The sequence below is a fragment of the Amblyomma mixtum genome, chromosome 1 (assembly GCF_055824585.1).
Source record: "Amblyomma mixtum isolate Tamu chromosome 1, ASM5582458v1, whole genome shotgun sequence".
NCBI classification, from domain to species: domain Eukaryota; kingdom Metazoa; phylum Arthropoda; class Arachnida; order Ixodida; family Ixodidae; genus Amblyomma; species Amblyomma mixtum.
In genome coordinates, this window is record NC_143012.1 from 132,137,327 (window position 1) to 132,389,120 (window position 251,794).

General features: G+C 49.2%; 1 protein-coding gene and 1 long non-coding RNA gene across 2 annotated transcripts; one reads left to right on the top strand and one right to left on the bottom strand.

The window, feature by feature from the left end:
* Window positions 1-11,547: 11,547 nt before the first annotated feature.
* LOC149367619 (uncharacterized) lies at window positions 11,548-127,952 on the bottom strand. Its single transcript, XM_089575389.1, has 8 exons — window positions 127,922-127,952; window positions 118,698-118,799; window positions 110,093-110,220; window positions 102,005-102,190; window positions 99,852-99,930; window positions 99,699-99,793; window positions 45,009-45,116; window positions 11,548-12,958 (listed from the first exon to the last, which is right to left on the bottom strand). The coding sequence occupies exons 1-8, from the start codon at window positions 127,950-127,952 to the stop codon at window positions 12,821-12,823; spliced, it is 867 nt and encodes a 288-aa protein (XP_089431515.1). The 3' UTR covers window positions 11,548-12,820.
* On the top strand, window positions 46,709-51,186 carry LOC149367620 (uncharacterized). The gene is made up of 2 exons (XR_016287563.1): window positions 46,709-46,977; window positions 50,906-51,186. It is a non-coding gene; the product is annotated as an uncharacterized LOC149367620 (long non-coding RNA).
* Window positions 127,953-251,794: the final 123,842 nt, after the last annotated feature.

The window sequence follows — 251,794 nt, forward strand, 5'->3', positions numbered from 1 at the left end:
AGAGTGCGCGGCGAGGCATGTTATTTGCAACGATCGTCCCCTGCCTGCTGTCCCTGGATACGATGTTGGACTGCCTGGGCCTCCGTTAAGCAGAATCCGCTTCAATAGACACCGCTACTAGCGGGAACCCGTTCTTATTGTAGGAAATAGTTTTTGGCCAGCACTCTGCACACATGCCTCGTCACTTCGGCAGCGGAGATGGCAAAGAGCAAATCGTGACCACCAGCCTCCTTTTATCTGACGCACTTTAAGAAGCTATTGGCAAAAAGAGTGCACGGCGAGGCATGTTATTTGCAACGATCGTCCCCTGCCTGCTGTCCCTGGATACGATGTTGGAATGCCTCGGCCTCCGTTAAGCAGAATCCGCTTCAATAGACACCGCTACTAGCGGGAACCCGTTCTTATTGTAGGAAATAGTTTTTGGCCAGCACTCTGCACACATGCCTCGTCACTTCGGCAGCGGCGATGGCAAAGAGCAAATCGTGACCACCAGCGTCCTTTTATCTGACGCACTGTAAGAAGCTATTGGCAAATAGAGTGCACGGCGAGGCATGTTATTTGCAACGATCGTCCCTTGGCTGCTGTCCCTGGACACGATGTTGGACTGCCTGGGCCTCCGTTCAGCAGAATCTGCTTCAATAGACACCGCTACTAGCGTGAACCCGCTCTTACTGTAGGAAAACGTTTTTGGCCAGCACTATGCACACATGCCTCGTCACTTCGGCAGCGGCGATGGCCAAGAGCAAATCCTGACCACCAGCGTCCTTTTATCTGACGCACTTTAAGAAGCTACTGGCAAAAAGAGTGCGCGGCGAGGCATGTTATTTGCAACGATCGTCCCCTGGCTGCTGTCCCTGGACACGATGTTGGACTGCCTATGCCTCCGTTAAGCAGAATCCGCTTCAATAGACAACGCTACTAGCGTGATCCCGCTCTTACTGTAGGAAACAGTTTTTGGCCAGCACTATGCACACATGCCTCGTCACTTCGGCAGCGGCGATGGCCAAGAGCAAATCCTTACCACCAGCGTCCTTTTATCTGACGCACTTTAAGAAGCTATTGGCAAAAAGAGTGCGCGGCGAGGCATGTTATTTGCAACGATCGTCCCCTGCCTGCTGTCCCTGGATACGATGTTGGACTGCCTGGGCCTCCGTTAAGCAGAATCCGCTTCAATAGACACCGCTACTAGCGGGAACCCGTTCTTATTGTAGGAAATAGTTTTTGGCCAGCACTCTGCACACATGCCTCGTCACTTCGGCAGCGGCGATGGCAAAGAGCAAATCCTTACCACCAGCGTCCTTTTATCTGACGCACTTTAAGAAGCTATTGGCAAAAAGAGTGCGCGGCGAGGCATGTTATTTGCAACGATCGTCCCCTGCCTGCTGTCCCTGGATACGATGTTGGACTGCCTGGGCCTCCGTTAAGCAGAATCCGCTTCAATAGACACCGCTACTAGCGGGAACCCGTTCTTATTGTAGGAAATAGTTTTTGGCCAGCACTCTGCACACATGCCTCGTCACTTCGGCAGCGGCGATGGCAAAGAGCAAATCGTGACCACCAGCCTGCTTTTATCTGACGCACTTTAAGAAGCTATTGGCAAAAGCAGTGCACGGCGAGGCATGTTATTTGCAACGATCGTCCCCTGGCGGCTGTAACTGGACACGATGTTGGACTGCCTAAGCCTCCGTTAAGCAGAATCCGCTTCAATAGACAACGCTACTAGCGTGATCCCGCTCTTACTGTAGGAAACAGTTTTTGGCCAGCACTCTGCACACATGCCTCGTCACTTCGGCAGCGGCGATGGCAAAGAGCAAATCGTGACCACCAGCCTGCTTTTATCTGACGCACTTTAAGAAGCTATTGGCAAAAGCAGTGCACGGCGAGGCATGTTATTTGCAACGATCGTCCCCTGGCGGCTGTAACTGGACACGATGTTGGACTGCCTAAGCCTCCGTTAAGCAGAATCCGCTTCAATAGACAACGCTACTAGCGTGAACCCGCTCTTACTGTAGGAAACAGTTTTTGGCCAGCACTCTGCACAGATGCCTCGTCACTTCGGCAGCGGCGATGGCAAAGAGCAAATCGTGACTGCCAGCGTCCTTTTATCTGACGCACTTTAAGAAGCTATTGGCAAAAAGAGTGCACGGCGAGGCATGTTATTTGCAACGATCGTCCCCTGGCTGCTCTCCCTGCACACGATGTTGGACTGCCTGGGCCTCCGTTAAGCAGAATCCGCTTCAATGGACACCGCTACCAGCGTGAACCCGCTCTTACTGTAGGAAACAGTTTTTGGCCAGCGCTCTGCACAGATGCCTCGTCACTTCGGCAGCGGGGATGGCCAAGAGCAAATCGTGACTGCCAGCGTCCTTTTATCTGACGCACTTTAAAAAGCTATTGGCATAAAGAGTGCACGGCGAGGCATGTTATTTGCAACGATCGTCCCCTGGCTGCTCTCCCTGCACACGATGTTGGACTGCCTGGGCCTCCGTTAAGCAGAATCCGCTTCAATGGACACCGCTACCAGCGTGAACCCGCTCTTACTGTAGGAAACAGTTTTTGGCCAGCACTCTGCACAGATGCCTCGTCACTTCGGCAGCGGGGATGGCCAAGAGCAAATCGTGACTGCCAGCGTCCTTTTATCTGACGCACTTTAAGAAGCTATTGGCAAAAAGAGTGCACGGCGAGGCATGTTATTTGCAACGATCGTCCCCTGGCTGCTCTCCCTGCACACGATGTTGGACTGCCTGGGCCTCCGTTAAGCAGAATCCGCTTCAATAGACACCGCTACTAGCGGGAACCCGTTCTTATTGTAGGAAATAGTTTTTGGCCAGCACTCTGCACACATGCCTCGTCACTTCGGCAGCGGGGATGGCCAAGAGCAAATCGTGACTGCCAGCGTCCTTTTATCTGACGCACTTTAAAAAGCTATTGGCAAAAAGAGTGCACGGCGAGGCATGTTATTTGCAACGATCGTCCCCTGGCTGCTCTCCCTGCACACGATGTTGGACTGCCTGGGCCTCCGTTAAGCAGAATCCGCTTCAATGGACACCGCTACCAGCGTGAACCCGCTCTTACTGTAGGAAACAGTTTTTGGCCAGCACTCTGCACAGATGCCTCGTCACTTCGGCAGCGGGGATGGCCAAGAGCAAATCGTGACTGCCAGCGTCCTTTTATCTGACGCACTTTAAGAAGCTATTGGCAAAAAGAGTGCACGGCGAGGCATGTTATTTGCAACGATCGTCCCCTGGCTGCTCTCCCTGCACACGATGTTGGACTGCCTGGGCCTCCGTTAAGCAGAATCCGCTTCAATGGACACCGCTACCAGCGTGAACCCGCTCTTACTGTAGGAAACAGTTTTTGGCCAGCACTCTGCACAGATGCCTCGTCACTTCGGCAGCGGGGATGGCCAAGAGCAAATCGTGACTGCCAGCGTCCTTTTATCTGACGCACTTTAAGAAGCTATTGGCAAAAAGAGTGCACGGCGAGGCATGTTATTTGCAACGATCGTCCCCTGGCTGCTCTCCCTGCACACGATGTTGGACTGCCTGGGCCTCCGTTAAGCAGAATCCGCTTCAATAGACACCGCTACTAGCGGGAACCCGTTCTTATTGTAGGAAATAGTTTTTGGCCAGCACTCTGCACACATGCCTCGTCACTTCGGCAGCGGCGATGGCAAAGAGCAAATCGTGACCACCAGCCTGCTTTTATCTGACGCACTTTAAGAAGCTATTGGCAAAAGCAGTGCACGGCGAGGCATGTTATTTGCAACGATCGTCCCCTGGCTGCTCTCCCTGCACACGATGTTGGACTGCCTGGGCCTCCGTTAAGCAGAATCCGCTTCAATGGACACCGCTACCAGCGTGAACCCGCTCTTACTGTAGGAAACAGTTTTTGGCCAGCGCTCTGCACAGATGCCTCGTCACTTCGGCAGCGGGGATGGCCAAGAGCAAATCGTGACTGCCAGCGTCCTTTTATCTGACGCACTTTAAGAAGCTATTGGCAAAAAGAGTGCACGGCGAGGCATGTTATTTGCAACGATCGTCCCCTGGCTGCTCTCCCTGCACACGATGTTGGACTGCCTGGGCCTCCGTTAAGCAGAATCCGCTTCAATAGACACCGCTACTAGCGGGAACCCGTTCTTATTGTAGGAAATAGTTTTTGGCCAGCACTCTGCACACATGCCTCGTCACTTCGGCAGCGGCGATGGCAAAGAGCAAATCGTGACCACCAGCCTGCTTTTATCTGACGCACTTTAAGAAGCTATTGGCAAAAGCAGTGCACGGCGAGGCATGTTATTTGCAACGATCGTCCCCTGGCGGCTGTAACTGGACACGATGTTGGACTGCCTAAGCCTCCGTTAAGCAGAATCCGCTTCAATAGACAACGCTACTAGCGTGATCCCGCTCTTACTGTAGGAAACAGTTTTTGGCCAGCACTCTGCACACATGCCTCGTCACTTCGGCAGCGGCGATGGCAAAGAGCAAATCGTGACCACCAGCCTGCTTTTATCTGACGCACTTTAAGAAGCTATTGGCAAAAGCAGTGCACGGCGAGGCATGTTATTTGCAACGATCGTCCCCTGGCGGCTGTAACTGGACACGATGTTGGACTGCCTAAGCCTCCGTTAAGCAGAATCCGCTTCAATAGACAACGCTACTAGCGTGATCCCGCTCTTACTGTAGGAAGCAGTTTTTGGCCAGCACTCTGCACAGATGCCTCGTCACTTCGGCAGCGGCGATGGCAAAGAGCAAATCGTGACCACCAGCGTCCTTTTATCTGACGCACTGTAAGAAGCTATTGGCAAATAGAGTGCACGGCGAGGCATGTTATTTGCAACGATCGTCCCTTGGCTGCTGTCCCTGGACACGATGTTGGACTGCCTGGGCCTCCGTTCAGCAGAATCTGCTTCAATAGACACCGCTACTAGCGTGAACCCGCTCTTACTGTAGGAAAACGTTTTTGGCCAGCACTATGCACACATGCCTCGTCACTTCGGCAGCGGCGATGGCCAAGAGCAAATCCTGACCACCAGCGTCCTTTTATCTGACGCACTTTAAGAAGCTACTGGCAAAAAGAGTGCGCGGCGAGGCATGTTATTTGCAACGATCGTCCCCTGGCTGCTGTCCCTGGACACGATGTTGGACTGCCTATGCCTCCGTTAAGCAGAATCCGCTTCAATAGACAACGCTACTAGCGTGATCCCGCTCTTACTGTAGGAAACAGTTTTTGGCCAGCACTATGCACACATGCCTCGTCACTTCGGCAGCGGCGATGGCCAAGAGCAAATCCTTACCACCAGCGTCCTTTTATCTGACGCACTTTAAGAAGCTATTGGCAAAAAGAGTGCGCGGCGAGGCATGTTATTTGCAACGATCGTCCCCTGCCTGCTGTCCCTGGATACGATGTTGGACTGCCTGGGCCTCCGTTAAGCAGAATCCGCTTCAATAGACACCGCTACTAGCGGGAACCCGTTCTTATTGTAGGAAATAGTTTTTGGCCAGCACTCTGCACACATGCCTCGTCACTTCGGCAGCGGAGATGGCAAAGAGCAAATCGTGACCACCAGCCTCCTTTTATCTGACGCACTTTAAGAAGCTATTGGCAAAAAGAGTGCACGGCGAGGCATGTTATTTGCAACGATCGTCCCCTGCCTGCTGTCCCTGGATACGATGTTGGAATGCCTCGGCCTCCGTTAAGCAGAATCCGCTTCAATAGACACCGCTACTAGCGGGAACCCGTTCTTATTGTAGGAAATAGTTTTTGGCCAGCACTCTGCACACATGCCTCGTCACTTCGGCAGCGGCGATGGCAAAGAGCAAATCGTGACCACCAGCGTCCTTTTATCTGACGCACTGTAAGAAGCTATTGGCAAATAGAGTGCACGGCGAGGCATGTTATTTGCAACGATCGTCCCTTGGCTGCTGTCCCTGGACACGATGTTGGACTGCCTGGGCCTCCGTTCAGCAGAATCTGCTTCAATAGACACCGCTACTAGCGTGAACCCGCTCTTACTGTAGGAAAACGTTTTTGGCCAGCACTATGCACACATGCCTCGTCACTTCGGCAGCGGCGATGGCCAAGAGCAAATCCTGACCACCAGCGTCCTTTTATCTGACGCACTTTAAGAAGCTACTGGCAAAAAGAGTGCGCGGCGAGGCATGTTATTTGCAACGATCGTCCCCTGGCTGCTGTCCCTGGACACGATGTTGGACTGCCTATGCCTCCGTTAAGCAGAATCCGCTTCAATAGACAACGCTACTAGCGTGATCCCGCTCTTACTGTAGGAAACAGTTTTTGGCCAGCACTATGCACACATGCCTCGTCACTTCGGCAGCGGCGATGGCCAAGAGCAAATCCTTACCACCAGCGTCCTTTTATCTGACGCACTTTAAGAAGCTATTGGCAAAAAGAGTGCGCGGCGAGGCATGTTATTTGCAACGATCGTCCCCTGCCTGCTGTCCCTGGATACGATGTTGGACTGCCTGGGCCTCCGTTAAGCAGAATCCGCTTCAATAGACACCGCTACTAGCGGGAACCCGTTCTTATTGTAGGAAATAGTTTTTGGCCAGCACTCTGCACACATGCCTCGTCACTTCGGCAGCGGCGATGGCAAAGAGCAAATCCTTACCACCAGCGTCCTTTTATCTGACGCACTTTAAGAAGCTATTGGCAAAAAGAGTGCACGGCGAGGCATGTTATTTGCAACGATCGTCCCCTGGCTGCTCTCCCTGCACACGATGTTGGACTGCCTGGGCCTCCGTTAAGCAGAATCCGCTTCAATGGACACCGCTACCAGCGTGAACCCGCTCTTACTGTAGGAAACAGTTTTTGGCCAGCGCTCTGCACAGATGCCTCGTCACTTCGGCAGCGGGGATGGCCAAGAGCAAATCGTGACTGCCAGCGTCCTTTTATCTGACGCACTTTAAGAAGCTATTGGCAAAAAGAGTGCACGGCGAGGCATGTTATTTGCAACGATCGTCCCCTGGCTGCTCTCCCTGCACACGATCTTGGACTGCCTGGGCCTCCGTTAAGCAGAATCCGCTTCAATGGACACCGCTACCAGCGTGAACCCGCTCTTACTGTAGGAAACAGTTTTTGGCCAGCGCTCTGCACAGATGCCTCGTCACTTCGGCAGCGGGGATGGCCAAGAGCAAATCGTGACTGCCAGCGTCCTTTTATCTGACGCACTTTAAGAAGCTATTGGCAAAAAGAGTGCACGGCGAGGCATGTTATTTGCAACGATCGTCCCCTGGCTGCTCTCCCTGCACACGATGTTGGACTGCCTGGGCCTCCGTTAAGCAGAATCCGCTTCAATGGACACCGCTACCAGCGTGAACCCGCTCTTACTGTAGGAAACAGTTTTTGGCCAGCGCTCTGCACAGATGCCTCGTCACTTCGGCAGCGGGGATGGCCAAGAGCAAATCGTGACTGCCAGCGTCCTTTTATCTGACGCACTTTAAGAAGCTATTGGCAAAAAGAGTGCACGGCGAGGCATGTTATTTGCAACGATCGTCCCCTGGCTGCTCTCCCTGCACACGATGTTGGACTGCCTGGGCCTCCGTTAAGCAGAATCCGCTTCAATAGACACCGCTACCAGCGTGAACCCGCTCTTACTGTAGGAAACAGTTTTTGGCCAGCGCTCTGCACAGATGCCTCGTCACTTCGGCAGCGGGGATGGCCAAGAGCAAATCTTGACCACCAGCGTCCTTTTCTGCTATATATTTGGCTGCTATATATTTGGCCCATTCTTTCTAATATTTGTCACCACAGCTCAATATTCTTCGTTCCTTGGTTTGTGTTTCGCTCTGCCAACCCCGACGTTTAAGTCATCCGTAACGAAAACGATTGAAGCGTTTAATTCCACGCCCAGCCTACCTCGTTCCCGCGTGTGTCTGTTAAAGCCTTGATTCCACGGGAGTAGAGCAGCCTCTTTTCTTTGGGCCTCAGCGCGCTCCAGCTACTTTTTCATTCTCTCTCTGCATTTCTCTTTTTATTCCTCGATCACCCCCTCAACACCTGTTGAATAGTAGAGATTTGTTCGCGGTATTTCTTTTTCCGTTCTCCATCCTTTTATTTCTACACGCCTCTACTGCCCTGCAGATAACCGGGTGGTTTGCTGGTGATTGCGCCGGTTCCAGCAGGCTGCGTAGTGGTGTTCTGCTGGCTGCACTTGTTCCAGCAGAGAGCTTTTTGCTGTGAAAGGAGCTCTCTATTAAGGTGCAGTACTGCTAGGATGGTAAAGAATGTCGCTTCACGAATATCCTCCAGGAAGAATTTTTCAATAAAAAGGAAAGGAAGATCACGTTAAAAGATAATAAGTTCAGCCGCTTCGCGCTTTTCTGTTTCCTCTCTTCCTTTTTTGCGCACGCCTCGTCCCACTGCTGACACGCGTGGGAATTCCGAGGGCGGAGTTTATCGTAGTTGAGCATTCCTCATCCAGGTTCCATCTAACACGAGCTAGTTGGCAAGAACAAATCGTCGTAGAAGGTTGTCCCAAACACTCTATTTTTCAAAATAGCCGTGATGAACAGCGAATTTGCGTAAGGTTGGGTTTTTGTTTTAAAAACATCACCGCCAAAGCGCAAGAAATGCTTTAAAAGGTCTTTGGGGAAGAAGCACTGAGCCATGCGTAAGTTTTCTAATAGTTGATTAGTTAAAGAGGGAAGAAATTCCCCTTAAAAGAAGAGTGATTTTTAACGTCCTTCAAGAAGTCGTACCGAGGAGAACGTCGGAAAGGTCGACAAAACGTCAACCAGTATTATGGTATACAACTGGAAACATTTCAGGAGCCACAGTTGGAGCGTGAATTTTGACCGTGCATGTGAACATGAGCTCCTTTAGATTGAAGTTTGTTTCCCCTACCTTGCCACAGAGGAGGAAAATCTTCAGCATCAGTTCTGTCTGCATTTTTGTTCATCCTCATCTTTCGGGCTGCACCCCCAATCATGGAAGCACACCAGCAAGCCGAAATACAGCTCTAGACCATCAAAAATTTGTCGTTCAGTTCAAACATCCCATTACAAGTAACCGAAACCTTCCTGCTGCAACAACAAACAAGCTTCCAGCCAATCAAGTTCACCAGGCCGAAAAGCTTAAGTACGGCCAATTAAGAGAAGAGTAACGATCATTGTTTTCAGAGAGGTAGCTCGACTTAGTGTAAAAGTCGCTCACCATTCCGTGTCTGTATGGCCTTGATTGAACTTGAGGATAACAGCATAGCACAGATTGATTTTGACAGATAGACCTTGGCCGATTTGGACCAAAACCGATACCAGGTCATAGTTGACCGCGCCCGACACGGTGGCGACATCCCGGGTTAATTGCAAAAATATGACCCGTCCCACTCCCGAAATTTGACCTTGGCCGATTTGAGCAAAAATGGATGATCAACCAGAACTGAGCATGCCCGACAAGATGACCAACTCCAGATTTGCCTTGGGCATGGCATGCAATGCGAAGGGAAAGTTACCGGTGGTCCTTGTGGTTGATGGCGTGGATTCCAAGAAAAGACAAGCATAACAGGGGCAGCAGAAAGTTAGGCGGGCGGATGAGATGAAGAAGTTTGCGGAGATACATTGGCCGCAGCTGCCAAAGGACAGGTTTAATTTCAGAGATATGGGAGACGCTTTTGCCCTGCAGTAGGCGTAGTAAGGGGGGTGGTGATGATGACCCTAAACTTGACCTTGGCCGATTCGGGCTAAAGTCGACGTCAAAGCATTATTGACCGCGCCCGACATAATGGTGACTTCCAAACTTAAATTCCTTTTGCGGATAATTGGGGCCATTCAAAATTGGTAGAATGGGGCATTGCAAAAAGTTTCCTGCGGGGTGCTCTCGAGAGACCTTGCCAGCATAAGATTGAGGACAGTTTGCAAACGCAACTGCGTTGGTTGCAGAACGCGGCTTTCCCTGAGTACGCAGTGACGGCTGGGGCGGAATGATTCTTAAAATAAGTCAGAGCAGGTGGCCGCCCTGGCGTGGCAGCCGGAGAAAGCTGCAAGAGCCTCAGGCGTACGGCCATACCGTACGTGCACCAGTTGTCGCACCGTCTGAGGAAAGTTGGAGGGAAGTGTGGCGTGGAAGTCGTGTTCACTGCCCCCGTAAAGCTGGTAGCCATGTGCAAAAATGAGGACAGGAACCCGGTCTGCATCACAAACCACGAGTGCAAGTTCGTTCCTTGCACTGCTGGCGTTGTATACCGTATACCCCTCTCCTGCGGTAGATGCTACGTGGGGCAGTCTGGACGCTGCCTAAAAGAACGGCTACGAGCGCAATGGCGGCCATTTGGCCAGGCATTGTACGCTGTGTGGGTGCGTGCCGGTGTTTGATGCCACGTGTGTGCTTGGTAGGGGAGGCACAAGGTTGGGCCGTGAGATTTGTGAGGGGTATCACATTAACAGGGAAGGTGATAACTATGTCAGCACGACATCACTTGCCTTGACCAGAAAAGAAGCAATGTATCTCAGGGAGCAGTTTGCCACATTGGGATTAGCTTGTGCTCGTTCTAACCCAGTCTGCGCATGGGCCACCGAAGTGCTTTTATGTATCTCTTTGTCGCAGTAAATCCTCAGTTGATGTTTAGCGCTTGTGCTGTCTCCATCTATGCCTTGGTCAAATTTTTATGCGCAAGCCTCCATGCTTCGCAGGCAGCAGACCAATTCCATTCTCAGTCATTCTACACTCTGTCTCATCACTGGAGGGGAATACTACCCCGTCTGTCCTCACTGCGACCACGTAGTGTTCGCCACTCAAGCGCACATCCTCTGAAGATGGGTGGGTAACCCGCCCCCACAAACTTTACTGCCAGCTGCTTCCGCGGAGGATAGGATTCAACTTCTTGCAAGACCATACAAGAAGACACAACTGGCAACAGGCTCATAGGCTCAAGATATCGCCCCGCCTGGGGTCGCATTCGGCCTACCTGCCTTCACTCCAAAACCTCAAGTGGAAAATACAGTTGTTTCTCTCTTTTTCTCCAGACATAACTGAGCGTGTCGGACACGAAGGCGACGTCCAAACTTGGCTCGGGCCATAGTCAAAATCCTATCGCTGGAACTTTGCCTACAACTGTGGCTAACCTTTTTACTGCAAAAGGAATCGTGCACCGGGAATTCGTTCCTTCTCGAGAGACGATGAATCAAGAATTTTACTTGGGGATTTTGAGGCGAGACAGGGAGTGCGCGAAGAAAGTACTTAGTATTGTGGAGACTCGACAGTTCGTTATCCTGGCAATGCTCTGGTTTACACAGCTTTGCCTCGGGCCTCCACTTCTAAGCCCCGTGTTCATCGGACCTTACTCCCATATGTCTGCTAGTGCGAAAGCACTGATTCAGACGTTCATACGTGAGCAAAACGGTTTCTAATGAACCGTAAAAAAATTTTTACCATGCAGAGAATGAAAGCAGCTTTGTAGGGGGCACTCAACAACATTAAGCATAACTTAAAGAGATACTTGAAACAATGAGAAAAAAATTGTATTGGTGTAGTCACTCCACTGCAAAGAATTCTGAATGGGTTTGATTGTTTTTTACGCAAAATTTAAATGAATGAGTTTTAAAAACAAAAGCCTTTATTTTGGATCGCCCATTTCAGTGGTGCGGCAAAAATTAGCACGAGCCAATGTCAGCACTTAACATTCCGTTACGCAGATGAGCAACCAATGATACAAAACAGAGAGAAAAATGGTGCGTGATAGTAAAGCAGGAATGAATCAACATGTTCTAGTATATCCCAATAAACTTCACAGAACACAAAATCGTGACTGCAGGCGTTCAAAGAGTGCCACTTTTAGAAGCTTACAGTATGCATTTGAATATCCATTCAAGACACCAGTCCTTTCGGTCTTGAGGAAACTGCGTTGCAAGCCATGTCGACTAGTAATAGCAACATCAAGAGTAAATCAAACACGATGGAACTTTAATGTTATGCCTTAAGTCTATTGTCTAAAGGCCGACGGTATTAGAATTTCAATATGAGGTCAAAACTGCCTCTGAAATGCCAAGACGTGTTTGTTCATTTACTGACATTAACTTTCAAAGTGAAATATTAAAGAGAATAAGTTGAAACCGAGTAAACAACAGAACATTTAAACAACTTATGTGAGTTTGATATACGTAACAATGCTTGCTGTCAATGCACAAAAGGTTTTGCAGCCATGCAAACTTTTTGGACAAAACGGCAGAGGCTAGGCGCGCCTATGGAATGCCTAAATTACATAAGGTTGCACACCACACCGGTCACACTTCTGGCACCACTTGCACAGCAGATAAGAAGCACAAAACTATTAACAGAGGGGCATCAAGAAAGGAATGGACATCCAAACAATGAAGTAGACCAAAGGGGCGTATGCTATTCCTTTCTTGCTGCTCTTAATAATTTCTACAGCAAACAAAGACATTCCGTAGTCATCGCCTGAGGAGCTCCACCAGCAGGGGGCGAGGAATGAGCCTGAATACCCAACAAATGTGATCTATTAAAGCGGGAAAGAACACTGCCATGTCGCAACACAGCTGCACTCTGTGCAAGTGCACTTTGCTTTTAACAACACCACAGTGAACTGAACCCCTGCTGTACGCTCTTGTCATTTTCACTGCGCCAACTTCGCGGTGTCGGAGCTGCATCTGAACGCAGTCAAAATAAACAAGTGGACTACTGATAGAACCGAAAAGTCCTCTGCAGGAAATCCCCAATGCTGTTCTGCAGCGGGGAAGGAATTTCTCAAGCAGATGGCAAAACAACGGACGTCGTCCTAGTGGCTGCCACTCCAGAATGCACGTGGCTCTTCCAACCGCAGCCATCCGCAGGATACACGGAGACACCACTAATGGCGGGGGGGTCCGTGCCCGGCAGGTGGAGCAGTGCCAGCGGAGACTCCACGTGGCTGCAGCAGCAGGAGCCGCTGCCTGAGCTGCCCCTGCACGTCGGCGGTCAGTCGATGGCCGTATACTCCCGAGAGCAGCTGGGAACACAAGAGGGAAAATTATTTGCGACCAGATGTTGACAGAATAAAACTGCCGAAAACAACAACACGTGTTAGTGGCAAGCTACTCATATATGTTGCTATTGTTCATGGTGCACAGGAAGAGAGAGGATCCGCAGGCCTTCACGAACCATGTGATCTGCAGACCCAGCCCATGATACAAACTGTTATTCCGCTCAAAGCATGGCAGTTAGTAACACCGTCGCAATTCCTGATGTAATACTATGCGCTGTAAAATACTTAGGTTATATATATTGCCGGACGCACATGTGGTGTAGGCTATAGCTTAGAAGGGTTAGGGTTCTGGCTAGTGTGTAAAGCCCATGAGGTTCCATAGCCCACAACAAGGAAGGGACACAACACGAGCAATAGCAACTAATACCGCAGCACTTTAATGCTTTATACTAATGAAGCTTCTCCGTTACGCTATGGGAGAGCTTCATATGTTGACCGCCGCCTTCCACGAGACGGCGCTAAGGATTCTCTTAGGGTAACGACGCGAGCAAGTCAGCGTCTGCATGACGAGACTATGGGCAGTGGGACGCCGGTAGTGTGGCAACGCCTATTTTCTATCCATGGTAAAACAGCGCGGAAAAAACACGAGGACGGAACAAACACGACAACACGAGTGCTGACTTTCAACTGAAAATTTATTACGCACATGTGCACATATATAGCATTCCCGCCAAACACTAAACAGAACAAAAAACACTGCATCATCACTGAAAATATTAAATCTACATATCTGCAAATGCATGCTCCAAAAAGGTGATTTCGCGGTTAGCCAGTGGCAATGAGGGCTTACTAATGCATGCTGTACCCCCTTTGTCAATGTGATATGCCTCTACTATTTCCCTTACTATCTGATCCTTATGTTTGAAGATGACAGACCTCTGATGAAGCAATGGGGCGCACGTGTGCTCAGGTTGCCTGCAGTGAAGCGCCAAATTCGAACCGGCTACCTTGTCCAAAGAATTATGGTGCTCCCTCAGGCGTTCGTTTAGACATCTCCCAGTCTGGCCAACATACCACCCACCGCAAGAAAGGGGAATCTTAAACAACACCCTCGATGCACTCAACCCTCCTCTCTACGTGTGCTGTGGTACAACCACTACCGATCCTCCTTCCTAGTAGGGCCTCTCGCTTCCGCTGCACAGCTCGGCAAATGTTGCTTAATTTTCTGCGAGACGAAAATACCACATCAATTTGAAATTTTCGCCCCACTTTCTTCAGACGGTGTGAAAATGCGTGGACGTACGGGATGACAGCTATCTTCCGGCGCTTTGAGACTTCATTCGCCTGAGGAACACGCTTATGGTCCAATTTGATTTTGGCCACCAACCTTTCGCATAACCTTCCAATAGTTGCCTCAGGAAAACCAGCGTGTTTAAGCCTGGAAATTTGGCCTTGCACTCCTTCCTCAATAAGATGGACACACGACTTGGTCAGAGCGGCGCGAACACAAGACAAGGTGGTGCCTTCCATTACCAGCTTGGAATGTCCGGACTGAAAACTGAGTAAGGGCTTTACGGAGCGAGGCGAATACAACCAGCAAACGTGTCCGGGCTCAAGTCTCAGCTCCACATCCAAGAACTCAATCCTACCTTGTTTAACGTTCTCCATGGTGAAAGCAAGTCCATGATCATTTCTGACAAATGTGTTCACGACTGTTTTACCGTGGATAGTAATAACCCACTTGCCCACCTTTCTGTACGCCTATTTTCTCTTCTGATTTTTCCTTCGCAAACAACTACACTGCATATGCATTGCACTGCATGCTTTTTTTGTAATCGTGGAAAACAAAGAGGCGGAGGCGTGCAGCTAGCGATCAAACGATATCACTTCATCGTGTGCATACACGTTCAGGCTGACTCAGAATAGATTTGGGCAGCAGTAACGCTTCATCAGAAGGCCAAAATTTGCGATCACCCATCACCTTCCTCCTCCACCTTCCGCATGAACTTCACGATGTCATTAGTACTCCCCTTAGAAAAAACTAATGCGTTTGGAATATACTGTAGGCTATTTAAATTGTATTTTGAACATATTGCCACGCGCCGAACGCGCCCCGCGGCCTCCGCGCTGAATCGAAGACGACGACGAAGCGGCGGTGGGCTCTCGCTGCGCGCTAGTTCTGTTCGGTGTCGTGGAAGCTGGCTCTATAATTAAAAGAAGGCTTCCAGTCTTGGGTTCTTCCCGATGCCTGCCTTCACGGCTCCTCTGGTCGTGACACTGGTGAAGGTGCGACCGATGCTCCCTACTCCTGAGGACGACTCGACGCGCCCGCCTCTTGTGACCACCCCTGTCCATCGTGCCAGCCGCAGGATCCGAGGCCTGTCCCCAGAGGCCCTCCCTTTTGTCGGCGCGCTTTCAAGTACCACTCCGCTCACGGCGACGCCATTACCGGCCCTGCCTACGACTGTCCCTGCCGCCAGCCCCACCTATCTCACCCTTCAGACTCCACGCACGCCTAAGCCTTTTCACGGTGACCTGTTTGAAGATGCTGAAGACTGGTTGGCTCACTACGAACGGGTCGCAACCTTTAACTGCTGGGAAGACGCTTCAAAGCTGCATAACGTGTACTTCAGCCTTGAAGACTCTGTACGCACGTGGTTCGAAACCCATGAGACTACTTTCTCTACGTGGCCGGACTTTCGACGTCAGCTCCTGAGTACGTACGCCCACAGCAACCGCCGGGAGAGCGCAGAGCGTAGCCTGTCCTCTAGAATTCAGCTCCCCAATGAGGGTGTTGCCATGTACGTCGAGGATGTGACGCGTCTTTGCCATCGCGCCGATCCGGCCATGCCTGAAGAAAAAAAGCTGCGGCACCTGATGCGCGGCGTAAAAGATCAGCTCTTTTCCGGCCACGTGCGGAAACCGCCCAACACCGTCGCGGAGTTTCTGGCCGACGCCGTGCACATGGAGAAATTGCTGCAGCAGAGATCTCATCAGTGCGCCCGGCAACTGCGTCAAACGTCGACTCTGTCAACGTTGGACCGGTTCGACCATGATCCCAGGACGAATCCGGACTCCCTTCGCGAACTCATCCGTTCCGTGGTCCACGAGGAGCTGCAGCACCTTCAAGCAACCTTTGCCCCTCGCGTCGATTCCGTGACCAGCGTCATCCGCGTCATCCCTGTTCTCGTCGACACCAAGAAGGTCAGCGCGTTGGTCGATACGGGCGCAGATTACTCTATCCTTAGCGGACGGCTTGCGACGGCCCTGAAAAAAGTGACGACACCGTGGGATGGTCCCGACATACGTACGGCAGGCGGACATCTTGTCGCACCACTCGGTATGTGTGCGGCCCGGGTTACGGTTCGAGGCTGGACATTCGTTGCCACTTTTCTCGTTATCCGCGAATGTTCTCGCGATGTCATTCTTAGAATCGACTTTCTTCGCGAGCACGGTGCTATCGTAGACCTCCCGAATCGCTTGGTGACGCTTTCTAGCGCCATGGCCACAGAAGAACCTGCGCACCAGGGTTCTCGGTCCGCCCTGCGAGTCGCCGACGATAACGTTACGGTGCCACCACGTGCCAGCATTCTCGCTAGAGTTACCTGCGACGAGCCACATAGGGGACTCCGGGTTGTCGAGCCTAATGTCTCCCTCGTACTCACTAAGGGGGTTGCGGTGGCACGGGGCCTTGGATCCCTTCATGACGGTTGTACAGAGGTCCTTGTCACCAACTTCTGTAATGAGCATCGACATCTGCTTCGTGGCACAACCATCGCTTACGTCGACCACGTGCAGGAAGTGGCCGCATGCTTTTCTTGTGAGGAGCACACACCTGGTGCTAACGACGAAGCGGTCACCAATGTAGACATAAATCCAGGCCTTCCACCCACTGAAAAGAGGCAACTCCAGGGCCTCTTGCGGGAGTTTGGTGCGTGTTTCACGTCATCGTCTAAAGTGCGCCAAACGTCGATAGTTAAACACCGCAATATCACGCATGAAAGAGCCCGACCCATCTATCAGCAGCCCTATCGTGTGTCCCCTCGTGACCGAGCTGCTATTCAAACACAGGTCGAACAGGTGCTCACAGACGGCGTCATCCAACCGTCAAGCAGTCCGTGGTCGTCTCCTGTCGTCCTCGTGAAAAAGAAAGACGGGACACTACGATTCTGCGTCGACTACAGGAAGCTTAACAGTGTAACCAAGAAAGACGTGTACCCGCTCCCGCGTATCGACGACTCACTCGACCGACTTCGTCAAGCCAAGTACTTCTCTTCGGTCGACCTCAGAAGTGGTTATTGGCAGATAGAAGTTGATGAGAGGGACCGTGAGAAACCCGCCTTCATCACACCGGACGGGCTGTATGAATTTCGTGTCCTCCCATTCGGGCTGTGCTGTGCTCCTGCCACATTCCAAAAAATGATGGACACCGTTCTCACAGGTTTGAAGTGGCAGACCTGTCTTGTTTATCTTGATGATGTCATGATTTTTTCCGCAACGTTCACGGAACATCTGCACCGCCTCAGAACTGTCCTGGAAGCCGTTGGATCCGTCAACCTTTCCCTCAAATCAGAAAAATGCCACTTTGGGCTCACCAAATTGAAGTTCCTCGGGCACGTCATTAGTGCTGACGGAATCCGCGCTGACCCAGAGAAGCTTGCTGCCGTTGCTGCCTTTCCGGTTCCCGCCTACAAAAAAGCAGCCCGATGTTTTCTGGGCCTGTCCTCCTACTATCGCCGCATTCATTAGAAACTTCGCCCAGCTCGCCAACCCTCTGACGCTTCTCACCCGTGTTGACACGTCATTTTCCTGGGGCAACGAACAGCAGACTGCATTCGACGAGTTACGGCGCCGACTCCAATCGCCGCCCATCCTGGCACATTTCGACGAAGATGCCGACACGGAAGTGCACACGGATGCGAGCAACGTCGGTCTTGGCGCCGTTCTAGTACAGCGGCAAAACGGTGTCGACAAAGTAATTGCCTACGCCAGCCGCGCACTGTCGCGCGCTGAATTGAACTACTCTACTACGGAAAAAGAATGTTTGGCGGTAGTCTGGGCCGCCGCTAAATTCCGCCCATACCTCTACGGTAGACCGTTTTGTATCGTCACCGACCACCACTCGCTGTGCTGGCTGAAAAATTTAAAGGACCCTTGTGGCCGCCTTGCACGTTGGGCATTACGACTACAGGAATTCGATTTCACCGTCACCTACAAGTCAGGCCGGAAGCACACCGACGCTGACAGCTTGTCACGCGCTCCTGTCGAACCTCCCCCAGAAGACACCACCGATGATGATAGCTTTCTTGGAGCGGTCAGCACGTCTGAGCTCGTTTCCAGACAGCGTGCCGACGCCGAGCTGCGTCTGCTCATCGAACATCTCGAAGGTTGGTGCCCTAAAATACCACGATACCTAGCTCGTGGACTATCATCGTTCTGCCTGCGGAGAGGGGCGCTTTATAAAAAGAACTCTACTTCCAGTCCGGCAGCTTACCTGCTCGTCGTACCGTCTGATCTACGGGATGAAGTCCTCCTTGCCTGCCATGATGAACCGACTTCCGGCCACCTTGGAGTTACACGCACCTTATCCCGTATCCGGAAGAACTATTACTGGCCCAACCTAACTTCAAGTGTCAAGCATTATGTCCGGACATGCCGGCAATGCCAGCGGCAGAAAAAACCCGCGCTCAAGCCTCCTGGACTGCTTCAGTGCATCGAGCCGCCACAAATACCATTCGACAAAGTCGGCATGGACCTTCTGGGGCCATTTCCTCTCTCGTCGACCGGCCACAAGTGGATCGTAGTCGCCACAGACTACTTGACCCGCTACACTGAAACGAAGGCCCTTGCGCGAGGTACTGCCGCCGAAGTTGCTCACTTCTTTATGCACTACATCGTGCTTAGACACGGCGCCCCATCAGCCATCATTATTGACCGAGGCAAGGCGTTTACAGCCCGACCCCTACGAGACATCTTAATGCTTAGCCATACTGCTCATCGACCAACAACAGCGTATCATCCCCAAACCAATGGTCTAAACGAACGGCTGAACAAAACATTGGCGGACATGATCTCGATGTACGTCGACGTTAAACACAAAACTTGGGATGAGGTCTTGCCGTACGTCACCTTCGCATATAATACCGCGACGCAGGAAACCCCCCAGTTCAGCCTGTTCCGTCTTGTGTATGGCAGAGAGGTCCGCATGATGCTCGACGCCATGCTTCCGTACGGCGACGCAGAGCTCCCCCCTGAAGCAGGCCACTTAGTGGAACAAGCAGAGCAGGACCGTCAGCTGGCCCGCTTGCATATCAAGGACCAGCAATCCGCCGATGCCCGACACTATTACCTTCGGCACAGGGACGTGCACTACGAGCCGGGCAACCACGTGTGGGTGTGGACACCCGTGCGCCGCAAGCGATTATGCGAAAAACTTATAAATAGGTATTTTGGCCCGTACAGAGTCCTGCGCCGCCTGAACAGCGTCAACTACGAAGTTGTCCTTCATGGAACTGTGATCGTCGGCCCTGAGCGCCAAAGGCCTGAAATCGTGCATGTAGTGCGCTTAAAGCCGTACTTTTCGCGTGACTGAGGGCTGTGTTCACGCTGTGTTACCTTTTTCCCCTTCCCCACGTGTGAACTTGACTCTCGCCGCATCTCATCTAGCGCACATTGTATAGTTCACCTCACCCCATTCTTCTTTTTGCTCCTCCACCTCTCACTGTACATATCCCATTCCACATCGAGACGATGTTTGCTTTCGCGGGGGGGAATAATGCCACGCACCTAACGCGCCGCGCGGCCTCCGCGCTGAATCGAAGACGACGACGAAGCGGCGGTGGGTGGTGGTGGTGGTGAAAAACTTTAATATGCAAAGAGAGTTTGAGGGTCAAAAAACCCTGCTACATGGTCGGTATCCTTAGTCCGGAAGACCGCACGACGAGGCCCCGTCTCGCGCCCGCTTTACTAGAGCCCTTTGAGACTCTAGTGTGGAGCAGTTGAGGAGGGCAGTCTCCCATGCCTCTCGGGTGGGGGTGGGGGTGGGGGTGGGGGAAGGGGGAAGGTGAGGATTCTTAGTACATGCCCACACCATGTGAAAGATATCGCAGATCTCACCACAGTGCGGGCAGCGCCCATCTGTGTTCGGATCGAAGTGTTTTGCTATGGCAGGACAGAGAAGAGTTCCTGTCTGCAGGCGCCGCAGAGTTCGCTCCTCCGCCTTACTCAGCCCCTTGGCAGGTACTGGGTAGAGACGGTGGCTGTCGCAATAATGAATTAGTATTTCGCGGAACCGCAGAAGCGGTTTATGAACTTCTGAGCCAGGAGAGATAGGATGAGGAGCCCGGTGTGTGAGCGCTCGGGCGGCCGCATCAGCGGCCTCATTGCCTCATAGAATCTGGCAGCCAGGAGCAAAGATCACTTTTGTGCGAGTTGGATCGGCGGGAGCGCGTCTTAGAATTTGGGAGGCAAGAGGGGATATTTCGCCTGCAAGATAATGTTCACAGGCCCGACGAGAGTCTGTGATAGCTGTTCTCGATTTTGGATCGGCGGCAGCGAGAGCTATTGCGACTTCCTGCGCTTTTTCTATTCGGTGTCGTGGAAGCTGGCTCTATAATTAAAAGAAGGCTCCCAGTCTTTGGTTCTTCCCGACGCCTACCTTCACGGCTGCTCTGGTCGCGACAATATTTTGTATTCATGAATGCACTAAAATATGTAGGAAATACGTTCCTGAAATTCCATGCTTGGTATTCGAAATATATTCTTAAAATATGCAAAAATGCCTCACTTAAAGCATACTTCGAGCACTTTTCGAATACGTCAAAAAACGTATGCAGTTTTAGCATCTTGTCAGTGTATTAAAAGTGTATTTTCGGAAATATGAAATTAATTAATCCAAAGTGTACTTCAATTCTAAAAAACGGGCAGTCCTTGTAAACGTATATGTATGCAGTTTTAGCATCTTGTTAATGCATTAAAAGTGTATTTTCGTAAATATTAAGTTAATTCATCCGAAGTACACTTCAATTCTAACAAACGGGCAGTTTTGTTAAACGTATTTGCAGCACACTTCAAGCTGCCGTTGAACAGCCGAGTGCTCGAAATCGAGTCTAGGGAAATCACAATTTGGCGTTGGTAATGCTTTTAAAGTGTACCTTCGTAAAAACGCAACTAATCCGCCCAAGTATACTTCGATTCGAACAAATGGGCAGTCCGCATAAACATATTTACATCACACTACATATTTACATCACGTCTCAGGGAACAGTGAAAACTCTCCCTTTCCAGTCGTCCTTTCGTTGCAACACAGTAATCATAGCGCGGGAACAACGCAGGACAAAGACGAGACCGGACCAGAACGCCTGCGTTGTTCCCGCTCTATGATAACTGTGTTGCAATGAATTACCAACCTGCCCAAGCCTTTTCTGTTCTGAAGTCCTTCCGTTTACGGTAACTTCTAGCAGGAATGTAATCACCACTTATTTACACTACGTGCGGAGAAAGTGATAGCATGATACCGGCAAAGGTGCCTTGGGTGTTTCCGGGCCCGAATATGCCAGCGAAAAGGACCAGGACCGGCAAGGCCGACCGGCTCCCATAGACGCTTGTGTATCTGTTGGTTTAAGGGAGGCGTAGCGCGAAAAAAAAAGACAGGGACAAGAGAGATACAAGACACAGGACCAGCGCTAACTTACAACTGAAAAATATGAAGCGAATTCCCGAGCTCGAGGAACCAAACGCGCATGCCCAGCAACAACTGATTAGATGAAGCGGGAAGATAAACGTGACCTAGCACGACTCGAACACGACCTAATCACCATGACAAGAGCTGGACCGCCCCGTGCCAAACCTTCGAGCGGTAACGCGAAAGCGACTACTTAGAATTTAGAAAGATGGATTCCTTTCGAAGCAGAACTACCGACGTTTCACTGATGCACTTATCTCTTCCCAGCTTATGAATGAATGAAGCCTCAAGAACCTCCCTTGCTAGCTGTTCTTTAGAGTGACCAAGAACTTTAGTTTTCCCGAAAAGCGGATGACAACCGCAACTTGAGCAATGCTTAGGCCGATTCTTAATTTTGTCTGATCTGAGGGACCTAGTATGTTCGCTTAGGCGTTCATTGAGGCAACGACCGCTTTGCCCTATATAAACACTGCCACAGCTTAAAGGGATCTCGTACACAACACTTACTTTGCACTCAACAAACTTGGTTACATGATTGACACTGCAAGCCGGTTTCTTCTGGCTTCGACTTGAAAGTGCACAAAGGCTCGACAATTTGCGAGGAGCCGTGAAGACGACGTCCACACCAAACTTTCCCGATCCTTTTCAATTTATGAGATACGCGGTGAATGTAGGGTACCGCCTCGTATTTCTTTTCCTTTTTCTCATGTTCTATTCCATTGCTGGAATCAGGTCTCTTTGTTTGGTTTCGCAACTTCTTAAGCAAACCCTCAACAACAGCGGTGAGCAACGACGCACGGTAGCCTGCATTCCTGAGGCGTGTAGCCTGCAGATCAAAACTAAACTCCACTTTGTGGGGACACGACTTGGAAAGCGCTGATCTGAAAGACAGAGAAGCAATGCCACGTTTGACAAGTTTTGAATGTGAGGAATGAAAAGGTAACGGTGCTTTCTTCGAGCGTGGCATATAGGCCCAACAAATGTGGCTTGTCATGTTAAAATGCAACCTTAGATTTAAAATTGTAAAGAGTCATAATGTGGTAATTCCAAAGTAAAATTCATGGTCTTGGACACGGCCCGAAACCGCTCCAGGACCGAGTCAACAATAAGCGCAAGGTTATCTTCCCTTAGTTGTAAAAGGACCAGGAAGTCGTCGACATACCTAAAAACATGAACCACGCTTTCATTCCTAACAATCTGATTAAGCTCACGGTCAAGTTTTGCGAAAAAGGTTTTGCATAAAACAGGCGCTACACAAGAACCAATACAAATGCCTCGTTTCTGGACAAAAAACTTCTCCTGAAAGCTAACAATCGTGGAGGACAAGTAAAACGTGAGCAGTTCCAAAAAAGCCTCCACCGTTAAACCGCAACTGTTGCGGAAAGCCACACTTCCAGACAATTCAATACTTTCACGAACTGCGGCAAGAAGTTCATCATGTGGCACTGAATAGATCAGTTCTTCAATGTCTATGGTGAAGCCACTATTCGCACCCCGCAGGTCATGACGAAGCACATCAACTACTTGGTCCGCACCCCTCACTCTGAAGGGGTCTTCAAATTGTAGTGTGCTCAGGTGAACTTGTAAAAACTTACTCGCTTCTGCTTGCCACGAGCCCCGCTCCGTAATAATATGTGGCCGTGTTTATATGGGGCAAAGTGGTCGTTGCCTCAATGAACGCCTAAGAGAAAATGCGAGGTCCCTCAGATCAGACAAAAGTAAGAATCGGCCTAAGCATTGCTCAAGTTGTAGTTGCATCCGCTTTTCGGTAAAACTAAAGTTCTTGGTCGCTCTAAAGAACAGCTAGCAAGGGAGGTTCTTGAGGCTTCATTCATTCGTAAGCTGGGAAGAGATAAGTGCATCAGTGAAACGTCGGTTGTTCTGCTTCGAAAGGAATCCATCTTTCTAAATTCTAAGTAGTCGCTTTCGCGTTACCGCTCGAAGGTTTGGCACGGGGCGGTTCAGCTCTTGTCATGGTCACTAGGTCGTGTTCAAGTGGTGCTAGGTCACGTTTATCTTACCGCTTCATCTAATCAGGCATGCTGGGCATGCGCGTTTGGTTCCTCGAGCTCGGTAATTCGCTTCATATTTTTCAGTTGTAAGTTAGCGCTGGTCCTGTGTCTTGTGTCTATCTCGTCCCTGCCTTCTTTTTTTCGCGCTACGCCTCCCTTTAACATGCTTTACCAACTGCCTCAGAACACCACTCTGCTCAAATATCTGTTGGTTGACAGTTCGACTCCTGACCTATTTATGACGCAAGTTTCGACTAGCCATTCTGTTCTAGATCGCCTTCCGATTCGAACGTGACCAGTAGTGCACTTCTTGGATAATTTGTGGGCCCACAGTCTTTGCGCAAATAAACACCTCACCGGGCAAGATAGTGCGTCCCTCTCGGTGGGTATATATCAGGCAAGGCAAGCATGGCGCTTGCCGGAGCGTTTGTTGCTTGTTGCGGCCCTTCCGCCATGGTTTGCTGTGTAGGTATCTGTGCCGTTCCCATGCCGTTACGTGACCTTATAATCTCATGTACATTTGCGATTGATGACAATTGCGATTATACAATTTGTTCTGAAGTTGGAGCATTGATCCTTATCATTCTGTGAAGTCCACCTTTTTTAAGCCAAAGTGAATATATTTTTACTGTATTAAATGTATATTTTAGTGTATTTAATTTAATGTGTATTTAATAGTGTATTTAATCTAATGTATTTAATTGGTATTTTTAGTATATTTTTAATGCATTATAAATGTACTAAGCGGGCAAAATGTACTTTCGCGTATTTTAAAGAACGTTCAATATTTTATTCGTAGCATACTTAGAAAGCATTTGTTTCGCAGTTTAAGCATGGGGACAAGAAAATGCGAAATAAATATGAAGTTAATAGAATATGTTTGAAATACATTTTAAGCACATCCTCTTTTTCGCTAAGGGTCTTATTACACGTTTTCCGCCCCTCCGATATTTATACTGGGTGATTTTAATTTTCCCAACATCGCATGGAGCTCCGACATTCCCATTTTGTCGCCCAACTCGTCTCTACCTATAGTGAATTTTTGGATGTATGCCCAGTGTTCTCATTACAGCAAATGGGCACGCAAGCAACAAGAATAACAGCTAATGTTGCCAATACGTTAGTTATTGGCAATACGTTAGTAAGTTAGTTAACTTGCACAAGATGTTACAAAACTTAACAGTGATACGCGATTATAAGCTAGCCAATTTTCAGGCAGTCGTCTTTTATTGACATTTTAATGATGGCTTTGACAATCGTACAGTTGAAACTAACAGGAACATGTTTTCGGCCAAAGTAAACCAGCTCACTGAATCATTCCTCAACGCACCATCACCAACATGAGCAGTAATCAATAATACCACATTCCTTTAATGCTTTATGGCCGTGAAGTTTCTCCGTTACGTATGGGAAGTGACTATCGCATCGCTATGCTTCCCCCCACCAGAGAACATTGGGCTCCGTACTCGACTGCATCCGAGGCATACGTGCAGGAAATTAAAGATGCAAAAAAACACTTTCATTCTAAGATTATTCCGTTTATGCTCACAGCTAATGCCACAAAATTCTGACGCGTTAATAATCCGACGACTGATGAAAATAACGCCTTAATCGACTCCTCTGGTAATCCCATTCCGTCAGACCTTGTTGATGCAATTCTTAACCATTCATTTGCTGATAACCTTTCTATTATATGTACCTGATACACATACCTAAAACTCAAAATCACCACTCTTAAACTATGTCGCCAATATTATTCGATACTTTTGGTGTCATTAAGCTTATTCATAACACTAATCTTCATTCCGCTCCAGGTTGTGAACTTATCAATGCTAAGTTATTGAAAACACTTGAGCCTATGTTTTCATTAAGCTAGCAAATATTTCCCAACAATCTTATGACCAATCAATTTTACCGAAAGAGTGGAAAATTGGGAAGGTGATTCCAGTGTACAAGTCGGGTAGCAAAACATCTCCACTCCACTATCGTCCCATCCCCCTAATTAGCACACGTTGCAAGATGTTCGAACATAAAAGTTTTACAAATTACGTTGACCTTTTTTAATCAAACACCTTCTTCTCATTAGACAACACGGTTTTCGGAAATTTTATTCATGCGAGTCTCAAATAACATGTTTTACGCAGGCATTACACCGTATCCTTCACCAATCATCACTAGCAGTCTGTATATTCCGAGATTTTAGTAAAGCTTTCGACAAGGTATGTTACAGACTCCAGTTATTAAAACTAAATAACCTAAATATTGACCCCAATCAACCGAAAGGGATTGGGTGCTTTCTTCTCAATCGCTCACAGTTCGTTTCCGCTGGCGGTTTGAATTCCAGTTTCACAGGAGTGCGTTCAGGCGTCCCCCTGGGGCCCCCAAGGGCGTTCCCCAAGGTTCCTTGGGCCTCTTTCATTTTCAGTCGACATCAGTGGTCTTCCGTCTCTTATTAACTCTCATATCCTCCTCTTTCTTGATGATTGCGTTAGCTTTAGAATAACCAATAGTAACGACAGCTGTCTACTTCAGTCATACCTTACCACTGTAGATAAATGGTGCAACAATTGGTCAATGCAACTAAACATTAACAAATGAAAAGTCATGCGTGTTTCAAGAAAATCTACTGCCCCGTTTTTCGTATTATATAAATAACATGCCTTCAGAGAATGTAACATCATAAAAATTCTTTGGCGTTCATATCACTTCTAACCTAAACTGGTCTCTTCATATCGAGCACATAATGAACAACGCTAATTGCATGCTAGGTTACATATGTCGCAATTTTTTTGAACGTTCCTTTTTGAAACACGATATATAAAACACTAATTTTCTCCAAACTGGAGCACGCAACATCAGTTTGGGATCCTCCTAATGACAGCCATATTACTGCTCTTGAGATGGTTCCGAATAACTCTGCGCGTTTCATCCTCACCAATTACAACCGCACTGCAAGCATAGCTACTATGAAGACTAGTTTTTCTTTTCCATTGCTGTGACTTCGTCGAAAAGCGTCTCGTATCGCATTATGTCACAAGTTGTACCATCATCCTGTACTTCGCGGTCGCCTTATTCTACAGCCATTTCTTGTAATGTCGGTTTCGATTCTTGTCACTTTTGAACCTATGCACTCATCGTCATATAGATAGCCTTTGCCTGTTCCATAACATATTTCACTGTTCGCTTAATCATCCCCCATACCTAGCTCCACCTCCACGCATATCACACCGCACTATGCATCCATTTTATGTTGCTCGACCGCTCACTAGAACCGCTACGTTTGCTGGCTCATTTTTTCCACGAAAGGCTATCATCTGGAACGGCCCTCCCCACGTCAATGCTGCCATCACCTGTCCATCGACGTTTACGACGAGTGTTCCTCCTCACATTCAAAAATTGTAATCTCACCCATGATATGTAGCTCACCACTTATGTAATACCCCAAAAGGGTTTTCAAGGTAATAAAACGAAACGAAACCAAACCAAAAAATTTTCTCAGTCGTTTTTGGCTTGTCATTTGTTACTTATCACTTTTGCCTCAGTCATTTTTGAGCCTGGAATCCCCTTCACGTAAATAATGCCGGAATCAATGATTACGAGATGTTCTGCGAATCTATAGCTAGCATTGTATACTGAGGTCTTACTTCAATTGGCCTCGGTGGTGTATTTTTGTAATTCTATTGTTGTGTTTTTGCCACTCTCCCTCTCTAATGCCTCTGGCTCTGACAGGTACGATAAATAAATAATAAATCAATCAATAAATAAAAAATAAATGAATAAATAAATGTGAAGCGCAAGCCTGCGATGCTGAATACTTGCTGCGTGATGGCTTATATGCAGGAATAGCACTTGCGGTTCTGTCCTCCTAGAAACGCCGAGCATCGTAAAATATGGAAACGGGCGATACCCGGAGAGGAAAGCGATGCATTTAGCTTCCACTCCAAGCATGTACACCCCCCGTCAAAAGTACACAGTGCAAAAGGTTTGCTCGCGAGGCCAACAGCGTGCCTCGTTATGCATCCTCGGCATCTCTTGAAAGAGGAATGGCTTTGCGCACTCAATCCTCCCAAGGTTTGGGCTGCTTGATGCGCTAGGGAGCACCGCTAGACAGCCCTTGGGCTGCATACTTTTGACGGGGGCTGTACGTGTCTGCATTTGGTCCCATGGATTTAATTCGGCCTGCCGAGTTAGTAGTCAACGGAGAAGCAGTGTCGCTGCAAAGCGAGGACCTCAAACTCAGGTCCGGTGCCGGATATTCGAAGGCCCGCCAGCGGAGCGGCACACACTCTCGCATTGGACATCGTCGTTTTCATCAATCTCCGCGGGCAAAACGAACAGATCAGATCAGCTTTACCAAAACCAGAGCTTCACCTGAGTCTAATATCGCCCAAACCCAGGAGTCAACCAGGCTAAACACATGCGTTCCCACGTCTGCTTGGTTTAACTACGTTAAACCCCTACCACTTTTTATTTTGTACCTGTTGCTCCGTGCTTCCTTTCATTATTCATTTTTGGCTTATTGCTTGGCCGCTCACAGCTTCTTTTTTTTGGTGGTGCAAAACCAGCACACGAGCACTGAACAAAAGAATTCAAAATTTTCGTGGTCTCGCAAGCGCGTCCGTCACAGCGGGACAAAGTGTAAATCAATGGCTCATGTAGCAAGAGTCTTCGATGACAGCACTGACCCGGCCGAGGCCGCCGCAGCACATATAATTATGTTAAAGACTGCTGTTTTAGGCCTTCCAGAATGACACTGCAGGCAAGCTGCGATGAAAATGAATGCGTAGGCTGGGCCCATGCAGAAAAATCACTGTTTTATAAAAAGCAACGAGACAAAGTAAGCTGTGGGCCAGAAAATTGCCACTAGCAAGGTCCGCTAGGGGCAGCCATCGATCGCACAGGGTGTCTCGATGTTGCAGTCAAGCATTCAGGCGATAACCAGTAAAGTAGCGTCCATAAAGTAGCCTGCCGAGCTAATGTGAGCCCGTTGGCCGGAAAACAGCCGCTGCGAACAGGGCTCAAGCAGGTGTTCGTGCCCCCCCCCCTCTCCGACACTTGCGCCAACTAGCGCCACGCGCTGTCCATACATGGAACTTTGGCCGGAGCTTTGGAACCGGAAAAAAACATTAAAGCACTAAATACGACAAACATAACTGCAAAATACAAGTCACGAATCCTACCACAGCAAATATATAACAAGCGCACCAATAAATAGGGCTAGCGTTAAAGACCTTGTAGGTCTTCGAAAAGAGTGGTAGCGGTAAGCAAAGATATTTAGGCCCAGCGCCGTTGCCGAAAATATTTGCAGGAGGGGCTCAAGGTTCGACAGCTTATTGGTTTGCTTCCTGTTCAGGCATACTAGAAAAAGCGAAAGGAAAGCTGAAAGCTCCGAGCCTGGCGCGGCCAAACCTCCGCATGCAGTTTCGGCAACAAAGATTAAAATTTAGAAAACACATTAGTAGATGCAGTCAAGAAATAATTGTGTCGTGGAAACAGCTGCGTATATAAATATTGTCACGTATCAGTTGGTACTGGTAGCGCCGCATCTAGACGGCAGAGGAGCGCCAACACCGAGAAGACGCGACAGCACACCGAGACGGCCAGGGTGGAACGTCCAGTTTTTTCTCCTTCAGAAGCGAACAGCGTGGCGTACGAGCTGTGTGCCGAACAGCCTCCGAGCGGCTATTGTTGCAGAGGCGGCATTAACCTCCCTCTAAAGGCAGGTTAAGAGGATCGGCCCGATGATTTAACAAGAAAATAGGGAGAAAGAAAAAGAAAAAAAAAACCTCAGTAACGCGCAGCATTTAGCAACTAAATGTCTCGTGAAAAATAGAGCTTCATCCGCACATCAACAATCTCTGGTCTCAGCTGACGGGAGTAGACCGGGAAACCCCATCCGAAAGAACTTCATAGGTTGCGTCGCTTAGCTGACGGAGAACTCTCTAAGGGCCGAAATACTGCTTTAGCAGTTTTTCGGCCAATATACACAAATGCATGCAATTGCCGTAAAGGAGACGAAAAAGTGAACACAGACGCAAAGCTAAGTCATCTTCAAGGTGGAAAAAATATGAAGAAAAATGGCAACGTTTGCTGACGCTATACACACACACGTCTCCTGACGCTACACAGACAACAAAAAAAAAACAGAAAACTCATAGGCAGGGGACTCTTTCTCGGCAATCTGTGTTTTTACCAATTTTTTTAATGCTTTGTTGAAGTCGACATAATGTGAGAGATTATTTAAAAGTATGTGACGTTTTATATCGAGCGCGATGAGGGAGGGGGCTGCTAGGCATTCATCATCATAATTATCATCAGCCTGACTACGCACACCGCAGGGCAAAGCCCTGCCCCATGTCTGTCCAAATAACCCTGTCCTTTGTCAGTTGCCGCCACCGTATCCCCTCAAACTTCTTTATCTTATCCGCCCACCTAACTTTCTGCCGCTCCTGCTGCACTTGCCTTCTCTAGGAATGCCCTCTGTTGCCCTTAAGGACCAGCGGTTATCTTGCCTTCGCATTACATGCACTGCACAAGACCATTTCTTCCCCTTGACTTCGATTAGAATTTCATTAACCCGCGTTTGTTCCCACACCCATACCGCCTGGTTCCGATCTCTTAACGTCACACCTATCATTGTTCTTTCCATAGCTCGCTGCGTTATCCTTAACTTAAGCTGAACCCTCTTTCTTAGCCTCCATGTTTCTGCCCCATAGGTGAGTACCGTTCAGATACAGCTGTTGACGGATATTCGTAAACTGTCATTCACCTGCGATATGCGCTCCACCCCATTCTTATTCTTCTAGTTATATCCCCCTCATGATCCGGAGCAGCGGTCATTACCTGCCCCAAATAGACAAACTCTTTTACCACTTCCCGCAACTCGCCACTGATCGCGAACTGCCGTTCCCTACTAGACTGTTGAACATCACTTGGTTTTCCACATGGTGATTTTCAGCCCCACCGTTCTGCTCTGCCTGTCTAACTCATTAATCATGCTTTGCAGTTCATGTCCTGAGTTGCTTAGCAAGGTAATGTCATCAATGAATCGTAAATTAGTTAGGTATTCTCCATTAACTCTTATCCCTAACTCTTCCCATTTCAGGCCCCGGAATACCTCCTGTAAGCAGGCAGTGAAGAGCATTGGCGAGATCGTGTCTCCCAGCCTGACATCTCTCCTTACTGGAATTTTATTACTGACTTTATGGAGAACTATGGTAGCTGTGCAGTCGTTATAAATATCTTCCGATATTTTCACATAGCACTCTTCTACACCCTGATTCCGCAATGCCTGCATGACTGCTGAGGTTTCTGCTGAGTCGAATGCTTTCTCGTAATCAACGAACGCTATATATTGTCACGTTGTAGTGACGGCAGTCCAGCGATCAGGAAGACACCAACCAGTCTTGGAAACGAAGGTATTTATTTGGGCTGACTTGCGCCCGCAAAAGAACTGAATCACTCGGATGCGGCGTAAGCAACAAACGTGCTCGTCGGTCGTCGAACTACGAATGCCCGCTGCTCGCGCCATCGTTCAATTTAAAGCCGGCAAGGAAACTTCGATATAACAGGCCGAGTTCATCTAGGGTAATCTGGAAACACGTAGATGCAGCTCGGCATGGCTGTGATCAATCGATATTAGTCCGGTCGCTTCTCGCGTCACGAACACAAATGATAACACCCCTTTCCTGCGGCCTTGCGCGAACGAACGGACGCTACAATGATACGTGGCATTACCCCCCTCCCAAAGAAGCATCGTCTCGATGCTTTAAAATGAAAATAAACACGCAGAATGCAAACTTTGAGTCCTTTAGCGTTCATAATATGGTTTCAGGCGTACGACATGTGCGACTTCCGGGCGTGTGCGGCGTCGCTGAGATGCTGTCGTGCCGTCGGGGATGACTTCATAGTCGAGGTCACCGATGCGACGTAGAACCCTCTACGGGCCAAAGTAGCGTCGCAGCAACTTTTCACTGAATCCACGGCGGCGAACTGGCGGTCATATCCAAACATGATCTCCTTGCTTGTAATTCGTGTCTCGTCGGCGCAGACTGTAGCGTCTGGCGTCGGTGTGCTGCTGGTCTTGAATGCGAAGCAGCGCAAGTCTTCGGGCTTCCTCGGCGCGATGAAGGTAGGCGTTAAAACAGATGTTTGGGCAAGTTGGTAACTCATTTTCACCGGAACAGCGCGCACTAAGACACGGACACGAAGGGAGACACGACACACTCTCGTGTGTGTCATGTCTCCCTTCGTGTCCGTGTCTTAGTGCGCGCTGTTCCGGTGAAAAAGAAGGTAAACGGCGGCGTCGAGGTTGCCTTCGTCAGAAACGTGCGGGAGCATTGGGTCTAGTGTTGTCGTGGGCTTCCTGCCGTATAGCAGCTGGAATGGGGTAAACCTGGTTGTCTCCTGGACGGCAGTATTATAAGCGAAGATCACGTAGGGAAGAATGGAGTCCCACGTCTTGTGTTCGGCGTCGATGTACATGGAGAGCATGTCTGCGATGGTCTTTTTCAGACGCTCTGTGAGTCCGTTGGTTTGTGGATGATAGGCAGTTGTAATCCGATGGCTTGTCTGGCTTTATTTTAAAATGGCTTGGGTCAGCTCCTCTGTAAATGCCGTTCCTTTGTCTGTGATGAGCACTTCGGGGGCGCCGTGTCGCAGGAGAATTTACTCGACAAAAAATTTTGCGACTTCTGTTGCGGTACCACTAGGCAACGCTTTTGCTTCGGCGCAGCGGGTCATGTAGTCGGTGCCACGATGATCCACTTGTTACCAGATGATGAAGTCGGAAAGGGGCCGAGGAGGTCCATCCCTACTTGCTGAAAGGGCTTAGTTGGCGGTGGTATGGGGTTCAGGAGTCCCGCTGGTCTAGTCGGAGGCGTTTTGCGTCGCTGACACTCACGGCACGTTTTCACGTAATAGCAAACGTCGGCAGCTAGCCGCGGCCAGTAGTACTTGTCCTGGATGCGGTGCAACGTGCGAGCCATTCCGAGGTGCCCTGCAGTCGGCTCATCAAGACATGCCTGCGTAATTTCTTGCGTGAGATTTTTGGGCAAAACAAGAAGATGCACTGTCCTGTTGGGCGCGAAGTTCTTCTTCAGGAGGACATTATTGTGAAGGACGAAGGACGACAGTTGGCGCTTGAACCCTTGGGGAGGCGATGCGGTCTTGCCTTTCAAATAATCAACTAGTCTTTTCAACTCAGGATCCGAGCGCTGCTGCTGCGCGAAACTGCTGGCGCTTACCGGTCCTACGAAAGCGTCGTCGTCTTCCTCTTCCGGTGCTGCGTCTACGGGGTCTCGCGATAGGCAGTCTGCATCGGAATGCTTGCGGCCAGATTTGTAGACTACAGATATGTCGAATTCTTGAAGACGCAGGCTCCAACGAGCAAGGCGGCCGGAGGGATCTTTCAAATTGGCCAGCCAGCACAGAGCATGGTGATCGCTCACAACCTTGAATGGTCGTCCGTATAGGTAGGGGCGAAATTTGGACGTGGTCCAAAAAATGGCGACACATTCTTTCTCTGTCGTCCAATAGTTGGCTTCGGCTCTCGACAGTGAACGGCTAGCGTACGCGATAACTTTCTCCTGTCTGCCATTTTTCTGAACGAGGACCGCTCCTAAGCCCACACTGCTTGCATCGGTATAGACTTCGGTTTCGGCGTTTTCATCAAAGTGCCCGAGCACAGGAGGGAGCTGTAAGCGGCGCTTCAGCTCGTTGAAAGCTTCCTCTTGCGGCCTTTCCCATTTAAAAGGCACGTCAGCCTTGGTAAGTTGGGTCAAAGGTTCAGCGATGCGGGAAAAGTTCTTGACGAATCGCCGGTAATAAGAGCACAATCCAAGGAATCTGCGTATAGCTTTCTTGTCATTAGGCTGTGGAAATTCTGCGACCGCAGCCGTCTTCTGAGGGTCTGGGCGAACTCCATCCTTGCTTACGACATGACCAAGGAACAGTAGCTCCTGGTAGGCAAAGTGGCACATCTCTGGTTTCAGCGTCAGGCCTGAAGACTTGATTGCTTCCAGCACTGTCCGAAGCCTTCTGAGGTGGTCTTCAAACCTTGTGGAAAAGACATCAACGTCATCTAAGTAGACTAGGCAAATCTGCCACTTCAAGCCTGCGAGCACCGTATCCATTACTCGCTGGTACGTCGCTGGGGCAGAGCAGAGGCCGAATGGCATCACCTTGAACTCAAAGAGTCCGTCTGGTGTGATGAACGCAGTCTTCTCGCGATCTCTTTCGTCGACTTCAATTTGCCAGCAGCCGCTCTTCAGGTCCATCGATGAGAAGTACTTAGCGTTGCATAGCCGATCCAATGTGTCGTCGATGCGGGGGAGGGGGTAGACATCCTTCTTCGTAATGCTGTTTAGGCGGCGGTAATCGACGCAGAAGTGAAGGGTGCCGTCTTTCTTTTTCACTGCGACAACTGGTGCTTCCCAGGGGCTCCTTGACGGATGGATGACGTCGTCACGTAGCATTTCCTCTACTTGTTTGCGGATAGCTTGGCGTTCTATCCGCGATACGCGGTAGGGGCTCTGCCGCAGTGGTCGGGCGTGTTCGTCTGTGACAATGCGGTGCTTGGCAAGCCGGGTTTATCGCACATTCGATGCTGATGAGAAACAATCGCTGTACCTTTGAAGAAGACTGCGTATTTGGTCTTGTCTGCTCCGTGGTAATACCGGGTTCATGTCGAACGTGGGTTGATGGCCTTGGTCAGATGTTTCCGCGGGGTGGTCGGGGAGGGCAAATATGTCTCTGATGTCTGGCAGCTCGTCGAGAAAGCCAATCGTCGTACCTTTATTTAGATGCCGGTATTCTTCCGTGAAGTTGGTTAGCAGCACCTGGGCTTCGCCATTTCGGATTTGGGCGACTCCCCTTGGGACGCCCAGTCCTCGATCAAGGAGTAACTGGGTATTCCCCTCGATGTCCCCTTCGGCAGTTTCAATGTCTCTAGTACCTATGCAGGCGACGACACTTGATCGGGGCGGCACGCTCAATGCTTCGTCGAGGACGTTTAAGGCAATGTGATGAGTCGCTGTCGTCGCGGCAGATATGGCTTTGTCCGTGGAAAGCTTGATCGACTTGGATCGAAGATCGATGATCGCCCGATGTTCATTCAGGAAGTACATTCCCAAAATCAAATCTCGCGAGCATTTCTGTAGGACCAGGAACGTAGTAGCATAGGTTCGCCCATTTACTGTAACTCTCGCGGTGCAGCGTCCTGACGGCGTAATAAGGTTACCACCTGCGGTGCGGAGCAGCGGGCCATCCCAAGTTGTTGTCACTTTCCTGAGTCGGACAGCGAGTGGCCCGCTCATGACGGAGTAGTCAGCTCCCGTGTCGACCAAGGCAGTAACAGCGTGACCGTCGACCGTAACTTGAAGGTCACTTGTTCACGTTTTCGTATTACACGTGGTTTTCGGTGTACGATCTCGGCTTCGTCGAGCAGTGAGGCTGCGGTGGGCGTATTCCGACGTTACTTCTCTGGGCGGTGGTAAAAGCTTCGACTCTGGCCGCATCGTCGTCGTCGACGTCGGTGTTGTCGTCGTAGTCGAGGCATGGTCTTGCGTTATTGTCCATGGAGGATCTTTTTCCTTGCCCTCAGAAGCAACCTCACCTCCAAAGGCTGCTTTGTTTAGTTTAACCTTCGGGGCTGGGGGAGCGTCCACGCACTGCGTAGCTTCGGCTAGGAGATACATAGCGCGGTGACGATGGCGACGGAGAACGCCATAGGCGGCTCGGCGATGAGTATTCTTACCGACGCAAAAACTCCTCAATTTCGGCTGGCCGCTGGCCGGGTCGGGGTCGTGGGGCGAAGAAAACTCTCGGATGCCCATTCTCCTGTATGGGCAGTACCGGAGAATGTGACCGGCTTCGCCGCAGTGGAGGCATAGGGGCGGCGCTGCTCGGGAGGTCGCCACTCGCGCATTTCCTTGGCTGTGTGCGACGCTCGGAGTACGGGCGGATTGGGGCGAAAGGGCGGCGGTCCAATGCAGCTGGCTGTGGGCGATAGGGGCTTGGGTCCCGTCGTCGAGGTGCAGGACGGCGCACTGCTGCGGCGTAAGTCATGACTGGGGGCTGCAGAGGCTGCGTGGATGTCAGCGTCACACCCAAGGCCTGTTGAACCTCGTCCCGGACGACGTCAGTGACCGATGAAAGCTGCGGCTGCGTTCCCGTTGGCAGCAATCTTCGAAGCTCTTCTCGCACAACTTGACGGATAACCTCCCGCAGGTTATCGTAGTTAACGGTGTACAGGCAGTTTGCTGAGAAGACGCGCTGCTGGCGGTCATATTGGCGGGCTCGGGCGTGAAGAGTTTTTTCCATCGTGGATGCCTCTTCTATGAGTTCCGCGACGGTTTTCTGTGGGTTGCGGACGAGGCCGGCAAAGATTTTCTCTTTAACTCCTCGCATGAGCAGCTATAGTTTCTCTTCTTTCTTCATGTTTCCTTCGACACGCCGGAAGAGACGCTTCATTTCCTCAGTGTACACTGCAACGGTCTCGTTTGGGTGTTGTATGCGAGACTATAGCAGCTGCTGGGCTCTCTCCTTTCGTACGACGTTCGTGAAGGTGTTTCGAAGCTGCTCCTTGAAGGTTTCTCAGTTCGTGAGGCTATCCTCCTCATTCTCAAACCAGATTCTTGCTGGTCCCTCCAAGGCGAAGAGGACGTACCTAGGCTTCGTAGCATCGTCCCAGTTGTTGAAGATAGCCACCCGGTCGAACTGTTCTAGCCATTCTTCCGGGTCGGCACCAGGTGAAGCGTCGAAGGTTGGTGGCACCCGGGGCTGCTGAAGAATGATTGGAGTCGTCGCCTGGGGCAGGCTCATGGTGGACGTAGCTACTGGCTTTCGCTTCCAAGTAGGGTCCGGCAGAGTCCCGAACTCAGGTGCGTCCCCTAGCAGACGTCGGCTTGCGCGGTGGACCGGAGTCACGTCCTCCGGTGAATGGCTCAAAGGGCTGGCGTCACGACTTGCAGGGGGTGCCCGGTACATGGAAGGCCACCCCGCACCTCCACGAGATGTCATGTTGTAGTGACGCCAGTCCAGCGGTCAGGAAGACACCAACCAGTCTTGAAAACGAAGGTCTTTATTTGGGCTGACTTGCGCCCGCAAAAGAACTGAATCACTCGGCGGCGGCGTAAGCAACAAACGTGCTCGTCGGTCGTCGAACTACGAATGCCCGCTGCTCGCGGCGTCATTCAATTTAAAGCCGGCAAGGAAACTTCGAGGAAACAAGTCGAGTTCATCTATAGTAATCTGGAAACACGTAGATGCAGCTCGGCATGGCTGTGATCAATCGAGATGAGTACGGTCGCTTCTCGCGTCACGAACACAAATGATAACACCCCTTTCCTGCGGCCCCGCGCGAACGAACGGACGCTACAATGTTACGTGGCAATTTAGGGGCTGGTTATATTCTGCGCATTTTTCTATCAACTGATTGGTTGCGTGAATATGGTCCATTGTCGAGTATCCTTTACGAAAGCCTGCCTGGTCCATTGGTTGATTAAAGTCTGAGGTTGTCCTGACCCTATTATCGATTACCTTAGTAAATACCTTGTAGGCAACAGACAGAAAGCTGATCTGTCTGTAATTATTCATGTCCTTGGCGTCTCCTTTCTTATGAATTACGATATTGGTAGCGTTCTTGCAAGCTCCTGGTACACTCGAGGTCACAAGGCATTGTGTATGCAAGGTGGCTAGTTTTTCTATCACAGTCTCTCCTACGTCATTCAACAATTCTGCTCTTACCTGATCCTCACCAGCTGGTTTCGCCCTTTGCATATTACTCCTAAGGGTTTATTTACTTCCGCCTTCTTTATTGGCGGGCTGTCCTATTGCTGTGCCTGACTGCCTCTCTCCGTAGCGCTCTGAAAACATTCGCTTCTGGATTGATTGATGTAGAACTCTTCGGCTATTGATAATGACATTGCCCTCTTTGTCTCTTAGCGCATACAAATGGTTTTTACCCATGCCTAGTTTTCTCTTCACTAGTTTTAGTCTACCCCCGTTCTTTAGAGCATGCTCGACTTTGTCCATGTTAAACTTCCTCATGTAAGCTGCCTTGCACTTATCTATTAACTTCAATTGCTCTGCTAGTTCTATTCTGTCCGTGGAGTTGGACGGCCTCATGCCCTGGCGTTTCTTAATCAGATGTTTGGTCTCCTGAGATAGCTTGCCGCTATCCTGACGAAGCATCCTACCACCTACTTCTGCGTCGCACTCTGCGACGATAGCTACGAGATTATCGTTTATTATTAAGGCGAAAGCCTTTAATGTCTCATCGTTGTAAGCACCAGTTGTCGACAGAGAATGTCACGCTTTTCAGTTGGTCGAAACGGTCGTGACGTCACAGCGTGCCAATTTCAAACGGGGCCAATTGTACTTTGGCTAGTAACCATGCAACGAATTGAAGGGACCATATAGTGATGCTCCAAGTAAGTGGGACTGAGCTTAGTTAATTGCTTAATTATCCAATTAGCCTAATTAACTTCTCTAGTCAGGCCATATAAATAAATAAAACCTAGTAAGAAATTGGTCGAGCTCGGGAATCGAACCGCGGTCTTCGAAGTGCGAGCCGAGCATGCTATCCACTCCACCATGCCAGCTCGATGGTTTGGAATGAACAAAGGCACGTCTAGTGAATACGGTGTCTTCGCTCACTGCCATCCTCCTCCCTTCCCTTCCGGCGAGGTTTAGGTGTCCACCGAGATATGAGAGAGAAATACATTTCCTTTCCTCAAAAACCAATTTACCGACGAGCGAGGCGTAGAACCGAATGGGCTATGGCGTTCTATGGACTCCCTGGCAGCGTTGCAAGACGCTCTCGCGTTCCACTCTTAGAGGCGAAGCTTTACATCTTAACCACACATCAGTGACCACACTTTAGGTCAAAAAAGTGTCCCCCCCCCCCTTGAATTTTGACGGGTGTCCACCGAGATATGTGAGACAGTTACTGCGTAATTTTCTTTCCTCAAATATAATTTTCATTTTCTTCATTACGGGCCATCTTCGTCTTTCTTCTTTCACTCCCACTTCCTCCGTTCCTCTACGGTGCGGTTCAGGTGTCCACCGAGATGACAGAGATTTACTGCGCCATTTCCTTTCCTCAAAAACCGTTGCGTTGAAACGGCAAGGCATCGCGCCGAACGGGTGGTGGCGTTCCGTGGACTCCCTGGCAGCGCTACAACACGCTGTCGCGTTCCACTCCTAAAGGCGAAGCTTAAGCTTAATTAGCAGTTAATTAGTATTCAGGCATTAATCAGTAATTAACCATTAATTAGTGATTTGTCATCACTTAGTAATTAGTGCTCAATTACATGTCACGCCACCAGTGCCACAGAAGCACTGAAGGTGGTGCGGAAAACGCTTTCGCCTCTACGCACTTTAGACAGTCAAAGTGCCCCCTGAATTTTTCAACAGTACGGTCGTCTTCTTCAGTCAAAGCGGAAAATCTGTTGTGCAGTGATATCCTGAATTCCTCTACTTTCCCTTTTTACGCTAATTTGTTTAAAGCCTTCCGCTTCAGTGGTTTCCTCTGTTCCTTCTTCAATCCTAGGCTGATAATAAATCTTACTATTTTGTGGTGGCTACAGTTGACCTTTCTGAGGACCTCCACATCCTCTACGATGCTAGGGTGGGGTCAAAGTTTGACGTATTTATATGTAAGTAAAACAGCGCTAGACACGAGACGAAGGAAGAACAAACAGCACAAGGCGCTACTAGCAACTCGATTTTTATTCCGCCAGAAGCGAAATATATATCCGGAAAGCAAGAACACAAAAACATAAAGATAAACAGTACCGACACTCAGATACATAAAGTGCAGTCATTGCAGGTGCATGCACAAGTCACGAAGTTAGATAGCGAATTTCTTTGTCAAGTAGCTTAATGGATGGCTTGCTGACGCAGTTCTGTCCTCTCTGTTGAATGATTAGTGCCTCGAAGACTTCCCTTGCTCTTTTCGATCTATATTTATTAATAACGGTCGTGCGGTCCAAGAAAGGTGTGCACTTTTTTTACTGGCAGTTTTTGCAGTGTATGGCTAGATTGCTGCCAGTTCCTGTAGAATGTAATCTGGCGTGCTCGTTTAGTCTGGTGTTAAGACAGCGGCCTGTATACCCGACGTACGTTTTACAACACGAGAGTGGCACGTCATAGACCACGCCGCACTGACAGTCAGTGTAGCGTCCTTGATGGTTGATGCTACACGGGGCGTGCGATGATTCGTCATTGTTGACGCGCTGGCACAAGCACTGAGTTTGTTGGGAGCAGAAAAGAACACTCGAATGCCAACGCGTCCCGCACACTTTTTAGCCTCGCCATTGGGGCTCTTCCACGTCCACTTCCTGCTTGCTCCTTTGCGGAAGAAGGTATTCATAATATGTAACTTATTTCTACTTGTGAACTCTACTAATAACTCCCCCCGCTATTCCTAGAACCTATGCCATAGTCACCTACCGTCTAGTCTCTAGCGTGCTTCTTGCCTACCTTTGCATTGAAGTCGTCTATCAGTACAGTGTACTGTGAATTTACTTTGGTCATTGCCGATCCCACGTCTTCATAGAAGCTGTCCTGGGAAAGCCTTGAAGCCTAGTTGTAAAAAGCAAAAACATAATAAAAAGGAGAGAGTCGGTCCCCCCGTGATCACGCAACGTGATAGCCTGCGGTGGTATCTAGCCCGGCTGCGCGAGCGCATGCGCGGACCAGCGTGACAAACTGACTGTAGATGAACCTCCTTGCTATAGACGCCCGCGCCACGGGCTTCGCAGACGCACTCACTAAAAGATACTATCAACAAAACATGAGGGACTTACTGGGAGAGCGGAAAACGGGGGAGGGAGGGACTTCACGAGCACTAGGCTTGCGAAGGCTGGTCGCTTGGCGTCACGCTCCCTCCTGAGATTTTTTTTTTTCGTCTATGTGCGCAGAGCGGCCGAGAGAAAAAGGCGGGCGAAGAAAGCAGAAGAGATTACTCCCAATTTAAAAATTCAGGGTGCACTTTGGCTCTATAAAGTGCTGCAAGGCGAAAGCATTTCCTGGCGCATTTTTTTTACTTCATTTTTTTATTTGTCTTACTTAATTTTTATTTTATTTTAGTTATGAAACCCATGCATTCACTAGATGCGCCTTTATTCGTGCCCAAACCCTGAGACTTCGTGGCGGAGTGGTAACGTCTCCGCTTCAAATTCCAAAGGCCCTTGTTGAATCCTAGCCTCGCCAGTTTTTTTTAAGTAGTGACGCCGAAACGCGGACAAACTTGCTAACATTCCTTGGTCACGAGAGTGTGAGGCAGTAAAAGCTTTCGCCTTAACATTAACGTGACCTGGCCTCGATGGAGGTCACTGGACACGTGTCAGATTGTTTTATTTTTCCCGTTTTCTAGTTATGTCTACAGTCTACAGTCTAGCACTCCTAACTGGCCGGTGCGGTGATGTACTAATTACCTGAAGCGTCACTCAAGCGAGGCAGTAAACTTCCCAGAAGAGCACTGCCACAAAAAGACCCCCTCCTCCCAACCCCTGGATACCTGCCTCTTTGAGATTCAAGCTGTTCAGCTTAATAGTTGAATAGCCTGCTTACCTCGCAAATAGCTAGAAATCAAATTCAATATAACTTTAGAAATTGTTCAGTTACCGCATCTTCAATAAACCTGCACCGGAGATGCCCTGAAACCGGAGAGACCCAAGGAACAGTCCACCGCTGCACTTACTGAAGGTCAAATCGCGCAGCGGGGACGTTCATGGAAGATGCTGTTAGTCATACCAGTGCTTGTCTGTTAAGCGCACCGCAAATTTCAGCAGACCTCACGTTGCAACAACGACGCGAAGCTGGTCCATGTACTACATGGTGTACAAAAGTGTGCAGGATGCATAATCGCCGCAAACAGTTTATTTCTGCTCAGTTAGGCAGAGCGCGTGACTGTACAGCACCGTTGCATGAGAAAATCTGCTGGAAAAAATACCAGCACAGAAATTGATTTTTCCCCGCAAATCCGCGTCCAACAGACTTTGTTCACGAATGTGCTTCCTGCTGGATCACAGATGGACACTTCGGAGAAGACTCTGCTACGCCATGTCCTCTGGTGTTTCATTTCTTTTGTCTCATCTCATCATGCAGACATTTGATTACCAGCAATGAACGTGCTAGATCTAAAAAAAAAGTTGCCATTACTCTTCTTTTTTTTTTGCACTAGCATCAACGAAAACCTGCCTTGAGCAATCTGCTATTCTGGAGAGCATGCTGTAGAGCTGTGTCATGATGTGGAGAAATCAGAGTTGATGGATGTCTGATGCGCCTTCTCTTTTGTATCTCATCTAGTTTTCTCGCTGACCACTCTTCACACAACTCTGGTATTAGATGATTGTGCGAGCAGTACTTTTTTTTAAAACCCAAACTAAGTACGAATATGCTAATTTTGATGCCGAACTGAATATGAATAGAGCAGCGAATGTGATTGTCCATTATTCATATGAATATTCGTACAAAACATTTGCAGTGTTTCATCTATGGTTAAACCATGTTAGACGGGCGACAGCACAGTTTGGCTTGGTTGTCCAAATTTCGATGAAGAGCCCTCAGTACCTAGCCATTGCTCACCGGAATCTTTACTGCGAATTGTGCGTGGCTCGAGTACTGCAACCTGAATAACGTGTATACGTGGGCAGAGCATACGTTCTGCCCCGTCATTGAGCGGAGGTAAATATTGAGGCATCGGCGGATGCGCTATACAGCGGTATCTTATGATTACGTAGCGAATTTTTACACACATCCACATTGGTTACGTCTATCTCCGGTAAAGTAAGCAGCAATGTCGGATGCATGGCTTCGCTTACCGTGTCAAGATCGTTGAGATGTGACAATCGATCGCACACCCGACACGACAGATGAACGTATTTTGCAGAAACTCTGGCTGAAACTTGGTGCTAGCAAACGCGGCAATGGCAAGCCGCACTTCAGAACTTATCTGGTGTTCGTTCAGTTTCGCGGTGAGACGCTGGTGGTAGTATTCATACAGTAACTTTTGTCTTGCCCGATATAGATTTCGCTCTTCCTTAAGGCGAATGGCTCGCTGCTCGGGTGTTTCCGCGGCCTGACGCTTCCGTCACGTATTCGCAAGTTCTTCATTTTGTTTAGCCATGTCTTCAAGACCAGCAGACTCGCGTTGTGGCCGTCTTCTTTACTGCTGTACATCAATGCGGCGTAGTCAGTGCAACTTCTCCTACTATATCTTAGATGGATCCGGCACGCTTTCCATCATGGCAGGCTTTGCAGGTCATCACTCAGTACATGTAACAAGTGAAGGCGGGCTAGTTGGTGGTTGACAATGGAGTGCACATTGCAACCGCGCAAAACGACGCAGGACGAAGAGAGGAAAGCACAGGACAAGACGCGGAACTTCAACTAATGTTTACTGCAGGAAAACCACATTTATACAGGAACCGTAATCACACCTGATAAACAGCCGAAACCATCAAATAACACGTGCCTTTAACGGTTCTCGTGCAACCCCGGTACTCAGTAGTATTCTTCTAGCACGCGGCGGTCAATGAAAATCTTGACGACCTTGCTTTTAAGATCGGGAGGTATGTAGACGACTTTCTGGTAGTAGTAAATAACGGAGGGCACGCTAGGCGTGCGATTGATGCGTTGAAAGTGTTTAAAGCGAAAGCTATCGGTCTGAATTTCGCATTCGAAATGCCGGAAAAAGACCCTCGTTCCTAGTTCTAAGTTCCTAGATATAAGAATAATGTTCAGGAAAGGCCACACTTGTTGGGGGAATAAACCACGCTCCAAGAAATCAATACAGAACTTTTGTTCAGGGCACTCAAAACTTGTAAAAAAAGGCACAGCCCTTTCCTTCCTAAGAATTAGTGACGTGGTGAGCGCGACCCGTGCGCGTTAAGTATTTACTTAACTGGATGCGGATAAATTTGCAGGATTCTTCTGACAAAATTGGTATAATGTCAATTATATAGATAGCATTTCGTGGGGCTGCGCCGGCGGTGGTATGGAAGAACTGAAGTTTTGGCTATCGGGCAATAGATAACACAGTCGTCAGCCAAGAGGTAACGTTGCAACGCGCAGGTACCCTAAAACATTATAGCTGAATTAGTGACATGGTTAAGGGGTCACGAGCACGTTTAGCATTTACATAAGTGGGTGCGGAGAAATTTATAGGAGCCTACCGACTTAATAAGACGTTCAACGGGTCTAGTTGGTAAAGATTCATGCCAAAGTCGTCAGCGAAGAGGTAGTTTTGTGACGATCAGGTACCCTAAAACATTATTAGCTAAATTAGTGACATGGTGAAGGGGTCACGAGCACGTTAAGTATTTACTTAATTGGATGCAAAAAAATTTGCAGGATTCTTCCGACAAAATTGCGATGTTGTCAATTGTATAGATAGCATTCCGTGGAGCTTCGCCAGCGGTGGTAAGGAAGAACTGAGGTTTTGGCTATCGGGCAATAGATAACACAGTCGTCAGCCAAGAGGTAACGTTGTGACGCGCATGTGCCGTAAAACATTATAGCTGAATTAGTGACATGGTGAAGGGCTCACGAGCACGTTAAGTATTTGCTTAAGTGGATGCGGAGAAATCTGTAGGTGTCTACCGACTTAATGGGGATATTGTCAACTGCATAGATAGCATTCCGGAGGCTGCGCTGGCCGTGCTAACGAAGAACACAGGTTTTGGCAATAGGGTGAAAGATGACAGAGTCACAAGCAAAGAGGTAAGGTTGGGACGCGCAGGTACCTAAAACATTATTAGCTGTATTAGTGACATAATGAACGGGGCACATGCGCGTGAAATATTTACTTAACTGGATGCGGAGAAGTTTGCAGGATTCTTCCGACTTAATGGGGATATTGTGAATACGATAGATAGCATTCCGGTGGGCTGCGCCGGAAGTGGTAAGGAAGAAGTGAGGTTTTGTGTATCGGGCGATAGATGACACAGTCGTCAGCAGAGCTGTAATGTTGCGACGCGCAGGTACCCTAAAACACTATTAGCTGAATTAATTACAGCGTGAACGGGACACGAGCACGTTAATTATTTACTTAATTGGATGTGGAGAAATTTGTAGGAGTCGGCCGTCTTAATGGGGATATCGTCAACTGCATAGATAGCTTTCCGGGGGCTGCGCCGGCGGTGGTAAGGAAGAACTCGAGAGGGTAATGAGATAAAATGATTGCGCATGAGATGATAATCAGGCCGAGCAAACAGGAAAAGGCCCAGCTGCTCCTTATGAGCAATAAGGATAGATCAAGACACTCGCAAACGTTTGAAGGGTTGCCTGACCAGAAAGTTGGGTGGCAGATTCTTCTGGATGAGGCGTTAAGAAATGGTTAATGTTATCTGGAAGTAACTTCAGCAGGTACCTGGGTGGCGACAGCCGTGGCCGCGCTGCTGTCATCCTGGCACAGTCTGGCGGCGATGGCTGGAAGACGCTGGACCAATGGCTCGTTGACGCAGTCGCTCTGCAGCATCTGTTTTTGGGAGAAATACAACTTGTTTTCACACTGCAATGCATGATTCCAAAAGAGGAAAAATTTTGGCCTTCGAAGGGTAAAAACTGGCCTCTCTGCAATGTGGGATAACCGCTAATCATGAGCAAGAGCCGTGCGTTTATTTAACAACCACTGGCCCTCATTCCACGTGAATGCGATGTGGCCCTTGACAGGTCACGCCCGCAGATAGAAAAGCAAAAACAAATCTTGCGGGTGGCGCTTCGTTTTTAAATCAGACCAATGCTGTTGTAGTCCCATCACTAAGTTGGTGCCTCATGGCACTACTGCATGTCACGCCTGATGGGCAGAAATATACTCCACAAATAGGTTCTCAAGCACTTGTGGTGCTAACATCAGCACTGTTGGGATTCAGGGGGTAGCGTGGTAGGGCCGGAATATGAATGAGGAAGTCCTAGGCGTCGTTATGATTTCGTTTATGATTAATTATGATTTATTATTTATGGAAATGCCCCTGCTGCCAGCACAGGGATTACGAAGGCCCTAGTCCACCTTCGGCGTCGTCAACGCGCTGCTACCCAGCCCCGGTGAAAAGGGGCTGTGATCCTCTGCGTCAGGCACCAAGAGGGAAAACGGCGCCGCGCCGCCCCTGCTGTCTCGAGTCGGCGCCTATCCGTCGCTAGTGTTCTGGATGACAGGGAAATGCAGTGCGTTAGCTGGAGGCAGAGCACTGCCACCGCTAGACAAGGCGTCCGGAGCTGCTCTGATGACTGGGCCAGCAGGAATAATTCGATGTCTTGGTGTGTGGTGAAGACGTTCAGCGTTGGAGCGCCGCCTCTCATAGGTGGCTTTCTTGGGCATTTCTGTACGAGACTAGCCAAATAGCACTACAGATGCCAGGCCACATCCGACAAAAGCAGGTGTGGCCTGAGATCCCACTCACCCAGCCATAGCAGTGGTGGCGGCAAAACTGCAATTAAATATTAAGCACCAAGCAGACCTTGAGAAAACTTGCATGAATGAACACATGGCGCCTGCACGACGCAGACCTGTCCAAGGCATTTCGTCTCGATTGAGCTGTATTTGACAGAGACAATTCCCTGAATGGAATCATGCTGGCGCTCGGAGGGCACCAGGCAGTGCGCTCAAACTTTGACCCGATAAATGCCCCAAGGTGCAACCTCCTTATCTCCGGCAAGGGAGGTGCGCAGGTTATGCTTTTTATAAACACTGAAAAGAGAAGTTGGTGTAGGCTTGCTTTTTAAAAAAATGGCTCTTCTTTAGCTGTGGTTAAACCTGGAGTAACGCGATAGCTGCAGCTGGCTGAGTTGAACTCAATCGAATTGCAGTCAGTCTTTCGCTGGTCCGTTTCGCTAGGCGATCCTTCTCCATCTTCTTCATTTACTCTGTCCCTCTCTCTCTCTCCCTCTCCACTCCTTTCCCACTCGCTTTCATCTGTGAGCCGCGCCGCCAGCAGCTGCTCCGCACCACGTGACCAACCACGTGACCAGCCACGGTGGCCACTGCGCTGCCACGCTGAAGGCTCGAAATGCTAGCTTAATGTAGGCGCGCGGCCCGCACTCCAGCTGCGTGCTGGAGTGCATGCCCGCGGTGTGGCGAGAAGCACACCCCTCAAGAGACCCCATGCACGCCAAGCTGCATTCTATGTGGTGGTTCCCACCTTACCGGTACCGGCTCGTGCAAAGCCAGGACCCCTCCACCTCGTAGACAGACCGCGCCGAAACCCAAGCAACCAGTGCCCACGCCAAAGGACTTTCCACCGCTAGTGCCTCATCAAGATCACCAGCGAGCCTGGACCAAACCCACCAGTACACCCCAAACCTCACAGCGGGAGGAAGAGATAGCTCTCCTGCGGGAAGAGGTAAGGCATCTTAGGGCAGCCATTAATTCCATCCCTCCTACCGTTTCTCCACCCACTCCTTCACCAACACCCCAAACCTCTTCACCTACACCCCAACCCTCCACACCCCCTCCACAAAAGCAACGCAGACCAGAAGACATTCCAGACATGGATTCTAAATTACAAAAATTTGCCCAACAGCTCGAAGCCAGTATTCTGGCTCAGACTCAAAACTACATTGAAGCCGCCATCACTAAGCTTACAGAAACTATTATCAGTCAGGTAACCTCTGCTATTCTACAACAAATTCCACAAATAATTGCTGGAATGTCTTCACATATCCCAGCTAGCAACCCCATAGCTGCTCCCATCCTCCGCCCCCCACCCTCCAGCATGGCCCAGTTGACGGGCAATAATCTCCAATTAAGCATCCTACAATGGAACTGCAGGGGGTTTCGTCGCAAACGAGACCCCCTGCAGCAGCTCCTCTCTGCTTCCTCCACACCCCCTGATATAGTAGCACTTCAGGATGCTGGCACAAATTTATCGCTGCCAGGATACGCTCTGGTACCCTCTGACACCACTCCAAACCCCAGGGTTACCACGTATCTCCAACATCTCGTACCATACACTTGTCATGTACTAACCTCGCCGGTAGCTCACACATTCCTAGAATTAATCCCCTCCACTCACAGATCTCAACCCCTCTTCATCGTCAACTGTTACCTCCTTCCGAGGCAACCGGTCTCAGATTTAATCTCTCTAATTAAAGCCGCCTCCAACGCTGCAAAAAAGGACCCCCTCATTACATTAGGGGATTTCAACTGCGCACATGTAGACTGGGGGTACACACGCACTAACAAGAGAGGAGCGGAATTGCGCAACACCCTTCAGATGCACGGCCTGTCCATATATAATGATCTGAGCACACCTACAAGAATCGGCAATAGTGTCACTGCCGACACAAGCCCAGATCTTACTTTTGGTCGCAACCTTCCCACACCAGTGTGGACAAACTCAAATGAGGCCCTGGGCAGTGATCATTATATCATAAATATACAGCTTGATTTCGCCATAAAAGCTAAAAACTACCGTGTCAGGATTACCAGCTGGGATAATCTTCGGAAGCACAGAGAGGCCAAAACATTAGAATCCCCCTTTAACCTCCACACATGGATGACAGAGCTGAAACAAGATGTCCAGGCATTCACGCAAACATTAGACGCCACCCCCGAGACTCCCGTTGCAGACAGTCGCTTAGCGCACCTACTCCAAGCTCAAAACAGTATCCTCACACGCTGGAAAACCCAGAAGCAAAATCGGAAACTTAAGCTAAAATTAGCGCAACTACAGAAACAAATAGAAGAACACAGTGCCGCACTCAGTAAATCTAACTGGCACCAATTATGTGACGGATTACGAGGTAATCTCTCCTCCACCAGGGCCTGGCATCTTTTGCGACATATGATAGACCCCACTCAAGCTAAAAAGCAAACTCGGCTCGCACTAAAAAGACTTACCCATAAAAATCGTCAAAATCATCACGCACTGTTACGCCAACTCCAATCAACTTATACCACTATGGGCCAAGCTGTATCATATCCCGACTATGTAGGCCCCGATCAACCGTCCCTCGACGCCCCCATTATGGAGGTTGAAGTCAGAGCAGCCCTTATCAAGCTCCGAAACTCAACCCCTGGGGAGGACCAAATCACAACTGTCATGCTCAGAAATCTAGATGACCGTTCAATTTCCCTTCTCACCGACTACTTCAATGAGTGCTGGGAAATGGGGGCGCTACCTGCTGAATGGAAGCACGGGAAAATAATTTTCATTCCTAAACCAAACAAGCCCATTAACGCCCAAAACCTCCGTCCCATTTCGCTGACTTCGTGCTTGGGCAAACTGTTTGAGCATGTCATCCTCACCCGTCTCACGCAACACATGGAATCCCATGGACTATATCCCCATACTATGGTAGGATTTCGATCCCACCTCTCGGCACAGGACGCCCTACTGCAGATTTCACACGCTATCCTCAATGACATGTTACATCACACCAGAGCAATCCTGGCAGTCGACCTCACCAAAGCATTCGACAAAGTTACACACAGCGCCATCCTGCAGGGCATCCAAGAGCTGCAGTTGGGGCCTAAGACCTACAACTATATCCGGGCCTTCTTAAACGGTCGCACAGCCTCACTGCATATAGACGATATACAGACCCCCCCCCCTTCACGCTTGGCAACATTGGTACCCCGCAAGGGGCGGTGTTATCTCCCTTCCTCTTCAACCTCACCCTCATCCCCCTGGCCAAGGCTCTCAGCCGCATCCCGCACTTAGGACACACACTTTACGCGGATGATATAACGGTTTGGACCACATACGGCTCGGATGGCGACATAGAATCGACCCTTCAGGAAGCCGCTACAACTATCGCTACTCATGCGGCAAACATTGGGCTTGAATGCTCCCCCACAAAGTCAGCACTCCTCATAATCCGCCCGCGGCGCGTCCCTACCTCCCCCATCACTATCTACCTGCATGACACTCCCATACCGCAAACACCTACCCTCCGCATTCTTGGCCTGCATTTACAGGACACGGGGAAAAACAACCTTACCCTGAAAGCACTAAAACAGTCCACTTACTCCGTCATCAATCTTCTTAGAAGGGTTTCACATTCACGAGCCGGTCTAGACGAAGCAGATAATCTCAAGGTGCTGCATGCCTTTGTGCTCAGCCGCATTCTTTACGCCACTCCTTACCTGAACCTCTCCTGTTCGGATAAAGACAAGATCAATGCTCTTATCCGCATGGCTACCAAAGCAGCGCTAAACCTACCAAAGAGCACTAGCACGGACAGACTCATAAAATTAGGAATGCACAACACTATACAAGAACTTATAGATGCACATCGCTACACACAGTACCTTCGTCTGGCTGGCACGGAAACTGGACGATATATACTGGATTCTCTGGGAATTCGCATACCGGCACACACGACAGACTTCATCTCTCTCCCTCGAGCCATACACTCCGCGCTTATCCTGAAACCCCTTCCTAAGAATGTCCACCCTGAATACCATCAATCCCGCCGAGTCGCGCGAGCCAAAGCTCTCCATAAAGATTATGGCACTTTAGAGGATGTGCGCTGGGTGGATGCCGCGTGTGGTACAAACCGTTCAGTAGCTGTGGCTTATCATCCAGCAGCCCCCCCATTTACTCATTTCATAGACCCACCTTGTACCCCGGAAGAAGCAGAGGAAGCAGCTATAGCAATAGCCATTGCCCAAACCAATGCGGCTTATATACTAAGCGATTCCAAAACAGCCATTCTTAACTTCGCCCGCGGACGCGTCCATCCCCCCGCGTGGCAGATATTGAGAATGTGCACCCTAAATCCCGATAGGCGTATTGAGCTCGTGTGGGTGCCGGCTCACTCTGGCAATCCCGGAAATGAGGCCGCCGATAACATAGCCCGAGGACTTATTTCAAGAAGAACTCTAGTTTGGGCTAGTTGGTTCATGATTCAACAGGAAAATGGCGCAAAAGACGTAGACAAAAGAGACAAACACGACAGGACCAGCGCCAACTTACAACTGAATTTTATTTCGCACCAAACCCGCCGGGGGGTTTGGTGCGAAATAAAATTCAGTTGTAAGTTGGCGCTGGTCCTGTCGTGTTTGTCTCTTTTGTCTACGTCTTTTGCGCCATTTTCCTGTTGGAGGACTTATTTGCCGGGCAAATGGCGACCCCAGCCGGGATTTCTCGAGGGAGCGGGCACACACGTTCTCAGAACTAACTCAACAAGCACGCCTTGCCCGTCGACTCTATCCCCCTCCCCACCCCCGCCTATCCCACTACCAACAAATCCTCTGGAGGCGACTCCAGACCCGAACTCTTCCTACCCCTCAGCTTCTATCCCACTTCCGCCATGTTTCCCCAGAGTGCACTCTCTGCGGAGAACCGCACGCCACCCTGGACCACATCCTCTTCGGCTGCCCTGCCGATCCTCCCCCGCAGGGACAGCCCGCCATCGGTACATGGGAGGAATGGGAGGCCCTCCTTGCGTCGCAGGACCCGGACGCGCAACTTCGCTGTGTGAACCGGGGTGCCAGTGCCATGGCCCTACGTGGCCTGGACACATGCGCGTAATGTGAGGGCTGTGCGGTGGCCCTGAGACCTTGTACGGTCCAAACTCACTTGCTTAATAAAGTTTTCCATCCATCCCACAACTGACGCATGCCGCGCATGCCCACAACTGACGAGGCGGGCGGCGTCTGGTTCGCCGTCGGCACAGCGGCGAGGCGCGCGGCGCGCTCACCAGCTGCGGGCTATGACGTCATTCCGCGCATGCGCACAGCTAGCGGAGCGGTGGCGCCACGGCTCAGCACGCAGCCACGCTGACCTCGCGAAGCGGCTGGCGTAGCGCAGCTATCGCTACAAAAAGGATACAAATTTTCAAAAACGTAGCAAATCCTCCTGGTCAAACCTGTGGTGTCAGTACCAACTTAACGGCTCTGCTCAGCTCATCGGCATTTGTGTGGAGCTTGCCTTGCTTAGAGCGGACCACGAAGCTGTGGTATAGGAGCATTTTTGGGCGACCTACTGTGGAGCCAAGTCAAAAGGCAATGACCCGTATCTACAGTGAAACGTGGCCAGAGACACAGCACGCTCAAGCGCAATCTTCCTCAGACATTTGAGAAGCCCGGATGGTGCGCTTTGGGCTCATGTGCAGCACAGCCCGCGTGTGGCCGTTGCCACTTTCGTGACAATGAATGGCGGCCAACTCGCGTTCGTGGGCACCGCATTAAAAGGCACACATTGCCCTTAAAAAATCTTACGTTACCACTATTGGGCGCTCACTTAGGGACGTTTTCAGACGCCGAAACGCATTCCTCTTCCTGTGATCCAAAGAGAGTTTGGTAGGCGCAGTTTCACGGAGCACCTCCGTTGGCGGACTGGCCAAATCAGAATAACCTTTTACCTAACGTTGAAAGTAGCCGGCTAGGCCAAGAACAACCCTCAGTCTCCATTTTGCGAATAGGTGACGGTACGTCATCACGGCAGGAAGTTTAATTTCAGAAGGTCCGGGTTCATCTCGTCCCACTACCAGCCTCAAGAAGCAGTCGGTTCAGCACCAGATGGACGTGTACGATGTTGTCTTCCCATGCACGCGAAAAAATAGCCACACCGTCGAGGCAAGGCAGAGCGAAGTCTGCAAGCCTTCGCGACGCTTGATTCATAAACTTTGAAAAACAGCACGCAGCAATGCTCAAGCCCACACTCAACATTAAAGGTGTTGTGAAAGGGGCCCGGGTCTCAACAAAGATGCGATATGCCTAGGATACTAAAGGACCGAGCTTCACAAATATCTTTCCGCAAAATTTTTTTGATGCGTTTTGTGGAAGCTGAATCATTTGTATCAAAAATTGAATTTCCTCGTCTTCGCGCCTTTCCCTTTCCTCGCGTCACTTTTTGCGCGCTGAAATTTCGATGCGCCGGCCTCATGCACTCGGCGCATCCGCCAACCGCCGATGCTCGCGGGAATTCCCCAGGGGGCGGAGCCAACGCCTCCTAAACTGGTTTGGCGTCGACGGCTCTGGCGCGGCGAATCAATGATGGCATTCCGCTGCTGACGTAAAGAGCGCTACATGACGCAATGCACGCGGATTCGGGCGAAAGCTCGCCACCGCTGGTCGCCGCGAGGCGCGGAAGCGGTAGTTCTTAAAATTGTATTGTCAATTATCGGCTCGCTTTTGATGTCTTGTACGCGGCATGAGCGCTCAGTGGCCTGCACTCTACACAATACAAGCATTTTATAGTCAACATCAACCAACCCTTTAAGGGGCGAAATGTGCCCGTGGAAGATACTAATGTTCCGTGTCTGCTGGCACGCTTAGTGAGTGTCACCTGCCAGTAATCGCAAGGTAAATCAATTGTTTAGGAGGGTAGATGTGTAGGCCAGTTGGTGAGACATGAAGGAGCTAGACACCGCAGCGGACACGGGACAGAGAAAGAAGACGACACAGGGCGGTACTTGCAACTAAAATTTTATTTGAAACTTCAAGGCTTTATAAAGACCGAGGCACGTGTGATCTTACAATCGGGTAAAAAGGGATGAATGAAAAGCAACAGATAACAACACCTAACTGACAACAATGCACAGGAAAGATATGCGAGTCACAATCTACAGATACCAGAAGTGTTAAAAACCGTCGACCGCATGTGGAAGCATGAAAACCACAAGCCAAAGAAAGAAAAAGAACGTCAAAAGGAAGCCACCCAACCTGTTACCTGTCAAGGAAACCCAGTTCTTTTTGGAGGATGGAAACCGAAGGCGAACTAACACATTCATCCGGTTGCGAGCGCAAGATGGATGTGTACCTTCATTTAGCGATCAATTGTGTACCTTCATTTAGCGCTTCATTCAGCTCTCCTCACGATGCTGAGGATCAGATACGTCTGGTCCACTGTTATTCAGTTCTGAATGCACTAGTCAATGCAAGGCCTAGGATGCTTGCCCGGAGCCTCTGCAGTAATGACTGGCGACGTGCAGTATTTTCAGTTTTCAATTCGAAGACTTGACATGTGGCATAAGAAGAGGCTGCCGATAAGCTAAATAGGTCGCGGAGAAACTTTAGCACACTTGGTGTTGTGCGTTAACCACAATGACAGGTGTGCCTCTCTCGCATCCGGTAATCGCCGTCTTCTTGATTCATGCGTTCCTGAGCAAGCCCAGGAAAGGAGGTGAAGATCCACCTCAGCGTCTGGCGTGGAAAACATGGTTCTCTGTGCCTTCTTGTGAGCCCCGACGGGGTAAGGGGCACCTTAGCTTTTGTCTTTGTAAGAGGTACCTCCTCCAATCCCGTCAAGTTATGAGAGCAAGTTCACCGGGAAATCAAAGCAAGTGTACGTAGAGATGGAAAAAGTGGAGGGAAGGTCAAAGGGTAGCTCGGAATTTCAGCGTCGCTTAAAGTCCCCACCCCTCCTAGCGCACTTGAATGAAAACGCTGAGACTGAAATTAAAAAATTCAGGGGGGCGCTTTGTTGACCTAAAGGGCTATGAGGCGAAAGCCTTAAGCGCGGGGCCGCCGCGGTGGCTCAGTGGCTATGGTGCTCGGCTGCTGACCCGAAAGACGCGGGTTCGATCCCGGCCGCGGCGGCTGGAATTTCTTTGGAGGAGAAATTCTAGAGGCCCGTGTAACTGTGCGATGTCAGTGCACGTTAAAGAACCCCAGGTGGTCGAAATTTCCGGAGCCCTTCACTACGGCGTCTCTCATAGCCTCAGTCGCTTTGGGACGTTAAACCCCATAAACCAAACCAAACCTTAAGCGCGGGGTTGCAGCTTGTGTCGCTTTTGTGTCGTTAAGATGCTAAGCGGAACGCGACAGCGTCTTGCAACGCTGCCAGCGAGTCCACAGAACGCCATCGACCGTTCGGTTCTACGCCTTGCTCGTCGGTAAATTGGTTTTTGAGGAAAGGAAATGTATCTGTCTCTGATATCTCGGTGGACACCTAAACCTCGCCGTAACGGGAAGGGAGGAATATGGGAGTGAACGAAGACGCCGTATTCACTAAACGCACCTTTGTTCATTGCAAACCATCGAGCTGTCATGGCGGAGTGGCATTCTTTTAACCCTTTTGAGCACATCTGCTCCTGGGCCTCCGCAGTTTGACAATCGGTAAATGGGTACAGGGAGCATTGATTCAATTAAATCTTTATACAGATTTTTTCTGGTGACATTGGAGAGGTACTGCATTGAAAATCGCACTTGTAACATTCTGCACGCAAGCACAACTTCACGCAGATAACCTCTCACTGTACCACGCATGTTTTCAACAGAGCATACTACAACTCCTGGTAGCAATCGACATAAACGCATTTGCATAACTGTGCGAAGAAAAATATCGTTCTGGTCGCGAAGAAACATAAAGCGGGACACGATCTGTCGTACAAATAAATGAACAAGACCGAGACCTCCTCTCTTCACGGGCAAGAATAAGTTTGTTCGACTAGTTCTTTCCCATGTCGACGCCCAAATAAATACAGCAAAAACCCGATGGATCCTTTGAATATTGATCCGCGAGGCGCTCAACACATTCATGACATACCATATCTTGGAGATGAGGAACAGGTTACACACAATGGCGCGCGAGAACATTGATAGTGGTCGCCCCTGCCACCCACTGGCCTTTTCCTTTGCTATTGCCACTTGTTCATTCCAGTATGGTTCGGGGTTGCTATAAGAGTTCAGCGGTACTCCAAGATACGTCGTCGGAGTTGTGGCCCACCGAAGTCGGGAGTAATAGTCTGGCGTTTCCTCCCAGTCACCATGCCAGAATCCATAACTCTTCTCCCAATTTATTTGCGCCCCGGTGCATTTGCAAAACTTCTCAACAACAGCCGTGGCTTCACAGATACTCTGTTGACTTGAGCAGAACACGGCGATGTCGTCAGCATAAGCTAAGATTTTAACATGCGCTGACAGTAACCTGAAGCCAGTTATACACTCAGAGTTTAGTATAGCCAGACAAAGGGGCTCAAGATAGATTGCGAACAATAGGGGTGACAAAGGACATCCCTGCCTCACTGAAGATCGTACGTGTAGGCTTTCAGACAGCTCCCCATTAACAATGACGCGCGTTGTGCAGTTCGCGTACGCCATTCGTACGCCCTCCGTTATTACACAGCCCACATTAGCGTGATCTAGCAAGCTGAACAGAATCTCATGAGATACACGGTCAAAGACCTTTGCGAGATCTAGCTGCATCATTGCCACCCTGTCGCCTAGTGCATCGCAGCATTCAAGCACACTTCGCGCTATGTGTATATTAGTGGCTATGCTCCGACCCTTGATACCGCAAGTTTGATGACTCCCCACTAAAATGGTTATGACGCCCTGAATTCGCTTTGCCAGAACCTCCATGAATATCTTATATTCTACGTTTGTGAGGCTTATCGGGTGATAAGACCCCACCAACAGACGTTTTTCTGCCTCAGCAAACTTCGGTTTGGTTTGGTTTGGTTTGGTTTGGTTTGGTTTATGGGGTTTAACGTCCCAAAGCGACTTAGGCTATGAGAGACGCCGTAGTGAAGGGCTCCGGAAATTTCGACCACCTGGGGTTCTTTAACGTGCACTGACATCGCACAGTACACGGCCCTCTAGAATTTCTCCTCCAAAGAAATTCTACTTCGGTATGCGATGTTGTGTGCGATGTGTGAATGACAATGGCGTACGCTTTTTCTCGTACGCTTCGACAATAACTTTCAGCAGAATTAGAGCGATTTCTGACTTGAAATATTTGTAAAAGGCGGCTCTTAAACCATCAGGACCGGGTGCTTTACCCAATGGCAGTTGATCTATTGCTTCCTCTAGCTCTGTGACGGTTATTGGCTGTTCAAGACGAATTCTGACTTCATCGTCGAGCCTTGGCATAAACGGTAGGAAATCGTTATGGAAACTGCCCTCCGCCCTTCGCGTGTGACCCAGCAAGTCACTGAAATGGTCTCTGATTACGCCCTTGATAATGACGCTATCGGCCGATACCTCGTCACCGTTTTGTATCTGGCGTATTTCTTTTTGACAAGCGTATCTTTTTTCATCGCCTAATGCTCGTTTTGTTGGCGATTCCCCTGCCCACAGTTTCTCAGCACGTGCGCGCACCACCGCTGCTCTGTACTTATCTGTGTCTATTTTTTCCAACTGCGCTTTTGAATTTCTTATTTCATTAAAACAAGTTCCTGGCTGACTGCTTTCAACATTAATTAGCAGCGCAAGCTGCTCACGGAGCTGGATTTCCTTCTGCTTTTCTTCAAATCTGATAACACTGCTTGTTTCAATTGCCCTCATTTTGACGAACTGCTTAAATTTTTCCCACTGAACAGCGTAACTTGACGGTTGGTCCATGAGCAGCTTTTCGAGCTCTTTTCCTATTGTACTGACAAAGCGTTCTTGCTCCAATAACTTTACATTGAGTTTCCATAAAGCCCAATTAAACGGCTTTTTAAAGCGTATCCTCCCAAAGTTTGCAGCCACTAGACAACGGTCGCTAAATGGAACCGGTTTGACTTCGTACGAGGTACACAAAGGAACAAAGTCTGACGACACATGTAAACGGTCCAGTCGGGCATGGCTGTCTCCCTGAAAGTGCGTGTATTGCGGTCGCGCCCCAGTCATATAAACACTTCCTATATCCTCTAAACAGTATTCACTGACCAGAGCATGCAAGAATTCAGCACTCTTATCACGTACGGGCGAAGGCTTGGCCCGGTCGACTGTCTCACAAACACAGTTCATGTCACCCAAGAACATAACAATCTTGTCACATTTTAAAAACGACTCAATTCGCTCAAAAAACAATTTACGTTCCTTTTCTACATTTGGTGCATACACACAAATAACTAGAAAGGGCAGATCACAGTACAAACAATCGGCGACCAGGAGACGACCGCTTTCACACGAAAAGAGCGATTGCATTGTTATGCCTTTGTTATTCCTAATAAAGAGAACACAGCCGCCTGACGCACCGACAGAATGACATACACACACATTAAAGTGCGTACGGAAGGTAGACACCATTCTTTCAGTCGCTTCTTGGCTTTCAATTTTTGTTTCCTGTATTGCAACTACGTGAAGGTCGTTCTCAAGAAGAAGCCGACTTAGCTGACATTGCCGCCTTCTCGCTCCGAGGCCTCTAACGTTTAAAGTGGCTACACGTAGCACTTCGCGTAGGTTAGCTGCCATGTGGAATACAAAGGACGCCTTATTATGTGGTATCTACCGTCGTGACACACATCTCTCACCCCCCCACACCCTAAAGGAAGCTCAGCAGCAAAAAAAAAACCTAAGGAGGCGGTTTACCCGCCTGCCGTGAGTCGGCCGGCGCGTTTGGCAGCCTCTTTAAAGTCGAACGCCTCGTACCTGGCGCTTTGGGCGGAGGCTCGTCGCTACCGCTGGCGTCCAGTTGAGACGCACTACAACCGGCTTCATCATGCGTGCGTTTCCCGGTTGCGGCCGAGAGAGCGTCCTTGGGCTCCTGCGAAGGTTGGGTGCCACCATCCAAAGAGTCCACGTATGTTCCTGTCCGACCCTTCGGCGTGGCGGGGACTGGTGCAGGAGCTATGGGAGCTCCTAGAAGCTATCCAGGTGCTGCAGTGACATTGGGTAGCACCTCTGGTTGATCCGTCTGGGGAGGCGTCAACGTGGGTTCTTGCGCCGCTGGCTCACTTGCCGCTTTCGATGCCTCCTCCGCGTCGGCTTCGTCCATTAGCAGCTCCGAGCAGTCCTCGTTGCTCACCCGCCCGGTGACGTTGGCATAAGTACGAGCACACTGCTCCTCCTCGTGCCCGTACCGACGGCAGGAACCGCACCGCGGGATCCGGCACTCCCGGCGGATATGTCCTGTACCACGGCATCGAAGGCAGAGAGGAACCCTGCCTGGGACGACCACGAGCGCCAGCTCGCCAGAGACGCTCACTTGATGGGGCAGGTCGTCCAGCTTCACGCCGGCGTTCAACTTCAAAGTCACGAGCCTCGTTGTTGAGCCCTTGTCAGACACTCCGTGTACGCGCCACCGCTCCCTCGACACGTCCGTCACCTTTCCAAATGGTGCGAGGGCAAGCCGCACGCACATCTTCGTCAGGAACGCTGTGAAGCAGCCAGTGCAGCTTCATTCGTACGTCCTCCCTTAGCAAAAACTAGTACGTTTGGAATATACGGAGGTCTATTTAAAATGTATTTTAAACATATTTTGTATTCATGAATGCACTAAAAATATGTAGGAAATACGTTTCTGAAATTTCATGCTTGGTATTCGAAATATATTTTTAAAATGTGCCAAAAATACCTCACTTAAAGCATACTTCGAGCACTTTTCAAATACATGAAAAAATATGCATGCAGTTTTAGCATCTTGTCAGTGTATTAAAAGTGTATTTTCGGAAATATGAAATTAATTCATCGAAAGTATACTTCAATTCTAGAAAACGGGCAGCCCTTGTAAACGTATATGTAGCATCTTGTCAATGTATTAAAAGTGAACTTTCGTAAATATGAAATTAATTCATCCGAAATATATTTCAATCCTAACAAACGGGCAGTCCTTTTAAACGTCTTTGCACACTTCTAGCTGCCATGAACAGTCGAGTGCTCGAAATCGTGTTCCGGGAAGTGGCATTTGCGTGTCGTCAATTTATTTGAAGTGTACTTCCGTAAATACGTAATTAATTCGTCCAAAGAACACTGAAATTCTAGCAAATTGGCAGTCCGCATTAGCATATTTGCAGCGCACTACAAGCTGTCGTTGAACAATCTAATGCTCAAAATCGAGTTTCGGGACATCGCATTTTGGTGCTGGCCATCTATTTAAAGTGTACTTTCGTAAATACGCAATTAATCCGTCTGAAGTATATTTAAATTCTAACAAATGGGTTGTCCACGTAAACATATTTGCATTACACTTCAAGCTACCGTGGAACAATCTAGGGCTCGAAATGACGTTTCAGCGAAGAGTGAAAACTTTCCCTTTCTTGTCATCCTTTCGTTTATGGTAACTTCTAGCAGGAAGGTGATCACCACTTATACCCCTGCTACACGGGCGCTTCGAATGCATTCCAGCCGAATGTCATCTAACGATGCTACATGTGTTCTGTCTAAGGGAGTGCTTGAAGATAATATTACGCCAATGAATATTAACCGCGTCAGCATGAAATTTCCCCGGGAGTGCACCGATGAGGACGACTGCACTCATACTGTTGTTTACATAGCTTGTTTACATAACATAAAACGCAATCTGAGCTTTGGTTCTAATAAACAATCTGTTTTCTTTTTTACTGGTTGTACTCGTGATTGTTTACGCAGTGCTACAATGTGTGGGAAGCGATGATGCGATCGCACGCCTGAGAAAGCCGGGTTGTTGGCATCGCGCAGGACTGGCGCTTCTCGCTTCTCCGACGTGACTTTCTCCGACGTGACCAGTATTTTTTTTAAACTACTTTATCCAGAAGTATGTATGGCGACTGTTCGCTTTAACTAAACGGCCTAACTTGTTATCCACAAGCTAGCGACGGCGACGACTGCTGCTGGCCGTAAAGCACGGCTCGGCAGTCTGGGTCACACCGGCGATTCCCGTTCATCGTACGCGTGCCCTGCAATGTAAGCAATAGTTGATTTCAGGTCACTGTTGCCAAAACTACACCTGGTGACCATTTGCATTCGCTAAAGCTTGTGACTCGCTCTTCACAACCGCCGAAATCACAGATCCAACCCTGCGAACTCGCTGGGCCTAGTCGTCGCGGAAGGGAACAGAGCCGTCGTCGATTGAAACTGATTTGGCAAGCGCTTATCGCTGGTGAGTGTTCAGGTATGCACACGTGAAATATAGCCGTTCGTTTCGCTCATTTAGAAGCGCGAGCATGCACACACCGCCGCCTCATCACCGTGCTCTCGCTCAGCCGCCGACAAGGCTGACCGTCCGCCGACCGGATTCGTCGGTGTCGTTGGCCTGAAAAACGTGTCCCTCTAGAATCATATTATAGTAAACTAGATATTTCACTATAATTACATGCTGTTGTTCAGCATGATATATACTGTCGTTGTCGGACTAGTGTGACCGCCGTCGTCGTCGTCGCTGTACACTGAAAACGAGCTGAGGCTTTCGAATGCGTTTCGAAAGTGTCGTGCAGCACCGCGGCAGTCCATCGAGTCCGAATGTCATTCCTATTCTCGAATGCCATTCCACTAAATGTCATTCGAACATTTCCGTGTGAGAACGTGATAGCATTATACCAGCAAAAGCGCCTTGGGTACTTCTGGGTCCGAATAAGCCAGCGGAAATGACCCCGTGTGGCAGGGCAGACCGGCTCCCTTACACGCCCATATATCTGTTGGTTGACAGTTCGACTCCTCACCTGCGCCTGACGCAAGTTTCAATTAGCACTTCCGTTCTCAATTAATCCCAGATTCGAACGCGACCAGTAGGGTACTTCTGCGATAATTTGGAAGCCCACAGTTTTTGCGCAAAAAAAGGTATCACCGTGCAAAATAGTGCGTCGCTTTCGCGGGGTATATATACGGCAAGCCAAGTATAGCGCTTGTCGTAGGATTTGTTGTTTGCTGTGTCGCTGTCGTCTTGGTATGCTGTATGTAGGTATCTGCCGTTCCCATTCAATCACGTGACCTTATATCAGACCCCTGTTGATTAATGATAAATGCCCGTGTACGATTTGTTCTCCAGTTGATGAATTAACCTGTGTCATTCCATGGAGCCGCCCAGTAGACTTTTTTTTAAGCCCGAGTAAACACATTTTTAATGTATTAAATGTATATTTTTAGTATATTTCTAATGTATATTTTTATTATATTTTTAATGCATTATAAATATGCTAAGCGGGCAAAAATGTACTTTTCACATATTTTTAAGAACGTTTAAAATATTATTCCTAGTATACTTAGAAAGCATTCGTATTGCAGTTTAAGCATAGGGACAAAAAAATACGAAATAAATATGAAATTAATACAATACGTTTGAAATGCATTTTTAGCACATCCTCTTTTCGCTAAGGGCTGGTTAGCGGGGTCGATTACGAGACAGCGGGCACTTTTGACTTTCAACTCCCCGGCGCTAACAATCTTCTTTAGCGTTTCATCGTCTTTGAAAGTCACAGCCCAGACATGGTTCATGCGATACGCCCCTAGGGCGACCACTTCCGGCAAGAGCGATAGCTGAGCGAGCGCGTCTCGAAAATCTTCCACCCGGTATGGGCGGGCCCTGACATCAGCGTGCAAAAATACGGTGTTCACAACGAAACGCCCGGTGGGCAGACTCGGCAATACAACCTGGTACTCGGATCCTGAAGACAAATCAGAAGCAAAAGACCTGTTTCCGCGGCCGGGCATGGCCGCTGTAGCCGCTCCAACGGAGCTCGTCATCGTACGTCCGACACGCTCGGTGGCCGGAAGCAGACTCTACCCATCTTTGAAAACTTTCTTCTTCAAACTTCATACCGGAACTCTGTCGGTCAAAACATGGAAGCATGATAAACGACTCTTTGTCCCTTGGTCAACAGATTGCTTTCTATGTAAAAAACCTGAAACAATAGATCACGTTTTTTTAGATTGTTGGGATGCGGTTTTTTTCTGGGATGTGCTTCAAAGAACACTAAAGAAAGATTTACCGCTACACCCGCATGGCATCAGGTTCTTACCGGTAGGACAACAGGACATCCCTTATCACACTATTATGCTCCTTGGCCTCCATAGTTTATGGAAAACAAGGACACAATTCAACAATTCAGAAGTAGTTGTGAGATCTCCACGCGAGCATTTCATTGAAGGTGTCATACGTCTGAAGGAAGTGTATCTGGCACTGCCTGATCAGCCAACTTGGTTAAATGTGTTGGATGACTTGGTTGAAGTGAAGAAATTTTAACCTGCTGTGTCAGCGCAAGTGTTGCTGACAAGTTTTACTTCTTTGTACCCGTTGTGAAAATGCAATAAAGAAAACAAAAAGCTGTCATGGCGGAGTGGCAGCGTGCTCGTCTCGCACTCCGGAGATCGGGGTTCGATTCCCGACCTCGGTCAATTTCCTGCTCAATTTTATTTGTTTATCTGGTTGGACCAGAAAGGTTAATTAACTATGGTAAGCAGTTAACTAAACTAAGTTCCACTGACTTGAAGCATCACTATACCATCCCTTTAATTAGTTGCATGGTTAGTAGCCAAAGTACAATTGGCCCCGTTTGAAATTCGCGCACTGTGATGTCACGACCGTTTCGACCAATTGAAAAGCGTGACATTTCTGTCGCCAACTCCAACTTACAACGATGAGGCATTAAAGGCTTCCGCCTTAATACGGACGCAAGCAGCTTTTGACGAGGCGGTGGTGGTGAAAAGCGTATATTAAGGCGAAAGCCTTTAATGTCTCATCGTTGTAAGCAGCAGTTGTCTTCACTTCACTTCACTTCACTTTATTACCTTAAAGGCCCCCAGGATTGGGGGTATTACATAAGGGGTGGGTTACATTGAAAAATCAGATTAAGTAAACAAAGAAAAAACGTAAGATACAAATATTATTCGCTGTTAAAGGTAGCAGTTAAACAGTTCGCAAATGTTGATGGGCAGGTGATTGCGGCGTTGTCGTGTGGAAGGCTGTTCCAGTCCTTGGCTGAGCGTGGAAAGAATGACGATGCAAATGTAGTTGTACGCGTACATGGCCGGGCTACTTGAAGGGGATGACCAATGCGGAGGGAAATGCGTGCCGGCGGATTGATGTAGGGAGGACGACGAAGTGAGCTGAAATAAAATTTGTGAAACAAGCACATACTAGTAATACGACGCCTACAAGCCAGGGATGTTAATCCTGCCTCTGCTTTTAGTGCTGATATGCTGACATTATATGAATAGCACGAATGTATGAATCTTGTGGCTCGATTTTGTACTGATTCTAGGGAATTTATTAGATAATTTTGGTTAGGGCTCCAAATAGCAGAGGCGTATTCTAATTTAGAATGGACAAGTGATTTGTAGGCAAGCAATTTTAGGTTTTGTGGCGCATGACGTAGATGTCGTTTTAAGAATCCAAGGCTTCTGTTAGCGGATGATATGATTTTAGTGACATGCGCGTTCCAGGTTAGATCATTGGACAATGTTACTCCGAGGTATTTGTAAGTCTGAGCTAATTCTACCGTGACATGCGAGATTTTATAGGAGAAGAGGACAGGATTACGTTTTCGGTGAAATGACACGACTTTACATTTATTGGGGTTTAGTTCCATGAGCCAGTTGTTACACCAGTCCTGTATGCTGATTAAGTCATTCTGGAGGGCGAACTGATCAGAGGCGTTGTTGATAGTGCGATAGATGACACAGTCATCGGCAAAAATACGGACGTTACAAGAGACATGCGTTGGAAGGTCATTAATGTATATTAAAAATAATAGTGGACCAAGGACTGATCCTTGCGGGACACCTGATGTTACCGGAACAGAGCTAGAGGCTTGATTATTAACGTTAACGAACTGGGTGCGGTTAGCCAGGAATTCGCTTATCCACTGTAATATGTTAGGATGAAGGTTTAACCAGGACAGTTTTAGTAGTAAGCGTTTGTGGGGTACTTTGTCAAATGCTTTCGCGAAGTCCAGGAATATTGCGTCAGTTTGTAGGTTACAGTCGAGGTTCACATGCAGGTCATGGATGAAAATAGCCAACTGTGTATCGCACGATAGGTTCTTACGGAAACCGTGTTGAGCAGGATGAAAAAAATTTATAGAGTCAAGAAAGTTCATTATATGAGTATAAATGACATGTTCCATGATTTTGCATGGCACACTTGTTAAAGAGATGGGACGGTAATTAAGGGGTGATTCTTTGTTACCTGATTTGAAGACCGGAACAACCTTCCCCACCTTCCAATCACTGGGTATGTTACCTGTGGAAAGTGATTGTGCAAACAGTTTTGACAGATACGCTGCGGAAGCATGGCAAGTATTTTTTAGGAACTTGGGGGTGATATCATCAGCACCTGCAGAAGATGACATCGTGATATTTTCAATGATAGATATAATGCCGTGCACAGAAAATATGACTGGAGGCATATGCGAACTCAGGTTGTCAGTTACGGTACAAAGTGGCATATCAGTTTCGTGTGTGAAAACGGATGAAAAAGCGGCGTTAAAAATATTAGCACATTCAATGCCACTGGTCATCTCACCAAGCGGGTTAGCAAGTGTGATGACCGGCGCCTGTTCGGGGTTTAATACTTTCCAGAATTTTCTCGGGTTATTTGTTAGAATCTTGGGGAGGTCAATTTGGAAAAATGTTCGTTTGGCATCATGGATAGACTGCAGGTATGTTGACTCGGCTTCGTAATATTTCTTCCATGCGCATGCACTCGGGTTACGTTTAGCTGCACGGAAAAATCTCTTCTTTTTGTTTTCAAGTGTTTTCAAATGCTTTGTGAACCATGGTTTGTTGGGATTGGCACGAAATGTGATGGTGGGAATAAACTTCGCTGTAAGTTCTATAATTTTAGTTTTAAAGATAAGCCAGTTTTCCTCAATTGATCGATCATCGAAACTTGTATCAAAGTTTGGAAAGAACGCTATTAAATTATTATTGATTTCTTCGTAATTCGCTCTGTCATAAAGGCGAATCGTTTTAGGGAATGTTAAGCGCGATTGGGGGATGAAGGTGAAAGTAGCGTGTAAAACTTTGTGGTCACTAATTTCGCGGAGAGAAGTAAGTGATGATAAACTTTCCGGGTGGTTAGTTAGAATGAGGTCCAGGATATTGGAGGATTCATGTGTTACGCGTGTGGGTTCAGTTACTAACTGGGTAAGATTGAAATTCAAACAAACGTCGACAAAGTTCGTCATTTCAGTATTGCCTGTTGGTGTTGGGTTCAGCCAGTCAATGGATGGGTAATTGAAATCACCGAAAAGAAGAATGCGCGCGTTGGGATATTTGCTAGTTATTTGATTTAGACTATCGCTTAACTTTGAGGAAAAGATTGGACTACTGGAGGGGGGCCGGTAACAGACGCCTAGTATGACGATTTGTGGTACGGAACGGCAGATTATCCAAAGTATTTCAAGCTCTGATTGGATGTTAATGACAGAACAAGGCAACAGCTGGCTAGTGGCAATAAGAACACCTCCTCCTCGTGAACCTTTGCGGTCCTTTCAGAAAACGTTAAAATTTGGTAAATCAGCTAAAACTTCCGGATCGGTGACGTCGTCTGTTAGCCACGTTTCTGTTAGTACAAGTATATTGCTGGAAGATGATGAAACAAGATTACAAATGTGTTCACGCTTGGGAAGGAAACTACGTATGTTGGTAAAGATAACAGAAAAAGGAAGATTTGGAAGTTTACCGCGAGGGCTGTTACAAGGAAGATTAGTAGTGGCGCGACGATAAGACTTATGCTATGAGATTTCGTGTACAGACTGTGATGACTCGTCGAATGCATAGCGTTTAGAACCGATGCACAAAGTTTTGTAGCGCAAGGAAAATTTAGTGGTAGTAGCTTTGGCAAACTTTACGAGGTGCCTTCGCGCTTCTCGGACAGGGCGTGAAAAGTCCTCCCCTATGCTGTAATCGGTGCCTTTTAACTTATGGCCATTTGAAAGAATCATCTCCTTGGTTTTAAAAAATGTAAATTTCACTATTATGGGTCGAATGCGCTCAGGAGAATGACGCCCGAGACGATGAGCCCTTTCAATTTCTTTAGGGTCAATGGATAGATCTAACTGATCACGGCAGAGGCGGAGGACTGTTTCTTCAGATTCCGAGTATGTTTCAGATGTATTCTCATCTTTAATGTTGTAAAAGATTAAATTGTTGCGTCGCGAGCGATTTTCGGCGTCATCCAAACGGGCTTCTATACCTCTGATTTCTTTGGCTGTTTGGGTAGTGTTAGCGCAGATCGTATCCATGTCGGTGCGTAGGGTTACAACATCTTGATAATGAATTTCTAGGGTGGATAACCTGTTACTAAGATCAGAAATAGCTTGTACCGTAGCGTGACAGAAATGTCACGCTTTTCAGTTGGTCGAAACGGTCGTGACGTCACAGTGCGCGAATTTCAAACGGGGCCAATTGTACTTTGGCTAGTACCCAGGCAACCAATTGAAGGGATCGTATAGTGATGCTCCAAGTAAGTGGGACTGAGTTTAGTTAACTGCTTACTTAACCAATTAGCCTAATTAACCTTTCTAGTCAGACCAGACAAATAAATAAAACAGAGTAAGAAGTTGGTCGAGCTCGGGAATCGAACCCCGGTCTTCGGAGTGTGATACGAGCATGCTATCCACTCGGCCATGCCAGCTTTCTTTATTTATTGAACTCGGCCATGCCAGCTCGTGCCAGCTCGATGGTTTGGGAAAAACAAAGGTGCGTCTAGTGAATACGGTGTCTTCGCTCACTCCCATCCTCCTCCCTTCCCTTACGGCGAGGTTTAGGTGTCCACCGAGATATGAGAGACAGATACATTTCCTTTCCTCAAAAACCAATTTACCGACGAGAGAGGCATAGAACCGAATGGGCGATGGCGTTCTATGTACTCCTGGAAGCGTCGCAAGACGCTGTCGCGTTCCACTCTTACAGGCGAAGCTTGACATCTTAACCACACATCAGTGACCGCACTTTAGGTCAAAAAAATGCCCCCCTGAATTTTGACGGGTGTCCACCGAGATGTGTGAGACAGTTACTGCGTAATTTCCTTTCCTCAAATACAATTTTCATTTTCTTCATTACGGGCCATCTTTGTCTTCTTCCACTCCCACTTTCTCGCTTCCTCTACGGTGCGGTTCAGGTGTCCACCGAGATGACGGAGAATCACTGCGCCATTTCCTTTCCTCAAAAAGCGTTCAAAGGGAAAGGCATCGCGCCGACGGGTGGTGGCGTTCCATGGACTCCCTGGCAGCGCTAAAACAAGCTGTCGCGTTCCAGTCCTAAAGGCGAAGCTTAAGCGACATTAATTAGCAGTTAATTAGTATTCAGGCACATATCAGTAATTAACCATTCATTAGTGATTTGTCGTCACTTAGTAATTAGTACTCAATTACATGTGACGCCACCAGTGCCACAGAAGCAGTCAAAGTGGTGCGGAAAACGCTTTCGCCTCTACGCACTTTAGACAGTCAAAGTGCCCCCTGAATTTTTTAGTATTTTACAGAGATCTGCTCGGGGAGAGGCCCCTAGCGGGTCTCGCCCCTTACAATACTAGGCGGAGTCCCTTATTCTGGTATCGGGTTGGTCATGACCGCTGTACACGTCCGCCGAACCGGAGCCTGTTGGGACGATAGTTCTTCGCAGCTGAGCAGGGCCGCCTCGCAGTCCTCTCGGGTAGGGGAAGGGGTTATCGGAGGGAGAGAAGGATTTTTTCTGCATGCCTAAACCAGGTAGAAGGTGTCGGCCACCTCCCCACAGAATGAGCAGTGGAACGGCCACTGAATGGAAGTCCATTGAGCGGCCGTGGCAGCGGCTGTGGCAGTGGCCGTCAAAAGAAGGATTAAAGTCCTTGAGAACCGCCGGGCACAGCAGGTGTTTGTAAAGAGCCTGAGGAGAGTTCATTCGCCCAGTCCCTTCATAGGAACCGGGCATCTTCGGTGTTCGGCACGATAGAGCTCAGTAATGTCTTTAAAAGAAAGGAGAGTGCTGTGATCTGGGTTAAGGTCCTCCCAAGGGACGCCTGGTGCCCGGTGAGTGAGTAGGTGGTGGTGGTGAAAAACATTTATAATGCAATAAATATTTACAGAGAGGTGATTGGGGTAGGCCCTATTGGCCCTTTCCCCTAACAATACTAGGTGGAGCCCCTATTCCGGGGCCCCATTGGCAAGCAACGCCGCCCGCGTCCGGTGAACAAAGGCCTTTTGGGTCTTTAGGTCCTGACAGCCGAGCAGGGCCGCCTCCCAGTCCTCTCTGGTGGGGTTGGTGTTGGGGGGGAAAGATGGGTTTGATTGACACGCCCAAACCACGTGGAAGGTGTCAGCCACCTCCCCACAGAACTGGCACGTGCCATCAAAGGATAGCCCGGGGAGAGAGAGCGCGGGCAGCCTGATCGGCCTGTTCGTTTCCCTGGAGGCCCTGGTGACCGGGGGCCCAAATCAGGTTGCGTGGAGTTGGATCTTCGCATCGGCAGCTATATTCCAATATGCGCCAGGAAAGCGGGGGAGCCAAGCCCAACTCATAGTTCCGACAGGCCCCTCGCGAGTCGGTGAAGATGTGTTTCGACTTGGGAGTACGCAGGCTGCCTCATTGGCGGCTTCGTTACCCGGCATGCCTTGGTGGCCGGGGATCCATATGATTGAGCGATGAGTTTCGTGAGCTAGTCGAGTGGTCCAACCGAACTGAAAGTTACGACAGGCGCCGCTAGAGTATGTGAGGATGTATTTAGAGTCGGGATGGGAGGCTGCGAGGGCGATCGCCACCTCCTCCGCATGCGTTGAGTTGGCCGCTTTGAACGAGAGGCCGTCCTCCTGTTTTCCCTCGTGTATGACTGCAGGCCTGTACCATTGCCCCCTGGAGCGGTAGGGGCCTGCAATGTCGACGTAGAAGACCTGTTTTTTGAGCCATAGTGGCGGTGTAGGGCAGCCGCCAGCGCCTGGCGCCGGCCATTATATTCCTCCTTGTTCATCTTAGTCGTATGGGGTCGAACGTAGAGGGCGCGTCTACTCAGTTCGGACTCTCGAACCCGTTCCATGCTATGGTGGTCATGTTTGATATGTAAGCGACCCAAGAGGCGGCGACCGGACAAAGTCTGGGCGAGACACGTGTATTAAGGCGAAAGCCTTTAATGTCTCATCGTTGTAAGCAGCAGTTGTCGACAGAAATGTCACGCTTTTCAGTTGGTCGAAACGGTCGTGACGTCACAGTGTGCCAATTTCAAACGGGGCCAATTGTACTTTAGCTAGTAATCATGCAACCAATTGAAGGGATCATATAGTGATCATCCAAGTGGGACTGAGCTTAGTTAATTGCTTAATTACCAAATTAGCCTAATTAACTTTTCTAGTCAGGCCATATAAATAAATAAAACCGAGTAGGAAATTCGTCGAGCTCGGGAATCGAACCCCGGTCTTTGGTGGTGGTGAAAAACATTTATAATACAATAAATATTTACAGAGAGGTGATTGGGGTAGGCCCTATTGGCCCTTTCCCCTAACAATACTAGGTGGAGCCCCTATTCCGGGGCCCCATTGGCAAGCAACGCCGCCCGCGTCCGGTGAACCAAGGCCTTTTGGGTCTTTAGGTCCTGACAGCCGAGCAGGGCCGCCTCCCAGTCCTTTCTGGTGGGGTTGGGGTTGGGGGGATAGATGGGTTTGACTGACACGCCCAAACCATGTGGAAGGTGTCAGCCACCTCCCCACAGAACTGGCACGCGCCATCAAATGATGTATTTAAATGTTTAAGCACCGCCGGGCACAGTACAGTGTTAGTAAGAATTTTGATGAGGAGGCGCTCGTCAGCGCGATCCAGACCCTTACAAGGGGCCGGGTAGCGCCGGTGCTCCTCCTTGTAGTAATCGGTGATTTGTTTGAATGTAATGGCCAGATTGTCTGATTGGGAGTACCCTTCCAAGGGCAGGGAGATAGCCCGGGGAGAGAGTGCGCGGGCGGCCTGATCGGCCTGTTCGTTTCCCTGGAGTCCCTGGTGACCGGGGCCCAAATCAGGTTGCGTGGAGTTGGATCTTCAGATCGACAGCTATATTCCAGTATGCGCCAGGCAAGCGGGGGAGCCCAGCCCAACTCGTAGTTCCGACAGGCCCCTCGCGAGTCGGTGATGATGTGTTTCGACTTGGGAGTAGTGAGAGCAAGAGCAATGGCAATCTCCTCCGCGTGTGTTGCGCTGTAGGCTTTGAAAGTGAGCCCGTTGACTGTGTTTGTGTTGTGTACGACTGCGGCCGTGTACCACACCCCGTGGTGTGGGCCGGCAACGTCTACGTAATACACATGTTCTTGGTTACCATAGTATCGCGCCAACGCTTCCGCGCGCGCCTGGCGACGACCGCTACGGTCTTCTCTGGACATGTTGCGGGGAAGGGGTCGGACCCGGAGGGCGCGTCTCCAGGGTTCTGGCACTCTCTCCCTTTCCTCAATATGGTAGTCATGTTTGATGTGTAGCCGGTCCAAGAGGCGGCGACCGGACGTGGTCTGTGCAAGACGCGTGTATTGGTTGACTAAGTGGGCCTCTCGAAGCTCACGAAATGTGTTCACCACGCCCAAGGCCAGAAGTCGCTGGTTGGACGTGGTGACCGGGAGGTCGAGAGCCCGCTTGATGACTTTCCGGTGGATGACCTCCAGTTGGTCATCATCATGTTTGCGCAGGTGCAAGTAGGGGGTTGAGAAGAGGATTCTACTCGTTACGAAAGCATGGGCAAGTCGCAGTGCATCCTTGCTTCGTAATCCGCCCCGCTTGTTGGAGACCCGGCGGACCATGCGGCCCACCTGGTCTCCCACCGTGCGAAGTTTGGCTAGGGTGGTGTCGACTCTGCTTTGGTGGTGTATGAAGAGACCAAGGACGCGGATCTCCTTGGACTCCCGGATCGGTCCAGAGGGGAGACTGATGCAAAGCGGAGTTGTGTCCCGAGGGGAGGGACGTATGTGCACAAATTCTGATTTAGACGGGGCTCACTGGAGTCCGCAGTAGGCCGCGTAATCGTCGACTAGGGTCGCCGCTGCTTGCAGGCAGGATTCCATGTGGCCCAGGTTACCTTGCGTGGCCCAGATTGTAATGTCATCCGCATAAAGAGCGTGATGTATCCCGGGCAAAGAGGACAATTTGGAGGGAAGATGAAGCATTGCCAAATTGAAGAGGAGGGGAGACAGGACCGCGCCTTGAGGTGTTCCCCTCGAGCCGATGGTGTATGGCCCGTGTTCCGCATCTTGTATGCGTATGTAGGCTTGACGGTCTGTAAGAAATTGTTTTATGTAGTTGAATGTTTTGTGGCCACAGTTGGTGTTACTGAGGTGGTCCAGGATTACTTCGTGTTTGACATTGTCGAATGCGCCTTTAAGATCCAAGGCGAGGACCACCTTGTCGTTGTGGGGACATTCGACAGGATCTAAGATGTCGTGGTGAAGCTGCAGAAGTATATCCTGTGCAGACTTGTGAGGGCGAAAACCGAACATGGTGTCCGCGAAAGTGTGCTGTGTTTCGAGAAAATCGGAGAGTCTGTCGCGCACCATCGTCTCCATCAGCTTGCCGACACAAGACGTGAGGGAGATGGGGCGAAGGTTCTCCACATCAATAGGTTTGCCGGCCTTCGGAATAAAGGTCACGAGAGCCGATTTCCAATCGAGAGGGAGAGGAGTCTCTCCGTCCCAAATGCTATTGATGTATTTGAGGAGCGCGGCGTAGGCTGCGTCGGGAAGATTGGCCAAGAGCATGACCGTAACCTTGTCGCGCTCGGGTGCAGTGCCCCGCTTCATTTTGCTCAAGGCCGCCCGGAGGTCGTGGAGCTGGAACGGCTTGTCCAGCTCCGTGTTCTAGGTTAGGTTAGGTTTATGGGGTTTAACGTCCCAAAGCGACTAAGGCTATGAGAGACGCCGTAGTGGAGGGCTCCGGAAATTTCGACCACCTGGGGTTCTTTAACGTGCACTGACATCGCACAGTACACGGGCCTCGAATTTCTCCTCCAAAGAAATTCAGCCGCCGCGGCCGGGATCGAACCCGCGTCTTTCGGGCCAGCAGCCGAGCACCATAGCCACTGCGCCACCGCGGCGGCAGATCACCAGCTCCCGCGAATGCACCGCGAAATTCATCAAGTTGCCGCAGCCAGGGCCCAGGACGCCACCCAAGGGAGCCAATGCCGGCGCTACACGGGGAGGGCGGCAGCGAAACAACCAGAAGACGCCACGGCGTGGCGTGATGCCTCCCCCTAGCAAGACAGCAACAGTAACCCAACCACCCGGAGCAGCGGAGTTCCCAGCTCTCAGCGCTTCATCTGGCGGCGCCGCCTGCAACCAACCCAAGGTAGGCAGCTGGGCGAGGGTCGCCTCCTCTCCTTCCCCTCCTCCCTCCTCCCCCACCAGCACCGCCGAGACACAGGAACTCAAGCGCGAGCTCGCCCTTTTGCGAGCTCAAAACGAAAAACTAGCCAGCGAGCTTAACTCGCTCAAATCCCAATTCCATACTCCGCCCGCGTCGAGCGACGAGGCAGAAAATATAACAGACAGGGAGATCCCTCCTCCTGTGGAGAGTCGCGCCGCGGCCCTGGAGACCCGGGTGACCGCAATTGAAACACAATTGGCTGACCTCCCCAAAATTATCCATGACACCATCGCGCGTCAGGTGGAGAGTGTCATCGCACAGGTGACACAAGCCGTAACGCACATTATCCAAAAATGGATAAAAGATAATCCGCGCGTCCTTAAACGCGTAGGATCCATCAGGGACGCTAACCGCCCCTCAAAATTCAATAGAGCTATTCCCGATGAGTTTGACCTTTCGCAAGACTCCTGCACGTCTGCGCCGGGCACTAGCAGACTGGGGAGTCTTAACAACGTGACCCCACCCTCCGCCTCCGACCATGGCCCCCAACCCTAAGTCGCGAGCAAGAACAACTCAGCCGCTTACACTAACGCAGTGGAACTGCCGAGGTCTCAAGGACCACAAGAAGCGGACTCATCTCCGCCTCTATCTTCAGAACCTTGAGTTCCTCGTCGCCGTGGTTGCCCTTCAGGAACCCGGCGCCGGTGCCAAACTAACAAACTACACTACATTTCAACACAACCCGCAGACATGTATACTTGTTCACAAGCGATACACTGCGCAGGAGGTCACACTTCCCACAACACCGTCTTTCCCATACACGATGGTTTTAGTGCTGCCCCTAAAGCGGTCTGACCCACCTGTACACATTCTAAATATTTACTGCCCACCGAAACTTAAGAACGTCACGTTCAATGAAATTTTCACTCAAGCTATGCAGGTGGCGGGTAGGGATCCCCTCCTATTCGTCGGCGATTTCAACGCCCCGAGCAGGCTATGGGGATACCCCCGGGAGGACGGGCGTGGGAGGAAGCTTGCGGAACTTCTTTCCACACTTGGACTCACCCTGCACACTGAGCCCGCCAACCCAACACGTGGCGGCAATTCTACTCAACGATATACTTGCCCGGACCTCACATTTACACGCAACATACGACATGCCGACTGGCTGAATACAGAGGACACTCTAGGTAGTGATCACTGTATAATCAACACAACCATTTACATGCGTCCCCTGAAACGCCCACTAAAACAAGCTCGTATCCCTGACTGGACGACTTTCCGCACCTCTCTACCTATTCTAGACCACCTCCAGTCGGGATACGACGCCTGGTCCAGATCGCTCACGTCTACACTCACACAACATGAACAGCAGATACAGCTCACAGAAACACAAACAGACGTGGACAACCACCTTCTCCACCTTTGGGAGGCCCGTCGCAGCCTCACGAAGAGATGGAAGAAACAGAAACATAACAGACGCCTAAAGAACCGCATCCTCGAACTCACACAACAGGCAGCGGAATATGCTACTCAGCTAGCCGACACTAACTGGGTGGATAGTCCAAGGTTCGACGGAACACCGTCTGGTCAGGGTGAAGCATTATTTATTCACAAAGGAAAATTGGGTCACTGACCAAGTCAAAAAATGAAAAATGACGTTTCGGGTCCCATACGGGGCCCTTGTTCACAATAAGGCTGTCACAGAAGAAGGGATGGTTATATACGCTTCAGAATCTTCTGCAAACTTTTCACGTAGATATGATGTAGCGTGCCCTGATTCTTGTTTAGCGTGTTGGCCGTTGTCTGGATGATTAGGGATTCTAGATGTAGTCTTGCAGATAGGTTTCTTTCCGTCGCCAGGATTTCCACCTCATCCCAGCCTATCTCGTGGCCAGTGGACAGCACGTGCTCTGCTCTGCTCTCTGGGTGGACCGGTGCAACGCAGCTCCGTGTTCTCTTCGCGTGCATACGAGTACGCCGCCTGCCGAGTGGTGCACAGGTAGCGATCCCTGAGCGTGTGCGCTAGTTGTTTTGTCGTTCCTGTAAAATTGTGCAAGGCCCTATGTAATTGGCGTTGGGTTTCTGTGCGTGTTTGTATTGGATCGATGAGAGCGCGGAACAGGCGCCACGTGTTGCGGCCAGACATCTGGCGAGCAGCCGCGTTGCACCGGTCCACCCATTTAGTGTCGGCTAGCTGAGTAGCATATTCCGCTGCCTGTTGTGTGAGTTCGAGGATGCGGTTCTTTAGGCGTCTGTTATGTTTCTGTTTCTTCCATCGCTTCGTGAGGCTGCGACGGGCCTCCCAAAGGTGGAGAAGGTGGTTGTCCACGTCTGTTTGTGTTTCTGTGAGCTGTATCTGCTGTTCATGTTGTGTGAGTGTAGACGTGAGCGATCTGGACCAGGCGTCGTATCCCGACTGGAGGGGGTCTACAATAGGTAGAGAGGTGCGGAAAGTCGTCCAGTCAGGGATACGAGCTTGATTTAGTGGGCGTTTCAGGGGACGCATGTAAATGGTTGTGTTGATTATACAGTGATCACTACCTAGAGTGTCCTCTGTATTCAGCCAGTCGGCATGTCGTATGTTGCGTGTAAATGTGAGGTCCGGGCAAGTATCTCGTTGAGTAGAATTGCCGACACGTGTTGGGTTGGCGGGGTCAGTGTGCAGGGTGAGTCCAAGTGTGGAAAGAAGTTCCGCAAGCTTCCTCCCACGCCTGTCCTCCCGGGGGTATCCCCATAGCCTGCTCGGGGCGTTGAAATCGCCGACGATTAGGAGGGGATCCCTACCCGCCACCTGCATAGCTTGAGTGAAAATTGAGTGAAAAATATTTAGAATGTGTACAGGTGGGTCAGACCGCTTTAGGGGCAGCACTGAAACCATCGTGTATGGGAAAGACGGTGTTGTGGGAAGTGTGACCTCCTTCGCAGTGTATCGCTTGTGAACAAGTATACATGTCTGCGGGTTGTGTTGAAATGTAGTGTAGTTTGTTAGTTTGGCACCGGCGCCGGGTTCCTGAAGGGCAACCACGGCGACGAGGAACTCAAGGTTCTGAAGATAGAGGCGGAGATGAGTCCGCTTCTTGTGGTCCTTGAGACCTCGGCAGTTCCACTGCGTTAGTGTAAGCGGCTGAGTTGTTCTTGCTCGCGACTTAGGGTTGGGGGCCATGGTCGGAGGCGGAGGGTGGGGTCACGTTGTTAAGACTCCCCAGTCTCCTAGTGCCCGGCGCAGACGTGCAGGAGTCTTCCGAAAAGTCAAACTCATCGGGAATAGCTCTATTGAATTTTGAGGGGCGGTTAGCGTCCCTGATGGATCCTACGCGTTTAGGGACGCGCGGATTATCTTTTATCCATTTTTGGATAATGTGCGTTACGGCTTGTGTCACCTGTGCGATGACACTCTCCGCCTGACGCGCGATGGTGTCATGGATAATTTTCGGGAGGTCAGCCAATTGTGTTTCAATTGCGGTCACCCGGGTCTCCAGGGCCGCGGCGCGACTCTCCACAGGAGGAGGGATCTCCCTGTCTGTTATGTTTTCTGCCTCGTCGCTCGACGCGGGCGGAATATGGAATTGGGATTTGAGCGAGTTAAGCTCGCTGGCTAGTTTTTCGTTTTGAGCTCGCAAGAGGGCGAGCTCGCGCTTTGGTTCCTGTGTCTCGGCGGTGCTGGTGGGGGAGGAGGGAGGAGGGGAAGGAGAGGAGGCGACCCTCGCCCAGCTGCCTACCTTGGGTTGGTTGCAGGCGGCGCCGCCAGATGAAGCGCTGAGAGCTGGGAACTCCGCTGCTCCGGGTGGTGGCGTTACTGTTGCTGTCTTGCCAGGGGGAGGCATCACGCCACGCCGTGGCGTCTTCTGGTTGTTTCGCTGCCGCCCTCCCCGTGTAGCGCCGGCATTGGCTCCCTTGGGTGGCGTCCTGGGCCCTGGCTGCGGCAACTTGATGAATTTCGCGGTGCATTCGCGGGAGCTGGTGAGGTGCGGGCCCCCGCAGATTAAACAGATAGGATTGCAGACGTGGGGGGCCATCCCCTCAGTACCAAGCCCCACGTTTTGGCCACAAAGGCCGCATCTTTCCTTGACCGGGGTGGGACAGTTGTCCACCCGGTGCGCCAGTGTGCCGCAACGGTAGCACGCTGGCACTGTTTTTTTGTACTCCTTGACGGGAGTCAGTTCTGCGTTATAGTGGACGTAACGCGGAACAGTGCGTCCCTCGAAAGTCACCACAGCTACGTTTGATTGTCCCAGCTTGCGCACATGAACTAGTTCACCACCGCACCACTGCACATTATGTTTTAGTGACTCACTGGTTTCTAAGTTGTGAACAGATATCACACCGCGACACACATCACCGGTGAGCTTGAGGTGGCCGTGAAATGCGAGCGATCCTCTGCTGGTGTTAAGTTGAATGTCCGTGAGGAGCTTTTTAACCACTTCTGGGTTCTGCGTGCCACAGACGATGATGTTCTGTTCCCAATTTGGTGAAATGGTGATGGTGTTCATGTGCTGCCTACCGATGAGTTGCGAAATGGCAGCGCCGAGCTCACCTTGCTGGAAGGCCGTCTTGAGGGAGACCGTACTGCGTGGCTGCAGCACGACCACGTAGTCGTCAGGGTCCATCCTGACCGTTGGCTTGGGAGTCCACTTCGAGACTGGTGAAGAAGTCTTCTGTGGAGGTGCAGAAGACGGAGCGCGAGCGTCTCCCGTTGTTGAATTGTTGAGAGGAGTCTTGGGTGTTGCCGCTCCTCGTGCGTTCTGCCGGCGGCGGCGCCGGCTCTCAACGACTTGGAAAAGGGCAGCTTGCTGCGCCGAAATGGTGGATGGGCCGTCCTCTGCCTGGCTTACAGGGACAGATGACCACGACAGAGTCGTGGGGTCGTATCCGCGTTGTTCAGGTAGAGCCATGTTGAGAGGTTGGCCGGCAGGCGTCTCCGCAGCCAGCGGCGGAGGAGTCGGAGCCGTTAGGCTTAGCTCGACCGCTACGTGGTGATGCGGAGGGTTGCTCGAAATGGCCGAAAATTCAGCGTACCTTGGTGTGATCGGGTTCTCCAGGATCCTGCTGACTTCACGGTTGCAGTCGCACAGTTTTGATAGGCGTTACATCAGGTTACCGCGGTTCCAGCCGAGAAATCGACGGAGCCGATGCACCACGCGTCCGATCACTCCGCGCTCAAACGCGGCGTCCCGGTCTTCGGAGTGCGAGACGAGCACGCTATCCACTCCGCCATGCCAGCTCGATGGTTTGGAATGAACAAAGGCGGGTCTAGTGAATACGGTGTCTTCGCTCACTGCCATCCTCCTCCCATCCCTTCTGGCGAGGTTTAGGTGTTCACCGAGATATGAGAGACAGATACATTTCCTTTCTTCAAAAACCAATTTACCGACGAGGGAGGCGTAGAACCGAATGGGCGATGGCGTTCTATAGACTCCCTGGCAGCGTTGCAAGACGCTGTCGCGTTCCAATCTTAGAGGCGAAGCTCAACATCTTAACCACACATCAGTGACCGCACTTTAGGTCAAAAAAGTTCACCCCCCCCCTGAATTTTGACGGGTGTCCACCGAGATATGTGAGACAGTTACTGCGTAATTTCCTTTCTTCAAATTCAATTTTCATTTATTTCATTACGGGCCATCTTTGTCTTTCTCCTTTCACTCCCACTTCCTCCCTTCCTCTACGGTGTGGTTCAGGTGTCCACCCAGGTGACAGAGAATTACTGCGCCATTTCCTTTCCTCAAAAAGCGTTGCGTTCAAACGGCAAGGCATCGCGCCGAACGGGTGGTGGCGTTGTTCCGTGGACTCCCTGGCAGCGCTACAACACGCTGTCGCGTTCCACTCCTAAAGGCGAAGCTTAAGCGTTATTATTTAGCATTTAATTAGTATTCAGGCATTAATCAGTAATTAACCATTAATTAGTAACTTGTCATCACTTAGTAATTAGTACTCAATTACATGTGACGCCACTGTATCAGATGTGGCTATCAAGCAAGCGGCCTGATAACATGTCAACGCCCCTTCTTCCTTTCTTTTTCCCTCGCTGCAGCCGCAGCTATAAATCTATGCGTAATAAAGGACCGGGCGTCTTTTTTGGCCTAGCTACTGATGTGCCGCGTCTCTGCATGAAGCGATCGATACATGGTGTCAGAAGTGGCCCGGTGTGCCCAGCTGGATTATTCAAGCAGCCGAAGCAATGGACATCGTGAAACCGCCGGGACCACTTCAGTTGACTAGGATAGTCAGAAGAAACTGGCTAATATTCAAGCAGAAGCTGCAGCTGTTCCTGACAGCGACGTCGACCGCCACCCCAAAGTCAGCAGCAGTCAAAGCAGCGATCCTTCTAAGCGCTGCCGGCGACGAGGCACTGGACATCTACAACAACTTCAGCTACGCGGAAGATAAGTCCAAAGATGATTATGACACGCTGCTCAAGAAATTTGACAGTTACTTCGACGGAAAAGAAAACGAAGTCTACGAGAGGCATGTATTTCGTATGCGGGTACAAGGTGAGTCCGAGCCATTTGAGCCCTTTGCACGAGACCTCAGAACGCAAGCTAAGCTCTGCAATTTTGGTGGCCTTGAAGAATCCATGGTACGAGACCAGATTGGATTTGGATTTATGGGGTTTAACGTCCCAAAGCGACTAAGGCTATGAGAGACGCCGTAGTGGAGGGCTCCGGAAATTTCGACCACCTGGGGTTCTTTAACGTGCACTGACATCGCACAGTACACGGGCCTCGAATTTCTCCTCCAAAGAAATTCAGCCGCCGCGGCCGGGATCGAACCCGCGTCTTTCGGGCCAGCAGCCGAGCACCATAGCCACTAAGCCACCGCGGCGATTGTTTTCGGCACTAATAGTACCCCGCTCAGAGAAAAAATGCTACGAGATAAGAGTCTCACATTGCAGAAAGCAGAAGAGATGTGTAAGGCAGCGGAGACTGCCGCGCAGCAAAATGCTACCTGGTCCAAAGGCGACGTCCACGTTGACTACGCCGTAAGAAACCAGCCTGGTAATAAAAGGCGGATTCGATGCAAGCAGTGCAACCAGGCGCACGCGCCGCGACAGTGTCCAGCTTACGGGAAGCGCTGCTACACTTGCAAAATAATGAATCATTTCTCGTTGTGCTGCAGAAGTCGCCAAGTACAGGAAGAGGTGGAAAGCGATGAAAACGTCCAAGTTTTGGACGTCAGCATATGTGCTGTCAACAGGCAAGCAGGGCTAGATTGGACAATGCAAGGCCAGATTGCCGGATGCGTCATCAGTTTCAAAGTTGACACGGGCTCCCAAGCAAACCTTCTTCCCCTCAGCATCTTTCGACGCATCTGCAGTACAACGCCCCTGCGCAAGAGTACAGCGGTTCTTACTGCCTACAATGGCAGCGTTATCAAGCACGTGGGTGTCGCCACAGCATCACTGCTCCTGAACAAAGCGAAGCACGAGACGAATTTTTTTATCGTGAAAAAAGGCCGACAAGCAATCCTTGGCTTTAACACATGCCTGCAATTTGGCCTCATTCCATCAGTTGTCGATGCCGTTAACATGCAGGATGGGCATGAAACTCCAGAGCAAACGGCCCCGCACCTTTTAAGTGGAACCGGCTGCGTCAAACGACACTACAAGATGGTCCTGCGGCCCGGTGCGGTTCCAGTGGTACAACCAGCTAGGAGGGTACCATTCTCCCTAAGGGAACCACTACGTGAAGAGCTCAACCGCATGGAGAAGGCGTCCATCATCAAAAGGGTAGACGAGCCCACCGAATGTGTGAGTCCCTTGGTCATAGTTCGCAAAAAGAATGGAAGCCTCCGGGTGTGCATGGACCCAAGAGAAATTAACAAGCACATCATGCGTGAGCACTACCCTATGCCCGGACGTGAAGACATTGAGTGCGAATTGTCAGGGGCGGGGCTGTTTTCCCGCCTTGACGCAAACTCCGGCTTCCACCAAATACCGTTAGATGAGGCCACGTCGCGAATATGCAAGTTTGCGACTCCGTTCGGCCGCTACAGATTCCTTCGGCTCCCTTTCGGTATTTCGTCTGCTAGTGAGGTCTTTCAGAAGACGCTCGCAGAGATTTAGACGGCCTGCCAGGGGTTCATGTATATGTTGACGACGTGCTAATCTGTGGCAACAGCAAACAGCAGCATGATGAGCGCTTGCGAGCAGCACTGAGAAGGGCAGAGGAAGCTGGTCTTACGTTCAACCGTGAGAAGTGTGCCTTCGGTGTGAAGGAAATAACATTTCTTGGAGACGTCATCAGTGAACATGGCATACTGCCGAGTTCTGATCTAATTTCAAGCATTCAAGCTATGCCACACCCGAATGACAAAAATTCAGTACGCAGAATGCTTGGAGTCGTTAACTATTTCCGCAAGTACGTGCCTCGACTGAGCGATAAAACGTCCCTACTTCGCAGCTTGGTGAAGGAGAACGTCGTTTTTGACTGGAGTTCGGCTCATGAGCGTGAGTGGAAAGAGGTCTGCGAAGCATTAACAACGCCTCCTGTACTGGCCTTCTTCGACGCGAAGAAAGAAACCAAAATTTCGGCTGACGCATCTGGGCTAGGGTTAGGCGCAGCATTGTTGCAGAAGCATGGCAGTGAGTGGCGCCCAGTCATGTACGCTTCGCGAGCGCTCACCGATAGCGAAACACGGTACTAGCAAATCGAGAAAGAAACCCTGGGCATTGTTTTCGCATGCGAAAAGTTTCACCAGCTGGTATATGGCCGCAAGATTGTCATTGAAACGGATCACAGACCTTTGCTGGCAATCGCGAAAAAGGCAATCGGAGATATGCCACCAAGGCTGCAGCGTTTCTTTATTCGTCTTCTTCGTGATGACTACGAACTGCAGTTTGTTCCCGGCAAGGACCTGCTGTTGGCGGACATGCTGTCCCGTGCTCCTGCCGTCCGTGCCGTCCTGGAGTCAACCGAAGACGTCGACGTTCATGCTGTACAGGTCCTCTCAAGCATAGTAAGCACACCAACAAAACGGCGCCTGCAAAGTGAGACTTTAGCGGATCCATACTTGAGCAAAGTCTTGGAGCAGGTGGCACAAGGAACTAAGATTGAAGGGGAGTTAAAGCCATTTGCAGCAGAACTATCGAAAATAGATGGAATACTGCTGAAAGGATGCAAAATTGTCGTACCGAAGACAATGAGAGTGGAGATGCTGCAGAAGTTGCACGCGGGACATCTTGGGCTGAATAAAAGTAAAGCCAGAGCTCGGGGCCTGGTCTTCTGGCCAGGAATTGGCAGTGCCATTGAAACGCTCATTCGCAAATGCAGCGCATGCCAAAAGTACGCCTACAAGCAAGCTTCTGAGCCTTTTATTTTGTGGCCAACACCCAAGGTGCCATGGCACCGGGTGGGAATCGACCTTTTTCATTTCGCTGGTGACATGTACGTAGTGGTGTTTGATGCGCATTCAAACTTTCCAGACGTTGAGAAACTCGCCGTCACCACTGCGCGCGAAGTCGTTACAAAGGTTGCGTCTATTTTTGCGCGGTACGGAATTCCTGCCCAAGTGTGTACCGACAACGGACCTCAGTTTGCTTCCCAAGAGTTCGCGGAGTTTGCACGGCGCTATGACTTTGTCCATATTACTTCGAGCCCCGAATTTCCGCGGTCGAATGGTTTGGCCGAGAAAGGAGTACAAAAGTGAAGCGCATTATGAAGAAAACTGCAGAGTCTCGTGACGACTTCTGGATGGGTCTTTTATCATATCGCGCGTCCCCATTAGAGGACGGACAATCACCGGGAGAATTCTTGCAGGGTCGTCGGCTGCGCACTACTCTGCCTGAATGTAGCGTCGAACAGGAGCGCCCGGTAGTCAAGCACCGCCAGTCGTCCAAGGGCAAAGTACTGCCTCCACTGCAGCAAGGAGACACGGTGCGGGTTCGTGACGACCGCCAATGGTCGCGCAAAGCGATGGTTCTCCAGAAGGTGGCTCCACGATCCCACATCGTGAGAATGGACAACGACCGTCTTCTAAGGCGTAATAGGCAACATCTGCTGCGAACCCAAGAGCACTACAACGTCATCGATGACAGCGACGACGACGAGGACATCCGCTCCGAGGCTAGAAGAACTTCAAGTCCTGGTACCGCCGATGGCCAGGGTGAGCCACGTGATGGACTTGCCACAAGCACGCAGCTCACAGCATCAGGTGCAGCTGCTAGATCAACCATGCCAGCCATTCCACGCAGGACAACCCGACCACGCATGGAACCTAAACGGCTGACTTATGATCACAAGTTTCGGCAAATTTCTTAGAGCATTGTCAAAACTGATCTTTTCACAGAGGAAAGAAGATGTATCAGATGTGGCTATCAAGCAAGCGGCCTGATAACATGTCAACGCCCCTTCTTCCTTTCCCTTTCCCTCGCTGCAGCTGCAGCTATAAATCTATGCGCAATAAAGGACCGGGCGTCTTTTCTGGCCTAGCTACTGATGTGTCGCGTCTCTGCATGAAGCGATCGATACAGCCACCAGTGCCACAGAAGCAGTCAAAGTGGTGCGGAAAACGCTTTCGCCTCTACGCACTTTAGAGAGCCAAATTGGCCCTGAATTTTTGGTTAACGAGATGCGCCTCGCGAAGTTCTCGATACGTGTTCGCCACACCCAAGCGAGGAGACGTGCGTTGGAAGTGGAGATCGGGAGGTCGAGGGCTTTCTTGAAAATTTTGCGGAGTGCAACCTCCAAGCGATCTTCGTTATGTTTCCGTAAGCGGAGGTAAGGAGTCGAGTACAGTACTCGGCTAGTTACGAAGGCAAGCGCGAGCCGCATCGCATGCTTATTTCGCTACCCTCCTCGCTTGTTGGAAACGCGGCGAACCATTCGGCCCACCTGGTCGCCGACTTTCCGGAGTTTGGCAAGAGTTGGGTCTGCCTTACGATGTTGGTTAATGAAGAGACCGAGTATTCGTAGCTCCTTCGCTTCACGGATGGGGCCGCTTGCAAAAGAAAGCTGAACGGAGATTTTGCATTATGGAGAAGATCGAATATGCACAAATTCAGACTTGGACGGGGAGCACTGGAGGCCGCAGTACGTGGCATAGTGGTCAACTATGCTCGCCGCTGCTTGCAGGCATTCCTCCATTTCTCCTATGTTTCCCGGAGTGGCCCAGATGGTGATGTCATCGGCATACAGCGCATGCTGTACATCGCCGATAGCCGCCAGCTGTGCCGGGAGATGCATCATAGAAATGTTAATGAGAAGCGGGGACAACACAGCGCCTTGTGGTGTGCCCCGCGCTCCCATCTCAAACGGGCCGTACTCAATCTCTTGTATACGTATATAGGCCGAGCGGTCTGCTGAGAAATATTTGATGTAGTTGAATGTGCGAGGACCACAGTTGGTCTCTCTGAGGTGCTTTAGTATGATGCCGTGTTTAACACTGTCAAACTCACCCTTGAGATTGAGTGCTATAACTATTTTGTCGTTATGTGGGTGTTCTATGAGTTCAAGAACCTCGTGATGAAGCTCTAAAAGGATGTCTTGTGCGGACATATCGGGTCGGAAACTGAGCATGGTGTCGACAAAGGTGTTCTTCCTCTCGAGATATTCCAAGAGGCGGTCACGGACCATCGCTTCCATCAGTTTTCCTACGCATGAAGTGAGGGAGATGGGCCAGAGGTTGTCTGTGTTTACCGGTTTCCCCGCCTTCGGGATAAAGGTTACCAATGATGTCTTCCAATCCGGAGGCAACGAAGTGTCCCCGGTCCAAATGGCGTTGATATATTCAAGTAGGGTTTCGTATGCCCGATCGGGAAGGTTCGCCAGTAATTTGACTGCGACCTCATCCCTCCCGGGCGCCGTCCCCTAGCGCATTTTGGCAACAGCCGCTCGAAGGTCGTCATGTAGGAAAAGTTTATCCAGTTCCGGATTATCGCAGCTTGCATGCGAATAATCCTGCCCGCGCGGGTCTTGATCCTGATTGAGGTATTGTGAGCGCAAGGCGTTCGCTAGCTGCTTCGTGTTTCCTTCAAAGTTTTGTATCGCGCGATTGAGGTGTTTCTGGGTCTCCGAGCATGTTTGTGTGGGGTTTATGAGACTCCTAAAGAGCCGCCAAGTGTAGCGGCTCGACATCTGTCCTGCTGCGCTGTTGCATCGATCTACCCAGTTAGTGTCGGCAAGCTGGGCAGCATACTGGGCAGCTTGCTGGGTGAGGTCAGAGATGTAAGCGCGGAGTTTACGGTTGTGTTTCTGCCGCCGCCATCGTTTAGTGAGGCTGCGGCGAGCTTCCCAGAGTTTCACCAGGTGGTTATCCACGTCCGGTGCATGCTCCGAAAGCCGGATCTGCTTTTCGTGCGAACGGAGTGTTTGCATGAGTCCGTGTGTCCAAGTGGAGTAGTCCTGCTCCATGAGAGAAGTTACGGGGAGGGCGTGGCGGAAAGCGTTCCAGTCGGGAAGTTTGGCTTGCGCAAGGGGGCGATGTAAGGGCCGAGTGTGAATGACAGTGCTCAGTATGCAGTGGTGGCTACCGAGGGTGTCCTCGGTGTTGATCCACTCTGCGTGTTGGATGTGTTTCACGAGGGTAAGGTCGGGGCAGGTGTCCCGAGTGACGGAGTTCCCTACACGTGTTGGGTGGACCGGGTCAGTTAGAAGAGTGATGCCCAGCGTAGATATAAGTTCCGCCAACTTACGACCACGCTTCTCTTCCTTGCAATAAACCACGTGAGACAGAGAGCGTTAAAATCGCCCACTATCATGAGGGGGTCGCGACCCGCGATCCTTAGCGCTGCGCTAAAGATGTTAGAGGCGCTGTCTTCGTTCAGAACAACGACGGACTGGAGAAAGTAATCGCATACGCTAGCCGTTCCCTTGCTAAGTCAAAGGCGAACTATTCGTCAGCTCAGAAGGAGTGGCTTGCCATCATCTGGGCTACGTCGAAATTCCGCCCCTACCTGTACGGACGACCGTTCAAGGTGGTCAGCGATCACCACGCACTGTTCTGGCTTGCCAGTTTGAAGGACCCCTCCGGCCGGCGCGCTCGATAGAGCCTGCGCCTCGAGGAAGAGTTTGACGTCTCCGCCTTTTTCAAGTCCGAACGCAAGCACTCTGACGCCGACTGCCTGTCACGAGCCCCTGTAGATGCACCGCCGCCGGAGGACGAACGGGGAGGACGCCTTCCTGGAACCCAATAGCTCTTGCGAACAGCAGCAGTGCTCGGATCCCGACCTAAAAAGTCTCATCGAGTACTTGGAAGGCAAGGTTCCTTCCACATAGCACCTAAAAGTTTTGCTCAGCGTTTGTTGCAGGCCGCCAGATAGTAGCCATGATTTTTCCCGTCAGCTTATTAACGTATTAAGTCAACTGTTCACAATGCATCCTAATTCACATATCTTCTTCTTCGGCGATTTTAATTTTCTGAATATTGACGGGAATAACCAGCCCGCACCTACAGCTCACAACGGAGAAAAAAGGAAATTAGATTTTTGCAACAACCTCAGCCTTACTCAGGTAATACTTGAACCTACCCGCGTAACACAGAACTGTGCAAATAGTTTAGATCTCTTATTAACCAATCACCCGGACAGCGTTCACCCCGTTACATACCCGCAAGAAATAAGCGATCACGAAGTAATTCACGCTTACCTTGTCCTTACGCCAAACCGGCAGCGCAAATGCCAGAAAACCATTCGTCTTTATAACAAAGGGAATTATAACGCCATAAATAATGAACTTAATGAGTTTCTTCGTCTTCTAGTCGCGCTTTCATTTCCGCAGTTTTCAAGAAAATTGGTTGTTCAAAGGTAAACTAGAAAGTCTGACTAACGGATTCAACCCCCAAACTAGTTTTGCCTACAATTCATAAAAGCCATGGTTTACTAACACACCGAAATGTTTGGAGAACAAAACGAAGCGATTTTACCGTTCAGCCAAATCTCAGGGGATGCATAGCGCATGGGTACACAATCACGAAGCAGAAAAATCTTATTTCGCCGCTATTTCTAACTCCAAGCATATCTTTTTTTCACTCGGATTTGCCGAATATGCTCACAACCCCAGAATGTTCTGGCAAGTTATCAATCCGCATCACGCGCCAGGAATAGCACTCTCGGATGGGTCAGGAACAGTTTTCATTGATGCCGAGTACACTTCTACGTTTAACTTTGCCTTCTCATCTGTATTGATGAATGAAACTGAAAAATTATCCTTTTTCAGTATCACCTGAATGAAGTATTACGCTACGTCACCAGTTACGTTCACGTCAACTGGCATTTCGTCCCTAATTGAAACCATAACACTTTCATCTTGAACCGGTATTGGCAATATTAACTTCAAGCTTTTCAAAAGTGAATTTATTTCAGCGCCCGTCCTGTCATGCCTATATGTGTGTTCGTCTAAAAATGTAGCGCTGTTTAAATTTTTTTTCAAACAATACCAAGGATATTATTGCGCATTTTTAATGCTTAGTTTTTTGACAGTCATTATTATCAGATTAACAACAATACGACTGGTAAAGCGGTGAAGTCGCTCCGGTCTTCGAACCGGTGAAAAAAATTCACCGCTTAACTACCGTCCCATTTTCCTAACCAGCGTGCCCTGCAAGCTCTTGGAACACGTCAACTACTCCAATGCTATGAGCTTCCTCAACAGTAACAACTTTTTTTCATCCTGCGCAACGTGCTTTTTGAATGGCTTCCCATGCGAAACAGAGCTGGCCATTTTCATCCAAGATTTGCATGCTGATCTTGACTCTATCCAGCAGACCGACGCTATTTTTCTAGGCTACGCGAACCGTTCGACAAGTTGCCTCACAAAGCTCACTACTAAAGCTTTCATATTTGAACCTCCCCTTTAATATCTTTAAATGGATAGAACAATTCTTGACTAAACGTCAGGTGTCCAGCAAGGGTATGTATTCGGTCCGCTTCGGTTTCTAATTGATATTAACGATTTACCAACGAATGTATGTAGTAATATTCGCATGTGCGCCGATGATTTTGTAATTTATCGCCAAGATATCAATTCTTCTTACCAAACCACCCTTCAAGATGACCTTAACGGCATTCAAGAATGGTGCGCTTCATTTTCCATTTGTAATAGCTGACGCCCCTGTGCACCCGCTTACACTCACACAGCGCAAAGACGAACACGGACAAGACGGGACACACCGCAAAAGAACCGGCTTCAACAAAGTTTGTTGCTGCGCGCAGCGAATACAGGGTCTGTTCTGAAAGTAGTAGGACTGGTTTTTTCCTGGGCGAACGGGCGGACGAGAGGTGGTCTGCGCGTGCAGGATCGTTGTAGGGGGATATTGGGAATGTTGGGGAAAATCGGCAGTCGGCTCTCGGCCGTTGAAGAGAGGAGGTCGCTTGTACTGTGAACCCCTGTCGAAACGTCTCGTCACGCAGAATCATCGAGCGTTTACTGAATCAGCGATACGCGATAAAATTTTGAGTAAATCTTGGTAAAACGGGCAAAGAGACTCAAAACATGATTAAGGAGGCCTACGGTGACGCTTCCATGGGTAGATAAGGTGGTTTTGAGTGGCAAAAGCTGTTCAGAGAAGGTAAGGAAAGAGTGGAAGAAGACGACCGCTCCAGACGCTCTTCGACCAGAAAGATCAACGAAAATGTGTAGCGAGTGAAACATTTACTTAACAATGATCGTAGAATGAGTATCAGAATGATTGCTGATGACTTGAGCATTCCTCAAACCCACGTTTTTGAGATCGTGACAGAAAACTTATCAATGAGGAAAGCGTTCGCGAAGTTGGTGCCGGGAGTGTTGTCAGAGGAGGAAAAGGCCAACCGGTAGGATCTTCTTCATCATGTGAATAAGGACCCCGATTTTTTGCCCAGCACAAGGCGGCAACGCTGCCTCAGCCCCCCTACAGTCTCGACTTGGCCCCGCTAGACTTTTTCCTATTCCCGAGAATAAAATCGACGCTCAAGGTGAAACATCACGGATCGGTAGAGGTGGTTCAACAGGCCGTGACGAGGGAGCTAAACAGCATTCCGGTCCAGGCGTTCCTGGAGGCGTAAGAAAACTGTAAAACTCATTGGCAGCAGCGTGTAGGTGCGGAAGGGTGCTACCTTGAAAAACTGTAATCGTTTGTACTATTCTCTTGAATAAATTTTGTTCAAAAAAATGAGTCCTACTACTTTCAGAACATACCATGTACTACATACAGAGTACAGCAGGCATGCGCAGCAACGCAAAGGGAAGCCATGCTAGGACTGTTAGCAGCTCCAAACCACACGTGGACACACTATCGTCGGTACAAGAAAAAACATAAAGCTAAAACCTAAAAAGTAGGATGCAAACAACAATAGAAACAGAAAACTCTAGATCGAAATTCCCAAGACAAGGCGCTCCTTATCACTTAACAACACCGATTCTATGTTGACAGACATCTCCTTTTTCCGCGATCTAACCAGCCTCAGCAATCTCCCGGACTGTTTTGCTGGCATACTTATGAAGGATTGTGGTTCTTCCCAAAGAGGGACCACGTTCCTTACACTTTTGGCAGTCACGGCAGTGTCTGTCGAGATGCCAAGATGCCCCTGTGACGCTATTGCTATGCTCCATGAGCCTCTCATTGAGACAACTGTCCGTTTGGCCAATGTAGGCTCGGCCGCACGGCAAAGGTATCGAATAGACTACGTTTTTCGCGCACCCGAAAACTGGTTGCGGTGCCTAACAGAGCTGTAATTGCTCACAGTGAAGGCGGAATTCACCTTCTTGCACAGTTTAGATAGCTTCTCCGGTGCGGAAAACACCACATGTACACTTGCTCTTTTTCCGATTTTTTTGAGATGGTGGACGATCGTTTGCATGTACGGTAATACCGTCACATTTTTTTGTGAAATTTGTGTCAGCCCCGCTGTTGTTAAGAACCACTCTCCTGCTCTCTTTGAGCATGCTCTAGGAAACTAACAACAAGAGTGTACATGGGTAGCCTCAACCGGGTCACCTGGATAGCGCGCGCAGAATCCAGTCGGTGTTCACACGATTTCGCGAGAGCAATACTAAATCAAGACTTTACAATTGCTCTTTTACCAGTTTATGAATGGAATTAACCAAAACGAAGTACAGGTTTATTTCCTTGAGGTTCATAAGCCCAACACACGAGGTCAGCAGAAAAATAAATTCCCAGGTCATGAAATGTCATGAATTGGTTCACAGCCACTTCGTGCGTCAAGGTTAGTGGTTGAAGGCATTCTGAAAACACAGACAAGATATTGAACATAATTGCCTGATCGGACATATCATGTGCGTTGGTAAAAGCGAGAAAATCATCAGCATATCTGAAAATGTCTGCAATACATGACCCTTCACTTCTGCGTTTCAACTCTCGGTCCCGCTCTGCTTGAAAAATGTCGCTCAAAACTGGAGCAACGCAAGAGCCCATGCATACTCTGTATTTTGGGAGACGATGGTACCTTCGCACATTGCGAATGTAGATTTCAGGTAATTTGCAAGCAATTCCACAAAGTTATCGACAGACAGACCACTACTGTTCTGAAACGAAATCACCCCGTGTCTGTCTATGCAGCTCCTGACACTCATTAATTGATAATCCTGCGGAATGGAACAATAGAGGTCCTTAATGTCGACTCAAAATGCCTACAGGTTCGCTTTGGGCCTTTTCTTAAGAAATCGAATCACCTCGTCAGAGTTCTTCACCTTAGAAGGGTAGTCAATGGTAAGACAAATTAAACTTTGCTGCAGAAACCGTGCAAGTGACTTCTGCCATGTTTCATTTTCAGAGACAATTCCCCGAAGAGGGCAGTCCAATTTATGAGTTTTTGCAGCGAAGAAAAGTGTCAAGCCGACCTTTTCAGCCTTGTCTATAGATTTAACAAGCTCATCCAAATTCATGGTGCTACATAATCTTTTTGGCGCACTTCTCACACGCTCCAGACGTACCTCATTTCTTCTGTCCAACACCGAGAACACAGCTTCCTCTGCTTTCGCTTTCTGCGTGACCTACGAAAGCACCACAAAGCCTCCTTCCTTGTCGGCAATTAGAAGCGCTAAAGAATTATCCCGCAAATAAGAGACAGTTCTTTTGATGGGTAATCTACGGCACTGGGGTGAACGAGAGACATCTACACTCTCTGAAAGGCCCCTCCCACTCTCTGAGCAGGGGCAAGAATCAACACCTGCCTCACCATCGCCAATCGTTCTTCGGCTGTCTACCTCGGCTCCACGGCGAACTTGGGACCGCAGCTGAGCACCTGTCGCGCACAGGATAGTAGCTGAACGTCACCGACCATGTGGACAGTGTTTCCCTGGACCGGTGCCCTCGGTGGAAGCATCCGGCGAATAGTAGGAAGCGCTTGCTGACATAGAAGTTCTGTTGTCCTGTCAACTTCCCGGGAGAGTTCCCGTCAACGGAAGCCAGCGCTCGCAGGACTCGCGCCTGAGAAATCCCAAAGTCGAAGATGGTTTTTTTAGGAGATGGGCTTGTTGTAGCCATTCCGAGCGGAAGAGCTTTTCACATCCTAGGGCTACGGTTATTCGGCGTTGAGAAGACGTCCAACGGTGGCACCAGATCGGGAGGGGTTATCCTATGGCGGATGCAGACATCGAGTGACCTGGCCTTGCACGAGGCGACCGCTACCACAGATACAATGCGACATTGATCGCTGAAGCCACCGCGAGGCCGGGCCTTGGTGCCTTTTAGGTTTTAGCTTTATGTTTTTTCTTGTACCGACGATAGTGTGTCCACGTGCGGTTTCGAGCTACTAACAGTCCTAGCATGGCTTCCCTTTGCGTTGCTGCTCATGCCTGCTGTACTCTGTATGTATACGCTGCGCGCAGCAACAAACTTTGTTGAAGCCGGCTCTTTTGCGGCCCGTCTTGTCCATGTTCGTCTTTGCGCTGTGTGAGTGTAAGCTTGAAACACCAACTCGCCCAGCAACTGATTTTACGCTGTACACCGGTTCTATCATACAAGTACTAAGGCCCCATCTTTAGTAGCGACTTGTCCTGGAGCCCACACGTTACGAACATTATTTCATCTGCTAATAAAACGCTTGAACTTTTAAGACGCTATCTGCGCTAAGCCCCTAAATATGTAAATATGTAAATAAATATGTAAGGTTAGCATACAAATTTCTTGTTATATGAAAATTTGAATATGCCTCACCCATTTGGAACCCGCACCAAGCTTACCTTATAAATGCACTACAATCAGTCCGAAACAGAGACGCCATATTCATCCGTTCATCGTGTTCTTAAGACATCAGTGTATCATGGTCAAAAGCTGAATCCGACTTATTGCCCTTGTCACTTGGTCACCGCATTGACAGCCTCGTCTTGTTTCATAAATTTTTCCATAGTTCACTCAGCCGCGCGCCCTACGTCGTCCCTCCAGCCCGGATATCTCATCGAACTCGTCATCCTTTTCAAGTTTCCTGACCTCGTACCTGTACTACCAACTTTGCCGCATAAATTTCTTTTCCCGTACTGCAGCAGACTGGAGCGACCCACCCGACGACATCGCAGCCATCATGTGCTCATCCAACTTTACCGATAACATTACCAGTCATGTTTCGTTGTGTTAACACTTGCTCATGAGGACGCCTACCTGGGACTCACTAGCAACAGTTTCTAGACCTAAAACGCCTCATCGAGTACTTGGAAGTGAAGGTTTCTTCACCCCCCCCCCCCCCCCCTACGTTCAAGCGAGGATTGTCTTCGTTCGGTGTATACACTGACGTCTCCGTGAAGATCTTTGCAGAGAACAAAACAGCCTACCTCCTTGTTGCACTTGAAAGTCTGCGCGAAGAAGTTCTCTATGCTTCTCACGACGAACCAACAGCTGAACATCTCGGGTTTTCTCGCACCCTCCGCCGCATTCAAGACAATTATTACTGGTTCCGACTGTCTGCCGATGTCGCACATTATGTGAAAACGTGCCGAGATTGTCAACCGAAAGACCCCTCCCAGCCGACAAGCCGAATTTCTCCCTCAATTTCAGCTCCCTCAAGGCACTTTCAGCAGATCGCCATGACTTTTCTTGGCCTTTTTCCGAAGCCAACGTCCGAAAATAAGTAGCTCATCATTGCGACTGACTACCTGACCGGCATCGCCAAGGCAAAAGCCCTACCGAATGGAACAGCAGCAGAATCCGGCAAACTTTTCCTGGGATGCATTCTTCTGCGACACGGCGCCTCCGATGTGCTCATCACGGACAGAGAAACAGCATTAACGGAGCAATTGACGCAAGCCATCCTAGGTTACAGCCTGCTGTAACCTAGGATGGCTTGCGTCACCGGAGGACAACTGCATACCATCCGCAGTCCAAGGGACTGACCAGGTGCCTGAACAAGACCATGGCCGGTATGCTCGCAATGTATGTCGATGCCGAACACGAGACCTAGAACGTCATCCGGCCTTACGTATTCTCCCCCTACAACCCCGCAGTGCAAGAGACCACCCAGATGACGCCTTTTAGGCTCGTGTATGGCGCGGAGGCTACTGCCACGCTAGACGCCATGCTGCCCGACGTTGCCGAAGAAGATAACATCGCTGTCGCCGCCTGCCTTCAACGCGCAGAAGCCCGACGACTAGCCCGATTACGGATCAAAGACCAGCAGCAGGCCGACGCCAGACACCACTACGTACGAGGACGCAACGCGGAATACAAGTCTGGAGACCAAGTCCGGGTTTGGACCCCCATTCGCCGCCTCGGATTGAGTGAAAAGCTTTCGGCCCCGACAAGGTTCTTCGTCGGCTAGGTGAACTGGACTATGAAGTCGTCCCGGTGGAAATCACTCCATCCCAGTGGCGCCGAGCATGGCCATGTTGCCCCTCTGGAGCTATAGGAACCTGTGTTTCCGCCCTCGAAGCTGATTTTTACACAGTCCGTTTTATTTGTTTATAGGCGCCTTATGCTTTAAAGTATCCGGTCGATGCTTCTTTGGAAGGGGAGCAATGCTGTGAATCTTTATAGTGTTGCTTCATTCTTTAAAGCTACCGGCATGCCGCTTTATCGCTTTGTTTTTGATGCAATACCGGACCAGGCCTTCAATGATCTCGTACAGGCGGAGCCGATTCTACGTTGTTCCAGAATGTTCTAGTAACCTTGCGCGTTTAATCTCGAAAGTTCCCTATCAGCTTCAAACTGAGCGCGGCCGAGAGCGGCGGGCATTCTGTGCGACGACCGCCGAGCAGGCCTGTTGCTACGCCGCGGACTGATTCAGTTCTTTGCGGGCACAAGTCAGCCGAAATTAAGAGTTTTGTTTAGAAGCCATTTTCGCTGTCTTCCTGCTTTCCAGACTGCAGTCACCACTGCGCAACAATACGTTTTAAATCGCCTGTTTCTCTGTTTACTCTGTGGTGCTTAATTATTTTGCCATGTTATAGGTAGCCTGTTTACGGTTCCTTTGCTGTTGAGCCTGTTTACACTGACCCCTGCCCCGTATGCAATATCCTCGAAGGAGGGTCTTAAAGCAGGTGCTAGCAGCGTAGACAGACAAGGACAGGCAGGGAAGTGACTTACAACTCACCTTAATTGAAAAACAAGCGGCTGTTTGTCGCTAATTTATTATTATAGTTATCATTATTAATATTAAGTTATTATTATTTTTGAGTGCTGAAGGAAGCATTGACCGGCATGTTTCGTTGGCTTTCCAAAACGTTGTTGGGCTGAGCACCGAATCGTTCTTAGTATTACGTTATACCTTGGCCCCACTTTCGTAAGCTGGAACGAAAAGGTATACTTGAGGAAACAGGGGGTATGCATTAGATTATGCCTGGCACCTGTTCTCAGCGTCATTTCTTTAGGCCTACTTGACAAACGGCTGAAAAGCCGCGGGGGAGAATTTAGTGCCACACAAGTTTTCAGATAACGAGATGACTATCCAATTGTTTTTGACCGTAGCGAGGATTCTTTTCAGTCATACGTATCGCAAGCACTATCAGTTTTTAAGCAACTTTTTGAACCACTGCAGTTGACTCATGGGTTGCCAGCTGACGGAAGTTCATATTTTTACATCTGAGCATGATATCTACGAAAGAAAAAATTTGGTACACGTATGATCCGCGCGCCAAAAAGTACCTTCTTCCATTCAGCTCAGCACATTGAAAACTGCTAAAACGTTCAATAGTCAACTTGTGTCTTACTATTGCGCTGAAAACTTCCTGTTCGCAGAACATGGAAAACAGTTTCATTCGCAGGTTGAGGGAAGCCGGCTATCCGGAGCAAGTCATCCTCTCAGTGGCCGAAGCAGTGCGTAGAAAAATGAAAAGAGATAGCGGAGAGAACGCAGAGAGAAAATCTGGTCGCGGTACCCTACCTGCACAGCATACGCCATAACTTGAGCCCCCGCAGGGCCATCTGCAGCGTGCAGACGTTTTTGAGCTGCGAGGACAACACGGCGTTTCCCGAGCATCCGCAGGGACATCCCCGCAGGGGGATCATGGTGAGCAGTGCCATACCACGGACCCGAGCACCCGCGCTTAGCCGTGCGTTGCTCAGCCGTGTCCGGGGAAAAGGGGATCCTGGTGGTTGAGCCGATGCCGAGCGTTTGGGCCTTTAAGGCCCCTCGGCGGAGGCAACACACCACTTTGGCCACAGCCTGCTGTAGATAGCACATCCAGCCTCACCCGACCGGGGAAAATCGGCAGTCACTTTTTCCTGTCCTCCCCTCTATCTTCTACTGTACTATTCCTTTCTCACAACTATACTGTATCCCACTCACTTCTTGGTTTTTCCTTTATTTTCTGGCGGCATGGGCTAAGCCTAAGTGCCCAACTGCTCTGAGTTGCGTCATCTTTGTTCATAGTTGAGGTGTACAGCTGGCGTGGACACGGCTTGCTTGCAAGTTCCTGTCGCGTCCCCTCGTTGGATTCTATATTGGGTAGCTGGCACCGTAGCCGATACAGACAAATTTTATGGCTTCTCTTACTTCAAATAATGATCGCACTCTAAAGAGAGTGCGGACCGACGACCTTACAGCCCAGTGCTTCCGAAAAATGAGACAAACCTTTCCAAAATACCACGTCATGCACAGTAAAACTGAAGAAAGTGCCAGAAAATTGTCCCTATTCATGGTGTCCAAATGTCTGACCGATGCCTTAGGCACAGGCTACAAGTTTACAAAGATGCCTAGCGGAGACCTGCTTCCAGAAATTGAAGACAAAAACCAGCACTCCAAGCTGTACAGCATAATTTCAATACGGGTCATTCCTGTTACAATAACCGCACAGCGATCCTTAAACACCATCCGTAGTGTGGTATGCAAATTTCACTTTCAAGACCTCACTGAAGATGAAATGCTTGAGGGTCTCAAAAACTTAAATGTCACAGGATAGCTTCGTATCAAAATTAGGAAAGAAAAAAAAAGAAATACCAACCAAACATCTCGTCCACACTTTCAACTCCAGCACACTCCCCCGAACAATTTGAAGTGGGTTACTTGACAATCAAAGTCCGACACAATGTCCCAAACCCCAGAAGATGGTTCAACTGTCAGCGATATGGCAATGGCTTGCGCAGTTGCCATGGTCGAAAAACCAGCGCAAAATGCGCCTCACATGAGCATGATTCTCAAAACTGCGAAGCAGCAGCGCTATGCTGTGCAAACGGTGAAGGAGATCTGCTTTCTTCCAAACAGCCTCTCTCTCTGATGCACGGCAGGCGCTTCAGGACAGTTCCATCAACAGGAAAGTGAAGGCCTAAAACATTGGCGGAGGCACTGAAGCAAGCATGGCGTGAGGGGTATATGCGAAATTGGTCGTTCTCTACTTGACATTCACTGACCCCTCCTCCTCATACCACCCAGTGGTGTAGCGGACAAGCGACGCCCTGCGGTGGCAGCTGCTGATGCTGGGGGCGCTTGTGAGGCCAAGGTTGCAACCTCTCGCGATTACGTTTCATTTATTTATTTTCTCCCCAGAACGCATTACGTAAGCTATAATTTAACCGCCACGTGTCCCAGCGGGCAGTTTTCTCAAAATCGGGTGGGCAGTTTGTGAGGAAGCCACCCGACTCAGAATGATGTGACAGCGTGATGTGGCCGGCCATTCTTGCACCGCGCACACTGGTCGTGGGGTGGGTGGTCGCCTGGGCCACCTTTCGCTCACAAAGCCCACGACGCTGGGTTTTCCGCAAAACGGGAGCCCTACATTAATAAATTGACCAGCCTGCTATGCACACACTTGTCTACAGCAGTTTGTGAGCAAGGCTGCGGGTAAAGCGGGTTCACACTCAGGTGAACCCGCTTAATATCTCTCAGTGCATCGCTGGGAATAGCAGAAATAATGAAAAAATTATCAAACTTGTTTTTTTTTTTAGTACTGCATATCGCCTCTTTATCGTTACTAAGCGTAAGCCTTACCTGCCCCATTAACCTAAATGTTAGCCATTAATCTATGAACAATAAGAATGGGGTGGACTGCAATCGGCAGGTTCTCTCACATGATGAAAGGCAGTTTACCAATAGCCCTCAAGAGAAAAGTATATATCAGCTCTATTTTACAGGCACTAGAAACGGGGAGGCTAACGAAGAAGGTTCAACATATGATAAAGGGGCGCTGAAAGGGGCTCTAATGAAGTTGCAGCATGCCGGAGATATTAAATCACGCCGCTTCGTGGATATTCCGCAGCAAGACTTTTTTCAACGTTTTTTGTAGAAGCTGAGTCATCTGCAGTCGAAATTTCAATTTCAGCGCCTTCACTCCTTTCCCTCTCCTGCCGTCACTTTTTGCACGCTGGAAGATTGGCGCTCCTCTGCCCGCCCCACCTCAGGGGGCGGAGTTTCCTGGCCCGCCGGAGCTACGCGGCTTATTAGCCACGGCCATGGCATCTTCCTGACGTCTGAAAGAATTTAACCAATAGCCACTTCTAAACTTATATAGGCAGGTTCGAGTGACGGACCAGGGTGCGAGCATGAAAATGTCGCCGGGTAGGGCTCGCCAGCTTTCGCGCGTGATTGTGGGTCCTCTGTGGCCTGTGAGAGTGTATTATTTTGCTCAGGCATTCATGGCAATAAAATGTGGTGATTGAGTGAGTTGATGTGCCCTCCTCGGAAGGTGTTTCAGAGAACATTTAAGGACAGCAACCGAGCTATGGAAAGAAAAAGGATAAAAACGGTAAGTGTTACGGTAAAAGACACGAAGAGTGCAGATTGGGTCAAAGATCAATAATGAGTTAATGACACCCTAGTCGCAATCCTGGTGCCGAGAAATGGGCTTGGGTAGCGCACGCAATGCAAATGCAAGATAACCAATAGTCCTTAAGGTTTGTTTTATGGTTTATGGGAGTTGAACGTCCCATGCGACTCGGGCTATGAGGCACGCCGTAGTGGAGGGCTCCGGAAATTTCTACCACATGGGGTTTTTGAACGTGCACTGACATCTCAACAGTACACGGTCCTCTAGAATTTCGCCTTCAACAAAATTACACCTCCACGGCCTGAATGGAACCCGCGTCTTTCGGGTCAGCAGCACAGCGCCATGAACACTGAGCCACAGAATTCCAAGGGAAGGGAGGCATAGCAGGGGCCGCAGAAAGCTGGGTGAGTGGTTGACATTAAGAAGTTTGTGGAAACAGGGGGGCCACAGTTGGCGCAGGATAGGGTTAATTGGGAAGCTACGAGAGAGACCTTTGCCCTGCAGTGGGCGTAGTCATGTTGATGATAAAAGGACGCCCACAAAAATGGCGTCTTCACGCAACCTGGCAGATGGTGGTTAAACGAATGACTGGTTGCGCGAGGTTGCCCGGTAAGAGCAACTAGGACTGCAGAAAACCCACCTAAGGCAGCACCTGCCATCCCAGAGCGCTGGCGCATCGCTCAACCGCCGCACCAGGAGCGGTATGAAAACCTCCAGAGATCTATCAAGGCTAAGTAGAGAAAGACCAATTCTGCATATCTGAGGATTAGCCAATTTTTTATTTCGCCGTACCCTTAAGGCGGAGCGTCGGCCTCAGTACGGCGTCGACTGCATTCACGAAGGTAGCACGCAGCTCGAGAAGGGGTGCTGAGGTAGAATGCAGAGGTAGAACTGCCAGCTTCGCGGCATCGGCTCATACCACGCAGCAGAGCGCGGTGACTGCGTTCACATAGTAAGCGGGCTCACTCGTAGCATTCTGTCGGCCGACTTCTTTTTTTTCTCCCGCTTTCTAATTATTTTTTATTCTTTAATCTACCATGTTGCTTTAGCACTCCTTCTCTCCATTTCATTATTTTTTTTCACCCTTCTTTTTTTCTCGCTTCCCGTTCGGCCTTACCGCCCAACTGACTTCATTTTCTCCAGGTCAGCATAACCATTCGTAGGATGACACCTGTAGCGTCCGCGGAATCACAGCCTTTCAAGCCAACTTTCGCTACCTCTCGCCACTCCACTTCCGGCTTTTCCTGCACCTTTTATGCTTGTCTGTTCAGTTTTTAGTGCCTTCATCTTTGTCACCTTTCATCGTCATTCGTTCAGCCGTGTTGGTTGTTGACTTCTTCGGGATCTTTTTAGAACTTTTTGGAATTGCTTCTTTACGCTCCCTGCCTTTGTTTGCCCCTTTGTTTCTTTCTTTTTTCCTTTTTTCTTTTTTTTCTTTTTCTTTTCTCGCTTGTTTTGGCTGCGTTGTTGGTTATCAGTGACGATAAGAATAGTTGGTCTATGTGTTGGCTCTTTCCATGCTGCCACTTTGTTGATGTGTGCGCGTGCGCATCATTCCCTCCAGTTCTGTATAAAAGGCGCGGACCGGCACCCTTCCCAAGTAAAAGTTGTTAGTCAGCGCAGTTGTCTGTCCTTCTTGTTCTGGTCCTTTGTCTGCAAGCGCTGTTTTTTCTCAAGATGTACCCCAACCAACTCGCCCAGCAACACACCTTGCTCCACTTCCGGCTAAGTTGGTGTTATTTAGCGCTGTGTCTGTGTCCTGTTACCCTACGCGCTGTTTTTTCCACAGCTACTTTCCGTGAGCTGACGTATTCCTGTTCAGTTTTGCACGCCAACCGGTTAATCATCTTCAGCAGCCATCACGCCAGGAGAACATTCACACTCCCCATCCTGACAACTTTCCCACTTCACGCCCTCCATGCCTCCTTGGAGGGATGGCCCTCCTTAAATCCGGGCAGAGGTGAACGCTTCGCCCCGACGAATACAAGTCCTCTTGATGAAATGTTGCTCAACTCTGCTCTTCACTCTGTGTATGTTCGCTGGGGATGCAGTTTCCACCAATGATTCTCCTGTCTATGCAGGTAACTTGATACACACGACAGTTTTTTCGCTGTGCAAATCATCAACACTGGTGTGAACTAAACCAAACCGGCTCGACGCTCTCTCCTAGCGGTCCCATGCTCACCAGGCCAATCAGTTGGGTGCTGCAGCGCAGACCACTCAGCAGCGCCACCGCCCGGTTCAGCCACGGGTGAGCGGGCAAGCCACTCGAGCAGCCCTCTGCATACGGGACAGACTCGTAAGAGCTGCGATCGACAGAGCTCTGTGGCACACTCACCGTTGTGGGCCAGGAGCTGGGCGTGCGGCAGTAGCACCTCCAGGCACTCCAGCGCGGAGGCCTGCAGCCGGGTGTCCCGCTGCGGTGCAACCACACCTGATTCATTTGCACTGCAGGGCTATTCCAGATATTCAAATTAGCAAAAAAGAGGGTTCCAAAATCCGTTCGCATCACAGTAATATTATGAGGTGAAAGGCGAAAGGGCACTGGTTCTAAGACGGCGTGAGGACGAAGGCAATTGCATTTGCGTTAAATGTTGTCGGCAATAACATAAATCTTTTGGTGGCCTCTTCCACGGTGGGACATGGTAGCGCGGGGCTTCCTCGAAGCTGCACCACACAAGCAGCGAACAGTTTCGGCGCGCTGGAGGAACGCTGCCCACAGACGCAAACACGTGCCGATGCAGAGACAGCCTTTTAAGGCTGTCCCTAAAAAACTAGGGGCGATCAACTGGTTTTATCTAGCGATCAACTGGATTCGCACAGCCACAGGAGCGCTCTTCCCGCGCAGAAATAGCTCCCGCAAGCCTACACATGCGAGGCTGCATATCTTCACGTAAGGCTCAGGCAAGAATCATTCCTTTCTCATCCATCGCATACCTCACAAAGGTTGAAAGGTGCACAAATCTCCCTCATAGATGCCGTCGAAGAGTTCTGGTATTCGTGGGTCCGCTAATGCTCTCGCAACAAAAGACCGCGTACACATAGGAGGCTCTATGTTTTACACGTACGGCTCATACAAGAATCGTTCGTTCATCATTCACCGCCGGCCTCAGAAGGGTTGGAAGGTTGAGACATCCCCTTCACAGACGCCGTGGAAGAGTTCTGGCATTTGTGGCCCCGATAATGCTCTCGCAATAAAAGACCGCATACACATAGGAAGCTGTACGTTTTATTCTTTTCACATACAGCGCTGGCGGACAACAGACGAGAATGAAGACTCGCAGAAGACAAACAATGCGCTGCGTGCCAGTGCACTCTGTGTCTTCTGTGTGTCTTCATTCTCGTCCGTTGTCTTCCAGCGCTGTGTTTGAAAAGAATGCTCAACCAAATCGCCCAGCATCATACCTTGTATGTTTTACACGTAGGCCTCAGGCAAGAATTGTTCGTTCCACGTCCACCGTCTACCTCAGAAGGGCTTATAGGTGGAGACATCCCTCTCACAGATGCCGTCGAAGAGTTCTGGCATTCTTGGCCCTGCTAATGCTCTCGCAACAAAAGCCCGCACACACATGGGAGGCTCTATGTTTTACACGTAGGGATCAGACAAGATTCGTTCGTTCCACGTCCATCGTCTACCCCAGAACAGTTGAAAGGAGTAGACATCCCCCTCAAAGACGCCATCGATGTGTTCTGGCATTTGTGGCCCCTCTATACCCTCGCAATAAAAAACTGCCCACAGATAGAAGGCTGTATGTTTTACGCATAGGCCTCAGACAACAATAATTTTTTTCGTCCTTCCTCTATCTCTGAAGGGGCTAAAGGTGGAGAAATCCCCCTCACAGAAATTCCCCTCTGACTTCTCGAGGTCTCCGTGAGGGCCAGGACGAAAACGTGGCAAGAGATCAGGACATTGCCAGTCACGGTACAAAACGCAAGAACTTTTTGTGCGTAGACACGTTAGGGTGAGCACAATGCAACACACCTGTCAATGTACGCAAACAATGCAGCCTTATATTTAAAATATAAAAGGTGTCCATAAGCCAGCGTCTGTCCTGTGTATTTGTGTTCTTGTCCCATGTGTTCACTAAGCGCTAGCGAATATGATTCCAAACCCTTTCCAACTAGCCCAAGTTTCCGCCTCCATAAGCCAAACCTGGTCATCTGCATCATGTGCATGAACCAGCCAAGTTCAGCTTTCGGTAAATCCTGTAAGCTACAGGCAGCTCTTTAAATTCGAATGGCCAGGGCGGTAGATGTTTTTAACTATTCTGCAATGTCATCAGATAAGGGATTGTGAAAAATTTTGCTGAGTGCTAATTCTCAAAGCATTAGCTATTCTACCATTTTGCTTCGTTACAAGAATAAAAAAGCAACGCGTATCATGTTTCACTATCGTAACGATGAGAGCAAGACTAACACCAATTGACTGAGAAATGCCTGCTGTAAATGCATCCGACAACCACTGCTTCGGCAATAATACAAAGTTCTGACCTTGGCGACGACGAGAGTGGCCAGTGCGTAGGCCAAGCCGCTGCAGTCAGCGTAGCGTAATGGTGACAGCCTGGCTATTCCGGTGCTCTGCAGCAGGAGAGGCAGTAGTTCCATGGCAGGGCTAGGATCGGCAGTGCCGAGCTCGCGCAGGAGGCTTTGCCTTGAGACACGCACGCTCCTCTCACTCTGCAAAAACAAGTACCGTAGCAAAACACGGCGGAACATAAAATGGACGGTGACAAATCAGCCACCCTAGACATACTGCTGCGTGCCTAGAGAGGAACCAGCACCCTTTCACGTCTGTTCCAATGGATGTGCTGGCAGCATACGCGTGCGCAGGGGTCGCCATCAAGAGGAGCAGAGTTTCACCGCTCTGCCCGTCCCCCTCCCCCCTACGATCAAAACGCAGCGTGAAGATGAGAAATGACTTTTGGAAATTTATTTCAGTGCGATGGAATTGCAAATATACGAAATGATGTTCAACAGTATTTATTTCCGTGTCTAACATCGGCAGAGAAAGGCCACGGCTATTATGTTGCATCTACCGGCAATGGGAAAAGCAGTCAATGCGCGGCTGAAACATCAGTGTAGCAACGGGCTTCCAAAAGAATTTTCATTCTATGTAAACAACAGAAAACATGCAACACATCTTTCTTTCGTTAGCTGCAAAGAATATCCTGGAAAGAGTGGCTCAAAGTGACCCGGCAAGTAAACATTTCTTCCAACGCAACATAACGGGCCTTCGGCTGCCATCGTCGTCAAAAGAATTGATCGACGATTACGTTACTTGCTAATGCGAAATTTCAGCGCAGCTCATCCGCTATTGCAGCTTTTCCATAGATTGAGGAAACGAATTCGAGCAAGACATGTCTGTACAATTAGAGTAAACTTGTTATTTTTCACACATTTTCCTTCTTCAAGAAACACTCCACAAACAGTTCTTGATTGTCATGAAGGAGGATTTCTGGTCGGAGATATAGATGTAGATATGTTCGACTTGCTGCACCAATGCCTGGTTCTGAAAGGCTTGGTCTGCGCCAGTATTTCGCGAGGTTTTCACAGCCGTGGGAAGTGTTACGAGCGAGAGCAATGGGATGTTCTCCCACATAAGTGGTAAAAAATTCCTGTTTGTCCTTATATTTACATTGAAGTCCCCACCCACCATATGTACATTAAAGTCCCCACCCACCCTGACATATCTGTTCTCGCTTCGGCGAGCGCGGCTTCGGCCGCTTATCTGTTTTTTCAGCAGCGTCCGCTCCGGCGGACGCAGTTGTTGCTGCGACGCGCGTCTTTTCTTTCCTTTTTTCTCTTTCCTCTGATCTTTTAACTCTCCTCTATCTGCACGTGGCAGCGGTGGTGGCTCGGCTGGAGCCAGTTGGCAGGCCCGTGCAATTTCCTTTTCATCCTTCTCTCAGTCACAACAACAACCCACCCTGACACCCTGGCAGGTGGCAGCTAATGATTGATCGGGAGAGTTCGCTCACCACTGTCAGCGCTAAGGCCTGCAGCCCACATCTCTCTCTCTCATCACACCACGCACCTATAAGTGCGATTAAGGCGTCCGCTGAACCAGGGAGCCAGTTATGCGCACTTCCTTTCCTTAAAATGGCACAATGTTGTCAATGCGAACGCATGCATTGCACATCTGTCACTACCACCACGTAGCTTAAAACATGATCGAGGTGTCCACTCTTCTAAGAGGGCAGTTGTGCGCCTTTCCTTTGCTTTCCACTGGTTTTGCAGCTTAAAGCGTGACTAAGGTGTCCTTTTATGGTTTGGTTACAACGAACAACAGCGTGCAAGGGTGGAAGAGCGGGCTAGTTGGTAGTTCATCTTGAGGAAAAACAAAGCCCACTCCTAAGACACGGACAAAGAAAGGCAAGACGATACAGCGCTGTATCGCCTTGCCTTTCTTTGTCCGTGTCTTAGGAGTGCGCTGTGTTTTTCCTCAACAAGAACAACAGCGATGGCGACGCCGCGAAACGCGAAAACGGGCGCCAAAGAGCTGCGCTCTAAAATCTGCATGGCCATAACGCTCTACTATAAACAACGGCGGAAGAACGGGGGGGGGGGGGGGGGGGAGCAGGCCCGACAGAGTGGGCACCTCCTGCCCCCTGTGCGCACGCCTATGGAAGGCAGGAAACTTTCATGGCGGTCTTTTCCTACCAGTCCGTCCGCAGGTGAAAGGTACAGTCGAGAGCGCATAAATCAAACCCAGATGTATCCAATTATTCTTCACATCGAACAGTCAGAATACCCCCTATATCGAACGGCGGGCCCCACCCCTGTAATTCTGGCAGTGCCGTAAAATTGCTTGATAAGGTGAACGCGGGCTGCACTGGAAGGACGTAGCTCTCTCTCCACGCGACGAAGCTGCCATGTGGTTGCAGATAACAGCAGCTTATTTTATCTATACGATAGCGGTGACAGGACGAGACCCGTGGCCAGTTCCAAAACACCGATGCGAAAAAGGCTTGGACGAATAACGAGAGGTGCGCTGCAAGTAGGCTATGGGGGGCTCGTCGCTGCAAAAAGCGCGTCGCTAGCTTCCAGGTTACCTGCTGCCAAGTTTTGCATAGCTGTATTGCGATCGGTTTCGAGTTGAATACATTCGGGAAGTGCTATGAACTGCTCACACCTGTGACCTGGACTGCGTGGGTGAATTTTGGCCACATGACCAATTTACTGAATTTACAACTGGCGCATCACAAAAGTAATCTAATAACCAAAAACAATGTGAGCGGCTGGCTGTGCCCACCTAATCGCGTTAAGTTTTCCACATTGCTCGGATGCAACGTGAACACATGAAAGAACATGAAACACTAGCGAAGGTTTGACGCAATTCGGATGTAAGTGCGCTGGAGAGCACAGCATAAATGACTCCCAAGATGAAAGGGGCACGTACGAGGTCACCATGTACCGTGTTTCTCAGTACGCTGATAAAACACTCTTAGTTGCTAGACACAAGGACTATAATATAGCATTATCTTTTTTAACACGACAGCGAGTTAGTTATGGAAAGGTTCAGCAATAACTTAATTAAAGTTAACAATAAAGAGACGAAATTGGTATTTTTTCACAAATATTTAAAGAGCAGAAGAGTTGAAATCTGGGTTAGTTGGTACATACTTAAGAAAAACCAGCCAAAAAGACGGGGACAAAGGAGAGACAAGGCACACACAACGACTGGACTATCAACTGTGCTTTATTGAAAAACAGCCAGTCTCCCAGGAAACCTAACAGAGCATGCGCAGCTCAACGAAACCGCAAAACCAGCACAAAAGACCGCGAGCTCGTAAGACAGTCAAGCTGCACTGTAAGCGGGACAAGTAACCTAATTCCTTCTGCATCAACATGACAGACTCCGTGCTAATACAGTTATCTCCTTGATTACTAATGTGAAACGCTTCGAGGATTTCCTGCTCAACTTACCCTTGCCTCTACCGAGAAAAGTGACATTCGAAAACAACGGGTAGCACCCGCAATCGCGGCAGTGGTGAGGAAAGTTTGCTCCGTCAGCCGGAGTCAGAGAGTTATGGTGCTCTCGTAGCGTTCCATTTATACACCGGCCAGTTTGGCCGATGTAAACTTTTTCGCATGTCAGCGGAATCTTATAAACCACCCGTGTCGCACAAGGAACATAGCAGTTTTGATGGCGCGTCTAACAAACAGGTGGTCTAGTTCTGCCACGCGCGACACGTGAAGAAAGGCTTGAAAAAAATGAACGGCGGCGCAACAAGAAGAACACAACAAGAGAGGGGACACCACATGCGCTCTCTTGTTGTGTTCTTCTTGTTGCGCCGCCGTTCATTTCATCATGCACCAACTCGCCCCTCAGGCCATTCTTCTAAAGGCTTGAAAGTTTGCAAGGAGCAGTAAAGACAACACTGACACCTTGTCTTGCAGCAACTTTTTTGATGTTATGGGAAGCCCCATGCACATAAGCCATCACTTAAAATTTTCTTCTTTCAGCCCCAGTAGGGTCAGCCACCTTTTCATCACGGCTCTTAATTCTTTGCAGCAACGACTCTGCCACAGCATTCAAAAGCGGTTTTGGGAACCCGGTCTCTTGCAAACGCTTAACCTGGTTGTCGAAACTTGACTTCATGCTGTGGTGGCAACTCTTCTGCAGAGCATTGCGAAAGCAGCTCATGGCAATGCCTCTCGTGACGACTTTTGAGTGTGCAGACGAGTACGGTTACATAGCCTTCTTACTCCTGGGTAAAAAACACCAGCATACATGGCCATCGTCACAAAAAGTTACTTGAAGTTCTAAAAAACGAATCCACTGGTTAGCGGGTAGTTCAAATGTAAAAGAAAGGGAGCTCGAGCAAGCTTTAAAATCTTCTAAGAAATTGTCTACAACCTCATGAAAGGAGTCAGCCGGTGAAAGATTTAACATTATCAAGAAATCGTCCACATACCTAAAAACGTTGCACACTCGTCTGTCAAGAAAAGAGCCTAGAGGTATGTTGTCAAACTTCGCTAAAAAAATCTGGCACAAGATAGGTGCTACGCTAGCACCAATACAGATTCCTTTTTTCTGTATGAACAGACCGCCCTTAAAATCTACAAGGGTAGATGAAAGATAAGTAGTTAACAGTTCTAAGAACGCATCGATGGAGATGCCACAAGCATTTTGGAAGGCAACTAGGCCGTTCTGTCAATCACTTCACGCACTGCAAAAAAAGTTCGTCATGAGGGATGCTGTAAAATAAGTCTTCGATGTCAATAGAAAACCCAGCGTTGGCTCCGGGAATGCCGTCGCTGAGTACTTAAACCACTGCAGCTGCGCTCGCAACGTAGCAGGGGCCCTGCACATCAAGGCACTTCAGGTGTCGCTGCAAATACTGGCCCAGTAACTTTTGCCAGGTGTCAGCCTCGGTCACAATGGCCCTCAAAGGGCAGTCTTGTCTTGTGCGTTTTTGCGGAGGCGATTATCTTTGCAATTCTTCACCCTCTGAGCCAGATTATCCAAGTTGTTGGCTCCTAGGAGTCTCACGGCTGTGGTCTTCAGTTTTCAAGGCTTGCGTTTCGTAGGAAGGAAATTCTTGTGTACGGCTGCCAAAGCCTTATCACCAAACGTGCTCGTAGGATGAACCACAAACCCTCCTTCCTTGTCCACTTAAAGAAGTGTCAAGTCGTTTTCGATGAAGTGGTCCACCACTTGACGAAGAGCAGGGTCCATGTGCCTTTCTTGTTTACTGTCTATCTTGCGTAGGACGTCAATGCCTTCAGACAAACACCTCTGCTTCTCATCTTTGTCGGCTTTCTCTGCAACACGATGTACAGTAGCAAGGAGCTCATGTCTGCTGACACGACGTTTCATACTGTACTTGGGCCCATTCTGTAGTAGGTCATCAATTGCCTTAGGTACTGACGTTCCTTCCAGATAGGTAACATAGCCTTTGTGCACTTTTGACTGTTCCTTTCTTGGCAATTGTCGCCGAAGCTGATTCCAGTACACCTCAGTAGCTTGGTCTGCGATTCGACGGTGTTCTTGAAGGCATCGAACCCCAAGATGTTCGCTACGTCCGGTGAGGCACAAAACTCGAAGCCAGTCATGTAGGAGTTTCACCTGTCTCCAGCACTAGGATTTCCATATTTTGGCTATCTGCTTCCAATGTCCCGAAGATGGCTCTAGGAGGCCAAAGAAGGCGACGAGCTCTTTGGGCGCCGAATTCACCTTAAGGCAATGGGACAGGGCACGCGCGCGGCAGGGGATGAAAGCAATTGCGCTGGCGCCAACCATTGCCTGATGTTCCGGAGACTGCACACTTAAAAAGATACCTTGATAATTTGAGGTGATGCCTTATGTGCATGGGGCTTCCCATAACATCAAAAAAGTTGCTACAAGAAAAGGTGGCAATGTTGTCTTTTCTGCTCCTTGTAAACTTTCAAGCCTTTGTTCACGTGTCCCGCGTGGCAGAACTAGACCACCTGTTTATTAGACGCGCCATCAAAACTGCTATGTTCCTTGTGCGACACGGGTGGTTTGTAAGATTCCGCTGACATGCGAAAAAGTTTACATCGGCCAAACTGGCCGGTGTATAAATGAAAGGCTGCGAGAGCACCATAACTCTGACTCCGGCTGACGTTGCCAACTTTCCTCGCCACTGCCGCGATTGCGGGTGCTACCCGTTGTTTTCCAATGTCACTTTTCTCGGTAGAGGCAAGGGTAAGGTTGAGCAGGAAATCCTCGAAGCGTTTCACATTAGTAATCAAGGAGATAACTGTATTAGCACGGAGTCTGTCATGTTGATGCAGAAGGAATTAGGTTACTTGTCCCGCTTACAGTGCAGCTTGACTGTCTTACGAGCTCGCGGTCTTTTGTGCTGGTTTTGCGGTTTCGTTGAGCTGCGCATGCTCTGTTAGGTTTCCTGGGAGACTGGCTGTTCTTCAATAAAGCACAGTTGATAGTCCAGTCGTTGTGTGTTCCTTGTCTCTCCTTTGTCCCCGTCTTTTTGGCTGGTTTTTCTTAAGTATTTAAAGATAATTTCTAATGATGTGTCAATTCGTTTGCACAGATCAAATTGTGATCATTGCAAATGTATTCAAGGCGAGGGCTGAGTGGGGCTGGTTGGTTAATGTTGAATGGTACGGCAAAACAGCGCTGACGGACGGGACGGAAGAAAAGACAAACACATGCGCTGACGCGGACGGTGCGTCAATGATCGGCTACGCGAACACGCGTAAGACATATAAAACAAGTCACGCCGAAATAACGTGGTCATTCATTTCGCAGATTGCGACAAATGTGAGGCATTTTTAGACCAAACCACTATCATCGCTAAGTATAGAGACCACACCTCACGCCTGATATCGGAGGCCTTTCACATTCACACATTAGGCAACTCATGTGTAAGCCAACCATCGGTGGCTCTATTGCCACAGGAGATCGCTTTTCTTAATCAGTGATGATATCCCGAATGTATGCCTTGTCATGTTTACACCGCAGTTTTCCCTTCTATGCTTTATATTGCACCCCTCTTTCGCAATAAACCATTTGGTTGTTAGTTCAGCGCATGTGTTTGTCTCTTCTTACGTCCCGTCCGCAAGCGCTGTTTTGCCGTACCATTGCAAATGTTCATCAATTATGCCTGTGTCAACGGTCAAATATTAGGACTATTCTTCGATTCCCACATGTCTTTGAATACCCATTTGTCTTTTGTCTGCTCTGAGCTCCGGAAAGTTGCCTGTATGCTGCACTCTGTTAAGAGCCTTTGTCCTATGTGTATACGCAAGCAAATAGTATAGGCCTTACCCTACAGTGTGTTTGTTTTGCTATGGTATTTGCTGCTTTTATTTCTTCTCTCCCTTTGGCCAAAGGTCAACTGCATACTGAAATCCACCCTTAAATCAGTATTACATGGTAAGTGATGAGATGAAGGTAGTAGCGTTTTCGAACTTTCACATAACACTGACTTTGTTCATCTATTTATGCGCTTCTTTCCTGTCGTCTTCCTTTTTCCTGTGAACGTCTTTTTAGCGCACAGCCTTTCAAATATGAATATGTACCAACTAGCCTGACTAAAAGCTTTACTAATGCATCTATTTTCGGAAACAGTAGTTGTTAAACACTAATGGACTAATGATTTTTGTCACCTTATGTTCCTGTTAAAGATCTGCGAAGTCGCGATGGCTTTCTCGTGCTTATGGTGTGAACCCGTTATGGCGAACATCTTCGAAAACATCATGTTCTCCCTGTTCTTAACCGGTCACCCAAAGAAATATGTTCTGTTAATTCCAGACAGATAGTGAAAGCACGTCTTGTGAAATTACGTTGCTAGTTCCAGTATTCTGTTTTGATGCTGTGCTTTGACATGTTTTTTTTTCTCGCTTTTTCTGCGTATTCTTGCGTTCGCTCTTTTGGAATTCATTTTTTTCTTCTCACATTTTTCCTTTTTGTTCCCTTTCCTTTTTTCCCCTCCCAGCTTTTTTTTTGCAGCTTGTCTGCTCGCTGTATGGCTTATATGCTGTCTGCTGTCGGGCGCTGCCTTTCAAGCCTTCTGGGGCTTTGGCAGGCCCGCATTTGTACTGGAAAGAAGAAATGAAAAAAAATTATTAGTGTTATTATTAACTGACCGTCAGTCGGGAGTGGTGCTGCAGGCGTGCCAGTGTGGCCAGGAGGGACCAGGCGTGCGGGATGCCTCTGGACAGCTGCAACTCCAGCCAGTCCAGCCAGCGGCCACTGGACAGCAGCAGGGAGGCAGCTGCGGCCAAAGTACCAGTTGTAGTCGGGCACGACTCTAGAAGATAGGAACACCTCCATCCGATGGCGCTGGCCGCTTCTCATGGGGACGCGGTTGAACCCCTTGGAGCGGCTAGCGTGACATCGCAGGCAGTGGTAGACGAAAAGGGATTAACCGCGGCGCGGCTAGATTTGGCCGCCGCCATCGACTGGATGGCCTCCTTTCAGCGGCATCCGTTGCTTCGTCCTTGAGTTTTATACAATACGACACAATCTTAATTGCCCATAAAGGAAAACAGAATACACACGAGGGCTTGACTAGCAGTGCCTGGCAGTAATGTCACAGAAGTTTGTGCAAATCTATCAGCGAAATAGTTTCTATCTCACCTCTTGTACTCGCACCTAACACAGGCGCTGGCAATTTATTACATGTCGCCGAAACACATTATTGCCCCGTACGTCTTCCGCACTTTTTCGCAGTTTTGGGGATCACGTGCGTCTTAAGCCGGTGTATCTTAAAATCGTTGCTCTGGAAGTGTTTAATTAAAGCACTTCCGACAATCAGAGGTGTAAAGTTCGGTATGAATGGTTCTGGTTATGATAGGATGCGTACTAAACCGATCAAAGCCGTTTGTGGCATGTCCCACGTGTTTTGTTACTTAATTAACCAGTGTTTGCTAAAGAAGTTTCTCTTGACAAAATGAAGATTGAAAAGTCGCCGTTTTGCAAAAAGGAGGCGACACGACCAATATAGGTAACTACAACTGTATAAATATACTGCCTTTGTTTTCAAAAATATTTGACAAGGGTATTAATAACACACTAATCAATCGACAGAACAAGAATAATTTTATAACTGAATGTCAATGCCGTTTTCAGAAAGGTAAATCCATTTAGTCTGTGCTGCTGAAAATTCCAGAAATAATTGGCAATATAATTGAACAACGTCTTTACACTCTCGGCATTTTCATAGACTTTAAGAGAGCGTTCCACTTTATCAAGCATGATATCCTCATCTCGAAAATACCTTACTACTGCATAAGAGGCCTAGCACTTAATCAGCTAACCAGCTATTTGTGTAACCGTATGCAGTATGTCATGGTTAATGGCCCGGACTCAGACACAACATTTATTTATAGATACTGCGATCTTGTACAGATCATAGCAGGGTGAGACAAAACAAAATACAAGCATATAAACACACACAAATTCACAACATTTACAGGCACTTTTCAAACAGAAGTAAAGAATTTTGATTAACAGTCTCGCTATTAAGTTTGTTCCAATCAGTAATTGTCCTCGGAAAAAAAGAATATTTAAAGCAGTTATTTCGCGCGCTCAAAGGGGTGATTCGTCCTACATGAATCAGTACGTTATTACTCCTCTATATAACTGACATTACCTTAGTTTCAAGCACCCAGGATGTGATCCTGTACGACGGCGACACGAATCTTTCGTTTTCTTCTCCTGATTTACCATCCCTTTATCCTTCCGGAAACACATTTCTCCAAAACTGGGCTAGTTGGTAGTTGGTTGGCTAGTTGGTTGCTGGGCTACCTTACTATTCTCGAATGAAGTTTTATTTATTTATTTATTTATCATCATACCCACAGCGCCATTGGCTGGCATTACAGTGGGGGGGTAGAAGAAAAAGTACACAAATGCCACCGCGTGCAGGTGGTTACAAAAAAAAAGATAACAATGAGATAGAAAGAACACGGAATTATTATACACAAAAAAATGTCACAGCATGGAAGAAAATGAATCATTTGATAATATGGACACTACTTCCTCAGGCAGCTTGTTCCATTCCGAAACCGTTTAGGGGAAAAAAGACATTTTAAAAAGGTCAGTCCGGCACCTGTATTCTTTAACTTTAAGTGAATGATCTCTACGTAAAGACACGTAATCAGGGTTGGCTATATATTTGGTTCTGTCTATTCCAGTTCTAGAATGAAATATATTATGAAATAATTTTAAACGCAGTACTTTCCTACGTTTTTGAAGTGAGTCCCAACCCAAAGATTTTTTCGCGCTCGTTACACTAAAATATCGCCCATAGTTATTGAAAACAAAACGAACGGCCAAATTCTGAACTCTTTCTAGCTTTTGAACGTCAAGCAAGGTTTTCGGATCCCAGACTGTGCAAGCATACTCAAGTATGCTTCTAACGTTTGTATTATACAGCAGTTCTTTAGTCTTTAAAGGGAAAAGTTTAGCGTTACGTCGCAGGAAACCTAAAACACGACAGGCTTTGGCAGTAACGAAATGCACGTGACGATGCCAAGACATTGAACTTGTTAAATATACACCAAGATATTTAAATTCCAACACTGAAAGCAGTCTGCTATTATTTATGTTATAAGTGAAAATATGGGGAACCTTCTTTTTAGTGAAACACATATGTACAGATTTTTGTAAGTTAATATGCATTCTCCAGTTCTCACACCACTGGGCCACTTTACACAAATCCTGTTGTAATGCATCGCAGTCACTTTGATCGTTAATAATTCTATACAATACACAATCGTCCGCAAAAAGACGCATGTATGAAGAAATACCTGAAAAGATGTCATTCATGTAAATTATGAACAGTAATGGGCCCAAGACGGATCCCTGAGGCACCCCTGATGTTACAGCCACCTCATGCGATTGTTTCCCGTTGACAACAACACATTGACGCCTAACGCTCAAATATTCCTTTATCCACCTAATAACGTTCTCATTTATGTTGTACCAGTATAATTCTTGTATTAATAAGGCATGTGATACAACGTCAAAGGCCTTCCTAAAATCTAGAAAAATACAGTCAACAGAATATCCCTTATCTAAAGCACTTGACAGGTCATGTACAAATTCGGTAAGCTGGGTGACACACGAGTAACCACTGCGAAAGCCATGTTGATTAGTATTTAATAATGAATGTATACTAAGATGATTCATAATACTAGTATAAAACACATGCTCTAAAACTTTGCATAATACACTGGTCAAGGACACTGGTCGATAATTTGAAACAACATTCCTAGGTCCCGATTTATGTATAGGTACAACATTAGCAAGCTTCCATTCATCAGGCAAGGAGCCTTCCTGTAATGACTTTGTGAAAAGAATTTGAAGGTACCTTGACAACGCAAAAGCACAAGAAGAGAGCAGAATCGTGGGTAAGCCGTCCGGACCGGTGGCACTGTTATCTTTTAAGCGTTCTAAGAGCGACACAATTCCTCGCTGATCAAATTCAATGTTCTCCATGTGTTCCGTACAGTTCAAGGCAAGGTGAAAATCGGCAGGGCTATTGCTGTCCTCAGCAGAAAAAACTGAGCTGAAAAACGTGTTAAAGCACTTGGCTTTCTCCAGATTATCATGAACGATACTTCCGTTGTGATCGAGTGGCGGGATAGACAATTCATCCTTTCTGTTTTTTTTTATGTACTGCCAAAATTCTTTAGGGCGATCCTGGATACGCATGTCGAAAGACTGAAAGTAGGTAAATTTAGCCTCTTTGACCGAAGCATTCATATCCTTTGTAATCTTTTTTAACTGATCCATGTTATCTTCCGACGGATTTCTTTTGAAGCGCGCATATAGTTGTTGCCTCTTTTCAACGACTCTGCGCAGCGCTTTTGAGAACCATGGCTTGCTTTTGCTGCGACGTTTCGTCATCACCCATGACGGCACATGCTGCTCACGCAAATCAAAAAGTTTGGCTGTCAGTGTGCGCCACAGCTCATCAACGCTGAGTGAATCAGACAGTGTTTCGTACACATCGACATAGGATTCAAGTGCCCAGGCTATCTTGGGAAAATTTTCCTTTCGGTAACTGTAAATGCGCCGATTGCCACAGTCTTCAAGTTTAACATACTGAAAGTTCATTTCCGCTAAAACACAACTGTGATCACTGATACCGGGCACTACAAGGGTAGAACAAGCTGCCGATGGTTGGTTAGTGAATAATAAATCCAAAACATTGTTGCCACGGGTTGGCTGCAGCACTAATTGGGATAAGCTGAATGAATTGCACAGATTTAACAATTCTTTGCCTACTGCGGAATTGGCTCTAGACGGAAGACATCCTGAGCTCCAGTCTAATTCAGGAATGTTAAAGTCACCTCCAACAACTAAACAGTCAGTTTTAACAGTTTCAATCATATCAGTTAGGTCGCTGATGGGTTCAAGCTGATTTCCAGGTGGCCTGTAAAACGAGCAAACTGATAGTAATTTACCATTTAAAAGTCTAATTTGAGCCCATACTGCCTCACATGTCCCAACATCAATTTCCATCTTGCGAGAACTAACTAAGACGTCCACCAGTATAAATACGCCTCCTCCGTGCCTGTCTCGATCTTTTCGATAGCTGATATAGTTACTCGGAAAAACTTCGCTATCGTTAACATCCCCATCCAGCCATGATTCACATCCGATCACAACGGAAGGTCCCGCCATGTCAATTAGACCATGTAGCTTGTCCACTTTATTCTTAATACTTCTGCAGTTTAGTACTAGAATCGACAAAACAGAGTGATCCGGCTTAACTTGTCAAGAGGCTCGAACTACCTGCCCCTGAGATTCGTCGTAAATGTACTTGACATTATTCAAGTAAAGGACATCGTATTTCAGATGTGCTTTGCCATTGGGTCCCTTGCGAGGTTTGGCGTAGTCCCATAGCATTTTCCTCTTGTTTCGTACTGGTTCAGAGAAGTCCTCTGAAATGCTAGTAGAACTTCCTTTCAATTTCTTCGCATTTGACAGAACAGCCTCTTTCTCTTTGAATGAACTAAAATTAACAATTATTGGGCGAGTTCCTTCTGAACGGAACCGTCCGAGGCGATGGGCTCTTTCGATTCTGGGGTCTATTCCCAGAGTAGATCTACACAAATCTAGGACAAGTTTTTCAGAAATTGGTTGTGACTCGCGTTCATCCTCGTCCTTAATTCCATAAAAGAGCAGATTGCACCGTCGAGATCGATTTTCAAGATCGTCCACTTTCTTCATCAGAGTCTGCCACTCGGAACGCTGTCTTTCACTACTCGCCCTACAGTCCTCGACAGCGGCCCTCATTTCCTCAAGACCTGCAATCTTTGCTTCTAAATTGGCCATACGGGCATTCAGATCCGACATAGCTGTTTTGTTTTCATCCTGATAACTCTCGATAGTTGCAAGTTTTTCCTTAATTTCTGTCTGGCCTTGCAAAAGCTGCTGCAGGATTGCATCGCTAGGTCCTGGGTTAACTTCTATGTCGCCGCACAAAACCAGAAGCAAAAGGTAAAACGCAGCTCTTCGAAATAACGAAAAACGACACCTTCTGCGTAACATGGGTCTGTGTGCTACAGAATGAGAAGAAACGCATGCATACAATACAGGGGGTGGAACCGGCAAAGCATACACTAAACATATATTGAAATATGTGTCACTAACCTGCGTGAAAAGCAGTAAATGCGTGAGCGGCAACGCCATTTCGGTATCGCCGGTTCCACGCCCCAACGATGAAGTGACGATTCCCGCCTTTTGTAGAGTGTAGTGGCACGGGCTGTAAAACCATGGTGGGTTGACTGGCACCGCACAATGTCCAAAATCGGCTGCGAGGCACACACAATCGTTGAAGTCGACCGTGGTTAGCACAGGTGAAAGCTTGGTGAAGGAACCAGTATCCAGCGTAGACGAATCATGCACAGCAGACAATTCCTCGGCATGAAAGCAGTGACTTGAATAACCAGCGATGAATACCTGCGTGAAAAGCAGTAAATGCGTGAGCGGCAACGCCATTTCGGTATCGCCGGTTCCACGCCCCAACGATGAAGTGACGATTCCCGCCTTTTGTAGAGTGTAGTGGCACGGGCTGTAAAACCATGGTGGGTTGACTGGCACCGCACAATGTCCAAAATCGGCTGCGAGGCACACACAATCGTTGAAGTCGACCGTGGTTAGCACAGGTGAAAGCTTGGTGAAGGAACCAGTATCCAGCGTAGACGAATCATGCACAGCAGACAATTCCTCGGCATGAAAGCAGTGACTTGAATAACCAGCGATGAATACCTGCGTGAAAAGCAGTAAATGCGTGAGCGGCAACGCCATTTCGGTATCGCCGGTTCCACGCCCCAACGATGAAGTGACGATTCCCGCCTTTTGTAGAGTGTAGTGGCACGGGCTGTAAAACCATGGTGGGTTGACTGGCACAACACAATGTCCAAAATCGGCTGCGAGGCACACACAATCGTTGAAGTCGACCGTGGTTAGCACAGGTGAAAGCTTGGTGAAGGAACCAGTATACAGCGTAGACGAATCATGCACAGCAGACAATTCCTCGGCATGAAAGCAGTGACTTGAATAACCAGCGATGAATACCTGCGTGAAAAGCAGTAAATGCGTGAGCGGCAACGCCATTTCGGTATCGCCGGTTCCACGCCCCAACGATGAAGTGACGATTCCCGCCTTTTGTAGAGTGTAGTGGCACGGGCTGTAAAACCATGGTGGGTTGACTGGCACCGCACAATGTCCAAAATCGGCTGCGAGGCACACACAATCGTTGAAGTCGACCGTGGTTAGCACAGGTGAAAGCTTGGTGAAGGAACCAGTATCCAGCGTAGACGAATCATGCACAGCAGACAATTCCTCGGCATGAAAGCAGTGACTTGAATAACCAGCGATGAATACCTGCGTGAAAAGCAGTAAATGCGTGAGCGGCAACGCCATTTCGGTATCGCCGGTTCCACGCCCCAACGATGAAGTGACGATTCCCGCCTTTTGTAGAGTGTAGTGGCACGGGCTGTAAAACCATGGTGGGTTGACTGGCACCGCACAATGTCCAAAATCGGCTGCGAGGCACACACAATCGTTGAAGTCGACCGTGGTTAGCACAGGTGAAAGCTTGGTGAAGGAACCAGTATCCAGCGTAGACGAATCATGCACAGCAGACAATTCCTCGGCATGAAAGCAGTGACTTGAATAACCAGCGATGAATACCTGCGTGAAAAGCAGTAAATGCGTGAGCGGCAACGCCATTTCGGTATCGCCGGTTCCACGCCCCAACGATGAAGTGACGATTCCCGCCTTTTGTAGAGTGTAGTGGCACGGGCTGTAAAACCATGGTGGGTTGACTGGCACCGCACAATGTCCAAAATCGGCTGCGAGGCACACACAATCGTTGAAGTCGACCGTGGTTAGCACAGGTGAAAGCTTGGTGAAGGAACCAGTATCCAGCGTAGACGAATCATGCACAGCAGACAATTCCTCGGCATGAAAGCAGTGACTTGAATAACCAGCGATGAATACCTGCGTGAAAAGCAGTAAATGCGTGAGCGGCAACGCCATTTCGGTATCGCCGGTTCCACGCCCCAACGATGAAGTGACGATTCCCGCCTTTTGTAGAGTGTAGTGGCACGGGCTGTAAAACCATGGTGGGTTGACTGGCACCGCACAATGTCCAAAATCGGCTGCGAGGCACACACAATCGTTGAAGTCGACCGTGGTTAGCACAGGTGAAAGCTTGGTGAAGGAACCAGTATCCAGCGTAGACGAATCATGCACAGCAGACAATTCCTCGGCATGAAAGCAGTGACTTGAATAACCAGCGATGAATACCTGCGTGAAAAGCAGTAAATGCGTGAGCGGCAACGCCATTTCAGTATCGCCGGTTCCACGCCCCAACGATGAAGTGACGATTCCCGCCTTTTGTAGAGTGTAGTGGCACGGGCTGTAAAACCATGGTGGGTTGACTGGCACCGCACAATGTCCAAAATCGGCTGCGAGGCACACACAATCGTTGAAGTCGACCGTGGTTAGCACAGGTGAAAGCTTGGTGAAGGAACCAGTATCCAGCGTAGACGAATCATGCACAGCAGACAATTCCTCGGCATGAAAGCAGTGACTTGAATAACCAGCGATGAATACCTGCGTGAAAAGCAGTAAATGCGTGAGCGGCAACGCCATTTCGGTATCGCCGGTTCCACGCCCCCATAGTTCATAGCAAACAGTGCAAAGGCAGAAGAAAGGAAGACGAACACAGCACTGCCTTCTTCGAGTTGCTACGCGCACTTCGTAGGCAAGAAAGTGGCGGACAAAGCTCTCTCACAATGGCCTCAAGTCCCAATCGTCGCACTTCACTTGAAGATCAGTCAGCGCCTCCACTGTTATGTACCGAGTGTGCGCAAGGCAAGACTAACTAGTAGTTATTCCTCTTCGTGCGAAAAATGACAATGCGTGAGTTTGGATGCCTCCGCCTTTCACCACGTGTCAATCACAGCCGACTGAAGAAGCCTGGCAAAGATGACGGGCAGGCAATCCATATCAAGCACACATGATGTGGTTTGCCTTGGATTTAAGTCGCGCTCCAAATAATTTAGGCTGTTCGACTTTCCATTATGTTATCTAACAAATATGTCCTTGGCAGGAAAATACCTCCTCGAGCGTAACTCCTTCCTCTGAGCTGTTCGTTTCTAAGCACAGCGTGTTCTTCGCGTCTGAATTTCATTTTTTTTCTGTCCACAGCTTGGCGCCACCTACCTGAGGTAGCGTCTGTGTCTGCACCCCGGAGTGCAGACAGAAAGTAGGCAAGCGCAGTGGCCACTTGCGAAGGCTCGCTGCACCCCAGGCATAGCTGCACCACTGGAGACGAAGGAGGTTGTGAAACACAGCTCTGCACAGTAGCGAAGGCAAGACAACATGAAAAAAAAAAGGCGAGCCATTGTAAGCAGCTAGAGCAACAGTAAACTATGAGCTCTTGGCTTTTAAGCGTGCCGAGGTACACTGCAGCGTTTAATTTATTTTTAGCTATGACCCAAAGAACTTCTTAGTCCCATTTGGATCCGAATTACTGAGAGGCATACTGCAAGCACTAACTCCAAATTACACCACACTGAAACTTCGTTAAGGCGGCAGTACCCTCTAAACAAAAACAGCCTGAATATGTCCACTCGTGATTATCGTGCTATTCCACGGAGGGAGGCACATGCGGGACTTTTATTCACTTCAAGCAAAACTTCGCGCCAACTAAACAGGTCAAGCGGGCCAAGGGACACAGATAAGCTCAAGCTTGAAAGTAACCTGAAGAAAAATTAGCTGCGGTTCAGCCACTGCTGAACCTGATTAGAGAGCGAAAGCTATGGCGTACCGGGCAACTTTAAGCGGCTTGGCGCCTGTAACGTTGAGTGCGTTCCGGACACTGGGTAGGCAGCGCGCCCACCCTGCCACACTGGCAGGCGGTAGTTAATGGTTTATCGCGAGAGCGTGCTCGCCCAATGAACACTGCGGCCTATTGCAGCAGTGCCGCGTGTCCGCCACAATGTCTTCAGCGCTAACGCCTGCAGCCTACATCTCTCCCTGTCTCATCACCCCACGTACCTATAAGCGTGGTTCAGGCGTCCACTGATCGAGGAAAGCAGTTATGCGCACTTCCTTTCTTTAAAATAATTGGAGTGTGAAACACTGTAAATGCTAACGCCAATGAATCCAATGAACGCTGACGGCCTACAGTTTCAGTGCCGCATTTCTGGCACAACGTTGCCAATGCCAAAGCATGCGGCGCACTTCTGTCACTACCGCCATGTAGCTTAAAGCACGAGTGAGGGGTTGTCCACTGTTCCAAGAGGGCAGTTGTGCGACTTTCCTTTGCCTTCCAAGCTACCGCTCCACTGGTTCTGTGGCTAAAAGCGCGACTAAGGTGTCCACAGTCCCCGGGGGCCGGTTACGCGCCTTTCCTTTTGAAGCTGCTGCTCTTCACCACCGGTTTCGTAGCTTAAACCGCGACATAGGTGTCCACTGTCCGAGGGGGCCGGTTATGTGCCTTTCATTTGCTTTTGAAGCTCAAAGTCATTTGAATGAAAATTGGGCACCCATCGACCAAAGCACGAGCTCCCGTAGTGAAGCTTTCGTTTCAACTGTAACGACGAAGTTGTTCCTGCTCAAGCGAAGACGAGGACAAACTTCTGACAGTTGTGTTGAGCGGCATTGCCATCGCTTTAGTGGGTGTGCTCGTGGTGCTCGACCTCTGTGTCTACGAAGCCTGTGTCTCTGTGTCTACCGCCGGCGCCCAGTACCACTAACCATCCCAGTACCCATCTTACACAACAGTGCTTTATCTTTAGTTAAAGCTAGAGTGAGAACCGGTAGCTTCACATGGTTTAGCCTGGAAAATACTAAAATAACTCACAACGAACAGCATAACATGACTTTGTCAGGGTGAACCACCGTGAAGTTACCGCATCTCACTCGGTTTAACCAAAGCCAAACCACTCTTGTTTGGCATTTTCTCTACGGACTTAGTTCGCATTATCCACTCAGGAGCTAGTCGACACAAGCATGCACCCATTCTTGAGGAATTTTTTTGCTGCGATAATTACTTACAATAGACATTTTATTGATAAGAAGTCCGAGATTGGAACCAGTTGCAATAAAGTTAGCCTACCGTGGGCAAATTTACCGAGCTAGCTAAGAGCTCTGTTCTTACATTTACTTCGGCATGACTGTGTTTTATTCTTTTTTACTGTTGTAATTTCTCCCAATCTTTATAAGATATGCATGTGTACTTCTTATTTTAGGACTTGATGCCTTCTTTGGCTATGCCACACGAGTTGCGTGTGTATCCTCCTATGTTAAGCTTCAATGTTTAGTCAGTGAAACTTCATTTGTATACCATATGTTTTTGTCCACTCCTGCAAAAATCCCCAAGAGGGATAGAGAGATTTTTGAAATAAAAAATAAACAAAATACGAAACGCGAATACTGGAATACTGGCATGTTCCGCACACGCGTACTAATTATGGTACGCAAATGTTTGCTTATGACCTGCCTGCGTTGCTTAACACACTGATCGCATATAATTTCGGATTTTTTTTCATGTTCTGTTATCCAGTCTGTAGAATTATTTTTGGCCCCAATGTTGATTATGTCTCCTGTGCTCGTTAGTAACTATAAGTGTTACTGTAAATCGCTGCCTATAATCCGTGTGGTTTGTAAGTACATTTTTTGTTATTCATTCGAGTGTATTTTGTGATATTGTTACGTGCTTAGCACACGCATGGGGGTTTATTTACAGAGGAGATTGATAGATTGATTGTAAAACATTTTATTCCCCGGAAAGAGCTTGGTAAGAGGTCGCGTTAAGTGGTCGAGAGTACGCAGCCCTCGACGACTTTGTCAGCCCACTCCACCGCCAGAACTTGCGTTCTGGGGTTAGAGCTAGCCAGCACGGTCTCCCACCGCTCGAGAGAAGGAGCGGTAACTAGATCACCCGGAGGTGGCTCTATTTTGCAGTCCCACAGGAGGTGATCGTAGGTGGCTCGTTGGCCACAGTGTTTGCAGTTTGGGTTGTAAAGATCTGGATAAATGTGCGCGAGGAGTGATGGGGTGCGTACAGATCTCGTCTGTGATGATTCGAGTGTATTTTGTGATATTGTTACGTGCTTAGCACACGCACTGGGGTTTATTTAAAGAGGGGATCGATAAAAGCAGAACAGCGACGGAGCCTACAAGCGTCCTTCAGATTTTTCTCTTCCTTTTCCTCTACCGGTCAGTCCTACCGTTGATCTTCTGCTGCTTCCGTCGAATCTCTATGAAAGCGCGTGACATTTCCTTCCTCGCAGACGAAGCCCGTCGGGCGAGTTAAATAGAACGTCTGGGATGAAATCGCTTGAGGCGGGCCACATGCACCACCTGAGACTGGCGTGACCGTCGACCACTAGCAGTTAGGATGCTATGACGTAATAAAGGTCACTTATACACTCTAAAACAACAAACGGTCCAGTGTAGTGTGACAGCAGTTTCTGAGACAGACCACGCTTGTGTACAGGTGTCCACAACCACACAATGTCACCAGCAACATCAGAAACTTCTTGATGTCGGACGTCGTAGCGGTTCTTAGAACGCTCTTGCGCAGATAAAATTTGAACGCGGGCAAGCTGGTGGGCTTCTTCAGCTCTGCAGAGTGTGGTCGCAAGAGAAGGTTCATCATCGTGGAAGAAAAATGGTAGTATGTGTACACGCCATAGCGAGGCGAGCGAGCATAGACCAGGTAGAAGGGGCTGTAGCCAGTTGTCTCATGTTGTGCTGTGTTGTATGCATGAGTAATGAACGGGAGGACGCCATCCCAGTCCTTGTGATCCGCAGCGACGTACACGGCAAGTATGGTGGTGAGCGTCCGATTAATGCGTTCTACCGCACCGTTCGTTTGGGGATGATATGGCGTGGAGTGGCGAAAACTGCAGCGGCTGAGGCGGAGAAGTTCTTCGACAACGTCCGCTGTGAATTGGCGTCCACAGTCACTAATGAGAACTGCAGGAGGGTCGTGCCGAAGAAGGACGAATCGAAGTAAGGATGAAATAAAACAGCGCAAGGAACGGGACGAAACACGAAGGAACAAAACACAGACACGGGCTTGTCTGTGTTTTGCTCCTTCGTGTTTCGTCCCGTTCCTTGCGCTGTTTTATTTCATTATGCAATACCAACTAGCCCGGCATCTTGCACTTCCGAAGTAAGAAATTAGATACTTCAGACGCAGTAGCGGCTGGCATCGCGGCTTTCTCCCAATAACGGGTTAAATAGTCCACGCACACAGGAATCCATCGATTTCCTTTAGAGGACCGTGGAGAGGGTCCAAGAAGGTCAATGCCAACTTGCTCAAACGGGTGTATTGGAGGTGTGATTGGCCGCAGTTTTCCCGGTGGACTCGAAGTCGGCAGCTTAAAGCGCTGGCACTGCACACAGATGGCCACATAGTGCTGGATGGTGGAACGCATGTTAGGTCAGTAAAATCGCCGTTTTGGGCGGTGCAGTGTTCGGGCTACTGCCAAGTTCCCAGACGTAGCGTCGTCGTGCGTGATCTCAAGAACTGTAATGGGTAGGCTTTCTGGCACGACAAGAAATTCTTGTAGGCGCAAAGCCCATCGAGAGAGCCGTCCACAGGGGTCACGAAGACTCACTAGCCAGCAAAGCGAATGGTGGTCGGTCACGACGTATCTAGTGAAGCAGCGCTACGGCACAGGGCCAAAGGGGAGAAAGGGACGAACACAGCGCTGACAAGAGATAAAGTTGTACAGCGCTGTGTTCGTCCCTTTCTCCCCTTTGGCCCTGTGCCGTAGCGCTGCTTCACTAGATACGTCAGACCAACTCGCCCACCAGTTCATGCGGTCACGATGGTGACAGCATTCCCGCACAGGTAGGAGCGGGAGCGCTGTATAGCGAAAACTACGATTAGACATTCTTGCTCAGTAACCGTGTGATTCCTACAGCGCCGATACCGATACCACTTGCATCAATGTGTACTTCAATTTGTGCTGATGGGCAGAAGTGGTGCAGGATGGGGCCCGAGGTCAAAAGAAATATCAGATGACGGAAAGCTGCGTCACATTCGCTGGTCCAACTGAACGGTGCATCTTTATGCAGCAAACACGTGAGTGGGTGAGCAATATCCGCAAACCCTGCAACAAAGCGCCGAAAGTGCGAGCAGAGCCCTAAAAAACTCTGGAGCTGTTTAACTGATTGGGGCACTTTAAACTTTTGACAGCTTCAATTTTCTTTGGGTCTGGTCGAACACCTTTATCTACGTGATCAAGAACAGATGTTTCACGGTTCCCAAAATGACATTTCTTGAATTTAGGATAAGACCAGCTCGTTCCATGCCATCAAGCACGATATGAAGACGGCTGCTTTGCTTACTAGATGTTTTGCCAAAAATTACAGCACCATCCAAATAACATAAACAAATTTGCCACTTTAGTCCACGCAGGAGGGTATATGCTTGGGCTTGTTGGTTCATAACTGAAAGGTGAAAAACGTAGCGCAAAGAGACGAGGACACAGAAAGACGGACAACACACGGCGCTACTTCCAACAAAGGTTTATTTCAGAAAGAAAGGTGGTTTTATAACGACATCACGACCAACACGCCGTCAAACCATGTGCTAGCAAAGCGTATCAGCCAGATATGCGAGCTCTTTCGCCATCAATGATACAGAGGGGGTACTAACACAATCATCTTTCAAAAGTGATATCCATTCCGCTTCTATGATTTCTCGTGTCAACCGTGTCAGCGCCGTGTGTTGTCCGTCTTTCTGTGTCCTCGTCTCTTTGCGCTACGTTTTTCACCTTTCACGCAGGAGTGTATCCATTAGCCGCTCCAATGTTGCAGTCGCATTACATAATCCAAAAAGCATAATGCTAAACGCATAAAGTCCGTCTGATGTTAAGAATGCCGTTTTTTCTTTATCTGCAGTGTGCATTGGGATTTGCCATTAGCCTGATCTGAAATCAATAGAAGAAAAGTATGAAGCGAAGTGCAGACAATCAATTGCGTCACCTATGCGTGGAAGCAGGTAGACTTCCTTCTTCGCGGCCGTATTGAAGCGACGGTAGTCAACACAGAACCTCCATGTGCCATCTTTTTTCTCAACAAGGATAACTGGAGCTGGCCAAGGACTGGAAGATTCTCGAATTATGCCTCTCTTTGGCATCTCTTGAACTTGGTCATCTATAAACTTACGTTCAGTGGCTGAGACTCGATAGGGCTTCTGGCGTATTGAAGCCGGTTTTGATCGTGTGATGATTACGACTGGTAAACAGCGGTGTTCAATCGTCCTTGGCAAAGTCGAACACGTCTATCAGATCGTAAGGTAGGCACTCGACAGCATGACGACCAGAACAAGAAGAACGCGTGTTTATTGATTATAGGCTTCCATAGCGCGGCGCACGCACTGCGCATGGCACGTGCACCGTCATCAGGCTATCACACAAACCTGATACAACACGAACACGTGCTTTTTTTACTTATTTAGTTGCATACCTACAGCGCCCTTGTGGGCATTAGTGTAGGAGGAAAAGAAAGAAAAATAATATAAGTGCCCAGGTGATATATTACAAATTCAACAGCAAATTGAAAATCATGAAACAAGCAGTGAAAAACATACCGATACGTATACTCGTAGTTGTCTATATATTTGCTTCACATAATCACACTGTGTCATGGTAAGTGGAAACAAGGTTATGAGAGGTTAAAAAGAAATGCTAAAACGCATTAAAAGAAATAATATTTTTCAGATTCTGGATAAAAGACGAAGGGGTCCCGAACACAAATTCTCCAGGCAAACCATAGGAAAGAAGCTGTTCTTAAATAAGTTTATTCAGCAAGCATATTCGCGCACTTTTCGGGAATGGTCCGTTCGTGCAGATACACATGTTGGTGTCTTTAGGTATCTATCTTTATCGATGCCGGTTCTAGAGTTAAGCGTATTATAAAATAGCGACAAGCTCAGGTATTTTTTTCTCGTTTCAAGCAGCGGCCACCCCATGTTTTTCGAAATAACGCGAGACCTTTTCGAAAAGTCATAATTACCTGATACAAAGCGAGCATCACGTGCCTGTACGCGTTCAAGATTTGCGATGTTACACTGGGTTGACGGATCCCAAGTACTGCAAGCGTACTCAAGAATGGGACGTACATTTGGCACAAATAATGTTTCCTTTAGCTTTGTTGGTGGTTGATTAAAGTTCACAACTTCGCCAGCGCTTCGACGAGGAACAAAGGCAGAGAAGGAAGGACAGGGCCAAGCGCTTGTGCCTGTCCTTCCTTTTCTGTCTTTCTTCCTCGTCGCAGCGCTGGCGAGGTTGTGAAGATGTACCAACCAGCTCAGATCACGGTTTTGCTACTGATTAAAGTTTCGTCTGAGGAAATTTAAAATTCGGCTAGCCTTCAGAGTTATGTTATCTATAGGAGCATTCCATGACAAATTGGCAGAGTATACAACCCCAAATATTTGTATCCTCTTGCGACCGATAGGCAGCTTCTATCTTGTAATAAAACAGAGCATGGACACAGGACGAGAACTGCCATTTTACTACAGGTTCCATCTATGACATCATTGGCAAGAAATGGCTGTTTTTTAGTTGCAAACCTTACGAGATTGCATTTGGATAAATTAAGAGACACCTTCCTGGACTGACACCACAAAAAAAAAACGGAGTCCAAGTTGTTCTGTAAACGTTCACCCTCCGCCACTCTAGTGATTTCGCGGTAGATACAGCAATCATCTGCGTAAAATCGAACACGGCTGGTGGTACGGTTAGTAAGGTCATTGATATAAATAAGGTAAAGTAGAGGGCCCAACCCCTATATACGAGGGGGTACCCAAAAGAAACCGGACTTATTTTTGTTTGAACTTATTTGTTCACATTTTCAGCACAGACCTTCAATATCCTTCAAAGTACTCTCCACTTACAATGATACGTTTGTCGAATCTTTCATTCCATTTTTCAAAACATTGTTTAAATTCATCTTTTGTGATGCTTGGCAGTCCCTCCGTCGTTTTTTTCTTCACCTCAGCAACATCAGCGAAACGCTTTCCATTCACCTGTCTTTTCATTCTACGAAACAGAGAAAGTAGCACGTGGCAAGGTCGGGTGAGTATGAGGGTTGAGGAACAGAGGTCATGCCATTTTTGGTCCAAATTTGTCGTAGAGACAGCGCTGTGTGAGCAGGGGCATTGCCGTGGTGGAAAAACCAGTCACCGTCTGCCACAAATCAGGCCGCTTACACCGAACACTGTTGCCCAATCTTTTGAAAACATACAAGCAGAAAGCCTGGTTAACTGTCTGACCCTGCGGAAAAAATTCTGAATGGACGACTCCTCTGACGTCGAAAAAACAAATCCGCATTGTTTTGAGGTTTGGTTTCACCTGACGAGCTTTCTTGAGGCGAGGTGAATTTGAAGTTTTCCATTGGCATGACTGTTGCTTTGATTCAGGATTTAATTCAGGAACACTTGAGTTGTCCCCATAGCATCGTCCTTGAACGTCTTTCTGAATATTTAAAGAGTTTCCGTCCCACTTTTTTCGAGAAAAAATCAGAATTTCACCGGCGCACGCTGTTCACGAAAATCAGCCATTGCAAAAACGACACTCACACAAAACAGTCGTCACTCTAAAACTCTGCCTAAACTAGTCTGACCTCCTTCAGCGACGGCACTCGGCTTACTGACTCTGGAATGTTCGTTCTATGCACTCCTAGCGGCAAAACGCGCTACCACAGAAGCTGTGCCGATTCAAAAAATTATTCCGGTTTCTTTTGGGTACCCCCTCGTATAGCCTTCATTGATTACGAGAAAGCATTTGACTCAGTGGAAACCTCAGCTGTCATGCAGGCATTGCGGAATCAGGGTGTGGAAGAGTGTTATGTGAAAATATTGGAAGATATTTATAACGATTGCACAGCTACTATAGTTCTCCATAAAGTCAGCAATAAAATTCCAATACGGAAAGGTGTCAGGCAGGGAGACACGATCGCGCCAATGCTCTTCACTGCCTGCTTACAGGAGGTATTCCGGGGACTGGAATGGGAACAGTTGGGGATAAGAGTTAATGGAGAATACCCGAGTAACTTGCGATTCGCTGATGACATTGCCTTGCTAAGCCACTCAGGACAAGAACTGCAAAGCATGATAAATCAGACAGGCAGAGCAGAATGGTGGGGCTAAGAATTAACATGCAGAAAACCAAAGTAATGCTCAACAGCCTAGCAAGGGAACAGCAGTTCGCAATTGGTAGCGAGGTGCTGGAAGCAGTAAGAAAATATGTCTACTTAGGGCAGGTAGTGACCGCAGATCCGGATCATGAGAGGAAAATAACTAGAAGAATAAAAATCGGGTGGAGCGCATATGGCAGGTTCTCTCAGATCATGAATGGTAGCTTACCAATATCCCTGAATAGAAAAGTATACAACAGCTGTATCCTACCGGTACTCACCTATGGGGCAGATACGTGGAGGCTCACACATGAGGGCTCAGCCTAAGTTAAGAACAACGCAGCGAGCTATGGAAAGGAAAATGATAGGTGTAACGTTAAGAGATCAGAAGAGGGCGGAGTGGGTGAAGGAACATCTTAGCTGAAATCAGGAGGAAGAAATGGGCTTGGGCAGGGCAAGATAACCGCTGGTCCTTAAGGGTAACGGAGTGGATTCCAAGAGAAAGCAAACGTCCAACGTAGCAGGGGACGGCAGAAAGTTAGGTGGGTGGATGTGATTAAGAAGTTTGCGGGGATACAGTGGCGGCAACTGACAAAGGACAGGGTTAGTTGGAGAGACATGGGAGAGGTCTTTGCCCTGCAGTGGGTGTAGTCAGGCTGATGATGATGATGATCAGAGGGCCCAAAACTGACCCCTGTGAGAAACCAGATAACACAGGCCCACCTCATGAGCACTCACCGTCCAGAACCACGCATTCTCTTCTTTCAGAAAGGTATGCTGGACTCTATGCCAAGTGATTGGCCGGTATATTAAGAAGGGACATTTTGTGTAACAGAAGTGCATGGCAAACTGAATCAAATGCCTTTCAAAAATCTAAAAATATACAGTCAACCTGCGTACCTAAGTTAATTGAGGCTGCAATATCGTGAGAAATTAATTGCGCATCACAAGAAAACCGAGCCCTAAAACCGTGCTGCGTTGGTGAAAAGAAGTTATTACTCTATAGGTTATTAATTAGGTTAGTGTAAATTACATGCTCTAATGTTTTGCATACTACGCTTGTCAGTGAAATAGGTCTGTAGTTACATGTTACGTTTTTGTCACCGCACTTATGGAACGGAATTATGCTTGCATTTTTCCGACCCATAAGGTCACAACTTCTTGCTCAAGAGAGGTTTCAAAGAGTAGTACTAAAAACGGAGCAACAGCTAACGCGCACTTCTTGAGGACAAATCTGATATGCCATCTGGACCATGTACATTAATCTTCTGCAATAAAGACACGATACCACATTCGGAAAATGATACCTGATTCATTTTTGTTAAGCTGGAATTGCCGTGCTAAGCGGTGACTGCATTTGCAGGTTGTTAGCAAGCAGATTGAAAAAATTCATTTAAACCTTCAGCTTTTGCTTTTCTATCGGCATTGTAGTTTGTACCATCAATAACATCTGGAATAGCCTGCCTGGCATTTTGCTTGTTTTTAACGTATTTCCACCATTCCTTCGGGTTGGATTTAAGTTTATCGCCTAGATTGGAAAGCTACGTGTTATGTGCTGTGCGCATCTCTGTTGCAATGACTTTGCTCAGCTCTTTCATTTGTGCGCAAAAATTTAGGTCAGGAAACTGACAATACCTACGAAACAATCTACTTTTTCTGTTTATCAACGTGCGAAGTTTTCTTGTTAGCCATGGCTTAACGCTACGGCGCTTTTGTTTTGTATAGATTCAATTAGCCATTAATATCAAGGCCTGAGATATCTGATCCGAAGTGGGGAAGAAATACGTCAAGTTCGGCAGACAGTTAGGCGTAGTCGCCTTTTTCGTAAAAGAACACCCTGCGTGGTTCTGAAGTGCCGCAGGTTTGGGCTGCACAAGATAACTTAGTGACAACCACATCATGATCACTGATCCCGGGCAATGTGACAAAATTTGATATAAGATCATGGTCATTACAGAAAAATAAGTCCAGCACATTTGCGGTAGTACCGCTCGTCCGAGTCGGCATGTTAACAAACTGTAGCACAGAATGGGCAGTAGCCATTTCCTGGAAAACAGTGTACTGTAGGGATGCATTGTTAAATACCGGCTTTAAATAGGACCAATCAATGTTCGGCAGGTTAAAATCGCCAGCGAGTATTATATACGTTGTTTTAAGCTTAACAGTATATTGCTCAACTCAAACTGAGGTTGGGGACTGCTGGAACCGGGTGATCTGTAAAACGAACCAACTGCAAAAGAGGTGCCGTTTCTTAGAAGAATTTTGCACCACACTGTTTTACAGGGTTCTGTTTCAATGTCTATCGGCATGCTAAGTATAAAGTCATGGATAAGAACAAATACACCACCGCCGTGCACGTTGTGGTCTTGTCTGTAAACAACATAATTGCGCGGAAAAATTTCGTTGTCATTGATTGTATCGTCCAGCCAAGATTCCGTTCCAAAGACAATATGTGGCTTCGATGATTCGAGGAGAGAAGCGAATTCTATCGTTTTATTTTTTGGACTGCGACAATTTATTGTTATAGATACTAGATCATGAGCATCAGTTACTCTTATTTCGCGGGAGGGTGCATTCTTTAATGGCTACGAAGCAAATAGATCCAGAGTGTCTGTTTGGCAGTTGTATATAAAAGTTTGGTGGCGCATTTCCAACTTATTGAAGTTAATCTTGAATTCGCTGCCACGTTTCTGAGCAAACTGAAATAGTTTTTATTTTATTTACATGATACTGCAGACCTTTTTGGTCCAAGCAGGAAGGGCAAAAGCAAATTGTACAAGAAATGGTTACAGAACATCTTACGTACATACATATGTTTAAAATTCATGCATGCAGTTATAAAAGCACTCCGATATACATCTTCGTCACATCTAAAATAGTCACAAATGCACGTTTCAGAAGGGCATTTTCAGGGGTTAAAAGACATTCGTAATGGCCTCTTTTAAGTTAGGGCACGTCAAAACCTCTTCCGGTAGTGAGTTCCAATCACTGATTGTTTTCGGAAAAAAATGAAAACTTATGGGAGTTTGTTTTTGCGAAGTGAGGAGTTAAGCTGTAGTTGTGTGTGTGTCTATCAAGTTGTACTTTCCTTGAGTAGTCCTCACTTAATGCAAAACCTGTTCCTTTCAGCTTTGAGGCCACCGGCAGCATCCGTTGTTTGTCTTTAAGCGATAAGAATTTTACAGTCTGGTTTGGTTGGTTTATGGGGTTTAACGTCCCAAAGCGACTAAGGCTATGAGAGACGCCGTAGTGAAGGGCTCCGGAAATTTCGACCACCTGGGGTTCTTTAACATGCACTGACATCGCACAGTACACGGGCCTCTAGAATTTCTCCTCCAAAGAAATTCTTGCCGCCGCCGCCGGGATCGAACCCGCGTCTTTTGGGTCAGCAGCCGAGCACCATAGCCGCTGAGCCACCGCGGCGGCAATTTTACAGTCAGTGGTCTCTATTTCATTTGGGAAAAATTACCAATTCTGTGCGCCCATTCAACGACTTCAGGGCCAAATGTGACGTTCAGTTGTTGCGAGCACAAAGAAATCGCTTTCTGTTCAGAGTCAGCCCAAGTTTCATTCAAGGTATCCTGAATACTATAGAAGATTAAATTGTTCCTTCTACATCGGTTTTAGAAATCATCTTGGCAGTCCTGCAGTTTGCTACACGTGACAGCATGATCTGAAGAAAGTTTCTTTGCGTCGTCCTTTATAGGAAGCACGCTGCCTTCCATAGCATGATTTTTTCCTTATAATTGCAGCAACTTTTCCTCCAGAATTTGCTGTTCAGTACGAATGGCTCGAAATTCTTCGAGAATTTCAGATTGTGTTTGTTGCATTGACGGTATTGTCATAATCACATCGAGCATCTGTTATTCTAGTTGAGCTGACAGGGGTCCGGGATTGTGTTCAATATCCCCTGAAAGCAGTAATAGCCTGCGAATAGTACGCGCGCATGACAGACACTGCACAATCGTCAAAAGAACAGTGGCTGGGGAGCTGGGATCTGGCACCAGTTTTCTTAATGGTCTACCGCTAACAGGACGATAAAAATAACCAATCTGAAGAAAGACAAATCATGAATCTCTGGCTGCCATGTCGGTGCCAGATCCCAAACTGGGAGTTTGTTGCCGCTGTTTATGTAGACATGCGGTGAAGTGTAGTGTCCCAGGTTGCCAGAAAAGGAGACGATAGCTGAAGGGCGACGCCGGGCAGCCACATCGAGCGGTGTGCGATAGTCCCAGTATCACGGAATAGCCGGGCAGAATTCATTCGAAACGCATACGCTACCGCAATACGTTGACGTTTGCGTCGATCCAAAAGCAGAAAGGGTACCGTCATCTGCACAAGCTGAAGAAAGACCAAGCATGAATCTCTGGCCGCCATGTCGGTGCCAGATCCCAGGTGCCAAATGTTGGTGCCAGGACAGAAGTAGTTCCACTAGAATGCGAATGCGACGCTAGCAGAGAAGAGATTGATTAATCATAGCCTTAACTTGGGTCTCCATATCTCATTTCACGTGCTGCTCACAGAAAGAGCTGGTTAACGCCGCGACGGAACCTGACACACCTTCCCCGAAATGGGGGAGTTTGAGGCCCCGAAACAACACAGCTGGCTCTTCAGAGTGGTCCACAACTCGGTACGGCCTCTGACCACGAGAACGACGCAACGAGGCACGAGGACACTCTTCTTAGAGCAGGCGAGTGTTGTAGGTTCTACTACAGCTTCAATAGATTCGCTCTGATTGTGAATAGAGGAAACCCGCACGAATGCTGCAGATAAAGCTGGTACAATAGTGTCTTCTTCCACCGCAAATTCTCCATAATCAGGTGTCAAGTTATCCACATGAGCTGAAAGTAACGAAGAATTCAAAGCAATCTCTCCCATACGACAGTATAAAGTTGTACCACACTCTTGCAGAAAATCAATCCCAAGAGTCACATGATGCGTTGACCGAGGCGACACTGCTAATTCTGTTCTAAACTTAAGACCACCAATAACAACATCCGAAGCCCACACATCAAGTGGGACATCAACTCCGCAAATGGGTCGAATGGCACGTGTCCGAAGCGGACATAGTTGCGGATCGCTGCTGTTCGGTGTGCAGTTGTCCGTGAGTTTTCGCCGGGGGTCGGTATTCTTGAGCAGTCGGGAAACGGCGGCGGCATTATCTAGCGATAGGCCCTGCAATGCCACACCGGTAGCACAAAGGTTGAGAGCGGGAGTGACCGCCATAAGAGACCAGGCGAACAAAGTCGCGACGTTGGTTGTAGCCAGGCTCACGCTGCTGACGAACCACGCCATCAGGGTAGGTGTGCCTCCTTTCCGTCGGCTGGTGGCCATAACGTTGGGTAATGTTGTTCCGATCGTCCATAGGCAAAGCGCCGCTAGGTTGAGCCCACCGAGTCGTCAGGGCGGCCATATCTGCCTGCGGTGCAGAACTGTGCCGCAGATATTCTGTACGGCAGATGGTGTCCCTGGACCTGGACAATTCCTCGCGCACAATCTCTCGTATCATACCAGCCATCCCAGCAAACCAAAAACCTCTCAGAGACGTCTAGCTAGACGTCTCTGTGAGGTTTTTGGTTTGCTGGGATAGAATGCAGAGGACAGGTTTCAACACTAGCTATAGAGGTGACACTGGCCAGTCTTCCGAATTTAGGAGTGATTCGACGCAGCTTTAGAGCTTCAAATGTTCTACAATATTTTATGACGTCAGCGGTCGTGCTCTGATTCTCGTTGCTAATTAGGAAATTATAAACACCTTCCGCAATTCCTTTTAGAAGGTGGCCGGCTTTGTCTTCTTCAAGCATACTGGAATTCACTAGCTTGCATAACTTTAAGATAGCTTCGATGTATGTAGTGCAAGTTTCTCCGAGTACTTGCGCCCGGGGAAGCAATGTCTGTTCCGCATGCTTCTTCTTTGCCGATTCATCCTCAAACTTTTTCTTGATTTCGCTTGTAAAGGTAGCCCATGAACTTAGTGAATCCTCATGATTGTCGAACCAGACGAAGGCAGTGGCGGCAAGGAAGAACACCACGTTAGCCAGTTTAGGAGCAGCGTTCCAGCAATTATATTTGCTCACCATTTCGTAGTGTTTCAGCCACTCGTCAACGTACTCCTCAGGTTTTCCAAAGAATGTGCGGGACTCTCGATAATTTGGCCAGTTGTTCGCTGTGTACAGTAGCTTGGTTTGGGCTAATTGGTAACAGTTCTTCGAAAACATAGCGCAAAAAGGACACGGACGACACAGAAGTGGACAGGACAGGCGCCTATCCTGTCCACTTCTGTGTCGTCCGTGTCCTTTTTGCGCTACGTTTTCGAAGAATCGCTGTGTGCGGTCTGGGTTCCTCGATATTGTCGTCTCCGGGCATATCCGATCGCAACAGTGGGAAGCCAGTGAGTTAACGCCTCCTTCGATAGACCGGTCGTCCAATGAGCAGCGTGAGAAGCCACCTGGAAGGTGGCTGCCACGGGAAGATCCCTGAGGGTGGCGTAACTAAATACGTGGAGAGTTGCGCTCCAACTTCGCACCAGCGACTATCCTAACCGTATATGTCAGTTTTTTTTATCCTGCAATAGACGAATATACTGCCACCTCACAGAATAAATATTATCTATAATATCATATCATCATCATCTATTGAAATGGATTAATTTAATCTGCATTAAGCTATATTTCTGTAGGTTTGAAATCACGTAATAGTTGTAACTGTAAACTGTAAGTTCATTTTCGGGGAAAAGTAAATAGCGCAAAATCTGTCTCGCTTATCACGGTGGACACCTGAACAGCGCCGTAAGGGAAGGGAGGAAGGGGGAGTGAAAGAAGAAAGAGTTGCCGTTATGGAGCTTTCGGGAATAATTTCGACCAGCGGGGGATCTTTAACTTCCACTCACTTCGCGCAGCACACGGGTGCTTTTTGCGTTCCGCCTCCATCGAAGCGCGGCCGGCGCGGTCGGGTTCGAACCCGGGTACTCCGGCTCCGTAGATGGGCGCCTAAACCACTTAGCCACCGCGCCGAGTAATAATTTGTTCCTTTTTTTTCTTTATGCGTATGTGACCTATTCCTAATGTGCTTTATGTGATTAGTTGACAATCTTTTTTGCCACACCTGACTGCTTTTATTTTTGCCTTCATGGGCTAATTTTATTATTGTTACTCCCATGCCGCACACGCATAATGTAAGCAGATTGCGTGCCGAGACTCCGCTCAGCTGATTTCAGTTGCTGGCCCCATAAAGACCTGCTTCTAAATTTGTTATTCTTGCCGCTCCTTCTATGCCCCTCTGAGTACTCCAGTATATTGGTAAAAATGGTTCCTTGTTATCTCCATTTAATTCAGCAAATGCTTCTTTCCGCGCTTGATCATGATATTCTGTCTGCGCAATCGGTCACTACCAGGACATGACCCGGGGCTTCTTGAATTGCTGTTTTCTACCGTAGCTCAGTTGTTCCTCAATTATTCCCTCAGTTATTATACCCTTTATAGCTTCTTCATGGTTGGCGAATGCTGTGCACTGGACAGTATTCGCGTAATATTTCAGCTCAACGACATTGTCAGTATTAGGACAGACCCGATTTTCGTGTACAGCAACATTTTTTTTTTTTTTTGACGAGCAGAGAGTCTGCCTTGAGGGCGAAAACCAATCACGCGCCCCCAAAGGAGAAGCTTCGACGCGGCAGTGTTCTGCCCGGCGGGAGCAGAGTTGCGCGCCTGGCTCTAACGAGCAGCAGCCCGGTTCTGTCTGGAGCCTACATTAGGCGAGTCGCGCTCCCTAACTAGGCAGCGATAAACGACGCGCTTTCGCTGCAACATTGCTTCGGCCTTGCGTAAACCTATGCCAGCTCGCAATCAACCTAAACGGGGGCATCTACTGAAATGTTTTAAGCGGGAGGGATGCTATAAGCTCTCCAGCACTTAGCTTTGAGTGAATTGACTGCGTAGACTTTTGGTGTGTTGAAATTTTCAGATTAATTTGCTTTTTTTGCATTAACTGAAAGTAAGGCGAGAAATTGCAGTCCGGTCAAGTCTAAACTTGAATGAAAACAGATTTCGCACTTAGCGTATGTTTCTATCAACCGGGAGTAAACTACGATATCTTGAAAAAGTTACGGCCGATTTAGCTTACTTGGCCAAATGCTAGCATTTCATTTCGGTTTCTGGCAAAGATGGGCGACCCTAGTTGTCGCGAAGATTTTGTGACCGGTACTTGAGAAGGATATTCTGGCTCCATTGCGCACGGACAGAAGTTGCTGAAGGAAGACAGCCAATGATTTTTATTTTTTTTAAGATACGGCCGATTTAGCTTACTTGGCCAAATGCTAGCATTTCATTTCGGTTTCTGGCAAAGATGGGCGACCCTAGTTGTCGCGAAGATTTTGTGACCGGTACTTGAGAAGGATATTCTGGCTCCATTGCGCACGGACAGAAGTTGCTGAAGGAAGACAGCCAATGATTTTTATTTTTTTTTTAATAAAAATCATTGGCTGTCTTCCTTCAGCAACTTCTGTCCGTGCGCAATGGAGCCAGAATATCCTTCTCAAGTACCGGTCACAAAATCTTCGCGACAACTAGGGTCGCCCATCTTTGCCAGAAACCGAAATGAAATGCTAGCATTTGGCCAGTAAGCTAAATCGGCCGTAACTTTTTCAAGATATCGTTGGCCAAATGCTAGCATTTCATTTCGGTTTCTGGCAAAGATGGGCGACCCTAGTTGTCGCGAAGATTTTGTGACCGGTACTTGAGAAGGATATTCTGGCTCCATTGCGCACGGACAGAAGTTGCTGAAGGAAGACAGCCAATGATCCAAACCAGCGTGACAGTTAAGCACGAGGAGTGATCGGTTGCGTCGCATCATGGTGAAAAAAAAAGCGGCTATAGCGCAGCGCTCTCGTGCAGTGGCCAGCGGAGCTGGACATTGTGAACGCCGCGGGGCTGAAACGTGCTTCTATTTCTGCTGCTCTCGTTGGCAACGGGTTTTTCCGAGATTGGAAGCCGTAGTGCTAGCGCACCAAAATATACAGATGCGCTCAGAGTCATTTTTCACCGACCATCAGCCGCTGAGTCATGAATCAGGTTATGCATCAAAGCAAGAGGGGTTAGTGTCGGCATACCTGAATATCGATGCTCTGGGTAACCGCACAGACGCTGGGAAAGTCTTTTTACCACAGGAATAGCACACCGCCACGCGCAAACTTAGCACTAATGCTCGAGCGCACGGCCTCGGCAGAAGCCACAGAGCTTTGATTGCTCGCATAATCATCGCAAAACGCTTTATGCCCTTGCACTGAGCGCGTTTCCTAGAGCGAAAGCATCACTGGCCTAGTCGAGCCAGTTTCGCCGAGCCTGACAGTTTGGCCGCGAAGTGAAGGTGGAATGTCACATGTCTCGCCGCAGCGGCAGCCGCGCGCGCCGCCCAGTCTGCAGTGTCCACGTGACCCGCCAATGGCCTGAAGGGGAGACGGCACCGCTCTCTGCCGCATCGCAGTTTGCTTATTTTATTTATTTATTGTTTATGTTTTACCCACAGCGCCATTCGGCATTACAGTGGGGGGAGGGGGGGATTGGTACAGTAACACAGCGCATATGTGCAGGTAAATACAAAAAAAGAGACACAGCAGCCCAAGCATTCACAAAGTAAGCAAAGAATAACAACATTGACGCAATGCGCATCTATGTACAGAATTTGGGGTACAAGAACGTCAACTGTGTTCTTCACCCAATAACGGTGTATTTTGTGACAAAGCACCAACGCAGTAGACATGCATATATAACAAAAAACTTCAAATGTGTATTTCACGCAGGTATACTGCGCATTGACAGGAAGACACTGGTATACACAGTGAAACGCGCGAAACGAGGAAGCAGCGCACAGATAACGACGCACCGTCTAGCTATGAAATGACGTGACATTGTTCAAAGCGGAATAAAAGGATTCATTTTGATGAGATGGAAGTAACAACGGCCGGTAAACGGTTCCACTGACGAATGGTCTTCGGAAAAAAAGAGTCGCTGTATGCTGCCGTCCTGCACTTATATTCAGGTACCTTTTGATCATGGTCAAGGCGTGCGGATACGTAGTGCGGTTTGAAGATGCATGTTCCGCGTGGAAGGCCAAGGTGGGAGCAGTATATGTTATGGAAGAGTTCGAGCCTCAGCTTAGTTCTCCGCTGTTCTAGTGATTCCCAAACGAGGACTTTTCTTGCTTTTGTTGGACTGAAGTTGCGTTTACATGACTTACCAAGTACGTATCGAGCCGCCAAGGACTGAACTTTCTCAAGTTTTTCTTTTTCACCTATGGTAGGAGGATCCCACACCGCGCTAGCATACTCCAACACTGACCGCACGTAAGTTTTGTAAAGGAGTTCTTTGGCAGTCGGCGGCAACCTTTTGCTGCGAACTGACTGCAATCTTTGTGTACGACAGGTAACTGCTTCCGACGGCCACCTGATACCATTATCCTGCGCATATCGTGGAAGAACTGGACAGCTCGGCGCAGCAAATCAGTCCACTTCGGGACAGCGTGACCGGAAGGACCATCACTGTCAGGCTTCCTGGAGGCGGCACTGCTGCCGCTAGACAGCTATAAAACCGTGGTTCACCTGGTTCACCTTCGCAGTCGGCGGCAACCTTTTGCTGCGAACTGACTGCAATCTTTGTGTACGACAGGTAACTGCTTCCGACGGCCACCTGATACCATTATCCTGCGCATATCGTGGAAGAACTGGACAGCTCGGCGCAGCAAATCAGTCCACTTCGGGACAGCGTGACCGGAAGGACCATCACTGCCAGGCTTCCTGGAGGCGGCACTGCTGCCGCTAGACAGCTATAAAACCGTGGTTCACCTGGTTCACCTTCGCAGTCGGCGGCAACCTTTTGCTGCGAACTGACTGCAATCTTTGTGTACGACAGGTGAGCATTGCTGAAAATTCATCACTAGCCTTTTGTCTCGTTATGCCGCCGACTGCAATCTGTGCAATTTGTACCTTGTCATACCGTGTGCTTTGCTACACCTGCTAATATTATTCTCGGCTGTTCACAATGGCACGTTGTGGGGTTTGTAATGAGGCGCTACCTACAGATGGAAAACGAACTGTTTGCTGCGAATGTAGCATTGGGCACCATCTCGGTGACTGCTCCGGTCTTTCCGAGAATACATTTTCATCCATGGGACCAGGAAAACGTGAAAAATGGCGATGTCGCGTGTGTCGCGGGGAGTCACTTCCCGTGAAATCCAATGATAAGCCAACTGAAGAACCATCGGACGTTTTTAAAAAAGTGGCTGCGTTGGAAGAAAAACTGATGGTTGTTACTGAACTGAATATAAGCATAGATAGCCTCCTGGCTCTGCCGGCGCAACTCGAGAAGCCTGTCATGACAATTCAAGGCCCGCAAACGACAGTTACTGAGGTTCAAACATCAGTAGAATTCTTGGCATCCAAATACGACACGCTCCTTGCAACTTGCAACGATGCCGTGCAGGCAACAAAGACGCTTGAGCAAAAGGTTGCATTTCTAGAAGGGACTATTGACGAACAGGCTTCGATGATTCACCGAATTCAGTGGGAACTCAATGAAAGTGAACAGTACAGCCGTCTGTCCAATCTAGAGATAAGCGGACTGCCAGTCCAGCCACAGGAAGACCTGCGGGCTGAAGTGGCGCAGATGGCTGAAACACTTGAAGTACGTGACTTCAACCAATCTGAGATAGCCTCCTTGCACCGTCTATCATCGAGACAAGGGAAGATTCCGGTCGTATTGGTCAGGTTTTCGTCCCCGAGCTTACGGGAGAAATGGCTGCAGGTAAAAAGCAAACTTAGGACGCTAAATGAGTCCCACAAGCTCTCCTCCGTTTTCTTCAATGAAAACTTGACCCGTATGAACAGTGAGCTGTTCTGGAAAGCTCGAATCCGAGGAAAGGAAAAATCTTTCAAATTTGTCTGGGTCAAGAATGGCAAAGTTTTCGCCAGAAAAGAAGTGGGGGCTTCCGTTATCAAAATCGCGTCTCTTTCAGACATTGACAAAATGACGTAGGGAAATTCATTATTACTGCTATGGCTTCTTTTTCAAGTTTTGACGTCTGTTTCCAATCGTTCCATCCAGTTTCTTTGAGTTCTCTTACAATTCTTCACATTAACATTAGAAGAATTCGAAAACATTCTTCTGAAGGAACCAGCGCACAAAACACAACGGACAAGAAAAAGGTGGTACACGACGGACAGGAGCGCTCCTGTCCGTCGTGTACCACCTTTTTCTTGTCCGTTGTGTTTTGTGCGCTGGTTCCTTCAAAAAATCAGCGCTCCTGTCCGTCGTGTACCACCTTTTTCTTGTCCGTTGTGTTTTGTGCGCTGGTTCCTTCAGAAGTATGTATTACCAACTAGCCCAACAACAAGTGTTGCTCGAAAACATTGGAATCAATTTCTGGTAATCGCACAAGACCTTTACCAAGTAGTAGACGTATTTGCTTTCACAGAGGTAAATATTGCTGACAATATTACCTGCATGTTCAAGCTTCCGGGTTATACGGAGCATTTCCTTACCCGCCAAATGGGTAAGGGTGGAGGAATTGCTGTTTTCTTCAAGGATTCATTATCGGTTTCCAATATCAACATCTCCATCAACGCTGCAGAGGCAATGGGATTTGAAATTTCATACAGCAACATTTCGAGTCATCTCCTTATCATATACCGACCACCGTCTGGAAACGTGGCTAATTTTATCACAGCATTGCATGACGTTTGTAAGCAAAGGTTTAGCCAAGGTAACCTATGCATAATGGGTGACTTGAATATTGATCTGTTAAAGCCTGAGAGAGCATCTGCACAAAACTACCTAAATGCTCTTGCGGATGATGGTATAGAAACACTACTTTCAGATCCTACTAGAGAAGAGATCGTAAACAACAGTTTGTGTAAAACTTGCATAGACCACGTTAACGTACGCGCGTCGGACTTGTCTTATGTTATGGCAGCTGTCATTCGAAAGAAATTAGCGGATCATTACTTTACACTATGCCACTTTGCTAAGGTCGATTCTACACAGAAACCTAATGATAGCAGGTGTGTTATGACTATACTAGATCGAAAACTATTTGACAGTAAGGTGTCATCCTTCGACTGGAGCTCATTTATATCACGAAATAACAAAGACACCGCCTACGATAACTTTGTTTTGGTTCTTAAAAATTTAAAAGAATCCTGCAAAAAAAGTATCATTGTCAAAAAACGAAATAATAATTGCTTCTGGCTTACAGCTGACATTCTCGCAGCCATTAGATGCAAAGAAGCGCTGTGGTCAAAATGGCGCTTCACCAAAAAATGCAAACTTAGGAAATGAATTTCGGGCTGCTAGGAACAAAGTAACCGCTCTTCTTCGGTCCTCTAAAAGGCGTTACTATGCTAGCCAGTTTCGCAATTGCCACCATGACGTGGCCAAAACTTGGGCTATCGTGAACGAACTGCGTGGGTGTCAGCGTAGACCGGTCAAGGACGCAATAGAGCATAGTTTTGGTCACTTGACATCCTCTTTAGCAAATGATTTTAATAACTTTTTTTCTAAAGAACAGCGCATTGCCCGTGCCACATCACGTTCGCCGTTACTTCCTTCTTCTGTGATTGACTCAGCATTTCTTCCACACATAACAGAGCCAGATCTTTTCAGCATAATCTCCAGCCTACGGCATAACAAATCGGCTGGAATTGATGGAATATTTATCAGCGACCTTTCCAGAAACTTCCAAAGCTTGAAGTGTGTCCTTCTTTTTATGCTAAATGATATGATTGAAAGTGGCTTCTTACCATGCTCTCTTAAACAAGCGCGTGTTATACCACTTTACAAGGGTGGCAAAAGAAATGATATCTCGAATTATCGCCCAATATCTATCGTGTCGTGTATATCACAAATTTTAGAAAAACACGTCTTATGTACAATGTCAGCATTTTTGCTGAGGCATAACGTGCTTAGCCCACATCAATACGGATTTGTTGCTGGTTCTGGTACCCAAACGTTATTAGAAAAGATGTCGGATTCCGTTCATTCTAGTTTTGATCAAAATGAAGTGGCATTTGGTCTCTTTCTTGATGTCAGGAAGGCACTAATACTGTTCACCATGATATTCTCTGTGAAAAGTTGTTTTGCTATGGTTTTCGTGGTCCTTTTCAAATGTTACTAAGAAATTATGTGTCTCAGCGATCTCAGATGGTGGAACTTGGACCTGTGCAAAGCAGAATTATAGACTTATATAGTGGTGTTCCCCAGGGTTCCATCTTATCACCCCTCTTATTTAATCTCTATGTTAATGACCTCCCCAGCATTATAACTTCATCACAGATTTATCAATATGCAGATGACACCCTCCTCATCTCATCTAATACAGATTTTTCCTGCGCACTCCGTCAACTTCAACAGGACGCTACTAATCTATATGATTGGTTTCAATGTAACCTGATTGATATAAAGCCCCAAAAAACTCATCTAGTGTGCTTTAGAAATGCACACAAGCCAATCCCGAAAAACGCTGCGGTTTTTTTGCACAGCTCCAGTCGCACTGCATGTTCTTGCTACCCCATTACATGTGTTCCGTCCTTGAAATACCTTGGCATTTACTTTGACAGTGATTTATCCTGGAACACGCACATGGCACACCTCAGTAAGAAGCTTAGAGGCGTCGCATGCTTGCTATATGCTCTAAGGGCCTACCTGCCATTTTCCATAAGACGTTTAATTGCACAGTCTTTGGGGTATTCTCTGCTGAGATATGGCATGTGCTGTTTCTTCAAATGTTCTGCAACATGGAAAAATAGGATAAACCGTATTCTCAAGAATATGGCTAAGAGTGTCATCTATTCAATACCCCATAAACAGCAAAGTGTATTCCTTTTTTCAGGTCTGCCTTCCTTTGACATTGTGTGAAAACAAATCACTGTACTCAGATATTTCTGGAACTCTGAATTTCGGTTCCACAACGTTAAACCAATCCCATTAAGAAAAGTTTCTCGATATATTGTCCCTGCAGTGCGAACTCATTTTGGTATGTCTATGAGGTCATATTATATCCCATGTATATTCAATGAGATGCCTGATAATGTTTTCAACTTGAACACTCGCAGACAGTTACGTGATGCTATTGCCGAGCTTGAACAGCTCTAGTGCATATGTTTTAATGTACACAAAACAAAGAATTGATTTGGTAACAGAGGTTGTTGCTGCTGCCGGACGGTGCCCTACAAGCCCAATTGAGGCTTTGGCGCGTCCGCGTCTTGTATTGTTTCTTTGGTGTGAATAAAGTTTTTATTATTATTATTATTTGCGGGAAGGAACGAGTGTTTCAGCGGAGAAATCCTAAGGATTTGCAGGCATTTGCAACTATATAATCAACGTGCCGATGCCAGCAGAGCGATGACATGAAGTAGACACCTAAATACTAAAATTCTTCAACTATTTTCAGATTTGCATTATTTATAGTATATGTGGGTACTAGATTTGTACGTTTCCTCTAAAACGCCATGCACACTGCTTTGTCCAAGATGAGATTCATTTTCCATTTTCCACACTACTTATGAACAATGTAAAGGTCGTTTTGAAGTACATCACAGTCAGCATTACATGTTATAATTTTATGCAGGATATAATCGTCTGCAAACATCCTCATGTGTGGCGCTACATTTTCAGTGATATCGTTGATGTACTACAGTAAGAAAAGAAGAGGTCCCAAGACGGAACCCTGAAGGACGCCTGATGTTACATCAACGACATCAGATTCAGCTCCATGCACCATTACAAATTGACGTCTCGCGTGCAGATATTCACTTACCCAGGCAATTATGCGACCATCAATATTATACGACTACAATTTCTGCATAAGCAAATCATGTGGAACGGTGTCAAAAGCTTTACGAAAGTCTAAAAAAATGCAGTCGACAGTGGTGCTGGCATATAAGGCTTTGGCGATGTGATGGGCGAATTCGGTCAGCTGTGTGACGCACGACAATCCTTTTTCTAAAACCGTGCTGGTAGGGATTTAACAAGCCATGGTTCTCGGGATGTTTTATAATACTTGAATACAGAATATGTTCGATAAGTTTGCAGGGAACTGAGGTAAGTGAGATAGGACGGTAGTTTGACACTTTATTTCGAGGGCCGGATTTGTGTATCGGAACTACTGAAGTGACTTTCCAATCGTCCGGAAGGGAACTATCTGCCAGTGATTTTTCAAATATTATTTTCAAGAACGGAGCTATTGAACTTGAGCACCCCCGAAGACGCGCATTTGGCAAACCATCCGGGCCGGGAGCCTTAGCAGTGCTGAACCTGTCCGATAGCATCGTGATGCCATTAAAGCTAAAAAAAAGGATTTTCTGAGGATGGGGCTGTAATCGTCACGGACGAGGCTGAACCGCTGGTGGTTATCGCTTCCTAAGAAAATACTGAGGCAAAATATGCATTGAAACACTCAGCTTTATCTGCAGCATCACTGACTTCTGTTCCAGCTTCCAGAAGAGGTGGGATAGATATGTTATCCTTTTTGTTTCTTTTTATATATTTCCAAAGTTCTTTAGGATTTCGGCTGATTTTAATATGTATTGAATCAAAGAACGTTTTCTTCGCCTGTTTAGGTGCAGATTTTACCTCATTTTTTAGTAATTTAAGCTTATGGGATCCATTAGTGGATTCTGTCTTACTGCTCTATAAGCTCTCTGCTTTCGTTTTAACAACCTTTTTAATGACACATCGAAGCATGGTTTGCTTCTCTTTTTTTTGGAGTTAATATCCAGGAAGGAACAAAGCGGTCACGGAGCTCGAAAACTTTTCTTTTAAAGCATGACCAGAGCTCAGCAACGTCGTTAGTTTCAGCGACAGTTTCAAAGACAACATAATAACTATCGAGGGCTAAATTAATTTCCGTTATGTTGGCCCCTACATAATTGAAGACAAGACGACTTTTAGAATATTCCTTCAGGATTTCTAAATTTAATTCACATATGACAGCCTCATGATCGCTAATTCCCGGCACTGCTATTTTTGACTCAACTACTTCAGGTTCGTTTGTGAATAATAGATCTAAGATATGCTCACCTCGAGTTGGTTCAAGAACATTTTGGTTTAAGGAAAATAGCTTCATTAAATTTGCCACAGCCTCATTGAGCTCCCCGGTTGATGGAATGCTAGCTTGCTGGTGCCAGTGGGCGCTAGGCAAGTTGAAGTCACCGCCAATAACTAAAAAAAAAAATCAGTTGTAGTTAATTCAGTCAAAGAACGCAGTGTTATGAAGGGATGAAATGCACTTCCGGGTGGCCTGTAAAATGAACAGATAGATAAGGTTTTACAATTATGGAGCCTCAACTGACACCATACTGCTTCACACGATCCGCAATCGATGTTTATCCGGGATGACTGAATTTTTTTGTCGACCAGGATGAACACACCCCCTCCGTGGCTATTGCGATCTTTCCGGTAGCATGTTGTAAGGAGACAGCGCCACACGACGGCTACAGAAGACGCACGGGGTGGCAGACGAGGAAGAGAAAAAGGAAAGTGATACGTGGCAGAGAGAGCGTGCGAGAGAGAAGAGGGCGTTCGGCGACGGACGCTCCCCGAGTTCCCAGGCTTGGCCCTCAGCCGCAGACGTCCGGGTGACCAGACCCGGACAGCCGTCGTCGGGAACCTCAGCCATCAGATCCAGGCGCCTCCCTCCCCGCCCAGCCGACAGCTTCTCGACACGGGCCGCCTCTGACATCTCCGCTGCATATCCGGGCTACCTGACCTGGGGGCCATGCCAAAGCCACCTAGAGAGTTAGTCTAGGTGGCTTTGGCCATGCCCGGAGCACACAGACGCTGATTATTTTCTACGGCAGCGTTGAGGCCACCGTCGAGAACGCCGCCAACCGGGTGTCAACGAAGGGAACCCGATACGTGCCTAAATACTGCCCCGACGCCCAGCCACGCCTCCTCGCTCGACGCACCAGGCTCATCACTGGGACACAAAGAAATTTAAGTGTGACTTTCCTTTTTGACCGTCTTCTCTCGAGTGTTTTGTTTTCCTTTTCTCTTTCCTCTTTGTTTTCTTGTCTCTTGTTTTTTTTCCGTTTCATTTCAATACTTCAATTAGATTTTCCTTTCCTGCAAATGCCGCCTCGTTTATTTCTTTCCTTTAACTCATGAATTTTAATGCGTAAATCTGACCTGCAGTCTTTCTCCTCACACATGTATACGATTCTGGGAACACCTCACCATCACCGATATCGCTCGCCAACCATGATTCAGTTACAATAACTACCGGTGGCTTGACAGTATGTAGAAGTCTACTGAATTCATCAATCTTATTTTTGACGCTACGACAATTCACCACCAGACACGAGAACCTCGCGAGTGTACCGTCATGTGGCCATTCAAACGGTACAACTTCGTTAGTGGCGTCATCGTAGATGTATTTGGTGTCATTGATAAGCAGCATGTCTAGCTTGAGTTTGACCTTATCAGTGCTGTCTGCTCTGCCTTATGCGGATTCCCAAAGATGTCGTCTTTTTCGTCTTAATTTCTCCGAATAGTCCTCGTACACGCTCATTCCTGTGCCTTTGAAACTTTTTGCGTTTTGCATAACCTTGCATAACCTTTTTCCTTAAACGAAGAAAAATGAGCTATAATCGACTGTTTTTTTCCCTTGCTTGAATTTTCCAATCCTGTGGACCCTTTCCACTGTTGAGAGCGAAAAACTGAGATTTGTTTCGCACACTTTCTTTATAGCGTCTTCTGAATCGGACCATGTTTCGTTCGGGCTCTTTTCTGTTATGCCGTAAAAAACTAGGTTGTTACCTAGGCTTGTTAGGAGGCTTTTTCTTCACGGTCCTCAGCATCTGTAAAGTTGATGTTGGCATAAAATGATGATGATGTTACGCCTGCCGCGGTTTTCAATCTCGTCAACTTTCGATAACAAGAATTTCAAGGTTTTTCGGCTGGCTTCAGTGGTCGTTTTACATGCTCTCTATAGCCACGCCAGTTCTTGAGTTCCGCCGTTGTGCGATGGAAGGAGGAAACAAGAACGCTGTTGCATCTGTGACGATGCTGTTTGCAGGGTCCCAGTGTTGCAAAAGCCGCAAGCTGCGTCGGACCACCCTGCTTTCGCTTTCATAACCGCGCCTAGCAGAGCTAAGCCGCCGCAATTCTTTTTCAGTTTCGTTTATTCTTTTTTTCTACACATACTGTGCGTTGAATACGCGTATGGCAGGAGAACACGAAGTGCACAAAACAAATCATAGCAATGAAGAGCACCTGAGATGCTCATCATCATCAGCAGCAGCATGACAAAGGCCTCTCCCATGTCTCTCCAATTAAACCTCTCCTCTGTCAGCTGCTGCCACCCTATCCCCGCAAGGTCTTAGCATCATCGTCCTGCCTAACTTTCTGTCGCACCCTTGGTTTCTCTCTGCACCCACTGCGTTACCCTTAAAGACCATTGCGTATCTTGCGCTCGCTTTGCGCTCGCTTTACCCAAACCCATACATCCCCTTCATTTCTACTAAGATTTCATTAACCCGCGTTTGTTCAATGTCCCACTCTACCCTCATCCTGTGTCTTAACATTGCACCTAATATTTATTTTTATACGTAACTTGCTGCGTTTTCCTCAACAGACGTTTAGCATATTTCGTTATCCTCCACGTTCCTGTTCCATAGGTGCTTAACGGCAAGATAAAGCTGTTGCATACTTTTCTCTTGAGGGACACTGGAAAACTGCCATAAATGATCTGAGTCTACCAAATACTCTCCACCCCATTCTTATTCTTCCATACATTTCACGCTCGTGATCAGGATCAGCGGTTACTACCTGCCCAAAGTAGACGCATTCCCGTACTACTTCTAGCACTTCGCTACCAATTGCGAACCGTATTCTCATAATAGACTGTTGAACATTACTTTGGTTTTCTGCGTGTTAATTTTTAGCCCCACCGTTCTGCTCTGCCTGTCTAAGACATGAGTCATCCTTTGCAGTTCTTCTGTGTGACTTAGCAAGGCATGGTCATCAGGAAATCTCTTATCACTCTTATCACCAACTTTTCCCAACCTAGGCCTCTGAATACCCCCTGTAAACAGGCAGCATATACCATTCCAGCAGCGACGGCAGACCGACTGTTCGATGATTCTTCCGTATTTTGCGCTGCAGAAAGGAGACAGCTGTACCTATCGTCTCTATCACCTGGACAGTCATCGACCATCGAGGACATATCCGACGCATCTGACGTCACTATCGACGTCACCAACGGAAAGCTAGAAAAGAAGGCTCTCACCCCGGATCTGGCACTCGGCAGCAGCGACGGCAGACGAACTGTTCGCTGATTCTTCCATATTTTACGCTGCAGAAAGAAGACAGCTGCATCTATTGCCTTCACCAGCTGGACAATCATCGGCCATCGAGGACATATCCGACGCACCTGACGTCAATACCGACGTCACCAACGGAAAGCTAGAAAAGAAAGCTCTCACCCCGGATCTGGCACTCGGCAGCAGCGACGGCAGACCGACTGTTCGCTGATTCTTCTATATTTTACGCTGCAGAAAGAAGACAACTGCATCTATTGCCTTCACCAGCTGGACAATCATCGGCCATCGAGGACATATCGGACGCACCTCACGTCAATACCGACGTCACCAACGGAAAGCTAGAAAAGAAAGCTCTCACCCCGGATCTGGCACTCGGCAGCAGCGACGGCAGACCGACTGTTCGCTTATTCCTCCGTATTTTACGCTGCAGGCTGGTGTATCAGTTTGACTTTGTCGAACGGGGGTACTGTGTAGCTATTGCTGTTGCTGCTGCCGAATTTTTTGTGAACTAAGAACGAAAACCACGCAAAGGACGATACACAGGGAAGAAGTAGACAGGACGAGCGCGGACTTGCAACTGTCTATTGAAACGCATCTTCCTTCCATCACCAACCTTACGCATGCGCAACAAGCAAACTCTATCTTATCGAGTTCAGGAACTTCAGTTCCTTTTTGTACAGATGGACCGAAGCCTCGCTTACGCACTTTTCGGGCCCATATCTATCAATCTGCCAGGCTTCGATGACCTCACGTGTTTTCTGGTCTTTGGCCCTTCCGATTATCTTTGTACGCTAGAAGAGTGGCGTGCATTTATTGTCACAAGAAAGACAGTGTTTTGGCAAATGCATGCCGCTGTGAGAGCCCAGCGAAGTTTTATGTTCTTGTAGGCACTTATTAATGCAGCGTCCCGTTTGTCCCACGTAAACTGAGCCGCAACTAAGCGGGATTTCATGCACTACTCCCATTCTACAGGACACAAACTTGATTTTGTGGTTTACACCACAGCCTGCTTTTGTTCTCGATTCATTGTTAGTTAGCGCTCACAAACGGGACAGCTTACAAGGCGCCGAAAAGTAGATTTCCACACCGAATTTTCTTGCCACCCTCTTCAGGCCATGCGAGGTCTTATAAACATAGGGCAGTACTTCAAATTTCCTCCTCTCACGAATTCCAGATTCTCGAGCACTAGAAGTTGGGATGAGGGTTTTCAACAGAGACCCGGCAGCGGCCTGCAGAAGCGACGAGGGAAGCCAAGCAGAACTTAGGCGTGCGACTTGAGCGGAAAAGCTGAGTGAAACCTTGTGAAAACAGGACTTCAATAATGGTGACCTCAAGCGGGATGAAGCAATTCCTCTCTTAATAAGCTTAGAGTGACAGGATTCATAGGGTAAAAGGGCCTTTTTTGTTCTAGGCATGTACATCCAACACAAGTGGTCGGGTTCACTGAAAAACAATCTCAAGTCCAAGAACTGTAAGCAAGAGTTCTCAGGCAATTCTACGGTAAAATTCAAACTGGAAGCCTTGGATTTAAAAGACGTTAAAACTTCATCAGTGACCTCTTGTGGGTTGTCATTGGGATTCATTTTTAAGACCATTAAAAAGTCGTCTACGTATCGGAAAACTCGCGAGATGCGGTCGTCAGTTAGCGCCCGTGAGAGTGAACAGTCAACTTCCGCTAAATATATTTCAGTGAGAACAGGTGCCACACTCGACCCTATACAAATGCCTCGTTTTTGCACATAGAATTTGTCCTGAAAACTCACTAGCGTTGAGGAGAGGTACACATTCAACAGTTCCATGAAACCTTCTATCGAAATGCCACACGCATTTTGGAACCCCACAACCCCCAAACGCTCTATACTTTTCTGTTCTCTGTGTGTACCAAGTGAATCCTGTAGTGATGCCTAAAGCTCGTCGAATGATGAAAGGGTTGCCAGAAGCGAACTACGTGAGCTTCGTGTTGAAATGAAAAGTTTGAAAGATTCCATGACTTTTATCAATGCAAAATTTGAGGAAATAAAAAAAAAACTGGCTGAAGAGTAAGATGAAAACAGAGGTCTTATGAAAGGGAATGAACGCCTGCGGAAAAGGGTCAAAGCTAATGAACATGCTATTGAACAGCTTCAGCGAAGAATGGTTCAATCAGCCAAGCACTCTCGAAGATCTAATGTCGAAATAAAAGGCCTGTGGCAGAAAGAAAATGAAAATGTTGCTGAACTGGTAACAAAGATAGGCAGTGCTATTGGTGAGCCTATCCCTGCTGATGACATAGCAGCTTGTCATCGCGTGTCAACTCGTGAGCAAGGAAAAATCAACATGTCATCAGCGAATCGCAAATTACTCAAGTATTCTCCATTACCTCTTATCCCCAACTGTTCCCATTCCAGTCCCCGGAATACCTCCCGTAAGCAGGCAGTGAAGACCATTGGCGAGATTTTGTCTCCCTGCCTGACACCTTTCCGTATTAGAATTTTTTTGCTGACTTTGTGGAGAACTATAGTAGCTGTGCAATCGTTACAAATATCTTCTAATATTTTCACATAACTCTTCCACACCCTGATTCCGCAATGCCTGCCTGACAGCTGAGGTTTCCACTGAGTCAAATGCTTTCTCGTAATCAATGAAGGCTATATATAGGGGTTGGTTATATTCTGCGCATTTCTCTATCACCTGTTTGATAGTGTGAATGCGATCTATTGTCGAGTATCCTTTACGAAAGCCTGCCTGATCATTTGGTTGACTAAAGTCCAAGGTTGTCCTGACTCTATTAGCGATTACCTTAGTAAATACCTTGTAGGCAACGGACAATAAGCTGATCGGTCTGTAATTCTTCAAGTCGTTGACGTCTCCTTTTTTATGAATTAAGATGATGTTAGCGTTCTTCGAAGCTTCTGGTACTCTCGAGGTCACAAGGCATTGCGTATACAGGGTGGGTACTTTTTGTGGCGCAATCTCTCCTCCGTCCTTCAACAAATCTGCTGTTACCTGATCCTCACCAGCTGCTTTCCCTCTTTGCATTGCTCCTAAGGCTTTCTTTACTTCCTCCTTCGTTACTGGCGGGATGTCCCATTGCTGTGCTCGACTGCCTCCCTCAGTAACTTGATGATTACATTCGCTACTGTATAGATTTGTGTAGAACTATTCGGCTAATTCAACTATCTTATCCATATTGCTGATGACATTGCCCTGTTTGCCTTTTAGAGCATACATCTGGTTTTTACCTATGCCCCGTTTTCTCCTCACTGATTTTAGGCTACCTCCATTCCTTAGAGCATGCTCGATTTTCTCCATGTTAAACTTTCTCATGTCGGCTACCTTGCGCTTATTTATTAACTTAGATAGCTCTGCTAGTTCTATGCTGTCTGTGGAGTTAGACGTCCTTATGCTTTAGCGTTTCTTGTTCAGATCTTTAATCTCCTGAGATAGCTTGCTGGTATCCTGTCCAACCATCCTACCACCTACTTCTGCGGCGCACTCTGTAACGATAGCTGTGAGATTATCATTCATTGTTTCAACACTACGGTGGTCTTCTTCACTTAAAGGGTCAGTCTACTGAATTTTATCGACCATATTTTCTTTGCGGCAACCGATAGCTCTTTACTCAAATTACCGTTTAGCCAGCTGTGGTGCCAAGGAGTGCGGTAGAACATTTTAAAATAGAATTTATTAATGTGGGAACACATCTGTATGAGATGGTAGTCTCATCTGGCAACCGTCTGAATTTCCGCCGCGCGGCGACAAACATGGCGGCGCCCGTCGAAGCCGGACCTCTCGCTTCGGACTGAATTCTCGTTGTTGCTGCCTTTTTCAGTGCGTTCACTGGCCATAAATGGGACGCCTGTCTTTCGCTTCGTCTCATCTCGCCTATAAGAAAGCATATAAGAGATAAATTTGCTTTATTTTAATAACTAGAGTGACGATTCTGCCGCTCCTAGGCTTAAATGGGGAGTCGGTTTGTTTACAGCAATGGTTCCCGTCCTGACGACCAGATGGCGCCACTATAGGCTGAGTTTATTTTTGCGTCTCTGCTAGCATACGCTGAACTAAAAGTGGGAATGTGCCTGCGTTTTGCGTACGTGTAACTATAAATATTCATGTGATTTACAGAAAAAGCGAGCGGTACGCCTTCTACAGTTTACTAGAACAAAACGTGCGTTTCTCTGACATTGGGGCATACAAATGGTATGTAGTATATTCACTTATGCTTCTACAAAAAAAGACTACCACTTTCTTGAACAAAATGAACGTTTGGGGTCGCCACCATGCATTTTTACGCGACTTTTAACGCCGAAATAAAATATAAATTCCTGCCTAAACCGGGCGCAGATCCCTTGTTATTGATGTTATAGGGGGCCAACTACCAGAATATGCCATTTTTTATACACTCATCTCGGTGAGTAGACTGACCCTTTAAAGCGGAAAATCTGTTCTGCAGCGACATTCTGAATTCCTCTGCCTTCCCTCTCAATGCTAACTCGTTAATAGCCTTTCGCTTCACCAGTTTCCTCCGTTCCCTCTTCAAATGTAAGCTAATACGAAACCTTACCATTATGTGGTCGCTACAACGGACCTTACCGAAGACATCCACATCCTCTACAATGCTAGGGTGAGCACACAGTATGAAGTCTATTTCATTTTTAGTCTCACCATTGGGGTTCTTCCACATCCACTTCCTGTTTGCTCGTTTGCGGAAGAAAGTATTCATAATCCGTAAATTATTTCTATCTGCGAACTCTACTAATAACTCTCCCCTACTGTTCCTAGAACATATGCCATAGTCACCTACCGCCTTGTCTCCAGCCTGCTTTTTACCTACTTTTGCATTAAAGTCGCCCATCAGTACAGTGTACTGTGATTTTAACTTGGTCATTGCCGACTCCACATTCTCATAGAAGCATTCAACTATCTGGTCATCATGGCTTGATGTAGGCGCGTAGGCCTGCAGCACCTTCAGCTTGTACCTCTTATTAAGCCTAATTATAATAGCTGCCACTCGCTCGTTAATACTGCAAAACTCCTCGATGTTCCCAGCTATATCCTGATTTATGAGAATCCAACACCTAGTTCTCGCCTATCTGCTAGTCGACGATAGCACAGTACACACCCGCCCTTTAGTACTGTGTACGCCTCATCTGTCCTCCTAACCTCCCTAAGCCCTATTACATCCAATTTATTACCGGCTAATTCCTCCAACACCACTGTTAAGCTAGCCTCACTTGATAAGGTTCTTGCATTAAACGTTGCCAGGTTCAGTTTCCAATGGCGGCCTGTCCGGAGCCACAGATTCTTAGCACCCTCCGCTGCGTCACAATTCTGGTCAGTTGCTCCGCAGCCGCTGGGGACTGAGGGCCGAGGGTTAATTGGTTTGTTCATAGTAGGTTGTGGCCAAGTACTACACAAGGGTGGCAAAATCCTGTTCTGGTGAGGAAGTGCGTTGTCGGTTCTGGTCACCAAAATCAGGCCGCACGCCAAGCCTGCTTATGCAATTCATATTTGCTAGCGCTTAGTGAACACACGGGACAACAACACAAATACACAGGACAAAAAAGTGAATCCAAACGCTTTCCAACTAGCCCAAGTTTCTGCCTTAATTATGCCATTCCATCCACACGCGGAGTTTTTTTTTCATCCGGTGGAGAATTGCGTGGCACCGGGATTCGAACCCCGGTCCTCTTGCACGCGAGGTGGATGCTCTACCTCTATGCCATCGCTGCTAATTGGCTGTAGATTATGGGCAACCAACTCGCTCCTTGGGAGAGCCCGGCTGCAGTTATGTGTGTGTTTGCCGCGCTGCGCACATGTGGCCCTACTGCCGCTGTGACGTCATACTAGCTCTAGATTGTTTTCTTTCTCTCAGTCGCAACAACATCAAAAACAAAATATAAAAAAATACCGAAGACGCTTCGAGTCGCGCGCAGCGGCGGCCGGCATCCACGCGTGACCTGTAGACGCTGCGCACTGCGTTCCAAGACGTTTTCAGTCGTCGCGCAGCGGCAGCCCGTAGCCACGTGTGACCTGTAGACGCTGCGCACTGCGTTCCAAGACGCTTTCAGTCGTCGCGCAGCGGCGGCCGGTAGCCACGCGTGACCTATCGATGCTGCGCACTGCGTTCCAACACGCTTTCAGTCGTCGCGCAGCGGCAGCCCGTAGCCACGCGTGACCTGTAGTCGCTGCGCACTGAGTTCCAAGACGGTTTCAGTCGTCGCGCAGCGGCGGCCGGTAGCCACGCTTGACCTATAGATGCTGCGCACTGCGTTCCAACACGCTTTCAGGCGTCGCGCAGCGGCGGCCGGTAGCCACGTGTGACCTGTAGACGCTGCGCACTGCGTTCCAAGACGCATTCAGTCGTCGCGCGGCGACGGCTGGTAGCCACGCGTGACCTGTAGACGCTGCGCACTGCGTTCCTAGACGCTTTCAGTCGTCGCGCAGCGGCGGCCGCTAGCCACGCGTGACCTGTAGACGCTGCGCACTGCGTTCCAAGACGTTTTCAGTCGTCGCGCAGCGGCAGCCCGTAGCCACGTGTGACCTGTAGACGCTGCGCACTGTGTTCCAAGACGCTTTCAGTCGTCGCGAAGCGGCGGCCGGTAGCCACGTGTGACCTGTAGACGCTGCGCACTGCGTTCCTAGACGCTTTCAGTCGTCGCGCAGCGGCGGCCGGTAGCCACGTGTGACCTGTAGACGCTGCGCACTGCGTTCCAAGACGCTTTCAGACGTCGCGCAGCGGCAGCCCGTAGCAACGTGTGACCTGTAGACGCTGCGCACTGCATTCCAAGACGCTTTCAGTCGTCGCGCAGCGGCGGCCGGTAGGCACGTGTGACATGTAGATGCTGCGCACTGCGTTCCAAGACGCTTTCAGTCGTCGCGCAGCGGCGGCCGGTAGCCACGCGTGCCCTGTAGACGCTGCACACTGCGTTCCAAGACGCTTTCAGTCGTCGTGCAGCGGCGGCCGGTAGCCACGCGTGACATGTAGATGCTGCGCACTGCGTTACAAGACGCTTTCAGTCGTCGCGCAGCGGCGGCCGGTAACCACGCGTGACCTGTAGACGCTGCACACTGCGTTCCAAGACGCTTTCAGTCGTCATGCAGCGGCGGCCGGTAGCCACGCGTGACCTGTACACACTGTGCACTGCGTTCCAAGACGCTTTCAGTCGTCGCGCAGCGGCGGCCGGTAGCCACGCGTGACCTGTAGATGCTGCGCACTGCGTTCCAACACGCTTTCAGTCGTCGCGCAGCGGCAGCCAGTAGCCACGCGTGACCTGTAGTCGCTGCGCACTGCGTTCCAAGACGGTTTCAGTCGTCGCGCAGCGGCGGCCGGTAGCCACGCTTGACCTGTAGATGCTGCGCACTGCGTTCCAACACGCTTTCAGTCGTCGCGCAGCGGCGGCCGGTAGCCACGTGTGACCTGTAGACGCTGCACACTGCGTTCCAAGACGCGTTCAGTCGTCGCGCGGCGACGGCTGGTAGCCACGCGTGACCTGTAGACGCTGCGCACTGCGTTCCAAGACGTTTTCAGTCGTCGCGCAGCGGCAGCCCGTAGCCACGTGTGACCTGTAGACGCTGCGCACTGTGTTCCAAGACGCTTTCAGTCGTCGCGCAGCGGCGGCCGGTAGCCACGTGTGACCTGTAGACGCTGCGCACTGCGTTCCAAGACGCATTCAGTCGTCGCGCGGCGACGGCTGGTAGCCACGCGTGACCTGTAGACGCTGCGCACTGCGTTCCTAGACGCTTTCAGTCGTCGCGCAGCGGCGGCCGGTAGCCACGTGTGACCTGTAGATGCTGCGTACTGCGTTCCAAGACGCTTTCAGTCGTCGCGCAGCGGCGGCCGGTGGCCACGCGTCACCTGTAGATGCTGCGCACTGTGTTCCAAGACGCTTTCAGTCGTCTCGCAGCGGCGGCCGGTAGCCACGCGTGACCTGTACACACTGTACAGTCACAACTATCTACTGACTATCACAACTATCCTATCACAAACATCCTATGTAAAAAACTAGCACTAGCTATATACACTCAAATCAAACAGAATGCATCATCGTTCACTGAGAAATATCTTCATAAAGAACACATGTACAATCTCTGGCATACCATTTATAACAGAGACAGGATTCGTACAAACTACGGAACACAAAAGTTAACATATCAGATTCCTGACTTCTTGAATAAGCACGCCATGGTTATGATATCATTACTGACAGTTTTTCAGCTCTAGCCTTTAAAAGAAACATTAACACATTTTTTTTGAGCACACAATTTTGACTATTTCCTTTTTTTTTCTGGGTTCCAAGTAGACAACAGATGGTTTTTGTTGTGAATGTTTTATTGTTCCCGCTTGTTTATTTTCTCTGCCTATTACTGCATGCGATTTATTTTGGCTGTTTGTTTCCTCGCAGTATGACTTAGCCCTGTATGCTATGCTGTATTAATGTGTTCCTTTTATGTTGATCGAAACTTTGTTCAACGATCTGACTGTACCTGCTGTTGAGTGATGTGTTTGGGAAAGGGGGAAGGGGGCCGACACTGAGTCAGGCATTAATTTGCCTTTATGTCTGCCTCCTAGGCACCTATTACTGCTGCCTGAATAAAATGACTGACTTTGACTTTGACACTGTGCACTGCGTTCCAAGACGCTTTCAGTCGTCGCGCAGCGGCGGCCGGTAGCCACGCGTGACCTGTAGATGCTGCGCACTGCGTTCCAAGACGCCTTCAGTCGTCGCGCAATGGCGGCCGGTAGTCACGCGTGACCTGTAGTTGCTGCGCACTGCGTTCCAAGACGCTTTCAGTCGTCGCGCAGCGGCGGCCGGTGGCCACTCGTGATCTGTAGACACTGTGCACTGCACTCCAAGACGCTTCCAGTCGTCGCGCAGCGGCGGCCGGTGGCCACGCGTGACCTGAGATGCTGCGCACTGCGTTCCAAGACGCCTTCAGTCGTCGCGCAATGGCGGCCGGTAGTCACGCGTGACCTGTAGTTGCTGCGCACTGCGTTCCAAGACGCTTTCAGTCGTCGCGCAGCGGCGGCCGGTGGCCACTCGTGATCTGTAGACACTGTGCACTGCACTCCAAGACGCTTCCAGTCGTCGCGCAGCGGCGGCCGGTGGCCACGCGTGACCTGAGATGCTGCGCACTGCGTTCCAAGACGCTTTCAGTCGTCGCGCAGCGGCGGCCGGTAGGCACGCGTGACCTGTAGACGCTGCGCACTGCGTTCCAAGACGCTTTCAGTCGTCGCGCGTTGGCGGCTCGGCTGGTAGCCGCGCGTGACGTGTAGACGCTGCGCACTGTGTTCCAAGACGTTTTCAGTCGTCGCGCAGCGGCGGCCGGTAGCCACGCGTGACCCGTAGACGCTGCGCACTGCATTCCAAGACGCTTTCAGTCGTCGCGCAGCGGCGGCCGGTAGGCACGTGTGACATGTAGATGCTGCGCACTGCTTTCCAAGACGCTTTCAGTCGTCGCGCAGCGGCGGCCGGTAGCCACGCGTGCCCTGTAGACGCTGCACACTGCGTTCCAAGACGCTTTCAGTCGTCGTGCAGCGGCGGCCGGTAGCCACGCGTGACCTGTAGATGCTGCGCACTGCGTTCCAAGACGCTTTCAGTCGTCGCGCAGCGGCGGCCGGTAACCACGCGTGACCTGTAGACGCTGCACACTGCGTTCCAAGACGCTTTCAGTCGTCATGCAGCGGCGGCCGGTAGAAATGCGTGACCTGTATATGCTGCGTACTGCGTTCCAAGACGCTTTCAGTCGTCGCGCAGCGGCGGCCGGTAGCCACGCGTGACCTGTAGACGCTGCGCACTGCGTTCCTAGACGCTTTCAGTCGTCGCGCGGCGGCGGCTGGTAGCCACTCGTGACCTGTAGACGCTGCGCACTGCGTTCCAAGACGCTTTCAGTCGTCGCGCAGCGGCGGCCGGTAGCCACGCGTGACCTGTAGACGCTGCGCCCTGCGTTCCAAGACAATTTCAGTCGTGGAGCAGCGGCGGACGGTAGCCACGCGTGACCTGTAGACGCTGCGCACAGCGTTCCAAGACGATTTCAGTCGTCGCGCAGCGGCGGCCGGTAGCCACGCGTGACCTGTAACCGCTGCGCACTGCGTTCCAAGACACTTTCAGTTGTCGCGCAGCGGCGGCCGGTAGCCACGCGTGACCTGTAGACGCTGTGCACTGCGTTACAAGACACTTTCAGTCGTCCCGCAGCGGCGGCCGGTAGCCACGCGTGACCTGTAGATGCTGCGCACTGCGTTCCAAGGCGCTTTCAGTCGTCGCGCAGCGGCGGCCGGTAGCCACGCGTGACCTGTAGACGCGGCGCACTGCGTTCCAAGACGCTTTCCGTCGTCGCCCAGCGGTGGCCGGTAATAATAATAACTTTATTCACATCATGCATACATGATGCCGGAGGCCTGCGGAAAAAGTTGTCACAACGGCAGCTTGACAAGGCCACAGGCCCCCGTACTGGCAACATCACACAGTGGTCAGCAAAATATATAACACAGAAATTCGCACTAGTCATTTTGAGCACAGAGAGGGGAAAAAACATAAAACTACGGCATGCAACGTTTCAGAAAACCGCGTTACAGGTCAGGAACTACAAGTTACATGCATTAAGATTGCACCATACATCGGAAAAAATAAATAAATAAACGTCAGCATTCATAATCAACAAAAGTCACGCGTGACTTGTAGACGCGGCGCACGGCGTTCCAAGACGCTTTCAGTCGTCGCGCAGCGGCGGCCGGTAGCCACGCGTGACCTGTAGACGGGGCCACTGCGTTCCTTCAGTTGGAGGCGCTGCGCTTTTGCTTTCACAACCTACCAGGGACCGTATTACGGGACTTTGTCAAAACTCTGTCAAATGTTATGACAGTGACGTCAAAATGACGAAATGATGTAACGTTGACGCTTGACGCAAAATTGACGTAACGAGGAATCAGCCAATTACAGCAGACCGGCGCCTCGAAGCATTTGTCTGCACGACAAGGGACCGTCTGCTAAAATTTTGCTAAAAGAGTAAAGAATACTGTTTTCTTACGCGGCGTCGAAAATCAAGGTACTGTGCGGTTGATCTAAGTGCGGAAAAATCGACGAAGCCAACTTGTTAAGGTCTGTGTTGTTCGGCTTTTACGATCGATGACAAAAATGACAAAGCGTGAAGCGTTGCAGTATGTGATGTGTGGTCGTCTGTTTCTTTTTCCTCGACCGGGAAACAGACGACGACCACGAAGTGCGATTTGCAGAGGAAAATGAAGTTCTTTGCCAGCATAAGCATGTTTTACTTGTGTAAAGCTGTGGCACAAAGGTGTCGTCGGCTGCCGAAGTTTGCATGAAAGCCGCCGGTCGCAAATAACCGCTGTGCACACTAGTGCACTGCACGGGCTCGCAGGCCGGGCCGAGCCGGGACATGATCTGTTTTACCGGGCCTGGGCCGGGCCCGGGCCGGGCTCGGGCTTAAAGCTGCGGACCCGAGTGGGGCTTGGGTCCGTACAGAAACGGCTGGTGTCCGACTATTCATTCACTATTGCAGAGTGAGGTACACAACTGCGACATTGGAGCAGCGACACGGATGAGCTATGGGTTATAGTACGCGCTGAGAAAAGAAACTAAAGTTTATTCATTTACTTATTTCTTTCCTTATTTCCACGTCGTGGTGGCTTAGCGGTCAAGGCGCTTGATTACTGAGCCAGGGAACCAGGGTTTGCTCTTAGCCTCGGCGACCGCATTTCTATATAGGCAACAAGCGTGACAGCCATGTACTTTGTAATATAATTTCACTTTGAGGAAACCCAGGTGGTCGAAATGATCCGGAGCCCTTTGCTTTGGTATCTCTCACAGCCTGGCTCCCCTTGGGCCCTTAATCCCCCAAAATATAGCTTTAATAGCTATATATTTCTCATGTGAGAAAATTCACAAACTAAAGAGAGTTTGGTTTATCTTTTGGTGAGCTGACCGGAACGTCTCGTATATGAAATAGCCACAAAAGCTCGCGAGAGTTAGTAAATCTCATCTAATAGCCACATCTATCTCTCCTTGCTTCTTCAGCCTGGCTGTCATGACAAGTATTTTGCCCTGTAAGTTGTCACCTGGTTCGCACGTTATCTTCTGCTCCACCAGTAAGAGTAAAATTCAACCGGTCTTAATTGGCCATTGATCGTTCGTCATCCCAAAGTTTAGGACGCTTATAGTCTTCAAAACACACACCGTGAAATACTCAAGCCTTTCAGCTTTTTGTTTCTGCTGAAAGGCGACCAGTTCAGCTACGATTTCAACCTGTGAGATCGCGTTCACTAAAAAAATGTCATCCTACTGCTTGCTAGGCAGCTTTAATGTTTATTCTTCCGGGGCCAAAATATAACTGATTAAAATCATGGGGGAATGCAATGTAGTCTAGTACGCGCGTATGCAGCCCTTTTTATTTAGCTTTCGGAACTTCCGAGTTTATCTTTGTGCACCTACACGAGATCACTGTCCAAAAGAGGGGCTGGCGAGCATTACTCTTAATCACTTCCTTCTGGGTTAAAAAGAACCAACTTTCTGCAAGCCAAACTTTGGTTTCAGAACCTTTGTCGACCAGTTTCTTATCGGTCTAGTAGCAGTCTACTTGCTCAGAGTGAGCAGTATACCTAAAGCGTTACTGTGAAACGGGCCGGGCCGGGCCCGGGCTGGGCTTCACTCCGGGATTCACGGGCCGGGCTGGCCTCGCTAGAGCGATAATTTACCGGGCCTGGGCCGGGCTCGGGCTTCAGGTTTCGGGCCCGGGCCGGGCTCGGGCCCAAGATTGAGGCCCGTGCAGTGCTCTAGTGCGCACAACACCCGCCGCTGCACCGACAGCGCACTCGCACGCACACCTCCCAATTCATCGGCGAGTTCGTCGCACAGCCACACCGCAGTCTGCTTCTCCATTCGAAAAAGGCGTCGGAACAGCTCGTCCGGCAAATCAAACGCGTCTTCGTGCGCCCTCCTTCGCCGTTGCTCGCGTCGCCGCAGCCGCCTCAGTCTCAGCCACATACGCCGCCGCTGCCGCCGCCGTCATTTTCTGTCAAAAACGCACCGGTCCAATTTTGACCGCCTCGAAGCCGTCAAAAAAAAACGTCAAAATGCGCCTGCATAATTAGGTGTGCAACGTCACCGCTTCTGTCATGTCCGTGACGTAAGCGACAGCCACCCATGACGCAAGAAAGCAACATGGCCGCCGGCCACGGCCGACCAATAGGAGCGCGGCCACGGCGGGGCTTTTTGACAACTTTTTGCCGAGTTTTTGATTTGACAGTTCCGTAATACGGGCCCAGGCTTAACCAAAGCTAAGCCCCCGCCAATTAATACCTTGTGCCATGGCGCTCTTTGGTTGGAGAATCCCTTGCGCCGCAAAAACTCGGTATCATCATCACACATCTTTTTTTCCAAGTTCACATGTTGCACAGCAACAGCTAGACTTAGTGACTTAGCTACTTAGCTAGACTAAGCGAGACACAGTGAGTCACCCTTGGTACAAAATTAGATGCATTCACCCCAAAGCATTTGCCTCGATGGTACGAGTATATTGCAACCAGTGCATGTTATATACACGCCATCTTCAGGAAACAAAGTATGACATGCCAAATACTCATTAATCTGGCATCGACAAGAAATATCTATAAACACGTCACGGTGGCAGCAGTGGCTACGATAAAAAAATACGCTCTTTTACGATAAATTATAACAATGCCACCAACCCGTGAACAAGTGTAGCACAGGTTAAGGGCGCGTTCTGGTTGCTGTCCACTGCTGTCGCGTCAAGGTCAGCAGGTCTCTAAGTGTCCGTCCTTTTTGTACCCAACTTATGGTCACGTGGCTTGTTCGCAGTCATAGTCGTGCGTTGCTAAGACACTTGAGCGATTGGCCCTGACTCGCCTCTCTAATTTTCTCGAGGCGAGGGAGTTCTTCCCTCTTTCCCTTATCGTCTGCCGACATCGCGTCTACGCACAGGACACGTTTCTTATTCTAAAGCACACCTTTCTGTCACCTACCCCCACCCAAATTCATGCGATTGCGGCCTTCGATGTTCGCAAGGCCTTCGGCGGTGTTTGCAACGGCCACAACCTTTCTAAACTCGCCACCCTGGCCTGTGGCTCCTGTATGTACTATTATATCCATTCATTCCTCGCAACCGAGTTACTAGTTTTCGAGTAGACACCCATCTGTCCGACCCCTACCACCTCACTCGTGGCACTGCAAAAGGTGCTGTTCTCCTCCCTACCTTTTTAGAACTTATTACGGCACCTCTCGCCTCCTTGTGAGCCGAAAGTCCCGACCTGCGCCACATATTTCACGCTGATGACATCACTCTCTGGTGTTCGTCTGACTCTCCCGGCCATGTGCAGGACACCCTACAACGTGACCTAGATCTCATCGACTGCTTTCTCACCACCGCTGGCCTCTCTCCTGCTCCTGAGAAATCCGAGCTCCTCCTTCTCAACCATTCCTCATACCAGCGCTCACACAACCACTTCGTCTCTCTCCACCTTTCTGGCTCTCCCGTTCTTGTCGTCACGCAGTGCAAAGTTCTTCGCTTCCGTTTGCATGCGACCAAGAATGTGCAAGCCTTCCCCCACGCTGTCGCCACCTTCCACTCGGTAACTCACCTCCTGCGGCTCGCGGTCACTCGGCGCATAGGTCTCCACGAGGCTCATGCGTGCCGAGTTTCCCACGCGATTCCCCTCAACAAGGTCTTGCACTTTGTACCCTACGTTTTCTACGCGCAAACACAACTTAGCGCTCTTGAGACTGCCCTTGTGGGCCACTACAAGACAGTTCTCAATGTTGCTGTCATCACCTATGCCGCTAAGCTCTCTGCCACAGGCCTTTTTCGTCCTATTCGTTCTCTTCTCACTCTGCACCATGACTTGCAGCCTGCCCGGCTTTTCTTCACCCGCCAGCGTCAGTGATTATTGACTCAAGCTGGTATCTCTCCAATCCCCATCTCCACCTCTACCTCTCCTATTCCCACCCCGGCTCCCAATCTTCGTATCCTCTCCCTCTCGAACAACATGTCCCCCGTCCTGCACGCCGGCCGTCGTCATGCGGCCGCGAAGCTCCATTCCCCTCTCTTTGATACCCAGCGTGTGGCCTACACGGATGCCTCCTTCGTGGCTCCTCGTGGTTCCTGCGGCTACGCCCTGTACCATCCCCACATCCCGCACCTGGATCCACACTAGCAGGCCGTACCTACGCCTTCCGGACGCATTCTCCTTCGAGGTCCTCGCCACTGAGCATGCCCTCCAGTCATTTTCCCGACTTGCCTTTCTCCCAGAGTACACACTCTATTCACACTCGCACGCCGCTACCTACCACATGCAGTGCCGTGCCCTAACCCCATCTCTCCAACAGGAGGTCGAACGAGCAGCCTGGGCACTGCAGCTTCCCTATCGGCTCACCCCAGAGAGTGATGGCCCATCATTTCGCCCGCAAGCATGTCGACCGCTCGCGGCCGTCGAAATTTAAATTATGGCCGAATAAAGGTCTACTGCTGATTACAGTGATTTTTTATGGCGCAAGGGCATCTGCGGCCAAATAGCGCCATGACACAAGGTAGTTTGTTCTCTCAAGGTGGGGTCAACGACCCATTTCCCAAGCATTTCACCCTGAATAAGCCGACCACCAGGCCAGGGGAAAGCTTGTACCCACTGTATAACCGGTGGGTACCCGGCGGCAGTTGGGTTCGAGCCCCGCACCTCACACAGGCGAGGCGGATGCTCAACCACCAGGCCACCGCTGTGGTAATAAAGGACTACTACTACTACTACGACTACACTTACTACTACTACTACTACTACTACTAGGAACTTGTTCACAGTTATGCCTTATCCATAACGAAATCGCGCTCTCCAACAGGCCACCAAAAACCTGAGGAAGTTATGCCCATTTACCTCTCTCAAAACAGGCAAGGTTTATGGTTTATGGGGGTTAACGTCTCAAAGCCACTCAGGCTATGAGGGACGCTCTATAGTTAAGGGCTCCTGAAATTTCGACAACCTGGGTTTCTTTAACATGCTTATATCGCACAGTACACGGGCCTCTAGCATTCTGCCTTCATTCAAATCCGAGTGCCGCGCCCGGGATTGAACCTGCGTCTTTCGAGCCAGCAGCCGAGCACTACAACCACGAGGCCACAACGACGGCTGTATGTATAGATACTTAAGGGAAAAAATAGCGCACAAGAGAAGACGGGACAAGCGAGGAGACACAGACAAGCGCTAACTTTCAACAGACGGTTTATTGCAAAATCGGGAGCATATATACACATGTCCAGAAAGGCAACAAAGAACAGGATCGAAGATAACACACACCCCCTCAACAGCCATCTGCTTATCGTGCCAGATATGCAAGCTCTTTTTTCGACAAATTAACGGAAGGTTCACTGACACAATCCGGTCCAAAACGCACGATGTTCGACGCTTCAATAATCTCCCTGGTAAGTTGGTCGCGGTGATGGTACAAGATTACAGTATCTTCAAAAATTGGACGGCAAGGAGGGTCACAGTCACATGTCTTACAATGCATGTATAGAGTCCCTTAATTTCCGAGCAAAGGAAAGGTGCTCATCTGGCTCCCTGGGTCAGTGGACACTTCAATTGTACTTTTAGATACGTAGTACGTGGCGGTGGGCATGCGGGCGGCTCGTTGCTCCATGAGGGGTGATGACGACATTTGTGCGCCGCGTTTTGACCAGGGGTTCAAGTGTCAGAGGCTTAATAGGTCAGTGGACACCTCAATCGCACTGTTAGTATGCGGTGGCGTTAACCTAAAAATTGACGCAGTTATGCCCCTTTCATTTCTTCCAAAAGAAGCGGGAGGGTTAGATTCCTTTCTTTTCGAGGAAAGGCGCAGAGCTGGCTACTGGGTAAGTAGACACCTTAACAGCGCTTTGAGGTCACAGGGTCAGTGGACACGGCAGTCGCACTGCGAGTAGACGGTGGCGTCCACTTAAAAACTGCGGCTGCACTGGGCCTTTCCGTTGTTCAAAACAAGCGGCAGGTTTACATTCCTTTCTTTTCGAGGAAAGACTCACAGCCTGCTACCTGGGTGAGTGGACACCTTAACTGCACTTTGAGGTGACTGGGTCAGTAGACACGTCAGTCGCGCTTTGAGTAGGTGATGGCGTCCACCTACAAATTGAGGCAGCTATGCGCCTTTCTTTTCTCAAAACCAGCGGCAGGTTTTAGATTCCGTTCTTTTAGAGAAAGACGCAGAGCTGGCTACCTGAGTGAGCTGGGTGACGTGATTTTCATGCCACTTTGCGGCGAGGGATTTCTGATAAAAGCTGGAAAATTGGTTTTAATAGCGTTGCTGCTTAAGCCGGAAGTTGTTCCGTTAGTCATGCGCAGCGGTGGCTTTGTTCACGGTAATGAGGTTACCCACGGACGCCTGACGCCCCCTGTGGGAGCGGACGACAACTATTGCATTGTATTTAGGGGGCGTCAGGCGTCCGTGGGTGACCTCATCACTGCGAGCGCGGCTCAAGTTGAGGATTTTCTTGGACGCAAAATTTTAGTGTGAGACCACTGTGGAAAGCTTTAAGGTACTGCTGTAAAAACATTGAATGTAATGGCCGATTCTTCCGATGAGTAGCAAAATCTTTCTGATAAAAGTTTGTCCATCGCTCGCATCAAGTAGTTAAGGCTGCCATAGGAAGCCAATGAAGAACGTTTCCAGCGACGGCAAAAACGCTAACAGCAAACTTAGTCGAACCAAACTCAACAGCATCGCTGTGCCACCAGTCTTACACGAGACTGCAGTCTGCCCTACAATTTTTTCAGGCAAGGAAAAGGCGTAGCAACTGTCTTTACATCTCGGTGGACAGCGGTACCGTGCCGTAAGGGAAGAGAGGAAAGTTGGAGGGAAAGGAGAAAGAGCTGCCGTAGTGGAGAGCTCCTTAATAATTTCGACCACCTAAGGATCTATGACGTGCTCTTATATTTAACAGCAAAATGGCGCCTTTGCGTTTCGCCTCCATCGAAACACGGCCGCCGCGGCCGAGTTCCAAACCGGGAACTCTGGCTCGGTAGCCGAGCGCACTGAGGTAATAACGGCGGGTTTTTCGCACAATGAGACAAGGAATGTTCGTGGATGAGAATAAGAAACCGCTTTTTTTTTTTGCGCTGAAATTATTCCAAGATGGAGGTCTGCCATTTGTTTCATATGGTAAAGCTCGTTTGGAGAACTTCACGTGACGTCCAGTAGCGCTCCAAACGGAGCAGTGCGCGTGCTAAACAATAAAAGGACAGCGAACAGAACGTATTTTAGAGCGAAAACTCTTACTACATGTATCCGAAGGTCAATCTTGATATGACCTTGAGGCCCCGAAGCGCAGGCAGTCCACGTGACTCGACAAGCAGAGGCGCACCTGCGCTAGCCGGCTTCACCGCTGTGATACCACGTGATTAGGAAGCTGCGAGAGGCGCTGCTACTAGCACCGCATGACTAGGAGAGGGTGTATCTGTTGCCACGTCGGCAGTTTCTCCCTCACTTTCACCATGCATGAGGCCTGGCCGGGTTTGAACTCTTCGGCGTCGCCGTAAAGCGGCGTCCGACCTTCCGGTCGTACAGCTCGCTGATAGGGGTACTGGAGAGGACGCGAGCTCAACTAGCCGCTGAAACAGGAGAACCTGGACTTGCGATGCAACGGAAGAGCTTTCGCTCTGCATTACTAGGTTTATGAGATTTAAACCTCATAACATTCTTATACTGGCTTACTGGATTCATTTTCTTAGCCGTGAAAAAGAGCAGACACTACGCCTAAGTCAAAGGCTTTTTATGGACGCATACATGACTTATACAGCTTTCATTCGGAATACGCTGGTGCCTCGTCACGAACAGGCCTGACTGCTGCCTCCCCCGTACTGCGTGGCATCCGCTTGCGCAGGTAAGCAATTTCTTCCACTGCCAACACAAGGATCGGGGTTATGCCATTACCAACCATCCCATCTGAATGTGTTAAGTTTTTGTACTGGATTATCGCCACTTGACCTTCAGATAATCTTCCAAGGTATTTTGGTTTCGCCCCGGATGGATTGATGAAAGTCGGCAGTATACGCTCACTAACGACTGTAGATCGGTTCGCACACAATTAAATTTTCATAAATCATGAAACAACCAAAGTAATTTCCTTTAGGAACCCTTATAAAGCACTTCATTTGGAATAGGAAGATATATTTGCATAAGTAAAGTTGTAAGGCAAGCCCTTGCGAGTCACTAGAGTTTGAGGCAATGGTTAAGTATTTGGAATATTCTCGACCATCACGCTACCTGGAAGAATCATGCAATGCCATGTGGAAAGCTATATATATATATATATATAAGATAATATAATCAGTAATTGCATGTACCATCACATTACACGGCTCATGTTCTGTCCTTAGAAAGCAAGCTATTGTGGGTTTCTAAGTGGGCACAGGCCACCACCCACGGCGGGTTCGAGCTTCGCGCGAGCCAAGGGCCCCGATCAGCCGTCACCACACACACACTGGGACACCGATGCGGCGCACTCAACCTCCGCTGGGAGGAGAGCGATTCGCTGCAAAGAAATAGGCCTCCAATCTCACAAAGGAGACGTTTATTCACGTCGTCCTCCAGCTGATACACACACACTCAATAGTCACCCCGTCCCGGGGGCGCGCGAGGAGCAAGGCTCCGCTGCGCGCACGAAGCGACTCGAGTAATGCGCACCGCTAGCACGCCGCTGCAGGAGAAAGTCCCCGCGGCAGTGCTGTGATCTCTCTCTCGTGTCGACCGTTGGGCCGGTTGCGAGAGAGAGTGGGCATTCAACGCAAGGTACGCCTGTCAGAGGTCGCTGGACCCCGCTGGACAGGCTCGAGCCGCTGCAGGTCAGAGGACACGTGCGGGCGAGCTCGAGTAAGCACTGGTCCGAGCGGCAAAGCCGGCACGGACAAACAGTAACGTACGCACCTTACGCTGCCTCGGAGGGATCTCTCTCTCTCTGGGCCCCGCTCGGACGGTCGCGCGGCGCGCGGCCGCCCAAAGCGGGGTCCCGAATTCCCGCCAAAAGGCGCCAATGGCAAAGGCCCTTGGGGAGCCGGGGCGGAGCTGTGGCTAAATGACAGTGATTAGCCACCCAGCCGCCTCTCCACCGCCTGAGGCGGGGGCAAGGGAAAGAGGAGAAACAACGCGGGCGGCCGGCACAGCCGCGCAAAGGCGACGGCGCAAAGCCAGGATTCCCACATCCCCCTCTCCTTAAATGCCCTCCTACCCATCGGCAAAGCACGCGGCCAAAAATAAAGAAATCAATACACAAAAAACTACACTTCAGTTCCAAAATAAAGAAATGAATACAAAAAAAAACTAGCTGCTCTTCAGTTCCAGCCAGAACAACGTAAGAAAACAAAGGGAAAAAAACAAGGCAAACAACACTTGCATACGCTTCAGTAAATCAAAACAGCTTGCAGATTATATACACGGTACACAAGAAGATGTGAATAAAACTGTACAGCTATGTTACAGGTGGATGCCAGCCTCAAAGTTCGGTGGCGCGGCCCAGTGGGCCTGTCGGCGACTCACCGCTCGCAGACTTCAAGTTGAACGCGTTGGGAGGGCCGACGACTGATGGCGGTCTTCTTTCCGTTGATGTAGGGTGCGTTGATGACGACGGAGCCGCGGCAGAGCACTGACCTCGCGCCCTTGGACACGACCTCACGTTCGGGCACAAGGTTCGGGCACAAGAAAGTTAGTGCACCCCTTTCACGCCGGCTGAAACGGGCGAGGACGTTCGGCGGCGTCCAGATGTGTAACCTTGTCCACAGCGAGGGGTCCTTCTCATCCTCGCGCTCCCGCAGAAGGACACAACGGCACAACTCACAGGCGTCGCCTTGGCTCATGGTTACGCGCGCACACAGTCACAGCCGCAACCACGCATACACCGGCGAGTGCGCGGACGCTGGTCGGCGACAACGATCCCCTCCTCAGAAGCGTCCAGAGGCGCCGCGGCGAGGGTCAAAGGGTGCACTTTCCGCCCCCCCATCGTCCCAAACGCCCCGCCAACTTCCCCTCCATACGGGCCGCACAAAACTCGCACCGCGACACACGGCTCCTTAACGAGCCAACCACCCACAGTCGGGCCGGAAATGAGAAAAGGCGCGCTGTACAAACGACACCTAATCTTTTTCTTCTTGAAGATAAGAGCAAGCACGAGCTGGCTGAAGTTTGCCTATGTACAAGTCTGGTACGTTAGAACGAAAACAGATGAAGAAGCGGGAAACGAAAGTGGCTAGAAACTGACGCAAGCAAACAAATAAATAAATAGATAAACACACAAGGTTGGAACTGAGCATGCTGCAAAAACAACAAAAAAAATAACACACCGTGCTTCACCTGGGTAGGGCCTGACGAGAAAGCTCGCCAGCTAGCTGAGGCTGCGTGCCTTCGGTTGCGGAAAAGTCCGCCGTCCGGCATCAATCACACCGGTGACCGTCGCCTCAGACTGTACCGGTGCTCCGTACGCTTGCGTTCCGCAGCACCAGTTGTGCCTTTGCGCTTGCCTTTGATACCAATGGGTACCGGCGCAAGCTCGTCAGACCGTGACGCGTAGGCCTTCAGGTCTATGAACCCCTGCTTGCTCCTGGGGAAAGGCCCCATCAAATCGCAGGTGGCCATCTGCCACGGACGCACACTGTCAATCGGTTTCATCATTCCAGGCGGCTTGCCACCCCGTGACTTCACCGCTTGACAGACATGGCAGGAACGGCAATAGCGGATAATGTCACGCTTCATGCCGGGCCACGTCACCGATTGACTCAGTTTTGCAAAACTTTGGAGCCACTCAGATGACCGGCCAGTGGTTCGTCATGAGAGAATCGCAAAAGTGCGCCTCTTAGACTTTTGGGGATAACCACCTAGAACGGGTCGATGGACTCGTCATCGGTGGCTATGTACTTCAGCACGAGCCCGTCATGGTCCAGCAAATATGACTCCCCGGGGTTCGCCGCGACACACGCTGGCTTCTGCCCCCCTGCGCCCGCTACAATACAAGTAGCGTCACGGCGCTCCGTCTCCCTGAGACCGTCGCTCACCTCGCGACAAAAGGGGTCATTTTGCTGGGCTTTCAGTAGCTCTTACGGCTGAAAACGATTCCAGTCATCCCAGAGGGGAGCATGGTCTCGTCCCCACTCAGGTTTGCAGCCAAAATTTCCGTTCGCGTCGGCACCTCCGAGGCGCTCACGAAGAGCTTTGCCTCTCGTCCGCTTTGCGAAGCGCTGCTCGCCTGGTTAGCGGAATGGGTTAACCCGTTTGCGGGTTCCCCCTCCTTGCCGCCCGGCGGCTCGTCCGCTGTTTCGCCCCCTCCGCCTACAGGCGTCAAGGCGCCGCTGGCGAGTGGGGCACGGGATAGCGCGTCAGCTACCACGTTTGTGCTCCCCTTTCGACACTGCACGGAAAAGTCGTAATGCTGTATCAGGAGAGCCCAGCGCGCCAGCCGACCCGCAGGCTCGCGGAGCCGCATCAGCCAACTGAGCGCACTGCACCCCTGCCTCAGTGGAGGCTTGGGCGGGCTGCACGAACGAGGGAGGCAAGGCTCCTAGTTCGATGAGCGGCGTGGTTTCCACAGGGAACCGGGCCAGCGCCTCGCCGTTCCCTGAGCAGAATTGACTGCTCGCGGGGCACGGCTGCTGCTGTTCGAAACTGCCGGTTGCGGCAGCGTGACACGAACTGCTTTCGCACTGGGCGGAAAGCATGCACAGCTGAGGCATGTGACCAGCGGATGCACCGCAGGGTGCTCCCGGTACAGCTCCAATGGGAGCCGCGTGGTCGACATTTTGGGTTGTGCCGCCGTAAACCCCAATGGGGGCCGCGGCCAACCACGGTGTCTAGCTATTCGAAGGAACAGCAGCCAGCGGATCAAACGACGCTACAACTCCGTAGGGAGCCGACATGTAGCTGCCGAGTGCCGCGCTGGGGGTGGTAGACACGGTGCGCAAGCGTGATCGTCAAGGCGACCTGCTCGGCTAATGTGCCATCAAAGGCGTAAGCGCCAATGACTTAGCACGTTGGGCGCCAGTTGTGGGTTTCTGAGTGGACACAGGCCACCACCCACCGCGGGTTCGAGCTTCGCGCGAGCCAAGGGCCCCGATCAGCCGTCACCACACACACACTGGGACACCGATGCGGCGCACTCAACCTCCGCTGGGAGGAGAGCGATTCGCTGCAAAGAAATAGGCCTCCAATCTCACAAAGGAGACGTTTATTCACGTCGTCCTCCAGCTGATACACACACACTCAATAGTCACCCCGTCCCGGGGGCGCGCGAGGAGCAAGGCTCCGCTGCGCGCACGAAGCGACTCGAGTAATGCGCACCGCTAGCACGCCGCTGCAGGAGAATGTCCCCACGGCAGTGCTGTGATCTCTCTCTCGTGTCGACCGTTGGGCCGGTTGCGAGAGAGAGTGGGCATTCAACGCAAGGTACGCCTGTCAGAGGTCGCTGGACCCCGCTGGACAGGCTCGAGCCGCTGCAGGTCAGAGGACACGTGCGGGCGAGCTCGAGTAAGCACTGGTCCGAGCGGCAAAGCCGGCACGGACAAACAGTAACGTACGCACCTTACGCTGCCTCGGAGGGATCTCTCTCTCTCTGGGCTCCGCTCGGACGGTCGCGCGGCGCGCGGCCGCCCAAAGCGGGGTCCCGAATTCCCGCCAAAAGGCGCCAATGGCAAAGGCCCTTGGGGAGCCGGGGCGGAGCTGTGGCTAAATGACAGTGATTAGCCACCCAGCCGCCTCTCCACCGCCTGAGGCGGGGGCAAGGGAAAGAGGAGAAACAACGCGGGCGGCCGGCACAGCCGCGCAAAGGCGACGGCGCAAAGCCAGGATTCCCACACTATTCAGGGCGTAGTCAAAAGTATTGTCAGTAGTAAAACACATAGAACGGAACTGGAACAAGCAGGCAGGCAAGAAAAGTATAGTATTCTAGTTATACTTCCTGTGCAGGAGATTTTGAAGTATACAGTGCTGACACACTATTATTACTCAAATGCTTTTAAATAATTTGTAAAAAAAAAAAGACTAACATTACGAACAACAAAAAAATACGTTAAACCAATAGTTTTTAAAGCTATGGAAAAAAACGAGAAATTATTATGTGCCTGACATTTTTAATCAACTTACTGAAACAGTGTGTGGCATAAAATCGAGATTAAAATGATGAAGGAATTCATAAAATGATGTTAAACTTTCTTGTGCAATATACATGTATTAGTTTTCGTTCTTGTTGTTTCATTTGCTGAGTCGAAAACTGTGTTTTTGCTTGTGTGCTAAGGTAATTTTTTGTTATGTTTATAGTAGAGATTGTATAATGCTCCTTACTCCATTCTAAAGTAGATTCACGTGTTGCCTGGTCTACTAACAAGCACTATGCGATTAGAATTACCAGAATACCTTTGTGCAGATTTTAGTGCGAATCAACACCGATTTCATTTTTTTACGCAATACCCGGCAATTTTCAAATATTATGAAGTTTTCCAATATTCATTCGCCGAGTCAGATATGGACCTAATGAAAGCCTATTAAAGTTGTGCTCAAAATCTGGCTTATTCGCACGCCCCTAGTTGTAGGTAAGCCAGACTGCAAATAGCAATCCACTTACTTTTGAATTCCACCTCATCCACTTTTACATTCAGCTGTGCCTCTCATGTGCATTCTGTGTGCAGGAAACACAACCCAAATGCAATGCATCATCTTGGCTCATTTCGACGCAAATTTTAGGAGCAATCATTCTAATTGAGCTACGCGCAGTGCAGTTTTCCTGTCCCGTGTTGTTCATGCGGCTGGCGCCAGAAATGCCTTAAAATGATAGTCGGCAGCTATTTCAGCTCTTACCACAGAAGCCTAAAGAATGCTCTGCAGCTGAGGTGAATATTTTTCCGCGGAAATTGGACGCCTGCTTGTGCTTACAGTAAGCCACCCAGCTGACACAGACGAGGCTGGTCTTTGAGTGGCTTGTGGTGCAGCTACAGCATCGATGACATAGACGCTGCAGATGCGCAGTTTGTGCTCTGGACGCACCTTTCTGGACAAGCTGCAGTTCGTTGCTGGCCACAGGCTGGCGCGCCAGAGACGCGCCGCGTTGGACACACAGCAACACAGCGTCCAGCAGCCGCCAGAGGCAGTGCGTACCTGCACAGAGTTTAGAGACAACAACGGGCATGCAAGCAAATCTGCGGTGGAAGTCAGCAGAAAGCGATTGGAACATTGGTGGGTCAAAAGCAGAGGGGTGAGATAGGGTTAGAAGCCTAGGAAAAGTTACTGAAAGAAAATGGCGAACTTCAAGAGCAATTTATAGCAGAGGTAAGCAAAATAAAAATAAAGAAAAAACCCCAGCATGGTGGCAACTGCCACAACCTCTTTTCAAAGGCGCCGTTTCTATCTTGCATCCGTCAACAACACTCGGCCTGATTCACACCGTGCGCAGCACAGAAGTGGTGCAGTAGAACAAACTAAAACGGTGAGACATACAAACAGGCACACAGCCAGTGTGACGACATCTCCCGGAGGTGGGGCCGCGGTTTTTCTATACGTCACATGAGCTATCAATCAAGTGATAGCAAACCAGTGAGCCGGCCGTCCGCGAAACCGAAACGCTGTCGTTAGCTTCGATGTATCCCCGTTTGCCTCCTTGGTGTGAGCGCTGTTGACGTCGTCATCGGCGGCCGAACGCACTATCGGGGACAAAAGTGGTGTACCCCACGCTGCAGGAGCTGGAACAGCGTAAAACTGCGACATTTTGTTGAGCTAAAGCACGAAAAATTGAAATCAGAGAAGCGACATGCCTGCTGATGATAAAGATTGAAGTCGTAAGAGAATATGTCTACTTAGGGCAGGTAGTGACCGCAGATCCGGATCATGAGAGGGAAATAACTAGAAGAATAAGAATGGAGTGGAGCGCGTATGGCAGGTTCTCTCAGGTAATGAATGGTAGCTTACTAATATCCCTGAAGAGAAAAGCATACAACAGCTGTATCCTACCGGTACTCACCTATGGGGCAGAAACGTGGAGGCTAACAAAGAGGGTTAAGCTTAAGTTAAGGACAACGCAGCGAGCTATGGAAAGGAAAATGATAGGTGTAACGTTAAGAGATCGGAAGAGGGTGGAGTGGGTGAAGGAACATCTTAGCTGAAATCAGGAGGAAGAAATGGGCTTGGGCAGGGCAAGATAACCGCTGGTCCTTAAGGGTAACGGAGTGGATTCCAAGAGAAAGCAAACGTAGCAGGGGACGGCAGAAAGTTAAGTGGGCGGATGAGGTTAAGAAGTTTGCGGGGATACAGCGGCGGCAACTAGCGAAGGACAGGGTTAATTGGAGGGACATGGGAGAGGCCTTAGCCCTGCAGTGGGTGTAGTCAGGCTGCTGATGATGATGATGATCAAGATCAGGCATTGGCAGTCTGGATCGCAGATGCCGCCTGTAGATGTCGTTGCAACGCAGTTTTGCGTTGCTACGGCTGGCGCCGCGTGGAGTATACCACTTTTGTCCCCGATAGTAGGTGAGGATCCCCTCGACATGACCGATGACGACGGAGAGGGAAATGTCATCTGAGAACTTAGGTTTTTTCGACCCCATGCTTCCGAGTGGACGTTAGCAGGAAGAGATTTGGCACTGCTCGGCGTGAGAGTGCGCACGGCCGGCTTATGCCTGTGATATGTGCAGAAAGTGATTAGAAGGTGCTATTGAGTATATGCCTGTTCCCCTGCGAGTGTTGCAACAAGTGTTTGCTGATACGGATAAGGAAGCGCTCTCATTGAGCCCCGCGTAATCTTCAAAGAACTTTCACTGTTTCACTGCAGTGATAGCAGAAGAGTCCCCGTCGTTCCACTTATCGGTGGTGAGAGCTGCGCCTCCTTGACCAGCTGGTTGAGTCCGAATGAAGCCTTCACCATTCAACTCTGCTGCTTTCCACTGAGTCATACTCTCTTCCTTTACCAAGTGAACTATGAGACATGGTAAGTGCCCTGCACATTCGTGGTTGTAAATGAGCTCCGGTTCACTTGCAGTAAAAGTAGTGTTAACATTTTTCTCAGGAGTGCGTGAAAGGGGAATGCCGCACGCTTCTAGCGAAAACCAACATTTTGCATTACCACAAGGCTAAGTTTTACTCGTGAGCTGATAAAGCATATATTATCACAAGTATTACGGATTACGGATATTATCACCAGTATTACGGATTTTTGGTTTGCTTTATGGGGTTTAAGGCCACCAACCGATACAGGTTATGCGGTACATCGTAGTTGAGTGCTTAGGACTATTTTTGCTACCTAGGGTTCTTGAATATGCATTGTAATCGCACTGTACACGTTCCTCTAGAATTTTGCCTCCATGGAAATTCTACACCCCCCCGGCGGTGATAGGACCCGCGTGTTTCGGGTAAGCAACCGAGCGCACAACCACTGAGCCACCGCGGCGAACCTCAGGGAGGAAAAGGCCATGATAATGCACATTGCATTTGTGGAGGTAGTCGCGATCATTGGTACGTATTGATAGTCAGGAGGAGTAAAAAAGGCAGATACCAAAAAAAAAAGGCAAGCACGCAATCGCAACAAAACTTTTACTCTCAGTTTATCATTACAACGAATGATACAGAACCAAAAGACACGAGAGAGCTGGGGAAAAGCTACTTCATTACTTCAAGAGAATATCGACGGGCTCTCTACGCACATTACCGGCCAGCATTATGGAGAATGCAAGCCTCAGCGATTTCGCAGGCCAACTTCTCACAGCCCTCGCACAGCAGCGTCTCCTCTTCAAACTTGGCGCCCACCTATGAGCATCAGCTGGGCCCGCGGTCCCGGCTGTTCATGCGGCCACCACTGCCGGTTCCGGCGGCTGGTCGGCCGTTTTCCGGTCGTTTCTTAAGCATGAGACTTGTACACCCATTGGCCTGCTGTGGTAGGCGCCTGCCCTCGTCGGGAAAGCACTCAGTTTGCCCTGCCTGCGGCGCTGGGAGACTCAGGGGGGCCGTTCCATCGCCCTTCCGCGCGTTGTCGTGGTCCTCGCTTGCTCACTTTTCTGGGGCATTGGCCTTTTCGGCCGCGTTTTTCGGGCCGATGGGTCTCTGGGCCTCGCGCTGAGGCTTAGCCCTAGGAAAACCTAGAACCTTACGCCAGAACCTTATCCAGTGAGCCTGGTCTAGCAGTGCTGTTGGATGAATTCGCTAGTATCAAATGGGATGTCATAGCGCTCATCAGGTCAGGAGGACAGATGAGGCGTATAGACTACTAAAGGGGGGCACATACTGTGCTATCGTGGATTAGCAGACAGACGAAAACTAGATGAGGAATTCCTCATTAGTCAGGATTTAGCTGACAACATAGGGGAGTACCGTGGCTTTTTGGGCTTGTTGGTACATAGTTCCAATACACTGTAGTGCAGCAAAAGACGAGGACACAAGAGACGGGAAACGAACAGCGCGAGCGCTAACTTCCAACAAATTTTATTCTCCTGAAGCATCACATTTATACGCCAGAAAACAGTAATCACATGTGCGAACAGTATCAATTCCTTAGAAAAACTAGCTCTTTATCTGAGAGGAGAATGGAAGGTGTGCTTACACACGAGCATCCTGACCTATTTATCTTTTCGGCTTCAATGATTTCTCTGCTTTTTCTATTAGTGCCTAGTTGTGTATCCGCGCACCAGATGCCCTACGTCACGTGCGATGAAGGTGTTGTGTATCAAATTCCCTTGCCATGCGGGAAACACTATATCGGCCAGACGGGGAGATGTCTGAACGAGCGCCTATTGGAACACGCTCGCAACGTCAGAAACGGGCAAGGCGGATCGGTGGTTGACCACATTCTCGCATGCAAGTCAATGCCCTGTAAGCCTTTCTTTGATAAATGTCTGGTAATAGGAAAAAGCAGAGAAAGGGTAACGCGCGAAATCATTGAAGCCGAAAAGATAAATAGGTCAGGATGCTCGTGTGTAAGCACACCTTCCATTCTCCTCTCAGATAAAGAGCTCGTTTTTCTAAGGAATTGATACTGTTCGCACATGTGATTACTGTTTTCTGGCGTATAAATGTGATGCTTCAGGAGAATAAAATTTGTTGTAAGCAAGCGCTCGTGCTGTTCGTTTCTCGTCTCTTGCGTCCTCGTCTTTTGCTGCACTACAGTGTATTGGAACATAGGGGAGTTTTATAGTGTTAAAGAAAGGGTGGCGCTATCCTAATTAGGCTTAATAAGAGGTACGAGCTGAAGGTGGTGCAGGCCTACGCGCCTACATCAAGCCATGATGACCATATTGTTGAAAGCTTGCATGGAGATGTGGAATCGGCAATGGTCAAAGTAAAATCACAGTACACTGTGCTGATGGGCGCCTTCAATGGGAAGGTAGGCAAGAAGCAAGCTGGAGACCAGGCGGTAGGTGACTATGGGATAGGTTCTAAGAATAGCAGGGGAGGGTTATTAGTAGCGTTCGTAGATATAAATAACTTACGGATTATGAATACCTTCTTCCGCAAGCGAGCCAACAGGAAGTGGACGTAGAAGAGCCTCAATAGTGAGACTAAAAATGAAATAGACTTCATACTGTACGCCCACCTGGGCATCGTAGAGGATGTGGAGGTCCTCGGAAAGGTCCGTTGTAGCGACCACGAAATGGTAAGGTCTCGTATTAGCTTAGATTTGAAAAAGGAACGGAAGAAATTAGTGAAGCGGAACTCTATTAACGAGTTAGCATTAACAGGGAAAGCGGAGGAATTCAAGATTTTGCTGCAGAACAGATTTCCCGCTTTAACTGAAGATGACGACCGTAATGTTGAAACAATGAACGATCATCTCACAGCTACATTACGGAGTGAGCCGTAAAAGATGGTGGTAGGATGGTTCGACAGGATATTTGGAAGCTATCTGAGGAGACTAAAGATCTGATTATGAAACGCCGAAGCATGGGGACGTCTGACTCCACAGACAGAATAGAACAAGTAGAGATGTTGAAGTTAATAAATAAGCGCATGGTAGCTGACATCAGGAAGTTTAACATGGAGTAAATTGAGCATGCTCTAAAGAGCGGAGGTGGCCTAAAATCAGTGAAGAGAAAATTAGGCATAAGTATGTGTGCCGGGATCGTTTGTTCATGCTTGCGTGACGTCAGCAGGCATCGTCAGCTGCGACTGCGATAGCTGATCTGTGGTCATGTGACGCGAGTGTATAAAAGCTGAGTGCGACAATAAAGGGGGCTTCTTTCATCGCCTGGGTACACGGTGTCTGGACTGCTTCCTCGGACAGCGTTCAGGCGCGTGTTCGGCAACGCCCCCCGGCTTAACACGACATGGTGTCAGCTGGTGAAGAACCTTGCCACTGAGCGAGGCTCGTTCCATCCTCGATGTCGAAGACGCCTTCGGAGACACCGTATACGATGTCGGAGACGCCTTCAATGCGGCTGCATGGGCTCCAGCAACCGCCACCGCTGGACTTTGACTGCACGTCAGAGTGGCCGGCGTGGGTAGAGCACTTCGACGACTACCGATATGCAACGGGACTCAACGAATGCTCCGGGGAGGCTCAGGTACGCACGCTGCTGTACACGATGGGGAAGCAAGCTCGGCAAATATTCAGGACGTTTGCACTATCCGACGAAGACGCGAAGACGTATGAAACCGTGAAGAAAAAGTTCGACGGGCACTTTGTAAGGGAGAGCAACATCGCGTACGAAAGCGCCTGTTTTCACAGACGTACACAAATGCCAGGCGAGTCGGTAGACCAGTTCGTCACGGCGCTACATGGCTTGGCGGACCGTTGCGACTTCTGTGAACTAAAGACAAGGATGATCCGAGACAGACTGGTTGTCGGGCTCCGCGACGCAAAGCTCTCAGAAGCTTTACAACAGCAGCAGTGTACTCTACGAGGACAACAGAGCCAGCAGTCATCGGAACTATGTGACCAAGACGCCAGTGTGGACGCTGTGGCTCAACAGAGGCACAGGGAACGTCTGCATATAAATGCACCCGCTGCATGCGCGACGACCGCCGCAGGGACGGTGCCCTTCCTGCAGTGGCGACGCCCACCCTAGGACGGCGTGCCCAGCCAGAGCTGCGAAGTGTCTCCACTGTGGCAAGACGGGACATTTCGCAAAGGCCTGCTTGAAGAAAGGGACGGCTTCCGCTCAGCGAAAGGTACGCGTTTCAGCAGTCAACCAGGAATCTGGAGAGACTTTTGTGGGAGCAGTAGACGCATGCAGAAAAGCTCGATTTGTTCAGGTGCGCATAAATTCTGTGTCCATACTTGCAAAGGTTGACTCAGGTGCTAAAGTGTCAGTGTTACCGTCAACGTTTCCGGGATTACCATCCCGACTCGAAAAAACTGATGAAGTTTTGCAGGGTGCAGGAGGCAGTAAGCTTAACGTACTAGGCAAATTCGTAGCAGAGATCGCTTGGAAAGTAAAAGCCGTGTATCAGACATGCTACGTCGTCAGTACGTTACGTGATGTCCTTCTGGGATTACCAGCTCTCGAGGCCTTAGGTGTAGTTAAATTTGCTGACGCGGTCGAGTCGCGAAACCTACAGTACGAGGCTCGTTTTCCAGAAATGTTTAGCAGTCTAGGCACGATGCCGGGGTAGTACACCATCAGACTACAACCTGCCGCTATCCCGCATGCTATAAGCGCTCCACGCAGGCTACCAATTCCTCTCAGGGAGTCCGAGATAGATAAAATGCGCGAGATAGATAAGAAGCGCGAGATAGATAAAATGGAGCGTTCCGGCATAATCAGAAAAGAGGATGGCCCCACCGAATGGTGCGCCGGTATCGACCTTTCCAAAAAGGGCTCCCTGGGCGCTGCCATATTGTTCCCTGGACTGCAGTGGGCACCTCCCGCTAGCACGGTGGAAGCGGCGAAACGCCTCCTCTCTGGACTGCTAGAAACCGGTTCCGCCGCCGGAAACAATATGGCAGCGCCCAGGTTGGAAAGGTGTATAGTTCCGGTTGTGAAGCCTTCAGGAGACCTGAGAGTCTGCGTAGACCTCACAAAATTAAACAAGTGCGTAGTACGAGAGCGTTTTACATTGCCAACTGTGGATCAAGCTGTAGGCTCTCTGTCAGGAGCGAAATGGTTTTCAAAGCTCGATGCCAACTCGGGCTTCCACCAGGCACGACTCAGTAAAGACTCGGAAGAGCTAACCACGTTCTTAACACCTTTCGGTAGATACTGTTTCACGCGACTACCCTTTGGAATTACCTCCGCTCCGGAATACTTTCAAAAGAGGATGTCTGAGATACTAGGTGGCCTGCTGGGGGTCGTTAACGTTATGGACGATGTCCTAGTGTTTGGCAAAAGTAAGGCTCAACACGATGATCGTTTAAATAAAGTGATCACACGGCTAGCAAGGGCAAATGTGACCTTAAACAAAGCGAAATGCTTATTTGGAGTTAGGCAAGTACGGTTTTTAGGTCATATACTTAATGAAGAAGGCATTCACCCTGATCCGGCGATGGTCGATGCTGTCAAAGATTTGAGGCCACCGAGCAACGTAACCGAGCTTAGAAGCATTTTGGGCATGGCCAATCATTTGGGCCGCTTCCTGCCGCATTTACCTCAAGTGACGGCTCCCATGTGTGTTCTTTTGAACAAGGATAGGGACTGGATCTGGGGTAGCAGTCAGGAAAAAGAGTTCCAAGAACTCAAAGAGCTCATCTGTTCAGCGCAATGCATGGCTATGTACGACGCTTCGCTACCAACCACTCTTTCAGCTGACGCATCATGTTTCGGTCTGGGAGCAGTTTTGTTTCAAAAGCAAAAAGACGCGCAACGTAGACCAGTCGCATTCGCTTCTCGTTCGCTCACCAAAACTGAGCAACGGTACTCCCAGATCGAAAAAGAAGCGCTGGCGTTGACTTGGGCTGCGGAAAGGTTTGACGAGTATATACGTGGTCTGGAAGTTGTTTTCGAAACGGACCACAAGCCCTTGGTATCGCTGTTGGGTCACATGGCAATCGATGCTATGCCGCCCAGAATTCAACGCTTCCGACTGCGTCTGATGCGGTACAGTTTTTTCGTGGTACATGTTCCAGGCAAATCGCTAACCACTGCCGACACTCTTGCACGTTCGCCGTTAGCCCGTACGAAAGTGGAAAACTGCTTGACTGTCTCAGAGGTGCCAGCTTACTCGAAAGCTTGTTTACTGGGCTTAGAAACAGGCGATGATTTCCTTGCAAGAGTAAGAGAAGGACAAGCCAATGACGGAGTGTGTCGAAAACTGCGCATACTCTGCAAGAAAGTGTGGCCTAAAACAGAAAAGTTCCCTGTTATCTTGTGCCATACTGGCAGAATCGTGCATGTATTACTTTGGTGAATGGATTGCTGCTGAATGGTGTGAGGCTGGTCATTCCTTAGTCCCTTCGAAAAGAAGCACTAAGCAAGCTGCATGACGGTCACCAAGGCATCTCGCGATGCCGCAGTCTGGCTAAAGGTTCTATCTGGTGGCCGGGACTTAGCACTGAGATAGCGTGTTTTGTGAAACTGTGCAACGTTTGCGCGATGCATGCGCCAGAACAGTTCGAACCGATGATTGCATCGCCAACACCCTCTTTTCCTTGGGAGAGAGTAGGGGCGGATATGTGTCAAATTCAGGGACGGCAATATCTTGTCTTAGTAGATTATCTTTCTCGATACCCAGAGATCGCCCTTCTTCCGTCAACGCAATCTGCTACTGTGATAAGCCGCATGAAGAGCATTTTTGCGAGACATGGCATTCCTGAGTGTGTGGTGACCGACAATGGTCCCCAATTTGTCAGTGCAGACTTCGAGCAATTTGCAAAACTGTTTGGTTTCTGTCCCGTCACCTCTAGTCCGAGGCACCCTCAGGGCAATGGGGAAGTCGAAAGTATGGTAAAGACGGTTAAGAATCTCATTCTAAAATCCGATGACCCTTACTTAGCCCTGCTGGCTTATAGAGCCACGCCTGGTGTTCTGAATGTCAGCCCAGCGGAGATACTAATGGGTAGAAGGCTCAGGACGAGAGTCCCAATGCTGCCTTCGCACCGCAATCCGGGACAATGCTGTCTGCAGGAAGCGATGGCGAATGACCGTAAGGTCAGGAAGGGGCAAAGCCGCCACTTCGGCCGACGTCATCGGTCTAAGAATCTCCCAAAGCTGGAAACAGGTGATGTGGTGTGGGTGACTGATCTCCGCACCAAAGGTGCAGTGCTCGGAGCAGCACCACAGCCGCGTTCATACCGGGTTCAAACAGAGAGCGGGGTCCAAGTCCGTCGAAACAGGAGAATGCTCAACCGTTTCCCAAAAGGCCGGGTAGATAGCGGGAGCTACGAGTTTCCAGATAGTCAGGAAGAGACTAGCCGGGCCCGATTGGTCACTGGTGCTGACTGCCAAATTGGCGAATCTTGGGTGCCTCTAACTCAGCCAGAGACTGACGGTAACAATTCTCAAGCTAGGATTGTAAGTAGGACTAGATTTGGTAGAGTCGTTCGCAAGCCCATAGGGCTGGGTGTGGACGACTGATGCTTTGTTCAGTGTTATTTTCTTTGGTGTCAATTATCCTTGTCGTCCTGTATCATTTTCACTTGTATGCACGTGATATTAATAGTGCTTGAAAAGGGGGATGTGCTGGGATTGTTTCTTCATGCTTGCGTGACGTCAGCAGGCATCGTCAGCTGCGACTGCGATAGCGGATCTGTGGTCATGTGACGCGAGTGTATAAAAGCTGAGTGCGACAATAAAGGGGGCTTCTTTCATCGCCTGGGTACACGGTGTCTGGATTGCTTCCTCGGACAGCGCTCAGGCGCGCGTTCGGCTACGCCCCCCGGCTTAACACGACAGTATGTATGTGATAAGAGACAAACAGGGCAATATCATTAGCAATTTGGATAAGATAGTTAAAGTAGCCGAAGAGTTCTATACAAATCTATACAGTAGCGATTGTAATCAGAGTGTCACTGAGAGAGGCAGTACAGCAGTAACGAAGAGGAAGTAATTAAAGCCTTAGAAACAATGCAAATGGGGAAGGCAGCTGGTGAGGATGAGATAACAGCTGTTTTTTTGAAGAATGGAGAAGAGATTGTGCCTGAAAAACTGGCCACCCTGTATACGAAATGCCTCGCGACCTCGAGTGTACCTAGAGCTTCGAAAAACGCTCACATTATCCGAATTCATAAGAAAGGAGTCTTCAAGGACTAGAAGAATTACAGACCGATCAGCTTTTTGTCTGTTGCCTAGAGGGTACCGTTAGCGAAAAAGATGATGTGCTTAAAATGCATTTCAAACATATTGCATTAACTTCATATTTTTTCGCATTTTTTGTCCCTATGCTTAAACTGCAACACGAATGCTTTCTATGTATACTAGGAATAATATTTTGAACGTTCTTTAAAATACGCGGAAAGTACATTTTTGCCCGCTTCTAATATTAATAATGCATTAAAAATGTATACTAAGAATATACATTAAATACATTAGATTACATTAGAAATATACCAAAATATAAATTTAATACTGTTGTGTCCCCTTATTGCTTTTGTGTGTGTGCGCCCCCTCCTAACGACCACTCGCATCCTCCTCAACGACCACTCAATCCTCCTCCTAACGACCACTCAATCCTCCTCCTAACGACGCTTGCCCCTCGTCGCACGCTGTCGCCGGATGCCCCCCCACGGTGCGCCCCCGCACCCTCCTCCTGTTCTGGGAAGCCACTCCCTGCCGTGGACGCTTCTCCACTCCCTCCTTTCTTCGGGCGGCCAGTTCGGCTCCTGCCTCGGTCGACGCTGGTCGCACCCTCATCGGCTTTAAATAAACGAAGCCTTAAAGTACCGTGTGCGTCTTCGCTGCATTCAACACAGCGACCGGACACGACAGTGGCGACGAGAAAGTGGATTCGACCCGCGCTACGCAACGCTATTGACAAGCCATGGCTACGCGAGGGTTTCCCAATCAGATACCAGAGTTCAACGGCTCATCGTGGTCATCCTGGGTTGGACGCCTTCAGTTCTACTTTGAAGCTAACAACATCACAGACCCAGCCTTGAAGAGGGCCAACCTGCTGACGCTGTGCGGGGAGCAGACCTACGATACTGTCTGCGCCCTTATTCAGCCAAGCACACCAGCGGCAGTGTCTTACGACGACATCGTAAAAGCGCTGCAAAAGCACTACGACCCAAGGCCATCCGAGGTCTACAGCCGGGCTCGCTTCCAACGACGAGATCAACTGGGAGGAGAAACTGTGAGCGCCTACGTAGCCGCGCTCAAGAAGCTCGCTGCCGACTGCAATTTTGGAACGCTGTCGACAACAGCTACCGGGCAGGAGGGAGACGCAGCTTCTTCTGCTAACACCACCATGCTTCCCTTGGACGTGATGTTACGCGACAGATTTGTGTGCGGACTGAGTGACGAGTCACTGCAGCAGCGCCTGTTCGCTGAGAAGGACCTCACATTCAGCAAAGCTTACGACATCGCCGTTCGAGCGGAGAGCGCCGGTCACCAGCAGAGAGGGATTCGCCGGAACACCGAGCCGGTACACCAGACAAGCAATCAGGTGCGCAAGCCTTCTGTTGTTGTAAAATCGGTCAAAAAGGCACAACGCTGCTGGCGGTGTGACGACCAACACAACCCCCAGTAAAACTCTAGTTTGGGCGAGTTGGTTCATGATGAAATAAAAACTGGTATGGCGCAAGAAACGGGGACACAGAAGGCACACAAAACACACATGGCGTCAGTCCTGTGTTTTGTGTGCCTTCTGTGTCCCCGTTTCTTGCGCCATACCAGTTTTTATTACAACCCCCAGGGATGTCGATTCCAGTCAGCCACGTGTAATTTTTGCCACAAGCGAGGGCATATCGAAAGAGCATGCATTACGAAACGGAGACTTGCCAAGATAAAGTCACCTTCCCAGCCTAATCACAGCGTCAACGCCTCAGAGAATACGCCGCTATCTGATCTCCATGGAACAACATCAGCAACACCATCTGTGTTGTACGACCTGAACACCATGAATCTCGGCACGCGACCGAAGATTTTTACAAAAGTAAGCGTACATCACCAGCTGATTAAGTTCGAGGTGGACTCCGGCGCAGCCTGTACTCTGATCAGTGAGGACACGTTCCGAACTTCATGGCCATCTGACGCACCCGCCCTGCAACAAGACGACACGCACCTGCGAACGTGGTCAGGACAGAATCTGCCACTATTGGGCTCTGCCAACGTGCAGGTTAACTACAACGGCCAGACCCATACGCTACCTCTGCTTGTTGTGAAGAGCACAGGATCAAGCCTTCTAGGGAGAAACTGGTTTTCTCCACTAGGCGTGATGATATGCGGCAAACATCAAAACGCCGATGCGCTAAGCCGTCTGCCACTAGACGCAACTGTTGACGAACCATTTCCACCAGGAGACGTTCTGATGTTCGAAGCACTGCCAGAACCTCCGCTTACAGCAGGCACAGTTGCAGCATCTACGCAGAAGTGCGCAGCTCTCCGGCTAGTTTACACAGCTGTTCAACAAGGCAACGTGCATAAACTCAAAGGGGACAACTTCGACGCTTACCGCAGGCGAGCTACAGAGTTGAGCACCCATCGCGGCTGCATCATATTTGGGTCCCGAGTTGTGATGCCGAGAGAACTACGCGCACAAGCTATGTCTCTCATCCACGCCGGACATCGGGGCATCGTTGCAATGAAAAAGTGTGCCAGAAGCTACATGTGGTGGCCTGGCATTGACAACGACATCGAAACAGTGGTGCGAGAATGCAAGCCTTGCCAGAGCAGCCGGAGCGCCCCGCCGAAAGCTCCTGTCCCAGAATGGGAAAAGCCAGACACACCATGGCACACACTGCACATTGATTTTGCAGGACCAATTGAGGGCTGCACTTTCCTTGTGGTCGTAGATGCCTACACAAAGTGGCTTGAGATAAGGCAAATGGGACAGACGACTTCGGCAGCAGTCATTGACAACCTCCGATCACTATTTGCAACGTTCGGCCTGCCGCGCAAGGTAGTGTCGGACAACGGAACACCGTTTGTGTCTGCGGAGATCCTCAAGTTTTATCGCGACAACGGGATCTCATCAGTTACATCGGCCCCCTACCACCCAGCGACAAACGGACAAGCCGAGCGCTACGTAGCCGAGCTAAAACGCGCCCTTGAAAGAGATCAGACAGGCTCGCTGCAGCGCCGCCTTGCGCGCTTTCTCTTCAAGCAGCACACGACGGTTCAGAGCACAACAGGCGAGACCCCCTCGAAAATGATGTTCGAGCGTGAAATGCGAACCCAGCTCACAGCCATCCTCCCCGAGCCAAAGGCAGAGACGTTCCGGGAAGAAAAAGCAATTCCGCGCTGCGGCACGCTTAATGAGGGGCAGCGCGTCCTCGCCCGACAGTTTCTGAAAAAGCCACGCTGGGAGGAAGCTACAATTGTCAGACGCATAGGCCTGCGCTCTTGGCTCGTCAACATACATGGCACAGTAGCACGCCGACATCTCAACCAGCTGCGTAGATTTACGACGCCGTCTGAGAGCTGTCCGCCAGCGGAGAGAACACGTGCACCATTTTCCCACATAGCCTGGCACCTCTTCCCGGAAGAAGAGACTTCGCCCAGGACAGACCTAGGAGACACAGCGAACAACAGCCAGCCTACAAGTGTTTCTCCCCCGAGCGCACAAAGCCAGCGCGCCTCCACGCGTGAGCGCCGACCCCCTGCACGATACCAGGCAACTTTCTAAGGGGGAAGGAAGTGTTGTGTCCCCTTATTGCTTTTGTGTGTGTGCGCCCCCTCCTAACGACCACTCGCATCCTCCTCAACGACCACTCAATCCTCCTCCTAACGACCACTCAATCCTCCTCCTAACGACGCTTGCCCCTCGTCGCACGCTGTCGCCGGATGCCCCCCCACGGTGCGCCCCCGCACCCTCCTCCTGTTCTGGGAAGCCACTCCCTGCCGTGGACGCTTCTCCACTCCCTCCTTTCTTCGGGCGGCCAGTTCGGCTCCTGCCTCGGTCGACGCTGGTCGCACCCTCATCGGCTTTAAATAAACGAAGTCTTAAAGTACCGTGTGCGTCTTCGCTGCATTCAACACAGCGACCGGACACGACAAATACATTAAAAATATTCACTTCGGTTTAAAAAAAGGTCTACTAGTCGGCTTCACAGAATGAGACGGGCTTCAACTGCAGAACAAATTGTACATCACGATCTACACGAGATTATAAGGTCACGTGACGAAACGGGAACGGCAAAGACACATATACAGCAAATCATGACGGAAGTCCCGCAGCAAACGAGAACTGCTCCGGCAAGCGCCATACATGGCTTGCCTTATACTATATGTATACCCACCGAGAGGGACGCACTATCTTGCCTGGTGAGGTGTTTCTTTGTACAAAGAATGCGGGTCCTCAAATGAGCCAGAAGTGCCCTACTGGTCGCGCTCGAATTTGGGGGCAATCTAGAACAGAACTGCGTCTAAGGGAGCCGGTCGACCTTGCGGGTCGTGGTCCTTTTCGCTGGCATATTCGGGCACGAAAATATCCATGGCGCCTTTGCCGGTACCATGCTATCACGTTCTCAGCACGTAATTCAAATAAGTGGGGATTACTTTCCTGGTACAAGTTACCACAAACGAAAGGACGACAGGAAAGGGAGAGTTTTCACTGTTCCCTGAAACGTCATTTCGAGCCCTAGATTGTTCCAAGGTAGCTTGAAGTGTAATGCAAATATGTTTATGCGGACTGCCCATTTGTTAGAACTTAAGTACACTGGGACGGATTAATTGCGTATTTACGAAAGTACGCTTTAAATACATTACCAACACCAAAATACGATTTCCTGAAAATCGATTTCGAGCATTAGGTTGTTCAACGGCAGCTTGAAGTGTGCTGCAAATATGCTAAGGCGGATCATGGAAGACAGTTGGGCTAGTTGGTGTGTATTCGTTAGTGACTGCGCTAAGTAGCCTTCGACTAAGTAGCCCTCACGAAAAAAGAGATAATCTATCTGTCGAAAAACTTTCGCGTCAATTTGGTTTAAATGTTTGCTCTTTGTTATGACAACCTGCTTCGTGATAAAGAGAATGGGCCGGGGGTACAGTCTCCTGAGCGTGCGCCGAATACAAGTGTAAAAAATCTGTTATGTGTGCATTAAAACGTCAGTTGAAGTCTAGCGTGCTGTCCAGTCGGTTAATTTTGTCGCTGTCCTTGTGCTTTCCACGCTAGTTGCAATGTAGCAGTCACTAACGAGCTAAGGCGGACTGCCAATTTGCCAGAATTTAAGTATATTCTTTGGACGAATTAATTGCGTATTTACGGAAGTAGACTTCAAATACGTTGACAACACGCAAATGCCATTTCCCGAAACGCGATTTCGAGCATTCGACTGTTCAACGGCAGCTTGAAGTGTGCTGCAAATACGTTTAAAAGGACTACCCGTTTGTTAGAATTGAAGTATACTTCGGATGAATTAATTTGATATTTACGAAAGTACACTTTTATTACATTGACAACATGCTAAAACTCTAAATGTATGTGTTGTACGCATACGTAATAAAAGGGAGGATGTCATCCCAGTTCTTATGGTCAGAATCGACGTACATGGCCAGCATAGTGGTGGACGTTGCGGGGTACTAACACGCATCCCTCTGTTCCTCGACGCAGCCGCAGAGTTGTTGGATTACCACCCCTTCCATTGGATATGCCTCGGGACGCCGACGCCGAGCAAGCAGCACCCGCTGCGAGCCACTCGTAGCATCACCGCTAACCGCGCACCTTTGCTGGAAGGTCCAATGAAGACGTTGACACAAAGCACGTTACAGTATTTTTTCATGCATTTGAAAAGTGCTCGAGGTATACATTAAGTTTAGTATTTTTGGCATATTTTAAAAATGTACTTCGAATACCAAGCATGAAACTTCAGAAACGTATTTCCCATATATTTTTAGTGCATTCATGAATACAAAATATTGTAACGTGGCGGCCAGCCGAAGAATGAGGCGTGATAAACGATGGACAAGAGATCATTTTCAATGGCAGCTGGCCTAGCGCGAGTGCTCCGTCCCGCGCCACTGCCAGCTTCGTCTTCGTCACACTACCCGGGGCCTCCAAGCGATCGTCCCGATCGGTGACGAACAGACGGCGAAATGGCGATGGTCTTGAGTGAAGGATCGAACAATATGTAGAAGGTGGTGCAGTGCTGGCCGCCACGATGAAAAAGAAGAGAGAATGAGTCCCGGTCCACGAAGCATCCGGGCCGTAGGGTGCCAGGAGCTGACGGCCGAGGCCCGTGGACGCACCGGACGGCAGGGGCAGGGGGGGGGGGGGGCGGTGTCCTCATGTGTGGGCAGGGTCTTGGGCCGGTCGGGTCTTGGGTCGTTTGGGTCTTGAGTCGTTCGGGTCTTGGGTCTTGTGGGTCTCGGGTCGGTTGTGTCGGGTCGTCGTGTCTTGTGGTCCGGGCGGGGGACGGGGCATGCAGGAGTGAGCGGCGAGGTCGGTTTAGGTCAGGCGGGCTGGGGCACGGCCGTGCGGGGCGGACCAGGTACTCACGGCCGCCGTCCGCAGCAGGCGCATGACGCCGAAGCTCCGGGACCAGGATGGCGATGAAGGGGCTCCAGCACCTCCACCAAATGTTACGTGGCGGCCAGCCGAAGAATGAGGCGTGGTGAACGATGGAGAAGAGATGATTTAATGGCCACTGGCCTAGCGCGAGTGCTCCGTCCCGCGCCACTGCCAGCTTCGTCTTCGTCACAATATGTTTAAAATACAATTTAAATAGCCCATAGTATCTTTCAAACGTGTTAGTTTTTGCTAAGGGTATTTACTAACGTAATCGCTAATACGGTCATGACAACATTAGACTTCAATCAGCCAAATGATCAAGCGGGCGTTCGTAAAGGATACTCGACAATATATCATATTCACGCTATCAATCAGCTGATAGAGAAATGCGCAGTATATAATCAGCCCCTATATATAGCGTTCATTGATTACAAGAAAGCATTCGACTCAGTAGAAACCTCCGCAGTCATGCAGGCATTGCGGAATCCGGGTGTTGAAGAGCTATCAGAGTTCTCCATAAAGTCAGCAATAAAATTATATGAGAACAAAAGTAACTGCGCAAAAAGGCCGGGACAAGAGAAAGAGAACCACACGGGACAAACGCAGACTGTCAAACGCAGTTGTCAGTCTGCGTTTGTCCCGTGTGGTTCTCTTTCTCTTGTCCCGTCCTTTTGCGCAGTTACTTTTGTTCTCATAATGTCGTACCAACTAGCCCCTCACCGCACTCTTCTAGATTTCATAAAATTATACTAAGGAAAGTTGTCACGAAGGCAGACACTATCTCGTCTATGCTGTTCACCGCCTGTTTACATAAGGTATTCCAGGGAACAGTTGGGGATAAGAGTTAATGCAGAATAACTAAGTAATCTGCGATTTGCTGATGACATTACCTTGCTAAGTCACTCAGGACATGAACTGCAAAGCATGATCAATGAATTAGACAGGCAGAGCAGAACGGTGGGGCTAAAAATTAACGTGCACAAAACCAAAGTAATATTCAACAGTCTAGCAAGAGAGCATGTTGTAAGAAAAGAACAGTAGCGCAACCAAGACGAAGACAAGAGAGGACCACACAGGACTAGCGCTCAACTTTTTGTTGGGCTAGATGGTGCAACCATGGTGCAACCATAGTGCAACCATGGTGCAACCATTTTGTTGGGCTAGATGGTGCAACCATGATGCAACCATCTAGCCCAACAAAAAGTTTTTCTAAATAGCAAGAGAGCAGCAGTTCGCAATTGGTGGCAAGGTGCTGGAAGTAGTAAGAGAGTGTGTCTATTTATGGCAGGTAGTGACCGCTGATCTGGATAATGAGAGGGAAATAACTAGAAGATTAAGAAGAGAGTGGAGCGCGTATTGCAGGTTCTCTCGGATCATGAATGCCAGTTGTACACTTTTCTCCTGAGGGAGATAGGCAACCAGCTGTATCTTATAGGTACTCACCCATGGGGCAGAAACGTGCAGGCCGACAAAGAGGGTTCAGCTTAAGCTAAGGACAACGCACCAAGCTATGGAAAGAAAAATGATAGGGGTAATATTAAGAGATCGGAAGCACGCAGAGTGTGTGAGGGAACAAACGCGGGTTAATGACATCCTAGTCGAAATCAAGCGGAAGAGGCTTGGGCAGGGCATGTAATGAGAAGGCAAGATAACCGCTGGTCCTTAAGGGTAACGCTGGTCCTTAAGATAACCGCTGGGTAACGGACTGGATTCCAAGAGAAGGCAAGCGTAGGAGGGGGCGGCAGAAAGCTAGGTGGGCGGATGAGATTCAGAAGTTTGCGGGGATACGGGGGCCGCAACTGGCAAAGAAGGACAGGGTTAATTGGAGAGACATGGGAGAGGCCTTTGCCCTGCAGTGGGCGTAGTCAGGCTGACGACGATGATGATGATGACTTGACAGCAAACAGTGTCTCTCATTTACCAAACAACCCCGCCGCAGTGGCTCAGTGGTTGTGGAACTTGGCTGCCGGCCCCAAAGTACCGCGTTCGAAACCGGCCGTGGGAGCTGAATTTCGATTGAGGCGCAATTCTAGAGGCCCATGTACTGTGCGATGTCAGTGCACGTTAAAGAACCCCAGGTGGTCGAAATATCCGGAGCCCTTGTCTACAGCGTACCTCATAGCTTGAGTGGCTTTGGGACGTTAAACCTTAATAATCCAAACCAAAACCTTTGCCAAAGAATTCTTCCGCTAATCATTGAAAGGGATGCCGAGGACAACGAAATACAATATTTTTGTCTGCGAGACTTAGTGCTCTAGCTATGTTTGTTTGGTAACGAAAGACGAATTTGTGGGTGAAAAAACAAAAATCGACCTAGAAAAAGCACATGTTTTTCTCGCCAGCTGAATCTCAAGGGCGAGAAAAATCCCTGGCCACCAAAATCACTGAGGCTTCCTTCGTGAGTAAGCCTGCCCAAGCACATGGCGAGTGTGTCTCTTCTGACTGTGTGCCATGAGAGTAAAACTAGTTGCAAAGTTGAGCGCATGTGTTACGCTGATCGCTTTTTGTCTCTCTCGCACAAGTGGGCGCTTGGAAAGGAAAGACACCTGCCTGGGGCCTCCGCTTGGTGGTGCCAGTGGCGAGAAAACGCCTCCAGGGACAGGTCCAGCAGGCAGCCCCGCAGGTCGTCGCACCCCTCCACAGCCTCCTCACCAGAGGGACTCTGAGGAGAGGCAGTGTTTTTTTTTTTTTTAATCGAGCTGTTGGCCATCAGGCATAATGAAAAAGGAAAGAAAGTTATAAAAAGGAGTGCAAACAAGCCTCGCTTAAAAAGCGGCACAAGTTCGTGATATAGCGATTATCTAGAGTCCACTTAAACGCCCTATGCGAGGAGGCCCTTTCTCTTCAATCGCAAGACCCGCGAGTTGAATCACCCATATTACGCCTGGAACAACAGTTGTCTCAAATAGCTCCGCAGTAGAATATTAAATGGGCAACCACCTTCGATTTGGTACATAGCTCGTTGGCACTATCTTGGCAGGTCAACTTCAAAGTATTCTTGACGAAGGATCGAGTTGGCAGTCCTTGCTACGTATTCCCATCTGTCATCCCTTCTTTTACGCCAAGAATGCATTCAAGTTGGCCTGCCAATGCAATGGCAGCCTCGGCTGGCACGGAGCCTGAGTTTTCTAGTCCTGGTCTGCATTCAAAGTGTGACTCTGAGTGAACAAATCTCTCACCGCCTGCTAGGTACTTATTCCGGCTGGCAGATAATAAAGATTTCAGTTGTAAGTCAGCGCTGTGTTGTGTCTCTGCCTGTTCCTTCTTCTTGTCCCGTTCGTTGCGCTGTAGTCATGGAACAAATCTCTGCTAGCATTCAAGACAGCACAAGAAACGTCTGTCCGTTACATCCAGGACAAACTACATAGTAATTTAATCATATTCATACCTACACATACTAGCGGTTTTATTTCCACCTTCACCATTTTCGTAATAAAGAATAGTAATTTAATCAAACTCATCCCCACACATTCTAGCGGTTTTATTTCCACCTTCACCATTCTCGTAATAAAGAAGTATTGCAAGATGTCCTTTGTCATCGACATGCAGAAATGTAAGAAATGAGAGCTGAACGTTAGGATTACATGAGAGCGCAACTTCATTACAGTTGGGTGAATGGGGATGTTATCAAGACAGACGTGTCTCAGAAGAACAGAAAGTTGGGCTAACCGTGGGGCAGTGTTCATTCTGAGCGGTTTCGTCAGAGAAGAAAGAGGTAAAGCAGAAGAGAATAAAGAAGCAAGACGAGCGCTGCTTGAACATCAAAATCAGTGGCAGCACCTTCAAAGCCCAACTGAGCTCAATTGTTCGCAGTGAGGTACCCTCCCAAATGTGCGTGTACCAGCCAGTAGCACTAAGCAGGGCTATAGGCCTACTTAAAGACATATAATCGGAAAAATGTCGCTCTACAACTTCCCCACTCGCAGTTGAGTGCTAAGGGGAACCCTCAACGAGCTGGCTAATTGCTGCCATCACTACTGGCTGCATTAGGCTCCCGCAGGTCACAGGTCATGCAGCAGCACAGTGACCTTTACTTACCCCACCAGTACACCTGACAACACTTCTCTGCAGGGTTACCACTGACTGGCTCCTTTTCACATTGCTTGTTGAGCCAAAGTTAATTTACTGCTCTCAGTTTTCATTATGAAGGCACATTTGTTCTCTGATGACCCTTTTCTTGGGGAAAACACAGCGCACTCCCAAGACAAGGACGAAGAAGTACAAGACGATACAGCGCTGTATCCTCTTGTCGTTCTTCGTCCTTGTCTTAGGAGTGCGCTGTATTTTCCCCAAGATGAACTACCAACTCGCTCGCTCTTCCACCCTTGCAAGATCCTTTTCTCTCTGGTAATCTTACACTTACTTTCAGGCTTATTGACACCCCTCACTCTGAGTTCCCCGTTTCTGTCCACTCAAAAGGTTCCAAGAAGGAGGGAAACACTCTGTTTTCAGGAGACACTCGTAAGCTTTCGTTCACAGTGTAGAACTGCCCCCAAGAGGCGTTCTTATTCCCCTCTCAATGCCTGGCTCTGCAGTAGTAAATTAACCTAAATTCCAGCTACAGCCTTCATAAACTGCAGTCGCGTTGCTGCACAGCAGCGAACACTGCACTGGTTTTTCGTGCATTAAATTCCGAGTTTAGCATTACATACTGTCTATTGCTTCCTTCAGCTATACCGTGTTTACACGATTGTAAGACGACTCGAATGTAAGTCTACCTCTGAAATCGCACATCAGGAAAAAAAAGAGATCGGCATGCCCGTGCGCACATATCCCCCCCCCCCCAAAAAAAAAAAAAAACTCGGAGGACGCTAAAGCTTCGCCGTTAAGAGTAGAACGCGATAGCGCCATCGGGAAACCGCCACTACTAGCAGCCGCCATCCGCAGCCGCGCGGCGCCGTTGGGGGGGGGGGGGGGGGGGGGGGGGCGGTTCTGCGCGTTGACAGAGCAGCGGCTCAGGGCCAGCACGAAGAGCGACGTGATGGAGCCGCGGTAGCCTCAGGGCCTGTTCGCACTTCGTCAAAAATCCGGCGAGCGAAGCGAATTCGGCCGCTTCCGACGCCAACCAGTGCGGAAACCGGCTCGGCGTGGCCGATCTGTCGAGGACCGACTTCCGCCATCGGAAAAATTCCGCGGCGAAAAACATAGCAGCGCCCTTCAAAGCAGGACTCCTGGCGTCGGCCTTTTTGAGTGCGTTCACTGGCCATAAATGGTGCACCGGTCTTTCGTTTCGTGTCACCTCATCTATAATTAAGCGTTTAAGTAATAAATTTGCTTTGTTTCTTACTTAGAGTGACGATTCTGCTGCTACTAGGCTTAAAGGTGCACTAAAGATGACTCTGAGCTTGTTTTTTAGAGCGGAAAGCCGATCTATACACTCCGATCATTCTTAGAAACTTCGAATTATTGTCTTGCGTGCCCGATGTACCTACTAAACAAAACATCTGGGTACGGCCCTTTCTGTATTTTGAAACCCTTCCCGAAAGAGGAGGATTCAGCCAACGCGTGGAGGGCCTTTCAGCCAGCCGCGTGTCGCCTTAATTCCCGCTCTGCCATCGGCGCAGTGATACGGTATCGGCGAATGCAAAGAGTTCACGCGTATTTTTATTTCCGTGGGCCAAATTTGCGGCTATGTAGTCTGCGACTGAAACTATTTATTCACGGAAACCTAAAAACAGCAAAAGCAAAGCCACCACGGGACGGGCTGAAAGCAACTCCACGCGTTGGCTAACTCGTCCTGTTGTCGCAGGCGAGTTGAAAAAAAAAAGGGGTGAGCCTGGACGTTCAATTCAATTTAATAGAAAAATCCGCCACAACAGGACAATAGTTCAAAGCTTCTAAGATGGCTGGGAGAGTGTACATCTACTCCCTGCGGAAGAAATCCCATTTCAGATTCCTCTTTAGTGTACCTTTAAAATTCAAGGATATTGGCTTCGGTTCACTCACCGTGGCCACCGCGGTGAAGAAATGGCGCGATCGTTCGCGCAGCCCACGCGCTAACAGTAATTGTTCCCGTACTGAAAATCATATGGTGCCACGTAGCTGGGCCATGGTAATTCAGATATAGGGTACATTAAATGCAAATCCGCAGGAAAAGGCTGAAATGGGAGGAAATAGAACTGTTAATGCAGGAGGAATTAATGGTATAAGGATTAGTGGAAGCACATCTTAGGGACATGAAGCAACCACTTATAATCCTCACTACGCAGAGGAATACTGCAATAGAACAGAAGCGGGGGGGGGGGGTGACTTGGGGCATTCATTCATAAAAGTATGCATAAGCAAAGGATCAATCAGGATGAGGATTAATCAGGACTGCAAGGAACATTTATTGCTAAAAGGAAACCTGGCAGGGCACACCTTGGCTTTGTATACCTGTGGTCAGGAGCTGATGCCAAAGAAATGAACAGAAAAATGGTAGAATGCATCTCAAGCGACAGTAGTGGGCTAGGTGGAGAGGGCGAGATAATTATATTAGGCAACATGAATGCACACGTAGAAGACCTGGACGGGTACACTGATTCGACAGGAAGCATGCTGTTGGATATGGGTGGCAGGCATGGTTTAGTTGTACGTGACAGGGCCGAGAAGTGTGAAGGGCTCATAACATGGGACGCAGGGAGTCTACAATCGACGATAGATTGTGCACTTATGTCACAGGATGCGTAATAGGTCAGGGGTAATGAGCGTAGATTAATGTGGCTCGAGAAGTCTAAGTGGTGACGACAAAAGTATCAAGCTGACTTTCACAAGAGGAACTCGTGTAGGACCGAGGCAAGATGAACAATCAGATGGCATCGTTTACTCAGAAAAGCAATTGGAGGCACCAGTCGAGCAAAATGACAAAGTAATTTTTGAGGATAATGAAACAGAATGGACTCGATTACTTGAGCTAAAGCTAGCTAAGGTGCGAGTCAGGACGAAAAGGAAAAGAAGACGTAATCACAAGAGTTGGTGGCATGAGGAGGTCAAGAAGGCGATAGGGAAACGTCAGGAAGCATCCAACGAACACAGACTTTCCAAGAAAAGGGGGGAACCAGAGGCTGGAGTAGACAGAAAAGGGGATGTTTTAACGAAGTACAGAAGGGAAGCAGCCTATTTGATGAATCAGGAAATTAGAAGAAAGTGGTCCTAATGATTGTCCAAGGTAAATGAAAACGATAGAAAAGCAGCTCAGAAATTTTGGAAACATCTCAACTCTATGAGTGGTATGACTAGGCTGGTATGACAGACCAAGGTATTCGGCAAGGAGAGGATGAAGCAATGGAACCTATAGGAACATGGATGACATAAAAATTAAAAAAGTGTTGCACATAATTTATTACAAGACTACAGCGCAACGAACGGGACAAGAATAAGGACGCAGGCAGGGACCCAACACAGCGCTGTTGTGTCCCTGCCTGTGTCCTTATTCTTGTCCCGTTTGTTGCGCTGTAGTCATGGAATACTGGAACCAACTCGCCCAACAACTTACCTTTTCAAATTACAGAATTTATTGACAAAGCATAGACCGGTCACCGCAACTGCTCCACTTGCAGAAAGAGAATGGGAAAGGGCAGACAATTCCTGAGAAAGGGCCAACGTAGTCCTATGTCCCTCTTCCTGTCTGCGTCCTTCCGCTGTTTTTTTTTTCATTAGAACTATGTACCAGCTGGCCCAGCTTTCTACTCTACAGAATCAAGGGCAGAGAAGAAGGTTCCTACAGTAGCATGTCGACACGACCAGATGGTATCCCGGTAATGTTAATAAAGGAACTAGGACCAAAATCTAAGCAAACATTAAGACAGCTAGTCAGCAAATTGATAATGAATGGGAAAGCCCCCGACCGATGGCGATTAAGCAGAATGAAAGTGATATACAAGGGAAAGGTGACAAATCTGGTGTAAACAACTACCATCCCATAACAGTGACGCCTGTCCTTTACATGTCGGTGATACATATTGTAAAGGCCACAATGCCGCCATGGGTGGAGATCTATTGAGCGCTAGCAGAGCTACCAGATTGGCTACGGAAACAAAGGAGGTTGGAGGAAAGTCTGTTTTGATTGACGCAGTGTATACAGTTTGCCAAAAAGGAGCACAGGCCCATATGGGTAGCATTTCTGGATGTCAAGGGTGCCTACGACAGTTATTCAAGAGAAATTGTGGGACATACGGGGCATATTTCTTGTGGAAGATAGTGTAATTGATCTTTTAAAGTATATCTATAACAGTAACAAACTGCCTATAAAGCAGGAAGGAAAGTATCACAGCCTATAGAGGTACAACGGGGCCTAAGGCAAGGATGTCTTCTGCCACCTTTGTTGCTCATGTCGTACCTACAGGGGTAAGAGACCAAAATACAGTGGAGCGGACTGGGCTTCAACCTTTCGTTTTTCAAGCAAGGCGAAAGGATTAGTGATTACCGTGACCAGTGTACGCCGGTGATATTGTGCTAATGGCTGACAACGAGGAAGATTGGCACTAGATAGAGATCTGCGGTGTAGAGGCTGATAGATTAGGTTTCAAGTTTAGTAAGAAAAAATCTCTAGTCATGACATTCAATTATGAAGGCGGTGAGAACTGAACACAGGAGATCATGCCAGAGGGAGTGGCTAAGTACAACTACCTTGGGGCGTCGATAAACGACGGTGCTGAGTATCAGAGAGTATGAACAATATGCAACGACTAAAGCTGGTAGGAATGCAGCTGTCATAAAAAATAGGCCGTTGTGAAATCTCAATATGTACGAAGTGATATGAGGGATCTGGAAAGGGGTGGTGACTCCTAGTTTGACTTTCGGCAATCCGGTCCTGTGCATGCGAGCAGAAATTCAATCAAGGTTAGAAATCAAAGAACGCGGCGTAGGGGGGCTTTCTTTCGGAGAACATGGCCAAATCAGGGGGTACAGAGTGATATGGAATAAGCGTCGTTCGACAGCAGAGACGCTAGCAGTAGGATGGAATTTGAGAAGCGATTGAGAGAAATGGGGGCAGTGGGCTGGGAAAGTTTTCAGTTACTTGTACATGAGGAATGTCAACCGAAAATGGAGGAAGCAATCTAGAACACTAAACAACAAACATCTCGACAGCAGTGGGGGGGGGGGGGGGGGGGGAATCAGCAATTATCGGCTAAGAAAAAGGTTAAAGAAACAGACAGGGCTCTGTGGAAACCAGGGATGCTGACGAAACTAGCACTGGGAACATAGAGAATGTTTAAGCAGGCATTTGGCAAAGAAAATACCTACGATAATCGTAGGGGAAGCTCTTTGTTGTTCTAGACTAAGAGACAGCGAGTCAGGTACCACAAGATGTTATACAGTGTGTGTTGAGAGGAGGAGGAAACGGCTCAACTCTTGATACTTTTCTGTGATTTGCTTCGCCTTACATTAGAAAGCGGCGGGGCTAATTTATTCAAAGCATTGGGGTTTGAGGAAAGGGATGGAAAAATGCATTTTAAGCGAGTAAAAGTAACCAAGCAGAGGTTGAATTATTGGGGGCTGAAATCAAGAGACAAATTAAATTTCAGCAGTCATGGCTTGGTGGCCGGATGCATCCCTCAATATATAGGGTTCAGCCTTATCCATATCCATCTAAAAGTGGGACTGCACCTGGGTTAGCGCGCGTAAGTATGCATACGCTTGTAGTGCGTACCAAAGGTCGACTTATGCTCTTTCTTTAACCACACCTGTGCAAGCCGTGAGCGGTGAAGTGGTGTGGAAAAGCGACCAACAGTAGCGGCGCGTCGGCCGCGCGTCAGCAGATGACAACAGGTCCTTTTTTTTTTTCCGGGTACCGCTTCGGCCGCCGGATTTTCGAACAAGAGTGAGAGGACCGATGGAGACGACGGCTTTTCCACCCCACGAGCTCCTTAACGTTCTCACGTGGGAATGTCACTTCGTAATATGTGGCTATCGTGCAAGCGGCCCGATACCATGCCAACGCCCCTTCTCCCTTTTCCTCGCTCCAGCCGCAGCTATAAATAAGTGCGCAAAATTAGAGACCACTGCGGCGACCCGTATTGGGAGAATGCCAAAGCCTTGACGCCTCCTCCACACTCGTCGCCACTCTTTGGCTCTCTTTATCATTTTGTTTCCGTTTTTGAAATAATTTAACTACTTAATTTTTGTAATTATCTTATGCTTTAATTAAAAATCGATTTATTTACTCTGATTGCACCTTCTTTTCGCTCAATCAGCGATTTTGGTTTTGGTGTTCAAATTTGGCGCCGTGGCTCCTTTCTCGTCCACTTACTGTATCCCCGTCCAGCCTATTCAACCGTCCAATGTCTTTTGCTGATAATTATTAAACTAATTATTAAATTGCAATAAATCATTTTTTTATTATTTATCACTCATCAAATGCACTTCAATTCATTTCAAACATTTATTTTCACTCGTTGGCCTATTGTTCCGCTATTTTCCCGTCCACGGATAATTTCCCGTCCACTCACTTTATCGACGTCCACGCTATTTCGGCTCTTTTTCGACATCCCATCGACAATTTTTTTTTTTGCGCAGCATCCTCAAATCATCTTTTCATTACAACCACTCGTTTAAAGCTACCTCTTCTGAGGACGTCAGAAGTGCTGCAGACGCGTTTCGGTGACGCGGCCCCGCCGACATAGCCTAGAAACGCTTTCGCATTAATAGAGAGCCGGGCGTATTTTGTGGTCTAGCCTACTGGTGTGTCGGGTCTCTGCATGAAGCGATCGAGGTGTGCTGTCAGAAGTGACCCCGTTTCCCCAGCCCGATTATCCCCGCGGCCAAAGCAATGACATTGTGAAACCGCCGGGACCACATCAAATGACTGGAAATGGGAGAAGACACTGGCTAGTATTCAAGCAGAAGGTGCACCCGTTCCTGACAGCGACATTGACCGACAGCCCTAAGTCAGCAGCGTTGAGTCAAAGCAGCAGTCCTGCAAAGCGCCGCCGGCGACGAGGCGCTGGACATCTACAACGACTTCAGCTTCGCGAAACATGAGTCCAAAGATGATTACGACATGCTGCTCAAGATATCTGAAAGTTGCTTACACGTAAAAGAAAACGGGGTAACGAGGCGCACGTATTTCGTATGCGGGTGCAAGGTGAGTTCGAACCGTTTGAGCTCTTTGCAAGAGACCTCAGAACGCAAGCCAAGCTCTGAGATTTTGGTGGCCTTCAAGAATCCATAGTAGTAGACCAGTTTCTTTTCGTACAGCGCTCAGAGAAAAGATGCTGCGAGATAAGGGTCTCACACTGCAGAAAGCAGAAGAAATGTGCAAGGCAGCGAAGGTGGCCGCGCAGCAAAATGCTACCTGGTCCAAAGGAGATGTCCACATTGACTAGGCCTGGCAAAGGAAGGCGGATTCGGTGTGTGCAAAGCGACAACACGCACGCGCTGCGACGATGTCCAGCTTACGGGAAGTGCTGCTACACTCGCCACAGAATGGATCACTTCTCGTTCCGCTGCAGAAATCGCCAAGTAGGCCAAATACAGGAAGAAATGGAAAGCGATGAAAACTTCCCAGTTTTGGGCGTGAGCGTATGCCGTGTCAACAAGCAAGCAGGCTAGACGATGCAAGACCAGATGCGACGTCAGTTTCAAAGTTGACACGAGGCCATCCTCCCCACCCTCAGATCCTTTCGACGCATCTGCAGCCGCACAACGTCCCTGCGCAAGAGTGCAGCGGTTCTGACTGCCTACAACGGCAGCGTTATCAGCGTTGTAAAGCACGCAGGTACCGCCATCCCTGGTCCTAAACGGAGTGAAGCAAGAGACAAACTGTTTATCGGAAAAAAAAGAGGCGACAATTAATCATTGGCTTTAGCACGTTTCCGCAACTTGGCCTCGTTCCAACAGCTGTCGATCCCGTTAACATGCAAGATGGGCGTGAAAAACCAGACCAAACTGCCCGGCACCTTTCCAGTTGAACTGGCTGCGTGAAACGACACTGCAAGATGGTGCTACGGCCCGGTGCGGTTCCAGTGGCACAACCAGGGTACCCCTGTCACTAAAGGAACATGAAGAGAGCTGTTTGCGCAGTTTAGTTTCCCAGAAACCATTGTCACTGATAACGGCCCGCAGTTTACTTCCGAAGAGTTCAAGCTTTTTGTAAAAGTATTGGGCGGTCGTCACATGCTTACAGCACCGAATCATCCCACCTCAAACGGCCTTGCGGAGCGTTTTATTCAGACACTTAAAAACGCTCTTCACAGAAGAAAATAGGAACACTCGCCAAAAAGAAGAAAAAAAGGAAAAACAAATTGACGTTTCGGGGCCCGTACGGGTCCCTTGTTCACAGTGAAGCAGATGGGCGAAGGTGGCGATTTATGTACGGTGCAGGTGGCGCAATGAGCATGCGTATATCTCAGGAAGATTACCCCGCGTTCGGTTTAAAACATGTGGTGTCGTTTGGATGTGATGCGGTTCCAAAAGTAGGCGGGAAGATAAATACTTCTCCGTCGCAATGACTGAGGCGTTGTCCCAATCGATGTTATGTGATGCAGCTTGATGGTGTTCAGCCAAGGCATTTTTTCTTTCGTGTGGCCTTTGGCGACGTCGTTTTGATATTGTTTCAAGCGCCTAATAAAATTGCCTGATTCGCTTATGTATGAAGCGTCGCAGTTCTTACAGGGAATCTTGTATACCACTCTGGGAAATCTGTTCCGTTCAACCGGGTCTTTCACTCTGACAAGTTTTTGCTTCAGTTTACTTGGTGGCACGTGAGCGATATGGACGTTGTAGTCCTTGAAGACCCGGGCTAAGGCCTCGCTGGCTCCTGGAGCGTAGGGGATGCTTGCCCGCTTACTTTTTTCGGTGGCGTTTGTTTCGACGTTTTGACGTGAACAGCGGCGTTCTGCGGTTCTTATCATACTTTGAGGGTACCCGTTGTTGGAAAGGTTCTTCTTTACGATTTTTAGTTCAGATCTGAGTTTCTTCGGGCTTGAACAAAGGCGGAAAGCACGGCTGAAAAGTGAGGATGCCACGGAGCGTTTATGCGCCACAGGGTGTGCCGAATGAAAAATCAGGTACCGACCAGTGTGAGTGGGCTTGAGGTACACGCACGTTGCGAACCCATTGCTTGGTCTTTGCACAAGTGCGTCCAGGAAAGGAATGGCGCCATTCTGTTCTTCTTCTTTGGTGAATTGTATTGTCGGCTGAAAGGAGTTCAGGTGTTCAAGGAAACGGCTTGCATCCTGTGGGCGAATCACACAGAAACAGTCATCGACGTAACGGAGAAACAGTTTAGGGGGTGGATGAAATGAAGCAAGTGCTTCTGCTTCAATGCGTTCTAGAGCGATGTTTGCGCCTACGACGGAGACGGAAGCACCCATGGCTGTACCAAACAGTTGTTTGTAGAGTTGCTTCCTGAAGACAAAATACGTGTTGCGGAAGCAGAATTCAAGCAGACGACGAAGGTCAACAACCTCAAAAGGAGTACGTGAAGGGAGCGAGGCGTCATTTTATAGAAGGCGATTGCAGGGTGAACGCTCTTCGTAAATCTACCTGAACAGACACACTGCATCTGAGGCTTCACAAGTTTTTGCTTACCTATCGCAACTCGCCCCATGCGACAACAACGGAGTCACGGCAAAATTGTTACTAGGACGACGGCTGCGAAATTGTCTCGCTTTGTCAAGCCAGTGGTGGGAGGACGGGTTGCATGTAATCAGTTCAAGCAATCTGTGGCTCGCCTACGTCGTGATCGTGACGTAGCAGTCGATGACCAAGTGATGGCTCGCAATTATCGAGACAGACGAGGCAGACGTCGTCCTCTGAAAGCGTCGGAGGACGACGTCCCGAGCTGTGTTTTTCGTGTTTAATTTCGTTGTGTGGTGCAAACATTTTATTCTTCGCTGCTGTTCTGACTTCTTTGTGCCACTGTGCTGTAGTGTTTTGTGGTGCGGTATGCCAACTTACAGTGCAAAAGAGAAAGCGGAGGCAGTGGTGCGGCTAATTGAAACAAACTCAATTCGCTATATCCGCAATCAATTCACGATGAGTTTTCGGCGGCGGCCACCGTCTCACGGAGCCGTGTTTAAATGGCGCCAGAAGATTGAAGACACCGGCTCTGTGACAAGGCAAGTGCGAAAAGATAAATCGAAGACACATCGCAGAATCTGTGATGCGCTTGAGGGCGTCTTTGAAACCAACCCTCGCATGACCTGCACCGGTACTGGGCTTATGTTCGGCGTAGCCCCATCGACAGTGAGCCGAGCACTCAAAAGCAAAGGGTGGCGTCCGCACAGGGTGCGGGTACCCCAGAATTTAAGCCCCGCAGACAAAGGCGGGTTTCATTCTGCCGCTCAGAGCAGCAGAGGGTGGCAGCAGATCCCGGACACCTCGATTTTCTGCTCTTCAGTGACGCCTAGACGGTCAAGTGAACCGACAATGCACGCGTTTCTGGGCGAAAAGCAACCCTAATTTCATTCACTCCAGGACAGTGAACTCGCCACGCACAGTTGTCTGGTGTGCAATATGGCGAGAGGGAGTGGTCGGCCCGTTCTTCTTTGAGGACACCGTGACAGCCGACTCCTATCTGCGCCTATTGCAGGAAATATTTCTGCCGGAGCTGGTGCAGTACCATATGCAGCAGCAGGTAGGCATCTTCCAGAAAGATGGTGCCCCTGCACGCTATGCAGCCAAAGTCAGGACATGGCTCAATGAGCAATTTCCGGGCCGGTGGATGGGACGTGGGTCGGCCAATATGCCTTGGCCACCGCGATCGCCAGATTTTACACCATGCGATTTTTTCGTACGGGGATGTATCAAATAGTGCGTCTACAGGACTGGAAGCCTTCGCACTCTTGAACATCTTCAGGAGCGGATCAAAGACAAGTACAACACGATAAGCGACGACATGAGAGCTGCAGTCTTCAATTAATATACGCACAGGCTGCAGCGATGCATAGACGCTGCAGGCGGCCGCTTTGAGGATTGATTGTTGTTGTTGTTCTCAGAATGTCTCAAAATGTAAATGCATTAGCACTGCATCTATGTTACTTCATAACAAAGAGGTAACTTTTCTAGGCGGACACGCGTAAATTTTGCTGCGCCTCAGTTTTGCATTTTATTTCAGGTCGTACTGTTGTTGGGTGGCCTAGCCTTCGATTCTGGTTGGAATTCTTCGTTGCGATGCGTTTTTTACCCTGCTGGCCGGCTGTTTTTAGTGTTGTGTTTTGCCTTTTTTGACACTGCTTTTGCTACGATGATTATTTTTTACGCTTTGACATGCCTTTGGTTGTTGGTTTTGGTTTTTACACTGCTTTGCTACGATTTCTTTTAATGTCACCTTTCATTTCCTCATTTTTCACCTCATGATTCTTCTTTCCTTCTTGATAGCTGTGCTGGGGGTTGTTGAAACTTTTGATGTTATCAGGCTGCACCTGTGTTGGCGGTATGCAGACGCATGCGACGGTTTTTATCGCTGTGTTTGACCTCTAGGGTATAAATGTGCAGCTCTCTAGGAAATAAACTAGTTGGAAGTCGCGCATTGTACATGTCGTTTGTGTTTCCTCGTTTTCGTCCCGTATTTTGCGCAAGTACGTACCCCTTTCTATCAAAATGTCTGTAATGCTGAAATAGGCAATGCAGGTAATGAATAAAAAAACTGGCAGAGGCTTAGCTTGGTTAAGCCCGGTAAGTTGCGAAAGCAATAGCCCTGGCTGCGCCTGGTTTGGCTGGTGGTGTGTCTTGGTAGTGCTCTTAGTAAAGCTTAATGTTTATTAAAGTTTTGCCCATTTGTTTTACATGGCATTATACTCATCACACGAGGGCCCCGCGTGCTGGGAGATTTATGCGTGCCTCGGTCGCGAAAACGAGCGGCTGACGCTAACGAATGATTGTCTAGAAGCTCCGAGCTACGCCGCCAAAGCCGGCGGCCGAGGTTGCGGATAACCGCTGGATGGATGGATGGATAGGAGCGCCCCCTTTGAAACGGGGTGGTGGCAATTGCCACCATGTTCAACTTTCATTTCTTTATTTTTGTTTTTATTCTTTTAACGTTTTTTTATTTCTCTTGTTTACTGTTTTTATATTTTTATTTTCTAATCACTTTTTTGTAGGGGTGTGCGAATATTCGAAATTTTCGAATACATTTCGAATATTATATTGTTACGTGGCCCGAAGTCTATGTCGGCACAAGGACGACCGGAGCACAGGGTCCAGATCACAGCTAGCCCCGAGCGGCAAGCGCGCACACACTGGGCACTTCCTCTGCGTCGTCTTCACGGAGATTATCCGTTGCATGGCCCCCCGGTCGGAAAAGCACCGTCTCGGTGCTCATCAGGGCAGTGAGGGGGACTGCAAGACGTAGGGCTTGAGGCGAGAGACGTGCACAACATCGGTCTGATGCTGAGAGGACGTGGCACCGGGGAAGGCCGGAGCGATCTCGTAGGTGACTGCGGTGACTTGGCGCAGGACACGGTACGGGCCGATGTAGCGGGACAGAAGTTTTTCAGAGAGCCCCACGCGGCGAGATGGCGACCAAAGCAAGACGAGGGAGCCAGGGGTGAAGGAGACCACACGGTGACGGCGGTTGTAGAATTCCTGCTGAGAGGTCTGGGAAGCGAGGAGCCGGGAGCGTGCGAGTTGGCGAGCGTGGTCAGCGCGGGTAATGGCGTCGTGGGCGTATGCAGACGGCGGAGCAGTAGAAGTGGGAAGCAGCGTGTCCAGAGGCAGCAGGGGCTCGCGGCCATGCAAAAGATAAAAAGGGGAGTAACCGGCAGTGTCATGGCGGGAGGAGTTGTAGGCGAAGGTCACATAGGGGAGAGCGGTGTCCCAGTCGCGATGGTCCGGAGAAACGTACATAGCCAGCATATCGGTGAGAGTGCGATTGAAGCGTTCTGTGAGGCCGTTCGTCTGCGGGTGGTAGGCGGTGGTGAGCTTATGTTTCGTAGAGCACGATCGAAGAATGTCAGCGACAACTCTGGACAGAAAACATCGGCCTCGGTCGGTCAGAAGTTTTTTTTTTTTTTTTTCATTAAAAATGTACGCAAACACTGCCCGGACCCATAGCCAACGGCTAGTAACGGGTCCAATGGAAAAAAAGGTATACAAACATGCAGGCAACAATGTACCAAAATAAAGACAGTAAGTTAGTATAAAGAATGCTATACATCACTCTCAACACTTGTAAGAGCATCAACAAAAGAAATACATATATTACAGATTATATAAACTAAAAACTTAGATCAAACAAAACGCGTAGAACTTATACAAAAATTAAGGCATCACAAAAAGCGAAGGGAAAATAGCTGTTAAGTATTTACAAAGCATCACAAGGGTACAACACACAAGAACAGGATAAAATGATTTCAGTGCACACTTTTTAATCACAAACATCCTTAGAATAGACGCAAATGTACAAATCTGTAAATAAATCAAGGTATCAGGATTCGGCGACATGCAAATAATATCTGGCAAATATCTAAGACGACTATTAAAAAATGAAAGTATGAACTCAAAGTGTGTCATTCTTTTTAAGGTAATAATTTTTTATTCTAATGGAGAAGTTGTAGGCAGTCTTTAGGTCATGTGGTAGATTATTCCAAACTTTTACGCCCGTAAACTCTAGGAGACGCTCTCCATATACATTTCTTTTCACTGGCAAGTTAAAATTGCCGTACGTGCGGCTCCGTGTTGGAAGTGGCGGGATGTTAAATATTGATATGTCAAACGGGAGGTTGTTTGTTATTATTTTATGGACACATTCGGCAGTTCTTTTCTCACGAAGTAAATTGAGGGGTAATACGCGTAGTTTAGTAAATAGTGCCTTACTGCGTACAGTGTAACTAGAAAATGAAATTATTCTAAGTGCTCGCTTCTGTAACTTTTTAATAGGCTCTAGGTATGTGCTATACGTCCAGCCCCACGACTCGATGCAATATGAAAGGTGAGTATGTATTAATGTGAAGTATAGGACACGGAGGATATTGATATCAAAGTATTCGCGCGTCTGGAGAAGAGCATAACAACCGGAAGCCATCTTAGTGCAAGTCGCCTCAATATGATGTTGCCAGTGTAAATGTTTATCCAGTGTGACTCCAAGATATGTAAAATTATTTGTTGACTCAAGCTGGGACTGGTTAATAGTTAATGTAATATCAGTTGAAAGAATTGATTTTTTCTTTGAGTGGAACAGTATGTATTTAGTTTTCTTAGCATTGATTGTTAATTTGTTTGTGAGAAACCAGTCAGAGATTTTTTCCAGTTCTATATTTGCTATGCTTTCAAGTTCGACCGTATGATGAGCAGTAACTACAATGGCAGTGTCATCAGCATACATGATGGCTTTGGATGAAGCTAATACCTTGGGAAGATCATTTACGTACAGTAAAAAGAGCAGCGGACCAAGAGTAGACCCCTGGGGAACCCCTGTGTGTAGGCGCTGAAGGGATGACGAGAAAGATTTCATTGAAACAATTTGTTGGCGGTTTGTGAGGTAGCTAGAGAAAAAGTCAAGCACCTTATCGCGAAATCCATATGTTTTTAATTTATTTAGCATAATGTCATGGTTAACTGTGTCGAAGGCTTTCATAATGTCCAGAAAGATAATTGCTGCGAGTCTGTTATTGTGTAAAGCATCATTAATTGCCTGGGTAAGAGTGATGACTGCTGAGCTGGTGGAGTACTGTGGGCGAAATCCGTGCTGCTCTGGGCATATAATGTTATATTTCTCAAGAAACTGATGAATACGTTTGTAAAGAATTTTTTCGAATATGTTATTAATAACACTAAGTACAGAGATAGGTCTGTAACTAGAAGGGTCAGAGGAGTCGCCGTCCTTGAATACAGGAGTAACACGTGCTATCTTTAGGGATGATGGGTATGTGCTGTTGAGTATTGAATGGTTGAATAAATGGCATAATATGGGTTGACGGGGAGCTCCATGATGTAGGATAAGGTCGGTCAAAAGAAAGTCGGCAACATCAGTAGCCGTACTGGTGGGCAGTGCGCGTGTGATCGCGTAACGGGTAGCGTAGTCTGTGGCAACAGCTATCCATTTGTTGCCCGAGGCGGATTCCGGAAATGGTCCTAAAAGGTCTAAGCCGACGCGATGGAAAGGTTCGGGTGGGACGTCAATGGGCTGAAGCAGACCGGCTGACAGAGTGGTGGGGCGTTTCCGGCGCTGGCACTCATCGCAGGCAGCAACATAGCGGCGTACACAGCGGTAGAGGCGCGGCCAAAAGAATCGACGACGCACGCGGTCGTAAGTACGGGAGACACCCAAGTGACCAGCAGTGGGAAGATCATGCAGCTCTTGGAGGACAACAGTGCGAAGGTGCTCGGGGACAACGAGAAGGAGGTCTGGGCCATCCTGGCTAAGGCTCCTGCGGTATAAAACTCCATCACGGAGCACAAAGCGGCGCAGCGGAGGGTCGAATGGGGCGGTGTTGAGGCGGTCGATAATGGAGCGCAGCTCGGCATCGCGGCGCTGTTCTTCGGCCATGTTAGCGAGGACAGAGAGGGAGCACAGAGCATCCACGCTGTCAGTGCCAAGATTGTCACACGGGCCAACGGGGTAACGGGAAAGGCAGTCGGCATCGGCGTGCAAGCGGCCAGACTTGTAGAGTACAGAGTAATGGTACTGCTGCAGGCTCAGTGCCCAACGACCAAGCCGTCCTGTAGGGTCTTTCAAGGAAGAGAGCCAGCACAACGCATGGTGGTCAGTGACAACTGTAAAGGGGCGGCCGTATAAATATGGGCGAAATTTCCCAACAGCCCAGACAAGAGCTAAGCACTCGCGTTCGGTAATTGAGTAATTCCGCTCCGGGGCAGAGAGGAGACGGCTGGCGTACGCGATCACACGGTGCTCTCCGGATTGTCTCTGTGAGAGGATAGCGCCGATACCGTAGCCACTGGCGTCGGTGCGAACTTCAGTGGGAGCGGTCACATCGAAGTGGGCGAGAACTGGCGCGGTAGTAAGCTTCGATATCAGGTTGGAAAACGCTTGTGCCTGGTCGGGTCCCCAGATGAAGGTGGTGTCTTTCTTCAGAAGGTTGGTTAGGGGGCGGGCGATGTCGGCGAAGCCTTGAACGAATCGACGAAAGTAGGAGCAGAGCCCCAAGAAGCTTCGGACGTCGTTTGAAGAACGTGGCTGAGGAAAGTCTTTGACGGCTCGGATCTTCTCAGGGTCAGGGTGGACCCCCGTATTGTCGACGACATGACCCAAGATGGTGAGCTGGCGGCGCGCGAAACGGCATTTAGTCGAGTTGAGCTGCAGGCCGGCATGACGAAAGAGGGAAAGGATCTGGGAAAGGTCAGTGATATGAGTGGAAAACGTGGGCGAAAAGACAATGACGTCATCGAGGTAGCACAGGCAGGTGGACCACTTAAAGCCGTGCAAAAGGGCATCCATCATGCGCTCGAATGTGGCTGGCGCGTTGCATAATCCGAAAGGGATAACTTTGAATTGGTAAAGCCCATCAGGTGTCACAAAGGCGGTCTTTTCACGGTCCTGGTCGTCTACAGCAATTTGCCAGTAGCCGGAGCGAAGATCTATGGATGAGAAAAATTTGGCACCATGAAGGCAGTCAAGGGCGTCATCGATACGCGGCAAGGGGTACACGTCCTTTTTGGTGATCTTATTCAAGTGCCGATAATCAATGCAAAAACGCCAGGAGCCATCCTTTTTCTTCACAAGTACGACGGGTGAGGCCCAGGGACTGTGCGAGGGTTCGATAATGTTTTTCGCGAGCATTTTAGTAACTTCCGCATTGATAACTTGACGCTCGGCGTGAGAGACTCGATAGGGGCGGCGGCGGATGGGAGGGGCATCGCCGGTTTCAATGCGGTGCCTGACGGCGAGAGTTTGGCCTAGCGTCGTGTTGTTGACATCAAAAATATCCGAAAAAGATTCGAGAAGGGCACGAAGCTGGGCAGTGTGGTCGGGACTGAGGTCGGTTGCCATCATGGTCGTGAAGGCGTCGGGCGACTGAGGAGACTGCCGGCGCGGGGTGGCAGTGTCTTGAACAGGGGTGTTGGCCAACTGAGCGACGTGGCAAGGAGCGAGAGGAGATAGTGTAGCCACGCAGATGCCGGACGGGAGCACTTGAGAAGAGACGCCGAAGTTGAGGAAAGGCAGAGAGAGGGCGTTAGCTTGTATGGTGGCGATGGTATGAGGTAGGGCAACGTTACGGGTCAGCAGGAGGTCAAGGTTGGGCGTAACGAGATAGTCGCCATCAGGAACTGGGCGAGATGGGGTCAGTGGAACGAAAGAGGCGGTTCGGGATGACAGGCGAGCATAATCGGTACTGTACAGCCGCAGGGATATATCGACGGGTTCTGAATCCATCAGTGGAAGTTCAAGGTGTAGGACGCCATCCGAGCAGTCAATGAGGGCGGAATGGTCAGTCAGAAAATCCAAGCCAAGAATGAGGTCATGGGCACAGGTGGTAAGCACGGTGAATTGAACCGGTATACTGTGGCCGCCAATGGTAACGCGCGCGGTACACGTACCGTCGACAGCAGGCGTGCCACCATCCGCGACACGCACACGGGACATTGCAGGCGTGAGGACTTTGCGTAGGCGACGGCGGAGGGCAGCACTCATCACTGATATTTGAGCACCGGTGTCAATCAGGGCGCGCACAGGAACACGGTCGATAAGGACGTCCAGGAGATTTGGTCGAGAGGTCGAGAGAGGATTTGGGGTCCGGGTCGTTGATGCAGCGTCACCTCCGGGAGCTGCATCATTTAGTTTTCCAAATGGGAGCGGCTGGTTGAAGGCGACTGTGGGGAGCGAGAGCGGCGGCCCTGCGGCGACGGAGAGCGGGAGAATCGGCGTGGAGGGGGAACGGCTGCTTCAGATGGTTCGGACGGGGCTCGGGGCGAGAAGGTGCGGGTCAAGGTAGAACTGTAGAAGGAGGGGCCGACGTTGCGGGCTGGTGAAGACCATGGACTGCGGCAATGTCGGGCGATGTGGCCAATGCGAGAACACCGGAAGCAGATGGGGCGGTCGTCTGCCGTACGCCACTCATTTGGATTGCGATAACGCTGCGGAGAATAATAGGTGCGACGATAAGCAGAGAGAGGTGGCTGGGGGATGTCCGGGCCTCTGATGGTGCACACAGCCGGAGGAAGGTTCAGGTTAGCGAGTTCCTGACGCACGACGGCCTGAATCAGCGACACGGTGGGTAGAGAGTTATCAGGTGTGGTCGGACGGGGCAGAACAGGCGCAAGGGCTTCCAGTTCGCGGCGAACGATGCGGGTCACAGTGCCGGTAACGGGGTCATCATCGGAAGAGGCGCGGGACGGTAATCGGTGTTCCTCACAGGAAGAAGTAGCGGCAGTATTAGGGAGCCGAGAGAACTGCTGTGGAATTCGGCGGCTTTTAACTTGTTCGAAATGACGGCATTCTTTTATGATTGCGTCCACGGTGGTGCAGTCTTTGCAAACCAGTAAGTTAAAAGCATCATCCGCAATCCCTTTCAGAATATGGCTCACTTTGTCGGACTCGGTCATGGCGGCGTCGACCTTGTGGCAAAGCGCCAAGACATCTTGGATATATGCCACATAGCTTTCGGTTGACGACTGGGCGCGCGACGCGAGCTGCTTCTTCGCGGAGAGCTTCCGGTCATCGGGTCTGTCAAACAAAGTACGGAGCTTTTCTTTAAAAGTGTCCCAGCTCGTCAGCTCTTCTTCGTGGGTTTCGTACCAGACCCGGGCCGTGCCACTGAGATAGAAGATCGCATTCGCTAGCATCACGGTGGGATCCCACCGGTTATAGGCGCTCACTCGCTCATATAGGCTGAGCCAGTCGTCGACATCGGTGCCGTCGTTCCCAGAAAAGGTACCAGGATCACGAGGAGGAGCCATGACCACGAAGGGAGCCGAGGGAGCAGAGGGAGCAGAGGGATTGGTTCGTGACTCGCCGGGTGGAGCCATGATGGTAGTAGCCCCGGCCTGACGACCGCTTCGGAGCTGCGTGGCGTGGAGATCGTTTACCCGGCACGTCCACCAAAGATGTTACGTGGCCCGAAGTCTATGTCGGCACAAGGACGACCGGAGCACAGGGTCCAGATCACAGCTAGCCCCGAGCGGCAAGCGCGCACACACTGGGCACTTCCTCTGCGTCGTCTTCACGGAGATTATCCGTTGCAATATTTTTAATATTCGTATTCGATTCGAAATCCAAGTATTCGTGTTCTTTCGAATATTCGACCCGACGCGAATATTCGTATCTAGCCGAATATTCATTGTGAGCACCGGCGTTCATTCCTGTCCGCAAGCCCTATCGACAGAGACATAACAACAAGGCGGCGCCCAAAGCAACGCGAATGGATGAAGGAAAATTTTTCCTTCGAATTTTTCCTTCGAGGAAGGAAAATTTTTCCTTCCTCCAAGGGCCATGCCGTAGCTGACTGCGCTGGTGGGCTTTTCTGTGGCTAAACCTGCGAAGCTGCTGTGGTCAGAGCTGTCCACGATGTACCTCGCAATACGTGCCAGGTCAGTGCCAAGTGAGAGGGCATTTTCTGTGGCTGGAGGAGTCGTTTCATCTTGAAGGGAACTACTATACTGCCTGACAATGTGGAGCAGCTGGTTTTCCTTCACGACAACCTTTTATGTTCATCCCAGCAACGCGCTTTTGTGCTGATGGAAAGCTAGCCTTAATCATTGCTGTGCACCAGCCATCTTATCTGATATTTCCACTCTTCTAAGAATAATGTTCGACACTTTGATACTTTTTGTGTAGCCACACAGACCTTTTGTGTTCATTTAATCATCAATAATTGAACTGTGATGTTCTTGGGTGCTCAAATAAATGCTTTGTAGTGGTTAAATGCGTCTGTCCTTGATTATTCGATATTCGATTCGATATTCGGAATCAAGTATTCGTATTCGATTCGTATTCGAAAATTTTGATATTCGCACACCCCTACTTTTTTGTGTTCGTGGCAGCGGCGCCCAGCTGCTGCGCGGCGCAGCGTGGATCCGCTGGGACAGCAGCGACGAGCTGAGTTGGGCCCCAGTTTTTTCTCCGTCTGGCGTGACGTTAGCTAAAGGTCAAACGGTCAAACGTGGAGCCGCTGGGACGACGCTGAAGGCTCAAAACCTAGCGCATTATTGCTTTCGAAACAATAAATGAATTAATAAAATGTTCAAGGCAGGCTTGCATGGGCAGTCTCTCAATTGATTAGTTATCAGCCAATGTGGAAACACGAGCGAGTTGGTGGCAGATAATTCTTAAAACAGCATCAAACAGACACGGACACAAGGAAGGGACGTACACAAGAGCGGACGTCGTGTAGTGCCAATAAATTGCTACTGTTTCTTTCAACAGCTTGCACCATGTTCTTCCGACAACGGGACATCCAGACATGCACACGGGACACGGGACATGCACACATTACATCCAGTGTAATGTGTGCGTGTCGCTTTCATTGGGTAAATGATGACACATAAGCGTGTAATTGGGTTTACTGTACTATACTTGAAAAGTACTGAAGACAACGCATATGCCGGAACGCCGTATTCAAAGGGCCCGCGATCCTAGCAACGCTCGCCAATTGGCGCCTTGTGACGCTTTCTACTGCAGAAGACAGATGGCGCCACTGCCGCCCTTCAGCAAGAACTCGGTGTTTTGGATTTCGGTTCACCAATCTCGACGCCATGGAGGAAAGAAAACTAGGAGGGAGCATGACGTCACAATCGTGAAGCCTAGTCATAAAAAATATAATGGAAAACATCATGGGAAATAGGCCCTCACGTGACAAGGAAGCGGTAGCTCTTAGCCGGATTTCGGTTTCGCTCTACGAGCAACTGCGCGACCATCTACTTGTGTTCACTGACGGCTCCGTGGTGAGCACAAACTGCTCGCTCGCCGCAGCGGCCACCATCCCCGAGCGACGCGTGCGCTGAGCACATGCTCCTTCGCTGTGCCGCTTCTGCAGTGCCGCGTCGCGAGATGCTTGCGGCCTACAGGGCGCTGGGAATCATCCCGGACAGTCTCGAAGCGCTCCTGTGGCCGCGCGGCAGTGCGCGCACCCGTGACATGAGCCTCTGTGCGTTCATCGAGCAGGCAGGCTTGACTTCCCGCTCGCTCTTCGCCAGGTAGTGCACGCGTGACACGAACGCTCCGTGGGTGCTACATCGGACGGTATACGTGGCCGGGCGCCCCACCCCGGCCGCTAGTGAAATGTGCCGCGCGCGCGATTGGTCCGAGACAAGACGCTACGTGCGCGCGGCTACGTAGTACATACAGTTTACTTCTTTTTGTAAGTGATTGTGCGCAGTGGCCGGGAGACCCCGCGCAGGGGCAGACGTAAAGCCGCCGGCACTCTCTCTCGACAGCGAGAGAGAGAAATACTTCACTGCTGCATTTCACGTCGGAACCGCGTATGTGCGCAAGCGTATTCGGCGCGACTTGTGCCTCGAGAATAGCAGAGAACGGCGGGCCCATGGGCGGGCCGAAGTCCGCCTGCCCGAGAAATAGAATCTTGCGCAGCGCGCGGGAGCGCTCGTTAAACACGTCCGTCCGCAGTGAGCGCTCTGGAAGCCATTGCGCCCTTTTTTAGAGGCTCGTTTTCTTCGCCTACTCTCGAGTTCTCCGAAATAAACGCTCCGTATGTGCGTATAACGACGAAAGTAGTTCCTCTCCATTCTCTTTATGAACCACAGTTGAACAGTGACGAGGTCGCGGCCGCACCCTTTGATGAAAAGTTTACCTGCAGTTTTCTACAGTGCACCCAAAAACTCAAGAGTGTAATCAACAGAAGTGTTGAGACGCGGAGCCTTCAGACAACCTCAAGCTCGGTGCGCATTCCGCCAAAGCTGCAACACTGGCGCTGCGCTTCTGCGCTACATCGGAGCACGGACGTTCACTAAAAAGCACCGCTGGCTGGCAGTCTGGTAACTGTGGAGGAGGGCCTATTTCCCAAGAGTCAGTGCGCAAAAGGGCCCTCGGCAGCGGCGTCAGAGGAGAGGGCTTGCAGAGGCTGAGCGCGCTCTCTCCTAGTTTTTTCTTCCTCCATGCTCGACGCAGACGATTACGCTTTTGCGTCATGCACGGCTCAACCAATTAAGTACAGTTGTAAAGCTTGCTGCGATACAAAAGTTACCATAATACGCAAGCTCTGTGTGCAGTTTCACCACAAACGAGCCAGCGCGGTTGAGGTAAGGAAAATTTTGAGTCTTCACGATAAAAACGCTCAATACTGCGCGCGCGCGCGCGCGTGTGCGTGCGTGTGTGTGTGTGTGTGTGTGTGTGTGTGTGTGTGTGTGTGTGCGTGCGTGCGTGCGTGAGCGTGTGTGCGCGTGTGTGTGCGTTTGCGTGTGCGCGTGTGTGTGTGTGCGTGTGCGCGCGTGTGTGTGTGTGCGCGCGCGCGCGTGTGCGTGCGTTCCAATGGCCCAGTTTACTAGTTTAGGTATAGTAGCACGACAAACGCGACTGTTCTTTTAACGTTTATTTTGCCAACAGTTCCGGGAATGGTATTCCCTTCGTCAGGGCAGGCTTACAGTGAATCCGTTTCGTCAATATAAGGACACAGAACAAGCGAGGAGGTATAATCTCCGCCCTCTAAACAAACTTGAGAATGAGGGTAGGGGACCGTATAATAGGCAGCACGACAAGTCTCACACGGGCCGCGGCTGAACAACCAGAAAACCCGAGAGCCGGGGTTTAGCGCTCTTTTGCCCCTTCTATGGCTGTGCTGTTCAGGCTCGTTCTTTGCTACTACTTTACTATTTCCACCTCCCCGTTTGCTTTTCTGTAGTTGCACGTGTAGTTTGCATTCCCTAATTGCTGCGATGAGGATAGATATCCCAGTGTTCGCAATGCCGCGTGGCGTAAGTGGAGTGTTCTTTAATAGAGGACTCTGCTAAACTCTTTAGCTTAGTATTGTTCACTTTTGTTCTCTTATTAGTGCTAAACATAAATTAAAGCTATACATATCCTCTGCCCGTATTAATGATATGCTTAGAAAATGTTCATCAGTATTGCTATAATATGATGAGTATGTTACGACTAACAATTTTGCGTTGTAGCCTGGCAAGTTTTTCTACGTTGTTATTTGTAGTCCTTCCCCACACCAAAACGCAGTAGCTTAAGTGGGATAAGAACAGAGAATTGTGCAGCTAGGGCATTATATTGTCACGTTGTAGTGCCGGCAGTCCAGCGGTCAGGAAGACACCAGAAAGACTTGTAAACGAAGCTCTTTATTTGGGCTGACTTGCGCCCTCAAAAGAACTGAATCACTCGGCGGCGGCGTAAGCAACAGGCGTGCTCGGCGGTCGTCGAACTACGAATGTACGCCGCTCGCGGCATCGCTCAATTTAAAGCCGACAAGGAAACTTCCAGATAACAAGACAAGATCATCTACAGAAATCTGGAAAAACCTAGATGCAGCCTTTCATGGCTGCGATCAATCGAGATTAGTGTGGTCGCTTCTCGCGTCACGAACAAAAGTGATAACAACCCTTTCCTGCACCCTTGAGCGTGAACGAACAAACACTACAATGATACGTGGCATTACCCCCCTTCCAAAGAAGCATCGTCTCGATGCTTTAAAATGAAAATAAACACGGAGAATGAAACTTCGAGTCCTTTAGCGTTCATAATATGGCTTCAGACGTACGACATGTACGACTTCCGGGCGTGGGCGGCGTCGCTGAGATGCTGTCGTGCCGTCGGGGATGACTTCATAGTCGAGGTCACCGATGCGACGGAGAACCCTGTACGGGCCAAAGTAGCGTCGAAGCAACTTTTCGCTCAATCCACGGCGGCGAACTGGCGTCCATATCCAAACCCGATCACCTGGCTTGTAATGCGTGTCTCGTCGGCGCAGATTGTAGCGTCGGGCGTCGGTGTGCTGCTGGTCTTGAATGCGAAGCCGCGCAAGTCTTCGGGCTTCCTCGGCGCGATGAAGGTAGGCGGCGACGTCGAGGTTGTCTTCGTCGGAAACGTGCGGGAGCATTGCGTCGAGTGTTGTCGTGGGCTTCCTGCCGTATACCATCTGGAATGGAGTAAACCTAGTTGTCTCCTGGGCGGCAGTATTATAGGCGAAGATCACGTAGGGCAGAATAGAGTCCCACGTCTTGTGTTCGGCGTCGATGTACATGGAGAGCATGTCTGCGATGGTCTTGTTCAGACGCTCTGTGAGTCCGTTTGTTTGCGGATGATAGGCAGTTGTCCTACGATGGCTTGTCTGGCTGTACTTTAAAATGGCTTGCGTCAGCTCCGCTGTAAATGCTGTTCCTCTGTCTGTGATGATCACTTCGGGTGCGCCGTGTCGGAGGAGAATTTGTTCGACAAAAAATTTTGCAACTTCTGTTGCGGTACCACTAGGCAACGCTTTTGCTTCGGCGTAGCGGGTCATGTAGTCGGTGGCCACGATGATCCACTTGTTACCTGATGATGAAGTCGGAAAGGGGCCGAGGAGGTCCATCCCGATTTGCTGAAAGGGCTCAATTGGCGGTGGTATGGGGTTCAGGAGTCCGGCTGGTCTAGTCGGAGGCGTTTTGCGTCGCTGACACTCACGGCACGTTTTCACGTAATGGGAAACGTCGGTAGCTAGCCAATAGCTAGCCAATAGCCAGTAGTACTTCTCCTGGATGCGGTGCAACGTGCGAGCAATCCCGAGATGCCCTGCAGTCGGCTCATCATGACATGCCTGCATAATTTCTTGCCTGAGATTTTTGGGCACGACAAGAAGATGCACTGTCCTGTTGGGCGCGAAGTTCTTCTTCAGAAGGACATTATTGTGAAGGACGAAGGACGACAGTTGGCGCTTGAACCCCCGGGGAGGCGATGCGGTCTTGCCTTTCAAAGAATCAACTAGGCTTTGCAACTCAGGATCCGAGCGCTGCTGCTGCGCGAAACTGCTGGCGCTTACCGGTCCGCGTGTTCGCCAAATGCAGCCGGTACAGCCAGCGATGACAGCGCCGCCCACCGGCAGGTAGCAGCGACATTAGGGCTGGTTATAAATATTCATTGAGAACGACAGCTTCACATCGCTGCTATGGCGCAGTGGATTAGAGGCTCGTTTTGCGTATGGAAGGTCGGCCGTTCGACTCCGCTCTCTGTACTGTAGTTTTATTGTTTTTTTTTAATTTCATTTTTCAATTATTTCCCTTTTAGGTCGCAAATCGTGATGCTTAGTGGCATATAACGCCGTTTAAGAGGATTTATTATCCCTTTTAGGTAAGGCGTAGTGACAATCTTCAGTCACCGTGATCAATTCACCGTGGTTTCAAGCCTTGTGGCTGTACAGGCTGCAGTTGGCGAATACGCTACCGGTCCTAAGAAAGCGTCGTCGTCTTCCTCTTCGCTTGCTGCGTCGACGGGGGCTCGCGACAAGCAGTCTGCGTCGGAATGCTTGCGGCCAGATTTGTAGACTATAGTTATGTCGAATTCTTGAAGACGCAGGCTCCAACGAGCAAGGCGGCCTGAGGGATCTTTCAAATTGGCCAACCAGCACAGAGCATGGTGATCGCTGACAACCTTGAATGGTCGTCCGTATAGGTAGGGGCGAAATTTGGACGTGGCCCAAATAATGGCGAGACATTCTTTCTCTGTCGTCGAATAGTTGGCTTCGGCTTTCGACAGTGAACGGCTAGCGTACGCGATAACTTTCTCCTGTCTGCCATTTTTCTGAACGAGGACCGCTCCTAAGCCCACCCCGCTTGCATCGGTATGAACTTCGGTTTCGGCGTTTTCATCAAAGTGCCCGAGCACAGGAGGGGACTGTAAGCGGCGCTTCAGCTTGTTGAAAGCTTCCTCTTGCGGCCTTTCCCATTTAAAAGGCACGTCAGCCTTGGTAAGTTGGGTCAAAGGTTCAGCGATGCGCGAAAAGTTCTTGACGAATCGCCGGTAATAAGCGCACAATCCAAGGAATCTGCGTATAGCCTTCTTGTCATTAGGCTGTGGAAACTCTGCGATCGCAGCCGTCTTCTTGGGGTCTGGGCGAACTCCATCCTTGCTTACGACGTGACCAAGGAACAGCAGCTCCTCGTAGGCGAAGTGGCACTTCTCTGGTTTCAGTGTCAGGCCTGAAGACTTGATCGTTTGCAGCACTATCCGAAGCCTTCTGAGGTGGTCTTCAAAGTTTGAGGAGAAGACAACAACGTCATCTAAGTAGACGAGGCAAATCTGCCACTTCAAGCCTGCGAGCACCGTATCCATTACTCGCTGGAACGTCGCTGGTGCAGAGCAGAGGCCGAATGGCATCACCTTGAACTCGAAGAGTCCGTCTGGCGTGATGAACGCAGTCTTCTCGCGATCTCTTTCGTCGACTTCAATTTGCCAGTAGCCGCTCTTCAGGTCCATCGATGAGAAGTACTTAGCGTTGCATAGCCGATCCAGTGTGTCGTCGATGCGGGGGAGGGGGTAGACATCCTTCTTCGTAATGCTGTTCAGGCGGCGGTAATCGACGCAGAAGCGAAGGGTGCCGTCTTTCTTTTTCACTAGGACAACTGGTGCTGCCCAGGGGCTCCTTGATGGCTGGATGACGTCGTCACGTAGCATTTCCTCAACTTGCTTAAGAATAGCTTGGCGTTCTAGCGGCGATACGCGGTAGGGGCTCTGTCGCAGTGGTCGGGCGTGTTCGTCTGTGACAATGCGGTGCTTGGCAAGCTGGGTTCTTCGCACATTCGATGCTGATGAGAAGTAATCGCTGTACTTTTGAAGAAGACTGCGTATTTGTTCTTGTCTGCTCCGTGGTAATGCCGGGTTGATATCAAACGTTTGTTGATGGCCTTGGTTAGATGGTTCTAGGGGTTGGTCGGGTAGGGCACATATGTCTCTGATGTCTGCCAGCTCCTCGAGGAAAGCGATCGTCGTACCTTTGTTTAGATGCCGGTATTCTTCGGTGAAGTTGGTTAGCAGCACCTGGGCTTGGCCATTTCGGATTTGGGCGACTCCCCTTGCGACGCCTAGTCCTCGATCAAGGAGTAACTGGGTGTTCCCCTCGACGACGCCTTCGGCAGTTTCGACGTCTCCAGTACCTATGCCGACGAGAACACTTGATCGGGGCGGCACGCTCAATGCTTCAGCGAGGACGTTTAAGGCAACGTGGTGAGTCGCGCTCGTCGCAACAGGTATGGCTTTTTCCGTGGAAAGCTTGATCGACTTAGATCGAAGGTCGATGATCGCCCGATGTTCGTTCAGGAAGTCCATTCCCAAAATCACGTCTCTGGAGCATTGCTTTAGGATCAGGAAGGTGGTCGCATAGGTTTTCCCATTTACAGTAACTCTCGCGGTGCAGCGTCCTGACGGCGTAATCAGGTTGCCACCAGCGGTGCGGATCAGCGGGCCATCCCAGGTTGTTGTTACCTACCTGAGTCGGACAGCGAGTGGGCCACTCATGACAGAGTAGTCAGCTCCCGTGTTCACCAAGGCAGTAACCGCGTGACCGTCGACCGTAACTTCAAGGTCACTTGTTCGCGTTCTGGTATTGTACGTTGTCTTCGGTGTCCGATCTCGGCTCCGTCGAGTAGTGAGGCTGCGGTGGGCGTACTGCGATGTTACTTCACTGGGCAGCGGTAAAAGCTTCAAGTCTGGCCGCGTCGTCGGTGTTGTCGTCGTAGTTGAGGCATGGTCTTGAGTACTCGTCGATGGAGGATCTTTGTCATTGCGCTTAGAAGCAACCTCACCTCCAGAGGCTGCTTTATTTAGTTTAACCTTCGGGGGCTGGGGGAGCGTCCACGCACGGCGTAACCTCGGCTAGGAGAAACAAAGCGCGGGAACGATGGCGACGGGGAACGTGATAGGCGGCTCGGCGATGAGTATTCTTCCCGACGTGAAAACTCCTCGATTTCGGCTGGTCGCTGGCCGGGTCGGGGTCGTGGAGCGTCGTAAGAGAACCCTCGGATGCCCAGTCTTCTGTATGGGCAGTGCCGGAGGACGTGACCGGCTTCGCCACAGTGGAAGCATAGTGGGCGGCGCTGGTCGGGAGATTTCCACTTGTCGCATTTCCTCGGCTGCGCGCGTCGCTCGTAGGACGGGCGGGTTGGGGCGAGTGGCCGGCGGTCCAACGCAGCTGGCTGAGGGCGATAGGGGCTTGGGTCCCGTCGTCGAGGTGCAGGACGGCGCACAGCTGCGGCGTAAGTCATGGCTGGGGGCTGCAGAGGCTGCGTGGGTGTCGGCGTCACACCCAAGGCCTGTTGAACCTCGTCCCGGATGACGTCAGTGAGCGATGAAAGTTGCGGCTGCGTTCCCGTTGGCAGCAACCGTCGGAGCTCCTCTCGCACAACTTCGCGTATAACCTCCCGCAGGTTATCATTGTTAGCGGTGTCCATGCAGCTTGCTGACAAAAAGCGCTGCTGGCGGTCATACTGGCGGGCTCGGGCGTCAAGAGTTTTCTCTATTGTGGATGCCTCTTCTACGAATTCAGCGACGGTTTTCGGTGGGTTGCGAACGAGGCCGGCAAATAGTTGCTCTTTAACTCCTCGCATAAGCAACTTCACCTTCTCTTCTTCCTTCATGTTCATGTCGGCACGCCGGAAGAGACGCTTCATCTCCTCAGTATACACTGCAACGGTCTCGTTTGGGTGTTGTATGCGAGACTGTAGCAGCTGCTGGGCTCTCTCCTTTCGCACGACGTTTGTGAAGGTCTTCAGAAGCTGTTCCTTGAAGGTTTCCCAGTTGGCAAGGCTGGCTTCCTCATTCTCGAACCAGACTCTTGCTGGTCCCTCTAGGGCGAAGAAGACGTACCTAAATTTCATGGCATCGTCCCAGTTGTTGAAGACAGCCACACGGTCGAACTGCTCCAGCCATTCCTCGGGGTCGGCGCCAGGCGAAGCGTCGAAGGTTGGTGGCACCCGGGGCTGCTGCAGAATGATTGGAGTGGTCGTCTGGGGCAAGGTCATGATGGACGTTGGTACTTGTTTTCGCTTCCGGGTAGGGTCCGGCAGGGTCCCGAACTCAGGTGCGTCCCCTTGCAGGCGTCGGCTTGCGCGGTGGACTGGACTCAGGTCCTGCGGTAGATGACTCAGAGGGCTGGCGTCACGACTTGTTGGGGGTGTCCGGAACATGAAAGGCTACCCAGCACCTCCACCAGATGTCACGTTGTAGTGACGGCAGTCCAGCGGTCAGGAAGACACCAGAAAGACTTGTAAACGAAGCTCTTTATTTGGGCTGACTTGCGCCCTCAAAAGAACTGAATCACTCGGCGGCGGCGTAAGCAACAGGCGTGCTCGGCGGTCGTCGAACTACGAATGTACGCCGCTCGCGGCATTGCTCAATTTAAAGCCGACAAGGAAGCTTCCAGATAACAAGACAAGATCATCTACAGAAATCTGGAAAAACCTAGATGCAGCCTTTCATGGCTGCGATCAATCGAGATTAGTGTGGTCGCTTCTCGCGTCACGAACAAAAGTGATAACAACCCTTTCCTGCAGCCTTGAGCGTGAACGAACAAACACTACAATGATGCGTGGCAATATTTCTTCGGAGCAAATCTCTGTGTTTATAAAGAGTGCCTATCACTGACGCATGTTTGGCAAATATGCCGGGTTTTTCAGCGAACACTTTCTAAAATTCCTGGAAATATTTGGTTAATATAGCGAACAAATAGGCGTAGGATCTCACACTCTGCCACGGCGGACACAATATGCGGAAAAACCCCTCTAGGTATCTAGGTAACCACTAAAACCCAGTAGTTAAATTTTTGTCGCAACTGGATGGTTAGTCCCAGTAGGGGTTTGATGCCGTTAACAACACGATGTCACATCAGCTTTTGAAAAAAAGAAAAACACAATTTCTAGAGCCCTGCAGAGCGAAGAAATCCGGCGCTCTTCCCCGCATGCGACCGAAACTGAGCGTACGAGGGGCCCCGGAAGTACGCGCAAGCGAAGAGTCCGCTGGTGGCGTGTCGCAGTGAATGCAGCGCCCAATGCGAAGCGCGTGTGCTAGCTTTCCTCGCTAGAGAACCCCGGCGCTCAGCTTAGACCACGGCCGGCATTATCGACTGCATTATTCACTAAGCCCATAGGACAACACTCCAGTCCTCACCTGAACATGATCGCAGTTAGTGATAAAAAGATAAAAGTAGAAGATTTGGACGTAACCCTGGTTTGTCAACTAATCAAATTGAACATAGAGTACGAATCTTGTATTAGCTTAAAGTCCTTTACGGCAGTGCAAGGTATAATAAGCATCTTATTGCTGAAATCTCCACCACAAATGAGAGCGAGGTTGTTGTCTTTAGTGAACCTAGCAGGGATTAAAAGAATTTAGGGAACATTTTAGGTTACCTTCATGTGGCCGGTACACTGTAACGACAACCTTTACAAAAAAACTATACATAGTACTTCACTCTCCCTATTTCACTGTGTAAAACATTGGATCAATTCAAAACTTGCATCAACCCTTATCAGCATAGAAACTCCATCTTCAATAAAACATGGTGCTGGGCTAGTTGGTTATTCATACTTGGTAGGAAGACAGCGCAAAAATGGCAACCACAGGGGAGGACAAGACACAAAAGAACGCTGTGGTTGTCGTTTTTGGGCTGTCTTCCTACCAAACTCCATCTCCTGTCCCCAATTTGCGATTAAGGTTACAGATCCTGTAATCAGGTATGTTGTAATAATCATCCTTGTTTTCGCACCAAGTTTCTGTTAACATACTCACACTCAACTCAATATCCAGTTTACTCAAAAAAGCTTCCAGGCGGATGGTTTTGTTTCCAGCGGACTGCCTATTGCCATGATCGTAGCGAGAGAATATAGTGCAGAGTAGAACAGGACACAAGAAGAAACGAACAACACGAGCGCTAACTTCCAACAACTTTCACACATGCCACATATTTATGCACCAAGACACGTTAGCACCTGTGCTAACAGTAACTTTGCCTCAGAAATCATAGTTGTTTATCATATAAAAAAGAGAGGGAGTGCTTGCACACGTCTCTCCCGAAGCATTTATCCTTTCAGCTTCAATTATTAATCGCGTGGCCATGTCCTTACTTTTTGCTCGAACAGCAGTTTTTCCAAAAAATGGTTTGCACGTTTGCAACTCCCCATCGGCCATACGGGGAGATGCCTGAATCATCGATTGATGGAACACGCACGCGTCGTCAAGAACGGGAAAGAGAAATCACTTGTTAACTACATTTGTTCATGCGAATCTAAAACAAGCAAACCATTTTTTGAAAAAACTGCTGTGCTAGCAAAACGTAGGTACATGATCCCGCGATCAATAATTGAAGCTGAAATCATAAATGCTTCGGGAGAGACGTGTGTAAGCACTCCCTCTATCTTTTTATGTGATAAAGAACTCTCGTTTCTGAGGCAACGTTACTGTTAGCATAAGTGAAGACGTGTCTTTGGTGAATAAATATATTGCATGTGTGAAATAAAATTTGTTGGAAGTTAGCGCTCGTGTTCGTGTCGTCTTCTGTCCTGTCCTACTCTGCGCTACATTCTCTCGCTATGAAGCCCAAAAAGCTGCGCTTTTGAATTACATTTCTATTACCATGGCACACTTTGGACTTATCTGTCGACGCGCCGCGGGATTTTCCTGCCCGCGGTATATTTTGTATCGGCACGACTTTTTCATTGGTTCTCTCATTGTCAAGAACTGGTTATCTGGTTGTGTGACAGCGGTTAGCAAGACCGCATATAAAAACACACCTCGTGAAGCAGCTCTCTGAGAAACGCAAGTGTCCTCTGGGCAAGGTCTTCATCCGGAGAAGTCAGCAGCCTCTGCAATGAGGGAGCACACTTTTGTGTAAACCTCTGTTTTTTTGCAGGGTAAAACAGAAGAAGCTTGGCCAAGCTGATAATCCATTGAGAAAAAATCACGTGAACTTGGACGAAAGAAGACACATCAGTATGAGAGACGGAGGGGAAGCCCTCCTTTTTTGTGTCTTCCGTCGTCTAAACTCACGCTATTTAAACTCAATCTCTTTGTTTATCCATTAGCTCAGCTACATCTAGAGATATCCACACTCAGTACACTAAGCTTCAACTTGTACGCACAAACACTAAAAAACGGTGGCACTTAAAATCAGACACTGGTGGCGCTTCACAAAACTGGTTCACACAAATAACTGCAAATTGGGCACGGTGAAGGTATGTCCGCAGCTTTTTAGCAAAGAACAAACCATGAAGGTTGCTAAATGGGAGCAAAAAAAGGTTAAAACCTTGCCCAGCTCGCTACCACAACTGTGGGCAAGATGACAAATAATTGCTCGTATTCCGAGTGTACCAAGAACATTAACAAAAAAAATAGCAGCTGCAAGTCGCCGAGCCAGTCCAATCAGTTGCACCCCAAAGGGCCGAGCAGAGCACTTTGCTAGTTCGCTTGGATCTCAGCACTGAGATGCATCCCTCATTGGGACCTCTCTCCATGTGCGGCCTGCAGTGATGCTTGTTCAGCTCGCTAACGGGCTTGCAAGGATGATCGGCAACTTGATAACACACAAGTAAATGTGGCATTTTCCATTCTGTTGGACCAAGTGTCATGCCTTTCCCCAGCCGATAGTCGGGAAAACTCAGCTCATCAGCAAAAGAGCAAGCTGCCGGTCAGGCTATGAAGGATACAAGTGACTTAACTACCTCCACGTTTGTAGGTTGCACAGGCCAGTGAAAAGCATGGTTGAGGAGGCACTAACTAAGCATAACAAAACTGTTATGTGGAATTACAGACATGACCAGAAACGCGTGTGCAGTATTGAGAAATGAACAAAGCACGCGCCTGCCATTAAATGCCATTACCTACCGTCTTTCACGCCGAGGTATACCCGCCACCATCAAACGCATTCTCTGACGCCGCACTTTGCACGAACAGATTTATTCAAATTTTCATTTTTTCCACGCACTGTGACCGGTCTGAATCATTGTTTATTGCATTTCGCCGCGCTTGGATGCTTTACACTTGATAAATTTTGTTCATTTATTTTCTTATCGCAGTACCCACTTTGCCTGGACCTGTACAAGGTCCGCAGTATGGAATAAATGAAAAACAGCATGGGTTTCGCAAGGGGTTGTCTTCCACGACCCAGTTGGTCGAGTTTTATCACGACTTAGCATCAGGTGTTGACGCGGGGGGACAAATTGACTGTGCTTTTTTAGATTTTCACAAGGCTTTTGATACAGTGTCACACTCACTCCTTGTTAACAAGCTTCATTTATTAAATATTCACTCTTCTGTACTTAAATGGATTCAAAATTATTTGTTTCAGCGGCGAAAATGTGTTGTTTTAAATGGGAAACGTTCAGGCTACGTAAATGTTACATCGGGCGTTCCGCAAGGCTCGGTTTTGGGACCACTCTTGTTCTTGGTTTATGTAAACGACATTTCTGATGGAATATCATCTTCTGTGCGGTTATTTGCCGATGACTGCGTTGTGTACAGAAAAATTGTTACTGACAACGATATTTCATGCTTACAAACAGACCTAACAAGAATTGAATCATGGTGTTCCACTTGGAAAATGAATTTAAATGCCAAAAAGTGCATTCATGTTTGTTTTACTAGAAAGAAAAAACCAACTGATTCTCGATACATGATTAACAATGAACTAATACGTAAAGAGGCAGTGAATAAGTATTTAGGCATAACGCTGGCATCTGATTGTTCCTGGAACGCGCACATTGATGACTTGGTGCGCAGGGCAAGTAGAGCACTGAATTTTATACAACGCAATTTGCGATGTTCGCATGTCAATTTAAAAAACACAGCTTATCTGAGTTGCGTTAGACCTATTTTGGAGTATGGCTGTGCGGTTTGGGACCCTTCGAACAAGACGCTCACTGAGCACATTGAACGAACCCAAAACCGTGCAGCCAGGTTTGTCTTAGGACGATTCCGAAGGCGGGATAGCGTAAGTGCCATGAAGAATGAGCTCAACTGGGAACTACTTGCCTCTCGCCGAAGGAAACTAAGACTTAAACTCTTATACACAATATTTCATAATAAAACCGGTATCAATAGAGAAACCTATCTGAAAGAGCCTCACTATGTTTCCAGGCGCACAGACCATAGTCTCACAATTCGTGAGTATCACTCAAGGACTGGCACTTACGCAAACTCTTTTTTTGGTAAAACAATTGGCGAATGGAATCGACTAAGTGAAATGCAGGTGTGCTGTACTCACGAGGATGTATTTTTTTTCAATGCTGTAACCCCCCTGCTGTAACGCCTATGGGCGCTGCGGGGTAACCTCTGAATAAAGAATAAAGAAAAAATAATAAAAGTGTCGGTGCTTTGAAGGAGGTCTACATAAAAAAAGAAACGCTGTTCTTCATGCTAGGCAGAGCCCAGCCTGTGCTTGTCATTTTCCACAACTTTTCCCTGAAGCTTCCCTTGGTAAAAAGAGCAAACGCTCACCACCAGAGGCCGCAACGCTGGTGGCGGAATCTCTAGACCCCGCGGCGGCTCGGGCTGTTCCATCCACTTGCACCACTGTAACAGGGTTCTGAAGTCACACAAACCGCAATAACCACAGGCTTTTTAAAAACCACCAGCCCATGTAACGCTGCGCAGCTGAGAGCAAATATGTCCGCAGCATGGAGTATTATTCAAGTAATTCAGACCTCGGCTTGAGATCTTTTCCTACAACGCTTTGGGTACCATCTGTCCAAAAGTGCAACAGCGTTTTATCGCCCCCCCCCCCCCCCCCCTGCACTGACCGAGAAGATCTGTACGGAGCATTCCCATACGACTCGCTCAGGGCACACCTGCTGTACCTTGCCCCTACAGGAAGGAAGCACATGCCGCAAGAGCATGTTGTCTCATGCTTTCCCATATACCCAACAGCAAGCTCAACCACCCACTCTCGTCACGAGAGCAGAGCGTCTAGGCCGAATCTCTCCGATCATGTCGGCTGCAAAACTCCCCACGGTGTCCAAGCATCAAAACCCTGAGTGTAGCAGAGTACGGAGTAAGCTGACTGCCTCGCAGCATTCAGATTAACTGCAACCTATGCTGCAATCTATGCTAATAGTCACTCATCATCTCTTTCACCTGTGAAGTCTGGCGTCCCACAGGGAAGTGTACTAAGTCCTCCTCTTTTCCTAATATATATTAATGATCTTCCACTTAATCTTTCTTCCAACGTCCGACTGTTTGCTGATGATTGTGTCATATATCGCCCCATAACAAATTCTTCAGATATCGTCGCTCTTCAAGAAGACCTTTCACAAGCGCAACATTGGTGTAACACGTGGCTCATGTCTCTTAATATTTCAAAGACCTCGCTGATTTCTTTTCACCGTCGCCCCAACTTCATCGCGCCAGTGTACACATTAATAACTGCCCAATTTCTTCGGTCAATCATAACAAATACTTAGGCGTCCATCTCTCGTGATCTAATTTGGACTCTCCATATCACCAACATAACTAACTCCGCAAACAGTGTCCTTGGGTATCTTCGGCGCAACCTTGCTCTAGCACCAAGTTCTCTCAAATCGCTCGCTTACAAGACTTTCGTCAGACCTAAACTTGAATATGCTAACTCTGTCTGGGATCCCCATCAGACTAACCTAATTAATACCATTGAGTCTGTTCAGAATCGTGCCGCGAGGTTCATCTCATCTGACTACTCCTATCATATCACCATCTCAGGTCTGAAATCACGATTGCAATTGCCTACGCTAGTCACCCGTCGGAACACAGCACGTCTCTGCTTATTTCACAAATTCTTCCACAACTTTACAGAAGCCAACCAATTAATTCCACGTGTCCATCGCATTTCCCGCCATAACCACCCGAACGCTGTTTACCCTGAACGTGCCCATACCACCACATTCCAGCAATCATTTTTCTTAAAGACTGCCCGTGACTGGAATAACCTCCCTTCTGAAGTGGCCACCATCATGACTCACCGACTTTTCAAGACCACCATCGAGGAAGCCCATTCATCAATGTAATTTTTGACCATTTTCTTATTAATGTATAATATTTCTTTTTTGCCGTGTTATCCCCACCCCTCATGTAATGTCTCGAAAGGGACCTTTGAGGAATAATAAATAAATAAATAAATAAAACCTCATTACTGCTGTAAAGTAGCAGGGGGGCCACACAGTCAGCTAGCATCCACAAAATGGACACTCACTGCATACTCTCCCAACAGCTCCTGGTGGCGGTCGGTGGAAACACACCAACACAGGACGTCCCGCTCGGGAGCCAGGACATCCAGCCAGTCCCCCCTCTGGCAGAGTTGGTCAAGCAGCCAGTGGCTGGCTGGAATGATCCGAGAATCCAACCGGCACACTGGTAAAATATAAATGAATAGAATTGAACTGAAAATACGACACAGAAAAGTATTCCCATCCTTGCAGTGTGCTTTTTATACCTTGGTATGATGTGGCTGATGTCATACGGAAACTCCGACATATTCATATGAGCTGCCTCTACAGACTTTGTAGGCACCACATGAATCCCACATGAGGCCTACAGAAATACGGAGGTATGCGAATTGTCTTGACCCAACGAATGCTTTTGCAGCCACGTTGAAAAGAGGCGAAATGGCAGCATTGTTACACTCCCCAAGGCACCTATTTTTCCTCCTAATTTCCATCCATAACAGTATTTTTTTTCTTTGCTTCTTGAACATTACATTTTTTTTCCCAGCATAACATGGCTTTCCACAGTCGTGTTTGAGTGAACACAAATACCTTCAGCAGTATACTAGAAATTGGTGCTGGGCTAGTTGGTCACGCATTCCTCTGAAACTGACAACTTATCCAAGTAAAATCAGGGAGCAATTAATACCTTTCCGAAAGGTCTCAAGTTGCTGAATCCTTTTCCGGTTTGTATTTCCTTCATTTATTGCATCTATCAAGGAGAACAAAACCCACAGAAACTTTGCCACTCTAGAATGCGGGGTTCTTCGACAGCTCTTCAGGAGATTTCAAATCACCATATAGTGAGGTTAAGATTTCGATTGTGAGTCTTTTAAGTTAAGATTAGCCCTCCTTTCTAGTCCAGATGCATGGCGCCATCGCCGCTAAGCCTCTCCTAGTTCGGTGTTTTTGGCAGCAGCCGCCGAAGACCTCTCAGTGACTCCAGTGGCAACCATCCTCTGGTTAGGCGCTACTTTTGCTTCTGATATGCTTCTAGAAAAATGCGCCTTCAACGACTGTCGCTCTGAAACATAAGTAGTACTGCAGTGACCTACCCGCTTCTGCTTGCTCTCGCACACCATCGTTACTCCAACGTAGAAAAGACTGCAAGAGAAAAAAAAAGGGACAGTCCCTCAGCATTAACTTGCTAAAACCAAACATTTCGGCAGAATCGTCTGTCCGGTTTGGTTTGATAAATAGTAAATTCAACCACGTCACCAAATAAAACATTGTTTTAATTCGAAACCCAAAGTTTCGAAGCCGGCTTGCAGTGAAGCAGCCGAAGCTGAGCATAGCCGGCGACGAAGCGCTGGGAAATCAAGTTGGAGGCTGCGGAAAGCCCGGAGGACCACGCCACGCCCGTTGGGAATTCCAGCTGCGCCGACGTGGTCTCTACGCGTAGGAAGAGGAAGCCTGGGGGAGAGCCTTCGAATCTGGCACCTGAAAAACAGGCCGCGCAGTGCAATACCGGCGTGGTTCATTCATCAGGGACCCCTTCGTGTTTGGCACAAAACGTTGCGCGAGGAAGTGATGCACGAAAACTGTGCGCTATAGTACAAAGCCTAATAGTTGAGCAAAGTAGCATAATCTGAAGCACAGCGCAAGGAGGCCTGGGAGCAGTGGACGACAGCGTCGATGCTGTTTCGTGACCCGCTAGAAGCAAAAGTGGCATCGAGGGCAGCAAGCATTACCGTCGCAAGAAGTGTAGTTGCCGGCACAGACTTAGGCCGTATCGAGCCTACGAGAAAAAGTGCAATGAATGCCGTAAGTTTCACCCCTTCACACTTTGCTGTCGAAGATGTCTAGTGTCGGCCAATCACAAAGACAGCGAGAAAAAGAAAACACCTTGAGGCTTTCCCCTCCCTCGTTAACTTTGTGACAGTCTTGAAGGCATTGTGAGTGTCAAAAACCATCTGCCTACATTTTCTCCTCCGTAAAGCTGGTCAAGTCAGCGAAGAGTGCAGTGACGATGACGTGGACGTTCTGGAGGTTGCAGCAGCAAAGACTGGATAGCCGAAGCTCGGGTTGGTGGCAGAAATATTTTCTTCAAAGCAGACACCGGGTAACAGGCCTGCCTACTTCTACCGAAAGTCACGGGAGGGCAGCGAGTTGACGCCTTGGGCGCGGAAGTGCCGGAGTTTTATGACGAGTTTAAGCTACTTTGCATGATCGACAACTCGCTCTCGACGCATGAGCGCCATGCTCTGTCGCCCATTCTCCGGCGACACTCCCCCATGTTTGACTTTTCACAGCCCGGCGGACCACCTTCAATGCCCTCGTCTCGGACCCTTCACAAAGCTGACACTGGCGCCTCACATCCGACTCGGCAAAAGCCCTACCAAGGGTCCCCGTCTGAACGTAACCTGATCAATGAACCAGTGAAAGAGATGTTAGCCGAAGATGTCTAACATAGATATTTTCGACCACTGCGTCGCTTCAGTGTCATTGGTTTTTTTTATGATTTCGCAAAGTTCAAAGCAGAAGAGCAGAAAAATTTAACCCTACGGTCTTTCCTTGTGGAGGCTGAAGATCCTTCTAATGTCATCCACGTTTTTGTGCGAGATGGTCTTCTGTGGAAGAAAAACTATTTTTCTATCGACCACCGCTTCCTCCTGGCGGTTCCAAAGAGCCTGTACACCTCTGTCCTTCAGGCAATGCACGACGACCGTACATCTGGACATCTTGGTTCGCCACGGACGCTCCCCCGTACCCATGCACGCTTCTATTGCAAAAAAATGCGGGCCTAAACTGAGCGGTACGTCGCTAGCTGCAGTAAGTGTTACCGTTACATGCGACCTACTAGCGTTGCATCTGGTCAGCTTCACCCTGTGACACCGCCTGCAGCACCGTTTGAGCAAGTGGGCATAGATCTCCTGGGCCCCTTTCCGAAATCCTATCATGGAAACCACTGATAGAGGTCTGCGTCGATTACGTTACCGGACATTGTGAAACGGCAGTCCTACTCTCGGCTAAACGGCATCATGTGTCATCTTTTCTGCTACGATTCATTGTGCTGCGCCATGAACCTCCAAAAGTTATCGTCAGTAACCATGGTCGGTAGTTCACCGCTTCCTGCACATTGCATTTTTCGCCATTCCTCGCCGTATTATCCCCAGACGAATGGGCTCACTGAGCGCGCGAACTGAAGGATCAATAACATGCTGTCAATGTACGAGTACGTTGATTCAAAGCAAAATAACTGAGACAGCGCCCTGCCGTTCATCACTTACGCGTTCAATACCGCGCGCCATGAGACTACTGGCTTCAGCCCCTTCTTCTTACTCTAATCTCGCCCCCTACGCTACACCCTGGACACCATACTACCATTTGCTGCCGAGCTTCATGAAGATCCTTCCATCGCCAAGACAGTCTGGCTTGCCGAAGAAGCCCGGCGCCTTGCCCGCCTTCGTGTTCACTCATCCCAAGATCGATCTGAAAGCGCGCTGCGATGCCCACCGCCGTCACGCCACCTAGAGCCCGGGTGATTTGGCTTTGTTGTGGCGGCCTAACAGAAAGCGAGGATTGTCTCAGAAGCTGCTGTGCCACTACGATAGACCCTATGTAGTTACTGAGCTAATTGCAACAAGGCAGAAAGCTGAGCTAGTTGGTATACATTCATTGTGAAAAATCCAGGCGCTAACAAACAACGACACACTAGACAAGCCAACCGAAGGGTCACTAACGCATGTATGCCCCGTTTCCGCGATATGATAAGCTTCAAATACCTCTCGTGTTACACGATCTCAGTGACGAAACAGAACACCTGTTTTGGAAAAAATGGGAGAACATTTCTTCTTCTGCATGCTGCAGTTACGGCAATGCAGAACCATATTGTTTGAAGTGTCACCCTTTTCCATATCTCCGGCATGCTCCATCAACCGCACATTCAAACATCAACCACTCTGGCTTACGTACACTTTTCCACACGACAGGGGGATTTTGTACACTGTGCCCACTTTGCACGCGACGTATGGTGATCTGTGTCTGACAGCACAACCGCCATTTCTTTTCATCGCGCCCTGCTCCACCTTGCTCGACTTTCACATGGGATTAAGAAAGTTGTTGGCAGGTATGGCATTCGTGTCATGTTTTCGGCTCCCACAAAACTGTCAACGTTATGCCGTGCGATTAAAGCGATTCAAGGAAGCAACCGTGCGGTTGGCTTGCCTAGTAGTGAGATAGGTTTTTTGAAAGAGCGATTGAAAACGGCGAGGTAATCTTTTCCTGCACAACGGTCGACATGTGGCGTGTGACTACTCTGGGTTTGTTTTGGTTTTTCTTGTGTATATAGAAGCTTCGAATAAAAATTCTTGTAGTTTCGAGTAAGCGCTGTGTCCCCTCTGTGTGGTTGTTTGTTAGCGCCTGGATTTTTCACAATGAATGAGCTAATGGGCTAGCTCAATTTCCGCGTAGCGCCTCTCACGGCACGCGCCGTCGCGCAGCGCGAAGTGAAGTGACTCATGTTACCCGGCCGATGCCCTACCATTCGCACGGCACTTTTTAACTCGCCGTGCGGGCTTCGTCTGTGTAGGGGGAAGTGTGACGCCATGTAAAGGAGATACCTGTTGTGCGTGATCGACGTCGCTGACGAAGCCGAAGATGAGGTGAACGAGGTTGGTGGCGTTTCGTGCTCGGCAAGTGGACCCCGCTGCTTTCAATAACCCGTCCCGGTCTTCATAAGCCACTGGTCGTGCGCGTGCGCGTGTGCCTGCGCGTGCGTGTGTGTGTGTGAAGGGCTCCGAAATTTCTGGAGCCCTTGCCTACAGCGTCCCTCATAGCCTTTCGTTAGTGACTGCGACATTGCAACTAGCGTGGAAAGCACAAGAACAGCGACAAAAGGAACCGATGGGACAGCGCGCTAGGAACGAAAGCACGAAATGAACCGACGAGACACTAGCGTGCTGTCCCGTCGGTTCCTTTTGTCGCTGTCCTTGTGCTTTCCACGCTAGTTGCAATGTCGCAGTCACTAACGAATTCACACCAACTAGCCCAACTGTCTTCCATGACCCTCATAGCCTGAGTCGCTTAGGGACGTTAAACCCAAATTAACCAATAATAAACCAAACATATATGGTTGGTTGGTTGGTTTATGGGGTTTAACGTCCCAAAGCGACTAAGGCTATGAGAGACGCCGTAGTGGAGGGCTCCGGAAAAGTAGGGGCTGCAGTGCAGAGGAAACGCGAGGGGAAGGATAGTAAGAACGTTTGCAAAGTTAAGCATGGAAACAAGTCCGTTGCCTGTAGGAAGGGAGTGGTGTATCTTATCCCTTTGTCATGCGGCCGTGTGTACATCGGCCAGACGGACCGTTGTATCAACATTCGCCTCACAGAACACGCCAATTCGGTCAGCAGCAGAGATAATAGAAATGTAGCACAACACTGCCTCACGTGTGATTGTGTTCCGTATTTTGTTGACACGGAAGTGTTGTTTGTACATCATGATCAGCGCACGAGGGAGATCGCGGAAGCATTTCACATCATCAGGAAGGGCGAGGGATGCGTAAGCAAATCGTCGATTAGCTTGTCAGGGAGGGAAATGAGCCTGCTTCATTCTGGGTAGGGAGGGTGAGGTAATGACACACGTGCCTTGAATGGATGATTGCTGTTTTTTGTTTTCTCTATTTTTACGCTTGTGAGTGGCAACAGTGTATCCTGGTTTGACAAGATGTCTTTGCGCATGTCTGTTAAATGTATAAATTGACTGCGTACGAATGAATAAAATTCAGTTGTAAGTTCAGCGCCGTCAGTCTGTTTCCCTTGTCCTCTGTCCGTGTTCGTAAGCGCTGGTTTTTCTACAATCGTGGTTATAGAGGCTTCAACCCAGCACGCGCAGGCGCACAAAGCTTGAAACACCAAAACAACAGAAACAGCAAACCAAACCACACGTGCGCATTAGCCTCATTGCACTGCAGCAGTACTATCAAGATATTCCCGTTCTACCTGATGTAACGCCACCGAAGGTTTTGCAAAGCGTGGAATGCGCGATGTGGCGATCAGATACGCCTCTACTGTTTCCCGGCACTTCTGATTCCTGTGCCTGAAGACAACGTCAGCCCGCCCCAAGTCAGGAGTACACACGCTGTCATTTTCCTTACTGCAGTCACGGCAGTGCTTTCCCAGTACTTACCCAGTTGGAAAAAAAAAACTTCCAGGGCCTATACTGAGAAAAGCAAGTAGTGATGAAACTGCATAACACATATCCAGTACCTGGTTAGTGAAAACAATAGGGAACTTTACCGGTATTAGTCGGCACAGCAGAGAAAGCCCAAGGGTGCTGCTCTGGCAGCCGTCCTTGCCACTGGTTGCCACGTATCTGGCCACGGCTGAGGCAATGCTCCCCGGTGGCTCAATCCAGTCCACCGCCGGCCTGCAGGGAGAAAGCCGCGGCCTTGGCTGTTCACTGCCAAATTTCTGCACCTACATTTGCTTAATCAGCGTGCCTCAAGCCCGCTTTGTGCACGCTTCCTGATTAGCCAACAGCTGGTCTGAAATAAATAATGCAGTGCTCTCACAGTCACTTGAGGCATGTTGCAAAGTTGGGCTTGCGGGTGAGCATTTATTATTGGTGCCCCAGAGCAAAATAGAGAGGGAACACGGCAAGAGATTAAAGGAACGACGAAGAAGCGGGTAGCGGCTGCGGGCCTAGTATGAGCGCACCGTCCCGCACCACTGCCCGCTTTTTCGTCGGGGCACCGAGCGATCATCCCGAAATCGAAGACGTCACTGCATGTAGGAAACCAAGACAGCGCTGGCATGGTCAGGTGGCAAATCCGCCCTGATCATTGCACAAGTAGGGTCCAAGTGGGGAAGGGCGTGGGGACCAGACTTGGCTCAGCCGTGAGAGCAGGAACTGGGCATTCGGCTGGAGACCAGACTTGGCTCAGCTGTGAAAGCAGGAACTGGGCATTCGGCCAAAGGAACCAGTTCGGCGAGTGCGATGCCACAGGGAGAGAGGCTGAAGTTCAGAATCGGAAGGTAGGTGCGGTTGTCGCGGACGGTCAGGATGGTGTGTGGAAGGATGACGTTACGCTGGAGGACAACGTGCTCGATCGGGTAAGTGACGTAGGCATCATCAGGAATAGGGGAAAACGGGGACATTGGAGCACAGACCAGAGCGTCGCGAAGCCAGCGAGTAAATTCAACGGCATGTAAGCGGAGCGGCTTGGTACTAGCGCTTTCAGAGCAGAGCGGCACGAGCAAACGAAGAAGGCCAGTGGAGCAATGATTTATCGCCGCGTGGGTGTTTAAACAGTCGATGCCGAGGATCATATAATGGGGGCAATGGTCGAGGACAGTAAACAGGACAGGTGTAGTACGACCAACAATGCACATTCCAAAGACGGCAGCGGCATTTCCGTCGGCGACACCAACGGCTGAGGAAACGGCAGGTGTCACAATCTTCTTCAGACGACGATGAAAGGAGGAGCTCAAGACAGGAATTGTCAATGAGAGCGGTAACTGGTACACCCTCCACGCAGATGCGGCGAGGAGCGAGAGTCAGGAGAGGAGGCCGGGTCGTCAATGCAGCGTCACCTCCAGGAAATGCGTTGGTTAGTTTTCCTAAATAGAACCAGGCAAGGGTGGAGTGGACAGGCGAAGTTGCGGCGAACGGGAGCGTCGGACGGCGCGTGACGGAGCGCTGGCGCTAGGGAAGAAATCGATTGTATTTCATCTGTCACCGTGTCGTCAATTTTCGTAATAATTGCTGTGAGGAGCGGGGCACACATCGTCGTCCTGGTCCCTGGATCATCGCCGCCTTCTGCTCGCCTTTTTCGACGGCCTAGAGGAAATGACTCCGACGCACGGCTGAATCCCAGCTCGACTTGACCAGAACCGACCAGCCGCTTTCCCCCGCCCTGTCCCCAGCCCCGACCGCAAGACACGATGGTCAGGACCAGACGACTACAAGAACCAAGACGCCACCCAGGCCCAAGCTGCCGGTGAGTCCATAAACCATGACCTTCGGCTCTGGATGACCGATTGCTGGAACTGAAGCACAGGGGGCAGCCGATCCTCAGATCATCTCATTCATGTTGGTGACAAGCCTTTCATCTTCTTCTATCCTTTGTGGCCATGCTCACCGTCATCTCACACTGCAGAATTCAATTAGACGATCGATCAGGACGATCGCTCGATTATTACGAAGAAGACGAAGAAGCGGACAGTGACGGGGACAGAGCGCTGGCGCTAGACCCGCAGCCATTAAAGAAATCATATTTCATCTCTCATCATTTCGTCCTGTTCCTTGCCTTGGCACCTCGTAACATTGTCATTTTTCCGCGATTCATGAAATAAATACTTGCATCATGAACAGCAAGGACAGAAATCAATAAAACCCAAGGAGGCACTTTCCATGCTCAGCACGGCGAATTGCTGGGACATAATAAGCGCGGAAAGAACCGCGAGTGGAACGAATACCACCTTAACTGCCTCTTCCCAGAGTGCGACTTTCTTTCCCTTCATTAAAACTTCCTGTTGGGCGAGTTGGTAGTTCATCTTGATGTAGAAGGGTTTATAGCGCAAATAAAGACACGGACAAAAGAGAGGAAACACACTTGATCGCTTTCCCTTGATCGCACACGGGCGCTGCAAGTGGTCTCAAGCATAATCCTCCAGGCACTGCACCACCCCACAAGTGTTGGGAACGAAGCTTTGACATATCACAATTCTTGAGCATTTTCTCGTTTTGTGGCTTGTCTTTCGCAGAAAACTCCACGTCCGCTTCGTAGCATTTCTAGCAAATATGGCAAATATGAAAAACTTTTGTCGGAAACCGCGCTTCTTGTGTGTCACCATAATAACGGAGGTATCGTGTATAAATTTACCCTCACGGCCCTAGGGAAATGCAAAGGGGAGCGAGGATACATAAATACAACTTAAACAGCAACAAAAAAGAGAGATAAAAGGCGAAAAGCACAAATATAATAATCAATCAATCTTTATTTCAGTTTCCGCATGCAAATTGTGGATGGTGAGAAAAAAGCAGCGAATGATACACCGCTTGACAAAGCCTCCCCATCCTTGCAAGTCAGCAGTTGGCACGAGGCAAAAAAAAAACGAAAACACTGCTAAAAAGTGGATACAAGTGCGCTTATGAAGAACAATTTTTACGGAGACAGAAATAATTGGCAGCAATAATTGTAGCAAAAGACTGTGAGGTTGTTACAGAGAGTTATTAAAGATAGTACACGCAGACACTTCGCACCACTGTAAACAGATTGCCGAAGAAAGCTTTTCCGGATGGCAGACAGACATAAATTCACTTTTACACTGAATGAGGCATTGAGGAACTTTGGCACAATACACCTTAACATACAAAATCCATAGTTAGTTCTGCATTTTGGTAGTGCAAACCTACTCTGCAATCTGATGTCGTACGATGAGAGGCGATATGTCATTGGTACAATCTGAGAAATAAATGAATCACCCATTTCTATCACCGTTTTGTAAAAACAAGCATATCTGGTTTGGTTTGGTTTATGGGGTTTAACGTCCCAAAGCGACTCAGGCTATGAGGGACGCCGTAGTGGAGGGCTCCGGAAATTTCGACCACCTGGGGTTCTTTAACGTGCACTGATATCGCACAGTACACGGGCTTCGAATTTCTCCTCCAAAGAAATTCAGCCGCCGCAGCCGGGATCGAACCCGCGTCTTTCGAGCCAGCAGCCGAGCACCATAGCCACTAAGCCACCGCGGCGGCAAGCATATCTCTAGTCAACTAATTTGTTGACGAGTATAATATTGCCACGCGCCTAACGCGCCGCGCGGCCTCCGCGCTGAGTCGAAGACGACGACGAAGCGGCGGTGGGCTCTCGAGGCGCGCTTCTTCTGTTCGGTGTCCTGGAACCTGGCGCTGTAATTAAAAGAAGGCTCCCAGTCTTGGCTTCTTCCCGACGCCTATCTCCACGGCCTCTCTGGTCGTGACACTGGTGGAGGTGCGGCCGATGCTCCCTACTCCTGAGGACGACTCGACACGCCCGCCTCTTGTGACCACCCCTGTCCATCGTGCCAGCCGGCGGATCCGAGGCTTGTCCCCCGAGGCCCTCCCTTCTGTCGGTGAGCCCTCGACTACCCCTACACTCATGGCGACGCCCATACCCGCCCTGCCTCCGACTGTCCCTGCAGCCAGCCCCACCTATCTCACTCTTCAGACCCCACGAACGCCTAAGCCCTTTCACGGTGACCTGTTTGAAGATGCCGAAGATTGGTTGGCGCACTACGAACGGGTTGCGACCTTCAACTGCTGGGACGCCGCTACAAAGCTGCGTAACGTATACTTTAGCCTTGAGGACTCTGCACGCACGTGGTTCGAAGACCGTGAGGCTACTTTCTCGACGTGGCAGGACTTTCGACGTCAGCTCCTGAGTACGTACGCCAACAGCGACCGCCGGGAGAGCGCGGAGCGTAGCCTGTCCTCTAGAATTAAGCTCCCCAATGAGGGTGTTGCCATGTACGTCGAGGATGTGACGCGTCTTTGTCATCGCGCCGATCCGGCAATGCCTGAAGAAAAAAAGCTGAGGCACCTCATGCGCGGCGTGAAAGACCAGCTCTTTTCCAGCTGGCAGCCAGCCTTCTCGCAAGAGTTACCTGTGACGAGCCACAAAGGGGACTGCGGGTTGTCGAGCCTAATGTCTCCCTCGTACTCACTAAGGGAGTTGCGGTGGCACGGGGCCTTGGATCCCTTCATGACGGTTGTACAGAGGTCCTTGTCACCAACTTCTGCAATGAGCATCGACATCTGTTTCGTGGCACAGCCATCGCTTACGTCGACTATGTTCAGGAAGTGGCCGAATGCTTTGCTTGCGAGGAGGGCACACCTGGAGCTGACACCGACGCGGTCACCAACGTCGACATCAATCCAGGCCTTCCACCCGCTGAAAAGAGGCAACTCCAGGACCTCTTGCGGGAGTTTGGTGCGTGTTTCACGTCGTCGTCTAAAGTGCGACAAACGTCGATAGTTAAACACCGCATTATCACGCATGAAGGAGCACGACCCATCTATCAGCAGCCCTATCGTGTGTCCCCTCGTGAGCGAGATGCTATCCAAACACAGGTCAAAGAGATGCTCACAGACGGCGTCATCCAACCGTCAAGCAGTCCGTGGTCGTCTCCTGTCGTGCTCGTGAAAAAGAAGGACGGGACACTACGATTCTGTGTCGACTACAGGAAGCTGAACAGTGTGACCAAGAAAGACGTGTATCCGCTCCCGCGTATCGACGACTTCCTCGACCGACTTCGTCAAGCCAAGTACTTCTCTTCGGTTGACCTCAGAAGTGGTTATTGGCAGATAGAAGTCGATGAGAGGGACCGTGAGAAAACCGCCTTCATCATACCGGACGGGCTGTATGAATTTCGCGTCCTCCCATTCGGGCTCTGCTGTGCTCCTGCCACGTTCCAAAGAATGATGGACACCGTTCTAACAGGTTTGAAGTGGCAGACCTGCCTTGTTTATCTTGATGATGTCATCATTTTTTCCGCAACGTTCACGGAACATCTGCACCGTCTCAGGACTGTCCTCGAAGCCGTTCGATCCGCCAACCTCTCCCTCAAACCAGAAAAATGCCACTTTGGGTTCACCGAATTGAAGTTCCTCGGGCACGTCATTAGTGCTGCCGGAATCCGAGCTGACCCAGAGAAGCTTGCTGCCGTTGCTGCCTTTCCGGTCCCCGTCCACAAAAAAGCAGTCCGACGCTTTCTGGGCCTGTGCTCCTATTATCGCCGCTGCATTAGAAATTTCGCCCAGCTCTCCAGCCCTCTGACGCTCCTAACCCGTGATGACACGTCATTTTCCTGGGGCAACGAACAGCAGGCTGCCTTCGACGAGTTACGACGCCGACTCCAATCACCGCCCATCTTGGCACATTTCGACGAAAATGCCGACACAGAGGTGCACACGGATGCGAGCAACGTCGGCCTTGGCGCCGTTCTAGTTCAGCGGCAAAACGGTGTCGACAAAGTAATTGCCTACGCCAGCCGCGCACTGTCGCGCGCTGAGTTGAACTACTCTACCACGGAAAAAGAATGTTTAGCGGTAGTCTGGGCCGCCGCTAAGTTCCGCCCATACCTGTATGGCAGACCGTTTTGTATCGTCACCGACCACCACTCGCTGTGCTGGCTGAAAAATTTAAAGGACCCTTGCGGCCGCCTAGCACGTTGGGCATTACGCCTGCAGGAATTCGATTTCACCGTCACCTACAAGTCAGGCCGGAAATACACCGACGCTGACAGCTTGTCCCGCGCTCCCGTCGAACCTCCCCCACAAGACACCACCGACGATGATAGCTTCCTTGGAGAAGTCAGCACGTCTGAGCTCGTTTCGAGACAGCGTGCCGACGCCGAGCTGCGTCTGCTCATCGATCATCTCGAAGGTGGGTGCCCTGAAATACCACGATACCTCGCTCGTGGACTGTCGTCGTTCTGCCTGCGGAGAGGAGTGCTTTATAAAAAGAACTCTGCCTCAAGTCCGACAACTTACCTGCTCGTCATACCGTCTGATCTACGGGATGAAGTCCTCCTTGCCTGCCATGATGAACCAACTTCCGGCCACCTTGGAGTTACACGCACCTTGTCCCGAATCCGGCAGAACTATTACTGGCCCAACCTTACTTCAAGTGTGAAGCATTATGTCCGGACATGCCGGCAATGCCAGCGGCGGAAAAAACCCGCGCTCAAGCCTCCTGGACTGCTTCAGTGCATCGAGCCGCCACAAGTACCATTCGACAAAGTTGGCATGGACCTTCTGGGGCCATTTCCTCTCTCGTCGACCGGCCACAAGTGGATCGTAGTCGCCACAGACTACTTGACCCGCTACGCTGAAACGAAGGCCCTGGCGCGAGGTACTGCCGCCGAAGTTGCCCACTTCTTTATGCACGACATCGTGCTTAGACACGGCGCCCCATCGGCCATCATTACTGACCGAGGCAAGGCGTTTACAGCCCGACTCCTACGTGACATCCTAGCGCTTAGCCATACTGCTCATCGACCAACAACAGCGTATCATCCACAAACCAATGGTCTAACGGAACGGCTCAACAAAACATTGGCGGACATGATCTCGATGTACGTCGACGTTGAACACAAAACCTGGGATGAGGTCTTGCCTTACGTCACCTTCGCATATAATACTGCGACGCAGGAAACCACCAAGTTCACCCCGTTCCGTCTCGTGTATGGCAGAGAGGTACGCATGATGCTAGACGCCATGCTGCCGTACGGCGACGCAGAGCTCCCCCCTGAAGCAGGCGACTTCGTGGAACAAGCAGAGCAGGCCCGTCAGCTGGCCCGCTTGCACATCAAAGACCAGCAATCCGCCGATGCCCGACACTATAACCTTCGGCACAGGGACGTGCACTACGAGCCGGGCGATCACGTGTGGGTGTGGACATCCGTGCGCCGCAAGGGATTGTGCGAAAAGCTTTTAAATAGGTATTTTGGCCCGTACAGAGTCCTGCGCCGCCTCAACAGCGTCAACTATGAAGTTGTCCCCCATGGAACTGTGATCGCCGGCCCTCAGCGTCACCGGCCGGAAATCGTGCATGTAGTGCGCTTAAAGCCGTACTTTGCGCGTGACTGAGCGCTGTGTTCACGCTTCGTTTTGTACCTTTCTTCCCTTACCCCACGTGTGAACTTGACTCTCCCCGCATTCATCTAGCGCGCATTGTATAGTTCACCTCACCCCTATTTTCCTTCTTTTTTTGCTCCTCCTCCTCCCTCTGTACATATCCCATTCCACATCGAGACGATGTTTGCTTTCGCGGGGGGGAATAATGCCACGCGCCTAACGCGCCGCGCGGCCTCCGCGCTGAGTCGAAGACGACGACGAAGCGGCGGTGGGCTCTCGAGGCGCGCTTGTTCTGTTCAGTGTCCTGGAACCTGGCGCTGTAATTAAAAGAAGGCTGCTTCTTCCCGACGCCTATCTCCACGGCCTCTCTGGTCGTGACAATATTATTATGTAGGTGAATGTGTCTAGTAGGCGAATATGACCCGTTGACAATTGCACCAAGCATTTTCTTTTGCAATGTTTACAGTTTTAGGACGCTAGATACCATTGCATTCCCCAGACAAGAAAACAATAGCTTAGGTGGGAATAAAAAAATGCATAATACAAAGTACTTTTAGTTTTGATAGGTAAATTATGCCTGTTACGCAACGTAATTTCGACGATTCTAGAAAGTGTTGATGCAAGGTTATTAACATGTGCATCCCATGTCGTACTGCTGAATGTTACACCCAATGATTTAAAGGTGTCCACGTACTCAATCACACTTCCACTGATGTATAACGAGGGGCGTTGAAGTAGTTTTCTTTTTAGAAGGAAGAGTACTGCTTTAGTTATCTCTTTGTTTATCTTTAGTGAGTTCTCCGATGACCATGCGGCAAGTGATAAGAGCGCATGGTTTGCGGGATCTACTAAGCGGTGTACATCATTGGAATAAAAGAATAGGCTGGTGTCGTCTGCATATATGGTTGCTGATGTTAGTAATATCATTTATATATATATTGAACAGTAGGGGCCCCAAAATACTACCCTGAGATAACCCATTCGAAATTCTCAGAATCTCTGAAGAATGAACAGATTCACAACAGCGCTACGGAACGAGGACAGAAGGAACACGAAAAACACAGGACGGGCGCTGTGTTTTTTGTGTTCCTTCTGTCCTCGTTCCGTAGCGCTGTTGTGAATCTGTTTATTAAGCATGAACCAACTAGCCCACACCAGAATCCTCTTAGAACTCTGAAGAATGATTAATCACCACATATTGAGACCGCGAACTCAAATAAGATTTAATTAGGCTGAGAGCAAGCCCACGCATGCTGTAGTGTTCCAGCTCTGCGTAAAAAACATCATGGTTTAAGCAATCGAAGACTTTGCTCAAGTCAACAAAAATCAAAAGAGCTACTACTGGGGCTAGTTGAAAATACATACTTGAAAGAATTGGTGAGCACTAAAAAACACGGAACAGGGACGAACACACAGGACGAAGCGCTTTCTAACAACTGCTTTAATCTCAAAAGGAACATGACTATATACACACATTTGACGTCAAATCATGCACAGAAGAGGGAGGAACGCACGCGCTGACAAGAATGAACAAAAATACCGAGCTGTGACACAAAATTTTTTTATATGTATTCCTTTTGAACCAGTAGTGCATGCTCAGTAGCTATTTTCTCTAAAACCATATTGGCAGTCAGTTATTACGGAATGTTAAAACAGGAAATGTTGAAGGAAGCGAATTAGCTGTTCTAAACCCTTAAAGAAAAGGAAGTATAGACACTGCAGAAGAACTTGCTTTGGGGCTAGTTGGTTCATGATTGAAGTTCAGAATGGCGCAAAAGACACACACAAAGAAAAAATAGGGGATGACACAAAGAGCGCCTACTACCAACTGAGTTTATTGCGGAAACACCCTCTTTTATAAGGCAAGACATATCAACCACGAACCGGAAGCAGAAAAAGCACATATTCATAGTTTGAATTCACATTTCGAATCACCATCGGCCGAAAAGAAAAAGCCACAAGAACAAAAAACAGAATCTAGAACTACACGTGGCCGTCTAAGAAACCCAGCTCCTGGCGGCAGAGTTTAATCGATGAAGTGCTAATGCACGTGGACCCAGCTTTCTGTATATGATATGCTTCTATAATCTCTCTTTCAAATCGCTCCCTGCCTCTGCCGATAAACGTTGCCTGTTCCAGCATCGGTCCGCAATCTCTGCATTCCCTACAGTGATTAGGCAGGTTGCCCCTGTCATTGTTTTTAACTGTTCTTCTCTGCTCGCTACCTCTCTCGTTGAAACACCGGCGAGTCTGGCCAATGTAGGCGGATCCACAGCTGAGCGGTATGCGATATACGACTTCGGACTTGCATTCAGTGAACCGTATCTGATGCTTGATAGCGCAACTTCGGGGTCGTCTGTTCATTATGGAGCAAATTTTTGCAAGCTTGCATGGTGCTGAAAACAACACATTTACACCATATCGACCGCGATATGGAAGATAGCGCACAATATCAAGAAGGTAGGGGGTCGATATGGTGTAAATGTGTTGTTTTAAGCACCATGCAAGCTTGCAAAAATTTGCTCCATGATGAACAGACGACCCCGAAGTTGGGCTATCAAACATCATTCACCAGGGTGCAAATTTGGGCAAGTCGGTATTGATCCATAACATAAGAGTAGCGCAAAGCCAGGACGACGGACACAAGGGGAGAGAACACACACCAACAACACAGGCGCTAACTTCCGACTGACGAAGAAAACCAAACCCAACCAAGTGAACGGAACCTGAGCAAAACTAGCGCATGCGCTGACCTAAGAGAAAAAATCGAAAAAGAAGAAAAAAAAGAAAATAAGAAAAAAGGGTGCGATAAAATGCGATAAAAAAAATGTGAGATCACGGATGTGATCTCACATCTAGCTTTGCACTGCAAAGATTGCCATAACATAAGAGTAGCGCAAAGCCAGGACGACGGACACAAGGGGAGAGAACACACACCAACAACACAGGCGCTAACTTCCGACTGACGAAGAAAACCAAACCCAACCAAGTGAAAAGAACCTGAGCAAAAGTAGCGCATGCGCTGACCTAAGAGAAAAAATCGAAAAAGAAGAAAAAAAAGAAAAAAAGAAAAAAGGGTGCGATAAAATGCGATAAAAAAAAATGTGAGATCACGGATGTGATCTCCACCCTGGTGAATGATGCAGAGCTGGAACACTACAGCATGCGTGGGCTTGCCCTCAGCCTAATTAAATCTTATTTGAGTTCGCGGTCTCAATATGTGGTGATTAATCATTCTTCAGAGTTCTAAGAGGATTCTGGTGTGGGCTAGTTGGTTCATGCTTAATAAACAGATTCACAACAGCGCTACGGAACGAGGACAGAAGGAACACGAAAAACACAGCGCCCGTCCTGTGTTTTTTCGGGGTCGTCTGTTCATCATGGAGCAAATTTTTGCAAGCTTGCATGGTGCTTAAAACAACACATTTACACCATATCGACCCCCTACCTTCTTGATATTTTTTTTGGACAAATGCTCAGTCGTTGCTGAGAGTAGAGGTAAGCTAACTCGCGAAATTGTGGAAGCTGCTCAGATTGCTGCCTTACAAGATAACTGCGTTAGTACTCTGTCCATTTCCTTGACTAAACGAGAGCTGGCCTTCTTGGGTTCAAAACAACCGTGATCTCACATTTTTTTTATCGCATTTTATCGCACCCTTTTTTTCGATTTTTTCTCTTAGGTCAGCGCATGCGCTACTTTTGCTCAGGTTCCGTTCACTTGGTTGGGTTTGGTTTTCTTCGTCAGTCGGAAGTTAGCGCCTGTGTTGTTGGTGTGTGTTCTCTCCCCTTGTGTCCGTCGTCCTGGTTTTGCGCTACTCTTATGTTATGTATCAAACATCAGATACGGTTCACTGAGTGCAAGTCCGAAGTCGTATATCGCATACCGCTCAGCTGTGGATCCGCCTACATTGGCCAGACTGGCCGGTGTTTCAACGAGAGAGCTAGCGAGCACAGAAGAACAATTAAAAACAATGACAGGGGCAACCTGCCGGAACACTGTAGGGAATGCAGAGATTGCGGACCGATGCTGGAACAGGCAACGTTTATCGGCAGAGGCAGGGAGTGATTTGAAAGAGAGATTATAGAAGCATATCATATACAGAAGGCTGGGTCCACGTGCATTAGCACGTCATCGATTAAACTATGCCGCCAGGAGCTCGGTTTCTTAGACGGACACGTGTAGTTCTAGATTCTGTTTTTTTTTTGTTCTTGTGGCTTTTTCTTTTCTGCCTATGGTGTTTCGAAATGTGAATTCAAACCATGAATATGTGTTTTTTCTGCTTCCGGTTCGTGGTTGATATGTCTTGCCTTATAAAAGAGGGTGTTTCTGCAATAAACTCAGTTGGTAGTAGGCGCTCTTTGTGTCATCCCCTATTTTTCCTTTGTGTGTGTCTTTTGCGCCATTCTGAACTTTAATAATAGACACCGGTCTATAGTTTCCCAACTTGTTTGCATTGCCTTTTTTATATATCATGACTACCCTGGCTACCTGCATGTCGGTAGGAAATTGTGCAGTCATAAGTGCGGTGTTATATATGTAGGTTAGGCATGGCGTAATTATGTAATTAACTGGTTTGCTCTGTATAGTGTGTGCATCAAGACTACACCTACGCACAGTAATGCTTAGGAGCAAACACACACACAGACTAATACTTTTGCAAATGCCGCGGCGATACATTAAAAGCAGTGCTCAAACAGCAAAGGGCACAATTTACAATGCAAGAAGGTGCGTTAAAAAAATTAATGGCTTTTTGAAATGCAATATTATTCTGTATATTAGCGAACTAACGTTGAAGTCATTCTGTCTGACGCAAGTTCTGGTTACGAGAGTCATGAAACCATTCTGAGTGACAAGGTGGCTCGTGCCAGAATGTACTTGATTCAGTAACACTGCGATACCCAGCATTATTTTTCTTTAGTGTTTCTTGTTGTTTTGCATTGTCACACCTTTTACTGTACTTCTCCTCCTGCTAGGGCCAGCTTTTTAGCCTGCAGTATCAATAAATAAATAAATATATAAATAAACTTCACGGCGGGGATCAGTGTGCGCTGATATGTAAGACGGTCTTGTTGGCAACTTTTCTTCGATACAGCAGCGGTGATAAACTTTATCAAAACGGCATAATGAACCTAGTGACCTCCGATGAGAAAGAAACAGTACGGAGATGATTGATTTCATGGCAGTCACATTACTCACTCGGCGACAGGAGAGCTTCCAGATTAGAAACGACGGAACCAATGCAAGAGCTTTAGATAGATGTAGCATATTCTAATTACGAGTGTACCGACGTTTCGTGATGAAACAATTAATGAAAGAGAGAATTTTTTACGAATACACCCAAGCGTGTGTTTAGACTTACTTGTCATTTCGCAAACAGGTAACAAGAAACGTAAACACCCAAGTCTACTACGATGACCGAGTTTCAGAAGAAACACAGTTCACGTGGCAAGTGGAAGGTGCGTTTGACAGACGAGAAATCGAACATGCTTACCCTTATTAGCCAATCCAAAACGCTGTTAATTTGGACTAAAGGCAAGACACATCATTATAATAATTTATCATCAGCGAAACTACACCCACTGCCGGGAAAAGGCCTGTCCCATGTCTCTGCTATTAGTCCTGTCCTGTTCCAGCTGCCGCTACTTTATACACGCACGCTTTTTAATCTCATCCGCCCAACTAGCGTTCAGCTGGGCCTGCTTTATTTGCCCTGTCTTGGTATCCACTTCGTTACCCTTCATGACCAGCGGTTATTTTGCCTTCGCATTAGATGCCCTGCCTAAGCCATTTATTCATCATGATTTCGACTAGGATGTCATTAAGCCGCGTTCGTTGCGCTACCGACTGTGCCCGCTTCGTGTCCCTTATTGTTACATCGATCACTTCCTTTTCCATAGCTTGCTGCGTTGACAGTTTGAGCTGGACACTTTTTGTCATCCTTATATTTAACACACCATAGCGCTTCTTACACTCCAAAGGTTCTATTTGAACTATCTTAGAAGAAAGCAATGCTTAGGTTAATAAAACATCAGTATAACATGAATCAGTGATAGGATTAAGGTCATCCCGCTTAGGGTAATAAACGCCTTATGTTGGCAAAAAGAACTGAAACGAGTGTACAGTGCCAGACGACGGACGGCCCACTGCCCCTCGCGCGTATCCATATCCGTGTCAGGCCAGAGATGTCGTGACTCTAGTGCACCCCGGCTAAGGAGCCAGAAGATGAGCCTGCTGAGTATGCGATGAGCCCGAGAAAACGTGACTTGAGTCACGATCACGAAATGGTGTAGGGTATCGTACTTACTCGCGTAATTGCGCATCCTTGAGCTATTGCCCGAGCTCATTGAAAGAAAAACCTCCAGCTGGCCAATCTGTGCTCAGTGCTGCACCAGACCGCCAGAACACGGAGCGGCCGCGTTGCCATGTGAGGCTGGGAAGTGGCGAGGGGACGCCGCTCTAGGAAGGCCAAGCCTAAGAGAAGTGAGGCGTGCGAGCAGCGGGAACCAGCTTGCTTCGATAGCCTCGATGACTACCCCACCCCCCTTTCCCGAGACACATGGCTGAATAGCCACATGAAGGAGATCTGTAGTAGTCCTGCCGTGCCCTTGTACGTATCACGCCATGCTTATTGCTTGCTGGTCAGTGTTGTTGACGTCGTGTGATATCGAGAACAATCCAGGACCTACAACGGACGATTGGGGTTAAGCGTCCCAAAGCGACTCAGGCTATGAGGGACGCCGTAGGTAAAGGCTCCGGAAATTTCGACCACCTGAGGTTCTTTAACGTGCACTGACATAGCAAAGTACACAGCCCTCTAGGATATCACCTGCATCGAAATTCAGCCGCCGCGACCGGGATCGAACCAACGTCTTTCGGATCAGCGGCCGAGCGCCGTAACTACTGAGCCACTACGGCGGGGTACCACAACGAAGGAATACTGGAGGGCGATTGCACCAGTCTTCTATCAAGGTGGACGTGTTGAAACCGACCAGAGGGCTGGGGGAATGCTCCGAGCGGCGAAGTGACATGCCTTGTGACTTCAGCGCGCTGGCATTGATTGCAGGAGCGTGCCCAGGTGCGACAATCCCGCTGCATGGACGGCCAGACATAGCGGTCGGACACGAGGCGCGTATGTCGGGTGGCTGAGATTATGCAGCTGGTTGAAGAGGCCACCGCGATGGGAAAGGGGCACGTAGCGCCTGCTTAGTGCTGTTGACATGTCGCAGTAGATAGTCGTTGTCGATCCAGGTATAGGGACTTGTTGCAACTGTAGTGAGGACCCGCCCTTAGGAAGTTCTTGCACTTCGACATCCATAGTCTGAGCCTCGGCGAGGATGTCAGCTGTTATTGCGAAGAACTGATAGCTACCACACGTGAAAGCACGTCGGCGACTACGTTGTCCTTCCCGCTAACATGTTGGATGACGGTGCTAAACTGGGCAATGAACGAGAGCTGGTTCTGCTGGACCGGCGGGATTTGTCGCGGCGTTGAGAGAAGGCGTAGGTCATAGGTTTATGGTCGCTGTAGAGAGTGCAGTGCTGGGCTTCTAGAATGTGCCGAAAGTGTTCAACTGCTTCGTATATGGCCAGAGGTTCTCGGTAGTAAGCTGGCGAACTCGACGGGGCGGGGGTCGTGGTTTCGTTTGTGTGACTGGCCGCAGAAGGGGTCGTTTTCCGAGCTGAGAGTTTCTTGGAGAAGAACGCCAAGGGATTCCAGGTGTTGTCTACGCGTTGCATAAGGGCGGCGCCGACGGCGAAGTTAGAGGCGTCCGTGAAGAGCCCCAAGGGAACGTCTGGCACGGGATGGGAGAGAAGCATGGTGGTGCAGAGAGCAGCTTTGCATTCTTCGAAAAGTTGAGTTAAAGCCGGTGTGCACGTGACGGGTTGGTTTCCTCGTAGACCGGGAGGAGGCGGTGGAGCGAGCGCGGCTTCGGCCGTTTATCTGTTTTTTCAGCCAGCGTCCGCTTCGGCGGACGCGGTTGATGCTGCGACGCGCGTCTTTTATTTCTCTCTTTCCTCTGATCTTTTAACTCTCCTCTGTCTGCACGCGGCAGCGGTGGTGGCTCGGCTTGAGCCAGTAGGCAGGCCCGTGCAATTTCCTTTTCATCCTTCTCTCATTCGCAACACCTCTTAGACCAGCCAAGGCATCATGGAGGGGAGCCTGGTAGTCGGCTGCGTGTAGCAAGAACACCTGTAAAAGTTCAGCATGCCGAGGAAACGGCGAAGGAGTTTAGCGGTCGTGCGTTGGAGGCAATTTTTCAGATCTGAGATGCGTTGAGGCAAAGGTCGAGTTCCCTCTGATGAAACTTCATAGCCGAGGAATTGGACGACTGAAGCGCCGAGCGTGCTCTTTGGGACACTGACGAGTAGGCCGTGGTAATCGAGGCGTTGGAAAAGGAGACGAATGTGCATGGGGTCTTCGTCGGCGTTACGGGAAAAGACCAATATATCCTCAAGGTAGACGAAGCAGAAGTCGAGGCCGCGGACGACTTCGTCAATGAAACGTCGAAAGGTTTGTCCAGCACTCCTCAGTACAAATCTGGTTGTGCCGGCGGTACTGGGTATCCAGAGGACAGCGAAGCGCGGTCAAGCGCTGCAGTGAAAGAAGTAGATAACTGAAGGGAAACTTGAACAAGCCGAAAGGGGTGATGAATATAGGCCTTCATCAAGTCTAGCACGGAGAAAACGTGGCAGCCATTAATGCGATTGGCGAAGTCCTGTATGTAGTGAACGGGGTATCTGTCCGGAATGGTGCGGGCGTTGAGGGCATGGTGGTCACCACAAGGCCGCCAGCCTTCGGTCTCCTTCGGGACAAGGTGGAGTGGGGAGGC

Excerpts from the sequence above, each read along its gene's own strand:
- LOC149367619 (XM_089575389.1), bottom strand. The coding sequence starts at position 127,952 with ATGTGTGAGCCTCCACGTATCTGCCCCATAG. Across the intron at positions 118,800-127,921 it reads TCCACGTATCTGCCCCATAG|TGGTGCAGCTATGCCTGGGG; the intron begins GTGAGTACCGGT and ends CTTCGTCTCCAG. Across the intron at positions 102,191-110,092 it reads AGCACCACTCCCGACTGACG|AGTGAGAGGAGCGTGCGTGT; the intron begins GTCAGTTAATAA and ends TTGTTTTTGCAG.